The sequence below is a fragment of the Trachypithecus francoisi genome, unplaced genomic scaffold (assembly GCF_009764315.1).
Source record: "Trachypithecus francoisi isolate TF-2019V2 unplaced genomic scaffold, Tfra_2.0 Lachesis_group10, whole genome shotgun sequence".
NCBI lineage: Eukaryota > Metazoa > Chordata > Mammalia > Primates > Cercopithecidae > Trachypithecus > Trachypithecus francoisi.
In genome coordinates this window covers 118407583-118671087 of record NW_022681455.1, presented here as the reverse complement: position 1 = coordinate 118671087, position 263505 = coordinate 118407583, and the positions used below count along the sequence as shown (strand labels likewise).

At 44.1% G+C, this 263505-nt stretch overlaps 1 protein-coding gene and 1 long non-coding RNA gene across 2 annotated transcripts; one reads left to right on the top strand and one right to left on the bottom strand.

Moving 5' to 3' along the window:
- Nucleotides 1-34256: 34256 nt before the first annotated feature.
- On the bottom strand, nt 34257-228993 carry VAT1L (vesicle amine transport 1 like). The gene is made up of 10 exons (XM_033219858.1): nt 228932-228993; nt 227974-228522; nt 198635-198764; nt 190209-190424; nt 153592-153734; nt 139980-140083; nt 137649-137704; nt 130941-131134; nt 41135-41218; nt 34257-36787 (listed from the first exon to the last, which is right to left on the bottom strand). The coding sequence occupies exons 1-9, from the start codon at nt 228991-228993 to the stop codon at nt 41215-41217; spliced, it is 1458 nt and encodes a 485-aa protein (XP_033075749.1). The 3' UTR covers nt 34257-36787; nt 41135-41214.
- Nucleotides 191494-198527, top strand: LOC117088087. Its single transcript, XR_004438993.1, has 4 exons — nt 191494-191907; nt 194880-194932; nt 195009-195066; nt 198379-198527. It is a non-coding gene; the product is annotated as an uncharacterized LOC117088087 (long non-coding RNA).
- Nucleotides 228994-263505: the final 34512 nt, after the last annotated feature.

Sequence of the window (263505 nt, the reverse complement as noted above, 5' to 3'; positions counted from 1 at the left end):
GTAAAGCTATTCCTTTCTATTTAAATGACATAAAAAGGGATTGATTTTTAGTCACTTTTCCAGGAAGTGCTTCCTGAACCTGAAAAACCTGCATGGATAAATTGAGGAAATTGTTCTTAATGGGTAAACCAAAGAAATTGTGTCCATGATCCCTGTTTCTAACAAAGAATAGGAAAAGGAACCAGGTAGTTAGATGAATGGTTGGTACAAGGCATTATGTACATTTCTATTGGTTCTGAGGTTAATAAAGACAAAGAAGAGAAAAAGGCCAGGCACGGAGGAGTTCATGCCTGTAATCCCAGCACTTTGGGAGGCCTTCGTGAGGACAGGAGTTCAAGACCAGTCATGGCCAACATGGCAAAACCCCATCTATATTAAAAATATAAAAATTAGCCAGGTGTGGTGGGTGGTGTACACCTGTAATCCCAGCTCCTCAGGAGGCTGAGACATGAGAATTGCTTGCACCCTGGAGGTGGAGGTTGCAGTGAACCGAAGTTGTGCCACTATACTCCAGTCTGGGAGACACAGCAAGACTGTTTCCAAAAAAAAAAAAGAAACAGATGGGAAGAAGGATGGAAGGCTGGAAAAAATTTGGTATTGCATAAGTTGATCTTAAGGATTTCATGAGATATGCAGCTGGATTTGTTTAATTGATGATTGGAAATGTTGAGCATGTGAATGAGGTAGAAAGAGTTGCATTAGGGAATAAATTATTTAATAGAGAATTAATATACTAATAGAGGAAACCTTGATCATGGATATGAAGCCAGGACACATGTGGGAGAAATAAAGTAGGCTCAGAGACAAATCTCTGGGGATTCAGGTATTTGAGAGGAGAATAAAGGCAGCCAGAAAAGATTTAGTGGTCAGGAAAACTAGGAAAAAACTGCGTTCCCCTCTATTGATTCAAGAAACAGTTTTTTTGAACATGAAGATGAAAGTTTTTCAGGTGGATGGAGGAGACGGAACTGGCAAATATATCAAAGAAGTAAAATAGAAGAAAAAAAAAACTTGGTTTTGGGACTTAGAAAATGACTTCAAATAACTTCTCTAGTGAATGAGATGTGAAAGCCAGATTGCACTGAGGAAAATAGCAAGGAAGATGTTAAAGAGTTGACTTTAAAACGATAAAGCTATGATAGAGGAAAATATCTTTATGATGTAGAGGTAGAGAAGACCTTGTGAAATAAGCTGTGAAGAGGAAAACCCATAAAAGAAAAACTGAGAAATTTCACCATATCAAAATTAAAATGCTTAACATGACAAAAGTGTTTATAAGGTTAAAACAAGCAAAAAAAACCCAAAGGAGAAACTATTAGCAATGTAACATAAAAGGAATGATTCAGACGACATGCAGAACTCTTACAAACTTACTGGGGCAGGATTTTTAAAAAATGGGCAAGAATATGAATAGGCAATACACAAAAGACAGTATCAAAATGGGTTAAAAAAAAAAAAAAACTATGGTAAGAACTTACTAACAAGCAGGAAATGTGTGTTAAAACGGTAGCTCCATAATTTTGTATCAGTCTTACGGTGGTGACGATTGTGGTGAGTTTGATTATGTTAAGTTCTGAGGACATACGACAACCGTTTTCATCCATGTTGAGGCAAATGTAAATTGGTGTGGCTACTTTGAAGTCTAACAATAAAACCAAAAAATGTGTATGCTTAGTCTCTACTATGTCTACCTAGGTGTCTCTGGTAGAGAAACATTTGCACGTGCGCACATATACAAAAAGGCATGTATAAGGGTGGTTATTGCACCATGGATTAAAATAAGCTGGAAACAACTCACATATCCATCAGGAGGGAATGGCTCTGCTGTGGTATTTTCCTACTGTGGTATTTTCATACTGTGGAAAACTCTGAGGCCATCACAAAGAAACGGGAAGATCTAGATGTTCCAACATGAGCTAAGTGGAGTGGTGAGCACCTATAATCCTAGCAACCTAGGAGGCTGAGGCAGGAGGGTCCCTTGAAGGCAGTAATTCAAGACCAGCCTGGACAACATAGCAAGACCCCATCTCTTTAAAAAAATTTGTGATTAGCTGAGCAATGTGGTGAGTATCTGTAGTCCTAACTACAGACCCAGGAGGCTGAGGTGGGAGGATCACTTGAGTCTAAGAGCTGGAGGTTACAGTGAGCTGTGATAGTGCCACTGTACTTCAGCCTGAATGACAGACTAAGAGCCCATCTCTCAAAGTATAAAAATAAACAGATATTCCAGCATGCACAGACCATAAGATACACTATAGAGTAAAAATAACATCAGAGAACAAAATAGTGTCTAGTACCATCCATGTAAGGTGCACACAATGACTTGGTTCTTTTTGTGGATGCCTGTCTGTCCAGGGAGGTCTGCTTGTATTTTGGGAGCAGGTGGGAAGGATGTGTGCTGAGTAGAATTAGCGCTTTTGCAATCTCCAGCCCCAGTTCCCACCACTAACCCATTCCCTACATAATCTCAGCTCCAGGACTCACAATCTTGCATGTACCTCACTCTCCAAGCCAGAGATGTGCTGGCCACAGGGCCACACACATACCATGCCCACAGGCAGGCAAGCAGAAGGTGGCACTCACCACAGGCTGTGCTGGAATGGCTATCTGGGTTAGTGGTTAAGTTGCAGACCCTGGAACTAGATGACCTTGGTTTGAATCCTGGGTTTCCCGCCTCTTAACTGTGTGCTGTTGCCATGCCTCCTATCTCATAGGAAGAGAGGATAATAACTAAGTACCTCCCAAGTAGAGATTAAATTCATGAATACAGACAGAATTTCTTGGAACAATGCCTGCCCCCATATAAAGTGCTAACAATTTTCATTAAATAGTTGGTAGTGTTGAATGGTTTTCATCCTGGTTTGAATTTTTTGTCAAGGGTGGGTATAGCTGTCTATTTAGTGAGTTCTCCTAGAGGCTCTGCTAGAATCCTTGCCTCGTGATTCTCTCCTAATGTTAGTGGGGTGGTAGGAAGCTGGCTGAAGGCTGACAGGAACCCTACTCTCTGTAATACATAAGCTTTCAGCTGGTGAGCAGTAGCCACAGGTTTACCACTGTCAGTCTGCTGACAATGCAGGTAATCGCACGTCATTTTAATGGATGTATATTTCACGTACCTTACTTTACTTTACCTTCTCCATGGTTTAATTCCTAATTTTTCTTCTGTTGTAAATGAGATGAACTTCGTTGTGTCAATATTTTTTTCTATACTCTAGGTAATTTCCTTACGACACATGATACTTGAAGTGGATTGATTGAAAGGCAGCATAGTCTAATAATTAACTCAGACTGGAGCTGGGTCATCTGGGAGCAAATCTAGGCTCCCATTGGCTCTTGTATCAGGTTTTCCCATCTACCAAATAGGGGCAATAGTAGGATTTAAAGTAACGGCTATTGGGGGCTTAAATAGAATGCTTATAAAGTACCTACTTAGAACAATGTCCAGCCCATATTAAGCATGAGTAAGTAATAATTACTGGGCCAACAGAAATGAATATTAAGGTTCTCAATATGTATTGCCAATTTTGTTTGATGGGAAAGAGGAGATCTTAGCTTGTCTCCCTTCCCAAGAGGAAGGGACACTGGTTGGATAAGGTCAATTTTTAGCATCGTGATTGGCCACATAGCTCAGCAGGGGGAGTCACTGGGTCTTAAAAAGGCTCTGCTGGGAACAGCCAGCTCTTTTTCTTTGGGCATTCCTTCTGATCTCTGTTCCTCTGTGATATGTAGCAGAATGGATGGTGATAAGGTCCTGAAATACAGGTTTAGATTTAGAAAGATGCAGAGGCTCCTAAATTTGGGGAGATACTCTGCTCCAGCCCAGCACACACTGCTGCAGAGTTCTCTGCAGTGGAGTTTAGGGCACAAGCTCTGTACTAGCAAAGCTGGTTGGTCTGTGTGTCCATTCACCGTTGTCCCTGTGCATGGAGGAGGAGGGTTAGATGGGCCAAGATAGGATTTAGGAGCTTTTGTGTTCCCTGCTACAACCTTTTTATTATTATTTTTTGAGATGGAGTCTCACTCTGTTGCCCAGGCTGGAGTGCAGTGGCATGATCTTGGCTCACTGCAACCTCCACCTCCAAGGTTCAGGCAATTCTCCTGTCTCAGCCTCCCAAGTAGCTGGAATTACCCACCACACGCAGCTAATTTTTTTTTTTTTTTTTTTTTTTTAATTTTTAGTAAGAGACGGGGTTTCGCCTTGTTGGCCAGGCTGGTCTCGAACTCCTGACCTCAAGTGATCTGTCCATCTTGGCCTCCCAAAAATGCTGGAATTATAGGCATGAGCCACAGTGCCCAGCCTGTGCTCCCTGATATAATCTAATAATGCCCCAAATGTCACCATCATACATAACTGTATTTTAAAAAGGGATATGCCAATTTTCCCACCAGGAAAAAAAAATGTAAGAGGTAGATTTCAATTTTGTATTTCATCTCACATGTGTTGAGAAGTCCTTGCAGGCTAGAGAGGAAGATGGCAGGCTTAATGGAGAGTTACTGGTATCTGGAAAACACTGCTGTTTCTCAGAGGCGAGAGCCTGTAGGGGTTCAGAATATGAGACAACTTTTCTTTCCTTTCAGGAAACCACCAGCACATCCATTTTGAATGTCTGGTAAACAGCAAAGGAGTCAATGTTTTATTAGTGTCTCGTTCTCATCTCAGGAGTCTTTTTCAGCTTTCACTTTTCCCTGATCAGCAGAGGGACTGTCCAATTTGCACTGGATGCTGCTTTTCACTAAAGGGTTTCTTCAAGTGGAAACCAGACAGGAAACACTCCCAGAGCTGGGCCAGTTGGGTGTGGAGACAGCAAGTCCAGGAGACGGGCTGGTGTCTCTGAAAGACCCACATTCACCACGCCTGGCTTCTGTCTATAATTTATTTCTGCCCAAGGAGACTAGGCCACCCTCCAAAATATATACCAGATAGCTGGGATTGTTGTTGAAAAACCTAGCACTTGCCTTGAGTATCCCTTATTGAAAATAAAGAAGTAAACACAGCCTCTGGCCTGGTTTTATTCATGGTAGTTTGGTAGTTTAGCAGGAACCAGAAAAAGAATTCTTTTTTTTTTTTTTTTTGAGACGGAGTCGCGCTCTTGTTGCCGAGGCTAGAGTGCAGTGGTACGATCTCGACTCACTGCAACCTCTGCCTCCGGGGTTCAAGTGATTCTCTGTCTCAGCCTCCCACGTAGCTGGGATTACAGGCGCCCACCACCATGCCTGGCTAATTTGTTTGTATTTTTAGTAGAGACGGGGTTTCACCATCTTGGCCAGGCTGGTGTTGAACTCCTGACCTCGTGATCCACCCACCTCAGTCTCCCAAAGTGCTGGGATTACAGGCGTGAGCCACCGCGCCCAGCTCAGAAGAATTATTTCTATTTTTTTTTTTTTTTTTTTTGAGACGGAGTCTCGCTCTGTCGCCCAGGCTGGAGTGCAGTGGCCGGATCTCAGCTCACTGCAAGCTCCGCCTCCCGGGTTCCCGCCATTCTCCTGCCTCAGCCTCCAAGTAGCTGGGACTACAGGCGCCCGCCACCTCGCCCGGCTAGTTTTTTGTATTTTTTTAGTAGAGACAGGGTTTCACCGTGTTAGCCAGGATGGTCTCGATCTCCTGACCTCGTGATCCGCCCGTCTCGGCCTCCCAAAGTGCTGGGATTACAGGCTTGAGCCACCGCGCCTGGCCCAGAAGAATTATTTCTAACCAAAAATAAAAAGGGTATTACTCAAAGGGGATTAATATATTAGACTTTTAAGCCATCATTAAAATTCTGCTGTAAAAGAACATTGATCAATGCAGAAAATGTCCATAGAATATTTCCAAAAGGGAAAAGCAGTTTATAAAAAAGAATGCAGGGGCTGGGCATGGCGGCTGACGCCTGTAATCACAGCCCTTTGGGAGGCCAAGGTGGGTGGGTGGATCACCTGGGGGCAGGAGTTCTTCCAGACCAGCCTGACCTATGATATGGTGAAACGCTTCTCTACTAAAAACACAAAATAATTAGGTGGATGTGGTGGTGTGTACTTGTTAGTCCCAGCTACTCTGGAGACTGAGACGGGAGAATTGCTTGAACCCAGGAGGTGGAGTTCGCAGTGAGCCGAGATCACGCCACTGTACTGCAGCCTGGGCGACACAGCAAGACTCTGTCTCAAGAAAAAAAAAAAATGCAGGCAGTAGAGAGCCATGGGTAGAGGGATGTGTGCACATGAGTATCTGTATGTTAGTGATAGGTCAAAATAATAGTGGTTCCTTTGAGAGGATGAGATTGTAGGCTTTTTTTCCTCTTTGTTTTTTTTTTTCTTTGTTTTTTCTTTTGAGACTGAGTCTCGCTCTGTCGCCCAGGCTGGAGTGCAGTGGCACGATCTGGGCTCACTGCAAACTCCGCCTCCCGGGTTCACTCCATTCTCCTGCCTCAGCCTCCCGAGTAGCTGGGACTACAGGCGCCCGCCACCTCGCCCGGCTAACTTTTTTTGTAATTTTTTAGTAGAGACGGGGTTTCACCATGTTAGCCAGTATGGTCTCCATCTCCTGACCTTGTGATCCACCCACCTCAGCCCCCCAAAATGCTGGGATTACAGGCGTGAGCCACCGTGCCTGGCCTTCTTTGTTTTTCTAACTCTTCTGCATAAAACATATCAATGTTTTAAATAGACGTTTTATTGAAATATAAACAGAAACATGCCCAAACTGGAAGCGTATCACTTTCTGATTTTTCGTAAAATAAATAGGAATGTGCCTCTAAACCCAGCTATAAAGCAAGCCAGACACTGGCAGCACTCCAGATGTGTCTTTGTGCCTGTCCCAGCCACGACTCTTTGAAGGGTAAACATCTTCAGTGACTTAGGAAAGTGTCACTTGGCAAGTTTCAACTGTGTCCCAGACTGTGTGTGTCTACTTAAGGTGAGCCACTAGCTTTCCTTGCAAGATACTGACAGCATCAAAGCAGGACGCTGTAAGAAGTGCCCATCTCCATGGCTGGCCCTGTGCACCCCAAGTGCCAGCATCAGAGCTTCACAGATAGCAGTTTATAGACTGCTTAACCAGTATGCACAATTGCACAAGGTCAAATCCCTGTAATAAACCCTTTAAAGTGTATATGCTTGGCACAGTGGCTAACACCTGCAATTCCAGCACTTGCAGAGGTCAAGGTGGGCGGATTGCCTGAGCTGAGGAGTTGGAGACCAGCCTGGGCAACATGGCGAAACCCTCTCTACTAAAAACATAAAAAAATTAGGCATGGTGGTGTGTTCCTGTAATCCCAGCTACTCTGGAGGCTAAGGCACAAGAATCACTTGAACTGGGGAGGTGGAGTTTGCAGAGAACTGACCGAGATCACGCCACTACACACCAGCCTGGGAAACAGAGTGGGACTCTGTCTCAAAAAATAAAATGGACTTTAAGAAATAAAATGTGTGTGTGTGTGTACATACACATGTGTGTATCTCCTGATGGGCTTTGTTTCTCTGAATCCTGTGCTGACACAGCATTAGAGGATGGGTGCTGATGACCCACCTGCAGATGGTTCCCAATGACTGGTCCTTACTTCTTGATACTCATTCATATTTATAGAGTCTCCTCTTACACTGAAGAGGGATGACTGCGTAATGGATAGGATATTGTGGAAATGGGAGTATGTGACCTCCAAGATAAGGTCATCAAAAGTATTGCAACTTCCACTTGTCTCTCTTGGATTGCTTCCCTTGGAGGAAGCCAGCAGCCGTGTCATGAGGATATTCAGCCAGAACCACCCAGCTAAACCATTCCCAAATTCCGGACCCATAGAAGACACTAAATGTTGATCATTATTTTGAGTTGCCGCAGTTCGGAATATATATATATATATATTTTGAGACATGGTCTCATTCTGTTTTCCAGGCTGAAGCGTAGTGGTGCGATCACAGCTCATTGCAACCTGGAGCTGCTAGGCTCACACGATCCTCCTCCTGCGGCCTCCAAAGTAGCTAGGACTATGAGTGTGCACCACCACGCCTGGCTTATTTTTTTTTAAGTTTTTTTTTTTGTTAGAAATGTGGTCACCCTATGTTGCCCAGGCTGCTCTCGATCTCGTGGCCTCAAGCAATCCTTCCCCTTCAGCCTCCCAAAGTACTGGGATTACAGGTATGAGACACTGCACTTGGCCTAAGGGTAATTGTTACACAGCATCAGACCTCCAAAATTGTGAACAAATTATTGTATTTTTGGCCCTGAGTTTTAGGCTGGTTTGTTATCGAACAATAGATACAAAACTCATTTCTAAAATCCTGACAGTTATGCTACAAATCTGAATCGGTTAGTGGGATGTACTGCTGTAAATAACAGAAAATCCAGGCCGGGGCAGTGGTTCTCGCCTGTGATCCCAGCACTTCGACAAGCTGAGATGGGTGGATTACTTGAGGTCAGGATTTCGTGACAAGCCTGGCCAACATGGTTAAAACCCTGTCTCTACCAAAAACACAGAAACTGGCCGAGCATGGTGGAGGGTACCTGCAATCCCAGCTACTCAGGAGGCTGAGGCACAAGAATTGCTTAAACCCAGGAGACAGAGGTTGCAGTGAGCCGAGATTGCGCCACTGCACTCCAGCCAGGTGATGGAGCGAGACTCCATCTCAAAAAATCCAGTTAACCATGTTGAACAAATGGGGGTATATATTTTTCATATAATAAGAGATTTAAGAGAGGGTAGTTCATTCTAGTGTGGGCCCAGTGCCTTTACATTTGGGTACTGAATTAGTATCTTTGCAATTCTTATTGCCTCCCCCTCAGGCACAAGACTGCTGCAGCAGTTCCAAGCTTCCGGACTTCACAGCTTGACTTTCAAAGGAGTGGGCGGGGGTATTATGGGATGGAAAGATGGTGCTCACGTACCGCTCTCTTATTAGACCGGAAACTTGCTCTCAGGTGCCCCCTAGCGGATTTCCCCTTAATGTTTCGTTGGTCAAAATCGGGCCACAGGGTCATTCCTAGACTGGGGCCGGGGGAACATTTTCTGAGCTCTAACAGAAGTACCAGATACTTGAACAAAACAGATGTTCCGAGCCATGCGCCTGTGGCACACGCCTGTAATCCCAGCACTTTGGGAAACTGAGGCAGGCGGATCATCTGAGGTCAGCAGTTCAAGACCAGCCTGGCCAACATGTCGAAACACCATCTGCACTAAAAACACAGAAAAAAATTAGCTAGGCGTGGTGGCAGGCGCCTGTAATCCCAGCTACTTGGGAGGCTGAGGCAAGAGAATCACTTGAACCCTGGAAGTGGAGGTGGCAGTGAGCCAGGATCGCACTGCTGTGCTGCAATCTGGTCTACAAGAGTGAAACTTGTGTTAGCAAGAGAATCGGCAGGGGCACCTTTTAGATAGGCAGTCAATAGGGTTTGCCACAGAGTCTTTACCTGACAAAATCCTATTAATATTTACCCATTAGATTTCAACCTTTTCAGGAAGGACTTTGCTGACTGTGTCAGAACTTTGTTATAAATTCTTCAGAGGGACATGGAGCACTGGGTACTTTCTCTTTGAAACACTAATACTTGTACTTTGTGTAATATGTTATTTAACAGTCCCTGTATCTTTGGCTAGATCACACATCTCAGGAATGGGATCTGATCTCATCACAGTGGGTCTGATTGATGGCTTGAGGATATGGCATCTGGCACACATGACTCCAACTTCATTCTCCTCCACCACTCTCCCTCTCTTACTGTTTTTTGTTACTTCTGGTCAGTAGGAACCACTGCGAGAAAGTCAAATTCTGGTTTTCCACTAATTTTTTTGAAACAGGATCTTGCTCCAATCCAGGTTGGAGTGCATTGGCGTGATCATAACTCCCTGTAGCCTCAACCTCTGGGTTCAAGCAATTCTCCCACCTCAGCTTCTCGAGTAGCTGAGACTACAGGGATGTGACACCATGCCTGATTAATCTAAAAAAAAATACATATTTTTGTATGCATGAGGTCTCACTTTGTTGCCCAGGCTGATCTCAAACTCCTGGCTTCAAATGACACTTCCGTCTTGGCCTCCCAAAGTGCTGAGATTACAGGTGTGAGCCACTGTGCTTGGTGTATTTGTAAATGTGTCCTAGGGATGTTGAATGGACTTCTTGAGCACAACTGTCTAATAAAGCAAAGTATTGGCTGTTTAGCATATGAAATGTTCCACTCTGAATGGAAGTCCCAAGATGAGAATAGGGTTTCTCCTTTACTTTATAGAACTGACAATGCTTGGTTAAATATTAATCAGACTCTCCTGGAGATGGGGCCTGAGTATGGTGATACAATTGCGGCTCACAGTCGCAATTTAGGATTCATGCTGCTGCCTGCTTCCTCTGGAATAACGCCATTTCCCTCAAGGCTTGTCAAGTCGAGAGTAAGTAGGTAGAGGTGACAGGAAGACAATTCATTAGACCTGGTTTGCTGGATCATGAGTAGAGAGGACCCTGATTAGTTTTGACTGGACTGCAGCAGCCCCTCTATCCCCACCCTCTTTTAGATTTGTTTATCTGTTAAGTGTCGGCTGGCCCCACTATGTGCCAGGAAGTGTCCTAGGTGCAAGGATATAAGAGTAAACCTCATAAATATCTCTGCCCTCATAGAGCTTATATTCTGTTTACTGACACCTACTCTCTTGAGAGCTATTCCATTAATTTTAAATTAATGCCCACTATTATCTGTGAGATAAAATTTAGTTTCACCCAAGGCAGATCATACAGCTTTTTTTCCGCCCAGCATTTTTTTTTTCCCACCTAGATACAAAACCTCAGTTGTGAGAAATGCATTTTTAGTGGTTTGGGTGGAGATGGACAGCTCCTGTTCCAATGTTTTACAGGCAGACAGGTGAACCACATGTGAACACCCAGAGAAGCTGAGCTCTGACTCAGGCCAGAGGCTTCTCTGGGGCTTAAGCATCACAACTATCAATAAGGCTTTATTTCCTCCCTGCTGAGCTTGCTGAAGGAGACAGTCAATGGTGCTGAGGGTTCACATCCTATCTCGTCCCTAACAGAGAGGGTGAAACAGTGTTACAGCTTTCGATCTCCTAAGTTCATTGGTGCTAAAATCAAATACCTTACAGAATGGACGCATGCACTTACTGTTTTTCCTCTGCCATTTCCCTCCCTTTCTGCTTTCCTCTCTCATCTCTCTGGTTTTCAGTATTCGTTGAATACTGTTTTAGTTTCCTATTGCTGTGTCACAAATGACCACAAACTCTGAGGCTTGTTATATGATCATGTTTGTTATGAGTTTCTTCAGGTCAAGAGTCTGGCCTTAGCTTGTCCCCGGCTCAGTTTCGCTCAGTTGTCCAGGCTGGAGTGCAGTAGCGTGATCTCAGTTCACTGGAGCCTCTGCCTCCCAGGGTCAAATGATTCTTATGCCTCAGCCTCCCGAGTACCTGGGATTACAGGCATGCACCACCACGCCTGGCTAATTTTTGCATTTTTAGTAGAGACGGGGTTTCGAGACGGGCTGGCCTCGAACTCCTAGCCTCAAGCAGTCCTCCCGCTTTGGCCTCCCAAAGTGCTGGGATTACAGGAGTGAGCCACTGCTCCTGGCTGAGGAAAGGATATTTTAAGCGCGTTATCAGAATTGATGCAGAACCCTGTGTAAGCCACACTCCCTGCCCCCGGGCCTCAGTTTCACCATTGGGAATGACTTAACTAATGCTAGCACATTCCTTTCATTGCTATAAGACGAAGTCGTTCTTCCCTCTGGAACCCAGCAAATTGCCTGGCAACATTACAGGTGCTAGACCAATGTCTGCTGGATCAACCAAGGAGAGTGGAGTGGAGATTAAGATAAATTAGCTCTGTGTCCCGGACTGACCACTAGGTGTCAGGAGGCTCACGCCAAGTCCAAGCTTTTGGTATCTGGTTGCTGGCTGGCTGGGAGCCTGCATGGAGGAGCCTTGAATGTCCTAGTCTGGGGCTTGTCATGGCGGCGGAGGTGGGGAGAAGGGAGGGAGGCAGAAGGTGAGGAGGTCTCTTTCACAAAACGTCTGACACTTAGACTTTCCCCTTTATCGTCAAATGAATTTATTTTCATTGTCATAGAAATTCACAGATAGAATTGAAAAAACTTTTCATGTAACTGTAGGTCTGTATATTTTTATAAATGTAGCATTTAATTTTTTTAAATGTATTGGAAAATCTTGGTTGCAAGCTCTTCTTCCCCTTCCCATGAGCCATCCTACACCCCTGACCTACAGACCCAGGTATAGAACAGGGCCTCCCCTGTCATGGTGAGATGATACTGGGCTGTCCAGCCTCACAGGAGGGGCCCGGCTCCTAACCAGCACTTTTCAAAATGCAGCAGAATCGCTTGGGGCGGCTGTGTATAAAAATGCAGCCTCCTAGGCGCTGGCAGACTCCCTAGATCAGAATCTCTGGGAGGGCTTTAGTCTGCATTTGGGTTGGTGTTTCGCAAGTCTCCTAGGATTCTGAGGTACAACTGAAGTTTGAGAAACACTCCCTTAGGCTTTCTCGGGAGTCTTTCTGGGACTCTCATCAGCCTTCTTGGAGGTCCACAGATGCTCCACCTGCCTCCAGCCTCTCACACACACACACACGTGCACACACATGCATATGTACATACACGTTTTTTGTTTTCTGGATTACGTGCACAATGATGCATGTGCATTTTACAAATCCATATAATGGAGGAGACCACCCCTCATATCATCTTATGCACAATTTCGGTCTCCAAAGAAAAAAGAGGTAAAAACTAAAAGGCAGAAATGAAATCCACAGGCAGACAGCCCAGCGCCGCACCCTGGGCCTGGTAGTTAAAGATCGACCCCTGACCTAATTGGTTCTGTTGTCTATAGATTACAGACATTGTATAGAAAAGCACTGTGGAAATCCCTATCTTGTTTTGTTCCGATCTAATGACCGGTGCATGCAGCCCCCAGTCACGTACCCCCTGCTTGCTCAATCAATCACGACCCTCTCACGTGCACCCCCTTAGAGTTGTGAGCCCTTAAAAGGGACAGGAATTGTTCACTCAGGGAGCTCGGCCCTAGAGACGGAAGTCTTGCTGATGCCTCCAGCCAAATAAACCCCTTCATTCTTTAACTCGGTGTCTGAGGAGTTTTGTCTGCTGCTCGTCCTGTACACATAGATTATAAAAGCAAATAGTGTTGGAAATAGAAATCCTCTATGATACTTTAGATTGGAGAGAGCTGCTGTTGTTAATTGCTATTTTTACTGCCTCCAATCCTGATGCATCCCCCATTTAGGTACTAAAAATGTAGCAGATTTTTTTCTCCCGGGAAAGCTTTGTAAAATCAAAACAGGGTGCCCACCCTCATCTAACAAATACCTCGTGGCTTCTTTATGAGCAAATATGTTTTTTCCCCCCTCCTGGAGAAATCAAATGTCAATGTGGACCTGTAGCACTATGGAGTCAAATTCTTTCCTCCCGAAGGTGAAGGGCAGGGCTCCCGCACTTGTTTCAGAATTTTTAAGGAGGTGCAACAGGATTTGCAATGCAGGCTCAGTGACTTAGCTGTCACATTCGCGTGTGTTATTGGGAAAGTCCAGAGTCCGAGTTCAAGGATTTCTTACAACTTTTGTTTTGACTTGATAGTGAAGTTTAAAGTTTGTGAAATATGTACTTGTCACTGGAATCTTCTGAGAATTCCTTTTCTTACTGAGGCTAAAATTGTCCAGCTATGAGTTGATGGTATGTGAGCTCTATGAGCCAAACACTAAGCTAAATGCTTTATGTATATGATATTAATTCTCTTGATAGCCCAACAGGCTGACGGCTATTATTCTCATTCTATGTATAACGAAAGTGGTGTGGTTACGTGAGGTTATGACAAGCCTGCCCAAGGACCCACCGATTGTAAATCAGCCATAGGACCAAGATTTATGAAATCCCTGCAGTTTGACTCTAGAGCTAAGTCCTTAATTGCTGTAATATACTGGCCATTCAACTTTTTCCTTGACTTGGCCATAAAGAATCATGGTAAATATTTGCTATGCTTTCTAAAGGAGAATTGGCAGCTTTGCTCATTACGTAGGCTTTCTTATTTTATTCTCTTGACAATATTGCAAAGTGGGTTAAGCTCTTCCCATCTTGCTGTTTTACAAAATGCAAAGAAAATGGGGAAAACCCCCTCTGAACTAGATGATCCTAGATCAGAGTTCCCCAGAATTTTGATAAAAGCCTCCATGGGTATTATCTGAGTATCAGAACTCATCTCAGAAGGTCACAGGGCAGCAACTAGGGAGGAAAAGCTCTGAGAAGGTCTGTCATTAAAAGAAAATTTTTGGTACCACTAACAGCACTGTTACCATGAACAATATCAAAGTACCATTAAAGGAACTGATACTTAGAGTATGATAGGCAGAATTTGAAGTTGATTACCCTGCCCTCCCACCCCCTGCTATCTATACCTCTATTATTTTCCATGCTCCTGATAAAGATATACCCAAGTCTTACAAAAGAAAGAGATTTAATTGGACTTGCAGTTTCATGTGGCTGGGGAGCCTCACCATCATGGTGGAAAACAAGGAGGAGCAAGTCATGTCTTATATGGATGGCAACAAGCAAAATGAGAGAACTTGTGCAGGGGAACTCCTCTTTTTAAAACCATCAGATCTCGTGAGACTCATTCCGTGTCACGAGAACAGTGCAGGAAAGACCCACCCTCATAAATCAATCACCTCTCACCAGGTTCGTCTTACGACACATGGGAGTTGTGGGAGTTACAATTCAAGATGAGATTTGGGTGGGGACACAGGCAAACCATATCAACACCCTTATAGAATCTCTTTCCCTTGAGTTTGTGTGGAACCTGTGATTTGCTGCAAACCAGAAAATATGACAAGGTGTGAAGGGATGGATTCTAAATATACAATTAAAGTCCCAAATGTGTTGGCTTTGAGTTTACAGATGATCCTGTATGGACCTAGCCTAATCCTGTGACCTAGCCTGTGGTCTGGCCATCCATGACGGGGAGAAGTATGCTGCCATGCTGTGAGATGGCCTGTGAGCATGGAAGAGGACTCCAGGATCCAGCAGGGAATACAGCCTGCTGACAAAAGGATTGCAGGGTTGTGAGACACCAGGCAAACAGCCCAGTCAACGGATGTTCAGATTCCTGACCCATGGAAACTGAGATAGTAAACATACATTGCCTTAAGCCCCAAATTTTGTGGTTACTATTATGCAGTAATAAAAAATGAATCCAGAGACCTGCAAATGACCCAAGGTCATTTCACACAGCTAAGCAGCAGAAACTCTATTTATAGCTCCAGAGAAATTGAGGCATATATCCAACCATGCCCATACTTAGTGATATGAGAGGAGGGCAGGGAAATGCTAGGTAGAGAAGGGCGGGGTCCCTGGTGAGGGCTCCATCCTTGGGCTTGTGCCCATGGACGTAAGTGAGAACAGGCGCTCCTGTTTTTGCACCCAAATGTTGCATTTTCCAAGACCACTCTGGCCTGCCACACCCCATCCTGTGCCCATAAAAACCTGAGACCCTAGTGGGCACAGATACAAGATAAATAAGAAGAGGGAACAGAAGAACATACTGACAGATGCTAGCAGACACCAGCAAGCCATCGAGGCAGGACAATGTGGAATTTAGTCGGGACAGTCAAAGGAGAGTCCAGCTGCTGGGTGGCCTGACTCCCAGGGAAGATCATCTTCCAACTCCATCCCCCTTCTCGCTCCCCATCCACTTCACTGAGAGCCACCTCTACCACTTAGTAAAACCTTGCACCCATCCTCCAAGACCATGTATGATCCAATTTTTCTGGTACAATTAGGGCAAGCACCTGGGATACAGAAAGGCCTCTGTATTAGTTTGTTCCTTATGGTAAGACAGAAGGTCTAACCGAGCTGATTAATACAAGCTGCCTGCAGATGGCAAAACTGACAGAGTGCACTGTCATACAAACCCACTGGGGCTTCAGAAGCTGTAAACATTCAACCCCAGACACTGCTATGGGGTCGGAGCCCAAAAACGCTCCTTATAACCTGCTTGTCTGTATGCTTCCCCTAGGGGTTGGAGCAGCAGAGCACCAAAGAAGTGAGCCACACCCCTGTTGCACACCCAGCAGGAGGAATAAGGGAAAACTCCTCCCATTTCATTAGTCTAGTGCCCAGCACGTTGTTGGAGCACAATCAAAATGTGTTGAACAAATGAAGACAGGGTTTGAACCCAGGTCTGTCTCGTTGCATCACATCATATTTTCCTATTCTCTAACATCCAGGGTCATGCTTTATGCTGGAGCTGTGTCTGTGAAGCAAGCACACCTTACCTTTGAACTTAATCTTCAGTTCATCAATATATCTGCAAGTATTTACTAAGTGTGACTAAATTCTCTGCCTGACTTGGGGAAAACAGAGGAACAAGGTGTAACTCTTGCCATGAAGTAGGTAAGTTTTGTTTGAAAAAAGAGGAGTTAAATGACCATGAAGTGGTCATGATTACAGGAGGCGGGTATGTTTAGGCGAGTCAGTGTCTGTGCAGACCACTTCCCCAGTTGAAGGCTGTGGCAGTGACACAGGGGGCCCTCTAATCCATATGCCCGTTGCATACATTAACCGTGAATTTGAGGAAATGACATCTCACAAGCGCATCCACCTTTAAATGGCTGTTTCATAGATACTTAGGTGTTCTTTAGGGGGAAAGTAAGTGTAGGAATTTCTGGGCCGAAGATTTTCTTTCTTTTATCAACAGACCTTCTCAGCGCTCTTCCTCTCTAGTAGCTGCCCTGTGACCTTCTGGGATGAACTCTTATTTTTTGGGATGGGTGGGGGCTGGATGGAGTCTCGCTCTTGTCACGCAGGCTGGAGGGTAATGGCACAATCTCAGCTCACTGCAAACTCCACCTCCGAGGTTCAAGTGATTCTCTTGCCTCATCCTGTTGAGTAGCTGGGTTTACAGGTGCGCACCACCAGACCTGGCTAATTTTTGTACTTTTAGTAGAGATGGAGTTTTCACCATGTTGGTAAGGCTGGTCTCAAACTCCTGACCTCAGGTGATTTGCCTGCCTTGGCCTCCCAAAGTGCTGGGATTAAAGGTGTGAGCCACCATGCCTGGCTATGGGATGAACTCTAATACTCAGTTCTCATGGATGATTTTGGTGGAGAAATCTGGGGAGCACATTCTGGGAAACCCTGATCTAGGATCATCCAGCTGAGTGAATTTTTTTCCCATTACCATTTAAAACTCATTATTATACTTAAAAATTAAGGGAGGCTGAAGCAGGTGGATCACTTGAGGTCTGGAGTTTGAGACCCGGGCTGGACAACATGGTGGAAATGTCATCTCTACAAAAAATACAAAAATTACCCAGACATGGTAGCTCACACCTCTAATCCCAGCTACTTGGGAGGCTGAGGCATGAGAGTTGCTTGAATCCGGGAGGCAGAAGTTGCAGTGAGCCAAGATTGTTCTACTGCATTCCAGCCTAGGTGACAGAGTGAGGCTCCATCTCAAAAACTAAATAAATAAGATGTAATTCAACTATCATAAAATGAACCATTTCAAAGTGTACAAGTCAATGTTTTTTTACACTATATTTATGAGTTGTGCAGCCATCACTACTATCAAATTTCGGGACATTTTTATTTCCTTAAAAGGAAAGCCATATCTATCAATCATTCCTCATTCCTCCTCCCTGTATCCATCCATTGTTTGTATAGACTAATCTAATCTGGATATTGCATATTAGTGGAATTATAGAATATGTGAACTTTTGTCTTTGGCTTCTTTCAATTAGCATCTACTTTTCAAGAATCATTGGTCCAGTTAGTTTTAAACTTCAGGATGCATCAGAACCTCTTCGGGATCTTATTAAAGTGCTGTTTTTCTGGCTCCTCTAAAATTGTTGTTTTGGTTTGTCAGGGGTGGGAATCAAGAATCTACTGGTTTGGGCTGGATGCTGTGGCTCACACCTGTAGTTCTAGCACTTTGGGAGGCCAAAGTGGGAGGATCACTTGAGGTCAGGAGTTGGAGACCAGCCTGGCCAAGATGGCGAAACCGTGTCTCTACTAAAAATACAAAAATTAGCTGGGTGTAGTGGCACGCAGGAGGGCTGCTCTCTGGGTAGAAACAGAGTACAAGGAGGTGAGGCCTCCAAACCAAGGACAAGGACATTACACAATTAAACTCTTTGAAGAGGAATTCACCATCTCTGGCAAAGTCCTTGGTAAGGTTTTCCTTTTAATGTAAAGCAGCCCCTAAATCATCTTCCTTTCTAAGAAAGAGCATCCTATAAAATCAAGCTACAGGCATAAGCTGGAAGCTGGCATGGGTGAATGCCCGCAGTTGTGCCCATAGGAATATACTACCTGGAAATAGGCATGTTCAAAATGGCAGCTCCATCTTTTTTTGCCAGCCACGTGTAGAAATAAGCAGCAGACAAGATGGCCCAGGCCAAGTGGAAAGCCAATTTGCATAATAAGATTTGGTTGGGGTGACCAGTCTTTTCCCCATGCTATGTAAACATCACACGTGGTCAAACCAATCTGTGAGCCTTATGTAAATCAGACACTGCCTCCTCAAGCCTGCCTAAAAAATCTGCTGTGGTCCACACCTTTCTCCCCCTGCTTTTTTTTTCCCCCTAATGTCTCTCTCACAAGGAGCTGCTCTCCTCTCTCCTTTCTTTTGTCTGTTAAACTTTCCACTCCTTAACCTACCCACAAGCGTCTGTGTCCTTAATTTTCCTGGAGTGAGATGACAAATCCTGGTTTTTACCCCAGACAACAATGCTGCTTCAGTAGGTTTTTCCCACAGGTATCCCCGTTAGTTCTTTATAATAATAGCTTGTGGGATTCTCTGGCATCTTGCTAGAACTGACGTACCACCATCCCACCAATGCCCCAAAATTCAAAAATGACCTGAAGGTTATTAGGCACTTAGACATTTGGGAAGGGTTACAGAAGACCTGGATTCTGAAGGTGTAGTTGCGTCTTGTGGCCCAGTAGTTAAGCCACATGTCTTCTGAGCTAGGGGTTGCATAGATTTGGTCCTACCTGCTATAAGGTTTCCAGATTTAAAAATAAAGGTTGGGGCCGGGCGCGGTGGCTCAAGCCTGTAATCCCAGCACTTTGGGAAGCCGAGAAGGGCGGATCACGAGGTCAGGAGAGCAAGACCATCCTGGCTAACAAGGTGAAACCCCGTCTCTACTAAAAAATAATACAAAAAACTAGCCGGAAAAGGTGGCGGGCGCCTGTAGTCCCAGCTACTCGGGAGGCTGAGGCAGGAGAATGGCGTAAACCCAGGAGGCGGAGCTTGCAGTGAGCTGAGATCTGGCCACTGCACTCCAGCCTGGGCGACAGGGGGAGACTCCGTCTCAAAACAAACAAAAAAAATGTAGGTTGGATGGATGCCAAGTTATGTTGAAATTTCAGATAAACAATAACTTTTGTGGTACAAGTATGTATCATGTTATATTTGGAACATAATTATACTAAAAAATTATTCCCCCATTGTTTGTGTGAAATTCCACTATAAATGCATATTCCATTTTTTAGTTGGCAACCCACCAGCCAGATACCTCTTTTACTTTCCTTGGGGCAACCCAGCTTAGTGGTTGAAATTGTCCAAGAACGTGGTTTCTGGAGGCAGACAGCTTGGATCTGAATCCTGGAACCACGTAGCTGGTTATAGAACCAGGGTAAGTTGATTAACTTTTCCTAGCCTCAGTTTCTGCATCTATGAAATGAAAGCACAGTCTCATGCGGTGATGTTACCAGAAAGGGGTCCTGATCCAGACCCCAAGAGAGGGTTCCTGGACCTCACACAAGAAAGAATTCAGGGTGAGTCCACAGTACAAACCAAAAGCAAGTTTATTTAAAAAGTAAAGTGGTGAAAGTACAGCTACTCCACAGACAGAGTAAGGCTTTCCCTAAAGTAAGGAAGAATGCATCCACCTAGGTACAATACTTATGTGTGTGTGTGCATATGTATATATATATGAGATAAATCATGGGGAGATGTGCTCTGTTATAAGGGTTTGTCATAAAGGATTAATTTTCTTAATTACTATATTTTGCAAGAATCAATATTATCTTTAAAGCAAATTTAGGAATGCTTCTGTTCTCAAGATGTGGGGATATCGGGACACTCTCAAGTCTGGGTCTGTTTAGTAAACACTAGGAATCCGTTCCCTTAATCGTAAACATCTAGAGGCTAGGAATACCTAACTTTCTGGGGAATGCAGCCCAGCAAGTCTCAGTCTCATTTTCCTAGCCCTCACTCAGGACGGAGTTGCTCTGATTCAAACTTCTCTGACAGTGAGAGGATTAAATGAAATAATCCATCAAGATAGCTTAGCAGGGATTCTTCCTGGCGGTAACAGATAAATAAATATGACTGGGGATTCCCAGTACTCTCTCAGTACCACATTAAAAATTCACTGGGGGTTGCTTCGGTAGTTGGTGGCACTGAAGCTTAGCCCTTTCAAAGTACTGGGACCATTTTGGGGGGCTGTTTCAGGGAGTTCTATCTTAATTGTGGGAGTGCAGATGCTTGGTAGCTGGAAATAGATTACAGGAGTGGTGGGCAGATGGTTTCTCTTTCCATCTGGGTCTCCTGATGTGGGGAAAACAGAACTTCTCTCTTGATGACTCATTGTTGAAGCTTGGTTTAGCCAGCATTTAAATAGAAACGCCTGGCTGCAGAAAATATTGTCACCACCCAAAAGTGAGATCTGTTTCAAAACTGTTGTGAGTAAAGTGGATTTCTAACAGGCAAAACCAGTGTATTAAATTTAATGTACTGGCACGTCTTCTCAACCAAGAGCTGTGCAAAAAAGTCAGGCTGTTCTGGCCTCCTGCCTTCCCTGGTTTTAGCTGCTCAGTGGATCAAAGTGTCTGCAAGCCTCATTTGCTTGAGAGAAGATTTCCCCAGGTTAAGTGCTCTTACTGCTGGCGCACATCCGTTAAAGAGCGTTGGATCACATTGGGGGAAATGTTTTTTCTTTTCCAATGCTTTCCAAACCTTGATTATAGTATCAAGGAGGTAGTTTTTATCCTGATGTTGGTATGCCTTTTAAAATCTTTCTAAAATATGCTTATTTCTTTTTTATTAAGAAACTGGTCTCCAGCATTGGAGACTTTGATGGGCAATAGTTTTGAACTTGCCACTGGGGATTAAGCTCTGATTTTTTTTTTTCTTATCTTGCCCATATAGCTAAGAGGTCTGGGGAGTCATACCCTGCAAACCATAAATTCTCATCAGATGGGTTTTATTTAACTCTATATATCATGACTTACGTTTCAATCTGACTCTGGCATAACATTATGTGACAAAGAAGAACATCAAAATATTTTACCCCAAAACACGTTTCTTTGCTATCTCTTGAAATGGCCCTGCAAAGCCGTCCTTTGTATGGGAAAATTTACATCTGTAAAGAATCTCTTAACATAACTCCATCTTTTTCTTTCAAGCCCTTGCAATCCCAAAGAGATTAACTGAGAGTCTAGCACCTTTTTAAAGGTCTTGAGTCGGAAACATTTATCTTCTGTTGTCTCTAAGGGCAGCCACTGTGAGATTTCAAAAGAACCTTGGTGTCCACAATCTTTTATCTTAACCTGAACTTTTCCTTTCTGTTGATTCCAGGTCTTTAGACAAACTTGACCAATTGTCAACCAGAAAATGCTTAAATTTACCTACAGCCTGGAAGCTCCCTCACTTTGTACAGCCTTTCTTGTACCAAACAAATGTATTCCTCCAATATATCTGATGTCTCATGCCTCCCTAAAATATATAAAACCAAGCCGCACCCTGACCACCTTAGGCATATGTTCTCAGGACCTCCTAACAGCTGTGTCTTGGGCCGTGGTCACTCATATTTGGCTCAGAATAAATCTCTCCAAATATTTTACAAAGCGATGGAAACAAGAGCTTGGAGTTGGAAGGAAACCAGCAGCCAAAGTATTTCTCAGCAAGCCAAATTTACTTCTGTAGAAGGGTGCTGCTTGCACTTCTGGCTGCTGGGAAAGCATACCGAACAAAGTAGGGAAGGGGTTTTTATCCCTAATGCAGTTAGTCCCTCCTTCTATGTCCTATCCCCATTGACTGGAGTTGGACAGCACAATCTAAACTGACCCAATTGGCTACTATTTAAAATTGAATATGGCTAATTAGGCGGGAAGGGAGAGGTTGTCCCTGATGGTATAAGGCGTGTTTGGGCATGCCAGGGCATGGCAAAGGTGGGGGAAGGGTAGTTTCGGCGGGAAGAGCTGTTTCAGCAGGAGCGGCAGTTTACAGAATGGGTAGCCAGGAGCAAAGAGGACTCTTTCCAAATACGGACGAGATGTGACTTACAGATTGGGATTGGCGGGAGATGTTTACAGAGCAGGTAGCTTAGGAGAAGGGACAAGGAAGTTGACCTCGAGAACTGAAAGAAATCAGGCACATTCCTCAGTCCTGGGCCCAGTACAAACAACATATATCTCTCAATTTCCTGGGCCCAGTACAAACAACATATATCTCTCATATCTCTCAACTTCCTGAGCCCAGTACAAACACGTCCCACCATATATCTCAACTTTAGAAAAACATCACCTGGAAAAATCCCTGATAACGACACAGCTGTTTGTAGTTTTACTGAAAGCACGGGAACCAATAGATCACCGCTAAATGTATAACTTAATATGTTAACCAATTGTAATGCTGTAACCTAAAGAATTCCCTTGTTCCTCTGTAACCTTACAAATCCTATTTACATCGGGCTATAAAAAACGAGCGCATGCATTGTTCGGGGCCCTCTTGTATGTTGTGGAACGGGGGGGACCAAGTTCGAACTTGCAGTAAAGATCCTTGCCGCTTGGCTTTGACTCTGGACTCTGGTGGTCTTCTTCGGGGAATAAACGGTCTGGGCATAACAGAACAAAGAACAAGGAGGTCAAAAACTAAACCTTTGAAGCAGAACTCACTGTATCTGACAAAAGTTTGATTTTTTTCATTGACAACTCTAATAACATGTTTTGTTATATTGTATTAGTGATTTTTGGTAACTTTATTATGATTTCTAGCTTATTGAAAAGTTGCAAAAATTACATAAGGAATTTTTTAATCCTATTATCCAGATTCACCTACTTTTTTTCCCATTTGTTTTATAATCTTCATTCTGTCTCCTGATGCATATTTCTTTCTTTTTTTTTTTTTTTGAGAAGGGGTCTTGCTCTTTCACCCTGGCTGGAGTGCAGTGGCGCCATCTTGGCTCACTGCAAGCTCCGCCTCCCGGGTTTACTTACATCATTCTCCTGCCTTATCCTCCCGAGTAGCTGGGACTACAGGCGCCCGCTACCACGCCCAGCTAACTTTTTGTATTTTTAGTAGGGACAGGGTTTCACCATGTTAGCCAGGATGGTCTCGATCTCCTGACCTCATGATCTGCCCTCCTCGGCCTCCCAAAGTGCTGGGATTACAGGCGTGAGCCACTGCGCCTGGCCCCCATTTGTTTTATAATCTTCATTCTGTCTCTTGATGCATGTTTCTTTTGGAACCATGAGAAAATGAATGTTGAAGACATCGGTCTCCTTTACACCTAAGCATTTAAGTGTGTATTTCCTAAGAAGTTCTCTCATATAGACCCAATGCAATCATCAAAATCAGGAAACATGATATTGCTGCAATGCTACACTCTAATCTAGTGCATATTCACATTTCATCAGTTGTCCTGATACAGTTCTATATAGTTCCTCCCCACCCCTACTGCCTCAGTCCGGAATTCAGTCCAGGATCACAGGTTGTATTTAGCTGTCTTGTCTATGATTTGTTTTCTAAGACCACCAAGGCGAGTACCAAAGAACCAGCAAGTAGGCAAGGCTAGGAGCAAAACTACAAGTTTATTTTTGGTCATCCAGCTTCAGGGAAGAAGGTGTGGGGGTGAGGTCCGTCAGTCTCCGGCAAAGGAGGCCGAGGGAGTCGCCCGGTGGAGCTCTCTGGCGAAGTTCCTGGTGCAGTCCCGACAGGAGTCGGGGCTGAGGAAGTTCGTGCCTGGCGTCCGCCGGGTGTGTCCTTTTATGTACTAGGTCTAGGGTGAGAGGTCTATGGGCAGGGCAGGGGGGAATTTGGGCGGGCCAGGGGTGGAGCAGGGGGCTGGGTTTGGGTAAGTTTCTATTTCCCCAGTTAAGTTTCGGTTTCCTTGGTTTTTCGTCATGCTGGCGCCTGTGCCGTCGGCCGGTACTCTTCCCGGGCGCGGGAAGGTTAGTGGTGAAGAACCCGGAAGTGCGCCATCTTGCCTCTCTTCGTCCAAACAGTCTACACTTTGGACTCTTTAAATTTGTAACAGTTTTAAGCCTTTTTTTTTTTTTTTTGCTCTTTTTGATTTTACCATGTTTGAAGAGTACAGGCCATTTTGGGGGCTTTTTCTTAGAATGTTCCTCAGATTGGGTTTGCCTGATATTTTTTCCTGAATAAATTTAGTTGTGCATATTTTGGCAGGAATATTAAGGAGATGAGGTTGTGTCCCTCTAAGTGCATCCTATTAGGAAGCAAGTAGTGTCGGCTGGTCCACATTGATGGTGTCGCCTTTGATCACTTGGTTAAGATGCTGCCTGCTGGGCTTCTCAACAATAAAGTTATCAGTTTTCACTTTGTAATTAATTGGTAATTTGTGGGGAAGCATTTGAGGTCAGGAAAATCTACTACTCATTAAACTTTCACCAACTACTTGAATTTCTAACTCCATTTTTTTTTGTATTTATTAGGTGGCATTTGACTATAATTACATATTAGTTATTGCTGGGCTCATGGGTTTTTATTTTATTTATGGGTTATGATCTATTATTTATTTTATGCTGAAATTGCCCCATATTTGACCAGTGGGACTCCCTAACCTTGCTCTGTGGTATTAATTCTTATGATTGCTTTCTATTCATCAACAGTGGTATTTATTTTCCATTTATGGTAGTAATATAATTTAAAAATATATTTTTGACTTTAACAGTAAGTGGATTTAAAGAGAAATATTAATGATGTAATGGGGTATGTGTTGAGGGGGAGTTGTGTATATGTATATGTGTGTACATGTATCTATATATATAATAAAAAATATTAGTGATACCTGGGACCTAGGTATGACAAAAATCACAAAGCGGTACACAAAAAACTGAAATCTGGCAAATACTGCTCTTGATCCATGGATATGTTGGTCGTATTTTTTTGTACTTCAAATATTTGACCATTATGTCTTAATGAAAAATCTGGACTGTTTCAGGAAAGACTATAGTTTGGCATTCCTATTCTCTTATGCTGCTGTTGTCACTGATGTGCAATAAAAATCCTTTGCCAGCTATGTGTCCTGATCTTTTAAAAGTAAATGTGCTTTTTATATAGATATAACCAGGAAGTGGAACCATCTGAGTTATAACCCTAGCACATGATTCAAGACCCGGTTCAATGGCTCTCTTTTGATCAGATAGGGTTCTTTGGTTGCGTGTAACAGAAATCAGGTCTGGCTAACTTAAGCTTACAGAATCCAATTCTGAACATCTGGTCTCAGAAAAAAATAGAAACTCAAGCAGCTTTGGGGATCTGGGTATCAGGAATTCATGGAGAGTATCTTTAGGGCACTGTCTTTTTATTTTTTCTTTTATAGGCAAAGTCTCGCAGGCTGGAGTGCAATGGTGCGATCTCAGCTTACTGCAATCTCCACCTTCTGTGTTCAAGCGATTCTCCTGCTTCAGCCTCCCGAGTAGCTGGAATTATAGGTGCTTGCCACCACATGCAGCTAACTTTTGTATTTTTAGTAGAGACGGGGTTTCACCACGTTGGCCATGCTGGTCCGGAATTCCTTACCTCAGGTGATCCACCTGCCTTGGCCTCCCAAAGTGCTGGAATTATAGGCGTGAGCCACCGTGCCCAGTCAAGGACACTGTCTTTAGAATGAATGAGCTCGGCCGGGCGTGGTGGCTCAAGCCTGTAATCCCAGCACTTTGGGAGGCCGAGACGGGCAGATCACAAGGTCAGGAGATCAAGACCATCCTGGCTAACACGGTGAAACCCCGTCTCTACTGAAAAAATACAAAAAACTAGCCGGGCGAGGTGGTGGGCGCCTGTAGTCCCAGCTACTCGGGAGGCTGAGGCAGGAGAATGGTGTAAACCCGGGAGGCGGAGCTTGCAATGAGCTGAGATCCACTGCACTCCAGCCTGGGAGACAGAGTGAGACTCCCTCTCAAAAAAAAAAAAAAAAGAATGAATGAGCTCTACCCATATGTCTGTTTGCATCTCTCTTCTTAAACTTCCAATTACTAGACCATTCATTTGACCTTCCCTGGATCATAAGCCTCACTTGAGTAAACAAGGGCGAGGCATCTTGATTTACAGAAACCCCAACACAATATATAAAGCATGGGTCTTTTCCCAAAGGAAAATCAGGTGCAATGGACAAAACACATCGCAATTACAATTTCTTACTACGTGCCAGGCACTCACATAAGCATCTTATACCTATCGACTCATTTAATATCACCATAACCTCATAACATTTTAGTGTCATCATACCCTTCTACAGAGGAGCCAACAAAGGCCCAGAGATCAAATAACTTGGTCAAGGTCATTTAGCTGGTAACTATACAGCTAGTCAGGATTCAAACACAGACCATCTGTCTTCAGAGTGTCTGCTTTTGACCATGGAACTATAAGCCGAATTTGGCAGGCAAAACGAAGAGTGTCCATCCCACCTCCATTCCATAGAGCTTCTTTATCCTCTATCCACATACCACCGCTTCCACGCTTGCAGCCCTGAGCCCCATGCATCTCTTCTGTTTATGCTTCTAGCTTTTTCCTGGTGATTGATGTCCCTGTCTCATGCCATCTTCTCAACCATGGGCTTTTTTTTTTTGAGACCGAGTCTTGCCCTGTTGCCCAGGCTGGAGTGCAGTGGCAAAATCTTGGCTCACTGCAAGCTCTGCCTCCCGGGTTCATGCTATTCTCCTGCCTCGGCCTCCCGAGCAGCTGGGACTACAGGCGCCGCCACCATGCCGGGCTAATATTTTGCATGTTAAGTAGAGACGGGGTTTCACTGTGTTAGTCTCGATCTCCTGACCTCATGATCTGCCTGTCTCAGCCTCCCAAAGTGCTGGGATTACAGGCGTGAGCCACCATACCCAGCCCAACTATGGGCTTTTTGCCAGCAGTGGCCAGGCTGTGTTTAACTCCTTCACAACATGCAAAACAGGGCCATGCACGTAGCCAAGGCTTAGTAATATTTGTAGAACGGAATCGAGTCTATTTCATAACATTAACATTAGGAGAGAGAGTGCCTGAGTAAGAATGGGAGTTTTAAAAATATACTCTGAATTTATCTACTTAATAGTTAAGTGAAATTTAATGATAGTTTGACTTCCTTCATTGCTAGTTGATTAATTTCAAAGGACCATTGAGATAATCAAACTTCTGCCTCCAAACAAAGACAGGCAGAACAACTCTTAACATCAGATGTCAGCCTGAGCAGCAGCCTGGGCTCAGTAAATCGATATTTTGTTTGTTTTGGCAAAGGTTGAAGAGACCAAATGTATTATGATTCTTGGGGTTTGTCCCATTCCCTTTTTTCCAGCATAGCCCATTAACTCATCATGCTGCTGGGTTCTCTCCCGTTGGCCTTGGATAGAGTTCTCCAGAACCAGGAAAATAGCAATAATCTCTTCTCACTCCTTGGGCAGGCTTTTTGAAAGACTGAGAAGGGCTGGCCCCAGAAGTCAATTTAATTATGACACTAGCTTAGCTTTTGAATAATTTTTCCAGCTTAAGCCATAATGCATGTTTCCAGTGACTTGGACATTCAAGAGAACTTGGCTAGGTTTCTAGGCCCCAATTCTGGAAACTTAGTTGCTAGCTGTGTAGTTTTGGGCACTTTATTTTAATTTTCTGTGCTTCATTTTGTCATCAGTTAAATGGAAATAGCGTCAGTTACTTTATAGGGTTTTTGGGGGTAGTTGGCAAGTAAAGACATGTAAAATGCTTTTTTTACGTGGGTTCCACAATAGGATCCCTCAAGACAAGGACTTGGATGGAAATAGTTTATTGGAAATATGATCTCAGAAAGCAGGAGCAGGAGTAAGACAATGAGGTGTGGAACACACCTCCAAATTCTGAGACTAGAAGGTAGGAATTCTTGGCGTTTGTTCAGCAGCTGCCATCTTCCACTAGTTGAAGGTACCCCTTGCCCCACACCACAGTAATTCTGGGTGACCCCCATGCATTTGTGCCCTGTGGTGTTGGAGGAAGCCTCCAGGCACAGAAGAAAGACCAGCGCAGGTGCTTGATATGGAAAGCTGTCCCCATGCCAGGAACTATCTATAGCTGCAGGTGAACTCTAGTGCACTAAGACAATATGTGGTGGGTGTCAGTGGTGATTGCTATAGGGGCTTCAAACAGTGTCTGGCACGCAATGAGTATTCCATATACTGTAGCTATAGTGGACATAGTTTAACCATCCAGCATCATTTCCTATGAGGATCCTTTTGCAGCTTGACATGGTCCTGATTGTCTTGTCAATCAGGTTGCTGGAACCTACCAGGGCTGTGTGACCCAGGCTGGCCAAGTAATAGCCACCCCTCTGCTTCAGTGACTGTTTTACAGGCTGGCATATGACCCAGAATGGGCTAATCAGAGCCTTCCTGAGGGCACCTTGATTCACACTAGAGCTAGTAAAGAGAAGGTTCTTTTTCTTTGCCAGGAGGTTATTGGAACTCCTGGCCTTCATCATTTCCCAGCTATTGACAGAAGCCTTTCTGTCATATAGAGCCTCTGCTTTCTGACTGCGTGAACGAGGGCAGGCCACCTAACCTCCCTGAAATTCAGGGTCCTTATCTGTAAGTGAGGATGATGCTTGCTTTTCCAGGCACTGCCACGATTCAGTGAAGGGTATGTGTAAAATGCCTGGCAAGTAGCAAATCCTCAGCAAATGTTAGTTGCATTTCCATGGTTGGTCTCGATTTAATTCCACTCAATGGACATCTGTCAACTCTGAGCTGGGGCACATTTTTGAAAACCGTTCCAATCTTTGAGTGTCAGTGTTTGTGAGTATGCCACCTGGGTCACTTGCACTAGTTTTGACTCTCATGAATGGTGATTTGCTTTCCGGGAGCCTCTACTTCCATGGAGAAGAGGTCCCATATCCCCAGAAAAAGAACCACCAGCCCCTCCTTGTCTCACAACTCCTGAAATGGAGAGGAGTTCTCTTGTTCCCATTCATGCCTATTCCATGGGCACCTTATCTCATAAGTAAATAGACAATGCATGGGTGCTGGGAGACTGGCCGAAGAACTGTTATTCCAATATGGCACCTGTCTCTGTTCCACGTCCCACAGCTGAACCAAGTGAAATAGTAAAGTTCATTCTGGGAAGATTTCCCATGGTCTTCTCTTACTTGAGGCCCTTTCTAGCAATCTCTTGATTCGTCCCTCAATGAATTATTCTTTTAGTACAAAATCCAGAACCCTTGAAGTGAAATCCATGGATTTCCATAATCCAGTCCTATTGATTTTCTAGCTTTTCTCTTGATGGATGCAGTAGTTAAGTGAACCATTCCATGAACCATTCCATGAAACTACCCTGGACTTCCTCACTGATGTACCTAATGATAGTTACTTGTCCTAGATGGCTCTCTTTGTCTTCTCCTGATACACATTTCTCATCAATTATAGCCTCTTTGCCACTCGGCCCACATAAATGCCCAGTACCAAGGCAGGCTCTACAAACAAATTGGCATTTGCACAATGAATAACTTATTTATGACCACATCATTAAACTGAGTTTCTGAATGGCAGGGGCTATGCACTTATTTTTGCAGTTAAGACACTAAAAATAATATGTCGGTAACATACTAGACATTTGATCAGTGTATGAATGAGTGGAGAAACCCGGTTTTGGAGGCATTTGTTGTCTGGCTCTTCGACTGGAATTGTGGATCATGATTTCAGCTGGGTTACACCTACACTGTGACATTTGATCTTCTAGAATATGTACAATATGATTTGCTCCATTGTAGCAGGAGAAAGCTCAGACACCAAGCAAATTCCCCAAGTTTGATGTCTAGTTTGGGAGATTCCAAGGCTTCTGCTCTTGCACAGTTGTTCGTGAGTGTGCACTCCTGTGCTGTGTTGATGTTTCAGTTGCCCCTGTCTGAGTTTCTTCTTTGTTTGGGTGTTTGGATGCCAATTTGAATAACATATTTCCCAGCATCTTTGCTTGGCTGGCAATAGAAGCTCTGCTCATGGCAGAGAATACCAAAACATTATTTTATTCTTTCCCACAAACAAATCTGGAAGCAAAATAGTGAGATCTATATAGTCTCTGTTGTTTAAAAAAAAAAAAAGTAGAAAAAAGAAGCTACTGAGTTTTTCCCAAGCATCGCATTCTTCCCGGCATTGACAAATGGGGGTAGGGAAAGAGAAGTAATGTTTACTGAGTGCTTGCTGCATGCCAGGCACTATCCTGTGTCCTTTAAGTACCTTATTCTCGTGGATGACATGTGCTCATCTTTCATGGCTTCACTCAAGCATCGCTGCCTCCTTTGTGTCTGCTTTCCTTGCCATTCCCTCCCTACTTTGCATCTTCATTATCCCCTCTCCCATTGCATCTTTAAAGCTACGTTTATATCTTGCAGTCCATTCCTGCCCTTCCTCTACACCTGCCTGTCCAAAATGGTAGCCATTGGTCACAGGTGATCCTGAATGTTTAAAGTGTGTCTAGTCAAAGTTGAGATGTGCTGTAAGCATAAAATACATACCAGGGCCAGTGGTATTCAACAGCCCCCAGATCTGGTGCTGACTTCCCATAATGCCTATCTCCTGCTTCACTCCCTTCCCACAATTTTGTATTTCAGCTACGCTGTTCTATTCTCTGCTCCGCAAATTTCTCTCTTCCTTGCTCATACACAAATGTTTCCTATGCCCCAAATGGCGTTTTAAATATTACTACCCTAACCTCCTTCAAACCTTTAAAAATTAATTTGGGCTGGGCAGGGTGGCTCACGTCTGTAATCCCAGCACTTTGGGAGGCTAAGGTGGGAGGATCACTTGAACTCAGGAGTTCCAGAGCAGGCTGGGCAATATGGTGAGACCCTGTTTCTACAGAATATTAAAGTTAGCACACACCTGTAATCCTAGCTGCTGGGGAAGCTGAGGTGGGAGGATTGCTCGAGTCTGGGAGGTGAAGGCTGCTGTGAGTGGAGATCATGCCACTATATTCCACCTGGGTGACAGAGCGAGACCTTATCTCAAACAAAACAAAATAAATTATTTCCAATTTGTAGTAGACCTCTTTCCCATTTCCAGTTAAAAGTGAAGATGTGGATTTCGTTTCGTTTCCAGATTTGGTGGCTGAGCCATTTTTAAACGTGACAGTGCACAAACACTGGCTGGGTGCAGCCATGGGATTCATACAGAGAATGTGAGCCTTAAATAAGAATGTACAACACTTTGGGAGGCCGAGGCAGGTGGATCACCTGAGGTCAGGAGTTAGAGACCAGCATGGCCAACATGGTGAAACTCCGTTTCTACTAAAAATATAAGAATTAGCCAGGCATGGTGGCATGTGCTTGTAATCCCAGCTACTCAGGAGGCTGAGGCAGGAGAATCACTTGAACTTAGGAGCTGGAGGTTGCAGTAAGCCGAGGATCATGCCACTGCACTCCAGCCTGGGTGACACAGTGAGATTCGGTCTGAAAAAATACACACACACACACACACACACACACACACACACGTGAATGCAGTGGCTCACGCCTATAATCCCAGCACTTTGGGAGACCAAGGCAGGAGGATTACTTGCGCCCAGGAGTATGAGACCAGCCTGGGCAACATAGGGAGAGCTCTGTCTTTACAAAGAAAATTAAAAAGCTAGCTGGGCATGGTGGCACGTGCCTATGGTTTGAGCTACTTGTGAGGCTGAGGTGGGAGGATTGCTTGAACCCAGAAGGTCGAGTGTGCAGTGAGCTGTGATTGTGCCACTGCACTCCAGCTTGGGCAATGCAGCAAGACACAGTCTCAAAAAAAAAAAAAAAAAAAAAAACCCAAGAAAGTTAGTAGTGTGGAACTTTCTAAGAATTTCACTGATGGTGTGACCAACTTTCTGCTTTGTCAATTCTGGTTTATATATCTGGTGTTTTATTGACATAGGCCTGTTTTGTTGACTTCCTGCTGAGAAAGATGGTAAAACACTATACACCCTCCCCAGCCATTAATTCCTCTTTTGTGAAACCCTAGCTGGTGGATCTTTAGTTTTTTTGTATCTCTTTGGTAACCCTGAGGATTTTAGATCATGAAAATGAAAACTATTGATGAGACATGTGAGTTTCAAAATCAATATGTCACCAAACACTTGTATGGAAGGTTAGAAAGGTAAATATGCTTCTGGACATGCATATTATTTGCTATGAAGCAAGACAAATTTACACGCATATCCTTGAAATCAGAGAAAACGGAACCCCTAATGGTTTTCAATTGAACAAGCGATCGCTCATTTGAAATGTGTTATGTTTTTCCCTTATTTAAGGTTCAAGGTAGCATGATCAGGTGGTTAAGAGCATGAATTCTGGTGGCCAAAGTATGGCTGGAAATTGGTGAGTTCCAGCTTGCACTTAGTAGCATGTGATCTTAGGAAGGGCACAGGCTCCCTGTGTTTCAATCTTGTCACCTGTATGTGGACATGATAGACCTTACCTCTTAGGGCTGTGGGGAAGGCATGTGAATTACTATGTGGACAGTTTTTAGCTACATATAGTAGGTCGCCTTATAAACATTGGGCATTATTGTTATCCTATCCTTTTTTTTTTTTTTTTGAGATGTAGTCTCACTCTGTCGCCCAGGCTGGAGTGCAGTGGCGTGATCTCTGCTCACTGCAAGCTCCGCCTCCTAGGTTCACGCCATTCTCCTGCCTCAGGCTCCCTGGTCCCCAGGACTACAGGCACCCGCCACCACGCCCGGATAATTTTTGGTATTTTAAATAGAAACAGGTTTTCACCGTGTTAGCCAGGATGGTCTCAATCTCCTGACCTCGTGATCCGCCTGTCTTGGTCTCCCAAAGTGCTGGGATTACAGGCGAGAGCCACCATGCCCGGCCTATTGTTATTCTATTATCGTTACCTGTATCATCACTGTCATCATGATCACATAATAGTGTTTTTGGGGCCGGGCGCGGTGGCTCAAGCCTGTAATCCCAGCACTTTGGGAGGCCGAGACGGGCGGATCACGAGGTCAGGAGATCGAGACCATCCTGGCTAACACAGTGAAACCCCGTCTCTACTAAAAATACAAAAACTAGCCGGGCGACGAGGCGGGCGCCTGTAGTCCCAGTACTGGGGAGGCTGAGGCAGGAGAATGGCGTAAACCCGGGAGGCGGAGCTTGCAGTGAGCTGAGATCCGGCCACTGCACTCCAGCCTGGGCGACAGAGCGAGACTCTGCCTCAAAAAAAAAAAAAAAAAAAAAAAAATAGTGTTTTTGGTTTTGTTTTGTTTCTGAGACAGAGGCTCGTTCTGTCACCCAGGCTGGAGTGTGGTGATGTGATCTCAACTCATGGTAACCTGTGTCTTTCAGGTTCAAGTGATTCTCTTGCTTCAGGCTCCTGAGTAGCTGCGATTACAGGCAAATACCACCATACTCAGCTACTTTTTGCATTTTTAGCAGAGATGAGGTTTCACTACGTTGGCCAGGCTTTCTCCTGACCTCAGGTGATCCACTGACGTCAGCTTCCCAAAATGCTGGGACTACAGGTGTGAGGCACTCTGCCTGGCCCATATGTTTTCAATATATATATATATTTTTTTACCTCATGGTTTTACTTTCTAGCTTGAGGGAACCTGAACATGGTTTTAAAGGCTTTTCTCCTCTTAACCCCTATTTTCTCCGTGTGGTCTTTAGTTTCTCATCTGGACATGCTCCCATTAGGTTTTTAAGTTTTCCTGTTTCAGTTCCCCATTCATTGCATATTTCATAGTGCGACTGCAGCCAGGCGTGGTGGCTCACGCCTGTAATCCCAGCACTTTGGGAGGCCAAGGCGGGTGGATCACGAGGTCAGGAGATGGAGACCATTCTGGCTAACACAGTGAAACCCCGTCTCTACTAAAAATGCAAAAAATTAGCCGGGCGTGGTGGTGGGTGCTTGTAGTCCCGGCTACTCGGGAGGCTGAGGTAGGAGAATAGTGTGAACCTGGGAGGTGGAGCTTGCAGTGAGCCAAGATCGTGCCACTGCACTCCAGCCTGGGTCACAGAGCGAGACTCCGTCTCAAAAAAAAAAAAAAAAATAGTGCAACTGCTTATCCAGCAATGATTTATGTGGAATAGCAGATGCCAGGCGAGGTTTTGCTATGCTGAATACTTTATTTATATTTTTATGTAAACATAATTTGCTTTGTAGGCACAATATAACAAAAGCTCTAAAGCCACGAAGACATTAGACAATGTTTCAGTTCACTTCAATCAAGCTTAAATTACAGAGAAGCCTTCACAGTTCCTTTAAGGCAGACTGAGACATTCTTTACACTTCCTTCAGAAAAAACAATTAAGAGACAGGAAAGAAGGTGCTTTAAAATGAGAGTATGTTAAACAATTAACTTGAGTCCCCCGGTTCTTCATGGCAGAAATTAGTCTTACTGGTCAAACTCTGGTTTTCTCATTCTGTACTCTGAAAGGGGTTTCTTTACATCTGGCATAATTTGTGATTACTGGATTAACTTTGCTAGTTAAACAAAACACAACCATACCCAGATTTGGGGGTGGGGTGGGGAGTACCTTTTTATGCCTCTCCTCTGCATAACAAAGGCGATGTGATTTCTGAATGTAGCTGAGTTCCCACGCCCCTGGGGACGGAGAGCCCTAATATGGCCAATGGCTCTTCACTCCTTCAGCTTTGGAAAATGTCATTTCTGCCCAACTTACTAGGAATGCCACTTGGATGACAGTTCCCCTCAAGACCCCCTTTTCAGCATGGTTACAGGAGAAACAGCCAATAATATAGCACTTAGCAAAGGTAATAGGGGAATAAATGCCCCATTATCTCTGTAAATGGCCCAGAACTGGAATAGTGGTGAGTCCTGGAGTAGGAAGAAAAGAATGAAGTTGGTGTCCTCTTTTGGGATACTCTCATCCCTTGGTTCCTCAGATGACGGCACCCTTTCTTGTCTTCATATTTTACATACACATTCACAATGGGCAGAAACTCTTCAGATAAATATTTGGTATACATAACTCATCATCCTAAGCTTAGGATAGGAAAAAAGAACACGAATGAGGTGACATTTGCTACAAAAGGACTGGAAATCAGGTAATTGCTAAGATGCATTCATTCCTACCACCTGGGGAAAGGCTTGGGTCCACCCTAAGGCTTGTTGGTGGAGAAACTGGGCAATGTAAAAGCCCTCTGATGTTTTTCAGAACACAAAGTTGGGGTACTAATCCCGTGAGCTCCTGGGATTTCCAGACTGCTTTGTGAGTGATAGTTAACCATTTTAGCCAAAAGGACTGGAATGAGGGAGTGAGGGACACCGTTGGGGGGAGACATTGAGATCCTTCTCTTTCTCGAGGGTAACTATATTCACCTCTCAAGTGCAGTCAAATGACATGGGGGTGGGGTTCTTAGGAGCTGAAAAATTGAACAAGGTGTGTGAGCAGGTGGCTTGTTCCTTGGTTTCCCAAGAGCAGGGGCGATGCAGATTCTACACCAGGGGTTTATATATGGGAGAGGAGGAACTATACATCTGGCATCAGATGCTGAATATAAACCTTTTATATCACTAGAGTTTGTTACATGTTGGGACATGCTTCGGCCAGGAAGGAGATGCTCCTTGACTTTTCCACCTATGGTCCGCAAGGAAACTCTTTGAGAAATCCACGCATGGTCAAAGTGGTCACTTTACCCCAGAAATTCAAGTTTACAGAATTGGTAATGCAGGTGGCAAGTATGCAAACACCAACAATGCTCAAGAATGACTTCTGAATGCATCTCGTATGTGGTGTTCTCTTAAAATCAAAATAGATATGGAGCAGGAAGAATCCTGCTCATGAGATGTTTTGGAGGATAAATCTTCACAGCAGGTCCTCAAACTCATGATGCTGACCCATTGTCTTCTGTGAAAAATCCATACCTGCCTCCCTGTGTTTATGGATAAGAGCCAGTGAAAGGGTCAAACACTGAAGGGGTAGAAGAGAATGGCTCAAACTTTTGACCGTAGTCGTCTCTTAAATGGAGAGAGGAGAAAGTACTACTAAAAGAGTTTCTAAATTTGTGGGCTTATGAAAACATCTGGCCTACTCTCTTTCTGCCGGTCAAATTAGCAAGTGTTCTCATCAGAGGCATGGGTGGTCAGCAGCAAAAAAGTGTCATTGGCCTGAAGAATTCTAGGAGCTGAACAGGGCTCTGTGATAACACCTTTCCATCCAAACTTGTCTTTGCCCATGTCTGGTCTCTTAGGCATTGGGCCTGGGGCTTGTATTAATTTGCAAGGCTGTTCTAGAACTGTCAAGAGGAACCCACAGATGGATGGTTTTGATACAGGGGAGAGGGGAGTATGTAATACAGAGATAGAAGAGGGACATAATACTGCATGGCATGGGATTGGCACTTAATTTCAAAAAACAACAGTGATCAACAGCTTTTTAGCTCAGCTGACTGCAGACAAACACGACACGCACTGGACTACAGCATTTGTTCACTGGGGCACAGAAGAGTTTTCTCAGCCGGGTCCTCGCCTTCCAAACCATCCTTCACATTCTCCCACTTGGGTCCGGGGTTACTGGATAAAGGGCATCCGCTCCTTGTTCTCGCTGTCTCCCTCGTGGTCCTCCTCCTCTTCCCCTGCTTCACTGGTCTCTGTGCTGTCATTGGCCATCTGTAATTCAAAAGAGGATGTTACTGAGAGCTATGCAACCTGGACCCATCATCTCTGAGCATCTGACAGAGTCCCATGGGAGGACTTGGGGGCTAGGGCTAGGATTGCTTGTTTCCCTGGAAGGCAGTGCGGGATTAGCTGTCATATGTTGGGGACCCCAAGAGATGGTGCTGAGATAAGGATTTGAATGCCAGTATCTGGAATTGGGAGAGCAGGGGAGTGAAGAAATGAGACTGAAAAGGGGAAGAATCCAGTGCAGGGGATGTTAGTTAGTCAGCTCCTGTGTGGGCAGTGGGACTCAGTCCCGCTGGGGACCGCTGAGAGACCCTGGGGGACACATCTTAGAGCTGGCCCTGCTGAGGGAGGAGGAAACCACTTTATGGCTAAAGACTGCTCCCAGGGGAGGTGAGTTATCTCCCTGTACCCCATGCAGGTTCTGTGCAAAACTCAAGCATGCTCTGGTGACGAGAGTTAGCTCTCAGGCAGAGAGGGGCAGGTGCCCACAAGAGGAAGTCCCTGGAGTGCAGGGGACCCGAGCGCCAAGGGGAGATGGGAGGGGTATTGAGAGCGTCAGCTGCACAGACCCCCAGAGTTGAAGTCTTAAGGCCGTCACTTACGAAGAACAGATACAACAACCAGAACAAAGGTGTACTGATCTGCTTTTTGGTCTCTGTTCCCCCATTGGAATATAGTTTCTGGGAAGACGGGGATTTTGCTTGGTTCCTTTTCTTTTGTTAACCACTGGTACCTGGCATAGTTATGAATACCCCTCTGGGCCTTCATTTCCTCCATCATGACAGTGGCGATAAATCTGCTTGCCTTACAAAGTTGTTACAAGAACCAGGTGAAAGAAGATGGAGCAATGTATCTGAAGAGTCTAGCAAACGGCTGGGCACTTGAGAGAGGCTCAGAACAAATGTCCATTAACATCCCCTTAAGTGAGCTGTGTGTGCCTCAGATTTCTTTTCTGTTCTTAGCTCCTGATCTAGGTTGGACCCCAGATCTCCCAAACTAGAATCCTTGGCTGCCTCATGGCCTATCATGATAAACAGGAATCTGGCCCCTGAATCTCAGCTCACTCCATGTTGTCTCACCTGAAGCTGGGTTTCCCCCCTTGGCCATGCCATGTGCAGTGCCTTCTCCCTGGAATGTCATTCCTCCACCTCCTCTGCCCAGTTCATCCCTACATTTCCTTTAGGGCTCATCCTACTTCCTCAAGGAAGCCTTTGCAGAATTCCCTAACTGGAACAATCTCCATATTATGAGCTTTCATGGCCCCAATACCTCTTCTTTGTAGCACTGATCAAGAGTTGCAATGTCCCATTTATATGAATGGCTCATTGACCAATGTCCATCTGCCCCTGCCGAACCATAGATACCACAGGGGAGGACCAGGTCTCTGCAGTTTTCTTCCTTACAACTAGGTATGTATGCAATAAGCGCTTTAGGATAATGAAGAACTAACCAACTAAGCTGTCCCTTAGTAGTGTATATTATAATCCATAGTCACCAATATGCCAGCTGGCTCACAGACACTGGTTCTTTTAATCTTCTCTACGACTCTATGAAGTCGTAGCAATAGTAGTAATTATTGTTAGTTCCGTTCTGCAGCATTCGAAAGGGAGACCCTGAGGTGATGTGACCACAGAAGCCATAAGGGCAGCAGAGGTCAGTTGCCTTCAGGAAAGGCCACCCCTGTTCTCTGGGGCACTGGTCTGATGGCCAGGACTGGGGCAGGGCTGCCCTCTGGTACTGTGGGGTCTGGAGGCAGCAGTTCTGCCTCTGCTCTGACCTCATGACACATCATAGGATGAGTTCCGACTTTTGCTTTGGTCCAGCCTCATCAAGAGGAGGCTCTGCCCAGGAGAGACTCCACTCTTAGTGCTTCCCAGGAAATTCACTTCTGGAGCTGCCAATAGCAATCGACTTCCCCTGCCTGGGTGCTGCCGATACGCTTTACTGCCCAGACTATTCTAGAGGAACAGTGCATCTCCTGCAGCGTGCTGGCTGGGCAGATTCAGGGCTGAGTGAGGGCTGAGAGTGGTCATGGCTGGGCGCGGTGGCTCATGCCTGTAACCCCAGCATGGGGTATGGCAGGCCGAGGCGGGCAGATCACCTGAGGTCGGGATTTCAATACCAACCTGGCCAACATGGTGAAACCCAGTCTGTACTAAAAATACAAAAATTAGCCGGGCATGGTGTGGTGTGCACCTGTAATCCCAGCTACTCTGGAGCCTGCAGCATGAGAATCACTTGAACCTGGCAGGCAAAGGTTGCAGTGAGCCAAGATCACACCACTGCATTCCAGCCTGGGTGACAGAATGAGGCTCTGTCTTAAAAAAAAAAAAAAAAAAAAAAAAAAAAGAAAAAAGTGGTCATTCCAGTAGGAGAAAGCACCTCTGCAGGCGCCTCCATCCCCCTCCTCCAACACCTGCCGAGTGGACAGCGACCCATCCTGCGGAGCCTGCAGCTTGAGTTGTTTCCTCTTGTATCAGGTGCTAGCCCTAAAATGAGCTCACTGGATCCCTCCTGCGTTTCCATGTGTTCTGTTTAACCTGACGACATGCTCCCTTTCCTTCAAGTCTGCTTTTCCATCTAGATAGGCCGTTGGCCTCTTTTCCACCATGTGGTTGCTCTGAATACCCACTCTCTACTGTCTTGTTGTTTCTTTAGGTCTCAGGGATAAAAGCCTTCAGGAGGGCCAGGTACAGTGTCTCATGCCTGTAATCCCAGCTCTTTGGGAGGCCAAGGCAGGTGCATCACTTGGGGTCAGGAGTCCGAGACCAGCCTGGTCAACATGGTGAAACCCTGCCTCTACTAAAAATAAAAAAAAAAAATTAGGTGAGTGTGGTGGCATGTGCCTGTAATTCCAGCTACTCCTGTAATTCCAGCTACTCAGGAGGCTGAGGTGGGAGGATCACTTGAACCCAGGAGGTGGAGCTTGCAGTGAGCTGAGATCGTGCCATTGCACTCCAGCCTGGGCCACAGAGTGAGACTCCGTCTCAAAAAAAGATGACCTGGAACTTAGTACATACCAGACAATGCTTTATGAGTGCTATTCTAACTGAGAACTTACCGATCTCCAATTTACAGACAGGGGATCAAAGCTGACTAGTCAAGTAACTTGCCCAGGTCATAAACAGGGGCTCAGGGTTTTGAATCCATGCAGTCGGGTGGTGTGTGCACTGACCACACCACTACATAGTCCCTCCTCGAGAGGCCCTGGGGAGAACTGGTGGCATCCCTGGGATATATATAAGGGTTTCGTCCCAGTAAAAGAAAAAAAAAAAAATCACAGCTGGGTGTGGTAGCTCACACCTATAATCCCAGCACTTTGGGAGGCTGAGATAGGCAGATTGCTTGAACTCAGGAGCTCGAGACCAGCCTAGGCAACATGGTGAGACCCTGTCTCTAAAAATAATAATGATAATATTTTAAATTATATTTTTATTATTTATATTTTAATTTTTATTTTATTTTCTATTATTATTATTATTTTTTGAGACGAAGTCTCACTCTAGTACCCCAGGCTGGAGTGCAATGGCACAATCATGACTCACTGCAATCTCTGCCTCCTGGGTTCAAGCAATTCTCCTGCCTCAGCCTCCCCAGTAGCTGGGATTACAGGTACCTGCCACCACATCCACCTCATTTTTGTAGTTTTAGTAGAGATGAGGTTTCACCATCTTGGCCAGGCTGGTCTTGAACTGCTGACCTCAGATGATCCACCCACCTCGGCCTCCCAAAGTGCTGGGATTACAGGCGTGAGCCACTGCGCCCGGCCAATAATTATTATAATTAGCTGGGCATGGCAGTGATCTCCTGTAGTCTCAGCTGCTCAAGAGGCTGAGGTGGGAGGATCCCTTGAGTCCAGGAGGTAGGGGCTGCAGTGAGTTGAGACAATGCTACTGCACTCCAGCCTAGGTGACAGAGTGAGACTCTCTCTCTCCCTCTGAAAGAAAAAAAATCAGTGGAACCATCAGGGAGCATCTCGGAAGCAGCTGGCATCATTCTGTTAGGAACATGAATGTGAAATTATTGAAATTTTCCAGGAGTTTCCCCCAAGAGCTAGCAGCTGTAATAGATAGGTCTGTTGTTGCTATGCTTTCCTGCCTATGCCTTCAGATTGCTTTTGATATGCTCTCACTGAAGCACTGGCCTTGCCTTTTCAGCATCATCTCAGTTTGTCATGAATCCCTCATGTGTGAAATCATTTGATTACCCCTGGTCTCCTCCACTAGCCCACAAGCTACCTGTACTTCCTTCTACCCCACCTGTGTGTGCACCTGATTGACCTGTGGTGCTCTCTCACGTGGAACTGAACAGACTCCTCTGCTTTTCACTCACCAGTGGAGTTGGGGTCTTTTCTACATCCAGAATTAACTTGCCAATGTTCCCTCGGTCGTGAATCCGCTGCATGGCCTCCTTCACCTGCCAGACAAGGTGAGAAACAGAGGTGCTGGTTAGGTGAGATGTTGCCGTTATAAAAAGGGCCTGGAAAACTCAAACTGTCAAGTGACCACCAGAGGGCGCTGCGGCTCAAGCTTAATGGCTAAGGCGATGTTGGACGTTGCGGGTGCAACTTCATTCTGGTTGTGCCATTCACACACACCGATCTTGTGCAAACATCCTCTGGGTCGAAAAAATGAGGGTGACAGCTCTTGAAATTAGTAGACGAACATTTCTTAAAAGGGTGAGGGGAAGGTTGTCTGGAATTCTCAGAGTGACATGCCGCAGGGTGGCAGGGTGCTTTAGTCAGATTACATTTTGACCAATAAAGATACTTTCTGAAGGTCATTTGTGCCCTGCTTGCTTCAGTGTTATTTAACTCTGACTCACAGTTGGGCTAAATTGACCCATTACTCAAGGCTGAACTGCACTCAGGAAAATTCTCACGATTCTGGTTATTGGGAGGAAATGTTGTCTCTATCTAAGTGGAGTTTCCCCTCAACATTATAGTATTCTCCCCAGAAAAGAGAGCCTCCTGTTTCTTTTCAAATGTTGGGGGCTTGCCAGGCCCACAGGTGTCTCCTGGGACCTTCTGAAACAGCAAGGTTGTGGCAGAATCCAGTTTGCATTTTGAGCATCTCATTCTGTTGCCACGTGGAATTCCAACTGTTGAGGGGTGGGGTCGGGGAGGAAGGCATGAGAGTTAAATGAAATCCAGAAAGGGTACTATGGAGTTTGGTGCTTGGTACAGGCCCGTGCTCCACATCTCAGCGAAATCTGCATGGAAATGCCACATCTCTTGATTAAGAAAAAAAATTTTTTAAAATAGATCTAGCCTAAATATTTTTCCTGAAGTCTCAAACATTTAAAATTTGTGTTCATTCAGTCCAAAAATATTCATTAAATGTTGCTTATAGCCTAGATGCTATGGTTCAACAAAAAGTAAGATACAGTGCCTGCCTCTGAGGAACTCACCCTGTGGCTGATTGATAGAGCAGTGTTTGCTTGTATGAAAACTGAAGCCTTCTACACATTTGGATAACAACTTGACACAGCTATTAAAATGTTTGTATTTTAATTGCTTTTCTGGAAATTTATCCTAAAGACAATTTAAATTATGGGGAAAAAAACTTATTACACAAAAGATACTCAATTACAGTATTGCTTTTTATGGCAAAACATTGAAGCAACTTATATGTCTCAGAGTTAAGGGGATGATTAAGTAAACAATGACTCTCATTCACATTTATCTACTGAAAGGAAATGATATGTGACTGTTAAAGAATATAAAGATATATGCAGTTAATTACAAAGACTGCACAGCAGAATTAAATGTTGTAATATTGCTAAATGAGAACTGACATGCATATTTAAAATATTTTAATTTCTGTCTCCATAAAAACACACATATACTAAAATAACTAGAAAGGGCTATGGATATATGATAAAACACGTAGAAGAAATGGATACCTTTTAATTTTAGTGTCTGTCTGGTAACATATTATCAAATCAGTATTTAATACAAATGCATTTTTAAATGCAGTCCTTGAACAACCCGGCAGTGATCAGAATCAACCAGTTTTTGGGGGGAACAAGATCTTGCTCTGTTGCCTTGGCTGGAGTAAAGCAGTACAATCACAGATCACTGCAGGTTTGACCTCCTGGTCTCAAGTCATCCTGCCACCTCAGCCTCCCAAGTAGCTAGGATTATTATAGGCAAGCGTCACTACATGCTCAGCTAATGTTTTGCTTTTTTAAATTTTTAAAATTTTTTATTAGAGATGTGGTTCTGCCATGTTGCCAGGCTGTTGATGAACTCTTGGCCTCAAGTGATCCTCCCCAGTTGGCCTCCCATAAGTGCTGAGATGACAGGCATGAGCCACTGTGCCCGGCCCTGATCTCGGACTAATAGTGTCATATGATTGTTAAATGTCTTGGCCCTAATACATAATCCAATAGATTCCTTTTATTTCTGTAGCGAGCTCTGCTTTTCAAAGGGTTTCCACATAGCTACTACCCACCGGGAATGTTCATGTATTAGAGCAGACACCTTCTAAAATGGTTGTCAGGAATCCCCACTGCCTGGTACTCATCCCCTCCCCGTGAATGTAGGCTGGACCTAGTGACTTGCTTCTAAGCAACAGAATAGAGCAAAAGTGATGATATATCACTTCCAAAATTAGGTAGTAAAGGACCGTGACTTCCATTTTGCAGTCCCTCTTTCTCTAAATCTTGACGCTTCCTTGTTCTGATGACTTGAGCTGCCATGTTGTGACCTGCCCTATGGAGAGGTGCCCATGGCAAGAAATTAAGGGCAGATCCCAGCCAACAGTCAGTGAGGAGCAGATACCCTCAGTCCAAATGCTGGTGAGGAACTGAATCCTGCCAACAACCACAGAGACCTTGGAAGCAGACCCTTCCCCAGTTGAGACCACAGCCCCAGCTGACACCTTTGTCAGAGGCATTTGAACCAGAGCAACTCCGTCCTGAGTGAGGGGTAGGAAAACGAGGCTGGGACTTGCTGGCCGCATCCCCAGAGAGTTAGATATTCCTAGCCATTAGATGCTCATGGTTAAGGGAACAGATTGATAATGTTTACTAAACAGACTCAGACTTGGGAGTGTCCTGATAACAATATCTTGATATCTTGAGAACAGAAGCATTACTAATTTTACTTTAAAGATAATAATATCAGGCACAGTGGCTCGTGCTTATAATCCCAGCACTTTGGCAGGCCAGGGCAGGCCAATTACTTGAGGTCAGGAGTTCGAGACCAGCCTGGCCAACATGGGGAAACTCCATCTCTACTAAAAATACAAAAATTAGCTGGGTGTGGTGGTGGGTGCCTGTAATCCCAGCTACTTGAGGGGCTGAGGCAGGAGAATTGCTTGAACCCGGGAGGTGGAGGTTGCAGTGAGCTGAAATCATACCACTGTGCTGCAGCCCGGGAAACAGAGCGAAACTGTCTAAAAAAAAGAAAAAAAAAATAGTATTGATTCTTGCAAAATACAGTAATTAAGAAAATTAATCCTTTATCACAAACCCTTGTAGCAGAGCACATGTCCCCCATGTCAGGCCTCTGAGCCCAAGCCAAGGCATCACATCCCCTGTGACTTGCACATATACGCCCAGACGGCCTGAAGTAACTGAAGAATCACAAAAGAAGTGCAAATGCCCTGCCTCGCCTTAACCATTGACATCCCACCACAAAAGAAGTGAAAATGGCCGGTCCTTGCCTTAAGCGATGATATTATCTTGTGAAATTCCTTTTCCTGGCTCATCCTGGCTCAAAAAGCTCCCCCACTGAGCACCTTGTGACCCCCACTCCTGCCCACCAGAGAACAACCCCCCTTTGACTGTAATTTTCCTTTACCTACCCAAATCCTATAAAACGGCCCCACCCTTATCTCCCTTCACTGACTCTCTTTTCGGACTCAGCCCGCCTGCACCCAGGTGAAATAAACAGCCATGTTGCTCACACAAAGCCTGTTTGGTGGTCTCTTCATGCGGACGCGCATGACACCCAGGATCTGGCCACTGCCTTCCTCTCCACCCGCCCTTGTATTTTTCTCCACCACTCTGGCCTCCTCTTAGGGAATCCCACGTGGGATTCAGATCTACCTGGAGCCAAAGCACATGCTGCTCCCCTCCCTGAATCCCTATTGCTCAGCTCTTTCCATGGCTCACTCTTTCCTGCTTTTCAGGTCTCACCCATCACCTTGTGAAACCCACCTATATTAGTGTCCTGTAAGCTGCTGTCACAAATGACCACAAATATAGTGGCTTAAATGACATAAAAGTATTATCTTACAGTTCTGAAAGCCCAAAAATCAAGGCGTCCGCAGGGCTGGGCTTCATTCCTCATGGAGGCTCTAAGACAGAATTTATTTCCTTCCCTTCTTTAGCTTCTAGAGGCCAGGTGTGTTTTTCTTGCCTCATGGTCCCTCCAGCAAGGGCATCACTCCAAACTCTGCTTCTCTTGTCCCACCACCGGCTCTCTGACCCAAACCCTCCTGCCTCCCTCCTGCAAGAATCACTGTGATTCCATGGGGGCCCCCAGATAATCCAGGATAATCCCCCATCTCAGATTTTTAGCTTAATCACTTCTACAAAGTCTTTTTGCCATGTCAGGTAACAAACATATCCTCAGGTTCTGGAGATTAGGGAATGGATGGCTTGGGAGTGTGAGGTCATTCTGTCTGCCTTTCCCCAGGGATCTTGTTTAGTGGGTCATTCTCCCTCCACCCCTCACCATCTATTCTCCATTGTGCAACACTGCTCACTCCCTTTGCAGCACTTTTTTTTTTTTTTTTTTTTTTGAGATGGAGTTTCGCCCTTTTTGCCCAGGCTGGAGTGCAATGACGTAATCTCAGCTCAGCACAACCTCCGTCTCCCCGGTTCAAGTGCTTCTCCTTCCTCAGCCTCCTGAGTAGCTGGGATTACAGGCATGCACCACCACGCCTGGCTAATTTTGTACTTTTAATAGAGACGGGGTTTCTCCACGTTGGTCAGACTGGTGTTGAACTCCCGATCTCAGGTGTTCTGCCCACCAGGACCTCCCAAAGTGCTGAGTGACCACCCCATCCAGCTGTAGCACTTTTTTTTAATGATTATGATAAGCCTATTTAATAAGGGAAACTATGATTCCCCCAGGACAGACAGAGAACATCTGTTTCACCCAGTTCCGGGCCCAGGACTTTGGTTCTGTTGAATGAATGAATGAATGAATGAGTAGTATAGCTATTATCATTCACATAAGAAAGATGAGATGCACAGAGAGGAAGCCACTTGTTGGAATGATATGACCAACTCAAAGCAAAGCCAGGATTCAGTCCTGGAATGTTCCCACTGCCTCCTTCCACCATCCATTTGGGATGCTGTCAAAGTGGCCTCCCAGACACCAGAAGTGTCAGAGAAAGTCCAGATGTCCTCTGAGCTTAGAATGTTGGCATCCTGAGGTGCTTGAATGACATGACTCAGATTTTCTCCCTCCAGCTCTGTTAGACATGGCCTGAGTAAATCCAGAATCGCGGCCCTGGAAAATCCAGCTGCTGAGATCAGATCTGGCCAGCCAGGCCGCTGGCAGTGGCGTCCCAGACTGGGTGTGGGACCATGGTCCTGATTATGAACAGACTCTGCTGGGCCACCCACGCTGCACTGAGCAGGCCACCAAGAGAAAGCTGCCCAGGCCAGGGGTTCTAGGTTGTGGGGTAGGCTGGACAAAGACCTCTAGGTGAGGCTCAGCCACTGACATCTCACATTCTCCACATACCCACTTTTTCATTCATTCATTCATCCTGGAAGCTATTGTGTGACAGACGTCCTTTTGCTCTATGGACTCTGAGGTAGACACCACTGTCCTGCCCATATACAGCTGAAATCCCCAATATGGTAGCTGTGAGCCATGGGAGGCCAATGAGGACTTCAAGTGTGGTTCATCTGAATGGAGATTTCCTCAGTAGAAAATACAACCTAGATACCAAACAGTCCCCCCCCAAAAAAGTATAAATTATTACTTCATTATATTGAGTATATATTGAAATACCATGTTGGATATATTTGCTTAAATATCTTAAAATTAATTTCACCAGTTTTGTTTTACATTTCTTGACTTGGTTAATTAGAAAACTTTTAGCCACATTTGTGGTTCACTTTATATTTCTTTTAGATGGCACTGTTCTGTTGATTTGCAATGGAGAGGAGAGGCAGATGTGTAACTTACAAGGCTGGGGTAGGGTTGACATTACCAGCCAGTTACATGTGAAGGGAGAAGTGCCTGGGCAAGACTGTGAGGTTGGGGCTGGAGGGCAAATGCTTAGAAGAGCTTACATCCAAGTCAACAGCTGCAAGACAAATCCAAGGTAGCTCAGGGACCAGGGCACTCCAGGAAGGGACCCAGGATATAGAGAGACACACAGTGCAGAGAGCCCAGTGAATGCATTGTAAGTGGTGGACATGAGGGTGCATTAAGAGGTGAAGAAAAGCAATAAAGCCAGAAAAGGCAACAGTTACCAGGCTCCAGAAACATGTCGTCCAGAGGTGTTCAGCAGAATTATGTGAGCCACACGCAGTTTTAAATTTTCTAGTTTCTAGCCATATTTTCAAAACTATAAAAAACCATTTTTAATAATTGTTATTTCAACATGTAATAAATGTCAACAATTCTTACTGAGATAGTTTGGATTTTTTATGATGATTAAGTCTGTGAAGTCTGGCGTGAATTTTACACTGACAGCACACGGCGATTTTTACTAGCCAAATTTCAAATGCTCACTTGCCACATAGACTAGTGGCTATAGTATTAGGCAATGCAGGTCTACTAGACGGTTCTCTTGAATACAGTGGGGAAGGGTTTTAAACAGAAGAGTACTTCAGGAAAAAAAAAACACCTCTGACAGTCCCAACGGAGAAGACAAGTCTCCCACGTGCTACTGAGCTTTCTGGAGCTCATCATCACTATCTTCCGGGCACGGTCACCCACACCGGGGTACTTCCACTTATAAATGGTAATGTGGGAGTAATGTCTCTTTTTGTGCAGACTTTGCTTTGCCAAGGTGTTACTTGAGAGCAGTGTGGGGTGTTGACAACAGAGGAAGGGGAAGCTGACCTCTCAAATCCCCCATGGTTCTCGCCACCTTTCAGATGGGCACCAGAGGCAAGAACCTTGGATTTTGTAATCATTGGGTTCTGCATCTGTGAAACTGTGGTGCTTCACTCAGCTTATCCTCCGGTTTCTCCTCTGTGAAACTGATGTAAGAGGCTTGGTGTGTGTGGATAAAAGGAAGCAACTTATGCAAAGGGCCTCCTACGGACTTAAGAAAGAATTAATCAGGAACAGTATCATTTCTTTGCTTCAACATTGTCATCAGAAAGGGTCTTTTCCATCTCCAAGAGCATAGAGGATAGAAATGCAAACAGCATGACTAGGGGGTCAGGCTACTGAAATGGCCTCTTGGAAATACTGCGAATCCTTTATCCATCCTTTCCATAAGGGACTTCAAGGAGTCAGTTCATTTCAGAAGAAATATCCAAAAAGCATGCAGATTAGAGGCAGCCCTGCAGGGAGCTTTTTCTCTTGGCATCACAATAAGCTTGAACTGGTGAGAAAACAGCTTTTCAGTTTCTCTGGGCTCTGTCTTATTGGAGAGGCAGCTTAAAAGTTGTTTCTAGTCTCCAAGGAGTTTTCAGATGCTAATAACTTGCCAGAGTGAAAAAGAACTGAATGCTGGGAAGCCATGACGTGAGACATTACCTACCTCGTTCCTCTGCCTTTGAGAGTCAAATGAAACAGTACAGACCGGGCAGAACGGGGAAAGAGCTTTGAAGTCTGGCAGCCCTGAGTGTCAACCACAATTCTGTCACAATTAACTATCTAATCTTTGGATAAATTGCTTCCATTTTTGAGCATCAGGGTATGTATCTGTAAAATGGGGATATGTGTTGAAAGGTAAGAATTATGTACGTAAGAATATATTACCTATTATTGCATTTAACCCCCCAACCCCTGCCGCCCCCCAACGAACTTAGAGGCACGTACGATCTCCCAGTTTCTGTGAGTGGGGAATCTGGGCACAGCTTAGTTGGTCCTTTGACTCTCACAAGGCTGTAATCAAGAAAGGGGTCCAGACCCCAAGACAGAGCCTTGCGTCTCCCACAGCAAAGAATTTAGGGTGAATTCACAGTGCAAAGCAAAAACAAGTTTAAGAAAGTCAAGTGGTGAAACGATAGCTATGCCACAGAGTAGGGTGTTCCAGAAAGTAAGAGGAATAACATGTTCACTCTGGGTCCAATGCTTGTTTAAATGTAGGATTAAAAAAGAGCATGGGCCGGGTGCGGTGGCTCACGCCTGTAATCCCAGCACTTTGGGAGGCCGAGGCGGGTGGATCACAAGGTCAGGAGATCAAGACCATCCCGGCTAACACGGTGAAACTCCATCTCTACTAAAAATACAAAAAATTAGCCGGGCGTGGTGGCAGGCGCCTGTAAGTCTCAGCTACTCTGGAGGTTGAGGAGGAAGAATGGCGTGAATCCAGGAGGCGAAGCTTGAAGTGAGCCGAGTTCGTGGCACTGTACTCCAGCCTGGGCAACAGAGTGAGACTCCATCTCAAAAAAAAAAAAAAAAAAAAATAGAGCATGGAGTGTCATGCACGTCTGCATGAAGAGACCACCAAACAGGCTTTGTGTGAGCAACATGGCTGTTTATTTCACCTGGGTGCAGGCGGGCTGAGTCCGAAAAGAGAGTCAGTGAAGGGAGATAAGGGTTGGGCCGTTTTATAGGATTTGGGTAGGTAAAGGAAAATTACAGTCAAAGGGGGGTTGTTCTCTGGTGGGCAGGAGTGGGGGTCACAAGGTGCTCAGTGGGGGAGCTTTTTGAGCTAGGATGAGCCAGGAAAAGGAATTTCACAAGATAATATCATCGCTTAAGGCAAGGACCGGCCATTTTCACTTCTTTTGTGGTGGGATGTCAATGGTTAAGGCGGGGCAGGGCATTTGCACTTCTTTTGTGATTCTTCAGTTACTTCAGGCCATCTGGGCATATATGTGCAAGTCACAGGGGATGCGATGGCTTGGCTTGGGCTCAGAGGCCTGACACTGGGGTCTGCAAGCGGAGAGCATGGCAGATCTTGAAGTCCCTAACCAGCCACTATTTGCACCACTGAAGGCCCTTTTGTAAGACTTTTGGTTTTGCTCTGACGGTCTTCACACATTGAGAAGACTTCCTCTTTGCTAGTGAGAGAGCTCGTCTCTGATTGCTTCAAATCATTTCTGTGCTTGGAAGTGTCACAGAGAAGTGAGTATCACTTTTCCATGACTTCCCCAATATTCCCCTCTTTGCCAAATGCATATGCCTTTCCTGTGAGGACACCAGCCTGTACTGTGGAGCAATGGGAGTCTCCGGAGGGATCCAGGCTCCTGCATTCTCTGACAGCGTGACTTCGGGCAGTTCCCCCAGCCTCCCTGTGACACTGTGGGTTTTTTCCCCCTTTATTTTCTACAAAGTGGAAGTAAGGTTTTATATCAGTTTCCTATTATTACTGTAACGGATGACCACTAACAGTGACTTTAAGCACAAATTTATTATCTTACCATTCTGGAGGTCAAAAGTTTGAAATGGGTTTTACAGGGTTAACATCAAGGCTCTGGCAGGGCTGCATTCCTTCCTGCATTTGTTTCCAGGGAATAATTCATTTCTTTGACTTTCCCATCTTTAGAAGAACCACTTGCATTTCTTTGCTTGCAGGTCCCTCCCAGCGTCTTCAAAGCCAGCAGGGTAGACCTTCAAATCTCTCTGACTGTCACTCTCCTCCTGCCTCCCTCTTTGAAAAGATGCAGGAGGATCTCCCCAACACCGAATCCTTAACTTAATCTCATCTGCAAAGTCCGTTTTCCCATGTGAGGTACCAGATTTTCAGGTTCTGGGGATGAGGATGTGGGCAGGTTTGCGTGGTAGTATTCTGCCCGGCCCAGGTTCTCACCCACCTAATAGAACTGCCATGAAGGTTGAGGGCCGATGTCTGTTAAGCATCTGACACTGTTACTGGGTCCACTAGAAGCTGCTTTAGGAGAAAACTTGGGGATCCAGTGCCCTCTACTGGATTTCTGAAAGCCATCTATGTCCTCCTCACCCAGAACCCTAAGATCGTTTCTTTCTTGTTTTGTGTTTGAGGCAGGATCATTATCCGTTGTCCAGGCTGGAATGCAGTGGCATGATCACAACCCACTGCAGTCTCTGCCTCCCAGGCTTAAGCAATCCTCCTGTCTCAGCCTCCCAAGTACCGGAGACTACAGGCATGAGCCACCATGCCTAGCTATTTTTTCTTTTTCTGTTTCTTTATTTTCTTTTCTTTTTTTTCTTAAATAGAGACAAGGTCTTGCTATGTTGCCCAGGCTGGTCTTGAACTTCTGGATTGAAGCCGTCCTCCTGCCTTGGCCTCGTGGCCTATTTCTTTATTTATAGGATGGTCCTGCCTACAGTATACTCAAGGCCACCTAATACAAGGTAGACTCCAACTGGGTTCTTTCTGACTCCCAAGTCCAGAGGAGAGGTTCTACTCTGACACCTGGGGCCTACCCTGGCCTTCTTCTGCCTGCACCCCTACCTATGCCTGCACCTCTACCTTTGGCTCCCTTTGGTTGGAGCCAAAGAGACAGCCATGCAAAGCAAACTTTCTCCCCCAACATATATACTTCTAGACCATGCTTTGAGTTCCTGGCCTTGCAGAATTCTATTCTCAAATGGCCCCAAGACCAAATGGGGACTTTTTCCCACTATGTGGGCAGGACCCCTTCTGGTGATGTAGGTGGGACTCTGGGGTGGAGACAGAAGGGGGCTGACCACGGACTGGGATCCTCCATTTGCACTCTTGCCCAGGGCCCTGCAGATGTGAGGGGTGGGTTTGGCTACAGGACACAGTGATTACGTGGCATGACTGGCAGGTTCTGGAAATGAGGATGTGGGTACGACATGGAGACTGAGGAGAGAAAGAATTAGAGATGACTCACAGTTGACCAGAAGGACTATGATGCTCTAGACACTAGTTAGAATGGGGCACCCAGTGAGGGATTTGTCACGATGATGACAATGACAAAAATGATGACAATATTCACATCTGTATAGCATTCCCATCTTTGCTGAGCTTCGTTTTGGAACTATAAACCTTAGGTTCCGAGATGCTAAGTGTTTCACCTAAGGTCACATAGCTGACAGTGCAGGAGCTGGGAGTCAGGTCAGAGGAGAGGAGAGGGGGCCAAGCCCAGGCTTTCCCATTAGACCTGGTTTCCTCTCCAAGGAGAAGCAGCTGCATTCATGTCTAGTGTTGTGTTTGAGATTCTGGCTGGGCAGCCAGGGGAAAATGGCAGGAAATGCCTGGATGTTGTGAGTCACAGACTGATTCAGTCCCCAATAAGAAGAGGGCTATGGAAACCTTGGAGAACAGTGGTTTCTTCTCCCACCTCCATCTCTAAAAGGTAGATCAGAGATTGGAACAGGCCCAAGGATCTGGGAGCCAGGAGTAGGGCAAGGTGAGGGAACAAGAAGGTGAACAGATCCGAGGGAGGAAGGAGAAAAACTGGCATGAAGCCCTTGAACCCGGGTCATGGTGATTTAGAGAGGACTGACTCGGCAAAGCAGAGTGGGCAGGAGCTAGATCACAGTGCACCAAGGAGAACCCCCCTTGGTGACAGCCTGGAACTCCTGTCTCCAACTTTTTTGCTTCTCTGTGAATAGACATGCAGCCAACAAAGACTCTTGTTCCTCAAGCCTATCCTTTTTGAAAACTGCCCCAGCTGTTTCCCTCAAGGTTAAAGACAGACAGTAGCACAGAGGCTGCAGCATCCTGGTAGATGCTCTCAGAAAAATTTATTTAAAAATATTTCACTGTAGCTAGACTCATTAATGGAGAATTCCTGATTTGTTTATTTAACCCCAGTGGATTGCAACCCACTGGAGCTGAACTCATGCCATCGGTTCGTGCTCTCAATGAAGTCGGCTGGTGTTTAAGACTCAGAGCATGACCCATGGGGAAAATTTAATTGGCTCACCCCATGCAAGCAGAGGAACAGTAGTCAGTCATTTCTGGGCAGTAGTTATAGTCATTTCTGTCTGCAATGAAATTAGGAGAGGTGGGGTGGGTGGAAGCCTCAATCAGGGCTGAGGAGGGCTCATGGGCTGCAACCTTGGGGTCTTGGTTATCATTAGAGGATTCCTCCCCTCATCCATTCTCTGGCCTCTGTTCATTCCCCCATGGACTGTATCTACCAGGCTCCTTGTCCCATGGCTTCCACTTGGCTTTGGCCAATGAGAGATCCTGGTAGATCAGAAAACAGGAGGAAGGAGAATGAAAATATTTCCCCCTTCATTCCTGCCTTGTGATGGGTCTCTGGAAGTAGCTATGCCTCTTTACAACTACAGCTCCTGCAAAAGGTCCTAGCTTTCTCTCTGCAATCTGGTAATGCCTTTCCTTTCTCATGCTCCTTCAGGCCCAGGGTGGGTAATACCTTCCTACTATGACTTGTTTCTGGGCATCTCAACTTTCATGTTGAGTTGGTTTCCTTAACTCTGATACCTTTAGAACTCCAGCTAAGTGTGCTGCTTGCTTCCTGCCAGAGCACTGACTGATATATTTGGCTCCAAGCTTTTTTATTCAACAAATACACTGAGTGTGTACTAACTGTTAAGTCCTGGGAAGACAACGGCAAGCAAGCCAAACCCCTACAAGACCCCCTGAGCTGGTGAGGCTTTTACAGTCTCATGGGGCCATGGGTTTCATCAAAGAATGACTCAAACAAATGTAACATTACCACTTGGTAAGATGGTGTTATGAGGATGTGGATGGGGATTTGGTTGCGAAGATCAGGGAGTGCTTCTCTGAAGAAGTGATAATTGAGCTGGGATTTAAAGGATGGATGGGATTTAGATATGACAAGAGGATAGGGAGAAGATCATTCCAAGCAGAGGAAGTAGAATGTGACAGGAGAGACTGAAAAAAGCCAATGGCCTTGGGGACAAAAGAGCAAAAGTCAAGGTGGGGCAAAATTCTGGAAAGTATTTGGGGACTTTGGTTACTACATTCCAAAGAGTTTCCACGAAAGTGGTTGCAAATGTAGAACCTCCTTCTATCTCCCCTCACCTACCTGAGTGGTTAGTTCCTTCACACTTGGGCCATGGGGATTAACAATTCCTCAATCTTTGTTTGGGGTTTCATTTAGTGCTTCATAATAGCCAACTTCCTTTTCAATGGTGTGAAAGGCACAAAGTCATTAGGGTACAAATGACACCACTTAATAACCATAGCACTTGGCTTCTGCTGTGAATAGTAATAAGCATAGCCATGTAAAAAAGGGGAAAAAATCAAGAGGGGTAATTCCATGGATCACTATGCCTGTTAGATGATAAATTAAAAGCTTTGAAAATGAAGAAATGAGTAATACTATAATTAAGAAGCACATCTACCAAAGTCATCGGTGAGATATTCCTCATATTAACAATATCCATCTTTGGGAGGGATTGATGATTATCTAAAATACAAAGTGGGTGTTTAAATGTAACACATTCATTGCAAGTAGGTTTGAGATCTGGAATTTCTGGCCTCTGGCAAGTAGCTTCTGGAGTCTAAAGTGCGTGAGCCCCAAGATTTTGATCCAGATGGAAGAGTGACTGGAAAAAGTAGAATGTCAGGTACCATGAATTAATCCACTGGAAGGGTAGAGAAAGGATTCAAACACTCGACTCCTTTTTAGACCAGCTGCATATTGGGGCTTTGCAATAATGCAGGGCATAGACTAGGGTGGGGCAAAGGTGACTGGGATGCAAAATATAAGGAGGTGTCCATTCTCTCACTCGCACAAGTGCAGGATCATCACCTGAGTGTGAGCATTGCCTTACATTTTATACCCTAACTGTCTCTCTTGACTAATCATAGTCTTGGTCCTGTAAGGATGGTTATTATTTTTAAAGGAATGGGAGAAACATTCAACCAGCTATTATAAGGGAAGTACCTACTTGGTAACAGGATAACTAATGTGATTCTCCAAGAGGATTTTTAAAGGGGCTGTTAGTAGGAACACTGGCTTACAAGAGGCAGAATGTTCTTCCAGGGAGAAGAAGAGAAAGCAAAAAGCAAGGCAGTGTAATTTGGATGGCGCGACTGTTCCTTTTGTCCTGCATCCTTGGATGGTATTGATTTTCTTGATCAAGTATACATCATGGTCATAAGGGGTTCATGTGAATTAAACATTGAACCAGGAGCCAGAATGTTCTGCAGAAATCTGACTCATAACGAAACCAGGCCGGGCGCGGTGGCTCAAGCCTGTAATCCCAGCACTTTGGGAGGCCGAGACAGGCGGATCACGAGGTCAGGAGATCAAGACCATCCTGGCTAACATGGTGAAACCCCGTCTCTACTAAAAAATACAAAAAACTAAGCCGGGCGAGGTGGCGGGCACCTGTAGTCCCAGCTACTCGGGAGACTGAGGCAGGAGAATGGCGTAAACCCGGGAGGCGGAGCTTGCAGTGAGCTGAGATCCGGCCACCGCACTCCAGCCTGGGCGACAGAGCAAGACTCCGTCTCAAAAAAAAAAAAGGCCGGGCGCGGTGGCTCAAGCCTGTAATCCCAGCACTTTGGGAGGCCGAGACGGGCGGATCACGAGGTCAGGAGATCGAGACCATCCTGGCTAATACGGTGAAACCCCGTCTCTACTAAAAATACAAAAAAAAACTAGCCGGGCGAGGTGGCGGGCGCCTGTAGTCCCAGCTACTTGGGAGGCTGAGGCAGGAGAATGGCGGAAACCCAGGAGGCGGAGCTTGCAGTGAGCTGAGATCTGGCCACTGCACTCCAGTCCGGGCGACAGAGCGAGACTCCGCCTCAAAAAAAAAAAAAAAAAAAAAAAAACGAAACCAAACTATATATTCTTGTCTTACTGTATTTCGAACTAAAGAAGATAAAAAAAAAAAAAACAGGTGAATTCCCTCCAGTGTTTGTCTTAGTTAACAACGCTCCATGGTGCTGGATTTGGGTGGTTGAATAGAATTGAAGTGGACACTCAGGGGATGCTGATTTCAACATGGGAGTGAGATCTGGGGAAGAGGATAAAATACATGTGAGGTGCTTTCTCTCCTGGAGATGCTCAGCCTCTCAGAAAGACCTGCGGAAAAATGTCTGTTGCACAGTGTGTAAGAGAGATGCTTGAAGTGCGATGGGCACAGAAGAGGAAGCAATTTATTTGGTATGGGAGAAGGATGAAAACCAGAGGAAGCTGTTCAGAGGAAGTAACTTGAGTAGAAGTTGGTCACTCAGCCAAACAGAGGGACATACAAATAACCTAAGAAGGCCAGGCATGGTGGCTCATGCCTGTAATCCCAGCCTGCAATCAACCTGGAGGCCGGGCAGGTTGATGACTTCAGTCCAGGAGTTGGAGGGCAGCCTGGTCAACATGGCAAACCCTCATGTCTACAAAAGATAAAAAAATTAGCCAGGCCTGGTAGCACATGCCTATAGTCCCAGCTACTTGCAAGGCAGAGGAAGGAGAATCGCTTGAGCCTGGTGAGCAGAGATTGCAGTGAGCTGAGAGCGCGCCATTGTACTCCAGGCTGGGTGACAGAGCAAACCCCTGTCTCAAAAATAAATGCATGAATAACCCAAGGAAATATTGCTCTATTAAGAGAATGAGCAGTTAAAGTAACAACCCGAGCTCCCACCACTCCTGAAATTCCACATGAGAATGGTAGAACTTATATATATATAAAATAATTTTTGTTTTTTTTTTTTTGAGACAGAGTCTCGCTCTGTCACCGGGCTGGACTGCAGTGGCCCGATCTCAGCTCACTGCAACCTCTGCTTCCCAGGTTCAAGTGATTCTCCTGCCTCAGCCTTCCGAGTAGCTGGGATTACAGGCACGTGCCACCACACCCAGCTAACTTTTGTATTTTTGGTAGAGATGGGGTTTCACAATGTTGGCCTGGATGGTCTCGATCTCTTGACCTTGTGATCCGCCCGCCTTGGCTGCCCAAAGTGCTGGGATTATAGGCGTGAGCTACTGCGCCCAGCTGAAAAATATATTTTAAACTTTTTTTTTGGCTTTGAATCTTTCAGCAAAACCTTCAACGCAGGGAGAAAGATACTATATTTCTGCATGGAGGACTCTAGTTCTTTACTAACGATGTAATTACCTTGCTTCCAGGTAACACTGGTTTTATTTACTCACAGATTGGTAACTGTGTCATTCTATAATGTCTGAAAGTTTTCCACCCAGAATTGTCAAACATGAGAATTCATGGAAAAGGGCTACAAATATAAGGAGTCCAAAGACCCTTCAAAGCCTTGAAAGTTCCCAAGTGGCAGTTATCTTTGAAAGGGATGACAGCCAGACCTAATAGCATTTGGGAAAGCACCCTTTATTAAGTTGGTACAAAGGAATTGTGATTTTTACCCTTATTTTCAATGGCAGAATGCACAATTACTTTCATAGAAGTCAGAGGTGATCCTTTCTTAGGCTTGGAGCAAAGGGGATGGTTTGCAGGTATAGGTGGCATTTTTAGTACCTGAGGAAATTGAAATACGTCGACTCTATAATCCATATATAACTGTTGTCTAGACACATGCTAGGGTTCCTAGGCTGCAAAATTAGAGTTGGCCAACAGAGACAGCGTCCAAGACTGGGATAAAGAGTCTGGGAACAGACTGAAGTATAAAACGGATATAAAAGAATGATTCTATTTGTGTAAGCATTGCCAACCAAAGTGTTCTTATCAAAAGCTGGTTCTCCCCCACTTTGTCTAAAGGGGGGTATATATTGGATCCTCCCTTAGAGAGGAGGGATAGGAGGAGCAAGCTATAGGCTCTGGACCTAAGAACGTAGTAATATGAGAGTCACCAGATGCCCATAGGTTGTGATGGGAGAAGATAAGTCTCAAGGAAAGAGATGAACCCCAGATCAGGTAAACGTAAAGGACAAGGCAGAGGTGGTAAATCTATGGGGTGGTGGAGGCCATTGCTCATGATCATTGCGGCAGCTGACATATGACAAGTGCTTACCGGGTGCTGTCACTGAGCAAAGCACCTCATATGCATGACCTCATTTCATTGCATCAACCCAGTGAGGTAAGTGGGAGTTTGTCAGGCTGTCAATCAGGGGTACATAAAAATAGGACCCCTTTTCTTCCTGAGTCTCTGTTGCTTGAGGAGGAGAGTCAAGATGAGAATGAGGTTCAGGAAGGTTAATGGCTTGTCCAAGGTTATTTTTTCTTTTTAATTAAAAAGTTTTTAAATTTTTAATCCTTGTGGGTACATGGTAGGTATACATATTTATGGGGTACGTGAAATGTTTTGATACAGGCATGCAATAGATAATAATCACATGAAGAATGGGGTATCCATGCCTTCAGGCTTTATCTCTTTGTGTTGCAAACAATCCAATTATACTCTTTTAGTTATTTTAAAATGTACAAATTACTGTTGACTATAGTCACCCCATTGTGCTATCAAATAGGTCTTACCCATTGTTTTTTCCTAAGGTTAAACAGTAGAATACGGAGAAACTAGGCTTCAGCCCCAGCCCCAAACAACTACAGGCTTGATGCACTATTGCTGGATATGAGACAGTAGGTTGGAAGCAATGGAGAGTGAAGAGGGGAGAGAGAGGAAGGATGGATGTAGGATGCTGGGTATGGTATTGCAGGATGAGGAATGGTTTATTTCCTTTGAACTTCTATATGCGTCTTGCTTGTCCCTGGGTCATTACAGAGAGAGAACGGAAATTCTATCTCTCTCTCCTTTTTTCTTTTGGGAGATGGAGCCTCTGTCACCTAGGCTGGAGTGTAGTGGTGCGATCTGAGCTCACTGCAACCTCCACTTCCCAGGTTCAAGTGATTCTCCCATCTCAGTCTCCCGAGTAGCTGGGGTTACAGATGAGTGCCACCACACCTGGCTAATTTTTGTGTTTTTAGTGGAGACAGGGTTTCATCACATTGGCCAGGGTGGTCTTGAACTCCTGACCTCAAGTGATCTTCCCGCCTGGCCTCCCAAAGTGCTGGGATTACAGGTGTGAGCCACCACACCCGACCCCATTGTCTCTTGAAGAGTTCTTCAATCTACTACCTATTGGCATTTTGGCGCAGATAACTTTTTGTTGTGGGGGCTGTCCTGGGCGCTGCAGGATGTTCATCAGCGTCCTTGGCCTCTGCTCACTCGATGTCAGTAGCGCTACCCCGTTGTGACAAACAAAAATGTTTCCAGGCATTGCCAAATGTGCCTTAGGGAGACAAAAGCACCTCCAGTTGAGAATCGGTGTTCTAAAAACTTTTTCTATATCTCTACCCTCCCATTGGTCCATGGGCTCTTGAAGAGCAGGCACACCTGCCTCATCTCAGTATTCACGTAACACCTTGCACACAGGAGATCTGGTTCTACTCTTTCCCAAGAAGGAGGAAGAGTGTGTGGTACACAGCTCAATAGGCGCTCGTGAACAGAACATAATGTGGTCTCTGATTTCAAAACACTCAAGTGGTTGCATTAGTTTTTCTTAAAAATAGAAATTAAAGACTGCCTGCATTAAAATCATGTGTTCCTATCACTGGCTTTGATCTTAAAAAAAATAAATAAATAAAAAATCGCACATGCTGCTTTTAAAAAGTGATGTATTGGCCTCACCCTAGACCTCTTGTTTTGAGACTGGGCAGGTAGTCCACTTCTGGTGATTCTGCAGCTCTGACGTTTTAGAGTCTTTTAATTCAAATAGTGCTTTATTTAACAAATATTGACTGCCTACTGTGAGAAGGCATCATGCTGGGGTGACTCACGCAAAGAACAAGAAAGACGGGTCCCCTGTTTGGCTAAGGTGCTGAGCGGGGCAGAAGACGTTTCTTTTTTAAATTTATTTTTGAGACAGACTCGCTCTGTTGCCCAGGCTGGAGTGCAGTGGCATGATCTCGGCACACTGCAACCTGTGCCTCCCAGGTTCAACCAATTCTCCTGCCTCAGCCTCCTGAATAGCTGGGATTACAGGCATGTGCTACCACGCCCAGCTAATTTTTATATTTTTAGTAGAGACCAGGTTTCACCATGTTGGTCAGGCTGGTCTCGAACTCCTGACCTTGTGATTCGCCCGCCTGGGCCTCCCAAAGTGCCAGGATTACAGGCGTGAGCCACCGTGCCCGGCCTGACATTCCACTTTTAGTATCTGGATAGAGCCTAGTTTAACACTTGACTTAAATACCCTGGCATGTTGGAAAGCAGTAGACAGCAGTGACTACAAGCCTTTTCACTCCAGGGCAACAGAGAAGAAATCAGATCTCAGCTTTGGTTCTGTGCAAGTCTCAACTTGATTTCTGCTCAGTGCATGAAGAAACCTTCAGGATTATTGTTTTTCTGTTAATTATACCTATTCATTGTCTCCATGTGGTCCCTCAAAAGACCCAGCAGCTGAGTTTCATCTGCTGATGGTTTGAGGGAGGAATCTCAGTGGTGGTGGGGTCACAGGATGTGTGTGAGAAGTTAGAATCAGCAGGTTATGAGAGCGACCCACAGTTTATGGTGTAATGAGCCAGATCTTAGTGCAAGATGAACAGAAAACTCAGAAGCAAAGCTGCATGCTGGAAATGCAGTAGGTGGGCTTCTTTTCAAGGAAGGAAACAGCAGGATCTACTGTGAACCAATGCCTAGTAGAGATGCACATGCTCGAATTAAGAAATGCAAATCAGGCTGTGCAAGATGGCTCACGCCCGTAATCTCAACACTTTGGGAGGTTGACGTGGGAGGATTGCTTGGGTCCAGGAGTTCCAGACCAGCTTGGGCAATGAAAAAACAGTTGGATGTGGTGGCACACACCTGTAATCCTAGCTACTTGGCAGGCTGAGCCCGCAGGTGTTTGAGGCTGCAGTGAGCCATGATTGCACCACTGCACTCCAGCCTGGGTGACAGAGTGAGACCCTTTATCAAAAACAATCATAAAACTAGACAAATAAAAAGAAATGCAAATTGGTGTTCTGTCAAATGAAAAAAAGTCCAGCAATAAAACTGTATTGGGCTATAACTTCAACCAAGTAAATAACTGTTTGCATACAGACAAGGACTAGACATAATGCTTTCACAAATCATACCCAGTCTTCAGCTAAACTAATCATTCTTTTCATTAAAAAAATGAAGAACACATGGTAATGTTTGGGTAGTATATTAGTTTCCTAGGGTTGCTGTCAAAGTACCACAAACCGGGTGGCTTAAAACAACAGAAATTGATTTTCTCACAGTTTTGAGGCTCAGATTCTGAAATCAAAATGTCAGCAGGATTGGTTCCTACTGGAGGTTCTGAGAAAGAATCTTTTCCATTATTTCCTCCTAGCTTCTGGTGGTTGCTGGCATCTTTGGTGGCCCTTGGCTTGGAGACACATCACTCCTGTCTCTGCCTCCATCATCATATACCATTGTCTCTCTCTCTTTTTTTCTTCTTACAAGTACACCATGTTGGGTTGGGGGTCCACCCTACTCTGATATGACGTCATTTTAACTACCTGCAATGTTGCAATACATCTGCAACAACCCCATTTCCGAATAAAGTCACATTCTGAAGTTCAGGGAGAAACATGAATTTAGGGGGACACTCTCCAACACAGGATAGTTAGTAACAGCTTTGTTTTTTCTTTTAAATAAAGAAATGCAGTTTAATTGGCTCATGGTTTTTTTGTTTTTGAGATGGAGCGTCTGTCGCCCAGGCCAGCATGCAGTGGTACCATCTTGGCTCAGTGCAACCTCCACCTCCCAGGTCAAGCAATTCTCTTGCCTCAGCCTCCTGAGTAGCTGGGACTACAGGCATGCGCCACCACACCTGGCTAATTTTTGTATTTTTTAGTAGGGATGGGGTTTTGCCATGTTGGCCAGGCTGGTCTCAAACTCCTGACCTCGGGATCTGCCCGCCTCGGGCTCCCAAAGTGCTGGCATTACAGGCGTGAGTCACCAGGGTCTCATGGTTATGCAGGCTTTATGGGAAGCATAGTGCTGGCATATGCTCAGCTTCTAGGGAGGCCTCACAGGGGGAGCAGGCATGTCACATGGCAAAAGCAGATGCAGGCGAGGGGTGGTGATGGGGGTCACAGGGAGGAGGGGCCCCACAATTTTAAACTACCAGGTCTGGTGTGAACTCTGAGCGAGAGCCGTTCATGAGGGATCTGCTGCCCTGATCCGAACACCTCCCACCAGGCCCCACCTCTGACGCTGGGGACTACATTTCCCCATGAGATTTGGGTTGGGACACAGTTCCAAACTGTATCAACATGTTTCTTCCTGACTGTAGGTCCCTAATCCTCCCTTACAGCATTTACTTTAGAAAACTTGCTACTGTAAATTATTTGTGCTCCTTTAAGACATAAATCTTCTACAACCCAGGAATGTCTTTCTGAAGGACTTGGGAACCATCCCTTCAAAATGTAATCAAGAAAGATAGAATCCCTATCTCCCAGTCTCTGCGAAGCATAAGAGCCTAACTTCCATTAGCACCACTTAGCAAACACAGATGGCCTGATGACTTCAGCTCACCTGCCTTCTTCCTGAAAGGAAGAAGTCCTCTAGGACTTTGCCACTATCTCCCCCTAGTGCTCAAAAATGCTCTACCTTTTGTTTCAAAGGAATTGAGTTCAATCTCTCTGCCCTGTTGAAATAATTTTGCCTAGTAACAGCTTTCAAAGTTTGTTTTCTCATTTTTTTTTAATTTTAAACTTTTAAAAATTATAAAACACAGATACAGAAAACTACACAAAACCAATGCATCAAAGTAGAACTTTGTCAGTCACCCCCAAGTCCTTTCTGTGTCCCTTGTGTTAATCTTACCTCCTTCCCCTCCCTCAAATGTCACTGGCTCAATCCTGACTTTTAGAGTAATCACTTCCTTGAATTTCCTTAATTTCACCCAACTGTGCATCCCAGGCATCATCGTATTGTCTTGCTTGTTAAAAAAATATAAATGCACTCATACTTTTAAGTCTTTATTTTTGAGACAGAGTCTCACTCCACTGCCCTGGCTAGAGTGCAGTGGCGCTATCTCAGCTCACTGCAACCCCCACTTCCTGGGTTCAAGTGATTCTCCTGCCTCAGCCTTCTGAGTAACTGGGATTACAGGCTCCCACCACCACACCTGGCTAATTTTTTGATTTTTAGCAGAGACGAGGTTTTACCATATTGCCCAGGCTGGTCTCAAGCTCCTGACCTCAAGTAATCTGCTGGCCTCAGCCTCCCAAAGTGCTGGGATAACAGGCGTGAGCTACCACTGCCAGCACTTAAGTCCTTTTAAAACTACAAGTTACCCCTCCACTTTGCTGCTGTTCCCTGCAAGATGTCTGAAGAGTTCCGATTGTTGAGCTTTGTGGAGTTGCACACCATCTGGATTGTACACATTTTAGCCAGCCAGTGCAGCTAACATCTCTTTCCATTCTCTATTTCCTTCAGGTGAGTGTGAGGTTTGATCAGGTTCATAGATTTTCTTTGCCAAGACCGCAGGCGCTGCTGTGTCTTTTCTCTGGAACCTATACAATGGCTGGCTGGCTCTCTTTCCAGGATGCTAGCTTAATGCCTAGATGCAGTAATTTACTGGGGAGATAAATACATTCGTGTTCATGTATTAGCTGCCATAATTTCATAAGGAGATATTTCCCTTCATCCATTATTTGATCACCAGTGATAAACAGGTTATAGAGGAAAGGCAGGATACATAATGGATTCTTTCTTTATGTTTGTCAGTAGAAACAGCCTTTTAAAAGGGGAAAAATTAAAGAAATGGAATAAAGCTGTATAACATTCACTAATTTAACAGTTACTATATGTTATTCAATATTGAAAAGCAAAAAACTGGAGCAAAACGTCCATCAGGATTAGGATGGTTAAGGGCATCACAGAACATCCTTGAAGATCACTGCTTCCTACTTCTCATTAACATGATAGGCAGAATAAGAAATTGTATGTTCAGCATGGTCTTACATATGTAAAATATATATTAATGCAAATTATCAGTTGTATCAACCTTGGCTATATCTGAGTGATAGGGTTAGGGCTAGTTTTCATTTTCTCCATTATAAATTGTGTGTGTGTGTGTGTGTGTGTGTATGTTTAGATGGAACTTTGCTCTGTTGCCCAGGCTAGAGTGCAGTGGTGTGATCTCGGCTCACTGCAACCTCTGTCTAGCAGGTTCAAGCAATTCTCCTGCGTGATCCTCCTGAGTAGCTGGGATTACAGGCACCCACCATCACAGCCGCCTAATTTTTGTCTTCTTAGTAGAGACAGGATTTTTCCATGTTGGCCAGGCTGATTTTGAACTCTGGACCTCAAGTGATCCACCCGCCTTGGCCTCCCAAAGTGCTAGGATTACAGGCATGAGCCACTGCACCTGGCCAATGCTTTTGTGTTTTAAAAAATGAGTACAATGAGCACGTGTACATTGGATAATGTTATTAAAAGTGACTATAGGCAACACCAGTTCACTTTGATCACCACAGCAGTGAAATCAGGCTACAGAGCCATGGCTGAAGGAAAGCTTAGGGGTAGGGTCATCTGGAATCTTTCATTAGAAGCTGCATAAGTAACACCAACATAAAACTGACAACCAACTGTCTAGGAGGAGCCACGTGCTTCACAAAAAGGACAGGACAAGCATTGCCGTGTCATAATCAGCAGTCTCACCTGCTATTATTAGTCCCTTTGTGTTGCTATAAAAGAATATCTGAAGCTGCGTAATTTTTAAAGAAAAAAGAGTTATTTGGTCCATGATTGTGGAGGCTGGAAGATTGAGCATCTGGTGGAAGCTGCAGGCTGTTTCTGCTCGTGGCAGAAGGTGCAGGGGAGCTGGCATGTGCAGAGATCACACAGTAAGAGAGGAAGCAAGACAGAGAGGTGAGGCAGCAGGCTCTTTTTAACAGCCAGCTGTGGCAGGAACTATTAGAATGAGAATTCACTCTCCATTCCTACAGGGAGGGCATTAATCTATTCATGTGGGATCCACTCCTATGACCCAGACACCTCTCATTAGGCCCCACCTCCAACACTGGGATCAAATTTCAATATGAGATTTGGAGAACAAACATCCAAACTCTTAGCACATTGCCTACACTTTTTTCCAGGATGCCCCATTGTGGGATGCCCTGTCAGTACCATGATCCTAGGAAGAAGAAACTTGTTATCTACCATTGCCTCCACCTCCCTTGACTTACTTGCTCCAGGCCACCAGAATCTAGACTTGACCTTTAATTGCAGAAGGATGTCTCCCTGCTGCAGCCAGTCGATCAGAGGTCTTGGCTCTAATCTCCCCGCGTGTATTGTCTCCACTCTGTCACTGCGTCATTCAAGGTCTCATCATCTCCCTACAGTTTTCTTTTTATAGCCTCCTATTTGTTCTCTGAAGGTCCCAGCTGCTTCATGCTCCATTCTGCCCCCATCCTGCTGCCATAGTCATGATTACTGATAGATACAGATTATTGATAGATCTTATGTCTTTCATGTCCCAAGAGCTTGATGCTGTGCTGTAAATTCAGTATTGATAAGTGACAGTGATTTTGATGGCTAACACTGACCCCTTAGCACATGAGCTAGTACATGCTAAGTGTCAAATGTTTTCCATGGAATAGTCCCTGCACTCCTCATTATAACCCTACAAGGAATATACCATAATTATCGTCATTTTACATATGTAGAAGATGAATATTAGGGACATTAATTAACCTGCTTAAGGTCATAGACATAGTATGTCAAAGAGCTAGGATTTTAACTTAAAATGTTTATGAAATATTTACAGATGAAATAATATTATGTCTGGGATTTACTTTAAAATACTCCAGAAAAATAGTGAGAAAGGGAAGGCAATGAAGAAAAAAATCAACCAAATACTAATCATTGTGGAAACTGGGTGACAGGGAAGGAGTATGGGGGCAGGGGGTGTCAGTATCCTGTAACTGCTGCTTTTAAATGTTTGAAATTTTCCAAAAACTCTTCAAAGTGTGAACTTTGAGCTTTCTTCCCCAAATGACAACTATAGTGACAGTTCCAGCACCCAAATGTTTAACTGTAACACCATATTGCTAAGGACCCAGCATATGTTTGATGATGGTGTTGCAAATGAGGGGTGGGTCTGGATTTCCTAGGAGTTAGCTGTTAGAGAAGTTCAATGTGTTATTCTCATTTCCCAGATAGACAAGTGTACCCTTTCAATCAAATGGCCTGTGTTTGTGGGATAATAACCCCCACCTACTATGTGCCAGGCAACACGCAGGGATGAGCACAGGCAGCCCCTGCCATTGAAGCCGGGAGAGGAGGGAAAGTGGCCATGGAGACAGTCAATTCCAACAGAGCGTGGGAAGAGCTATATCCTAGCTATGAATGAAGAGGCATGTGAGTCCAGTGGAGGAAATGACTCAGTTTAGAGAAAAACAACTATTCCATTGGGTTTTAAGAGGGAGGTAGGGCTGGGCACGGTGGCTCATGCCTGTAATAGGCGAGCAGATCACCTTAGGTTGGGAGTTCGAGACCAGCCTGACCAACATGGAGAAACCCTGTCTCTACCAAAAATTCAAAATTAGCTAGGCATGGTGGTGCATGCCTGTAATCCCTGCTACTTGGGAGGCTGAGGCGGGAGAATCGCTAGAATCCAGGAGGCAGAGGTTGTGGTGAGCCGAGATTGTGCCATTGAACTCCAGCCTGGGTAACAAGAGCGAAACTCCATCTCAAAAACAGAGGGAGGGAGGCATTTTTCAAGAAGAGAAACTGCGTACACTCAGGCAAGAGAACAGAGTCTAGAAAGGAATGCATTGCTCATTCAGCGGACTGAGAGTGATTAATGGTGGCGTTGGGTGTCCTGGGGATGTTGTGTGCTGGGCAAGGTCAGCTGGTCCCTCTTATGTGAGCAGGAGGGAGTTGGGCGTGGTCTTCACTTGGACGCAACCAGAAGTGTGTTTCAGGAAGATAACCCCAAGAGTAATGTTGGCCAATGGGCCCTGGATGGGGAGAAACTGGGAGACCAATGACATCCGGGAATTAGGGAGGCTGGCGAGGTGAGACCAACAAGATTTGAGGTAGGATGCAGAGGCATGCTGTTAAAACCCGCTTGATCTTTACGATTGTTTCAGGTTTTTCAGAAGCCAGGTAATCCCCAAAGGGCGAAAAGAGTGCCTAAAATGACCTATGCTTTCAAAGATTCTTCATCAAGGAGAGATGAGATCTGGGATAATTTGATTTATCTTCATCCGTTTTAATTAGCACAAGAAGCAGATGGTTTTGTGAGCCCTGGAATCCTCCTTATGTTCCCTCCATCCGTGTCAGTGTGACTTTAAAATCTAATTTGTAATTATCTCTGCCCATTTGCAGAGGTAGGGAAGGTAAACAGAAAAGGGCTCACCTTTTCTTTCCTGTGTCCTTCCCGCTTGCCTATCAGCTGAGTGTTTTCGTCTAAGTGGCAAGGAATATCTATCAGCCTTGAGGCTGTGTTGCCATGGTAACGAGACAAAAACAGGCTCAATAGACAAGGAATTAAAGTAAGTGGTTGAGGGAGGTGTTGTCTTCCAGCAACTTTCCATTCCTGCTCAGAGGTCAACTAGGGATGGATAGCCAGACTTCAGCCACTCGTTTCAGCCTGGGCTTCACTGGGATCTCAAATGGGACTGATCCCAGAGGGATGGCTATGGATGGACAGTAGTTAGGTCCTCTAGAGTCATAAGGAAGGGTGGATCTAAGAAGTCTCCATAACCAAGAGTTTGGTAAGTTGGAGAGGTAGGTGGCAATGCATTCCAATAAGAATAAACTGAAGTCACATCCACACTGAGCAGAGTAGGAAATGTTGGCAGAGATTTTAAAAGGTCTTTAAAACACCTTGCAAAGTCTTTAAAATTCTCTGACCTAGCAATTCTATTTCTGAGAATGTATCTTTTTATTTTGTTTTGTTTTGTTTTGAGACAGAGTCTCGCTGTGTTGCCCAGGCTGGAGTGCAGTGGTGCGATCTTGGCTCACTGCAAGCTCCGCCTCCCGGGTTCAGGTCGTTCTCCTGCCTCAGCCTCCCGAGTGGCTGGGACTACAGGCACCCATCACCACACCCAGCTAATTTTTGTATTTTTAGTAGAGATGGGGTTTCACTTTGTTAGCCAGGATTGTCTCAATCTTCTGACCTCGTGATCCGCCTGCCTCGGCCTCCCAAAGTGACTTGTTCATTTTTGTTGGTATAGCTACAACAAACGTTTTAGATATAAATACTTTTTAAATAAAATTCCAATTAGAGGTTTATTTCTTTAAGATACATTCTCGGGTCTGGCACGGTGGCTCTCGCCTGTAATCCCAGCACTTTGGGAGGCTGAGACGGGCGGATCAGGAAGTCAGGAGATTGAGACCATCCTGGCTAACATAATGAAACCCCGTCTCCATTAAAAATACAAAAATTAGCCACGCGTGGTGGCGGGCGTCTGTGGTCCCTGCTTCTCGGGAGGCTGAGGCAGGAGAATGGCGTGAACCTGGGAGGCGCAGCTTGCAGTGAGCTGAGATCACACCACTGCACTCCAGCCTGGGGGAGACAGCCAGGCTTTGTCTTAAAAAAAAAAAAAAAGTCAAGCCACTAAAGAAAACAAAAGCAAAAACAAATCCCCACATGTCCAAAAAGGAAATACTGGAAGAAAAGACAACTCATAGACAAGGGTTATTGTTGGTAATGGGAGTATGATTTTTCTTGCTTTGAAGGGACACGGTTTTAAATGTCTCTATTGAATATGTGCTACTTTTCTTATCAGGAAAAAATAACAATTGAAAAAAAGTTTCGGCCAGGTGTGGTACCTAACACCTGTAATCCCAGTGCTTTAGGAGGCTGAGGCAGGACAATTGCTTGAGGCCAGGAATTCGGGACCAGCTTTGGCAACATAGCAAGAGCCTGTCTCAGAAACTATATATTTAAAAATTACACGGGTATGATGGTGAGTGCCTGTAATCTCAGCTACTCAGGAGGCTGAGGTGGTAACATCACTTGAGCCTAGGAGTTTGAGGCTGCAGTGAGCTATGACTGCATCACTGTACTGTAGCATGAACGACAGAGTAAGAGACACAGTCTCTCTCTCTCTCTCTCAAGACAAACAAACAAAAAGTTCTACAATCTTTAATTGGCCATTCCAAGTGAGTCAGTGGTCTCACTAAGCACTGATACCACAAGCCATGTTTTTTGTGCTCTTCTATGTGCCAGAACAGTTCTTGGCTTTGTGTAAACTATAAAACCAGATGATACAGCATCTTTACCCCCCAGATTTGACAGACTAGGTCTGATAGCTTCTGGATGGTTCTGAAATTGAACACTCTGAATGGCCTGTGACTCAAGCTGGATAATCTATATGAACATACAACCAACAGGCATTTGTGCCATGGTGAGTCTATAATTAGCCTCATCATTCTTCATTACCTGGGATTCCACACAGGCTTTAAAGAAATTATCTCATGGATGAAGAGAGCTTGGAAAAGTGTTTAGTTTCTGTGTGTGTGTGGTGGGGGGTGGACTAGGAGAAACCTGCCCCGTGAAGGTTCCATCTGTTTGGACTCTTTTCCTTTCTTGCTGTTCACCACTCTGCAGAGTGTTGGCACAGAGAAGAGATAGGTACATGCGCCTCTCAGCCACCCACAACTGTTTAAGGAACTAAAATAGACCTAAAATAATAATAATGATGAAAATAGCTATTTGAGCTCTGACTACTGTAGGCAGTATAATAGGAAGAGTAATGATGATGATGATTATGTTTGTCGAGAACATAACAATATACCAGCAGTGACTGGCTAACTGGCTTACTGGCATTATCTCCTTTAATCTTCACAACAATTTTATGCAAGACAGGTGCATTATTTCTGTTTTTACAGTTGAAGAAATTGAGGATCCTAGTATTTCCTATGCTCATGGTCACACAGCTAAAAAAGTGGAAGAGCTAGGATTTAAAGATGGGAATCAGACTGTTAAAAATCTATTCTGTCATGCCCATTACCCTTCGGTCATGTATTGCTTTCACAAATTGGAGACATCTTTGTACCTCTGCCTGGGGAGTATAAAATTTAGTTACAATCTTTAGGGGCTATGCTACTCCTTCTTAGGATGGTAGCCTGAGGAGTTTCTCTAGTATTCCAGTAAAGTAAACACATCTTTTAGAGGGACCAAGCTCGCTTAATCCTTAGAGCAGGGTTTTTAATTCTTGGCATGGTGACATTTGGGGATGGATACTTCTTTGTTGCAGGGGGCTATCCTGTGTATCATGAGATGTTTAGCACCATCCCTGGCCTCCATTCGCTAGATGCCAGTCCTACTTTTCCAGTTGTGAGAATTAAAAATGTCTCCAGACATTGCCAACTGCCCCTCAAAGGACAAATCGGGTCCCAGCTGAGAAGCACAGCCTTTGATGTAGCATTAGAAATGGGAGGTTGGAGGGGAGCCAGGTCTGTGGCCAAGCACCAGGTAGGCAAAGGCAGGTGGCGTCAAGCTCTGAAGATACATCATCTTTGAAGCTTTCCTTTAAACAATGCTCACGTGCCCTGGTACTGCAGCTGTGGGTGTGGAGGAAAGCCACGGTGATGCTAATTGCATCCTAATAACTGCCATATGTTATGTGAGAGCCCTATGCTCTTGTGCTTCTAGAAATGTCATTGCTTAGAGGCTAAGTGACTTGCCTGAGACCACACAGCTAGTGAATGCTTGGCTAGTTTAAGAATACAGGGTGGGCCAGGCACAGTGGCTCACGCCTGTAATCCCAGCACTTTGGGAGGCTGAGATGGGAGGATCACGAGGTCAGGAGATCGAGACTATCCTGGCTAACACGGTGACACCCCCATCTCTACTAAAGATACAAAAAGAAATTAGCCGGCCATGATGGTGGGCATCTGTAGTCCCAGCTACTTGGGAGGCTGAGGCAGGAGAATGGCGTGAACCTGGGAGGCGGAGGTGGCAATGAGCCGAGATTGCGCTAGTGCACTTGAGCCTGGAAGACTGCAGTCTAGCCTGGGCAATAGAGCGAACGAGACTCCATCTAAAAATAAAAATAATTAAAAAAAAAACAGGCTGAGTGCGGTGATTCACACTTGTAATTCCAGCACTTTGGGAGGCTGAGGCTGATGGATCACCTGAAGTCAGGAGCTTGAGACCAGCCTGGCCAATATGGTGAAACCCCGTCTCTACTAAAAATACAAAAATAGCTGGGCTTGGTAGTGCATGCCTGTAATCCCAGCTACTCAGGAGGCTGAGGCACAAGAATCACTTGAACCCTGGAGGCAGAAGTTACAGTGAGCAGAGATCGAGCCACTGCACTCCAGCTTGGGCAACAGAGGCAGAATTCATTCCCCACCGCCCCCCAAAAAAAATACAGCGTGGGCTGGGCACAGTGGCTTACACCTGTAATCCCAGCACTTTGGGAGGCCGAGGTAGGCGAAATCACTTGAGGTCAGGAGTTTGAGACCAGCCCAACCAACATGATGAAACCCTGTCTCTACTAAAAATAGAAAAATTAGCCAGATGTGGTGGTGGGTGCCAGTAATCCCAGCTACTTGGGAGGCTGAGATAATTGCTTGAACCCAGGAGGTAGAGCTTGCGGTAAGCTGAGATTGTGCCACTGCACTCCAGCCTCGGTGACAGAGTGAGACTCTGTCTCAAAAAAAAAAAAAAAAAAAAAAAAAAATACAGGGTGAATTCAAACCACTGCTCTATCTGCACATGTAAGTGACCCTGTGGCCTCCCTCCACTTGATCCTTCTATGTTGGGAGAGTCAGTAATGAAAAGAGGAATGAGGCAAGTATGGATGTAAGATTTCTGTTTCTCCAAAGAATTCCCCTCTCTTCAAAGCTGTATGAGCATATGAAAAAAAAGGCTCAACATCACTGATTGGTATGGTTTGGCTGAGTCACCACCCAAATCTCATCTTGAATTGTAGTTCCCACAATGTCATGGGAGGGAACCGGGGAGAGGTAACTGTGCTGTTCGTGTGACAGTGTATAAGTCTCATGAGATCTGATGGTTTTATAAAGGGGAGTTTCCCTGCACAAATTATCTCTTGCCTGCCACCATGTAGGACATGCCTTTCATCTTCCACCATGATTGTGAGGCCTTCCCAGCCACGTGGAACTGTGAGTCCATTAAACTTTTTTTTTTTTTTTAAATAAATTACCCAGTCTCACGTATATCTTTATCAGTAGCGTGAAAATGGACTAATACACTGATTATTAGAGAAACGCAAATCAAAACCACAATGAGATATCATCTCAAACCAGTCAGAACGTCTATTATTAAAAAGTAAAAAAATAACATGCTGGCAAGGTTGCAGAGAAACCTTTGCAGAGGTTTGCAGAGAAAAAGGAACACTTATACACTGTTGGGGGGAGTGTAAATTAGTTCAACCATTGTGCAAAGCACTGTGGCAGACTGGACGCGGTGGCTCATGCCTGTAATCCAGGCACTCTGGGAGGCTGAGGCAGGTGGATCACCTGAGGTCATGAGTTCAAGACCAGCCTGGCCAACATAGTGAAACCCCGTCTCTACCAAAAATACAAAAAAATTAGCCAGGCATGGTGGCATGGTGCCTATAATCCCAGCTGCTCATGAGGCTGAGGCAGGAGAATAGCTTGAACCTGGGAGCTGGAGGTTGAAGTGAGCAGAGATCACACCATTGCACTCCAGCCTGGGCGACAAGAGCAAGACTCTCAAAAAACAAAAACAAAAAAAACAGTGTGGCAATTTCTCAAAGATCTAAAAACAGAACTACCATTTTACCCAGCAGTCCCATTACTGTGTATATATCCAAATGAATATAAATCATTCTGTCATAAAGACACATGAATGCCTATGTTCATTGTCTGGTTTATAGCTTGAAATCAGCCATGGTGGAAAGATTTACACCATGGAAATTGGCAATGGATACAAGTGAGCAACTGCTGATACAAATCAGCATATGATAGCACATCATAACTTGAATCTAAATCTGTTTGGGTGAGTGGGATGAATGCCAGCAGGAGATTCTAAAGGTAGAGAGTTACTGCTAATGCAACAAGCTGCCACTCGGTATTTCTGCCTCCAAAAAGCTCACTAGCACACCCCACAAGAAGCTGGGCCTCATCTTCGGAGAAGCAAGTGACTTTTGCTTATTCCAGGTACCACCTTAGTACAAGAAACATATTCACTGACATACTCATAACATATTTAAAGGAAAACCCCACTCTGCATCCATAAGGGGAAAAAAAATCAGTATTATTTGCTATAAACGGCTGAACATAATAAGCAAACTGAAAAGAAGCAAGTCTAATACATTCTAGCTTGATTCTGTTGCCTGCCTGAAGACTCTGAACTTGAAGCCTGCTCCCTCTTTGTTGAAAAGGGAGAGGGATAAGTGTTCAAGAGGTGTTAAAGCAGATTAGTACCCCACTGAGACTTTAATCTTAATATAATTGGAAAGATGGACAGGGAGAAATACAAAGGAAGCAATGTAAGGCTAGTCCAAGTCCCCCACCAAGTCACCTCACGTAAGAATAGAGCTGTCTTTGGGAAACATACATTAGGTGATGCTGGGAAGTTTGAAGACAGACAGAAAACCACTATTACTTTTAAATTAAGTATGGATGTATCATTGAGCTGGGTGCAAAATTCATATTAACTTTTGAGCTTAAGACAGTGGTGTGGGGCCGGGCGCAGTGGCTCACACCTGTAATCCCAGCATTTTGGGTGGCTGAGGCGGGTGGATCATGAGGTCAGGAGTTCAAGATCAGCATGACCAACATGGTGAAACCCCGTCTCTACTAAAAAATACAAAAATTACCCGGGCATGGTAGCATGTGCCTTTAATCCCAGCTACTCAGGAGGCTGAGGAAGGAGAATTGCTTGAACCCAGGAGGCAGAGGTTGCAGTGAGCCAAGACTGTGCCATTGCACTTCAGCCTGGATGACAGAGCAAGACTCTGGAAAAAAAACAAAAAACAAACAAAAAAAAAAAACAAAAAAACCAAAAAAACAAGTGGTGTCAGTAGACCTGGCTTGTACTAGCTCATGTGAATCAATAGCTAAATTTTCAGGAATATAGTAAGTCAGTTGACAGCATATTTGTAGCTTGAAATTGGCCATGGTGGGAATCTTGATGCTGTGGAAGTTGGCAAATGCTGTAAATCAGAGTTCCCCCACCCCTAAGATTTTATTGCTAAAACATTCACTAGCGTATCACTGGCCAAAGCTTTCATCATATTTTGGGCTTGTTTAGACTGTTTAAACCACAGTCTTAGACATCTGGAATGTCCCTTCTCTTTCTTCTGCCTTGGAAAATTTCTGTGGAAAACCTTGATGCACTGAACAACTTCCTTAGGTCTGATGATCTCATTTCTATTACTGTATCTTAAAGAAGAGTGATAGAAACTACTCCTGAGAAATTTGCTGTAATTGATCATCGTATATAAAGTAGACTAACAGGCCTTCTTTCCAACCCACACTCTTTAATGAGCTATTTTAGTGCTAGCCCTGCTAAATGTTTGAAATTTATAATGCCCTGGAAACTCATCAGTTTCTGAGGGTATAATGATTATTAGGAAACATAAACCTCAAGATATAAGACAATAATAAATCGAGTGCAGGAATTTTTCATCCTTTGTATTCCTTCAAGTCACTACTGTCTATTTTATTCCAAGCCTCTCTGTGTATCTTTTTGGTCTAGAATCTCAAACCCTTCGGTAGCAAGAGGGTTTGAGATTTTCTTGTACCCAGGAAGCAAGAGAAAAACCAAACCCAAGTTACTGGATTTAGGGAAACAGCTTTGGAGTTATCTTCCTCTGGGGCTGTTTCTAGCACATAACTGTTACCACTGATGTGATGGTCAATATGTAACAACAGATCTCTAGAGGGAGCCCTGATTTGTAGCACTTGCTGAGTTATCAACAGTCCTCAGTGTAACTACTCCCCCCCACCCCCCTCTGCTGATTTGAGCTATGATGTAACACCACTGATGCCTCGCTTTAAAAAACATTCACACAATTGGCTCTCAGGAGCTTGTGCATACTGGCTCCAGCACACACCACAGAGTGTTGCTCAAATATATCTCCAGCCTTTCCAGTGTTTCAGAGAATTGGTAAGCGTTCAGTCCTACAGGGAGGTATAAACAAGCATTTTCCTAGAGTTAGCCTGGAGAGGTGGTCATGAATTCTATCTAACTAGCAGAGGAAGGGTTACTCCCGTGCACTGTGGGTGGAGCACCTAGGAACTGGGAGGGCAACAGAGCACCCAGAGCAGGATGCAGCTAGAAGTGGGAAGCCCAGATCTGAGCAGTCCAGTTTGGTGCAGGCAGGAAAGGCTTAAAGCCTCATTCCTGGAGTACACAGAAGATCCAGGGTCACACCAGCCAACCCACTCCTCTCTCCCATCCCCACACTCCTATTTCCCCTTTTGTGTGCCTCTTCTTTAAAAAAAGATGATCTTTTAATTATAAAGTTAAAAATGATTTACTTGTTATATTTATTGCTTATTATTTTCCTTCCCCACTCACCTATTTTTACCGTATTAATCTGTTCTCATACTGCTATAAAGAAATACCTGAGACTGGGTAATTTATAAAGAAGAGAGGTTTAATTGGCTCATGGTTCCACAGCCTGTAAGAGGAAGCATGATGCTGGCATCTGCTTGGCTTCTGGGGAGGCCTCAGGAAACTTACTATCATGGTGGAAGGTGAAGGGGAAGCAGGCACGTCTTACATGGCTGGAGCAGAAGCAAGAGAGAGAATAAGGCGGGGGAGGTGCCACACACTTTTAAACAACCAGATCTCATGAGAACTCACTATACGGTACCAAGGGAGTACAGTGCTAAACCATTCATGAAAACTTCATCCCCATGATCCAGTCACCTCCCATCCAGCCCCTCCTCCAACACTGGTGATTACAATTCAACATGAGATTCGATAAGGACACACATTTAAACAATGTTATCCAGACAGTAGAATATAAGCTCTAAAAACCAGAATTTTTTGACAGGGGGTTCAGTTTTATTTATAGGTATATCTCAAGTGCATAAAACACAGCCAGCTAAATAGCTGGAATTCAATAAATATCTGTTGAATTAGGATCCAGCAGGCAAGGGAGACATAAGACAGATTTAGAAGAGTGGTTTCCAATTCATCTGTGCATTAGGACCACTACAGTAGCATATTAAAACAAAACTCTGGGGCCCATCTCCAGTAACTTTTGATTCATTGGGTCCAAAGTGGAGCTGAGGAACTGGTCCCAAGTGGTCCAGACTTAGACGCAGTCTCTGCAGTCAGGTATTAGCAACAGTAACCAGTGCTCATAAAAAGAAGGGTTTTGCCCTTTACGCTTTTAGAGTCATTCTTTCCAAATAGTAGCAGGAAACACATTATCCCAATTCTTAAAAGTTCAGTGACTTAGCATATTCTTTCAGAGCACTGTGATTCTATCTTAAGTATTTGGGCAAGTCTCCTTCAGTAATCTTCAACTCTTTAAGTCTCTTCTGAATTCCCAACTAGTGGGCTTCACTGTGAGTCCGAGGCTCAGATTGTCTCCTCCCCTTATGTAATTCTAGGGATCCAACTCGCCTTTTCAAGGAAGTCGTTCTCCTGGTCTGAGAATTTGCGAGACAGCCAGGTGGGAAGGGCTCCCTGGCAAAACTCCAACTGGCCTATTCACTGGGAGGGGTGCACACTGGGATGTGACAGAGCAGAAACACCGTCATCTCAGACAAACACCACCACTTCAAGTTCCAGCTCCCTTTCTGGCCTCAAGCATTACAAGGAAATCACTTCTCTTCTAACTCTAAGCAGCCAGAAAGGGCCAACAGTAAAACACAAATAAAACAAGCTCGGCCACAAAGGGAGGTCGGGGGGAAAGTCTCTTGGGTAATTGTCAAGCCACCCTTCGTGTTTCTCTCCTCTTTCTTTAATTCTTGCATTTGGTGCCAAAACCTGGAACGGGTGTGTGGGGCACAGGCTCTTGCAACTCACGAAGCAGTGGGCAACGGCGGCTCACCCTGAGTTAACTCCTGAGTCCTGAGGGTCTCTGGCCACCCGACCCGTCTTTTCTCTCCCTTCACTTTTCAAGCGATTTGCGTGAGGAGGACAATGAACCTGAAGGGAACTGTGAGGTTCAGGATGGGGCTACTCCCAGGTGGGCATTCAAAACCCTCAGGTTGGGCTGGGCATGGTGGCTCATGCCTATAATCCCAGCACTTTGGGAGGCCGAGGTGGGCAGATCACAATGTCAAGAGATCGAGACCATCCTGATCAACACGGTGAAACCCCATCTCTACTAAAAATGCAAAAAATTAGCCAGGTGTGGTGGCGGGCGCCTGTAGTCCCAGCTACTCGGGAGGCTGAGGCAGGAGAATGGCGTGAACCCGGAAGGTGGAGCTTGCAGTGAGCCGAGATCCTGCTGCTGCACACCAGCCTGGGCGACAGAGCGAGACTCCATCTCAAAAACAAACAAACAAGCAAAGCAAACAAACCCTCAGGTCTTAGGAATCCACCCCGACCACTGGCAAGGGGTATTTCCCTCCCTAACCCTTGCTGCCTCTTCCTCCCTCTTCCTCTCTCTTTTTTGTCTCTTCTTTCTTTAATCCTTACAGGATGGAGCCACAGAAGTTCATGCTGTTTGCAGCGGGGAGGAGCCTGGCCCCTCCTCTTCCTAGGTGGAACCTGGGACTCAAACTGCGAGGCAGGAAGTGCACAGGTAGGAAGCACATTCTCTCGCTTCACTAAGTCTCTGTTTGCCCTTTTTTTCCTTTTTGCCCAATAAATCCCATTTTTCTCACTCTTCAAGTCATCTGCAAGCCTACATTTTCGTGGCCATGTGACAAGGACCCCATCTTTAGTTAACTTAAGGAGAAGTCCCCCAACACTTGGGTCCTTTTGTTTGATGTTGGCTTTTACATAAAGGTGGGCGCCAGGTGCAATGAGGCAGAAACAGCTGCCTGCGTGGTGACTTCAGGAGACCGAGGTTCCTTTTACTCATTGTAGTAATCCTGGGCAAGTCAGAAAGCCACTCCCAGCCTCAGTTTCTTTAGCTCTAAAGTGGAAAATTGTCCCAGAAGGTTTAAGTGAGGAGGGAATATAGCTGAAGATGGACAAGTGTTTTGCAGCCTTAAATCTCAGTATAGTAAGATAACTGGGAATGTCCAGCTTGCTATTCCAGGCCATGGCTCCCCTTGTACCTACTAGGTCTTTCCCCAGCCAGTCCTGGGAAGTTATAAGAAAAGTCAGTGGTGCGATAGTCTCCCTACAACCTTATCATCCCTCCCCATTTCTTCCTACCTCCTTTTTTTTTTTTTTTTTCTCCCCAGGTATATATATGTCACTGATTCTCAAAAGAAGAAAATTAAGGGGTGTCAAAAAGAGAAAGAGAGGCAGGATGCTCTGGAGAATGAAATGAGTATTTATTACGCAACTACCATGTTTTAGACAATGCCGGGTACTTTAGATACATGATCACACCAGAATTCCCAATAGCCCTGCAAACAGGTATTATTACTCCAATTCAACAGATGAAAAAACCGAAGCTCATTGGGGTTCCATATTTTGTCCGTGGTCACACAGGTAGTTTATGCCAGAGATGAGCTTTACATTCTGGGAGCTTAACATCAACGCCAGTGCTAGTCTACCGTGCAACCCTGCGGTCAGCAATCACTGCAGACACGATCCAACCAGTCTGAACCTCTTTCCCACATTTTCCCCTACTCTCTCTCTCTCTCTCTCTCTCTCTCTCTCTCCCTCCCTCCCCCACTCCCTCCCTCCCTCCCCCACTCCCTCCCTCCCTCCCTCCCCCACTCCCTCCCTCCCTCCTTCCCTCCCCTACTGCCTCCCTCCCTCCCTCCCCCACTCCCTCCCTCCCTCCCTCCCCCAGTCCCTCCCTCTCTCCCTCCCTCTCTCCCTCTCTCTCCCTCTGCCTCTCCCTCTCCCTTTCCCTCCCTCTCTTCCCCCGACTCGTCCATCTCCCTCTCTGTCCCCCTCACTCCTTCCTCTCCTTTTCTCCCTTCCCCGCCACCACCCCCATCTCTCTCTGCCTCTTACATTTGGAATAAGGGTAGTTTTTGTTTTTATAAAACATCATTGAATGGGGAGTGCAGGAAATACTGAGCACAAGGCTTGTGCTGATTGGAAGGTATTTGAAAAAAAATTCTGGTGCCCAAAGAAGCTGCTCACCTCATATTTCCCAAAGAGTTATAATTCTGTAGAATATGAGTTCTCTTACCCACACTACCAATTTATTTCATTATCTGTAATAAGCAGTAATGACATTTCTTAATTGCACTCCATAAAAAATCTCAATTATCACTTTAAAATTGTATCATATTAGATGAGTGAAGAGACATCTCCTACAACCTAAAAGAGAGTTCACTCTTCCAATGAATCTTGTACTGTCTTTTTCAGAGATGCCATACATTCTGTAAATCATTTTGCTGGTTTCAGTAGAAAGTCCAGACCAAATGGGATAAACTGCATTTTGTGGGGCAGATGTAAAAGACAGGAGAGACCTGCCCAAAGAAACATTCTGTGGTACCAGAGGAAATCGAGCACCAAGAGGCCTTTTTTCCCCCGTTACTCAAAGATGAAAACTAGACCAGTGTCCTTTTTCGAGGTAAAAATGACAGGCAGGTCCATTAGACTGCTGTGAAATTGTTCCCCATCCTGCAAATTCACCCACCAGACCGGTCCCTGCATCTTACTCATCCTCACGTCTCCATTGTCTGATATAAGCCCTGGCACAAATTGGTACTTACTGCTTGTTAGTGAAACTCAATATATTACACAATTAAGTACTTTTCCATTTTAAGGTTGAATAATAAACCTACCCTGTCTCCTTCTGTTCTCTGTTCTAATTCCTAGTTTCCTGTGGTGATCACCCTTTAGTGTCTTAACAGCATTCAAAGCACTGTTCACATCCCAGTAAATTAGTTCCCTATGGTTGCTATAACAAATTACTGCAGACTTAGTGGCTTAAACCAACAGGGGTTTATTATCTTACAGTTCTAGAGGTCAGAAATCCAAAGTGGCTTTCACTGGTCTAAAATCAAGGTGTCAGCTGGGCTGTGTTCCTTCTGGAGGCTCTAGGGAAGAATCCTTTTTTTTTTTTTTTTTTTTTTTTTTTTAAATTCTGCCTGCATTCCTTGGCTCAAGGCCCCTTCCTTCCATCTTCAAAGCCAGCAGCATCACTCAGTCTCTTTCCAACTCCAGCCTCATGTCTCCCTCTTTCCATGACCCTTGAAATTACATTGGACCTACCCAGATAATCCGGTATAACCTCCTCAGCTCAAGGCTCCTTAACTTAATCACACCTGTAAAATCCTTTTGGTCATGTAAAGTAATATATTGACAGGTCCAAGGGATTAGAACAGGGTCATCTTGGGGGCGTGGGGGGCATTATTCTGTCTACCACAACCACAAAACCACAGTTCTTCAGGCCAAAAACCTAGGGTTTTTTCCTGATTCTCTTCTTCCCCTCAGTCTTCACATCCGATCTGCCAATAAATCTGGTTGGCTCAACATCCAGAATATATCCTGAATCTAATGATTTTTCACCTCTTCTTTTGACCAGTCTTATCCAGGCGACCATCAATTTTTGCTTGAATGACTTCAGTAGCTCCCTAAATTATTCTTCTTACTTCTATTCTTACTCTTTCCTCTCCCGGAACAGTCTATTCCACAGAAATAATCACAGAAAAGGAACCTTAAGAAAAAGAACACAGGCCACATCATGCCATCGCCCAAAGCACTCCAATGGATTTCTTCCCATCATGGCTAGAAAATTTCCAGATTCCTGATTGTGCCTCCCTCTCCCAGATCATGCACCATCTGCTTATTTCTCTGACCTAGGCTATGTACCATCCGCCTGCTTCTCTGACCTCATTTACTGTTGTCTCCTTCACTTCCTTGCTCCAGTTGTACTTGCCTTATTGTTGTTTTTTAAATGTACCCAGCCCACTGTCACCTCAGGGCCTTTGCACTTGTTAGTCCCCCTCCCTCCAGCCCTGCTTAAGACCTCTTCTCCTCTGCTTCAGCCTCCTCTCCTCAAATCACCTCTTCAGGCTTTCGCTGACTCCCCTATCCAAAATATCTGCCTTCCCCATCCCTTTTACTCCATTCCTTTAGCTTGTTTTTCTTCCCGGAATTTTTCCATTGTTGAAATTATTTGGCCATTTTTCTTGTTTGTTATTTTATCCTCATACAGTTTTAAATTCTAGGAGAGCTATGTCTGCCAAAGTCTCTGCATACTGACTAGTAAATGGTTCATGTAGGTGTTTAATGAATATTCAAATGAATGAATGCATTTTTGATTTAATCAATCCTCATAACAGCTGTGTAGGGTAAATAGAGTTTTTGGAGTCAGGAAGATACGGGTTTGAGTCTGGCTTTGTCACTTACTAGCTAAAGGAACCTTGGACAAGTTACTTTACCATGCTGAACTATTGTTTTCTTAGGCGACAATGGGAGCTAAAATCGGGGTTTACTATAAATCTAAATGAGAGAGTGATGAAACTTCAAGGAGTGATAATTGTAGCATTCCATGACATTAATTTCTTCTGACACAGCAATCACTAAGAACTTAGGGTCTTGAGGTGGAAGGACTTGTACTTATCCATATATGGTTATTCTTCTCCTAAACACTCAGGAAGACTTCACTTCCCAGCCTCCTTGGAGTCAGGTGGGGCCATGTGATCAGTGCTAGCCAATGAAATGTGTGGAGGAGAATAGTTGCCAGCCAATGAAATGTGGGGGGGATAATTGTCCCCAGGTCCTTGGAATCACACCAATGTCTCTCTGTTTCTGTAGAGTTCTAACATGCTTGAATCCTACCATTCATTTTCCTGTGAGCTATCTCAGCACTCCTGGTAAAGAAAGATCTCCTTTGTTTTTTCCCTTTGGATTTCTGTGAATCCACGAGGCAGGCAAGAATGCACGTTTGTGGGCAGAACAGAGAGGAAGACAAGTTTCGATGTACTGTGGACAGCACAAATGAGTAGATCTCAGGGATTGCTGAATTGGTAGGAGGTGGCATTCCTTTCAGCAGACACTCTGTTTCTACTTCAGGTACCAAATCATAAAGGACTGTCCTGCTTTTCTCTCAAGTGTAAGATATTGCATTGCTGCGATTTGATAATCTGATGGCAGGGATATAGCATGGGACACTAAAATCTTGTGAAATTGTATTAAGTGAGATACAAAGAAAAGAGTTGCCATAGTCAAATAAGTAGGAAAATGCTGTATACTCTGTAAACAAGAAGCCCTGCAGGAAAGAAACCTGTCTCACTTAGTTTAATCTGGCATTTAAAACATTTACTGTATTTCAGCCGGGCACGGTGGCTCACGCCTGTAATCCCAGCACTTTGGGAGGCTGAGGCAGGTGGATCACAAGGTCAGGAGATCGAGACCATCCTGGCTAACATGGTGAAACCCCGTCTCTACTAAAAAATACAAAAAAAAATTAGCCAGGTGTGGTGACAGGCATCTGTAGTCCCAGCTTACTCGGGAGGCTGAGGCAGGAGAATGGCCTGAAACCAGGAGGTGGAGCTTGCAATGAGCCAAGATTGCGCCACTGCACTCCAGCCTGGGCGACAGAGTGAGACTCCGTCTCAAAACAAAAAACAAAAAACAAAAAAACAAAAAAACCTGTATTTCAAGCTTATATAATGCATTTCCCTCCTTGCAATGAAAGAATAAGAATCCAAACATTCCCATGCACTAAATGCTCAGGCGTGGATGGAGGAATGAAAACCCAAGGCAAAATAATACCTGTGTACTCCCTTAGCGGTAAAACAGGCAATCCCAAAACATAGCAGTAAAGATACAATGTTTTCACATTACATGAAAGTTTTCCTATAAAAAATAGCAAGTCACAGTTCACATAGCTGGTTAGGTGATTTTCCCCTGACACTTCAAACTTAAATATAATTACTACTAACCCTACTAACTCTAGCATGTGCTAGCATTTAGTAAGACCAATATGTTTTTTCCAGCCGTGTGATTTTCATATTGCTCCCTGCCTAGGGGCTTGTAAGATATCACTACATATGCAGACTTAATTATTTCCTACTAGGATTCCACTGTACAACAATCCACATTTACATAATTTTCCACTATAAAATCACTTTTTAAAAAGTACGATGGAAAGTAATTCTTGCATAGAATTTCTTTATAAAATTGGGTGATGTCTCATATAACTGGTGAGTTTTACGTATCAGGAAATAGTATTTCACCCTAGAACCCTTTCTTCCCCCTTCCCTGGGCTATTTTTAACACCTCGCAGGCCTTACTCCTCCATGAAACACATTTTGGAATATATGACGTAAAAGTTATTTCTATGTAGGCTGCTTTTGTTTCCCAGAGGTAAAATTTGTGATCTTGGCTGAGTTATTTCTTCATGGGTCTCAGTTTCCTTATTTAAAAGGAGCTACTAAGACAGTTAAAGCCTGGAGCCTTTCATTCCCAACATTCTATCATTTTGAGGGTGCTGACGTCATTTTATATAAAGCTAGGCTGCGTAATGCCCACCCACCTCGTTCAATGAAAGAAAGTTTATTAAAACTTCTGAGAGTCATGGCCGGGCGCGGTGGCTCAAGCCTGTAATCCCAGCACTTTGGGAGGCCGAGACGGGTGGATCACAAGGTCAGGAGATCGAGACCATCCTGGCTAACACGGTGAAACCCCGTCTCTACTAAAAAATACAAAAAACTAGCCGGGCGAGGTGGCGGGCGCCTGTAGTCCCAGCTACTGGGGAGGCTGAGGCAGGAGAATGGCGTGAACCCAGGAGGTGGAGCTTGCAGTGAGCTGAGATCCGGCCACTGCATTCCAGCCGGGGCGACAGAACGAGACTCCGTCTCAAAAAAAAAAAAAAAAAAAAACTTCTGAGAGTCATAATTCTGATCTAGGAGGCAATCTAATAAGAGCATTAAGACGCTGGCTCTGGGCCGGGTGCGGTGGCTCAAGCCTGTAATCCCAGCACTTTGGGAGGCCAAGACGGGCGGATCACGAGGTCAGGAGATTGAGACCATCCTGGTTAACACGGTGACACCCCGTCTCTACTAGAAAAAAATACAAAAAACTAGCCAGGTGAGGTGGCGGGCACCTGTAGTCCCAGCTACTCGGGAGGCTGAGGCAGGAGGATGGCGTAAACCCGGGAGGCGGAGCTTGCAGTGAGCTGAGATCCGGCCACCGCACTCCAGCCTGGGCGACAGAGCGAGACTCTGTCTCAACAAAAAAATTAAAAAAATGAAAAAAAAAAAAAGACATTGGCTCTGGAGTAGAATAACCTGGGTGTGAATTGCAGGTCCACCACTGACTGACTGGATGTATACTCTTGAACAAATGATTACTTTTAGCTAAATCTATAAAATGAGGAGAGTACCATTATCCACCTCTAGACTTTTGAAGTTTAAATGAGATTGAATTTAAGATTCTTAGTACAGTGCCTGGAACATCCTAGCTACTCAATGAATTATGTTGAATGTTGTGTCTTAGGTTGAATTAGTGTAAAGCCAGAAAGAATGCAGTGTCAAGAGCACAGCCTGCTTTTCTCCACCTGCTCTTTCCAGAATGACAAACACACTGGGTGGGAGAGAGAACAGCCTTCTCTGCATGCCCCGTTGAACAACTCTGCATGTTGGAGCAGGCCAAGAGGAGATGGCTATCTTCTGGGAACAAGACTGAAGGTTTTCTTAATAGTGGGGGCTTTCAACACCCTGAGATTAGGATTACCTAAGCACCAAATGATGATCCATGCCTTGCAGAGGGCTTTATTGAGTGCTACAGAACTTACCTTGAGATATAAGCAAGGCAAGGGCCCTGGAACCTGTCAAGAACGTTGGGTCAAGATTGAGAGTCTCTTCGAGTTTGATTCAGTGAGGGGTTATCTACATGACACCTCCTTCCGAACCAGTCTCACCTGTCACTGCAGAGAGCCATTCAAAGGACAGGGCCAGACTAAACTCCTGTGGGCCCTCCTCCCTGAGGTGAGAGATAGGATCAATGGATGGCGTAGGTAGAATTGGCCATTGTTGGGAAACAGCTGAGCCATGTCCCCCAAAGAACACCAGTAGTGATAACCATGGGAGAGACCTAGTGGTTTTCACCGAGGCCATGCATGACCAGGAAAGACAGACAATACAGGCTCGCGGTGGAATTCAGTGGTTCATCTCAAGAACAATAAGGAATATATGCTGGGGATGGGTGCTGGTGGTTCATTCCAATGAAGACATGGAATATGGGCTGGAAAGAGGGGTGTGGGTGGTCGTTATCAAGAAGGTTAAGAAGTTTGGGCTGGAAGGTAGGTCTTTCTAAAAGGGATAAGGAATATGGGCTATGGCTATTGGTTGGAGGTTCATTTGGAAATAAGATGTCTTTTCTGGAAAGGCACGCAGGAAGAAAAATACATAATGTTGAATAGGACAATGGCTTGGAGAACTTTCTGTGTTGCCCAAGCTAGTCTCAAACTCCTGCACTCAAGTGATCCTCCTGCTGAGGCCTCCCAAAGTGCTGGGATTACACACCCAGTCAGAGGGCACTTTTCGAGTTACTGTGGTAACTTCAAACACCAGTTCTTCCACTGATTATCTGGGTGTCCTCAGACAGTTTGCTTAACCTGTAAATGTTTCATCGAATTTAAAATGGGGGTAATTCCAGCACCTACCTCGTGTCACCTGTGAGTACTGAAGCATGTAGTGAGGGGGAGAGTGGCCTTTGCTTCTTGCTCTGAGGGCTCTCTATCTCACCAAAGCATTCCCATCTGACTGCCTATCTGCCACCCTCTCCATCCTGAAAATGTTAGTGTATTGAGATATGTTGACTATTTGGAAAAATGGGGCTCTTTTCTTCCACTTGAAATTACGTTTATATTTTAAATGTTCTCTGGAATATATCCATGATTTGCTGGAGCTGAAAATTGCTACTAAGGCTTATTTATGACGTATTAAACACTGAAGGAAATTCAGCTTGTCTTGAAACTCCTTAGGGCCTAATACAAATACATGTACTTAAAAACACATGCACAGAGAGCTCATAGAACTCCTCTTTCTACCAATGTTGAGGAAATGTTGCCAATCTTTCTCTCACTAATGATCCCTGCCTGGAAGAGAGTATCCCATTGTTCAGGCAGCACTAAGTCTAGAGACTCATTACTGAAGGAGAGGGGAAATTTCTGTAGACAAAGAATGATGTCACATTCCATCAATCTAGAGAATGCAGAGCTTGAATAGAGAGCATTCAAAGTATATCAGTATCATGCTGCATAAAAGTAACAGAGTGGCTGGGTGCGGTGGCTCATGCCTGTAATCCCAGCACTTTGGGAGGCCAAGGGGGCGGATCACAAGGTCAAGAGATCAAGACCATCCTGGCCAACATGGTGAAACCCTGTCTCTAATAAAAATACAAAAATTAAATGGGTGTGGTGGTGGTGCACACCTGTAATCCCAGCCGCTTGGGAGGCTGAGGCAGGATTGCTTGAACTTGGAAGGCGGAGGTTGCAGTGAGCTGAGATTGCACCAGTACACTCCAGCCTGGTGACAGAGTGAGACTCCGTCTCAAAAACAAACAAACAAAAACAGAGCATACTGGCACAGTGGCCTAGAAGGACTTCAACACTCATTAAAACAAAAATTCTTACTTTCCTGACACCCCCATCCGTTGAAGACATTTTGTGTAATTGTTTTTATTACTGATTTTGGTGAGTAATATGAAACACATCATTTAGGAAGGGCTCGCTTTGAAATCTTATTTCTTTGATTATAGAAATTTCTTTAAATATCACTATGGTCAGGGGAGGGGTACAAATGCCTTATTTAAGGAAATGTTGGATGTCACATCACATCCAAGATACAGGTTTCTGAGATGACAGTTATGGAACATTCAGCTATGACTTGTCTCACACATGAGAGTGTCATGAAAAATCTCAATACCTGATCTTCTTTTTTTTTTTGAGACGGAGTCTCGCTCTGTCGCCCAGGCTGGAGTGCAGTGGCCGGATCTCAGCTCACTGCAAGCTCCGCCTCCCGGGTTTACGCCATTCTCCTGCCTCAGCCTCCCGAGTAAGCTGGGACTACAGGCGCCCGCCACCTCGCCCGGCTAGTTTTTTTTGTATTTTTTAGTAGAGACGGGGTTTCACCGTATTAGCCAGGATGGTCTTGATCTCCTGACCTCGTGATCCGCCCGTCTCGGCCTCCCAAAGTGCTGGGATTACAGGCTTGAGCCACCGCGCCCGGCCAATACTTGATCTTCTAAAAGATAGGTGACCACCTCCCTCCATCCCTGAATTGTCCCCCAACCATGATGGAATAATCATAAGAGAGATAACAGCAGTCACAATAGCAGGATTAGCAAACAGCTAATGAGTTTTTACAAGTGTGCTAAGTGATTATGTAATTTTTCTCATTTAGCGTTCTCCACACACACATTTGCTAGAGGGAAGCCTAGTGACCAGAGAAATGTCGGCTTCCCTGGGACTTCTCAGATCACAAATGAACCAGAGCCAGGTCTTGCTGTCCTCACAGCTTTACAAAAGGAGGCCAGCTCTGGGGTCTTTGATTGAACTAAACAATGTTAAAATGAGTTTGTCAATAAGGCCTGCTGTGAAAATGGCCCACTTGAGCCTAGTAGACACTGAAGATACTGCATTGTTTTATTATTTGATATTGTACGGAAGAGGCATCCCATCCTAATGGGAAGGATTGAATTAGAGGTCAAATGACTTTTGATTTCCATGAAGACAGTCAGAACTGTAGATCAGGGATACTAGTGATAAGAATTTTCAAAGGAAATTGAAAAGTTTATTTAATAATTTATTTATTTTTTTTATTTTGAGACGGAGTCTCTGTTGCCCAGTGGTGCACTCTTGGTTCACTGCAACCTCTGCTTCCCGGGTTCAGGCGATTCTCCTGCTTCAGACTCCCGAGTAGCTGGGACTACAGGCGTGTGCCACCACGCCCGGCTAATTTTTCAGTAGAGATGGGGTTTCACCGTGTTAGCCAGGATGGTCTCGAACTCCTGACCCTGTGATCTGCCCACCTCCGCCTCCCAAAGTGCTGGAATTACAGGCATAAGCTACCATGCCCGGCTAAGTTTTTCCATTTTTTTGAAGTGCAAATCAGGACAGGCGGCCTGATGTAAATGAATGAGGGTACCTAGGGTGGCCATAGGATGACTGCAGAAGCTCGTGGCTAAAGAGTGCAGATTCTGGAGACGGATCGATTGGTTTTGATCCTGTTTGTACTTCTTACTAGTTGTGTGACCTTCATCAAGGTATTTAACCTTGCTAAGCCTCAGTTTCTTCATCTGTAAAGTAGGGTCAGTAGTAGTACTCACTATATGCCACGCCCTCCTAACCGTGTTGATGTGTACTAATTCCTCAGGAAATAGCTAATGACCATTATGTTGTCTTATATATTCCTAACCAGAGAGGTAGCCTATGTAAATGTGTAATGGTCTTTGACAACCTGGAGGAAGTGATTGGTTGATTTCTAAATTCAGGGGTAGCCATGATAGAGTGTCCCAAGAAGCCAGAGTCTTTTTCTATGTCACATCTAGGAGGGAGGGTGTCCCCACCAAGGGAGACTGCAAGCGGAATGGGACGTGTCTGTGTCTCAGGGCTGGAAACAAAGGCTCAGCCAGAGTTCTAGAGGGGCCAGTGATATCTTCAGAAGAATCATTAACGGGTCACGGAGGTTGGTGAGGACTGTGAAGTCAACCTTAGTTTTTATGCTGAAATACTTTTTAGGAAACGTGGCCACACTTCCATATCCTTAATCAACCACTGTATCTTTTAGTTCTTACCCCTACTTCTATTTTTTTTTTTTTTTTTTGAGATGGAGTCTTGCTCTGTCACCCAGGCTGGAGTGCATGGTACAGTCTTGGCTCATTGCAACCTCTGCCCCCCAGGTTTAAGCAATTCTCCTGTCTCAGCCTCTTGAGTAGCTGGGATTACAGGCACTGGCCACCATGCCTGACTTTTGTATTTTTAGTAAACATAGGGTTTCACCATGTTGGCCAGGCTGGTTTCAAACTCCTGACCTCAAGCGATCTGCTTGCCTTGGCCTCCCAAAGTGCTGGGATTACAGGTGTGCACCACTGTGCCTGGCCCAACTCTTTTTTTTTTTTTTTGAGATAGAGTCTTGGTCTGTCACCCAGGCTGGAGTGCAGTGGCACAATCTCGGCTTACCGCAAGCTCCGCCTGCTGGGTGCATGCCATTCTCTTGCTTCAGTCTCCTGAGCAGCTGGGACTACAGGCGCCCGCCACCACGCCCGGCTAATTTTTTGTATTTTTAGTAGACATGGGGTTTCACCATGTTAGTCAGGATGGTCTCGATCTCCTGATCTCGTGATCTGCCCTCCTCGGCCTACCAAAGTGCTGGGATTACAAGTGTGAGCCACGGCACCCGGTCCCGACTCCTATTTTTTAATGACAGATTATCAGCAGTAAAGGATTGGATGTATACATGCCATTAATCACTCAAAGACCCAATAAAGCATCTAGGCAGCTTCCTGGTCAAGGACTTTCAAAGCCAGAAGCAGGGGGAGGTGGGGGGGAATTAAAGGAAGATGATGCTTCTGGCTTTTTATGTTGTTTGACAGATTTCTCAAAAGGCACTGTTCTGTGACCCAGCAACAACTCTGCAGGATTGCCATCTATTTTATTCTTTCAATTTCCTGTAGTCTCTCTAGATTTTACGTCATCTGCAGAACCAGGGAAAAGCAAAATTGATTTTAGGAAGGGAAACTGTGAAAAACAGTTCTGGGCTAGTCTCATCTCCTGCTGAGTTCATTTTATTAAATGAAGCAGTGAAACCGCTAGAACCTGGAAAGCTGAAATAATCTTTTGTTCTTGTATTGACTCTGGGCAGAGAAAAGCAATATTGATTGAAGCGCTATTGCATATCTGGACATCTTTAATCCCCTGAAACAACTCTTTCCGCTACGGGGTATTATTTAGCTTGATTTTGTAAATAGTAGGCTGAAACTCAAGCAACTTGACTGAGGTCTAATAGTGACTATTTGGTAAAGCTGGGATCAAATTCACATTTGTCAGATTCAGATAACCAGAAGGGGTAGATGGTTTGGTCAGTTCTGTAACCAGGGCCAGGACTAGGCAAGAGAAAGACCGGAGTGGTAAATTTAAGGAGGTCCTCACTCTCCAGGCTGCATGTGAACCTGAGAGTGAGTGCTGCCTTAAACTGTGCACACGAGGTACCTTGCTTGCCTTACCCTAGTCTGCCCTGGCAGGAACCATTGCTTGGTGGTAGGGAAGGCAAAAGCTACTAAGTTTGAAGGCCACCTATGAGCTGAACATTCCATGAGGAGTTTTACGTAATGGACCACCCATCTTCTCAGAAGCCTTGTGGACAAGCATTCTTACCTTTAATGAACACACTATTAGACAGAGATAGTTTTACGTATCTTAATTCTTACAGAAAGGGCCATGTATTTGGAAAGAAATCCTTTAGTAAAATGAAAAGGTACAGAGACTGAGCTGGCTATCTCTCTACCCAGGGCTTAGGTAATTTATTTGCTGATATTCTTAAGGGTCTTAAGAGAAAGGAAGACATTACCCTGCTAGACAGAGGGGGGAAAAATTGAAGGTCTTTGGAGTCTGGATTGAGGGGATATGAAAATATGGGTAAGTGGGCCAGGCATGGCGGCTCACGCCTGTAATCCTAGCACTTTGGGAGGCCAAGGCAGGCGGATCACTTGCCAGGAGTTCAAGACCAGCCCGGCCAACATGGTGAAACCCCGTCTCTACTAAAAATACAAAAAATTAGGTGGGTGTGGTGGCGTGTGCATGCAATCCCAGCTACTTGGGAGGCTGAGGCAGGAGAATTGCTTGAACCTGGGAGGTGGAGGTTGCAGTGAGCTGAGACTGTGTCACTGCACTCCAGCCTGGATGACAGAGCAAGATTCTGTCTCAGGAGGAAAAAAAAAAAAAAAAAAAAAGGCGGGGGGAAGGAAAAAAATATAAGGGGAAGTGGGTGGAAGCTTGGAGAAGGCTGGGGGTTCGTGCATTTTGATGTGCTCATTCCTGGCTCTCAAACACTAAAGCTTAAAATGCTTGATATGTGTGCCAGGGAGGGGCATCTTATGGGACCCAGTAAAGGGGCTGAGCTTGATGCTGGGTGGTCCTGGGTGAAAAGGAGACTCTGCCTGCAGTCATGAGGAAAACCTCCAGATCATAAGCCCTAGAAAATAGCAAATATTCAAGGAAAAGTTTCAGACTTTCAAAGACCACAAGATTGACTCGGGGGTGTCTGAGTCAATATAGCTTCTTCGGGAGAAAGAGGGATGCCAGCTGACATCTGTATTATGTACAAATGGAGACAAGGAGGTTCAGAGATGTTGAGTCAGTTGCTCAGGGTCTCCCAGCTGGTAAGAAACAGTGGGGATGCGACCTCTGGTGTGTCTAGTTTCAGAGCTGCATAAATCGATTTCCTCATCTTTACTAGAGGAAGGGAGGGTGGGAAGGCAGACCCCAAACCATGAGGGAGAAATCCAGGCTTGTGCAGAGACAGTCAGCTTGACAAATGGGTCCTGTACACACCAGTGTGTGGGCTGCTAAGCTCATATGAGCTGTCCAGGGATGGTTTTCACAGCAGCCTGATTTTTTTTTTTTTTTTCCCCTCTCCCTCCAGTGAAGGCACTTCGTTTTTAAAAACTGTGTGAAACCAGCCTGGGTACAAACTTGAGAAAGAAGCCGGCTTGGGAGAAGCCTTTGTCCATCTCCCTCATTTTACAGATTGGGAAACTGAGGTCCGCAGGAGAAAGCTATGTGACTAGGCAGGAGGCTGGCTTCTGAAAAATTCCAGAGAAATTCTACAGAAGCCCAACAGAGAGCAGAAAAAGCCTGATAGGTGAGGATGCTGGTTTAATTTTGTTAACATTCATCTTTCCAGGGACCAGGATTTTAAGACTGATTCTGGGCCCTGAGGTCCTTTCTTTCCTTTCTTTCTTTCCTTTCTTTTTTCCTTCCTTCCTTCCTTCCTTTCTTTCTTTCTTTCTTTCTTTCTTTCTTTCTTTCTTTCTCTCTTTCTCTCTTTCTCTCTTTCTCTCTTTCTCTCTTTCTCTTTCTCTCTTCTCTCTCTCTTTCTCTCTTTCTCTCTTTCTCTCTTTCTCTCTCTCTCTCTCTCTTTCTCTTCTCTCTCTCTCTCTTCTCTCTCTCTCTCTCCTCTCTCTCTCTCTCCCTCTCTCTCTCTCTCTCTCCCTCTCTCTCTCTCCTCTCTCTCTCTCTCTCTCTCTCTCTCTTTCTTTCTTTCTTGACATCTCGCTCTGTCCCTGGGGTGCAGTGACATGATCTTGGCTCACGGCAATCTCTGCCTCCAGGGTTCAAGCTATTCTTCTGCCTCAGCCTCCCAAGTAGCTGGGACTACAGGCATGTGGCACCACGCCCAGTTAATTTTTTGTATTTTCAGTAGAGACGGGGTTTCACCATGTTAGCCAGGATGGTCTCGATCTCCTGACCTCGTGATCCGCCCATCTTGGCCCCCCAACATGCTGCAATTACAGGCGTGAGCCACTGTGCCTGGCCAAGGTTATTGCTTTTAACGAATGTTCAGAATTGTCCTCCAGAAGCCGAGGTTCGGGGGGTCACACAGGTTTGCAGCATCTGCTGCTGAAGGAGGAATTGAGAGTTGGGAGAACTCTCCAAAGCCCACCACTGTGGCAAGGAACTGCTGGCTGTTAACAGGCTGCAAGGTACAATGGTGGCTCTCAAGAATTAGTGCTTATAGAAGTCAACCAAGATGGAACAAACAGGTCTGGGTTGATGTCCCGGAATCTGCGTTATAAAGCTCCCCAAAAATTCCAACTCAGATGGTTCACAGTGCACACTGTGAGGGCCACTGGCACAGTGAGAGTGGCATAGGATGGGAAGTCAGGCAAACTTTGGTTTAAATCCTGGCTCCGTGGGGAAGGAGTTTCAGCCCTCTGTTCCTCAGCGTTTTTATCCATTAAATGGGAGTTTCTAAAAAGTGCCTGAAACAGTGCCAGGCACATAGTAAGTAAGAGTGGCATTCACTTTAATACCGTTCTTTCCCTTGGCCCTATTTTTGAGGCTGTTTCCCTGCTTCTCCACTGCATAAGTCCTGTCCTTGCTGGCATATGTCACAGCACCTCTCTTCATCACATGTCCAGCTGTGACAAGCCGCTAGCAGCTGCCTGTCTTTTCATCATTAAGAATGAATCTCCTTGCATTCTGAGGCTAAGACAGGAAAAGAATGCTTTTTGCAGCCATTAATAAGCAGCACATTTCTAACAATGGCTTAGGCTCCCTTTGTCTGTTCAATTGAAACGTGTCTAACTCTGCTGCCTTGATGGAACTGGCCTTGGTAATTACTATGATTATGTGGCTCTGAGAAGCTCAGCTTGAACAGAGTACCTTTTAATTCCAAGACCTAAAAAGAACCATATGAATGTTATACATGTATGTGTACACACAGACATAGACACTGATACACAGAGACACATACAGACACCGCCCCGCAACCCCCGCCTGCCATCCCAAACTCACACAGGGAGACAGTCTTCATTTATGAAATAAAATATTCCACATGCTTAAATTTGCCAGATAGTAACAACTTGTCTCAGTAGGTGCTAACCTGAAAAAAAGGTTTTTCTAAAGTATGTGTGGCTAGGATGCAGTGGCTGATGCCTGTAATTCCAACAATTTGGGAGGCGGAGGCAGGAGGGTTGCTTGAGCCCAGGGCTTCAAGACCAGCCTGGGCAACATAGTGAGACACTGTCACCACAAAAATTATAAAAATTACCCAGGTGTGGGGGCATGCACCTGTAGTCCCAGCTACTCAGGAGGCTGAGGTGGGAGGATTGCTTGAGCCTGGGAGGTAGAGGTTGCAGTGAGGTGTGATTGTGCCACTGCACTCCAGCCTGGCCAACAGAGCGAGATCCTGTCTCAAAAAGAAAAAAGTGTACACGTTTCCTTAATTGTTACTTATTCAAGTAGGATTTGAGGTGACTTAGAAAGTACAACTGCCTGAAAGTCACAAAGTGACCAAATTAGGACAAAGGGAAAATATTAATAGAGACATAAAATTAAGTCACAGGTAAGAGGAACAGATAAAATAGATACAAAAGGTCCTGCATAGGTTTACAGGAGAGTGCATATCTGGCTTCCACAGCTGATGCAAAAAGAGAAATGTAACTAATTAAAGGATTTGTGGTCCCTGGAGGATGAGACCAACACATTTCTCAAGAGAAACCGTTTTCTCTCCCACAGGATGTATTTCTTCCATGGGTTCTCATAAAGGAGAATCACTTCCGTGGATAAAGTTATCAAGCACCCCTCTGAGATACACAATAGAGATTCTTCTTATTGCAACATGTCTCAGTGCAAAGATAGGGAAATGTCAACATGTTGTTCAGTAAAAGCAGTTCCATGAGGAGTCAGAGGAATAGTCCTGATTTACAGTGTTCTTGGGCTATGACTTATTCTAACTGGAAAGAGAGATTGGCTTGCTTCCTTGTCAAGCCCCACGACGTTATTCCTATCAGTAATGGTCCTTCTTACCATTAAGATAAGATTTGGCATCAGAGTCCTTGTGCAAACAGATTTCCAGGTAGTCCCTGTCAACCCACTGAAACTGGCAAATGAGATAAAGCTGATTTGCCACTGCTGATCTAATGAAATGGATGTTTGTGTTAACTTCTGATGAATTCTCTCTATGTATGTATGTGTGTGTATGTATGCACATACACACTACACACACATACACAGTCGTATGTCATCTAATGATGAGGATACATTCTGAGAAATGCATGGTTAGGGGGTCTTGTTATTGTGTGAACATCACAGAGTGTACTTACACAAACCGAGATGGTATAGCCTGCCATTCCCCTAGGCTGTATGGTATAGCTTATTGCTCCCAGGTTACAAATCTGTACAGCATGTTACTGGACTGAGGGCTCTAAGCAATTGTAACCCAGTGGTAAGCGTGTATCTAAACACATCAACATACAAAAGGCACAGTAAAAGTATGGTATTATCACTTTATGGGACACCCGTCTTAAGCAAACATCTGTTGTTGACCGAAATGTCATTATACAGAGCATGACTATATACACACATATATTATATATATTCATATACATAGACACATGCACACACGTATATATTTAGATATTCAGTCTTCTGAGTATAATTCAGGGGGTGTTTTCAAGTGCTGATGAGGTGTATGGAGTTGTTTTGTTCCTACTAGAAACGGCAGCTATGTTTTGGTGAGTCCTTGAGAGGTCACTTTAGAGGTCTAATCTGCTTCCTTCTCCTGCATGGCTGGGCTACAGGCTATCACTTCTGGCAGTTTTAAATGGACCTGCCTCTATCAGTTTCCTCCACCTTTTGAACATTCAGAACTCACACCAGATCAGATTAGACACAGCCAAGATTTGCAGTGGCCAGCCTTGCATGAAAAGCAAAAGTTCCCAGGGACTGACCAGGTCCTGCTTGAATGGGCGTATACTTGGCAGCTCTGTGCAATTCTTACAGAGATCACTTTGCTTTTCCTTCTGCAATTTTTATTTTTGAGTCTTACTTTGTAGCCCAGGCTGGAGTGCAGTGGCACCATCTTGGCTCACTGTAATCTCCACCTCCCACGTTCAAGCAATTCTTGTACCTCAGTCTCCCAAGAGGCTGGGATTACAGGCACCCGCCACCATACCCGGTTATTTATTTATTTAGTAGAGAGGGGGTTTCACCATATTAGCCAGGCTGGTCTCAAACTCCTGACCTCAAGTGGTCCGCCCGCCTCAGCCTCCTCAAAGTGCTGGGATTGCAGGTGTGAGCTACCACACCCGGCCAAGGTTTGTTTTTTAGATAAATGAGATATACTGAACCTTTCTTAATAGTAACAGGTATCTCTTGCTCTCTGAATTCTCACTTTCTGAATTCTTGCTCTGCAAACTTAGGAGCTAAGGGCATTTAGAAAGCAAGGGATATTTTGTAATCTTTGTCTTTCTCTATCACAGTCATCTCTCCTCTGTCTCACACATTGACTCACTTGTGCTCATCTGCATGAGAGCCACCAATTGAAAAAATGAGGTCTGAGAAGGCGGTTCAAACTCGCTCAGGAACGCTTGCAAATTCCCACATCCTATTCAATCTACCCTAGCTCTCTTAAGCAGAGAAGGGGGTGGTGTTTTTCAGTTCCATGTATCTCTACCTCTAATTAATTTTAAATAGGCTGCCTGGCAACACTGTTGCTGAACACTTCACATTCCGGTTACCGCTTCTATTTCTGTTAACTGGAGAATGTTTTGTTTCAACTAATCAGTCCAGCATGCTTTCCAATCAAAACAGCATCCTGGTCTAGGCACAACACCTGTCACTGAAAGGCATGGTCTGGTTTGCAAATCAGGAAGCACAAGGGGCTCTCTGTTTTCCCCTGGACACCTAAATTGCAGAGAAAGCTCCTGAAACACACACACATGCATGCACACACACACACACACACACACCCTCAAAACTCCAGAAGGACTTTCAGCCTTTCATTCCTGGCTAGTTGGATTCAATGCTCTTCCTCTCCCTGATTGGCACAGCTTCTACTGCAGAATACCTCAGCACTGTTTCTATAGCCAAGACTCTTTTGAATAAACAAGAAGCTAGATAGGAAGGAATGATGGATGGTGCCTGCTTCCCGAGCAACTTAATTTTAACTAATAGTCATGGTAAACTCCGGAGAGAGATAACTTATTCCACTGAACAAACATTTACTGGGAGCCTGTCTTGGGCAGGGTATTCTGCTATGCATTCTGAACCCTGAGATGAATAAGGGAAGGCTCCTTCCTCTGGGGAGCTCAGATTTGGAAGGAGGAGAAAAATGGGCAAAGTAAGAATTAGGAATGATCAGCGTGGGAGGGCTGATGCATTCATTGCCTTCCCATATTAAACCTACAGTTGCCGGGATTGAGCTGGATATTGAGAAGCAATTGGAAGATGCTATTTTTCCATCCTCCTGACAGCACGGATCAGCCAAATGCATCATGGGTCACACATTCCCAGCAGACACTGGGACCTGACATTCTAATGTTAGTCACAGCGACATGAGGAGAGCAAGGGTTGAGGATGGGGACAAGGAGGCAGGGAGACAGGTGGCCAGCAAAGGAGTCTAACAGCAGGACGATGGTGGCTGGAATTACAGCAGGCCCTGTGGAATGAAGAGAAAGGACTAGATTCAAGAGACATTTGGAGGGAAGAAGGAAAGATAATATGTGTTTGAATATGTGCCTAGTGAGAAGAACTATCTACCTTGGTTTCCCGCATGGATGGTAGCACCATTAATTGGGATGTAACAAGAAAAATGTTTCTAAATCTTTGAATCACTACTTAGCTTATTGGGCTCACTGTATCACCTTTTCCTGGCCTCAGAGACACCACAGAATAAACAGCTTGCTGGGCCAGCTGGTAAGTGTCAGTGAGAGAAGCTTCCAGTTTCTTGAGCCAATTAGCAAGTTCCTTAATGCCTTTAATTTGCATCCCTACACCTCCCCATTCACACATTTACTGGATATGAAATTCTTCAAACTGTTTCTTTTTGATAGAAAAGATTCAGCCTGTATCTCTGCTCTTTCTTTCCCTATTTCCCTGCCTTAGTTGGGTGACAAATAATTGATGGTTTCCTAGGGTGAAGAGAAGGGGCAGCCCAGACCTACAGAGTCTTGTATATACAGAACTTCAGTGTCTGGCTTCAACTGATTTCCATCTCTGAGGCTCCCCTAAGCACAAAGACTAGGGAGGTCTGGGGATTCAGAGTCCTTCCAAATCACGTATCTTCCCCTCAAAGGCAGAAGAAATCACACACTCTCCTTATTACTCTTTACTGTGCTTTGGTAATAATCTCTCCTGTATTCTCCGGAATTTACTGGAACCAGAAAGGCAAGGCAGCAGAGTGGAGGGACCTTAGATTATTCAGATAGAATCTAAGTCTCTACTCCATCCTCTTCCAGTTCTTTCAAGCCTCCATTTCCTTCTCTGCAGCCCTGTAAACTGGCTGTTAATGGAAGCTACAAACAAATCAAAGCATAAAGAAACTATGGTTTATTCTCCGAGCTGAATGAAAAAGTGCTTTCTTAATTGCAATGATTTGAAGTTGAAAAGGGATCATTGAGACTGAATTAGGATGAATTTAATTATCTGTTACATTTGCACTGAAACCTGAGTTCCTTTAGAGATCTTTATTTTTCAATATTAAAGGTAATGTGGTTAAGGGTAGTACTTTAATAAAAGGTAATATCCATGAAATTATGGAGCACAGATATGCCTTTCCACATAATGGCTACATCTTACAGCTCAGGATGGCTTGCCCCTTCCTTTTTCATTGCTTCCAATATTTCTCTCCTTCTGGTCTCATCTCCTGTCTCTCATTTTACTGCTAACTGGGAAGATGAACTTAGATTTCTTCTGACCTTTCCTTTTCTTCCCTCTTATCATCTCTCTAAATTGGTCTTCAATTAATGAAGTGAGGTTTTCATGGTGACTCTGAGAATCTACCTTATATTTCAGAGGCTCCATTAGGCCAAGGGACAAATTACTCAGCAATATCTTTTATCTAAATCTTTCAAGTGCTGGTGGATGAATAATAAACTTTGGTCACTTAAGTAATACACAAAGATGATTTTTTAAAAATCAAAACAATGTCTATTAGAACTCCCAACTGGCATGACTGTTGTTGTGAAAATGACTAATATCACCATGAGTGCAATCGCTACTAATCAGAGGGCACTCTTTGCCAACAACAAAGTGGAAGAATGACAGGGGTTGCTTTGAAGGTGCGTCTGACTTATAAAAATAAAATAAAAAAGGAGCAAAGCTCGGTGTAGTATAAGAAGGCTTCCTGTAAGAGTAGATTTAAAAAGCAACAGTAAAAGACGATTCCAACATCGATTCTTTTGAAAACCTCATTGTTTCTTTGACATTCTATAGGTGATAAAAATAACAAAATAACAATTTCCAAAACACTCTTATGTATATTTTTAATGCTCAGAATCACTTAATGGGAGCAAAGCACAGTGTTGCAGGCCTGTAGTCCCAGCTACTAGAGAGAATTGCTTGAGGCCAAGAGTTTGAGACCAGCCTGGTCAACATATCAAGACTCCATCTCTAGAACAACAAATAATAATAATAATAATTTTAAAAACCCAGTGGAAAGAGAGTAGTAATAGTCCTGTTTTACAAAAGCGGAGTAGACAAGAGATTCACAACGATGCAGCTACTTAGTGTCTCAGGTAGGGCTTGAACTCTGCTCTTCTGAACCTGAGCCCCTTGCACCATACCATGTCATAAGGATGCTATCGCAGGGAGAGTTCTAGAAGAGGCAGCATTTCCAAGGATTCTTCTTTGCTCAAGAACACACAGTGAGTCCCCACTGTTGAGTGCACAAAACCCAAACTGACTTCCAGGAATTATAGCAGAGGTTGTCATTTCCCTGCCCTCGGACCCCTTTCGTACAGACCCTACCGTGCTACTACCCCATTTCTTCATCTGAAGGCTTTCTCTTGCTGATGCTGCCTGCACAGCAGGCCAGAAGTGCCAGGGAATTAATGTTCCCCATTCCCAGAATAGCTCTCAATGAATGACTATTGGGAGTTAATGCTTAAGTATGCCAGCTCCTCATCCGAGCTGGGGGTTGTGCACTGCTTCTCATAGCACCCCAGTAGGATTAACCTCCACTTACCCACAGGAGTAGCTGACTTGACAATGCACCTCGCAGAAGTTGCCTTCCCTTCCTTCTCTAACTTTCCCACCTTTTCCACCAGTGTGTTCTGGGGGCCCAAATACACATCCTGCACATGCTTCTCTGTCTCAGGGTCAGCTGCTGCTTTGTGAGACCCTCTATCTGGCTCCATCTTTTAGCCAACCTCACTTGCCATTAGTTCTCCATTGGTTCATTCATTCCTATAGGTTTGGTCTTGCGACTGATGTAGTGATGGAACACCAACACCAGGGCCTCCTGCCTCTAGGCTTTTCCGCTTGCAGTTTTTACTCATGCACTTGCTTCAAGGTTTTGCTCAAATCCCACTCCTCCGGGGAAGCCTTCTCAGTGACTCACACATAGGTAGACCAACTCACAGGCCTTTTGCGACATTTCCCTACACTAAACAATGTCATATACTGCCTTGTCCTCTAATTCTTATTGTATCCATACCATTTGTTTTCCCCCAAATGGACTTTAAACATCTGTGTATCAAGATCATGCTCACAGCTAGTGGTGTGCTGATAAATGTTTAATAACTGACTCTCCGAAAAAATCCGTATATGCACATACATACATTTATGATAATTTACTGACATAGAGGATGTGTAGTACACCTTGCAAACAGTAATAAAATATACAATACTCTTTACTGTAAAGTCTATATAGTCTATTTGTTTCCAGAGAATGCTTTTGTTGAGTTTTGCCAATCTATGGTTACAAGTCAATCACAATTTGACAAATTGAGTTGCATTCCAATCCAACAACTCTTTTTTTTTTGAGACAGAATTTCACTCTTGTCACCCAAGCTGGAGTGCAATGGCGCAATCTCGGCTCACTGCAACCTCCACCTCCCGGGTTCAAGTGATTCTCCTGCCTCAGCCTCCCGAGTAGCTGGGATTACAGGCATGTGCCACTACGCCCAGCTAATTTTGTATTTTTAGTAGAGACGGGGTTTCTCCATGTTGATCAGGCTGGTCTCGAACTCCCAACCTCAGGTGATCCGCCTGCCTTAGTATCCCAAAGTGCTGGGATTACAGGCATGAGCCACCATGCCCAGCCCATCAACTCTTGACCCAATCAATTTGGTGTTATTAAATCTGATATGTAGGGCCGGGCGCGGTGGCTCAAGCCTGTAATCCCAGCACTTTGGAGGCCGAGACGGGCGGATCACGAGGTCAGGAGATCGAGACCATCTGGCTAACACGGTGAAACCTGTCTTTACTAAAAATACAGAAAATAGCCGGGCGAGGTGGCGGGCGCCTGTAGTCCCAGCTACTCGGGAGGCTGAGGCTGGAGAATGGCGTGAACCCGGGAGGCGGAGCTTGCAGTGAGCTGAGATCCGGCCACTGCACTCCAGCCCGGGCGACAGAGCGAGACTCCGTCTCAAAAAAAAAAAAAAAAAAAAAAAAAATAAATAAATAAATAAATAAATCTGATATGTAACTGATACCTGATCTATGATAACACTATTTCTCACCATCATAAAGATTTCTTTCAATGAACTGTAACCTCTTTCAGCTTCACTAACTGGCCCAAGAACTCTTTACCCAATCAACTTGGTGTTATTAAATCTGATACGTGACTGATAACTGATCTATGGTAGCATTCTTTCTTACTATCATACAAATTTCATTCAATGAACGTCTTTCAGCTTCAGTAATACACATGATATGTTTTCAAGTTTAATTTGCATTATTTACATTTTTTTCCATTACTTTGTTTCATCTACACAATAAACCAAGTGACAAATCAAGCCCTGATTGTAGCATTTGCTGATTTCTTTGGTGTGAATGCTCCCACCATGGCTGATTTTCAAGTTACCAAAATGACATAACTGAAAGTGGGGTTGGGACACAATGCATGGTAACACTATTTTATAGTACTCTGTGCTACTAACATACAGGTACAATGAATGCATACAACCTCAAAAGCACAGATAGCCAAATGAAAAATAACTAAAAAGTTGTAAGTTATAAATTATTATTCCATTTATTTTTAATACGTATTTTAAATCTTTCGTTTATATAATTCAATCACTATAATAATTTTGTTGAATGACTGGCTCACAAAATTCCTGAATATTTAACAATTGGCTCTTGTGAGCCGGTATGAGCCAGCTCCAGCATGTACTGCATCTATTTTGTAATTCAGATTGTCTAATGTGATTCTGGGCTGCAGTAAAAGCTCTCTGAATACTTGCTGTGTGAGTGAGTGGCTTTAGTTTTCAAAAGAACAGATGACCAAATAACTTGAGAAAATAAGGCAGCCTTCAGGCATTTTTTCAGTCAGTGTTGCTGAATGACAGCCTTTCTACCAAGAGGGAGCCCTCCATGTCCTCATGAGGTTCACAGAGTTGGTCCCAGCTCTTTTACCTCCCCTAACTTACATCCCCAAATTTATTGTATTTCTTATGTCCTAATTCTATGTCTGACTAGGATCTTAAACTTACCGTTTATATCTGATGTCCAATATTGTCTTAGGCAACTCCTGGCCATTGTTATAACACACATTTATGCATAAACTGTCTTCCTCCAACCATGTCAAAGAATAAACTGGCCCAGTCCAGGTGCCAACATGTCCCAGAGTTGAGTCCCAAGGACGGAGCCCTGGGACATTACAAGATAAAATGGTCAAGGAGAAGATCCAACCCTGGAGACTAACAAGCAAGGAAGGGTGTCCTAGAAGCCAACTGGAGGAAGCATCATGGTAGAGGGAGGGGGTCTCTGTATCAAGATGATGAGGATTGAGAGCTGATCACTGGATTTAACTGTGTCGGGGTCGGTGAGGGGGGTCCCTATTGACTTTGACAAGAGTGGGTTTGGTAGAATGTGGGGGCAGGAGTTTGCTTGGACTAAATTTAAATGAGAATAGAAGGAAAGAATTAGAGACAAAAAGCATAGACAACTCCAATGGGTATAGAATTTTAGAGTTGCAAGACAAAAATGTTATAGAGGTGTGTTGTATAACATTGTGTATATAGTTAACACTGTGCTACACACTTAAAAATTTAAAAGGGTAAGTTTATGTGTTTTTACCACAATAAAAATATTACTTTCAAATGAAATTAAATCATTTAATCCAAAAAAAGCATAGACAACTCTTTTTAAACATTTTGTAGCAAAGGGGGTCAGAGAAACAGCAAAAGCTGTTATAGACTGAATGCCTATGACCCCGCCCCCGCATATGCATATGTTGAAGCCATAACACCTGATGTGATAGTATTAGGGGGTGAGGCCTTTGGGAGGGAGTTAAGTTTAGATGAAGTCATGAGGATGAAGCCTTCGAGATGGGATTGATGCCCTTAGAAGAAGAAGAAAAACCACTTCCTGTCTCTGCCATATGAGGATGCAGTGAGAAGGCAGACGTCTACAAGCCAAGGAGAGAGCCCTCATCAAGCAGAAAATCTGCTATTACCTTGATCTTGAACTTCCAAGCCTCCACAACTGTGGGAAAGAAACCTCTGTTGTTTAAGCACATGGTCTATGTTTTTTTTTGTTCTGGCATCCTGAGCAAACTAAGACAATAGCTATCAGGTGGGATGAGGTCAAGAGATACTTTACAATAGGAGAAATAGCAACATGTTTGCCTTGCCAGGCAAAATAATCCAGTTGAAACTGGATGCTATGTTTAATTTTTAAAATTTCATTCTATTGTAAAAAAAAAATTAAAGTAGACTTTGGGAGGCCAAGGAGGGAGGACTGCTTGAGCCTGGGAGGTTGAGGCTGTAGTGAGCTGTGATTGTGCCACTGCACTCCAGCCTGGGTGCAGAAAATAAAAAAGGTAGACTTGTATAATGAACCACTTTGTCTCTATTCACTTAACCTCAACAATTATTAACACTTTGCCATTTTCATTGTTTTTCATCATGTTATTTTGTTTATTGAACACATATTATATGAAAGGCTCAATCCCAGGCACTTTACTTATGTTAACTTCACCCTACCTTGCTGGTATCTTGCAGAGGGTGATCAACCCCACTTTACTGATGAGGAAACTGATGTTGAAAACAACTGAAGAGAACTCACTTATGCTGGGAAGTGGTAAATCCAGGACTTTAACTCAGGCTTGACTCTTTCTAGGTGGCTCATGGTAAAATGTAGGCATTCTATAAATGCGTACTGAATGTTTGTCTTTCTACTATGTCACACTGCCTTAGAGGAATTGAAGAGGTATTGTGGGCCCATCTTTTATATTGTAGGGTCCAAGATGAGAGTACAAAGAGTACAAAAGTGGGCCCATGTGTCATATGTCTAAGTATTTAGTGGACATAAATCAACCTCACATACCGTTAGTTTGTTTTAACTGAAGTATTTCTATCTTCCTCCCTTGACAAACCATCACCAAGCCCAGGAGGACCAGGTTCCCGTTTAGAATTCTCATCCTCCCAAGTTCTATGCCAGAGGTGTGGAGTGAGGACAGCTGACCCCACCTGCTAGAGAGTCCCTTTCTTCCCATCCCAGCCCTGTCCATCCCCATGGGGTGCCTTGTGTATACTCATGTCGACTCCCAGCATGCACGTGCAAGCTCCTTCCCCAACTCCCACAAATACCCACTCCTCAGGCTTTGGGAAGCACGATCTGGTGGCACATTTGACCCACAGGAGGATGCGCTAGAAAAAAAGCTTGTGAAGACACTGCAAGAAGGCTTAGGGCCATTTGGTCAGGGGATGCTGAAGTCTTGGATAGGCCTGTATCCCTTGGCCTTGTAGAAGAGCAAGGGTGAGGCTGGGGGAGGGTCCACATAGGGTCCTATTGAAGCCCAGGGCCTTGGGCAGGGGCCTGTTTTTATGAATTTAAGAGAAGTACTGAATCCTCAGTACCGCACAGGGCATCATGCCACAGGATGAGAAGGTCTGGTCTCCCCTGGGCTGATAGTGGGGGAAATGATCAAGTAAGTAAAGCCACCCATCACCTCATTGTTTTGCTGCTCCCTTATCCTAACCAAGGACCTTGGCTGTTTACAATGTATATTCTCCTTTTTCTTCCCAACTGGGACACTGGGATAACCAAGGATGTTGCACTTCTGAGATGGAGGTTATGTTTTTCATTGTGAATCAGCTAGGATTCTGGTTTGAACACTGGTCTTACTGGGTGGTACAAGTTGGTGTACACTGGCAGGTTACTGCAAACCACTTCCAGGTCCCTGCCTGTGAGATGATAGTAAATGTTTGCATGTAGTGGTTACGAGCAAGGCTGCATGGGTTCAGACCCCTGCTGTGCCACTTATTAGCAATGTGACTCTGGGAAAGTTATTTAATCTCTCCATTGTTTTGCCTCATCTATTAAAATGGGGATAGCAATTGCATCTTACAGGGTTGTTTAAAGAGGTAATGTCCTAATGCTCTTAGCACAATGCCCGGCATATAGCATATCCTCAAATAATGTATAATAATGATGATGCACTAACAATTTTGATAAGTGGTAGCTTGACTAATGTCAATGAGATTTCTTTAATGCAGGGCTTCTCAGAGTCTTTTAGATGTTTTGATGCCTAGCGTATTCTTTTCTTTTTTTTTGGAGAAGGAGTCTAGCTCTGTTGCCCAGGCTGGAGTGCAGTGGTGTGATCTCAGCTCACTGCAACCTCTGCCTCCCGGGTTCACGCCATTCTCCTGCCTCAGCCTCCCGAGGAGCTGAGACTACAGGTGACCGCCACGACGCCCGGCTAATTTCTTTTTTTGTATTTTAGTAGAGGCGGGGTTTCACCATGTTAGCCAGGATGGTCTTGATCTCCCGACCTCGTGATCTGCCCACCTCAGCCTCCCGAAGTGCAGGGATTACAGGCGTGAGCCACCGCACCTGGCCGCCTAGTATATTCTTAATAAATGATACTGTATAATGAATTTCCAAACTACTAGGATCCATGTTTGTGAAACGTACCCCAAGAGACTCATTTTTTAGCTTTAACTGGACATCTGTGGAATGTCCCTTCATGAGAAAAAGAGCAGCTGCCATTTCCCAAGATTTCATTTTCTCTTTTCTCAAAGCAGACATGCTATCCACGCTTACACATCAGGTTCTGGGACCCTAGCCAGAGCCTTAAGGAATCAAGTAGGACTTCAGGGATGCCTTTTCCCCCATGAGAATAATTCATATGTTTGCAAAGAATATTCCAACTCTAATTGAATTTCACCTTAAAGGGCATTCTTTTTTTCCAAAAAGAAGTGAGAAGTTTCCTAAAACCGCCCTCTCTAGCAATTTGGCTGTTGTCACATTCTTGAAAAGTGGTTTCAAATTGAATTCTTCTACAGGTCTGTGGTGTTCCCACAGGAGCTGTGCTTAGGAGGCAAGAAGGGAGGGTGAGCAGGCTGGACTGGGTTGAAGGGCAGGGATGTATGCAGGCATGGAAAAATTCAGAGCCCCAGTGATGTCGGTTCAAATCCCAGCTCCTCCACTGAGCAGCTGTGTGATCTCAGACAAGCTACTGAACCTCTCTGAACCCTCGCCTCCTTACCTACTAAAGTTTGATAGGTTGTGAGTGGATCGTATGAGAAGATACAGGCAGAGTGCTCAGCACTCAGTAGCTCAAGTCTGTTTTTTTTTTTTTTTTTTGAGACGGAGTCTCCCTCTGTCACCCAGGCTGGAGTGCAGTGGAGCCATCTCAGCTCACTGTAACCTCTGCCTCCTGGATTCAAGTGATTCTCCTGCCTCAGCCTCCCGAGTAGCTGGGATTATAGGCACACTCCACCACGCCTGGCTAATTTTTGTATTCTTAGTAGAGAGAGTTTCACCATGTTGGCCAGGCTGGTCTCGAAATCCTGACCTCAAGGGATCCAGCTGCCTAGGCCTCCCAATATGCTGGGATTACAGGCATGAGCCACTGTACCTGGCCAAGAAATCTTTACAGTACTTACTGCAGAGAGGCAAGAAAAAGAAGGGCAGAGGAGGTAAGGTTTAGAAGAAATATATAGCCTATGACAGAATGTCATCACCTGATTTTCAAAAGCTGTTTAAATGTAAGTTTTTGTCTTTCATGTCTTACTGTGTGACTTCAGGCAAGTGACTTTACTCCTCTGTGCCTCATTTTCTTCTATAATCCATAGGGATAAATAATATCATCTAATTCTTATGGTTATTTTGAGGATTAAATGAAATACAGTCCTCATAAAATGTTTAGGACAGTGTCCAGTACATGATCAGTGTTCAATGTGTGTTGATTATTATCATCATTGCTGTAGGTTATTGTCATATTATTATCATCTTTTATCCACATCCCACTGCTTCTCTCTTTCCTCCTACTCAATTCCACTCTCCTTTTCCTGTCTTTTTTTTGTGACGGAGTCTTGCTCTGTCACTCAGGCTGGAGCGCAGTGGCCTGATCTCAGCTCACTGCAAGCTCCGCCTCCTGGGCTCACCCCATTCTCCTGTTTTAGCCTCCCAAGTAGCTAGGACTACAGGCGCCCGCCACCACACCTGGCTATTTTTTGTATTTTTAGTAGAGACGGGGTTTCATTGTGTTAGCCAGGATGGTCTCGATCTCCTGACCTTGTGATCCAGCTGCCTCGACCTCCCAACGTGCTGGGATTACAGGCGTGAGCCACTGCACCTGGCCTCCTTTTCCTGTCTTGAGCCACTGAAAGGTCATAGTGATCAGACAATGCACACCAGTACTTCGGTGGGTTCAGGAAGTGTTGGCTTTTTCTACACTCCAACCGGGCCTATTATCTGAGCTTGTTACTTGACAAGTAAATCATAAAGAGCCTTGTGATGGCTTTTTTTGTGTTTTGTGTTTTGTGTGTGTGTGTGTGTGTGTGTGTGTGTGTGTGTTTTGAGACAGAACCTCTCTCTTGACCCCCAGGCTGGAGTGCAGTGGCGCGATCTTGGCTCACTGCAACCTCTGCCTCTTGAGTTTCAAGCAAGACTCTCCTACCTCAGCCTCCCGAGTAGTGGGGATTACAGGCACCCACCACCACGCCTGGCTAATTTTTTTGTAATTTTAATAGAGACAGGGTTTTACCATGTCAGTCAGGCTGGTCTTGAACTCTTTTTTTAATTTAATTTTGTTTGAGACAGAGTCTTGTTCTGTTGCCCAGACTGGAGTACAGTGGCGTGATCTCGGCTCACTGCAAGCTCCGCTTCCTGTGTTCACTTCATTCTCCTGCCTCAGCCTCCCAAGTAGCTGGGACTACAGGTGCCTGCCACCACGCTCAGCTAATTTTTGTATTTTTAGTAGAGATGGGGTTTCACCGTGTTAGCCAGGATGGTCTTGATCTCCTGACCTTGTGATCCACCCACCTCAGCCTCCCAAAGTACTGGGATTACAGGCGTGAGCCCCTGTGTCCGGCCGTTGTGATGGCTTTTCTATCATCGCCTGAAGCGGCTATTTCAATCTTTCACTGCTACTCTCTGCTTTTATTATGATTCTCTCTAAACAGGCACTAAAATGATGGATGGCGAGAAACATAGCTAAGCACTTTCGCTTTTGATAGACCACAACTGCCTAGCTCAGGGGCAAATCCAGCACTTGGCACCACTCCTCCCTGAAGGATAGGGGAGGAGGAGAACTATGAAGTTTTGGGTACTGAGCTCTTAAATTAACTGTTGGGGATATAAAACTGAACATGATGTCTACATCTGCTTTTAGGAAGCTTATAGCTTAATGGAAAATATGGACAATAAAAAAAATTATATCTTTGTGTTGAAAGTGCAGGGTGCTGAGGGTACATAGGAGGCACTTGAGCTGGGCATGGGATGTCCAAGAAGTGAGAGCAAAACAGAGACCTAAAGAATTATGCAGCAGTGGACCTACGGCAGGCCTGGTGTCTAGGGCTGCTGACAGAGGTTCTGCCTGGTTATTGATTTCTTTATATAGCCTCACAGCAAACATTCTGAATGTTCTGAGATTTTCCCCAGTTACCTTGTACCAGGTTGTCAAACACAGACATAGCCAGGAGCAAAGTGAGCCATGGAGCAAAAGTGAGCTCCATGCCTGGTAGAATCTGTCCTTCAAGCCATCATATTGTCAGCCAACCCTGGGGAACTGGAGTTAAGGAATACGTATGGGGGACACTCGCTCCGAGAGCCGATTGTACACATCTCTTCCCAACTGTGTGTTCAGTGACATCATGTTGGTAACTTGTTATTGGTGATGACGGCAGTATTTACAGCATGGAAATTGGCAAATGCTACACAGCAGGGATTCCTTCCTTCCTTCCTTCCTTCCTTCCTTCCTTCCTTCCTTCCTTCCTTCCTTCCCTCCTTCCTTCCTTCTCTCCTTCCTTCCTTCCCTCCTTCCTTCCTTCCTTCCTTCTCTCCCTCCTTCCCTCCCTCCCTTCCTTTTCCCTAGGGCTGGTTGTTAAAATATTTACCAGCACTTCACTGTGTAGACCCTCAATTGGGAGCTTTCTCTGCTGCCTCCAGCATGATGTAACCAACTTCATAGGTCTCTATATCTTTTTACAAAATTGAAATTGAATGTATTGAATTGAATCCACTGTTTTGAACACCTCTTCTACATCACTTTAAATCTTCTGGGCCCTTTTACACTCTAGCTACTGTTGTCAGGGCCAGTTCCACACAGACTTTGATCAACTTCATGCATGTGCAAGATGGCAGTTCCTTGGGCCCTGCCTGTAGCTCTGCTTCACTCGGAGGTATCTCTGATGGGAGAGAAGGCAGCCCACTCACATGCATGCACAACCCTAAAATACTGGGAGTTGGTGCTTTGTGGCCACCTTTGACTAATGGGGAGTGACCATCAATGACAAATGCTTCCCCACTTAGTTTTTCAGGAAGACAGTTCTGAGTTGCATTTCCTTAGTTTTCCCAGGGATTAGGATCAAAAACCAGATACTCACAGCAGTAGCTGCCTTTGATAACCCATCCTTCCTTCATTTTCCAAATACTCTTCTTCTCCCTCACTTTTTCTCTCTGGGATCATTTCTCAAATAAGTTCCTGCACATGAGTCTGTATCCCAGGCTCTGATTTGAGGCGATCCCAAACTAAGTGTTGACATCTGTCCATCAATCATATGACTGTCCTGTTGTGCAAGTCACAGCGTAAAATGGTAAGTATGCTGGTGATGGAGAACCAGGTTAAGCACAACCTCGTCTTTGAAGCCTTGCCTGGTTTTCCCCAGACCTGGTGATGTTTTGCTTCCAAAGGAGCTCTGAAAGCACTCTCCACATTGCACTGTAATTATCAAATGAGGTTAAACATCAAATCTCTCTCCCTCCAGGCTCTCAACATTAAGACAAAGGGGCTTTGCTGTCTTCACCTTACAACATCCCCTAGCGCAGAGTAGGTGACAAACTTTTTGATGAATGAACAAAGAAGGTACTTTAAAGAACTTTTAAGCACATCTCGGAAGAAGCATTAATTCAACACTCATTACTGGGGGAACAATGGTGAAATGAGTTCCTGATGTGAGCCAAGGCCTTCCAAAATTCATGAGTGATGGTGAGGGGAACCTCAAACGTCAAGGAAGCTTTGGTAAAGAAACCTAAAAGAATTAGACAAGGAAACGTAAAAAATTAGGTCTGTAGTAAATATAAGCCTAAACCTCCTAGATCTGACAGAACGCTTGGAATGTCAGGGAGACACACAGTAGCTATTGCCTCTTTTTAATGACTATTTTTTAGAAGCATGTTTCTCAACACTGCAGGCCTATGATAAGCTAATAAACACTTCAGAGGACGCACAAACATAGGTGATGAAAGTTAGAGACAGTGAGTCATATTTGCAAAGCAAATACCGTATGATGCTGTAGCACGACAAACCTACATGACAGCTAATGATACAAACAGAATAATAATGCAGGGAAGGCTGCCAACCTAGAAAATAAAACAAGGAACGTCAACCTGTGAATAATGATACAACAGAGGACACTTAAAAACAGCAGTTAGGTGGAAACCAGAAGCAGGAAAACAATCACATAAAAATGGATCTGAACAGAAAAATGATCTCAGCAGGGGAGGAAAGGCTACTCCATATTTGCACTCAGAAGCTACCTTCAGGGAATTTCTGAAAAACCTCCTTGTCAAATTTTTAAGTGTAAAAAATCAGGTTAGAATCCTGGCAAAAAGAAAAGGTCAGCGAGAATAACTTCAGGCATCTCTTCTCAGCTATTGCTTTTTCTCTCTTGATTTTGCTTCAAATTCGTTTCTTTGAACCAAGTTATGCCAACAAATTTAATAGGCTTCAGATTCTTTTCTTCTTTGAAGACAGTCAAGCCATGCCAACAAACTTGATGTTCTCCTTATTTTTCTTTTAGCCATAGGAAAATTATTGCAAGATTGGGTGCATCTAAAGCATTCCATTTTCTTTACAGGTTGCCAGCAAGAGGCATACAAATAATACCCAATATATTGATAGGTAGGGGATGTTTTATAAGGATCTTTCATAAGCATGTTCAGCAGAGTTGAATTCCTCTTATTTGACACCAGTATTTCCTACGAACCTCTTTGCTTATTGAGCTTATTGAGCTCAATAAGCAAAGAGGTTGTATTTTAATCATTGGTTTCCATTTCTCCTTTACCACCAGTTGTTTTTTTTCCTTGAGGTATTTTGATTTTCTAACTCTTTAAGGCCTTGTCCCAGGTTTGGTAAGTAGTAGGTGCTCAATGAAGACAAGTGGGCTTACAAATGAATGAAAACAATGAAGTGCAACCGTGTGTACATTGAAAAAAAATTTTTTCTTATGTAAAAATATGGGTCAAGGAAGGAATCCATCTGCTGCCAAACAATATTTGAAGCACATTTCTTGGCCCAAAGTTCTCATATTAGTTAGAAAAGAAAGAATGCGCTAAATCTCTCCCTAGGGAATTTAGGAAGTGTTATGGATTGAATGATTGTTCCCCCTAATTTCATATGTTTAAGCCCTGAACCCCAATGCAATGGTTTAGAGTATTTGGAGATGGAGGCTTTGGGAGGCACTTAGGGTCAGATGAGGTCATAACGGCAGGCCCCCATGATGGGATTAGTGCCCTTATGAGACTCCACAGAGTGGGGACCACGTGAAGACACAGTGAGAGGATGTCCACAAGCCAGAGAGAGCCCTTACCAGTAACCAAAGCAGCGGACACCTTGATCTTGAAATTCCCAGTCTCCAAAACTGAGAAACAAATTATTATTGTTTAAGCCACTCAGTCTATGATATTTTGTTATGGCAGCCTGGAAAGACTCATACAGGAAGGAAATAAAGCAATAAGCCAAAAATCGTGTTAACATTAAAAGCCATTTAAAAAAAAAGCAGGATATAAATGAAACCTCAGAACAGACAAACCATATAAATACACCATTGGTGCCTTTAATGAAAAAAAAAAAATCGAAAAACAAATCAATAACACCAGGAATAAAATAGAGTGGTGTAAAATAATACATAGAGAAGCGTTTCTCTTTTGATGGGGCAATATGGTTATTCTTTTATGTGTTATTCGGTTGGTGCCAAAGTCATTACAGTTTTTGCCATTAAAAGTTATGAGAGAAGCCGCAATGACTTTGGCACCAACCTAATAATTTTAACATCAAGTGGCATTGAATGATTATTTCTAAAAACAGAAAACACCCAAGGTGATCTCCAAGTCAGAATTTCCAAGTCTAGATAGGGTGGTTGTAAGCAATTTTTCTGTAAGATATTTGGTTTTTACATTTTTGTATACCCCGGTCCAGTCCAATGCTTGGCCTAGAATAAGTCTTCAGTAACTAGGAGTGCTATTATTATTTTTAGTATCTATTATAGGTGTTCTGTATATTAATTTTCACTCTCAGAAACTAAGGCTCAGGAAGACTGCATTATATATGCTAACTACATATTGCAAAGTCTATTTCCAAAATTTTTTTAAGAAGCAAACGCATTTTTAAGCCTTGGACTCCAAGAAAAGAACAATCAAAAGCAAATCAAAGGTAGAGCTTACATAGCACAGGGGAATATCGTATTTTCTGTGTGCTTGTCATATGCTGTATCTATTGTAATTTATCCCAAATTTACAGGTGAGAAAACTCCAGTTCAGTGAGGGTAAGTTTCTTGGTGAATTCTCATTTACTAAATGAGATCTGAGACTAAACCCAGGAGATGTCTATTAAAAACAAAGATGGACTATCCTCAAGGAAATTTTTAAGAAAGGGAATGCCACACATTAAAAGCATCATCTACTATGAGAGTGTAAGGTATAATCTTTTTATTCCTTTGTTTCTTTTTTTCTTTTTTTTTTTTTTTTCAGACAGAGTCTCCCTCTGTCACCCAGGCTGGAGTGCAGTGGCTCCATCTCGGCTCACTGAAATCTCTACCTCCCGGGTTCAAGTGATTCTCCTACCTCAGCCTCCTGAGTAGCTGGGACTACAGGACTGGACAACCACTCCCAGCTATGTTTTTGTGGTATTTTTAGTAGAGATGAGGTTTCACCATGTTGGCCAGCCCAGTCTCAAACTCCTAACCTCAGGTGATCCACCCCCCCGCCCCCCCCCCGCCCCGCCATCGGCCTCACAAGTGCTGGGATTATAGGCATGAGCCACCACGCTCGGCCTTTTTATTCTATTGATTGATTGATCGATCAATTTTCTTGTTAGCACATCTTCGGGTAGGGGCCATCCTTGTCTTGTACAGCTTGTTGAGGTTCTTACATTATTTTACCAAATATAAAATTGTTTGGCATTTAAATTCCCTTTTAAAGTATTTAAATTGGTTTTGGTTTTAATTCTATTTTAAAGCATTTATCGGGTTAAGAAAAAAACTTAGTGACTGAATAAAAAATAGTTGCTGAATTTCATCAAATGCCTTGGCATCACCAAGATAACTACTCAATGTTTTTATGGTAATATGATAAATTATATGAACAACCCCAATCACTATTGTTCTCTGACATACACAGGTAAGGTTAATTACTCAGAAATGAATATTACCATGCATTTCTTATTCCATCCATAGCCTTCTGCTCCTTCTTGCCTAATTAGAACCAAGGATAAAGAAAGGAATAAGATGAGCTCATCAACCAGTAATGTCTAGGGCTGTGTATGATTTTTTGTTTTCTAATAGAATTTTAGTAAATTATACATAAACCCCAAAAGTTTAGATTTTGAAAATACGGCATATTGGAAGACCTGAAATAACTGGTGTTTCTATTATGGGAAAACACTGTCACAAACAAATCAGTGTTAGGAAAACGGTGAATGACTTTGGGCTGAAAAACTGTGGCTGATAGCTTCTCTCAAATGCCTGTTAAGACAGCCACTTCCTCGGCAAACCATAAATGAGGTGAAAATTATCCTGCGAAACAGCAAGAACAAGACCACCACTGAGGGCCGTTCTTGAAATTGGTAGCTCTTGTTGCTCTGCCCACTTTGGTTGCGCTAGACATTGGTTAGGTTATTTCAGGTTAGGGGTGAGGGTGACCCACAGTGGTTCATTTTATGTAACTTCTCTGATTGAGTGGGAGTGGGATGTTGTGCTAAGAGAGATCTGATGCCAAGTGGGATGGGTTAGTGATGTCTGCCGTGGGGTGTAGAAGGAAGTGCTGATGGCCTGCAAACCTGGGAGTAGAACCACGTTGTGTCTAAAGAGAAATGTATTCCACCTGCTCTGATAGGAGAATAAGTAAGAGGCATTTGATAGGACTCAGGTAACAATTCTTTTGAATGATTCTGTGACTATGGAGGAAAACCATCAAAATTGCATTAAATACTAATTAAAAGGTAAACTACTGGCCAGGTGTGGTGGCTCATGCCGGTAATCCCAGCACTTTGGGAGGATGAGGTGGGCAGATCATGAGGTCAGGAGATCGAGATGAGCCTGGCCAACAGGGTGAAACCCCGTCTCTACTAAAAATACAAAAAATTAGCTGGGCGTGGTGGTGGGCGCCTATAGTACCAGCTACTCGGGAGGCTGAGGCGGGAGAATGGCATGACCCGGGAGGCGGACGTGGCAGTGAGCCGAGATTGAGCCACCGCACTCCAGCCTGGGCGACAGAGCAAGACTCTGTCTCAAAAAAAAAAAAAAAAAAGGTGAACTACTGGACACACACCTAACACCATCTTGTTTGTATATTTCAACAATATCAGCCCCACCTCTGAGCCCTCTGGCCATCACTTGCCGTGTCTTCTCCCATTCCAGTCCTCATTCACCCTTTGAACTTGATGTTTACCAGTCATGAACTTCCTCGCCCATGCTCTCTCGACAATGCTGGCCCAAAGCAATACCTCGTGCATTTTGCTGTGACCCTGTGTCCCTGCTTAGAAAAGCATCATAACATGCCCTTAATTTGCTCAGGGCTCATGAGCAGACTTGGGGCATTTATAATGACAACTGTTGGGGGCCGAGGGTCACAGAAGGAAAAGATGTATGGGAATAAAGCCAGGCATGGGGCACAGTCTGACAATAACCATGGTTATGTTTAGGGTGGCACGATTATGGGCAATATTTTTGTCTTTCTTTCTATTTTCCCCTTCCTTCCTTCCTTCCTCCTTCCTTCCTTCCTTCCTTCCTTCCTTCCTTCCTTCCTTCCTTCCATCCTTCCTTCCTTTTCCTTCCTTCCTTCTTCCTTCTTTCCTTCCTTCCTTCCCCTTCCTTCCTTCCTTCCTTCCCCTTCCTTCCTTCCTTCCTTCCATCCTTCCTTCCCCTTCCTTCCTTCCTTCCTTCTTTCCTTCCTTCCTTCCTTCCTTCCTTCCTTCCCCTTCCTTCCTTCCTTCTTTCTTTTCTTTTCTTTTCTTTTTTTTCTTTCTTTCTTTCTTGACAGAATCTCACTCTGTGGCTGAGGCTGAGGCTGGAGTGCGGTGGCACGATTTCAGCTCACTGCAACCACCGCCTCCTGGGTTCAAGCAATTCTTGTGCCTCAGCTTCCCAAGTAGCTGGGACTACAGGCACCTGCCACTACGCCCAGCTAATTTTTGTATTTTTAGTAGAAATGGGATTTCACCATGTTGCCCAGGCTGGTCTCAAACTGCTGACCTCAAGTGATCCGCCCGCCTCGGCCTCCCAAAATGCTGAGATTATAGGTGTGAGCCCCATTGCCTGGCCCTTTTTTCCTATTTTCTAAATGTTGTATATTGTAGTTATATATTTATGTAACTTATTTTAATTGTAAGAAAAAAATTATGCTGGGGAAAAGGGCAAAAGAAGCACATAAGCAAAGCACACAAACACACAGATATACGCAAACACACACATACTTATATGATCTCCGGAATAAGGAATGTGGCTTGGATTCCCAGCTCTATTACCTTGTGCAAATTACCTTAGTCTATGTTTGTAACACATACATATCTGTGTAATGAACATAACACCTGTCCTGCCTATCTCTGTGGGTTTACCATGGGGCTTGATCCCCATAAAGGCAAATAAATGCTGTGCAAATAGAAGGTGTAGAGTCAGATACAGCCTCTTTGAATTGACACCTCTTCACTTCCCAGCACAGGCTTGCATATGGTAGCTTGGGAGGTAAACATGCTCGCGTGGAGTATGTCCAACTGCCAAACAATAAAAATGCAATGAAATTGGAAGCCAACTAGTTGGTAATTTGTAGCCATTTGGGTGAGGCTGAAAGGGAGGTGGTGAGGCTCAAGTACTGGCCTTGAAGTCAAGGGAATCTGTGCTACTACTTAGTAGAGTTCTGTGTCTTGGAGAAGGCATTCGCTCTCCTCATCTCGGTCTTTTTATCAACCCTGGAAAGGTTGGGTGAGCATCACGTGGTTTTCAGCTCCTGGTCATGGGAACAGAGCTTCATCACCACGTCCCCATCCTCACTTAGTTGGTGTCTGTTGAGCAAACTCACTGAATGATAACACGTGTGAATGTGCTAGGAAAGCTATGAAAATGACACACATTTTGGAAGGGAAGTGGAAGAAGCAAGCTAAAGTTGTATCAAGCACCCACTCTGTGGCATTTCCATACACAGCATGCCGTTTACAGCTTACACACTGCTTGCAAGAGACTTTGAAACAGGCAGGAAGAGCAAGGGTTACAGATGCAGAAAGGTTTGAGATGTGGTGTCACCTGTCTAATCACAGAAGTTAGGAACTGATGAACCAGGGTGTTCAAGCCAATCTCTCCACTGCAAATCAGGATGCCTCCAATCAGGGAGATGGGGCAACCAGGTTGAAGAGCTCAGGACAAAGTCATCGCCGCTCTGGAGGGGGTTGAGACCTTGGTGACAAGCACAGCTTCAGGAGAGAGTCAGTCTGAGAGTTGAGTTTTGGCTCCACCACTTTTTGTCTGTGTAAGCTTCGCCAGCTCACTTAATGTCTAAGCCTCAGTGCCCTCATCTGTAAAACGGGGGCAATAATAGTTCTTTCCCTACAGGATTTCCATGAGTCTAGATGAGCTAATGCACGTAAAGTGCTCAGCACAGTGCCTGGCTCTGGGCAGACATCACTCTTTAGCCATGATTGCTACTTTGTCATTTGTCCATGGCTCTGCAGGCAGCTGCTCACTTAGAGTTTATTAAATGACTAACTGGAGCGTGGCACTTTCCTGGCAGAACCTCCCAAAACAAGCCAACAGTTTAGTCATCAGAGACTAGATGGTTGGAGGGTTGGAAGAATGCAAACACCAGCATGTGTTTATCATTTGTGCTGTTTGGAGCTTCTGTTCCATAAAGCAGCTCTCACAGTTGCCTTTGGAAATGAGTACAAGCATGAGGAAAGGGCACTGGTAAGCCTGTTTGCACCACAGCAGTGGCACATCAGGGAGGAAACCAGCTCTGGGAGGTTTGACTGAAAGGTGATGGAAAGGCAGGGCCCCACCCAGCCCACCCCATCTGATCTGGTAATAGAGGCTGGCTTGTACTGGGTGCCAGGGCATGCCTTAAGCCCTGCACACACAGCCTCATGATGTTTTCACAGCAACCCCAAAGAGGAGGCCCTGCTACCATCCTCATTTCACAGATAGCAAAAGCAAGGCTTAGGAAAGAAATGAAGCCGCTCTTCCAAGAAATCACAGCTATAACTGGAGGAGGGGGGACTTGAACTTAATCTGCACTTTGCCCTTTTAACCCTCTTGCAAAATGTTATCTCTTTAACCCTTTATAATTTGCAAGGCATCTTCCGTTTCTGATCATATCTGACCTACAATTTGTTATGGGTATAACTGTGTCCCTCCCTGCTTTCCCAAGTATGCATATGTTGAAATCCTAACTCCCAGCAACATCACTGCAACCTTATTTAGAGATGGAGATTTTGGAGATGTAATTAGTTAAGATGAGATTATACTGAAGTACGGTGGGCCCTAATCCAATACTAGTGTTTTTACAAAGTGGGAGAATTTTGGAGATAGATGTCCACAGAGGGAATGCCTTGTGAAGATGAAGGCAGAGATAGAGGTGATGTGTCTATAAGCCAAAGAACACCAAAGATTGCCAGATCTAGAAGACAGGCATGAAACAGTTTCCTTTATGACCCTCAGAATGAACAGACCCTGCAGACACTTTGGTCTTTACACTTCCAGCCTCCAGAATGGTGAGATAACACATTTCTGTTGTGTAAGCCACTTGGCTTGTGGTGCTTTGTTACAACAGCCCTAGTAAACTCATACACAACAGTTTTGGGAAATAAAGTCAGCCGTTCCCATTTTATAGGGGAGGAAAAGGAGGAAGAGAAAAACGAAGTGCTACAGGACAAACCGCTAGGAGTGGAAGGGTTAAGAAACCCAGTTTGGGCTGGGCGCAGTGGCTTACGCCTGGAATCCCAGCACTTTCGGAGGCCGAGGCGGGTGGATCACCTAAGCTCAAGAGTTCGAGATCAGCCTGGCCAACATGGTGAAACCCCGTCTCTGCTCAAAATACAAAAATTAGCCAGGCGTGGTGGCTGGCATTGCCTGTAACCCCAGCTACTCGGGAGGCTGAGGCAGGATCATTCTTGAACCCGGGAGGCAGAGGTTGCTGTGAGCCGAGATTGCACCATTGCACTCCAGCCTGGGTGACAAGAGTGAAACTCTGTCTCAAAAAACAAACAAACAAAAAAACCAGTTTGTTAGACCAAGTATTTGCCCCATCCAATCAGAGCTGCTTCTGCACATTATAATATGCCTCATGTCAGCAGAGTGGTTTACAGTGCACAAGAATTCACCACATATGGACTCAATTGATTATACAATAATCATAAAATCCTATGCAATAACAAGGAACATGGTAGTATCCCCATTTCTAATGGAGGATACTGATGCTCAGACCGGAGTGTGTATTCCAGAGGTGGGAGTAGTGGTAATATCCACAGCATGTTTATCTGCCAGGATGTGACCTTTTATTCATGCATTATCGGATTTAAATGTATGTCCCAAGATTCATGAATGTTGGTCTCCAGCACAGTTATCTATTTAGTCTAGCAAATAAGGAATCTGTGATTAACATATCAGTACAGATATCTTGGAAAAATCTTGAAATTGGTCCTCTGGTGCCTTTCTGCAAATAAGACATGTAAAGTAATTTCTCCATCAACCTCAAAGGCAAATAGAAACTTTCCAGTCTTTGGAAACAGCAGAATCCTGGTCTGTATCTTTTAAAGCACAGCCAAGGGCAGTGTGAGTTGACTCTGTCCCTGGCTCACAGGGAAATCCAGTTTTGTGAGGCATTTTCATCTGAATGACAGGTGTAAAGGTAAGGACGAGCATTTCCTTTGTAACAGGAATGTATTCAGAGCTGAGCTCCCAGACTCCTAACGAGCAGTCCTGAGCTGTGAATAAACCTAATCCCGCAACACGCTGGTCTCCTGGTGTAGATGAAATTGTCTGCTTAGAACCTTGATGGGGGATGCTGCACCAGGCTGATGAAAATGCGTGCCCTGGGGCCCCAGAAATCTTTTGCAGGGCATATCCTGTGTTCTCCTCCCTTGGCACCTTGCCAAAGAGTCCCTGACCTCAAATATCTTGACTCTCTGGGGGAAAGGCATTTGCAATGCTCTGTAATGATAACAGCTAATGCTGAGCACTTACTCTGTCAGTCATTAAGCTAAGTATCTTTTGTACATTAGGTCATTTAATTCCTCCAAATAGAAACCGAAGGAAGGTGGCATTATTCTCTCCATTTTTCATAGGAAATTACCCAGGCACATGTCAATGAGGGAGGCAAGCCCATGGGATCTAAAAGCAGTACCTCCTAACTCAGGGTTGGGATAATGGCAAGAGTTGGGATAATGGGATAATGGTAATAGTTTTGCAGAAGAGTCAACACCAGAGCTGAGTATTAAAAGGAATTTTGCAGCCGGGCGTGGCGGATCAAGCCTGTAATCCCAGCACTTAGGGAGGCCGAGACGGGCAGATCACCAGGTCAGGAGATCGAGACCGTCCTGGCTAACACGATGAAACCCCGTCTCTACTAAAAAATACAAAAAACTAGCCGGGCGAGGTGGTGGGCGCCTGTAGTCCCAGCTGCTTGGGAGTCTGAGGCAGGAGAAAGGCGTGAACCTGGGAGGCGGAGCTTGCAGTGAGCTGAGATCCGGCCACTGCACTCCAGCCTGGGCGACAGAGAGAGACTCCGTCTCAAAAAAAAAAAAGGAATTTTGCAGGAGGACAAGGAAGAGGGAAGGGCATGCAGGCCAAGCTAACAACTGGAACAAAGGCAGGGAGGCACCGAGACTCAGGGTTCTGAAAACCACAGTGGTCCAGTAAGGCCAGAGTGATGGGTATATTCTGGCGGTTGGCAGCAGTTCCTCCTCTCCTGTTGCCTCTCCCCTCCATTCAAGGTCAGCCTCCCTATCACTCCGTGTTCAGCCTGATGAACCTTTTTTCTGTTGAATGTGCCAACCTCCATCTCTCTCTCCAACTTCCAGACCTTTGCCCAAGCAGTACCTCCTAATTCAGGGTTGGGATAATGACAAGAGGGAGGAATAGTTTTGCAGAAGTCAACAGCAGAGCTGAGTCTGGTGTGGCACAGGCCTGGGTCTCACCCCTGCCCAGCTCTCTTCCTCCAGGCTTCATTTCCTGCTTATGTAATTGTCTGACTGTTCACTTCCACCATCCCGGCTGCCCTGAGCATAGGCCCAGGCTTTCTCCCTTCCAACTGTGTTTGCAAAGTCCGGCCCGGTGCTTGGCGTGCAGCAGGCAGGCACTCTGTAAGCATTTGCTGAGTGGCATTAGTAGTATGTATTAGTGTCCAGTTGTTGCTACAATAAATTATCTCAAATTTAGGTAAAACTACAAAAATTTATTCTCTTACAGTTCTGTAAATCAGAAGCCTGAAATTGTCTCTTTAGGGCTAACATCAAGGTGTCAGCAGGGCTGGCTCCTTAATTTTTGTGCCTTTTCTGGCTTCTACAGGCTCTTCCCATTTCCAGTATCACATCACCCTTCTTTCCCTGCTTCTGCCATCACATCTGCTCCTCTGACTCCAACCCTCTTGCCTCTCTCTTACATAAGCCCTTGTGATTGTATTGGGTCCATCTGCATGATCCAGGGTAGTCTCCTTGTCTCAGAATGTTTCATTTAATCACACCTGCATGGTCCCTTTTACCATATGAAGTAACATATTCGAATATTCTAGGGATTAGGATGTGGACATCTTTAGGGGGCCATCATTCAGCCTGTCACAGATGAATATGCTGAGGCAGAGCTGTGCCTTAATTTCTTTGGTCTGTTGGGCAGCTCGGAGCAGAGCTGGGTGCAAGGGCATGGCAGGTCTTGGGGGCGTGATGGTACTAGTAAGTTGAGCTGCAGAAAACACATGAGACTAAGGCCAGCTGGGAGAGTGTGCGTGGAAATCGGAAATGTGTGTGTGTGGGCAAGTGACTGGGGTGATTATGTTGAAATGAAAAATCTACAATTCCACTTAAGGGAAAGAAGTCACTCAAGAAGGAAAAAATGAAGGGTAGGGACCTACAGCAAACACAGCAATTGCTTCTGGTGCCCCATTTTGCTCATCTGAAAACTGGGAGAATGGACCAGGTGGGATGGTTTTGCAAAGCCATGCAGCTAGGATATTAATAAGGATTGAGGCCAGGGATCCAGAGATTCCAAGGCTGTGCCTCTTCCCCATCTCCCAAGTTCCCCTGATCCCAGCATTAAATAGCCCTTCAATCTCTCCCGTTCACATGTGTAATATATGTGTATCCTAGCATATCTATCTTAGCATATATATGATATCTCTATATTGGTTTTATATATAATTCATATGCCATACAATTCACCCACTTAAAGTGTATGATTCAATGTTTTTTTTAAAGCATATTCAGAGTTGTGAAATTATCACTACATTAATTTTAGAACAATTTTATCTCTCCAAAAAGAAATGCCATGCCCATCAGCAGTTCCTCTGCATTCTCTCCAAGTCCCCCAGACCTAGGCAACCACGAGTCATCTTTCTAAATAGCCCTCCAGTGACCTCTGTTCCTCCTGGCTGGGTTCCGGACATTTGTCCTGTTCAGTGCCAGGTGGGAGGCTTGTGCCGGCTGTTGGCCTGTCCTCCCTCCACGACCCCTTCACGAACCTCTGCATTCAGACTTCCGCCCCCATCATTCTACTGACCCTGCTTTCTGAAAGGTCAACAATGAGCCTGGGCCAAACCCAAAGGCTGTTTCTGTATGTACTTACTGGCTTGTCAGCAGCAGCCGACACTAATGACCTGTCAGATGGCCGTGGTGGTTCCTTTACTGCTGCTTGTCTGTGGATGCCTCATCCTCTGCCCAAGGACGAAAGATTCACAGATAGGCAGAAATAAAGCGGGGTGCTAGGGTTCTGGTCTTTCCCACTGTAGTGGAGACACTAATGTCCATAGCATGGACTCGAGAGCCAAACTGCCTAGGTCTCAATGGTTTTGCTATGCATTGGCCTTGTGACCGTGGCCAACTTATTCTTCTCTGTATGCCTTCATTCCCTCATTTGTATCACAATGCGAGTAACAATTCTCACCACTGGGGGTAATCATGAGGGTTTAATGAGTTAATAAATGCAAGGTACTTGGCACATATAAACATGCTATGCTAAGCATTTCCTAATAGAATTATTTTGCTCATTCTTTTGTTCTATGAATTTATTCATTATCCCTTTCCAAAAACTTCTATGCATCAGAATTTCCTGGGGTTCAAATTTCCATCAAATTCAATGGTAAGCAGGGACTATGGGCAAGTATCATCTCTCTAGAGCCTCATTTTTGTGATTTGTAAGATGGGGATAATAATACCTGGATACTATTGTGATGTTGGGAAGTTTAGATCAGTTAATACATAAAGCACTTAGAAGAATGCCTAGTACTTAGCGAATCCTCTAGAAATGTTGGTACTGTAGTAGCAGTAGTAGTAATAGTAGTAGCAATCACAGTGGTAATTATCCAGTCTTCTCTCACCTGAATGTGGTTGAGGGTTTGACTTGTCTGTGGACAGCGCCATCTGCATGTCCTACTATGACTTTAAAGCAAACTCACATCTAAGCTCTTCAACATTTTCACACCAGTGTCTATCTCTGCTAACTAAAGTGCCATTGCTGGCTTCCCTGTTCCTGACCTCCCAGGTTAAAAGACCCTTGGTCATTTCTGACTCTTGCTTCCCCTTTGTCCTTTATTTCTGATTTCCTTTCTGTTAATGGCTGAGATGGGTTTATTCTCTCCCATCCCACACCCCCACTTGGGTTGGTGGCTTACCTATATTCATGCCCCCAAAATTGCCACGGCCTCCCAGCCAGACCAGTTGCCACCAGTTCACCCTCCAAACCACTATGTACATGACACAACACACACAGCCTGCTTTTGGGAGAGGCTTTTGTTGTTGTTGTTATTTAGTTTTTATTTCATAACCATAAACTTCACTCTGCAATCCAGCCAGGCATGGAAGGGAATAAGGAAAACATGGAACCCAAAGGGAACTGCAGCGAAAGTACAAAGATGATAGGATACTCTGAGCAAATGGGGTGCAGGATGCTCTCCTGAGCTACAGAAGGAATGGTCTGGTGGTGAAGATAAAACACAAGTCAAACTTATTAGACTTGTCCACAATCAGCAATGGTGACCTTCTTGCCGGTCTTCCCATTCCTGGACCCAAAGCACTCCATGACCTCCACAATCGTCATGCCTTCTCTCACCTTGCCAAAGACCACATGCTTGCATCCAACCACTCAGTCTTGGCAGTGCACATGAAAAACTGGAAGCCATTGTGTTGGGTCCGGCATTTGCCATGGAAAAGATGCCAGGACCTATATTCTTTAGGATGAAGTTCTCATCATCTAATTTCTCTCCATAGATGGACTTGCCACCAGTGCCATTATGATGTGTGAAGTCACCACCCTGACACATAACCCCTGGAATAATTCTGTGAAAACAGGAACCCTTATAAGCAAATCCTTTCTCTCCAGTTCTCAGAGTACGAAAGTCTTTTGCTGGCTTTGGAAACTTGTCTGCAAACAGCTCGAAGAAGACAAGGCCCAAGGGCTCACCATCAACTGCACTGTCAACCCCAACATAGTGGGATTCACCATGGCGCAGTAGCAGTGTCTGCAAAGCCAGTAGATGCTTTTAAATCCTCACCCCACACTGTGCTCAGTGCCTCAGGAGGAGCTTCTAAATTTTTAAGGAGGGTCCATGCCAGCTAGTTGAAATCTACCACAGTTAAGTTGGACTTTCCATGGTTTCTCCTTGAGTCTTTGCCTCCTAGTTTGGGGTGGGGTATCTGTTTTGGATGCTTGGCCCCATTCACCCTCTCTGTCCCCTTCCCAATCTGGTGCTGGAGTTGAAGTTTCTTCAGAACTGACAATCACATCGCCACACAGCCTTGACTTAGGCCATTCCACCCTCTCTGTCCTTGGTGTCCCACATTAATCTTTGTTTTGTTGTGTTTTTGAGATAGAGTCTCACTCTGTCACCCAGGCTGGAGTGCAGTGGTGTGCTCTCTGCTCACTGCAACCTCCGCCTCCCAGGTTCAAGTAATTCTCCTGCCTCAGCCTCCTGAGTAGCTGGGACTACAGGCACGTGCCACCACACCCGGCTATTTTTTTGTATTTTTAGTAGAGATGGGGTTTCACCATGTTAGCCAGGATGGTCTCGATCTCCTGACCTCGTGATCCACCTGTGTCAGCCTCCTAAAGTGCCCAAAGTGCTGGGATTGCAGGTGTGAGCCACTGTGCCAGGCTGAGGAATTGAATTTTTAATTTGACCTAATTTAAATTAGCTTAAATTTAAATAACCATATGTGACCAGTGGTACCATACTGGAGAGTGTAGCCATAGACTTTTATATACATAATGTAAAATAGTAAAGACAATGGCTTTTTTTTTTTTTTTTTTTAAGACAGGATCTTCCTCTGTCACCCAGGTTGGAGTACAGTGGTGCAATCTCAGCTCATTGCAACCTCCACCCCCCAGACTCAAGTCATCCTCCCACTTCAGCCTCCTGAGTAGCTGGGACCATAGATATGTGCCACCACGCCTGGATAATATTTTGTATTTTTGGTAGAGATGGGGTCTCACCATGCTGCTCAGGCTGATCTCGAACTCCTGGGCTCAAGCAATCTGCTCACCTTGGCCTCCCAAAGTGCTGGGATTACAGGTGTGAGCCACCATGCCTGGCCCAGATCCTGTCTTCAATAGAACATTTAAAAAATTGTTGAGATCTCTGTGCAGCCCTCTGTGTACTATGAAGTGGCAGATGGGGGAAGGCAATTTTAATCAGAGACCACAGCTGTATCTAAGTGCAAATCTTTACAGCGATCATACTTGGGGCCAGGGTGGGCTTCAGGGAAAAGTAGAAGATGAAATGGTGTCATGCCTCTGAGGCCCCATGTTCTCCAACAGCAATCCCCCCACTCGGGATGTCGGCTCATACTCCTCTGCCTGGCAGCAAAGAGGTCCATGATTTGACTCCATTGACCAAACCAATTTTACTTCCTCTCCTCTGCAGCCAACAATCTCTGCTTTTATCTCTACCTCACCCACTCCATACTCATTCCCACTTCTGTGATGTTGTTCACATTGTCCCTCCTGCTTCTAATATCTATTTTTGGTAACTCCAGTATCATCCAAATCATTCATGTCATTCCCATGCCAAGGAAGCCCCACCTCATCTGTAAAATCCATCTCTTAACATTCTCTCTTTCTCTCTCTCTCTTTTTTTTTTGGAACGGAGTCTTGCTCTGTTGCCAAGGCTGGAGTGCAGTGGCACGATCTTGGCACACTGCAACCTCCATCTCCCAGGTTCAAGCGATTCTCCTGCCTCAGCTTCCCAAGTAGCTGGGACAACAGGCATTGCCACCATGCCCGGCTAATGTTTTGTATTTTTATTAGAGATGGGGTTTCACCCTGTTGGCCAGGCTGGTCTCGAACTCCCGACCTCAAGCGAATTGCTTGCCTCAGCCTCCCAAAGTGCTGGGATTACAGGTGTAAGCCACTGAGCCTGGCTAACATTCACTCTTTTTTTTTTTTTTTGAGGCGGAGTCTCGCTCTGTCGCCCGGACTGGAGTGCAGTGGCCGGATCTCAGCTCACTGCAAGCTCCGCCTCCCGGGTTTACGCCATTCTCCTGCCTCAGCCTCCCGAGTAGCTGGGACTACAGGCGCCCGCCGCCTCGCCCGGCTAGTTTTTGTATTTTTAGTAGAGACGGGGTTTCACCGTGTTCGCCAGGATGGTCTCGATCTCCTGACCTCGTGATCCGCCCGTCTCAGCCTCCCAAAGTGCTGGGATTACAGGCTTGAGCCACCGCGCCCGGCCCTAACATTCACTCTTAACATTGTTCTCTCTTGTTTTCAAATCCAGTTGCAGTTGAAATTAATACTCTGTGATTGCATACTACGTTACTAATTGTTTTATAGATTTTATTTTTGTCTCAGACATTAAATTATAAACTCAAGGGCAGGAAACACGTTGTCTATGACTTCTGTAGATTTTACATTCTAAAATAGGATTGTCATATAGCACATAGTAGGTGCTCAGCAATGTTACTGCTGCTTGGTTGACAAATACAAGTATTAACATATTGTCTATGACTGCTGTAGACCTGACATCCTAAAAGAGGATTAGCACACAGCACACAGTAGGCGCTCAACACTGTTACTGCTGTTTGGTTGAAAAATGCAAGTAGTTTTTATTTCTTTTCCATCTCTAAACTGTTTGGTGAGATTAACTTTCTTCCAACTTAATGTACAGCTGCACATTTAGTATCTGGAAGCAAACCCGAGGCTGCAGTAGACCCACTCTGCTTTGTGAATTAAATGTACAATAAAGTCAAAGACAGATGGCTAAGAGGAAACTTTAATCGTCTCTGATATTATTAAATCTTCTAGTTTGAGGCTCAGAGAGCCCAAGAAAATTTTCTTTGAATCCCTATGGGCTTTATATTCCATAGATGAAGTTATAGAGCTGGCTTGAGAAGCAATTTTGTGCAATCATTTACCGAAGGGGAGGGGAAAAATCATTATAGTCCTTCAGAGGTTTGCAAGTAATAAGCATGTTATACTCTCCTCAGGCCCAGAAGAGCTGCGTGGGCTTGATAAATAGCCACGTTTGGTCCGACTGCAGCTCTAAACAGATGTCTGTAAATATTGCAGAAAGCCAGCAGAAAGTTGGTGGGTGTTCTTGATGACTGGCTGTGGGTGCTGTTGTTGGCAAACAGGCTACAGCTGTCTCTCTCCTTTCTGTGGATGACTACTCTGCTACAGGAACCTAGAATTCCTTTGTCTTGCTGGTGACTGTCTTTGCCATCATGGCTTCTTTTAAAAGCAGTGGTTCTCAGGTGGCAGTGGTTTTGCCCCTACCCTTGTCCCATCCAGGAGACATCTGACAATGTCTGGGGACATTTTCTGTTGCCACCGCTGGCAGTACAGCAGTAGAGGCAAAAGATGCTGCTCACCGTTCTACAGTGCACAGGGCAGTCCCTCCCTACCCAGCAAAAAAATGATTCAGTCCAAAATCTCAGTCATGCCCAGGCTGAGAAACCGTCTTTTATTTTTTTATTTTGAGAAACCTTGTCTTAACATAATCTTTCAAAATTATAGCTTGTTCATTCATTCATCCATCCAGTCATTCATTAATTCACTCATTCAACAAATATTTATTGTTAAAATATAGAAAATATCCAACTAGTCCTCTTTCTCTGTGTTGGTGGATTGTTTCATTCACATAGTAAATTATGTATTGAGCATCTATTCCATGCCAGGCACTGGGGTCTGGAACAATATAGTCTAGGTCTTCCCTCATGTAGGGTTTAAATTCTAGTGGAAAGGAGGCAAGAGTCCAAATAAGTTGACAAATAAAAGAAGAGGATCATTTCAACTGGCAGTAAATACAATGGAGAGTATACATGGGGTAAAGGGAGAGAGAATGGCCTGGGTTGCAGTGGTTGTGCAGGGTGCTACTTTCAAGAGTGGGGCTGGGGAAGGCTTCTCTGTACAGGTCATACTGAGGCTGAGACCTGAAGGAAGCAGACTGTCAAAAATTGGGAAGAGGAGTGTTCAAAACAGAAGGAGCAACATGTTCAAAGGCTCAAGACAGGGAAGGCCTGGGTAGGCTCAAGGACCAGAAACATGAATGATGCTGAAGCTTGGGTGGAGGAGGTGAGGTTGAAGGAGGAGGTGAGGGTAATGTATGGGCAGGAGTCAGACAGTGCAGGGCCTTACAGACCTCAACGAGGAATTTAGACTGCACTTCAGGTATAGCAGGAAGCCGTGGGAGGATTTTAAGCTAGGTTAGACATGATCTGGTTTAGGTATTTCTTGAGTCCACCCAGCTTAGATGACAGGGCTAAGGATAAAGATGGAAGAAGTATGTTCAAGGTAAAGTCTCAGACTTGTTTGCATATGATCCATGACTCAGTCAAACAAGCTGCCAGCCTTGGCTTTCTCATCTCTCGTTAGTGCTGGTCCTGAGTACCTTTGCTCTGCATCCTTAGTGGACTCAGTCTTTGAGCCAGTGCTGACAACCCCAGCATGCATGGAGCTCCATTTCCCTCAGCACTGAGGATTAGAGATGAGTCTTGCTGCCTCATGTGCACCATCTGTGCCTGGTCAGATCCTCCTTAATGCTAGCTGAGCTTTCCCATTGGGAGGCTTCCTGGTCTGTAGTTAGCATGCTTTTCCTATTCCTTAGCTGGATTGAGATCTTCCTTGAATATCAGACTTCTGTAGTTGCCTAGTTGCCTAGGATCCTGCCTGACAATTTCAGCTTCTGTCCTGATGGATAACACCCTTGGGACCAGGAGGTGGCACCTCCTGACTCTGAACCCATAGCAGCCCCCATGCTGCTTAAAGTAAAACCCAAATTTCCATCCAGCCCTTGCTAACCTACTCAGAGTCTCCTTGTACCATTGCCTCCTTGGCTCACAATAAGCCACCTTTGGGATTTACCAAAATCTTCTGTTCCTCACCCCTTTGTTTTCGGGGGTCTCCTTGTGTTGAATTCTCTCCCTTTAGTTTCTTGCCTCCTTCATGTTCCGGCTCACATGAGACCTACTCAGATAAACCTTCCCTCTTTAAAGTTTCTCTACAGCATTCATTCTTAATAAGCATGGTATCACCCTAGTGGGGTGAACATTGGCTCTTGGAAGATAAAAAAAATTTACTCTTTTAATATACAAAATACAGACATACATACAGGACATAAACACACACATACTTGCACATACACACACATATGGTAGTAAAACTTTATGAGTTTATTGATTAGGCAAAATATTATCTAAAAAGTCTCTTTAGAGGAGCAACAATGAAAAATAAGTTAGGCAACATTGCTCTGTAGAAACTAAGTCTCCCCTTTCCTCTCACCAACATATATCCTAATTTATCTCCTTCTAAGAACTTATTATGACAGGCAACTACCTTGCTTATTGTATTTCAGTATTTCCTATCTCCTCCTACTCCTCTGAATGCAACCTCCATGAAGTCTTGGGATCTTGGCCATTTGTTCATCATTGTATCTCCAGCATTTGCTCCGTACTGGGCACACAGTAGTTGTTCAATAAATATTTGGTGATTCATTACCATTGTAACCAAGGGGTGATTTCAAATACTAGAATAAGAACCCACTGGGCCAAGTGGACTCCTCTTGGATTTCAATTCTCACTTAAATGCTACCAGATTTGTTGAGTCCTTTTGGACACTGAGTTCAAGTATAAGTCACCTTCTCTGGCCCATGGACAAGTTGATCTCTTAGCTTTTTTCTTGATGATTCCCAGTTTTCTCTCCTTCCTAACCACTGAGAACCCAGTAACCAGGTAGCCCAGCCCTTTCCCTGTTCCATTGAGATATGATAGTGAATACCATATGGGTGTCTGACTCATTGAATTAAAAACATTTAAAGAAAATTATAGCAATAGGCTAGCTGTATTGGCAATTACACAGCAGAAGGCATGCACAATTATCTGATTTGATTTAGCACTAAATTGAATCACAGCGAGCATCTGCAATAGAAAAAAGACCGGAAGGAAGCAAACCAAAATATTAACAATGTTATCCTTCTCTGGATTGTGGACTTGCAGTTTATTTTCTCCTTAAGTTTCTGGTTAATTGAGGAATTTCTGTATGCATATTTATTTTATCTTAAAAAACAAACAAGGTTTTTGGTGGCTAAAGGTTTTAAGTCCATCCATGACAATGCAGTATTAAAGAGAGATATAGGCACATTCCTGGTCCATTGATCTAGGACCAGTTGTATTTGAATATACAGTGACCCCCAAAGAGCCTTTCTAGTGGTATTTCTGTGCTTAGAGAAGCCACTGGATTTGGGCCAATGTAATTGTTTAGGCAAACAGACACAGCCTTCTTGCCAGAAGCACACCCACTAGAACTTTCATACTTGTTATTTTTTTTAAAGATATTTGTGACTTGCAAAAGTACAACAAAGTAATTGTACCATAAGGCCCTTCCCTCAGACAAAATGCAAAACAATAAAAAAAATTCCCACATATTTAAAAATATTTTTCAGGGGCTTCATGGCTCCCTGAAGCCAAGGTTACAAAATTCTGACTTAGGTTTCTTAGTGAAATGCCTCTAAAAATCCAGGCCACATCTCTTCATTTCTTCTACTAGTAGCTGCCATTAACTGATTTACCAACTGCCCAAACCTTCCCCTTACTTGAAAGATTTTCTAGACCCTGCCTCCTCCTAGCAAGGGTCATATGAACCAATACAAACAGTTCATGTTTCAGTATCCTTCAAGGCTCCATTAGGGGTTCTGAATGTCCTTGTGATCAAGGAATGCTTTCAAATACTATAACTTTTGGAAGATCAACTAATGAAAAGACTCAATCCAATATCAGACCCAACAATTCAGTAGTAATTCCAAAGTCCATCGTGATAGCTAATATCTCATCGGGACTCAAGGCATCCAGCTGAGCACACAAATCATTTTAGCTCAGAGCCACTATCTGCTCTGACATTGATCTCTTATGTCCTCACAAGGTGACAATAATATATGATGCCTCAACAATGTACACACGCTCTTGTAACCACACCGAATTATAGACATCCATAAAAATTTGGTGGCATTACCTGAGAAAGGTTCATAGCACAAATGGTGTGATGAGGCACGTGGTTTGCAAATCACCAAAGAACTTAAAGTATTTCCTGTATCCAAAGTACTATTCTATGGTACAGGTGACTTTTAGGACCCTCATTTAAAACAAACCCATCTGGGAAAAAAATCATTTAGTAGAAGATTGTATTTGGCTGCCCAAACCTTCCTGAGTTAAAGAGTTTATCTTCAGAGGAAAAGCACCATTCTTACCTCTCCAGAGCCCACAAGGAGTCCACCACAGGCTTGATCTTCTTCTGGTTGTAGAGCCCTATGAGTTTTTCCACCACTCCCCGAATGAGGCCCGCCCGGCCTTGTTTGAAGAGCAGATTTAAAAGGGAAAACCCCGCGATGACTTTGTTCTCCTCGTACAGCTTGATGGGGTTCACCTTCTCCACCTGCCACCACTGCAAAGAGAGGTGGTATCGGGTTATAGGAACTCAATACCAGGGTTAAGGCTACATTTGCAGCATTGCTGATGTCATCAGCTACTACAGGGGGAGCATGGGGCTGCAGCTCAGCAGACTCCAGCTGGCCAAGGGGTGGTTCTTGGTGGTGAATTTTATTTTTTATTTTTATTTTTTGAGATGGAGTCTCGCTCTGTCACCCAGGCTGGAGTGCAGTGGCATGATCTCAGCTCTCTGCAACTTCTGCCTCCCAGGTTCAAGCAATTCTCTGCCTCAGCCTCCTGAGTAGCTGGGATTACAGGCGCCCACCAGCATGCCCAGCTAATTTTTGTGTTTTTGGCAGAGACGGGGTTTCACCACCTTGGCCAGGCTGGTCTTGAACTCCTGACCTCGTGATCTACCTGCCTTGGACAGTGGTGTATTTTTTTTTTAAAGCATCTATTTTGCTAGGCACTGTTGCAAGTACATGGGAAGCAATAGATAGTGATGCTTAGAAGACGCTCAGGTCTAAGTGGGGAGAGAGAGACCAAAACTAACTACAAGGCCACATGTAGTGGAAACATTAAGTACACGGTCAGGATCATCAGCTCCGGAGCTGAACTGTCGCTCTACAATGTTCTGTTATTAAGTGTAAAGCACTCGGCTCAGTGAATGGTGGTGGTGATGATGGGGTTGTTAAAGGAAGTAGGATGGCAGAGAAGTTTACACAGTGTGGTGGCAGACATGATTGAGGTGACCTCTCTGACTGCAGGGGCAGCTTTCCTGGGGGAGCCTTATGACAAGGCTAAATCTGGGGAGGTGGGTAGGGATCCATTGAAGAAATAAGAGGGAGGAGGGGTGATTTAGGAAGAAGGGACAGCATGAAGAAATGATGAGGTCAAATTGTTGGGACTGAATCAGTGGTTCTGAACTGGGGTAGTTTTGTCCCCCAGAGGGCGTTTGATAGGGTTTGGGGATTTTTGTTTGTTTGTGATGACAGAAATGGGAGGCGGTGCTACTGGTATCTAGTGGGTAGAAGCCAGGGATGCAACTAAACATCCCACAATGCTCAGGACAAAGAATATTCACAGCAAAGAATAATCCACAACAAAGAATTACCCAGCCCCAAATATCCATAGCACTAAAGCCGAGATGCCCTGGACTAAAATTCTGGGTGAAATATCTACAAACTATTCAGTGTGGCCATCTCTTTTCCAGTCTCTCATCTCCTCCCTTCAAGTATCAAAATAAGTAAATAATCCACTAGAAACCTAGAGAAATGGGGATCCAACTGCTTTGTTGTGATTTAATTGCTTTTCCTTTGGTGCTGGTTATAGGTTAGAAATCCAAACGTCCAATTTCTGGGGGATTCTAGCAGATAAGATGTTCAATATCATTTCAATACAGGGTGCAAAGAGGAATGTGATGGGCATTTAGAAACACTGATAGTATTTATGTTATCATTGAGCTCATTTATATCCTCTTTCCAAAAAGAATTAAGGAGAGTGACTAAAGTGAAACTTTTTATTTTTTTAAATTGGGAAGCTCATGTCATTAGGAGAATAAGCGTGGAAAAGCTAGGGTGAAAACAATGATGAGGTTCATATAAAAAATTATTTACAGTGGCTCAAGCCTGTAATCCCAGCACTTTGGGAGGCCGAGATGGGCGGATCACGAGGTCAGGAGATCGAGACCATCCTGGCTAACCCGGTGAAACCCCGTCTCTACTAAAAATACAAAAAACTAGCCAGGCGAGGGGGCGGGCGCCTGTAGTCCCAGCTACTCCGGAGGCTGAGGCAGGAGAATGGCGTGAACTCGGGAGGCGGAGCTTGCACCGGCCACTGCACTCTAGCCCGGGCAACAGAGCAAGACTCTGTCTCAAAAAAAAAAAAAAAAAAAATTATTATTTACAAAAGCACATTTGGAGAGGGCTGGGGGACCAAGAAGAGCCAGCATTTGACCTTAGGTTTCTTGGCTTCCAGTTTTGATGGTGTTACCTGGCAAGGGTTCGTGGCACAGATGGTGTGGTGAGGCACGTGGTTTGGAAACCACCAAATAACTTCAAGTATTCCTTACATCCAAAATACTATTCTATGGGACAGTGATTTTTAGGGCCCTCGTTGAAAACAAACCAACTTGGGAAATACAGCAAATATAGAAAAATAATAACTTGACTCACAGTGTATCTGCAATGCCTCAGTGAATGTTTGTGGAATGAATGCTTGCTGCAAATGTACACTTGCTGCACAGCTGTGGTTAAGAAGGTTATAGAGCTGAATGCCTAGTTTTGAATCTCAGCTTTGTCGCTCATGAGCTGTGTGACTTTAGGCAAATCTCTTAACTTCTCTGTGCTCAGTTTTCTCACTGATCCTCATGAGGTGGTTATGAGGAGTAAATGTGTTAATGCATATGAACATACGCCATCCATTTTTCTTATCTTAATTTGAACAAGATGTTTTTGGTCTAGTGAATAAGAGCTCCAAATATGGAGTCAGATTGCTCTGTAAATGTTAACTTCCTCTATGAGTATCATCATCATTATGGTGTGAAAGAAAATGGCATGTTTGGCAAATAGTGAGGCATAAACTCTGCAGCAATTTTAAGATGCAACATCATTAAGATAGCTGAATGGGAAATTCCTGTATAATTCCCGTTGACCTTTAATTTCTAAGCCTCTCTTGAATGCATGGAAATTTTTTTTTCTAGAACTTTTCAGAGCACAGTTCCACCTCTTGGTAGGCCCCCTCTTCAGTTTTCTTCCAAATGACCCTTAGTGTTTGAGCAGGCCTCTAAAAGAAAACATCCTCATTCTTGACCTCCAGGTACAAAGCGTTCTGGTAATAGGAACCCCTGCTTTGGGAAGAGGAATCTCCATCTCCATCCTGGCTGTGCATTTATGAATGCCTTCGTTGAGCATGGGCATGCTGCAATTATTTCATTAACAGTGTGTGTTGGGATTGTGCATTTAAGGGAGAAAGGGAAAACACTTCTTACAATTCTATATAATTTGGGATCAGTGTGGTTACCCACAGCAGTCTGTCAACATCATGTTAATTACAGTCACAGCAACACAGCAGCTGTGCATGGCACAAAGCCTGTCTTCAGCGGACACACTCCAGACAGCATCCTTCATTATACTCCATTCTTGCTCCTCCTGTAGGTTCTGTAGTCAGGACGATCCTTGACCCATATTTTAAAGCCCAAATGCATAGAGAGGACCTTTGATTCGAATCTCACAAGTGCAGGGAGTTATTATCCATTCCAGAATGTTTGGAGCTGAAGTTTCTGGCAGCCAATGTTGGCACTTTGAGAGCATATGAATACCCCATAGTGCCACACTTAGAATGAATTCCAAACTCCTTACCATACTTTTCCCTGACCACTTTGTTTTAATTGCCTCCATCCACCCTGCTATTTTCTATTTTAGCACTCGATTTTTATCCCCTTCAGAGGTTTAGTAGCCATTTATAATCATGTTATTAACACATCTTGCTTCTTTTGGGTTTGTTTCCCTCATTCGTATATAAGAACCAAAAAGGCCCAAAGTGCACCTATCTTCTTTACTGTGATAGCCTGGTGCTTGGCACAATACCACAAACAGCAGGTGCTCAGAAAATGCTTGTCAAGTGAGTGGATCAATCGATGCTGCACTGACACAGAGAAGTCCAAAAGTAGAGGGGGCTAAAAGAAACCCTTGTGAAAAGTAGCCTCCCAAAGTGCTGGGATTACAGGTGTGAGCCACTGCGCCTGGCCGAAATGATACTTTAAAAATTAAGTTGGCCAGGTGCAAGGGATCATGCCTATAATCCCAGCACTTTGGGAGGATGAGGCAAGCGGATTTCTTGAACCCAGGAATTTGAAACCAGCCCAGGTAACAGGATGAAACCTGTCTCCACCAAAATAATAAATAAATTAGCGGGTGTAGTGGCAGGCACCTGTAATCTCAGCTACTTGGGAGGCTGAAACAGGAGGGTTGCTAGAGTTCAGGAGGTGGAGGTTGCAGTGAGCCAAGATCACGCCACTGCACTCCAACCTGGGTACAGAGAGCTAGACTCTGTCTCAAGCCCACGTTAGTATAATTCTAGCAAGTATAGCTCCAGATAGGAAGATAGATCGGAGTCAATTCATAGTGAGGTGAATGCCCAGGGGTATTGCTTTGCAATGGCTGACAAACTAACCACCATATTTAAAGCATGATCACCCAAGAGAGTGGTTCATGAGCTTGCCCGAGTCTACAAGTCATCCCAGAATCTTGTTAAGGTCATAGGGTCCTCATTTCCCTGTTGGGAAGGGGTAAAAATGAAAGTTCCTGCTATTTGACCCAGCAGTCCCACTACTGGGTATATATCCAAAAGAAAGTAAATCGTTCTATCAAAAGGACACATGCACCCATATATTCATTGCCATTCTATTCACAATAGCAAACACATGGAATCAACCTAGGTGCCCATCAGTGGTGGACTGAATAAAGAAAATGTGAGACATATACACCATGGAATACTATGCAGCCATAAAAAAGAATGGAGTCATGCCCTTTGCGGCAACATGGATGCAGCTGGAGCCCATTTTCCTAATCAAATTAATGTAGAAACATAAAACCAAATACTGCATGTTCTCTCTTATAAGTGGGAGCTAAACATTGGGTACTCATGGACATAAATATGGGAACAGTTAACACTGTGGACCACTAAAGGGGACTGGGAGGGGGACAGGGGTTGAAAAACTATTGGGTACTATGTTCACTATCTGAATGAGAGGATCATATGTACCTCAGACTTCAGCATCATACAGTATACCCAGGCAAAAAACCTGCGCATGTACCTCCTGAATCTAAAAAGTTGAAATTATTAAAAAAAAATACCTTGGAATGTGCAAAGAAAAAAATAAGGAATATTGGCTGGTGCTGGGATACTGGTGGTTCATTTCAAAGAAGAGAAGGAATTTGGACTGGGAAAGGAGTGCTGAAATGATATTTTAATTTAATTTAATTTAATCTAATTTAATTTTACTTCATTTTTAGATGGAGTCTCGCTCTGTCACCCAGGCTGGAGTGTAGTGGCACGATCTCGGCTCACTGCAAGCTCTGCCTCCCAGGTTCACGCCATTCTCCTGCCTCAGCCTCCCGAGTAGCTGGGGCTATAGGTGTCCACCACCATGCCCTGCTAATTTTTTTTTGTATTTTTAGTAGAGACAGGTTTTACCATGTTAGCTTGGATGGTCTTGATCTCCTGACCTCGTGATCCACCCGTCTCAGCCTCCCAAAGTGCTGGGATTACAGGTGTGAGCCACTGCGCCTGGCCGAAATGATACTTTAAAAATTAAGTTTGGCCAGGTGCAAGGGATCATGCCTATAATCCCAGCACTTTGGGAGGATGAGGCAAGCGGATTTCTTGAACCCAGGAATTTGAAACCAGCCCAGGTAACAGGATGAAACCTTGTCTCCACCAAAATAATAAATAAATTAGCCGGGTGTAGTGGCAGGCACCTGTAATCTCAGCTACTTGGGAGGCTGAAACAGGAGGGTTGCTAGAGTTCAGGAGGTGGAGGTTGCAGTGAGCCAAGATCACGCCACTGCACTCCAACCTGGGTACAGAGAGCTAGACTCTGTCTCAAGCCCACGTTAGTATAATTCTAGCAAGTATAGCTCCAGATAGGAAGATAGATCGGAGTCAATTCATAGTGAGGTGAATGCCCAGGGGTATTGCTTTGCAATGGCTGACAAACTAACCACCATATTTAAAGCATGATCACCCAAGAGAGTGGTTCATGAGCTTGCCCGAGTCTACAAGTCATCCCAGAATCTTGTTAAGGTCATAGGGTCCTCATTTCTATCTCCAATTCAAGAGGATGGGGACACAGAGAAATCTCCAGTACCCCCAGAACCTAGTCAGAAAGTGGCAAAGTGAAAGGCTGGCCTCTCTATGGAGCAAAGAAAATGTGCTAATGCTAAATTCATTTTTGACCAATGATTAAAGACACCAACACTTAAGCAATTTTGACTGAAAGCTGAAGCTTTCTTGAGTTTCACTGACACTCCCACGTTTCTGTTTCATTTAGACAAAAGTAGTCTAAATTCTGGTCCTATCCATTTGCAGGGAGCAGGGCAGGAGTGCAGGTTTTATTGGAAATGAATGATGAAAATGAAAGACAAGATTAAGTCAATGCCTTATGATAGAAGAGCTCACAGCTGGGTGTGGTGGCTCCCGTCTGTAATCCCAGCACTTTGGGAGGCTGAGGTAGGCGGATCACGAGGACAGATTGAGACCATCCTGGTCAACATGGTGAAACCCCAGCTCTACTAAAAATACAAAAATTGACTGGGCGTGGTGGCGCATGCCTGTAATCCCAGCTACTAGGGAGACTGAGGCAGGAGAATCGCTTGAACCAGTCGGAGGTTGCAGTGAGCCGAGATCATGCCCCTGCACTCCAGTCTGGCAACAGAATAGGACTCCATCTCAAAAAAAAAAAAAAAAAAAGCTCACAACATGTGAATGAACACGCCACAACAGCACATCAGATGTGCCTGGATACTTACTGATTTTGCAAAGCTGAAGAAGCTCTTGGTCTCTCCAGTTACCATGTTGGATGAGCCTGAAAATGAAAGATTCCCACATTGAGCAATTGCTAATGAAAATTGACATCTCTTGTTATGCATGAAAAAAAATGGCAATTGTTTGGTCCGGAACTGGCAAAATCTTGAAAACAAATTTAATTAAGCCTTGGCAAAGTGAGGGGAATGAGAATGAGGCATCAAGTTGATTATTTTAGCTGAGTGTCCCTGATCAAAGAGAAAGTGACATTTCTCATGGTGACCATTTCATTACTTTGAAAAATTGGGCATGTAGCAAAAATATGATGTAGGCCAACATTTGAATAAAATGATGAGTTGCTGAAATGTCTCTTTAGGTCTGTTCTTTGAGACTGAGAAGGGAGCTCCTGAGTGAACCTTCTTTGTAATTCTGAATTTGATTCCCTAGCAAGCGAGGGGCTTGGGGCTTTGAGCTGGGCTGGATACCTAACTGGCGGGAGATGTGGAGCAGAGTTAGATTGTAGATGGATTGGAAAAAATGGGTATAGAAGCTTGCAGGTGAGAATGAAAAGAGGCCCAGGGACCAAGAAAATGGTGTGACCCATGTGTCAGCTCCAAAGAGGTCTGAGACAAGTGGTATGAGAAACTGAGTTTTGCCAATTGGACAAGCCATATTCAGAGGTCAGATGGGAGGTGGAGTTGGGAAAGATTCCCTAAGATTCTCATATGGAGAGAAAAGATCCTTTACAGGGTTTGGGGGCAGGGGAGGGGGAAATGAGAGAGCTCTTAACAGTATGGGGAGCATTCAAGTACCATACAGGTGATTTTTCAACGACTTTCCTGCCTTGTCTCCAAATATTTGGGAGTAAGTTCTTCTCAGAGAGGAGTTATTTAATAAAATAATCATGTGTATTTTAAATTATTTAGCCTGGGTAAACTAGTAGCCAGTTATTAGGTTGGTGCAAAAGTAATTATGGTTTTTGTCATTACTTTTAATGCCAAAGACCACAATTATCCTTGCACCAACCTAATAGTGAACCATTGCTTCTGTTTTTATGGGGTGAGTACCACAGGGCATGACAGTACTAGACTTTGATTAATTAGTGACCAAGTGATCAACGTAATGAATTAGATAATTGTGAACTACTCAAATTGAAAAATCAAGTTGAATTTCACCAAAATGACATCATGAAACTGGGGCAAAAACAGAATTATTGGTAAATGATAAGCAAGGATGACTACATCATCCATCTGCATTTGACTTATATGTTAGTCATATCCGATATCCTCGCAATGTGCAGGGACTCTCATTGCTAATAATAAGCTACGCATCCACTTCAAAGGAAATACATGGCCATGATTGAAATTACTGGAACACTCCAGCAATGGGATGTTTACCTGCCTCTGGTGAGCTTGGCCTTCTTTCTGTTACAATGATCTGAAGATGACTGAAAGATGCTTGCACATTTATACCCCTCAAATATTTATTTTATAATCTCTACAGGTAATAGCAGGGAGATAGTGTTTTTTTCTGAGTTACCCAGAATTAAGACTCTTCTATTGTACCAACAGGGGACAAAGGTACCAAGAATCTCAAACGCTGGATAAATCCACTATTATTTAGTGTCAGAATATGCCATTTAGCTTCAAATACTCCTACTTTAGTTTGTGGAGACTAATGTTTAAATTAGTTTGCATGCCTATGACAGAAGAGAAGAAAAAGAAGAGAGAAAGGAGGCCCTGGAGCCTCATTTTGCTGGAGAAAATCTTCTCCCAGTTGTTTTTCATACATCTCTTCCACTCCTAAGAGCATAGAAGTAAATGCAGAAAGAGATGGAAACAGATATGAGCTCCATCTATCCAGAGTTTCTGTCTTGAGTGGGACGCTCAGGAGTAGTTTAGGGGAAAAAGAGTGTGTACTTCACAACTTCTCGAATACTGAAGATCCTCCCTTAAAACCCGCATATCCTAGCCACTCTTCCCCATCCTACTGTGGGTCCTTCATGCCTTCTTTATTTCTGAACTTCCTTTGAAGACCTTCCTATTTTCCACCTGTGCTACCTTCTATGGGTGATGCCCCTTAATGGTTCTACTCATATCAGTGGCCACATTGGCTTGATCTTGTTTTATCCCATTTGAAATAACAGGACATAGGACAGTAGGCACATGTTATTTTACAATTGACAAGAATTCACAGCAATAGAAACATTATAGGAGACATTAAAAAATGAAACACCCCCATCCCACTATCCCAACGTATCAGCACAATTCACTTTGCAGGCGCACATGGAGAGTTGCCTATTGCTGAGCAAGTCCCTGCTGCTGTTTTGCACTCACCATATAAAATGTAGGTTCCCAAGGGTTTGAGAAGACTGAGACCTTTTCCAGTGTTGTCCCCACAGAGGCAATCCAAAACGATGTCTACGCCTTCAGCAGAGATTCTAAATGGTGAGAAGGCAAAGCAAAATTCTGTGACCTGTCAGGAGCCAGACCATCAATCCCTTTCCTTTCCTGTGTCATATTGTTTGACTCCCAGAATAAGGAACCCTGAGAGTTCCAGCAGTAGCAATAAATAGGGCAGGAGACCAGGAGGTGGATTTATCTTCCCAGATCCAGTGATACAAATTTCGCAAAACTGGAGGCAGCTAAGAATCTGGCTGGTAGCTGGCACTGGGAACCAGCCTGGGCTGGAGGAATGAACTTGGGGTCAGTGGGTCTGAGTTTGTATCCAGCTCCTTTACTCAAATTCTCTAGCTTCAGCTTTCTCCTTTGTAATGTGGAGCTGGTATGTTTCTTTGTGGTAAGAATGAAATGAGGTGACAAAAGAGGAGGCTCAGGCTTGCCACAGAACAGTCATTCAGTACCTCAGTTAGCAACTCCTATGTACAGAGCAAGGGTTAATTGCCTAGCTCTCTTCAAAGTGCTGGCAGTAGAGTGAACCAAACCAGTATGCTCCCTGTCTTCATGGGACTGCTTCTCCAGCAGGGACTGGCCTTCCTACCTCCTAACGTCCCTTTACAGTGAAAACATAAAGCGCGTTAATCTAACTTGCAAGCTTCTCTTCCTCCAATGTCCGGGTCCAACCTAAAACTAACGCTAAGGGAAGAGGGTTAAATAGAGATGAACTTCCTCCAGCAATAGGAGGCTGTGGAGTAGAAAGAAGCCACGTTGGTACTGCATTAGACAAAGCATTTGTTGATCTCTTCTTCTATTTATTTATACATTCATTGATTCACTCACTCACTCAATAATACATGTAAGCAACTTTTACTGGGCTCCCGCTGTTAGAATATATACAGGAGGGGCCTATAGAACAGGAAGGCTCTGGAGATTGTGGGGAAGATATTCATGCCCACAGAGATCCTATTCTCGCAGATCCCCGCTCTCTTCAGACAAGAATGGCATTCCTTGTATTTGCAAGTTTGCAGGATTAACTTATCTTAGCAAATATCTCAATTTTTCTACCCCCAAGTTCACCCTAGCAAAATTTAGGCATTGCAGCGTGTGTCAACAGCTGGGTCTTGTGTCCACAGTGTCACTAACTAGGAAACTGCATGTACATCTCCTGGGTGTGGAGACTAAGTCAGCTTCCCCATGCAGCTGAGTCTTTATGTGACTATGCCCTTCAAAAGCCCTCATGTCATATCCAAAATCCAGCCCGCTACCAAGGTGCATCCAAAATGATCAGCTTAGCTTCCTGCCTAATAGAGCTCTTATCTGCACAGGGGTGTCCTCTTAAGTCTCACCTGAAAGTTCAAAACAAAGTAATTAGGACAGTGGATCTCAAACCTAAGTGTGCACTGTAATAACCCGCAGGGTTTATTAAAACAAAGATTGCAATCCTCCCCTTATTCTCTGATTCTGCAGGTCTGTGATGAGGATTTGCATTTCTAATGTTTGTTTCCAGGTGCTGCTGCTGCTGCTAATTCCAGCTCCACACTCTGAGAATTACTGATCTAAGCCAGTTACTCAGGAGCCAAATGGGCACTTCTTGTTGTTGTTTTTTTTCTTACAAATTAACTAATTTGTTCTGTAAATATCCAGCAGTGGGCACCGCACTAGGCATGGGAGGATGTAGTGTATTGCTTTCTCCTCTTTTTGGAGCGTATAAAAGGCAGATATTTAACAATAATTACGCAAATAAATGTTAAGTTGAAATGTGGTCTCATGCCACTAAGGGGCTCTAAAATTGTGTAAATTGAGAATTTTCCCAATCAGGGCTATCAGAGAGGCATCCCTGCGGAAGGGAAGGAGTTAAGTTGGTAAAGAGTGAAGGGAATAGTGTCCTAGGTAGAGGGAACAGCATGTGCAAAGGCCCTGTGGTCGAGGAAGACTGGGAAGCCACCAGTGTGGCTGGAGTATGAAAACAAAGGGGTGCTTGCTTTGAGGTTGGGCTGGAGAGGCAGGTGGGAGTTGAACCACATGACTCTTGGTTGCTGGGCTTCAGAATGGTGGTCAGGTCTTCACCTTGCATTATGGGCCGGGTAGTTGTGTTCCTATCTCCCTCACTTCTGCCAGGGTCTGTTTTCTTCCAAGTTTCCTCACTCTTGTGGGAGTGGGATCCTGCTCTGCTTTTACCAGCCAGCCCTCCTGAGCCATCAAGTCATCCCAGTGAACCGCATTTCCCCAAGACCTCTCCCCTTGCCAGCAGGATGCCCACCTGAGGTCAGAAGCAGCCTCACCAATATTAGGCCGTGCATACCTCCTGCTTGTACCCCTGATGGGTCTGCCCAGCCTTGAATTTTCATCCCCGATGCTCCTCACATCTGCGTTCTACTTGGCGGACCACATTCCCTCCCACAAACTGCCAGTCATATCTGGTTGTATTAGCCCCACCTTGACCTGTTGCTCTGTCTGCTGGACTCCGTTTCTGCAGAAAAGCAGGGCATGTCCATAGCCAGCAGTGGCCTATAAACTCCTATGCACTTCCCCATCTTCACCTCCCACCCACAGCTCAAGGCATTTGGCCTTTTGATTGTCCCTAGAACTTTCTGACCTCAGGGCCTTTGCATGTGCTGTCATTGCTGCCTGGACAGCCTTTCCTCTGTTCTCCTTAGAGCTGGCTCCTTCTCATCCTTCAGATCTCACTCACATACGATCCTCCCAGAGGAGCTGTAACTAATCACTCCACCTGAAATGTATCTCCATTTTAGTTTCCTTTATACTTTAGTGTCTACACTGGAGAGACTTTTTAGCATGTACCATAGGTTATAATTATTTATTTATTGACTTTCTTTTCCACCAAAATTTAAGCCCCATGGGGCATGTTTGTGCTGCTTATGATAATATCTGCAGCCCTTCTCTTCCTGCTGGATATAGTGTTGCTTCTCAAGAAATAGTGATTGACCACGGGAATGCACAAGTGTTTCAATGACTGGGCAACCGAATGAATGAAAGACGATGAAGAAAACAGTTTAAGACTGCTATTCTGTGTCTCTATATGTGTGCTTCCTTGGAAAGGAAACTCACATTTCAGAACTCTCCTATATAACAGCTATTTTGTAATTAACCCTCACAAAAAGCCTATGAGGCAGGCGTTTTAACTCCACTTTTTAAAAAGTGAAATCAAGGCTTACAGATGCAGCAGTCTTGCCCAGGCTTACGTAACTAGCACAGCTGGAATTCAATTCTAGGCCTAGTTTAACCCCAAAGATGACGGCTTTTTCACCACTCTGAGTTTAAGACTTCAATAAATGTTCAAGCCAGTGTTAAGGATGGAAGCGTCACTTTAGCAAGCAGCTCTGAGAAGCAGGCAATTTAATTTAGTCTTTGAAGAATTCAGGCTTAAATTTTATCTTGAGATAAATACACATACATTCAGAGTCTGATTACATTTGATCACAGTCTGACCTGGATCAAACATCTAGACCAAAAGATTTCTGTTTTCAAGCTGGTTTTCCCCCAGAGTTTATAGGAGAGACCCAAGTTCAGAGTCCCACAAATTTACCCTTAATTTCCAGCCACTGGATAACCATTTTCTGAGTGTTTACTACATGCTAGGCACTGTGCGTGCTGAGTTGGGAATACACAGACAAGGCGGAAGTTTACCATGACCATCCAGGAGCTCATGGGCTACAAGAGGAGACATCTATAAATGGATCAAACACAGAGTGATCACTGCTCCAGTAGAGCAACTTACGAGCATTGGAAGATGACCCTCTGTTGAGGGTTGGCAGCAGAGGGAACCAGAGGGAACAGGATGTGCAAAGCCCTATGGTGGGAGGAAGACTGGGAAGCAGCCAGTGTGGCTGGAGTATGAAAACAAAGGGCCGATTGCTTTGAGGTTGGGCTGGAGAGGCAGGCGGGAGTTGAACCACACGGAGTCTTGGTTGGTGGGCTTCAGGTTGGTGGTCAGGTCTTCACCTTGCATTATGGGCTGGGTAATTGTGCTCCTGTCTCTCTCGCTTCTTCCCGGGTCTGTTTTTAGAGCAGATATTGGCCAGGTGACAAAGGGAAGGCACTTCTCAGAGAATAGCATCACAGCTTGACCTAGGACAGTGAGAAGGCTTTGGGACACTAACCATGGCAATGAGGACGCCTGGCCACTGGCTCCTTCTAGAAGGACCCTAAGACTGGCTATCACAACCAACAGCTAACATGGAGGTGGGTAGGCAGGGGAGAGGGATGGCTCAAGGGCAACACAGCACTGGGCTTAGGAATATACATTTTATATCAGTGTTAAGCATTCAGTTCTGCTACTTACATGCTATGTGACCTTAGGTGAGTTACTTAGCCTCTCTGTGCCTCAGTTTCCCCAACTGTGTAAGGTGATGATGGTGATAACACTCACGTTTTCTTTATGAAGCTTGAATGAATTGATGCAAATGGGTCACAGAGCCCAGTTCACGGTAAGCTCTGGGTCCATGCTAGCTTTGACTGATTACCATTTTTCAAAATGCCCCAACTTCAAGTCTTCTGGTTGAGAAAAGGGCATGAAAAGAAAGAGTATGCAAAACCTCTCCAACTCAACCTTCAGGGTGGGGGGAGACACCGGCCCAGAAATTACTGGAGTTGAGGCTTGATGCTCTTGACCTTCCGAAGAGAATGTGCTACACTCTTGAGCGCTTACTATGTCACAAGTAGAATGCTAAGAACTTCCTAAGTGTTTCATCATTGGGACTAGGTCTTGCTCTGTGGCCCAGGCTACATTTATGCCTCATGCCGATCCTCTGACTCTGGGGCCATCATTATCCCTATTTGATGCACAAGGAAAATGAGACTCAGTGAGGTCAGGTGATTCGCCCCAGAGCCCACTGCATAGAGTGGGAAGACCTTAGTTGGTTCCATCGCATCTAGAAACCAGGTAAGGGCATCAAAGGCGAAGTAGGGTTTCGTAGGGTAAGTAGTAGCCAACCCCGAGGCGACCACCACTGTCACTTCTGTGCCATGCAGGTACCCGGCAGGGATGAGCAAAGCTGGGGGGTGCTTCCTTGGGCTTAACACTACAAGGAGACACTTGTGGGTCTCCTTCACATTCAGGCCACCTGCCCCCTTCCACACTTCTCTCTCGGCATTTCTACAGTTGAATCACATGCATGTCTGGGGGTCAACAGAACCACAAATCCTCTCCTTCTTGCCGTCATTGCATCCTTTTGAAGGTCAGCGGTCGCGTGGAGGGTGGGAGGAGGGAGAGGAATTGGATTCTGAGGGGGAGAAGTTGGGCAGAGGCAGATATCATGTTCAGGACCTGAGGGTGAGGATGCTTTTGCTCTTTCTGTCAAACCATTCCAGCAGCTATTGCTCCTTTCAAGGGTAGAAATGTTCCTTCAGGTAAGAGTTTCAAAATGGAAACACACTCCATCTCTGTTGAATCATGACAGATCCCATAAAAGGATTGTACTGACCTGGACTCAGCTGGATCTATTTAGAATGTTCCTGGTCCCATAAGCAGCCTTGGTTCTGGCCCTGTCTCAGTTACACCCACACTGAAAAGCGCTGCAGTAGCCCTTTTAATGAAATAATCATGAAAATCACAAGTGGAGCTGGAAGGCTCATCAGAGGAACAAGGACCATCCTCATCATTTCTGTGCCCCCCGACTCTGGTTTCTGGGGGGGTTCACCACTGCCTGCGTATGTATAATTATTACATGAAAGCAAAGAAGGTGGGGCAGAAGGCCAAATGCAGCAATTCCTTTGTGTGTTTTTTCCTGCTGCCATAAATCTCTGCGGATTTAAAAAGCAAACACAAATAGCCCCGGCTCGGGGATTATATGAGCCAAATTCAGCAGCAAGATATTTCAGAGTTGCTGATCCAAGACCTTCATGTCTGTCCTTCCTGTGTCCCCAGCCCCGGCCCCTGGATGGTGAATGCTGCCTCTTTCCTTCTTGCCCACACAGATCAGGGAAGAATTTCTCTTGAGTGGCGGTAGGTTCCAACAGAGCCAGTGCTGAGAGAGAAACCCTTTGACCTTGCCAAGAAACGAATTCCCCTTTATGGTGATGTTGCTGTCCAGCTGGGTCTTTGGCTCTCCACTCATTTTTCTCTTTCTGAATCCCTTTTTCTCAGAAGTCATCTGTGCCACAGCTTTAACCATCACAGAATGAGACCATTTCCGAGTGCCTGGCCCTTAGTAGGCTTTGCACAGGGTGCCAAGCACAGTGCCTGGTACACAATAGGCTTCTAATAGAGGACTGGACACAAAGCCTACTCCACCATAGGCTTCTCACAGAGTGCCAAGCATGGCAGCCAGCACGTGACAGGTTTCTCACAGGGGGCCAAGCCCAGTGCTGATGTGTGGTAGGCTTCTTGGTAAGTGTTTACTATTAGTAGTTCCCATATGTACTTAGCAATACTACCTCCAGGAATCCTTTCTAGATCCCTTTGTCCCTATTCTCTCCAGGTGATTAGACTCTTATTAATTTCCACCAGTTTTAAAATAAGCTCCTATTATGTGCCAGGCATCGTGCTAGAAATGCAGGAGGTCGGTCTGATCTCTGCCTTTTCTGAGCTTATACCCCTTGGCTTCACCTATGACTGGGATCTGCAAGATTCAAGTCATTTGAACAATTAGCTGCTCCCCCTCGATCAGGAGTTTGAATCTTTCCTCTGTGGACTTTGTGCTCCTTTGGCTAGAGATTGTGCTTTATCTCAGTTCCCTAACTTCCAGAGCCAGCTCATGTCAGTCATTTGGAAAACGCTCGAAGTGGGTGGTTGTTTTTTTCATCGTTGAGACTGAGTCTTGTTCTGTTGCCCAGGTTGCAGTGCAGTGGCATGATCATAGCTCACCGCAGCCTCAAACTCCTAGGCTCAAGAGATCCTTCTGTCTCAGCCTCCCAAGTAGCTGGGACTACAGGTGTGCACCACTACACCCAACTAATTGTTTTTCAGAGATGGGAGTCTCATTATGTTGCCCAGGTTCGTCTCAAACTCCTGGCCCCAAGTGATCCTCCTGCCTTGGCTTCCTAAAGTGCTGGAATTATAGGCGTGAACTACCACACCCAGCCTAAGGGAGTGGCTTTGTACTCACTGGAGCTCCAGTCCCACCTTCCCAGGCCTGTTATGCAGGCCCCCTGGAGTTCTCACTTTCACACTATATTTATCTTGTCTAAAGGAAGTCAAGCTTCCATTGCTCATTGTCTAACAACAACAAAAAGGAAAAGAAGTCTTGGTCTCATCTTGCAGTATTTTCTCTAGTCATAGTCATTCTGTCTTGTTCTCCTTCAAAATCACTATAGGTACTTCCTCTCCCTTCCCCCTTCTGCTACTCATTCTCCTGATTTTGGAGATCTCTTCTCTCACTCATCCTGTACATGGCAGCCAGATCAGTTTTTTTGTAGATTCGCCTTTCAAAAGAGTGTTTAAGTGCTTCAAATCTGCAAGGAACTCTACATTTCTGACATAATGCAATGTTTACTCCATTTAAGAGCTTTCAAGAGCCTCATCAATCTAGCCCAGTTCTCCACCAGGGTCTGGAGACATTTCATATTTTCATGACTTGAAGGGCAGGGGGGTGCTACTGGCATCTAATGGGTAGAGACCAGGGATGCTGTTCAACATCTACAATGCACAAGGTGGCGCCCCCTGACAGCAGAATGAGCCTGCCCCAAATGTTCACAGTGCTGAGGTTGGAAGCTCTGATCTAACCCCGTCCTACCATCTGAACACCTCACAAAACCACATGCTTTAATACAGGCAATCTGGCTTCCTCCCTGGCTGAGGAGCAAGCTGCCCTCACTTCCTTTGTGAGAGTGAGTGTGGGTGCTAGAAAGATCACAAACTCTGAAACTACAGCCACCCGGGACTGAGTCCCGTCACACCTATTTGTGTGACATTTACTTAACCAGGCTTGCCTTACCTCCCTCTGAAAAATAAGCACAGTGTTTACTTCATAAAATGTGTAAGACCCCAAAGAGAGCTCTCACGTGTTCTTCAGGCTTCCATTTAGGCATTGCTCACCTGTGCCCCCACACTGCTCTGTGCTTCCCTATCACCTGTCAACCCCATCGTCTTGCAGGGGGATTTGCTTGTTTTGCTCACCACTGTATTTTCATAGTCTGTTTGTAGGCATCACTAATATAGATGGTCCTCCATTTACAATGGCCTCACTTAATATTTTTTCAACTTTGTGATGTACCCATACAACCATTCAATTTCTCACTTTCAGTACAGTATTTCGCAAGCATTAAGAACCCTGAGTTGTGTATACCTGACTGCACACAACTCGAGGTTTTCAACACTTTATTGTAAAATAGGCTTTGTGTTAGATTATTTTGCCCAACTGTAGGTTAATGTAAATTTAGGGTAGGCTAAGCTAAGCTATGATATTCAGTAGGTTAGGTGTATTAAATACATTTTTGACTCATGGTAGTTTAAACTTATGATGAGTTTACAAGGATGTAACACCATTGTAAGTTGAGAAGCATCTGTACAGGAATAAATGAAAAAACAAAAGGTCTGAAATAATAATGTGTACCCATTTCCCACCCAATGAAGTTTTAAAATGTTGTGTATTGTGGGGGGTTTTTTTTCTTTCTTTCTTTTTTTTTTTTTTCTTTTAAGATAGTCTCGCTGTCGCCCAGGCTGGAGTGCAGTGGCATAATCTTGGCTCACTGCAGCCTCCACCTCCTGGGTTCAAGCAATTTTCCTTCCTCAGTCACCTGAGTAGGTGGGATTACAGGCGTGCACTACCACACCCGGCTAAGTTTTGTATTTTTAGTAGAGACGGGGTTTCACCATGTTGGCCAGGCTGGTCTTGAACTGCTCACCTCAAGTGATCTTCCTGTCTCGGCCTCCCTGAAGTCCTGGATATACAGGCATGAGCCACTTAAGCCCGGCCTTAAATATATTTTTGACTCATAATATTGTAAGCTTCTGATGGGTTTACAGGGATGTAACTCCACTGTAAATCAAGAAGCATCTCTACATGAATGAATGGATGAATGAATGAACAAATGGTCTGAAATAATACTGTGTACCCATTTCTACCCAACGAAGTTTTAAAATGTTTGATTTTTTTAAAGGCAGGTTTTTTCAATAGCTTTATTGAAATATAATTGACATACAATAAACTGTACATATTTAAAGTGTACAATTTGATGAGAGATGAAATACGTTCACACCTGTGAAACCCTCACCACCGTCCACGTAATGAACATATCCTTCACACCCAAAAGTTGCCTCGAGTCCTCTTGTAAACCAAGAGGAGTTTTGCAGAATAGAAAGCTGATAGAATCACACACCTCCAAGGCCAAATCTAGTCCTACCTCTCAGTTTCCTTATCTGTAAAATGAGGAATGTTCACCTTGCAGGATTGTCTCAAGTGCACATAAAATGGTCTAACTGAACTCGTAGCAGGACGGCAGGAGATCAACAAAGCGTGGCTATTATTATCTGCCCTGTTCTGTCCAAGATTCCCTTGTGTGGATTCTCTCACGCTTCCCTCCACCTACTGAAATCGATTGCAACCTTCAAGTGCGCCTGAGGGGCTGTCCATCTTGACATGCTCTCTCTGATCTTTCTCTTTTCCTTATTTCTAAAGCTCTTGCAGTTAGGTACACACAACTCAAGGTTTCTAACGCTTTGGCTTGGTTTCACTCATAATCATCTCTCTCCTCCTAAAGAGAGAGAAAGTAACTGATGTAAAGGTTAGGTCTATATCATAAATATGTTTTTTTCTATTGCCTTTACAACACCTGCCTCAAGGCTGAGAATGTGTTCAAAGGAGGCTTCCTGATTCACCTGCTTATAAAAGAGTTTTCATCTCCAGAAATTTTATCTTTTTATTTTTTTCTGATTCATTGTACACATAATAGTGTAACAATATCTGTGATCAAAAAATAAAGAGAAATAACTCTGCATTCCACTCCTATTGCATGTTGGCAGTTGGATATTTTCCCTTTCCTTTCATTTTATGTCTACATGCACCGAGAATTTGTACAAAGCTGTGATCACAGAGTAGATGGAATTTGGCATTCTGCTTTTTTCACTCAATGTGCTACCATGGGCATCTTTTTCATTTTGTGGCTGTCTTCATAATTATCATTTTTTAAGGGACTGCACAATACTCAAGTATGTGGGTGTAGCATAATCGACTGAACTGTTTCCCTTCTGTTGATTGTGGAGGCTGTTTCTGAATTTTCACTATTGCAGACAATGCTGTAATTCACTCTGTCAACATGTGCTGAGCACTTACAATGAAGCAGAAGCAGTGTTTGGCTCTGTAACAGGCAGCCTTGTACCTGTAGCTTTGCTCTTCTTATTTCCTGAGTGTAGGTTTGCTGGGATGGAGGGTCATGTAAACGTATTTGTAACTTTCTGGGCATTCTGAGTGTAATCCCAAGATCTCTATTTAAAAACACAATGAATTGTGGGAAGTCACCTTTGAAGGAAGTGAGGGTGAGGTGGGTCTCAAATGCCTCCTATTCCTCTGACATTAGCAGACACCAGTGATTTGGGGGCTAAGAGAGTAGATCTAAGGCAGTGGGAAGATGAGAGGATGGGAAGGATGCTGAGGAAATGGGGCAGGCAGGAGTTCCCTGGTTACGGGCTATTAGTTTTTCAGAAGAGATGCCATCTCCCTTCTCTTCCCACTCCCCACATCCTGCCAGCTGCACTGGCCTCCTTTCAGGTTCATAAGTTCAGCAAGCTTTTCCCGATGTGGGACCCTAGCCCATGGCATCCCTGCTAGTCAGAAATGCTCTTCCTTTGGCCAACTTCTCACCCCTCAACTCTCAGCCAAAATCCCACTCTATGATTGACAGTGTTTCTGATTTCTCCATCAGTAAGTATTCGCTAGCACCTTGCATTTCACTACCAGAGCACATGTCAAAAATGTGAATCAGTTACTTCTCTTTATGGTTTTATTTTTTGTCCCCTCTCCTTCCATTAAGACTATGTTCCAGAAGGACCGTGACTCTCAAGGTAGTATTGCTGGATCTCTGGCCCTGGCACAGTCTCCAGGCCATCACAGACACAAAGCACAGATGTATTAAGCAATTGTATGCGTGCATACATGAAAGAATGCTTGCAAAAATATCACATAAGGAAGTCAAAGAAAAAATGACTGAAGGGACAATGATAGTTCATTTTCCAGACCACAGCTTAAGAGACTTGAGTTAAAGATAGGAAGAACTGACCGGACGTGGTGGCTCATGCCTGTAATCCCAGCACTTTGGAAGGCCGAGGCGGTCGGATCACGAGGTCAGGAGATGGAGACCATCCTGGCTAACAAAGTGAAACCCCATCTCTACTAAAAATACAAAAAATTAGCCAGGCATGGTGGCGGGTGCCTGTAGTCCCAGCTACTCGGGTGGCTGGGGCAGGAGAATGGTGTGAACCTGGGAGGCAGAGCTTGCAGTGAGCGGAGACTGCACCACTGCACTCCAGCTTGGGCAACAGAGTGAGGCTCCGTCTCAAAAGAAAAAAAAACTACCTGAGAGCTATGGAACTGGGCAAATGGATGTCCTCAGAATTAGCCTGCCGCCTCTAGATATCTGAGAAACAGAGTGTCAACTTCTAATATCTAGCTTTAAGCTTTCCTTTCACATCCTGCTGGAACTATTGGGACAACCTTAAATTATATGCAATGCTCTGCATTCAAAATTTAAAAATAAATCTGAAAACTCAGACCATCAGAACCCCCTCCTTTTTAAGAAACTTCCCAAGTTTCACCAAATCTGTTCTAAAACTATCACTTCAAATAACCAGCTCTCCCATCCACCTGTCCTTCAGTTTTCCCAGCTTAATCTGTGATTTGAAGAAAATTGTTTCCTTTTTGAGACAGGCTTTTGCTGTCTGTCACCCATGCTGGAGTGCAGTGGCATGATAGCTCACTGCAACCTCTACCCCCAGGATCAAGCAATCCACCCACCTCAGCCTTCTGAGTAGCTGAGACTACAGGCATGCATCACCACGCTCAGCTAAGTTTTGTCTTTTTGGAGGGGGGCGCAGCTAGAGATGGGGCTTCACCATGTTGGCCAGGCTGGTCTCAAACTCCTGGGCTCAAGTGATCTGCCCTCCTTGGCCTCCCAAAGTGCTGGGATTATAGGCATGAACCACTGTGCCCAGCCTTGTTTCTTTATTATGATTCTGTCTGGACTACGTAATACCTTTGTACATAGTAATTTGTGTTGGAAAATGAGAATGCCGAAACAATGGCTCTGGCCCAAATCTGAATCCTCTCAGAAGCTGTGAGTGGCACAGACCCTGAGAACAAGCCTGGAGCCCAGAGCAACAGCCAGAGTGAGACACACAAAATCATCTGAAACCATGATGGCAGCTGGGTCTCCATCTGATTCTCTGTGTTGACACACATGTGGCCATGATCAATGACTTCAGAATCACAGGTTATAAACCACCATTCCCCCAGGTGACTGCAACAACCAGCACACGATCTTATGGTCCCAGCCTCCCTCCTCCCATCCATCCCCTCTGCACCACCAGTGATTGTTCAAAACTCAAGTCAATCATAGCTCCACTTCAGTTCATCAGTGGCTCTTGGTCACACCCAGGTTGGAGTACACATTTGCTAGATTGGTGTACGTGGTCTTTATGTCATTCTGATACCTGTTTCCTTGCTCAGCCTCACCTCATGCCCCTCCTTCCCTTTCCCCCCAGGTGTCCCTGTGCCAATACCTATAATTAGATGAGATAACAAGACATCCCTGGACTTGCACCCCAGTAAGCCTTCTTGTAGTTCTCCCAGCCTCTGAGGCTACTGAGTTCCTCAGTATGTATGCACAAGACTTTCCTTTCCCAGAGCAGCCCCCTCCCTGCCCCTTTCTTCCTATAGGTAATTCTGGCTAATGCTTCACTCGTCAGAGAGGTGCTATCTGTACAGGAAAATCACGGGCTCCAAAGTTGAAATGCCTGGCTTGACTCTAGGCTCCACACTTTACTGCCAGTGCCAGGCCTTTCTGGGTGCACACAATGACAAGGTTTCTCAATTTGCTTTCCGTAAGGTGTAGCCAATGACCTGAGCAGTAGTGCTAGACTATGAGAAGGGTGTGTGTTCTTTCTGGGACTGGCCCATAAAACCTCCTATTCATGACCCTTTGGTGCTCTCTGCTCATCTGTTGGCTAGAAGCAAAGGACCTTAAGACCCAAGATAATAGTGGAACCATAAGATGAAAAGAGCCTGAGTCTCTCAATGCTCTTACAGAAGATCATCCACCAAATATCCACCTTAAGCTGTCATGTGAATGAATAAGAAATAAACTTCTATGCGTTAAGATGGTCAAACAGGAGCTAGCGTAACTTTAATACATTAGCTTTGCCAGTTACTTAGCCGATTCGTTCCTTGGTGATAATGGGGTTAAGAGGATTAAATGAACTAATTCATTTGAAGTATTTGGTTCAGAGCTAATAATACTAAGCTCCCAATATATGTTTGCTATATATTACTATTATTATTATTATTATTATTATTATCCCTCCTTTAAATAAGTGCTACTGCTTTTTGAGAGCACAGCAAGGGCCAGCCTGGTGCTTTTTCAAAAGCAAACATCTTACCTTTTAACTTCTTGCACATAGTCTGCATTTCTGTCAAAGAGGTGGGTCACAGAGTCTTTGATTGCTTCATGCTTGAAAGTAGAGGCTGTTCCAAAGACAGTCACATTGGGGACAGTGGAACACAGCTGAGCCACAGCTTGACCCTGGAAGGAAAAGACAATAGCTATATCACACATAGGAGCCACCAGCTCATAGCCAGTCTTGCTGGGTGTAGAGCAGGATTTCTCCATTGGCACTATTGATTTTTTTTTTTTTTTTTTTTAGTGATGGAGTCTCACTCTGTCACTCAGGCTGGAATGGAGTGTGCAGTGGTGTGATCTCGGCTCACTGCAACCTCTACCTCCCGGGTTCTAGGCATTGTCCTGCCTCAGCCTCCACCTCCCAAGTGTCTGGGACTACAGGCACATGCTGCCACACCCAGCTAATTTTTTGTATTTTTCGTAGAGATGGGGTTTCACCGTGTTGCCCAGCCTGGTCCCAAACTCCTGAGCTCAGGCAATCCACCCACCTCAGCCTCCCAAAGTGCTAGGATTACAGGCGTGAGCCACTGTGCTCAGGGGGCCTTTTTAAGGTTGGATTAGTCTTTGTGGTAGGAATCTGTACTGTGTGTTGTCAGATGTTTAGCCCTCCTGGCCTCTATCTACTACATGCCAGTAGCATCCTCCCAGTTGTGACAACCACAGATGTATCCAGACATTGCAAAGTGTCACTTGGGTGGAAGGACAAAATCTCCCATGGTTGAGAATCAGAGGAAAGTCAATGGGAATCAGACGAATCTAAGCACCAAGACTTAAAAACTGATATCTTACAATGCCACCTACTTCACAGGGCTCTTGCAGATGTCTTAGTTTGGGTCCCCCAGAAGCTGACCCTGAGATAAGGATTTGAATATAGGTATTTTATCTGGAAAATAATCTCAGGAAAGAACAAGATATTAAGACAGTAAAAGAAGGCAGCCAATACAAGATGTGTTATCGAGGCCATATCTACCATGCATAACTGGAGTTCAATCCCTCTGGGGAACTCTGTGAGCAAGTGTAGAATACACCTCTGTGTTATCCCAACCATGGGTAAGGAAGTCGGAATATTTATCCAGCACATTTCCATCTGCTACTTGTTGAGGGCTGCTTCTGCAATAGTAATTCTTGTGCCTATCTGGCCTGTTCCAGTCAAGCGTGCTCCCACGGCAGACAGAAGTCCTAAGCAACCTTCGGCATTTTAAGTGCAGAAAAGATAGGGTGTAGCTGACAGCATCTTCTACAGGAAAGTGTTAAATAAGGTATTATGCAACACAGGTCAAAGACCTGGCACAACATGTGACACTTAGATAATAAATCCTAATTACCTTCCCCCATTAGGGGCTTATGATATCCATTGCTGAGATCTCCCGGCATACAGAGAAAAGGTCAATGCAAATTTTAAATATTAAGTGGTCCAGGGGAAATCACAAATGCAGTTAGGAGCAGGTTTATTTTTCCATATCCTTTTTCAATATGGTTAAAATTGAAGTCATTGGACAAAATATTGTGGTCATGTTTTCAGACATTTTCCAGTAAAACCCACTTTTCTGGTAACTAAGGTGTGTTCTAAAACCAAGTGTTGTCTATTTCTGATGTTCCATCTGCCATTTTAAGGAGGAAAACTATTCTACCAGAGTCATCTGCGATGTTAATTTCTGCCTATCATCTTATTTTCATGTGTTCATGCTGGCGGACTAAATCAGGTTGGCAGGTCAATTTATGGAAATGTTATCTTATCACCCGTTGCAATTAAAGGAAACATTGAGAGAATCATAGAATGTCAGAATTGGAAGATCATCCAATTACCCCCTCCCCATGACTGCTCTATAGATAAAGGAAAAGACATTCAGAAAGGTTAAGGTTACCCATTTTTTCAGAGGCAAATCTGCGATTCAAAGTAAGGTCTCCTGGTTTCCAGTTATTGCCATTTTCCATTGTGTTATGCTGTCTCCTTATTTTGACATTTTAAGCTAAGCAGCCTCTAAAGTTCCTACCTAAAATAGACATGTTGCTGGCACATCCCCTTGGAGGTCAACATTTCAGAATATGGGCATGAACCTGAGACTCTGGACAGGCTATAGTTTTCTGTCCAAAGAATAGCATTGATATTTGTTTAATTCTCCTGCCTTCTAGATTTTATAAAACAAAGAGAGGACTATGTTTTCTAGGGAGTGTAAATATCAGCAACCAATGCAGCAATTCTCTAAAACTTGCTGGCCTCAGATATGTCACAGTTACAGCTCCATATGGACAGGGCTTGCAATGATAACCTTCTTAGTACTAGGATGGGAAATTACAATTAGTTCCAGTATCCCTGTATTCCCTTCTGCCCTCTGTCCTTAGGCAAATAGGACATACATTCATTCAACTATTTTTCAGATTTCTATTCTGTACTGCTTGCACTGTGCTATGGATGCCAGAGTGTCCAAAATGATTGGCATGTGTAAATCTCCAGTCCCAAGGTGCCCACTGAGTCTTGGACTTGCATCTCTATCGTTTTGGCATTTGTTTCCACCTGGCTGTCCCAAAAGCAACACATCACACTCAACTGATCCAAACCTAACTCGTGCCCATTTCTGAATGAACTCATTCAGAGATGAGTCAGTTTCCTAGTGCTGCTGTAACAAAGTTCTACAGACCCAGTGGCTTAAACATCAGAAATTCCTTTTCTCAGAGTTCTGGAGGCACAAAGTCTAAAATCAAGGTATTGGCAGGGTTGGCTCCTTCTGAGGGCTGTGAGTGAAAGATCTATTCCAGGGCTTTCTCCTCAGCTTGTAGATGTGCCTCTTGTCCCTGTGTCTCTCCGCTCCATCTTCTCTCTATGACGCTCTGTGTCTGAATTTCCCCTTCTCATAAGGACACCAGCCATATTGGATGAGGGCCCACTCCAATGACCTCAATGTAACTTAATTGCCTTTGTAAAGACCCTATCTCCAAATAAAGTGACATTCTGAGGTGCTGGGGGTTAGGACTTCAACATAAGAATTTGGAGTGGTGGGGGTGGGATGCAATTTAACCGGTAACACTCCTCTTACTGTGTTTCCTGCTTCAGTGGATGGACTGTACCATTCCCCAGCGCTAAAGCCAGGAATCTGGGCCGCATCCTGGCCTCCTCTTCCTCCCTCGCCCCCACGTCCCTATATTTCAGCAACTGCGTTATCTCTTTGTCCTCAACAGCTCTTATGACTGTCTCTTAGTCTGGGTGGTCACGCTTCTCACCCTGGAGTATGACAACACTCTACCACCTGACCTGGCTGTTTCCAAAAGTCCTTCTGTGGTCAGAGTGACATTTCTCAAATACAACATTGAACATGTCACTATTTATTTTGGACTTCCCAATGTCCATCACAGCTTTCGGAATAAAATGCACACCACCTAGTTTATCACACAAGGCTGGCCCCTATTATCTGACCCAGGCTTCCTCATTCACTTATTTCCTCCACTTTTCCAGTCTCTACTCCCTAACACACACAGAACTTCAGCCACCACGACTAGCGTTTGCCACGAGCATGGCATTATGCAGCCCTCAACCCTGGCATTCTCAGAGTGACCTTTCATCTTACTTTTGTTTGTTATTACAGACAGGGTCTCACTCTGTCACCCAGGTTGGAGTGTAGTGGCTCAATCATGACTCACTGCAACCTTGAACTCCTGGGCTCAAGTGATCGTCCCACATCAGCCTCCCCAGTAGCTGGGACTACAGGTACATGTCACCACACCCAAATAGTTTTTTTTTTTTTTTTGAGACAGAGTTTCACTCTTGTTGCCCAGGCTGGAGTGCAGCGGTAAAATCTTGGCTCACCACAACCTCCGCCTCCTGGTTTCAAGTAATTCTCCTGCCTCAGACTCCTGAGTAGCTGGGATTACAGGCATGCGCCACCACGCCTGGCTAATTTTGTATTTTTAGTAGAGACAGGGTTTCTCCACGTTGGTCAGGCTGGTCTCGAACTCCCGACCTCAGGTGATTTGCCTGCCTCAGCCTCCCAAAGTGCTGGGATTACAGGTTTGAGCCACTGCACCCAGCCTTTTTAAAATTTTTTTTTTGTAAAGATGGAGTCTCACTATGTTACCCAGGCTGGTCTAGAATTCCTGGCCTCAAGTGATCTACCTATCTTGGCTTCCCAAAGCACTAGGATTACAGGCATGAGCCATTGTGCCCAGCCTCACCTTAGTTTACTGAGGAAGAAGCTGAGGTTTATAGAGGGTAGGTGTCTGCTCCAACACCAGTAGAGTAACAGCTTGATCTGCTTCACTCCTTGCTGCCACACGTACCAGCTGAGCAACGTATAGGCACCTCTGCTCACTCATCTAAAATATTTGTATAGCAATACTCTACACGGTCTAGGTTTACTGTGAGATTACGTGTTATAATGCGTCCAAGTGCCTAGAACAATCAATGCTCAATACATACTTGCTATCAGTACTCCTAAGTCCTCTCTTACTATTTTTCTTGGTCTTATTATATTCGCAGTAGCAATATACCCGCTATCCTGCCATCAGATCCTGCATGACTATGCTATTTTAGCGCCGATGCCAGTTTCCCCACATGCTGTCCTCCTTCTCATTATGCCTTCTCTTCCTCTTTTTTCTGCCAATCAGAGCCATTCCCACTCAGGCATCTCCATCCCCAGGAATCCTTTCCAGCATGCCAGATAGAGTCGGTTGCCCTCTTTTGTGCCCCTGTTGACTTGTGGTTCCTTTCTCCCAAAGTGTGGCTGCCACGGCCTCTGTGGCTTCTGCCTGCCCTATCTGTGAGCTCTGTGGGGGCAGGGACTGTGTCTCCACTGGCCCTCTGCTCCTGTGCCCAGGGCAGAGCCTGACACACAGTAAATGTCTGGTAAAACTTGGTGGACAGATGCATGAGAAACTGGAGGAGTTGGGTGTATGGGGGCAGCCTTTCCCAATCGTTTTGCAGCCTTCATGTCCTTTAGTGTTGTAGAGTTGGAATAAAGCATAGATTTAATTAACCTATGCAGGTTTTGACCCAAAGAGAACTTCACTATTTCTATTTTAAAGAAAAACATGCACATGGTAAAAAAAAAAAAAAAAAAAAAGAGAAGAGAGATAATGTAAGTATTCCAGATCACTTATGTACTTATAACATATAATATGTGAGTATTAGATAATAAATATATATATAATTACTTATAACTAGAATAATGTACAATTAATATATATAGCCATGATGTGTATATGTATAATAATATATACTATCTATTTAATAATATAGAAATAGAATTACTAATAACACAATTAAAATTAGTATGCTATATAAGTATTATGTATAATATATAATAATCTATACTATTACCTAAATATTAATGGATGGAAAACATAAATTCATCACATATCTACTTGCAGCCTTTCTGTTCTCCATCACCTGTCTTAGGCAATGAGAGGCCCTGATAACATCTTCAATACATTTTAAATAATGCTCAGCATTCTGTATTTAAGCAGAAAAGTGCCTTCCCACACATTTATAGAAAATCCGTGTTCTCCCTTCTCCAGCTGCCGAGGTGAATGCACGATCAGCAGCCCATTTATCCTCGTTTCTCCTACGTGCCTAGCAAATAGCATGGACTCAATAAACATTTGTGGAAGACAGAATGAACTTTCAATAAAAAGGACCTTGCAATTTACCTCCAGAACCAGAACATAAAATGAATAAGACAATCCATTCTCCCAGTCGCAGCAGTAAATGACGATTTGCATGCACTTATTTTTAATGGATTTTCCTTCCTTCTTTCGAACGCAAGAATTCTGCGCCACATCTGCCCTTCTCTTCCCTATGGCTAACAATAGAGCACTAACAGCAGCTGCAGCTTCTTTTGTCCCACCATGGGGCAGATACTGTACTAAAGTGCTTCGTTAAATCCTTAAACCACCTTTAGTGTAAGTATTTTTGTCTTCTTTTCATACCTAAACCTGGGGACTCAGAGAGAAAAGGAAAGTTGGCCAAGGTTACCTGGCTTATGAATGATAAAGCTGGGAATCAAATCCAGGTATCCCTGACTTCAAGGCCACTCTGCTATTAATCTTCTTATCTGTGCAGCTAAGCACTCGAGTTGACATCTTAGAGACAACTGCGGGTCTTTGCCATCAATTACTCTTTGGATGACTTTGTCTCAGGTTCATATGGGCGAAGAGATTTTCAACCAGATGTTAATCAACTCAATCCTTATTGCAGAGCTGCTGGAGTCTCCTTAAGCAGACCACAGGCAGCAGGGAATCCAGAGACTGTGGTAACAAGGGAGCTGATTTGGGTCCCTGAAACATGACCCTGATCGACAGACTAGTCATTTAAAGCAAGATCATATTCCAGCAAAGCTAAGTATGTAAATGAATGCTTAGAGGACTGAATCCATCTCTTTAAAGGCTTCCTACACTGCCTGGTACATATTAAGTACTGAGTAAGTAGCAGTCTTTAGCTACAACAGTTTTGGGACTGGGATGGGGCCCAGCTGAAATTCTTTTTACCCACTAAGTGGGAATGTAGGCTAGATGATCCTAACCAGTGCACTGAAATTCAGGATTTAGCATCAGAAACTTGACTAAGTAAGGACAGAGAATGGATGGTTTAGGAAAGTCTGTATAATGTAAACACTGTCTACTCCTCCAGCCTTGTTTCTCGCCATATTCCGGAACTCTACCTTGACCACAGGGAAAAACGATCAGTTCTTCCTAAGTGCCACCCCCTCTTTCACTGCAGGATCTTTGCACATACAGTCCCCACTGCTTGGAATCCTCTTTCCTGTCTTTTCTCCCAGTTTATTCCTTGTATCCTTTGAATCCCAGCCTCTCCGTTACTTCATTGAGTCATTCATCCCATCACTACAGTGCTTTCTTTTTTCTTATGGAGTCTTGTTTTGTTGTCCAAACTGGAGTGCAATGGCACAATCTCAGCTCACTGCAACCTCTGCCTCCCGGGTTCAAGCGATTCTCCTGCCTCAGCCTCCTGAGTAGCTAGGATTACAGGTGCCCACCACCATGCCTGGCTAATTTTTGTATTTTCAGTAGAGATGGGGTTTCACCGTGTTAGCCAGGATGGTCTCAATCTCTTGACCTCGTGATCTGCCCGCCTCGGCTTCCCAAAGTGCTGGGATTACAGGAGTGATTACAGTGCTATTTAATGAGCATTTCTATTGGATCAAATATTATCGGAGGTGCCAGAAATATAAACAAGTTATTTATATATATGGTCCCTGTCTTGGAACTTGTATTGTAATGAAGATGACAGATATTAATAAAATGAACCATTAAAAGTACAATTATACACCTAAACCATGAGAATGAGAGCACCAATTCCACTGAACCACTAGCAAAAGAACACATTGGTGCGCTATGTTTTTGCACATATGCAGACAGTGAGGGGCATGCATTAAAGTGGAGTATGTGGGCATGTCGGGGGAGATAGATAAGGAAAAGGAAAGGACTCACCTGTGGTCAAGTTTCTCCAATGGATTGTGTGACTAGGGGCAAACTCATCATCTCTCTGTGCCTTGGTTTCCCTTTTTCTTCTTTTTGAGATGGAGTCTCACTCTGTCGCCTAGGCTGCAGTGCAGTGGTGTGATCTCAGGTCACTGCAACCTCTGCTTCCCGGGTTCAAGCGATTCTCCTGCCTCAGTCTCCTGAGTAGGTGGGACTACAGGCACACACCACCATGAGCAGCTGATTTTTGTATTTTTATTAGAGATGGGGTTTCACCATGTTGGCCAGGTTGGTCTCGAACTCCTGACTCATGATCTGCCCGCCTCAGCCTCCCAAAGTGCTGGGATTACAGGTGTGAGACACCACGGCCAGTCGGTTTCACATTTTTAAAATGGAAAATTGGACTTAATGATCTCTATGGTCTCTTCAGTTCAGATTTCTTGATCACATTGACTAGTTATTTAGCTGGGCCAAAAGCAGTCTATTTGGAGAAATCTCCCAAAAAGTATGAAAGTTGAGTCACTATCTCAAGTTTGATGAAAATGGAACTTTCTGTTACTAACTTGACCATTTTCAAGATCATCTTACAAACAGAATTTTGTATATCTCTTCTAAAAGTTGTTTTCACTAAACAGCTCATGAAAACCACAGATCATTAATGTAGTCAAAGAATGGAAATGAATGAGCAGAATGAACTTGTGAATGTTGGGAGAGGAGACCTGGAGGAGATGGTGAGGTAAGATTTTCTTCTTCCAAAGATTGTCACTTTATTTTTGCATCTTCATCAATGCATGGAGATACTTAGATGAGCAAAAATAACTGAAAATTATCACAAAATCAAGTCCACTGGATGCATGAGCCATACTTACGTTTTTCTGATGACAATACAAGCTCCCACATTGAGGTTTAGACACAGAGTCAGAAACATTTTTTTCAGATCACGCTGTCATTTGTCTGCTCGACAATTCAGGGACTCAATTGTTGTAAGAAAAAATTCAAACCCCACTGTGTGGGCTGATCCATGTGACCTGCCACCAAAGGCAGCAAGGACTATTTTATGTTCTCACCGACAATGCTTCAAGCATCAGTCAGTTTTTCTTTTTCTTTGTTTGTCACTGCAAAGCTGTTGACCTACACGTGACATGCACTGTGACACACAGGTGCTGAGAATTTCAATGGCAGGAAGTTATAGGGGTGCACAGCTGAGATAGGAGAGAGGGAAGAAAAATTGAAAAGGGTGGGACAGCCATTTTTCAATAGATCAAAATATAAGTGTGGACAATTTTTTTTTTTTTTTTTGAGACAGTCTCGATCTCTTGCCGAGGCTGGAGTGCAGTGGTGTGATCTTGGCTCACTGCAACCTCCACCTTCCGGGTTCAAGCGATTTTCCTGCCTCAGCCGCTCGAGCAGCTGGGACTACAGGCGCATGCCACCACACCTGGCTACTTTTTGTATTTTTAGTAAAGACGGGGTTTCACCTTGCTGGCCAGGCTGGTCTTGAAATCCTGACCTCGTGATCTGCCCTCCTTGGCCTCCCAAAGTGCTAGGATTACAGGTGTGAGTCATGGCGCCTGGCCAAATTGTTTTTAATCCCCAAAAGAAGTAGACATATTCTTTGGGAAGACTTGGTGGATGGTGTCTTATTTTTTTCTCTTTTATTCATTGTACGGATCCGTGCTTCTCAGTGTGTGGTGCCAGAGCCAGAAGCCTCAACATCACGTGGGGACTTGCTGTAATGCAGACTCCCAGGCTCCCCCCCAAGACGTATGGAATCAGAAACTCCCAGGATGAGGCCCTGCAGCCTGAGTTTGGACAGGCCCTCTAGGGGATTCTGCTGCAGCTCAAGCTGAGAACCACTGACGTAAATCATCACGGTAAATCATTGGCACATTCCCTGTGATTTAGAGGAGAAAGGTCCCATGATGCTCAGAATATCTGACAATCAGATATTTTATTTAAAAGCTGGATGCAGCCTGACTATTCGTATGTAATTATACATTCCCTGGAGAATCCTAATGTGCTGACGGCGCTGAGATGCACTGCTCTATAAAGGCATCCTTCTTCTAATGTGCTCAATTATGGCATTGTAACAATCCACTTCCTCTTTTCCTAGTTGAGGCTGACATCAGGGTCTATGGGTTTAGCGTGTGGGATCCTGTAGATCAGGGTGTGACCATCACAGTCTTCTGTGATCAGAGAAGCAGGAAGAGAAAATCAGCCCCCATCCCCATTAGCAGGGTCTGAGGCTTTTGATGCTTGGCCACGGTGCACCGGGTTTTCCTAGCCCGTCGCAGCTCTGCTCCAGCAAGTGACTGCGAAGATGACAATGTAAACCTTTTCCTCTGCTTAGACTGCTCTCAGCTCATTGCAAAGGTACTGGATTAAGAAGCAAATGAGGCAAAGTGGTGAAGCATATAGGTTGATTCATTCAACTCCAGCTGCACAGAGCTTACTGTGTGCCTGGCAGGGCTCAACATACCCTATAAATAATAGCTCATTTAATCCTCATCATAACCTTCATGAGGTAGGTACTAATTCATCATCATTTCCTAGATAGAAGAACTGAAGCACAGGCAAGTGAGATAACAGCCTAAAGGCACATAGCAATACCAGGGAGAAGATCTGAATCCAAGTAGTCTGGCTCCAGCTTCCACAGTTTAACCACTGCCCTATGCGACAGGACAGTTGTGGGTCTGTCGGCTAAAAGGAGAGAAGGAAGGGGAACCATCTCTTCCTGGTAAGTTACGCTTTGTCAAGCACTATGCTGGGTACTTTACACACATCCCATTCTATCCAGCCAACATCATATTGCCATCTGGAAGAAAGGCTCAGAAAGAGCAAGGGGATTTACTCAGAGTAATCTTGCCAGGATCGTTGGAAACTGAGGCTCAGGAAGTCTAAGTACTAGCAACTGCAAGCGATGAGGTTTAAATGCAAGCCTCCTTATTGCTGAGCCCAAGTTCTTCGTGCTTTGTTACCGACATCTAAGGCAATGAAACAGAAAATGTGATGATGCAGAGGTTGCGTACCAAGGTAAACCTTCTGGATCTCATACCTGAGTCAGTCCTGGGCTCTCATACCTGGTTGATCTTGGGCAAGGTGAGCCTAGCTGAGTCTCAGATTCCTCCTCTTTAGATTGAGGATGATAATGGCTACTCCACAAGGCCAGGTGTGGGTCAGTGTGGGTAACACATGTGATGTGTTCACCTGGGGATGGCCCAGAGCAGTTGTTCAATAAGCTGGTTTCATCCCCTTTGTCCTCCAAGACCACCTCTTCTGGGAAGCCTTCCCAGAGTTCCCCAGAAGAGTTCATCTCTTTCTGCTTCACCCCAGACTCACTCATGTCACCACCCAACCATCCTTTACTCTGTACCCTAATTCTCCTCTCCTGTTTGCTTCTCTTCTCTAGTTTTTTGCCCTCCCCTCTCCTCCCTTTCTTCTCCTCCCTTCTCTTCTCTGTCTCTCTCTTCTTTAAAAATTTCTTTTGTATCTCCCATTAGGCTGTAAACTCCTTGTATTAGTCTGTTCTCACACTGCTAATAAAGACATCCCTTAGACTGGGTAATTTATGAAGGAAAGAGGTTTAATTGACTCACAGTTCTACATGGCTGGGGAGGTCTCACAATCATGGCGGAAGGCAAAGGAGGAGCAAAGGCATGTCTTACATGGAGGCAGGCAAGACAGTGTTTGCGGGGGAACTCCCTTATATAAAACCATCAGCTCTCGTGAGACTTATTCACCATCATGCAAACAGCACGGGAAAGACCCACCCCCATGATTCAATTACCTCCCACTGGGTCCCTCCCACGACACGTGGGGATTATGGGAGCTACAGTTCAAGATGAGATTTGGGTGTGTACACAGCCAAATCATTACTCCTTCAGGAAAGGACCACATTTTACTGCCTTTATATACACAGCATTTATCGACTGCATAGATCTCAGTAACTGCAGGAGAATGGAGGAAACAACAGAAGAGTCAGAAGTGTGAGCAAAGACAAAGGCAATCAAAAGGACCCACGATGTAGGTCAGAGGGCAACTGAGGGCTAGGGCAGAGGATGTGTGTCCTTTCTAGGAAAGTGGAGGCTGCACAGTCACCTCCCTTCCTTTATCCCTTGGTTGGAGGTGGACGAGGTCTGCCCACTGAGATACAACCTGTTGGTAGCACAGTTACAACTTTACATCAGTGATGGGGGAAATTTATGTGCATGTCAAGGGCAAGTATTTTGTTGTTTTGCTTTTCAACCATGCACATGGAGTGGAGAGAAGGGTAAGATGAGGGTGACAATGGAGGGAGAAACATAGGAAGAACATTAGGATAAAACAGATGTGGGTATAGAAATACATTCCACAAAGAGCCACCAGAGCTGGACTGTAGCACTGGCTCTCCCTAGGGCAGTTTGCAGATGCTTCCTGAGCTGGACTGAGTGAACTTGGACCTGTCCCTCCCTGAGGTGCTCCCACCCCACACCCACCTGCAAGTGGAAGCCTGCTTCCAAGATTCAGGTCACCTGTGGGGACAGAAGGATGTGTTCACGAAGGGATTTGGCAACAATGACTCCCACTCCGCACATAAACTCGGCTGCCAGCCAGTGCCCGAGAGGCCTGATCAGGAAACCCCTCAGCTAGGTTTCCTGACACCCAGTCCTCATGGAGCACAGCAGGCAGCTTCCGGATCAAGGGTGGGAGGGAGGTGACTTTTGCTTTCCCCAAGCTTCTCCTAGGAGGCAGCTCTATGAGCCCGGGCCTATGGGATGACGCATCAGTGATAGCCACTCCTCTGCTCTAGCCGAGAGGGAGGTCAGTTCACTTTTGGACTGTTGACTTTTTGAGGGTCAAGCCAGCACAGAGTTTTGTTGTTTAAGCAATAAGGACGGGCAGCCCCGAGATAGGGAGTGGGAGAGGAGCACTAATATGGCCCTGGAGGAAGAGACTGTGGGAGATCCCTGCTTTCAGAACAAGACCCAAAGCAAGCTGGCTCTGAAGGGAGTCTTGAACACGCAGGAGCAGAAAACCTGAGTTCTGATCCTGCACTTGCCATTTCAGGGCTTTGTAGCTTACGTCCTTCAGATGTACAGGAAGGAAAGGAGCAGAGTCTCCGAGGGTCCTATGTGATGGTAAACACGACAACATGGACTTTGGAGTCGGGCAAACCTGAGTTTGCAGCCTAGCTATGGCACTGACAGGCTGTGTGACCCTGGAAAGCTACTTCATCTCTCTGAGCCTCAGCGAACTCACATGCAAACAGGTAAGCATACTTAGTACAATGCCAAGCATGGTGGATGCTCGGTAGATTTTAGGACCCTGCTCTCTCTCTCTCTCTATTATTATTATTTTTATAATACAAGTTTTCACTCTGTTGCCCAGCCTGATGTACAGTGGCATGATCATAGTTCACAGTAAACTCAAACTCTTGGACTTAAGCAATCCTCCCACCTCAGCCTCTCATATAGCTGGGACTACAGGCACTTGCCACCATGTCTGGGTAATTTAAAACATTTTTTTTTTTTTTTAGAGACAGGGTCTCACTATGTTGCCCAGGCTGCTCTCAAGCTCCTGGCTTCAAGTAATCCTTTCACCTTGGCTTCGCAAAGCACTGGGATTACAGGCATGAGCCACCATGCCTGGCCAGCTCTGCTCTTCTTACTCTAAAGACTGTATCATTCCGTGTTATGATCTTCAGTCTACTAATTCCAGGTTAAATTGCTTTTTTTTTCAGGCCCTCTGCGATTTCTGATTGTCAATGGCAGGGCAGGGTTGGAAAGGTTCAATCTGTAACCATAGCTGCCCCTGCCCTACCCTAGCACAGTTTCGTGTGAATTAGAAAGACAGTCTAGTATCTGTTGCCAGGCAGAACTGTGAGCCCTAGCAACTAGAGTGTGGCCATCTCTTGCTTGACCCATGGTCTGGTGTTTTTGTGCAGAGGACAGCCTGTCCAACTGCACATTGGTAACTCTGCTAATAAACCCTTGTAGAGACCATATCAAGGCTCGTGTCTGTCATCAACAAAACTCTCCAAGTGAGGGACACCATGCATGGCCACAGGACAACCCATAGCCCACAGACTGACACATTGCTTGACAGTTGGACTCCAGCAACCGTGGAGCAGGCCAGTCCACCAGATGGCAAAGTCCCCTTCACAGGGCTCTAAATCAAGGAGTGTAGGAGTGTTAGAGTCATTTCCAGGCTGGCTGCCTTCCATGTAGTGCATTTGGATAAATTTCCTGGATGCTTATATTTGCATAGTGGGATGCCGGATTCTCATTTCCAGCCCAATTACAATTTGTACCCACAGTCTGAAGTTGTGATTTTGATGAATGCATCTCTTTCAACCAAATCAAAACAAAAAAACAACCAAATGACTGAAACTACTATTGTGTAGGGGGACTATATAATTTATTAGCTAAATTGGGACTCTTTTTGAGAATGAAAGGGAATGCTATTATTTATGCTATTATTAAGACAACAGGCACAAACTGTGTCTTAGGCAAATTGGGTCATACAGTCATCCTGATATTAAGGCAAGGAAAATAATTAATAGGGTGGCCAGGAGGGAAGGGCAGAGGGGCAGCATCAGTGGGACTTAGATTCTGATCCTTGGATCTACTGCTAAGCACTTGAGGGAACTTGACCTTGTTACTCTGAAGTGATAGCCTTAGCTATAAAGTTGGGATGATATTACCTACCTCACCAGGTTACCATGAGTGTGCAACAGACAAGTGTGCATACAGCCTTGCACAGGATCAAAGTGGGGGCTTAGGAGATGTAAGCTCATGTCCCCTACTCCTGTCTTTACCCATCTCCTACAATGCCTGTACCCTACACACAGGGATTTGTACACCAGCATGCAGCAGTGCCTGGCAGAAAGCAAACGCGCTTACTTCGGACGATGGTTTCACAGCTCAGCAGCCTGCCTTCCGGCCTGGCTTGGGTGTCCGTGTTTGCTGAAGGCACCTCATTAGCAAGGCCTCTCAACAGGAACAGGAGCCTGACCTTGTTTCAGCAACTTCTGATGTGATCAATAATTCCATTTCAAAGTACCTGCCCTGAACATGAATGACTCAAATGCTCACATCATTGCTCTGTTTCTGCCAGTCCTCAGAGATCAGACGTCGGGACTCTTTCTATGACTTTAGATCCTGCGGCTGAGGTTTTGTTCCATGCGGGACAGAACCCATCGCAGCTGGAAGGTGACATCGGAGGCTTCTGGATCAGAGTACGTTTTAACTGTCAGTCCTGTAGGGAACTGGAATGCAGTGGCCAGGTCTCCAGATAGAAATTCCTACTGGGATGTTTAGTTCTATTCATTTCACCTTTGCCACCTTTCCATTCTCAGACCTGCCTTCTTTGTAGGACAGGACCCTTTTCAAAGCTCTTTGTCCTGCTGTTTCCTATCAATGACCAACTTTCAAAGTTAATGGACTTTCTCTGCGAATGTAGTAAGAGTAAAATTATTTCACTCTTAATATTGTTTACTAAGCCATCCCCCTTGCTCAAAGAGCGGCATCACCAGGACCAATGCTGTCGCCAGTCACCTCTTACCTGGAGCCCCTGGTACACAGACAAGCACATAGAATTTGTTCATAAATACATGGAGATGAATGAGTGAATGGATGAACGAATGATGATTTCTTCACATTTTCCCCTCCTTTGATATCTTAGTAATGCAACGCCCTGTTCCTTTCATGCTATCGTCTCTGTCTCAGAAATTTTGCACGTTTGTGTCTTGTTTCATTCAGTGGACATTGATGTGCCATGTACCTAAGTGCCATGTGCTGTGCATCTACTTTTTTTATTATTATACTTGAAGTTCTGGGATACAGGTGCAGAACGTGCAGGTTTGTTACATAAGTATACACGTGCCATGGTGGCTTGCTGCACCCACCAACCCATCGTCTACATTAGATATTTCTTCTAATGCTATCCCTCCCCTAGCCCCCCACCCCCTGACAGGCCCCGGTGTGTGATATTCACCTCCCTGTGTCCATGTGTTCTCATTGTTAAACTCTCATTTATGAATGAGAACACGTGGTGTTTGGTTTTCTGTTCTTGTGTTAGTTTGTCGAGAATGATGGTTTCCAACTTCATCCATGTCCATAAAAAGGACATGAACTCATCCTGTTTTATGGCTGCATAGTATTCCATGGCGTATATGTGCCACATTTTCTTTATCCAGTGTATCATTGATGAGCACTTGGGTGGGTTCCAAGTCTTTGCTATTGTGAACAGTGCCCTATGCTGGGTAGGTTCTAGGAACACGAGGTGGCATGTTCTAGAGGCAGACCACCTGCGGAAGTACCCCAATCACATTTACTAGATAGCTGGCATTGGGCAAATCACATAAGCATTCAGAACTTTTGTGTTTGCCCATGTGCATGGTATTGGTGGCTCCTGAAGGTGGGTGTAGGGAGTGAAGGAGATAGCCCCAGTAAGGGCTTAACACCCTGCCTGGTAGCAGCTAATATTAATGCTAAGGACGCCAGCTCCTTACCTGTCTCTCTAACAAGATCATGGACCAGGCATGGTCCCACATAGGGCAATCCCACATGGGGGGACCAAGATGGAGGCAACATGAAGAGCATTGAAAACACAGCTCTGGAGACTCTTAGCACCTAAAATGTCCTTGAGTCATCCACTCCAACCTCCTACCTGGTGCAGGAGGAGCTTCCTGACTCAGCTTCCTCCAGTAATATTTCCAGGATGAAAACTAATGAGGCGGAAATGGTGCACTAATTGCCTCTCTAGTCAGCCCATTCTATTTTGAGGTATTTCTAATTGTTAGAAGGTCTTATTTATAATATGCTGTCCTCAGCCTTCCTGTAAATTTTGCTCTTAGGAAGCATGACACACAAAACTATAGACTTCTATGTCTCATATCCCTTCTTACTCCCTGGTGATATTTCCACCATGCTCCTGCATCATGGATCTTCTCTTTTCCAATCTGAGCATGTTTCATCCCTTCAACTCTTCTCTTTGGCAAATGGCACTACATCCAGGGGACAGTGGCCTGGAAGGTGATAACCCTCTTACATGTGGCACAGCAGAACCATCTCCTTCCATTTGAACATCAGCAGTTCCTGATATTTCTTTGTTCACAGCCTACTTTTGTATAACACAATTTTGGGTAGCACACTTGACTGATAAATTCAAATAATGCTAAAACTTAGGCGAGATTACATTGCCATTCGCAACCACAGCATAACAACATCTCACAGTCTCTATATTGACACTTAGTTTTGCCACTTGACTTTAGAACTTCTTAGTCGTCTGACTTGGCTCTTTTGATGCATGTGCACAAGATGAATGTCTTACATGGTCCACTAAAAGGGTGATCTTCCTCAGGCAACAGCCTCAATTTAGTCCTCACAGCAATGGTATTGCACGTTACACTGCATCTTTGAGCTCTATCATGTCCACACTCTGATGGACAGGCAGGACATGCATACTCAGTTGTACCAAAAATGAAATGTACACATGGGTCAAAATATGGTGGTCCACTTTGCCGAAGTTTTGAAGTGCACAGTTAGCATAGGATGAGGGCAATACCTTTCCAGGACCACAGGTTTATACATCAGAAGCATGGGAAGACCAAGGGAGAGGTGATTGGTTTGGTTTCTGTCTCCCTTCCACCTCTCCTACACCCACTGCTTTTGGCCACTATTTAGTGGTTGCAGGTCACAATCAACAAAAGAAGTTAAAGGTTTAAGAGGTTTCTTTTTCCTGCTTTCTCATTCTCAAAAAGCTCTTGGCATGACTGAAAGCAATTACTTCTCCAAGAGCAGCAAAAACTGTGAACATATTAGTAAGTTCTCCTGATACACGTAAACATCAGAGAATGAAATGCTGCATCTTGCAGAAGGACCTACTCCGACCTCTACTAAGCTCTTTATAAAAAGTATTATTATGAAAGCAACATGTTTATGCCATTGTAAATCATGAAATTTGGAAAATACAGAAAACTATAAAAATGTCAACTACAATGCCATATCTCAGAGATAAACACTCTAAATAATTTGGCTTATTCTGTTACAGTAGTTTTCTAATATGTATTATCAATATTTTTTTAATCCACAGAATTGGAATCACACTGAATACACCACTACGTACCCTGATTATCTTTTTCCTTCTAAGCTCACATTGTGAGCATTATTGTGGGCCATGACAAATTATTTAACACCCCCATTTTGAATGGCTGTGGAATATTTTATTATATAGATATACTACAATTCCTTTTAACCAACTATCTTATAAGAAATTATGGTGTTAAACTATTATACACTGTATTTCAGTGAAGATTTTTGTATACATATCTTTGATTCTAAGTTTCAGAAGACAGAGTCTAAGTCCATCTTACCTATGACTGTGTACTTTGTGTCTAACTCATTGTTGCCAGAACTGCTGATGCTCAGTGTTTGCATAGTGACTGGCTGGCTGTTTGACTAACTCTCTGGTTATCTCTTTAGAAGATATTGCCAGTAGTGAAGGTTGTATCCTGTCTTTTATTAGTATATGGCAGCCCTACCAGTATGAAATCGTGAGGTCAAAGGGTTCAGTAAAATTCTAAAGAAAATATTTGGGGCAGCAAAGCAAGAATTTCTGTCATTGTTGTTCACGGAGGGATCAAGTGGAACCTGCTGGGGCTGTTCCTGCTTTAGTACTGGGAAATCAAACACAATCACTGGCATAATGGCTTACAAGCTGTTTTCAGTCATGAAACTGTGTCTACATGTAGCTCACATTTTGGTGATAATGTACTCATTTATTCTACATACTAATGTGTCCTCCCCCTGTGTAATTAAGAACATCATTATCACTACATAGGACAGGTAAAGTTCATCCATTTAATATGATCCAATACTTGCCAAGCACCCACTCCATTCCAGACCCTGTGGTATGTGGTGGGAGCACAGAGATGCTAAGGCCCATTCTGATTTCAAGAAGACCCCTCTAGCACAGGAAGACCTGGGATAATTGCACATATTAGTGCCTGGGATATACAGGCAGTTAATGCATAGTTGCTGGATGGATGGATGCACGATAGATGAATCTAATAAGGGTAATATCAGGAAGATAATGTAGACGGTATAGAGGCAGAAGAGCGGGAGGGGCTTCCAAGAGGAAGTGACGTTTAAATGGTGAATAGAAACTTGCCAGGCAGAGGAACAACGGGAGCTAGCATGTTTCGCCGGGTAGAAGGCTGGACAGTGCAGAATTACATGGAGAGGATGAGCGGACAGGCCGGGCTGAAGAAAAAGCGACTGGGGGAGGGGATTATGAGGAGAGGTGTTTGTGTTCATCTTGGCTGATCATCAAAGACTTTTTCAGAGGGTTTGACTTTCCCCAAAAGTGGCCCCTAAAGTAAAAATGTGGGTGCATGTAGTTTAGTTGGGATGGGTCTCAGGAAGTAAGATGAACGAGTTAGGGTGGTGAGGCATCGAAGGGAGGAAAGCCTACAAAGTGGCTTACCCCTGTCAACAACAAAGTTCTATTCTAGTGGGGTCCCTCTGAGAGGTAACATAGAACACCCCTCCTAACTGTCCCGTGGAGGGGGAGCACGATCAGGAATGTATCCCCCCACTCTCATCCCGCACCTGCTGAGGGATGCTCCTGCGGCATTCAGTCAGGGCTCTTGCAACCTGCCTGAGCATGGGCCAAATTGCAAACCAGGAAACAACCTCAGGCAGAGCTGCCGGCATCTGCCTGTGTGAATGGACACTGTCAGCGCCGACCTCAGGGATGAGAATATGGCTGTGTCTGCTACACAGCCCAATGGCCAGCAGGCTATATCTTAGCAAGCAAGCTCTGTGACTAGGAAGAAAATCCTCTTCCAATGACTTAATCTTGATGGCAAGTCCTGCCTGGGATGTTTGCAATTTCCAAAAGCCTTGCAAAGTGCTTTCTTCCTGCTTTTCACGTAACTGCCTCCTTGTTTCTGCCTAAATGTCACCCACTCAGTGAAGACATCTTTGATGATTTAATGTGCAGTAGGTCTCTCCACCTGATATTTGCTTTGACAGCATCTTGATCCTTTCATATGTATGTGTTTTATATATATATATACACACACACACATATATACACACACACACGCACACACACACATTTATCACATGTGTATGTATGTGTATATGTTTGTGTGTATATATAGCCATCCCCGGTATCCTCGTGCGATTGGTTCCAGGAACCCTGGATACCAAGACACCAAAATCTACAGGTGTTCAAGTCTCTGATATAAACTGGTAGGCCAGGCACAGTGTCATCCCAGCACTTTGGGAGGCTAAGACGGCCGGATCACCTGAGGTCAGGAGTTTGAGACCAGCCTGGCTGGCCAACATAGTGAAACCTCGTTTCTAATAAAAATACAAAAAGTAGCCAGGCATGGTGGCGGGCACCTGTACTCCCAGTTACTCGGTGGGGCTGAGGCATGAGAAGCACTTGAACCTGGGAGGCAGAGGTTGTAGGGAGCTGAGATCACGCCACTGCACTCCAATCTGGGTGACAGAGCAAGACTCCATCTAAGAAAAAATAAAAAAAGTAAAAAATAAACTTGTGTAATATTTACATATAACCTATGCACATCTTCCTGTATACTTTAAATCATCCTAGATTACTTATAATACTTAGCACAATGTAAATGCTATGTCCGTAAGCTGCTATACTGTATTGTTTAGGGAATAATAACAAGGAAAAAGTCTGTACCTGTTTAGTACAGATGCAACTATCCATTTTCAAAAATATTCTTGACCTGTGGTTGGCTGAATCCACAGATTTGAAACGCATGATATGTGTATAGTATGTGTATACTATGTATATGTATACTATGTGTATAGTATGTGTATACTATGTGTATAGTATGTATATGTGTGTGTGTATATATTTGTCTGCTGTATAGCTATGTGCCTCTCTCCTGTACAGACGGTCCTTGAGGACAGTGACTATTTTGTTTGCTGTCGCATTCCAGATACCTAGCATGCCACCTGGCACATAGTACATGCTCAATAAAGATCTGCTGGGTGGCCCAATAAGGTCCACCACCTGTCTCCTGCTCTCTCTGGCAGAGGAAGGCAGAGGCACTTTGGTCTCCCCCCTGGTCCTCCTCCACAAGCCCAGACCTCCGGGCCTAATTGTCTGCCCATGCTGAGGGGTCGTGTGGCTGGGGAGGGACCCTGAGTGAGCACAGGTTGTATGCAAATATTAGACCAGTTTTTATCAGGGACCAGTTTATATAAGGGACAGGGAGTAGATTGGCCTCTGTTTGGCCCCGTGAAGGGGGGTCCAGATCTGGCACTGAACACACAGCCTTTTTCTCATTGTGGGGATGGGCTCTAGAGAACAGGGCTCCTTTTAGCTGCTGCTCTTGAGGCTTAAAATATTTCCCGTTCTTAATGCATTCCTGACTGGACGTATCTCCTAATCAACTCAAATCCTGGCTTTCAGCCTCACTGGTGTAATTAATTCCCTGGAAGGTTTAGAACTTTCTGTGGGAGAACTCAGGGGTTCCTGGGAAGCAAGGTTTGCCAGATACAATTTGTATTTGCTAAATCCAGCATCTCTCCTGGGGGTCGACCTTCTGTTAGGGCTCTGGAGATCTGGGAATAATGTGCTCACCTCTTTAAGCTGGGGCATCTTGGTGCATCCTCACCACCCTGCCAGCCCCATGAGCTTCACCCCTGCCCTCCCACTGCCCAGCTGGCTTCTCAGAGGCCAACATGACCCTATATACGATTGAAAAAGACAGCCCATAGCAAGGTCACCTTGATGCTCCCAAAATAGTTAAGTGGGCAGAGGCAATGAACAGATGGGTAGACCCATACCTGCTGTCTCCTTTCTCATTTCCTGACCTATCTTTGTGGCTTAAAACACAGGATTTGAGAAGGACCCATTTGAGTGTGAATTCTACCTCCATCTTTGCCAATCGTGTGACTTTGGGTGACTGGCTTTATTTCAGTAAGTTCTGAGTTTTTAAACCTCAAAATGAGTTGATGAGAATACACTATACCTCACAGAGTTGTGAGCAGAAATGAAATAATGAATACAAGCACTGGCAGCATGCTTGTCAAAAACAGAACGTGGAAAAATACATTTCCTTGCTTAATTTACATATATATTATGCATACAAATTTACATGGTAAACTTTGAAAAATTGCTAGTTGGTATTATCTTGGAATTCATTCCATCCATCAATTTATCCATCCAAGGAGTTACGAATAAAACTCAATTTGTGGAGCTGGGAGTAGGGAGAGTAGAGGTGTTTGAGAAAATTGACATTACAGGAAGAACCAGGGCCCTCGTGATTTATTTCTAGCTGCCTATCTCACTTATCACCACCTGCCCCTGGCTTTGGCCATACCCAACACTTGCAGCTCTCTCAAAGGATCATGTTCTCCTGGGCTCTTGTGCCATGTTTCTTGGCTACCTGGAAAATTCCTATTTAAGAACTCTGCTAACCTATCATTCCCAACTCTGCACAGGAATTAATCATTTTTTTCGTGTGAATTACTTTCGTTGGTTCTGTCATTGCAGACTCCACACTCCATGCACATATTTAGTTACTTGTTGGTCTCCTCCAGAGAACTGGGACCCCTCTCAATGCAAGCACTGTGTGTTACCCATTTTGTCTCTGCAGGGGCTTGTACAGGGCCAGACACAGAGTGGGCACCCATCTATAGATCTATAGAAGTCTGTGTCAAACGACTCTCACGTTCATTTGGGCCCAGGAAGAGTTTTTAGACTTTCTCCTTGGAAAAGAGCAACCAGATTGATTTTGAAAGCCATTGGTAGCCTCTCCCGATGGATACAGGCTTAGACGCCACTAAGTCTTTCAGAAAAAGTGAAGTCCAGGCTTTTCCTTGCATGAGTTGAGACTCGCACTTTGCCACCATGTTCCAACCCCATGTAGAGCTCCAGTTTCCAGGCTTTTTCAAACGTGCAGGAAGCCCACACCTTTCTCCCTTTGTCAGAACAATGAAGCCCACTCTAAAAAGCAGTTTCCAGGAGACGGTGAGATCTTGACAGAATCGTCAGCTCTTTGACATAGAGGACATTCCTGCAGCGTGGACAAAGTCTGACATTTGTGAGAGAGAAGAGGAGGTAGTAATTTATGCTTCCAGTGTCCCATGACTACCAGTAGGAGGGTGACGATCTGTCATGTGTAATGGGTCAACAAGGAGGAAATACACCTGGGCATTCCTGCCTGATGAGAGAGTTGTATATGAACATTTCTAAATGCTCATAAAAAAACGTGTTATTGGCCAGCTGTGGTGGCTCATGCCTTTAATTCCTGGCACTTTGGGAGGCCAAGGCAGGAGGATTGCATGAGCTCAGGAGTTCAAGACCAGCCTGGACCAAATAGTGAGTTCCCATCTCACTAAAATGTTTTAAAAAATCACCAGAGATGGTGGTATGAGCCTGTAGTCTCAGTTACTTGGGAGGCTGAGGTGGGAGGATTGTTTGAGCCCAGAAGGCTGAGACTGCTGTGAGCCATGATTACACTACTACACTCCAGCCTGGGCAATACAGCAAGACTCTGCCTCAAACAAATAAAAAAATGACATGTTATTGGTGCATACAAGGCCATTTGATTTAATAGTTAACTTTTAAATCCACGTTGCTTGCTTAAGGTTTGAAGCTAAAGTTACTGTAACCCTTAAGATGAAGAGGACTGAAAAAAGTGTACAACAACCATGCTTACGTAATTTGAATATCTGCCTTCTGAAATCCATGCTGGATTGTGTAATAAGATGATTTCCAATATTACAGTTAAAAATAGCTAAGTATGCATTACATTCTAGACCCTACGCATTAAATGAGCACTTACAAACGAGGAAGCTGAGACTTCGAGATGTGAAGGAATGTGCCCCAGGTCTCACAATCATCAAATAGCAGGGCCAGGAGTCAAACCCATATGTGCCAAGTCCAGAGCCCTGACCACTGCATTCTCCAACCACGGGAGTAAACATATTCATCACTAAGTTGTGGTGTATTTTACAAATACAACTGGTCTGTAGTATTTTCTTCTGAGATGCAAAACCAAATGAATGTTCCCAGGATGAGGAGCACAGATCTGAATGCCAGACAGATTTTATGGACACAAAACAAAAAAGAAACTGAGGAAGATGAAGAGCATCTAGATACTCTTTATGGGTTGGTTTTCTTGTTATTTCACACCATGGAATGCTCCTGATATTCTAACTACTGGCTTTATGCTACAGAGAGAGGTCAGCCCTTCCACCAGCTGGGCCAGCATGCAGAGATGTTTAAAAGGGAAAGAGGTCATAGGTTTAGTTTTGAAAGATTTTGAAATAATCATTCACATGGGCTCTTTTATGAGGACTTCCCTGACTGCCTGCCTCCCCACCTAATATGCTGGACTGCCCATCTGCTTGTATGAGCAAACACTAAAACATGTACAAGATAATGATTCTGTTACCTATTATCTCTGATGTAGGGCATGATATTGGCATAGTCATAGGCACCATTCACTGCAGGCTCTCTTGGACAGCTAATGATTCCATAGATTATCTCATTAAACTTCATAGCAACTTTAGGAGGGGAGATGTTTTGCCAGTTTTACACATGAGGAAACTGAGTCTTAGAGAGATGAAGCAGCTGATTAATATCACCCAGCAAGGTGCAGAAGCTAAGATGCAAATATAGGTCAGTCTCAAGCCAAAGACTCTTACCTCTATGCCATCGTAGACATAAATGAACATACACTCATTCAGGGATTGATATGTGTAACAACACATTCTTTAAATCCATATTTAATGTGCTTTGCATGTTCTAAAGCACCTCCATGCAATGACGGTGATATTGAATTCTTATTGAACTGCTGAACATCAGGTTCTGTTCTAAGTGCTCTGCATCAGTGGTTCTCAAACTTGAGCATGCATTAGAGTCTGCTGGAGGGCTCATGACAACACAGATTGCTGACCCTGCCCCAGGGTTGTGTACCACCCAATCACTTACTGTCATTTTTCTCTATTCTCCTTCTCACTTGTCATACTCTGGTCAGTTTGTCAAATGCCCAGGTCTCATGTTGTTGCCCACTCTTTTATTGAGATGGAGTAACTCTCTGTCGCCCAGGCTGGAGTGCAGTGGCGCAATCTTGGCTCACTGAAAGCTCTGCCTCCTGGGTTCATGCCATTCTCCTGCCTCAGCCTCCCGAGTAGCTGAAACGACAGGCACCCACCACCAGGCCTGGCTAATTTTTTTTGTATTTTTAGTAGAGACGGGGTTTCACCGTGTTGGCCAGGAAGGTCTTGATCTCCTGACCTCATGATCCACCTGTCTCGGCCTCCCAAAGTGCTGGGACTACAGGCGTGAGCCACCGCACCCGGCTGTGTTATTGCCCATTCTTAAAACACTCTATCCTTTCCCCCTTCATTCCCTTCACCTCCCATTTCCTCCTTCTCCTTCAGACATCAGTCCTCAGTTTAGTCCCTGAGCACAGTCATCTTGGGTCCTCTAGACCAGGGGCTCACATCCTCATGTTCTGCGGCAGCTTTTACTCCTCCCTCTAGTACCAATCACCACTGCCATCGATGACTAATGTGCCTCTTTGTAAGTCTATATCATACCCACAGGACTGCAGGCTTCAGGAATGTGGGATGGGACCTGAGTTTGCTCAGTATGGAATACCCAGAGACCAACACAGTTACCCCCAGGGCTTGTACTTGACAGATGCTGAAAGAAAGAGATGGGGGTGGGGGGTGGAGAGAAAGAGAATAAAAGGGAGAAAGAGAAGGAGGAAGGGAGGAAGGAGAGAAAGAGAGAAGGAAAAGAAGAAGGAAAGAAGTAAGAGAAAAAGAAGAAAGGAAGGAAGGAGAGAAGGAAACGGAAAAGAGAAGGAGACAGAAACACAGAGAAAGAAAAAAGGGAGAGAGAGATGAAAATGGACGGCAAGACAAAGGAACAGAGAGAGGCAGGGAGGAAAAGGAGGAGGGAAAGGGAAGGAGGCAGGAAGTATAGATCAGTTTGTTGGGGTGGGGTGGGGAAAGGGACAAAGCTTGTCTGAGGGGCAGGGAGTGCTCAAGTTTCATCTCTCTATCCTGTCGTGGAGTTGGATACCCAGGCATGTTGAGAGCAGGGGGCTGAGTGCAAGGAAAAGGGAAACTGCCAAATTTGCCATGACGTGAGCTGCAAAATGAACACAATCAGAGTGACCAGTGGTCAGCCTGGGTGATGCGGGGGCCAGAGCCGAAGGCCTGGTGGGTGTCGCTAAGTACAGAGACCATGCGCCTCAAAGGCAATGAGGCTGCTTCTTGCTACACACCTCCCTTGCCCAACTGAAGTGATTTTTCTTCTTAACAAAGGCAATAATAAAAGCAACTGTGGCCTTTTGGGTATGTCACTGGGAAATTGGACGGGTCCCCAGAGTCATATAAACCCGGCCAAGAGAAGTCCCTGTGTTTGGAGTTCTCAGCATGTATCCAAGCAGCCAGAACTATAGAGCTAAATTTTCCCTAAAGTCCAATTATTTCATATGTGGTCAAGGAAAGCAATGTTTGGAAAGGGGCTTGAGACAATCTCACCAGTTCATGAGAGCATGGAGCAGCGGCTGTCAGGGAAGATAGACCAAGGGAGCTGAGATCGGCTTTCTTTGCCTCTACCTCTAGGTTTCAACTGTCAGCCTAACCTGTTTGCTTCTGGCTGTAAATGCCAAAGTATCGTTGTGTAACATCATCTAATGAGACAATGATAATAATGATATAATAGGAATAATTCCAGATAACATTTGAATTTTCTATGTGCCAGGGAACCTCTAAGTCCATTACAAGATCCACTTTTTAAAATGCCATTTAATAAGGATACAATAGGTATAAGACCTGTTCTTTACAGATGAAAAAAATAAAGTCCAAGGAAGTTAAAGTACTTACTCAAGATCTCTCACCTGGAAACCAGAGAAGTTGGCATGAAAACCAGCTCTGACTCCAGAATCTGGAACCTAAAGTTTCATACCATTTTTATAACGTAGCTACTGCTGGTTATGGCCCTTTTCTGTCTTCTTTCCCTTGATTCTTTCATTTCTTCTACAAACATTTCTGAAGCAGCAGCAATGTGCTGGGTACTGAGCTCAGTGGTTGGGATACAGGAGATGAAGTGTTCACACCATCCCTGCCTTCATGAACACAATAGCCTGAGGTTTAATTTATGGACATAACTGCCTGAGGTTTAATTGCATGGACACAGGAGCCTGAGGTTTAATTTATGGACACAGCAGCCTGAGGTTTAATTTATGGACATAACTGCCTGAGGTTTAATTTCACAGATGCAGCAGCCTGAGGTTTAATTTCATGGACACAGGAGCCTGAGGTTTAATTTCACAGATGCAGCAGCCTGAGGTTTAATTTATGGACATAACTGCCTGAGGTTTAATTTATGGATACAGGAGCCTGAGGTTTAATTTATGGATACAGGAGCCTGAGGTTTAATTTCACAGATGCAGCAGCCTGAGGTTTAATTTCATAGATGCAGCAGCCTGAGGTTTAATTGCATGGACACAGGAGCCTGAGGTTTAATTTCATGGACACAGGAGCCTGAGGTTTAATTGCATGGACACAGGAGCCTGAGGTTTAATTTCACAGATGCAGCAGCCTGAGGTTTAATTTATGGACATAACTGCCTGAGGTTTAATTTATGGACATAACTGCCTGAGGTTTAATTTATGGACATAACTGCCTGAGGTTTAATTTCACAGATGCAGCAGCCTGAGGTTTAATTTCATGGACACAGGAGCCTGAGGTTTAATTTCATAGATGCAGCAGCCTGAGGTTTAATTGCATGGACACAGGAGCCTGAGGTTTAATTTATGGATACAGGAGCCTGAGGTTTAATTTCACAGATGCAGCAGCCTGAGGTTTAATTTCATGGACACAGGAGCCTGAGGTTTAATTTCATAGATGCAGCAGCCTGAGGTTTAATTTATGGATACAGGAGCCTGAGGTTTAATTTATGGACACAGCAGCCTGAGGTTTAATTGCATGGACACAGGAGCCTGAGGTTTAATTTCATAGATGCAGCAGCCTGAGGTTTAATTTATGGACATAACTGCCTGAGGTTTAATTTCATGGACACAGGAGCCCTGAGGTTTAATTTCACAGATGCAGCAGCCTGAGGTTTAATTTATGAACATGGGAGCCTGGGGTTTAGTTTCAGCCAGATAGTTAACATCAAGGTAGTTCCAAGCACCAAATCTGCCTGACCCCTTGAGAAATCAGCTTTGTCAGCTAAAGATCCTCCCCACTTCCTGAGCTCCTGGGAAACCTCAGGCTGTCCTCAACTCATGGAGGGGAAAGTCCACCAACAAAACCCGTGGAATGAAATCCATTCCATCTCACCCTAGGCAGAGGCATGGCTTCTTTCAGCACTGCCTACCTGTCAGCACAGCCTAGCACTTAAAAAGATGGGCTCTGTATTCAAAGAGCGTTCACATGCCAGCTCTTCCTCTCTATAGCTGTGTGACCTGGAATAAGTTACTTAACCTCTCTGTGTCTGTGTCCTCTGTTAAAATGAGATGCGATAGTCTCTTATAGACAATGTATGGAAATTATTGAGCTCAATCTACTTTAGTTCTTCTGTCTTCCTGAGCTTATCTATTTATTCAATGAATATTGCATGAATAAATCCTGTCACAGAGGCCAAATTCACCTGTACAATATTTATAATAAAGTTCGTTCATTTGAGCCAATCATGATTTACTGTCAAGGAGATAAAAACAATTAAAATAAAGAATGAGTGATGCTTTTTCAGCAATAGACACGGCTTGGAAGAGGTGTTTTTAGATCTATATATTTTTTAACCTAAGGCATTTTGCTGATAGGAGGAATCCAGTCACGTGCTGTGGGCATCAGAGATTTCTGGGAACAGGGAGGTGGGGCCCTTGTTCCACAACATATCTCAGAAATGTCTTTGACATTTCGGAAGGCAAGGGCCTGTTTCCCAGGGTCAGCAGTTAGGGAAAGAGGGTCTTAATCACTGCAGTGAGTCCCCAGCTACAGCCCTTCCTGCTGATGTGCAGATGCAGTTAATCCTCGTTGCTTTGATTATTCATGAAAGACCTGATAGAGCCATTTAGTTCTCTTTAAAGTTTCAGGCGTTCCGTTTCCCATGATTGCAGGACCCTGGGGACCAGGTATCTGGCCATAGTGAAATCTCCCTTATCCTGGGGTTCATGGTGGGACAGGCCGAAGAAATGAGGGAGGTGCAGATGTTTCTGAGGCCACCATGTGGTGTAGTGTCAAGAGCACTGAATCGGGAGTCTCTAGCTCTCCATATTTGAGTTCAAATTGGATCCTCTGACTAACATTATAGCCTAGAAAATCACACTCAAACTCTAAATCTCAGAAATCAGCGGGTGTTTAGTCATGTGCCAAGCACTGCCCCAAGTTCATAAGTAATACCTAAGGCTGACACTAATATCATCCGCACTGTACAGATGAAGAAACTGAGTCTGAGTGTGGTTAGGAAGATGGAGCTGGGACTAAACCCAAGGAGTCTGACTTTAGAGCTCATACTCTGTTCTTTTCTCTGTCACATACTATTCAACAGGGAGGATTTTAGGAGGGTTAAATGAACAGCATTCGGTTTTTCTTAAGACAGAGTTTTGCTCTCGTTGCCCAGGCTGGAGTGCAATGACACTCTCTCAGCTCACTGCGAACTCCACCTCCTGGGTTCAAGTGATTCTCCTGCCTCAGCCTCCCGAGCAGCTGGGATTACAGGCATATACCACCACACCCGGCTAATTATTGTATTTTTAGTAGAGATGGGGTTTCGTCATGTTGGCCAGGCTGGTTTCGAACTCCTGACCTCAGATGATCCGCCTGTCTTGGCCTCCTAAAGTGCTGGGATTACAGGTGTGAGCCACCACGCCCAGCCATGAACAGCATATTTGAAGAGCCTAGTACATAGGACTTGTCTGACAAAAGTGCAGGTATGTCTTAATTCCCTTCCAGCTCTAAGATCCCACACATTGCCTGCTAGTTGGGGCTTTGAAGGAAATGGACTCAGCATAGCTGGACCATGGGATGATGGATGGAGTGATGCTGGGACAGCCACAGGGGCCATGAAAAGGGGGCCTCATTTAATGAATATTACATACCAGAGGCAGCCAAAAAATCTGGGAAGAATATTCAGACTGTTGGATAGCATGAGAAAGAACCCCAAAGACTGCTTAATAGATTTAAATTTACAAGGCCACTGGGACTGATTTTTCCTCCCCCTGGGATTAACTCAGTTGACAGGGCTGTCCTTAGTTCAGCAAATAACTCTTCTAGAGTATAGGGAAAAAATGGCTTGTGACAGCTTTTTGATTCACAAGTATTTACTGCGTTTACTATGTGGCAGGGACCAGACACAAAAAGAGTAAGAACCAGTTCCGTTTCCCAGTTTGAATGACACTGGGAAATGCCTCATGCATAATGAATAGAATTTAATCATTGAGTGGCTACCAAATTTAACTCCATCTGAAAGTTAAGCTCTGCTTTCCTTTCCAAGGTCTATGGTCCAGCCCAGGCTGTGGTGATCAGAGAAGCTTTTCTCGGCCTGCTTAGTGTTTCCCCCAAATGTCTTAGCTGGATGCCTGTCGAGAAAACCTCATCTGAGCCCGGTGGAGATCCAGGGATGCTTCTTCCAGCCCTTCCTGTGACTTGCAGCTGGGGCCAGACTAGAGAAAGATACAGCTGTCTTTAGGTTGTCTCTAAACTGTCCTTATGGTAGGGAAAGCGAAGACGACATCACGGCAGAGGTGGATAACATGCTTAGAGGTGAAAGAATCTGGAAACTCATTTGCCTTCATGGAATCCCTTGGCTAAAATAGTCTGTCTCTCCATGTTTCTCTCCAACTCTTTATCTTGGAATAACTTTAGTGTTACAGAGAAGTTGAAAAGACAGTACAGAGATTTCCCAGATACCCTTTGCCCATACTTCCTTAATGCCAACCTCACAGTGCTATGGTACACATCCAAACTGAAGAAACAACACTGGTACCAAATGGTTAACTAAACTCCAGGCTTTATTCTGATTCCATCTGTTTTTCCATTAATGGCCCTTTTCAGTCCAGGAAACCACATTTTGCGTGTATTTGTCATAGCTCCTTGGTCTCTTCCCGTCTGTGATGGTTTCTCAGTCTTCCTGTGGTTTTCATTACCATGACAGGGTTGAGGAGTACTGGTCAGGTATTTTATAGATTCCCCTCAATTTGGGCTTGTACTATGTTTTATCATGATTAAATCGGGGTTATGGGTTTGGGGAAAGAATATCAGAAAGGTAAAATGTCACTCTCATCATCTCAGGGAGTATGACACATACATGGAAGCAGTACCTTTTCTGCATCAAATATTTGGACAGGAGTAATTCAATAAACATTTATTCAGCCACTGATATGTGCCCAGTACTATGAATATAAAGAAACCTCTCCCTCCCTTCTTCTGTCTCTCTCCTCTGCCTCATCCTCTCTCCTTACCATTTATAGATTATATGTCAGGTATTCTGCTAAGCCCTTTGTTTCTCACTTAATCCTTACGTGAGGTAAATGTTACCATTTCCATTTTATAGAAACTAAGTTCTTTGCCTAGTGTCCCCCCGCACCCCTGCACCCACCCCCTGCTCCCCTCCCCCCATTAAATGACAGAGCTGAAGACTGTATTCAGGTTTGCCTGGCTTCTTCTTACCAAACAACACAGCCTTCAGTAGATAACTCTGCCCATGAAATGTTGCTGGGAGGATGAACCATGTATTATTCTGTTCTCACAGTGTTAATAAAGAAATACCTAAGAGTGGGTAACTTACAAACAGTAAGGGGTTTGGCTAGGTGCAGTGGCTTACACCTGTAATCCCAGCACTTTGGGAGGCTGAGGCACGTGGATCACCTGAGGTCAGGAGTTTGAGAACAGCCTTGCCAACATGGCGAAATCCCATCTCTACTGAAAATACAAAAATTAGCTGGGCATGGTGGCACGCACCTGTAATCCCAGCTACTCAGGAGGCTGAGGCATGAGAATCCCTTGAACCCGGGAGGCGAAGGCTGCAGTGAGCTGAGATTGCACCACAGCACTCCAGCCTGAGTGGCAAATTGAGACTCTGTCTCAACAACAACAGCAACAAAGAATTAGAGGTTTAACGGACTCACAATTCCACACAACTGAGGAGGCCACATAATCACGGTGGAAGGCAAAGGAGGAGCAAAGTCATGTCTTACATGGTGGCAGGGAAGAGAGCTTGTTCAGGGGAACTCCCCTTTATAAAACCATCAGATCTTGTGAGACTTATTCAGTATCACAAGAACAACATGGGAAAGACTCGCCTCCATGATTCAATTACCTCCCACTGGGTCCCTCCCATAACACATGGGAATTATGGGAGCCATAAGTCAAAATGAGATTTGGGTGGGGACACAGCCAAACCATATCAAACCATAAACAAATAAAAGGCTATAAGGATTCTCCTATAGCTTTTATTAAAGGGCTAAGGCTACCCAGACAAGAGAGGACAGTATGGCTTTCCAGAGGATCTGACATCTGAATTGGGAGAGAATACTATTTTGGAAAGAAAAAAACAGCATGTGAAAAGGCACAGAGTTCAGAGCTTCAAATTTTGCTTACCTTGATGCTATTAGATTACATTAGGAGTGCACCATAAGATAAAGAGTGTTCTGAGTAGAGTGAGGTCAGAGTGGCGGGAAGGGAGAGTGCTAATCTTGACTTATCTTCCCTGAGACAGTTTCTGAAAAGGTACAGAATAGAGGGGCATCTCATCTCCCTTGAGGGTCTGGCTGGGGGTGGTGGAGCAGTGACAGCATCGAATGGGGTCAGGAAGTGGGGCATATGCTGGCACCTGGGTTCACTTCATCTTCTCTAACCATCAGCTTCCACTTCCGGAAAACGGGAACGATGCTTGCTCACTGCCTATAGTAATCTCTGCTCAGATGATGTGATGATAAAGGTAAGAGGACTCTGAAAACTACAAAGCATCAGATATCAGACACAAATGTAAATAACCTCATAGGAACAGTAATGCCACTCTCCAGAAACTCAGTACACCCGGATCAAGAGGCTCAGAGTCATAGCAGCTTCATCAACAAGGCTCATTAAACGGGATTGAAAACAAAACTCTTGAGGTCCCAACATGAGTCTCATTCTGTTACTTATTCTGTTATTTTTCCTTCAAAGGATTGTGAGCCAATTTTCAACCACTTCCTAAAGATCTTAGTAAAAGCATTGCCGTTTGGGGCCATCTGGTCATGCTATTGTCAGACGAAAACAATGTCCTCAAAGATATGACAGAGCATGGAGGCAGTGGGCAATTCCTGTGAGAGGGTATCCTGCTCCGGACTGAATTATTTTTCCATGCTGTATTCAAGTTTCCTTAAACCCATAGCTAAGTTGGGTATTCCTCACATGCTGTCTGCAAATTCCCCATCCCAGCCGTTGATGAAACTCAGAAGTCTTGGTGCCCTTAGGGCTACACACTTTACGTAACCCTGTTTAGGAAATTTTTGCCCCAGCTATTACTAGTTTAATCTTCTTTGTCATCTTACTGACATCAGGTTAGGAAATGTGTACCTGGGCCAGTCTTTTGGATCTTGAAAACATCTACGCTGAGCCCTGCGTAGAGGTTGAACAAATATTTGTTAAATGATGGACTGAAGAATCTGGGCTGGCTCTCCCAACATTTTGGGCTGTTGAATGGAAAGAGGTTTTGGAATCAGCCAAATTGGGGTAGGAATCCTAGTTCTGCAATTTGCTGCTTTTATTTTCTTCAGGCCTCTGCGGGCTGGCCATAATGAAAAGGGAGGGAGAGAGGCAGCCCCCAGGGAAAGTGGTAGTATCAGTTTCCCATAAGTGGTAACAAATTAACACACACTTAGTGGCTCCAAACACAGATTTAGGATATTAAAGTGCTAGAGGTCTGAAGGGCAAAATGGGTTTCACTGGGCTAAGATGAAGGTCTTAGCAGGGTTGTGTTCCTTCCGAAAGCTCCAGAGGAGAGTCCATTTCCTGCCTTTTCTAGCATCTAGAGGCCACCTGCGTGCTTGGTTCACAGCCTCTTCCTCCATCAGACCCAGCAGTGTAGCTTCTCTCAATCTCTCTCTGATTCTTCAGATTCCCACTCCCACCTTTTTTGTTTTTTGTTTTTTTATTTTTTGAGATGGAGTTTTGCTCTTGTTGTCCAGGCTGGAGTGCAATGGCGTGATCTCGGTTCGCTGCAACTTCTACCTCCTGGGTTCAAGTGATTCTCCTGCCTCAGCCTCCTGAGTAGCTGAGATTACAGGCATGCGCCACCACGCCCAGCTAATTTTGTATTTTTAATAGAGATGGGGTTTCTTTATGTTGGTCAGGCTGGTCTCGAACTCCCAACCTCAGGTGATCCACCCACCTCAGCCTACCAAAGTGCTGGGATTAGAGGCATGAGCCATTGCACCCGGCCCCCACTCCCACCTTTAAGGACTCTTGTGATGACACTGGGTCATCCTGAATAATGCAGGATAACTTCCCTATCTCAACGTCCTTACATTAGTCATACTTGTAAAGTTCCTTTTGTCAGGTAAGGTAACACGCAGGTGCCAGGGACTCACTGGTCTCGCCCTGTGGGGGAGTGTGACGGTGTGGGCTCTCTTCAGGACTCCTTAGATTTTGTAAGACAGTGCCCAACCCATCCCAGCTCAGTGGAGTGCACACATATGTGGATCCGCACTTGGCCAAAAGTCTCTTCTCTAACGGTAACCTTGAGCTGCCACACACCACCTATCAAATCTTGGTTGCGAGAAATGCTATTCAGAGAGACCAGCCCACCTAGAGATGGGTCCAACTGCGCTTTTCAACTCTGTCTGAAGATTAAACCAGACCACATCCTTTTGGCCCCAGAATATATGCTCTCACTACATTTTGCTTTACTTTGTTGCTCTTGCATTACATTAGGAGTGCACCCTAAGAAAAAACTTCATGGAAATAGTTGCATTTACTATAACAGCTTTGTTGAACATGTTTATTGCATTTCAGCATACATTTCTTATGAGAAACCACAGAGAAAGAGTCCTCTGGTCCCCAAAACCAGTGTTAGCTATGGTTACCTCTAGTAACTGCTTTATTTCAATCAAATGAACACTAGTTCACGTGGATGACCATTTCCCCCTATTTTCACTCACTATTAGAAAGCGAAGAGACGAAACTGTTGTTCATCTTCAGCAAAGCTTTAGGACAGCAGAGTCTGTGGTACGTACATTGACTTATTTTCCAACCCTCATTATCCACTTTCCCCAGTTCCTTCACCTGTTTTATCCTTTAGTTAGTATTGTTGGTAGCATCTGTAAGCTCAGAATAAAGCATGATAAAAACGTTTTTTATTTTCCAAGATTATTTTCTCTTTTATAAGACACACGCCCCTGATACATTCTTCTTTGCTCCAAGAACAAAATAAAAATAAAAACATGAAATGAAATATCATAGATGCCAATGTATAAACATGAATTCTCAGCAGAACCGAGTCCAGCATCATTGTAAAGACTGAAGCTTATGCTGATCGTATGAAAACAAGTCTCTAATGCTTTGTATGCTGAGCACACTAAGATCATAAATGCCAGCATTCTAAATGGCTCGCTTGCTGTTAGCAGATCCACTGGAACTGAAAGCCATTGCTTTTCTACGGGCTGCTTAGTTTTTATTATGTCTTTATTCATGGTCAAAAGACATCAGCAAATTTGCTAAAGTGATTGAAGATATTTTTCTTTTTTTTTTTTTTTTTTTTTTTTTGAGACGGAGTCTCGCTCTGCCACCCAGGCTGGAGTGCAGTGGCCGGATCTCAGCTCACTGCAAGCTCCGCCTCCCGGGTTTACGCCATTCTCCTGCCTCAGCCTCCCGAGTAGCTGGGACTACAGGCGCCCGCTACCTCGCCCGGCTAGTTTTTTTGTATTCTTTTAGTAGAGACGAGGTTTCACCGTGTTAGCCAGGATGGTCTCGATCTCCTGACCTCGTGATCTGCCCGTCTCGGCCTCCCAAAGTGCTGGGATTACAGGCTTGAGCCACCGCGCCCGGCCTGAAGATATTTTTCTTAAGGCACTCCTAAAGTTTCCTATCTTTGCCTTCATGGTTCTGGATGTGAGCTTGTTTTCTTAGATAAAAACAACAGAAATGTGCTCCACACTATATAGCATTTGGATAGTTATAGAAAGCCAAGTTTTTCTTTATTTAAATCAATGGTATGCTAGCAAAACCTCCAGTGAAATATCTCTGAGATACACCAAATCATAAGAGTTTATTTCTGAGTCCATTAAACCACAGAATCAGTGACTCTGAGAACCTCTCAAAGCCTCTAAGATAGAGTATTAATCTCTACATCCACAGAGTCTAGAACATGCTATGTGTTTAATAAATATGTTTTGAACTAGTGGGTAGTACTTTCCACTCTCGGAAACACTAACGTTCCACCCAGACCCCAGTAGAGCAATGACAGATATAGTGCTTGCCAGGTAGCGGGCATGCAGTATACACTGAATGACTGGCACTGAGACACAGACAAACCATGGGAGAAATTTCTGCCATCCCTGAAATCCACAGCAGAAATTTTGATTTCCACCATTCTCCCCCTTGGCAGAGACACACCTGACTGATGACATTGACATGTACACCCACTTTCATGAATGTACTCAGGTTTATGTATGATTTCTAGTGTGCTAGTACAATCTCTGCCCACCTTTCTCCCACTCAAGAAAATATAGTAGAATACAAATTAGTAAGAATGTCATTAATATGGGAACCATCTCCAGTCCACTGCAATTTACTGAAAAAACTAAATCACTGACAAAATGACCATTTTGTCATTTCAAATAATATCAGTAGTAGATGACTCGTAAGACATCTTACAATGATTGACACAACCTTTCATCATGATACCAAGACTGTTGAGAATGCTTCTCAACAGAAACCATCTCTGAGAGCCACTGTTTCCTCACATGTCATTTTGGCTACCTTCCAAAACTGCAGAGAAACCATCTCTCAGGCTTATCCTATCCCCAGTGCAATCATCCATATGGGCTCTGTTGTCCATGTGAACTCCACCAGAACCACAGTGATGATTCCTACTAAAGGACATAGCTAACATAAGACCTCACGGGGGTGTCACTCCACTTCCACCATCATGACCTTAAGGAAGAGAAGTTACAAAGAGCTGACTTACCACACCACCACCAGCTGAGTGCACGAGCACAGACATCCCTTCCCGGAGGTTGGCAACTTCAAACAGCATCACGTAGGCTGTGACAAAGTTCATGGGGAATGCAGCAGCCTCAGAGAAGCTCATGTCATCCGGGATCTTGTAGACAAACTCCACTGGTGTGCAGACCACCTCTGCCCAGGCATTGTAATTGACAAATGCCATGACACGGTCCCCAATCTGGGCATGGGGAAATACAGAGTTAGTGTAGGCTACCTCATGACAGAGGCTCAAGGAGAGAACAGAATTACTGGAAGCTGGCCGGGTGCTGTGGCTCATGCCTATAATCCTAGCACTTTGGGAGGCTGAGGCGGGTGAATCGCTTGAGGTCAGGAGTTCAAGACCAGCCTGGCTGACATGGTGAAACCCCATCTCTACTAAAAATACAAAAATTCTCCAGGTGTGGTGGCACGTGCCTGTAGTCCCAGCTACTCAGGAGGCTGAGACAGGAGAACTGCTTGAATCCAGGAGGCGGAGGTTGCAGTGACCTGAGATCACGCCATTGTACTCCAGCCTGGGCAACAAAGCAAGACACTGTCTCCAAAAAAAAAAAAAAAAGTATTATTGGGAGCTATCCATGGTCCAAACACATTATTTCTACTGACTCATACACTTTATCCAAATTTTTGAGTATCACAATCATTTGTTTTTAAACTTCGACGAAACATATCTTTTAAAATAAATTTGCAGTGAAAAAGCTAATGTGTATATTTCACAAGTAATAGAACTGATTTAATGAACCATTGATAGTCTATGTTTCTTGTCCACCCAGCTTCGGCCACTACCCTCTCCTCTCCAGAACCAGCTAAGCTGGTTAGTTGAGAACCATTCCTTGAAACTCTGAACATTATTTAGGTGGTAGCAAAAGTCCTGGGAAGTGTCAGTGCATCTAAGAAAGGTAGCAAAACGATGCAGAGCTCTCCTTCATGCTTTCACCTGGCAACCTTCTGTCCTTCCTTTAGGACTTCTCAAAAATGTAGTCTCCATAGCCAAGCATGAGGAACTTATAGCCTGGTTAGAGAATGGATTCCTCCTTATGAGAGGTTTTTCTTTTTCTTTTCTTTATTTCTGAGATGGAGTTTTGCTCTTGTTGCCCAGGCTGGACTGCAATGATGCGATCTCAGCTCACCGCAACCTCCGCCTCCCAGGTACAAGCGATTGTCCTGTCTCAGCCTCCCAAGTAGCTCGGATTACAGGCATGCACCACGACGCCTGGCTATTTTTTTTTTTGTTTTTTGTATTTAGTAGAGACGGGGTTTCACCATGTTAGGCTGATTGCAAACTCCTGACCTCGGTGATCCTCCCGCCTTGGCCTCCCAAAGTGCTGGGATTACAGGCATGAGCCACTGTGTCTGGCCAATAAGTTTTTCTATATGTACATTTGATCACTATAAAATCTATGATTTGCTAAACAATCATAATGTACTAGACTATAATCTTCATGTTGTCAGTTATTTAATGTACGTGAAAGCTTAATAGGATATTATTCTTATTATAATATGAAGAAAGGCTAAGAATGGCTGAGTATCTTCCCTAATGACATACAGAGTGAAGCCTGTCTAATTCCAAATATTTTTCCATGACATCACAATGAGCCATGTTTGCATATGAAGCCCCTTCTTGATCTTAGGTTCCAGGCACTGGAGATATAACTGTCAATGAGGTACAGCTCATGCTTTCAAATTATTCATACTCCCTGATATTTTCATATGGCAAGTGCTATGAGTGATAGGGCTTAGAGGCAAATCTACTTGGAAGGGATAATATTTCAGCAGAGAATGCAGTCTTAAGCCAAAAGCATGAAATTACGATGGTGATGTTTCAGATATTGGTCCAAAGATAACAGAGTTCATTTTTTGGGTGTGGGAAGAGTGGGTGGGGTCAAGGGATGTCAGAGTAGCCTGGAGGTGAGCGCTCCCAAAACCTTGGGGATTTTCCAGGTTGGCCACTTCTGTGTATTTTGGAATTGAGCTGCTTCAGCCTCAGTGTGTGTCTGGAACAGGATCCAGAGGACTTGATTGTCCATTTGGCTATAGGATGGTATAGTATAAAGACAACAGACTTATCTTGGTGCCATTCAGACCTGGGTAATGAGGAGTTCAGGTGAATGAGACAGTTGGGGACAGCATCAACAATGTTCTAAGTGAGCCTGGCCACCTCTCTCCAGCTGCCAGGGTAACTCTGTCAGGGGCGGGGGTTTGGGTTACCTAATTCAGGAAAGATGCCTGAACCACAGAATCAAATTGCTCTGCCCCAGTGTGTCTTCTGGGGCTCTCGTGACAGCAACAAGAGCAAGGCAAAGTCTAGTCTGCTCGTTTTGAGAAAAGAGGCAAGTAATTAATCAACATGATGATCTGACAGCTGGGCAAGGAGGACATTCTCACTGCCTCCTTGCATCTCCTTTCCTTATCCTTGGGTAGCCTGGCATAAACCTAAGCAGGTCTTCCCCTCTCTGAATCCTCCCCGGACTGCTGGAGAGGGAGAAGTCCTTGCCTAGACTTACCTGTATGTTGTCTCTGCCTCAGACCCCACATGCCTTCTCTCCCCTTCCCCCAAGCCCCTAAATGACCCTAGACTTCTTGGATACTGGAAGGGAGTGACTCTCCACACTGGTGGTGACAGCAGTCTGTCCCAGAGAGAGTTCAATTAAGAATAAAACATCAGCCAGGCCAGGCACGGTGGCTCACGCCTATAATCCCAGCACTTTGGGAGGCTGAGGCGAGTGGATCACCTGAGTTTGGGAGTTCGAGACCAGCCTGACCAATATGAAGAAACCCTGTCTCTACTAAAAATACAAAATTAGCCCGGCATAGTGGCGCATGTCTGTAATCCCAGCTACTCGAGAGGCTGAGGCAGGAGAATTGCTTGAACCTGGGAGACAGAAGCTGTAGTGAGCAAGATCGTGCCATTGCATGCCAGCCTGGGCAACAAAAGCGAAACTCCACCTCAAAAAATAAAAATAGAAATAAAAATAAAAAACATCAGCTAACAATAAGAAGTGGCAGGAGTGGGTGGGAGCTCAGACAATGTGAGCAAAGGAGAAAGGAAGACTCAGCCCCTGTGCTTGTTCAGTATTGACGCCTGTGTCTCCCTTATGGCCATGCTGGAAAAGCAGCAGGAAACACAGGAAAGCGCATGCTCACACCCTCATGCTTTTGTATCTGCTATTTCTGCAGCTGGCACTCGCTTTCTTTTGGAAAGTATTGATTTTCCTTTAAAGCTCAGCTCAAATGTTTTCTCTAAAACTTTCCCTGATAACCAACCTTCCCCTACAAAAGCAGAACTGACATGTCTTCTTATTGCTGCTAGGATTTGTGTTTATTGAGTGCTGCTTGTGTGCTGGCACTGAGTACACAGCAAATTAAATTACTGCATTTAATTCTGATGACAGCCCTGTGTGGTAGCTTTTATCGTTGTTCGCATTTTATAGACTGGAACCTAAAGCTCAAAGCAGTTAATAAGTTGCCCAAGACCACACAGTTGTAAGTGGTAAAGACAAGATTTCAGACTGGGCACGGTGACTCACGCCTGTAATCCCAGCACTTTAGGAGGCCGAGGAAGGTAGATTACTTGAGGTCAGGGGTTTGAGACCAGCCTGGCCAACACGGCGAAATCCCTTCTCTACTAAAAATACAAAGAATTAGCCAGGTGTGGTGGCGCTTGCCTGTAATCTCAGCTACTTGGGAGGCTGAGGCAGGAGAATCACTTGAACCTGTGAGATGGAGGTTGCGGTGCACTGAGATCATGCCAGTGCACTCTAGCCTGGGCAACAGAGTGAGACTCCTGTCTCAAAAAAAAAAAAAAAAAAAAAAAGATAAGATTTCAACAGAAGTCCACCTGATTCCTTATGTAATCCTTCATCATTGTGCAGATCCCATTATAATACTGGCTTATCCTTTTACATGACTAGCCTCCCTCTAAATGGGGAGACCTCAGAAGGCAGAGGCTGGGTCTTATTGATTTATGGATTCTAAATGCATGACCCAATGCTTGGTGCATAGTGAGTGATGGGTTGATGGATAATTACAAGTAACTGAACCTTGTCTAACTTCTCCATGGGTGGGAAATGGGAGAGAATAAGGGAAGAAAGTCAATCCTGGAGAAGCTTTCAATAGTCTCATAGGAAACATCTCTAGGTCTAAAGGGAAAAACCAGTGTCTGCAATTGACTAGAATGCACTGCTAGGGCAGGAACTGCTGGGGCAGGGAAACTCTGCTGGGGCAGGGGTGCTAGGAGCTATTGTTATTGATAATGATAAATGGCATTTACCAAAACAAAAACTAATATGTTCCTGAATCTGGGCTAAGTGCCTTTATTTACATGACCTTACATAATTCCCACAAGAACTCCATGAAGTTCTTGAAGTTGATGACTCATAGTGAACTATTACTGTGCCCTTTATATAGATGGGAAAATTAAGGCTGGAAGGTGAAGGAGTCATTGAGGAGCAGAAGCAGAAGCAGAAGCAGAAGCAGAAGCAGAAGGCTTCTAGTTCAGATCTGTCTCTCTGCAGAGCTCTCCCTTGTTCTAGCTAGTTTCCACCTTCTTGGTGTTGCTAAGACAAGCCGTTACTAAGAGGAGGCTATCCTGACTGACGGCTTGTGCTGGTTTGAGGGTCCTTCTCTTATTCTGCAGGAAAAGATACAGAGACAATGGGAAACACCCCTACAGAACTCGAGCTTGAGGATGTGAGTATCGATGAGCTTTGCTTTTCTTGGTAAGGGGTTTGGTCTTCAGCTAAATGTGTGTTTTTGCTGATTTTAGGGGGATTCTAAAGCAGCACTGGTTCATCCAGCTGGCAGTAGCCTCAGCCAAGACCGTGGTTAGTTTTCTTAGTGCTAATATATTTGTAGAGGGAGAATCACGGAAACCCTGGGAGTCACCATGACTATTGTCATCTCCTCCTAGCGTTAGGTAAAAGTTCAATCTGACCGGGTGTGGCAGCCCACCTCAACCCTCTTGAAACCATTAAAGAAATGGCCTCAGAGAGTCTGATTCCAGATACAAATAATTAATTCATTACACTTGAGATAAGTGCTCCAAAGGAAACATAAAGTTACAGGTGCATAACAGGGGAACCTACCAAGTGTGGAAATATTAGTTGAACTTTTCAGGGCTCATTCTCCTCAGCTCCAAAATGGTATAATGTTAGTAAAAGGTCCTTATGAAAACTAAATGGCATAATACACACACAATGCACTTAACATGGTGCACAGAAAATGAGGAAAGAGCAATACATGTTCGCTCTTTAAAAGAACAGATTAGGGCCGGGCGCGGTGGCTCAAGCCTGTAATCCCAGCACTTTGGGAGGCGGAGATGGGCAGATCACCAGGTCAGGAGATCGAGACCATCCTGGCTAACACGGTGAAACCCCGTCTCTACTAAAAAATACAAAAAACTAGCCGGGCGAGGTGGCGGGTGCCTGTAGTCCCAGCTACTTGAGAGGCTGAGGCAGGAGAATGGTGTGAACCTGGGAGGCAGAGCTTGCAGAGAGCTGAGATCCGGCCACTGCACTCCAGCCTGGGCGACAGAGCGAGACTCCATCTCAAGAAAAAAAAAAAAAAAAAAAAAAAAAAAGAACAGATTGGTTCTTGACCTGATGGAATTCACAGTTTAGCAATCAGCAGTTAAATACTGACTCATTATACTTCAGGAAGCAGGAGGAACAGCTGTCTAAGGAGGAAACTGAGGGGAAAGAGAGGCTGTCCCACTGTAGGGGTGAAGACCAATTCATGAATGTGAAGAATATCATCTTCAGGCCAGGGGCGATGGCTCACACCTGTAATCCCAGCACTTTGGGAGGCTGAGATGGGTGGATCACCTGAGGTCAGGAGTTTGAGACCAGCCTGGCCAACATGGTGAAACCCTGTCTCTACTAAAAACACAAAAAATTAGCCAGGCGTCGTGGCAGGCACCTGTAATCCCAGCTACTCAGGAGACTGAGGTAGGAGAATCACTTGAACCCGGGAGGCAGAGGTTGCAGTGAGCTGAGATTGCGCCATTGCACTCCAGCCTGGGTGACAGAGTGAGACTCCATCTAAAAAGAAAAAAAACAAAAAAAAAAGAAAAGAATATCATCTTCAGTGCATCAGAAGATAACTAGGGTCTAACATTAGCATCCTGTTCTTCACAGAATCACAAAAACTCAAAGACACAGCCTCAGTCCCACAGAGTAACTGATGGCCTCCAGGGTCGGCACAGAGTATAATGAACAGAATATTTCAACCACCTTAACAGTGGTCTCATGGTCATCACTGCAGGGCTGGCTGTTCACACATCTCTTCTTCGACTTTGCTGCACCACTTCCATTTCATTATCAAAATAGCAAATATGTCCAAACCATGGGTTCAGCTCCAGCCTCAGAGTGCAGAGGCAGGCACATTTAAAACATATCCACTTCATCTCATTATTTGATTCTGCTAAGAAAAAAAAAATAATTTGAGTGCAGCCAAAATGCACCCAAATTATTCCTTTATTACTGGGCCTCCAGTAATGGCTTTTCATCATCCCTTGCAATCTATCAAACCGAGAGAGCTATTCAGTGTGCTGCTGCAAGGAATTCCATCTCCAATATGACTGAAGATCTTAAGTCAAAATTATAGAAGGAATATTCGTGCCAGTTTTCTCCCATATGGCACCCTGACTGGAAACGAGTAGGTGACTTATTTTTTTGGTGCAGCCACAAGTCATGGGAAGGGACAGAGTTTAAAGTGTGGACTTGATAGTAAACAAGCCAGGGCAAATTAGCAAAAGATAAGTCATACTGAAAGGAAAAATATACATAATCAAGTATAGTAAGTTCTCCCTCTAAACCAAGTCCAACAATGCCCCTGTTTCCTGTTATATTCTAAAATAACTGGTTATTTATTCAATGCTCGGGGTTAACAGAGTGCGCTGCATGATTTTTTTCTTTGGGGACCATGTGGAGGATGGAAGAGAAGATAGTGTTTCTTATGTGCAGCACTTTCAGGGTGAGATAGTGTGCCTCTGGTTATATTGCTTACCTGAGGACAGAAAAATGTAAATTCGTATATAAAAAAAGAAAAGGCTCATTCACTGCCTCTTTCTCAACATGTATCTGCTGTCTTATCTGGAAACCATTGGCAAAAATACTGATAAGTGGGATGAGATTTCCAGACATTTTCCGTAATGAATTTGGAGCATATTGATATTTTCACAGGATACTGAGGCTCAGACACACTGAGACTGAGAACCAGGCTCCAATTCAATTTCAAGGGCATTTTGGCACGGCATTTTGTAGAATTCTTCTTTAGTTCTCCTGTCCTGCATTTATTATTGCAGTATTTGGGGACTGGGAATAGGGAATGAAGATCATGAGACTGTAAGAAGGATAAACAAGCTCTGGTGATTTAAATCCGGGTTCTGCTAGTACTAACTACCCTTCTGACCTCACAGAAAATTACCGAACCCTCTCAAACCTCATCTGCAAGGGGATAACAATCTTTGCTTTGCAGGGCTATGGTGGAGGCTTAAAAAAGATAACTTCTCCATGGTTCTGATTATAGTCGGTTCTCAAATGTTCATTCCTCCCTAGGGGAGCACTTAGTTATGAAGTAAGAGCTCTTGTACCTGATTTGCATTGGTTTTTCTGACTCCAAATGACTGCAATTTTGTGCAATTGACTTGCACACAGGTTCTAAGTTTTTATAGATTGGTTTCTATTTGATTTGCATTATAATAGTAGGAAGGGTCATACATCATTTTACAAATTAAAAAAGGTTTTATTATGGAGAAGTTTGAACACGTACGAAAGTAGTCAGTATAATAGAATAAACCTTTTTGCCCATTTCCCTACTTCCAAAGCCATCAATCCATGGCCAATTCTGTTCTACTTCTCAGGTACCTCCACTCTTTAAGATCTTCTTCATCCAAAATGCTACTTTCCCAATCCCTGAAATAGTTGGGAATTTATAAATGATCACTTAAATGTACCAGTTAAGTGACTATCTGAAGGAGCCAAGTTATATAATAGAGAGTCCATTTCCTCCAAACTTCTGTGTTTTGTAGTTGCATTTTGAGCTGAAGATGATGAGAAAATCATTCTGGATTTTCTGGATATGGGAAGGGGTATGCAAACTTAGTTAATCCAACACCAAATACTTTTGTTTAATAGCTGCATGACATGAATAAATGGGGAGACAAGCTTTGTCCTGCTCACTGCACCAGAATGCTTCCAGGAGCAACCAAGATAGTCCATAAGAAAGGCGTGAGACCTTAATGACTATAAACATTGTCAATAGTCCAAATAAGAAGACAATAATAATAATGCACGCCATAGGTTATTTCAAACACTTCTTTCTGCATCATCTTTTGTTGTCTCAATGGATTCCAAATGAATATTACTCTTCAAGTGAGAGTCAAAACATTACCTCATATCCTTTCACGCTGTCCCCCAGAGCTTCAACAATCCCAGAACACTCAAATCCTGGCACCAGGGGAGTCTTGGGAGGGTTGTCAATATTCCCTTGTCGCACCATCAAGTCAATGAAGTTTAATCCACTGTGAAAAGCAAACGTGAAAGGAGAGAAATTCAGCATGAGATCCAAAAGAAAGCACCGACCTGGTTTTCTTTTCTTCCTTTTCTTCTCCTCCTTTCCTCCCTCCCTTCTTCACTCCTTCCTCACTTTTTTTTTTCTTTTTGGCAAAGTATTACTAAGAGTAATGCCACTTAGCTAGATGTCATCAATAAAGCAAAATTCAATTACCTCTATGCAGACAAGTAATACATTTGTGGCAATGAAAGCAGTAGTTGCAGAGTTTACACTGATTCAAGAGATGGCCTCTTTGTCTCCTCTCAGAACCTGTTTATGCTTACTCTAAAAACATATCGACTAGCCTGGCTATTAGAATTCCTAGTACTTAATCAAAGGTAAAAAATTTACCAGGAAGAGGTTATAAACAGACACATGGAAAGCAGCCAGACCCAGTGGCAACCAGCCAGTGCCTGAGAAAAAGAAAGAAGACCTAACTAAAAAGGTCTCAAAACAACCAACCATCTCTCCTCAATCATCACGCACACTTACACCAGCACTATGCATAAACAGCTCCCATAATAAAGAATATGAGCCATCAGGGGATCACATTATGTTCCACTGGAGGAGACGGGACTCAAAGAGAGATCAAAGGAATGCCCCAATGGATATGGAAATACTGGAGTGTTTCAAAAATCTTAGTTATTTCCAGATGAGAGATATTACTGGAAATTTCTGATTAACACATTACTTTTGGAATAAGAAAGTTATTGAAATATATCAAAGTCATCATAATGGAAAACCATACACTTGATTCCAATGATACTATTAGCAATGATCCTGGACTCTTTTTATTTTATTAGAACTACTCTTGGGAATTTCATTTAACACCCATTTGCTAATCACATGGGAAAACACCTCATTAAACATGGATTTTTTCCCCAACAGATGTGGTTGTAATGTACTTTTTTTTTTTTTTGAGACAGAGTGTTGCTCTTGTTGCCCAGGCTGGAGTGCAATGGCTCAATCTCGGCCCACTGCAACCTCCACCTTCCAGGTTCAAGCAATTCTCCTGCCTCAGCCTCCTGAGTAGCTGAGATTACAGGCGCCTGCCACCACGACCGGCTATTTTTTGTATTTTTAATAGAGACAGGGTTTCACCGTATTGGCTAGGCTGGTCTTGAACTCCTGACCTCAGGTGATCCACCCGCCTCAGCCTCCCAAAGGGCTGGGATTATAGGCTTGAGCTACTGCACCCAGCCTGTACTTTCTGTTCTTAGAAGCCACCATATCAGAAAGACTCGGACTATAGAAACTACACTCTTCAGTGTGACCCAACATCCATTAGCATCCAACCACAGCTTCTTTTCCAAGCTAGATGACTTGAACTAGTTCTTTTTTTTTTCTTTTTGAGATGGAGTTTCGCTTCACTCTTGTCACCCAGGCTGCAGTGCAATGGTGTGGTTTTGACTCACTGCAACTTCCGCCTCCGGGGTTCAAGCAATTCTCCTGCCTCAGCCTCCCAAGTAGCTGGGATTACAGGTGCACATCAACATGCCTGGCTAATTTTTGTATTTTTAGTAGAGATGGGGTTTCGCCAAGTTGGCCAGGCTAGTCTCGAACTCCTGACCTCAGGTGATCCGCCCACCTCGGCTTCCCAAAGTGCTGGGATTACAGGCATGATCCACTGTGCCTGGCCAACTTGAACTAGTTCTTAAGCACATGTTTCCTATTTCTTCTCTGATCTCTTTGGACCCAAGGAAGCATCTAACTCCACCTGTGTCCACTGGTCTCACTTATGAGTCTCATACAAAGGGACTGAATAAAGGTGAGTAAAATGACTTCCTTGAAGTGTGGGCTCAAAACTCACCACCTTCTCAAAGTTTTCCCAACCACAAATTAGAGAAGTTTCACATACTGTCCCAGCCGGTACTTCTCTAAAGTGCACCCTCCTTGAAGGCAGCCATATGCCTCATATTTCTCTGCTTCCAGTGTGCCTGGCATGCATCGGACCCAAAGAAATATAGTAGAGATTCAAGTAGCATCTGCTGAATGAAGAAATAGTCATGGATATTCAAAAATATGCACTGCCAGTTTGAGTACTAATTCCTTTTAAAAAACAGTCAAAGAATGTTTGGAGTAATGGATACGTTTCTGAATGATATGTGTAGACTCCCAAAGGTCCTACTTTAATGGTTAGCAGTTATCCAGGTCAGTTATTAACTGAAATGTTATCCAATAACATGGCCAATTCCTTAAGAGCTTGGGGAGCGTGGGGTACAAATCCCAGTTCTACCACTTCTACCTCTATAACCTGGGAAAAGTTACTTAACTTCTCCATGCCTCAGTTTCCACATCTGTAAAGTGGGAGTTATGGCAGTACCTACTTCACGGGGCTGTCATTGAAAATTAATGCACATAAAGCACTGACATGTGGTGCCAGGCACGTAGTCAGTATTCAATACATGTTAGCCTTGAAATTTGCATCTTCAGTTAAGAAGGCAGAAGTATGTGATATATTTTAGGAAGACACTCATAAAAAAAGTTAAAAACACTTTCAGAACTGACATGGAAAAACTTCAGCTATCTCTGAACTTCACTTATATAAAACGGCCGATTTTCTGACACAACCAAATAAATAAAACATCACTGTACAACAGTAAAGGAAATTTCTACATCCTGAATCAAGCACTCCATCTCATTTAATGTATATTTTAGCTCACTGTGTTTTTCTTTGCATGAAAACCAATGATTTCCCAGGACCCTGTTGGAAAAATGCTGGAAGAAATTAGTTGCCATTTCTGCAAACATGGCAGCCCCCTGGAGAAGGCCTGCCTCATCTTTGATACTTATTACGCTGCTCAACTGGGCTGCCTGCATTCGCCATCCAGCATGAACTGGGCCCAGTGATGGTAAACTGAGAGTCAGCTACTTAAATTCCGGTGAGAAGAGCCTAACACTGACTTTTCAAAAGCCTGTAGCACCCTGTTTCCTCAGTGAGGCATTAGGTGATTCTGTCAGGTCATGGAGAATGCCCCCTATTTTTAGGACATAGGTGTATTTTGGAGACGGAGACTAGGACAGGTCAGTATTGTTTATCTCCACACAAAGCGGATGTAAATAATTGTTAATAGAGTACTCCCAAGTGTTGGATCAGACCTGTTTCTCCTGATATGGATATAGCTAGCTTTTGCTGAGGGTTTAGTTTGTGTCAAGAACTGTGCTAAGTGCTTGACTTTTGTTATTTAAGACTCATCAATACTCCTCCTATGAGGTATGAACTATCACACCAATTTTTCAGATCAGAAAACTGAGACCCAGAGAGCTTAAGTAACCTGCTTGCCATGACATCTTTTCAAAGTGTCAAAGTCAGGATTTGAATTCATGCCAAGTCTAGAACCTGACCCCTTAAGCAACACACTCTACCTCTTTATGGGGAACCTCTCTATGCCCCGCCCTTGCACATACAAGAGCCATGTTTATAGCTCTTTATATCTTCCCCTTTGCAGAGAGTTGATTGCACCAATGTGGGACCAATATTGGAGGAGTGGCCATTCATAATCTAGACAGGAACCTATTCCTTAAACTGAATAAATGAGCTGGTCCAAGAACTGAGTGTTCTCTGTAAAACTATGAATTGGGAAACACACATCAAGAGAACGACTTAGCAACAGAAAGGATGTCAAAAGACAGAAATGAGTGAGAGAGACCTAGTTGACCCGCGCTTTGGCGAAGCATACATGGAAAAGCCAATAGATGGAAGAATTAAAAGAACAAACATGAAGAGCAACACAGTCAACCCAACTCCCTGCACCAGGATGAGGCTTTGTAGACTTCCATTGCTGAGCTCCCTAGAATGAGAAGAGGTCCAGTCTCTGGGCTTGGGGAGGTCCAGCTCCATCACACCTCCTGCTCTCTGATTTTCATGAGTTCCTTCATTACTTCACACATGTGTTTATAGCAGAAGCTCTTTGTTTGGATTACCTGTGTGGTCCCTGTCACATGAAACCAAAAGATACAAACTCAAACGAATACCATAATCAATCACTCCCAATCACCCACTGGGACAGACATTGTTGACTCTATTTTTTTTTCCTCAGACAAAACAAATAACTTTGTTTGTTTAGAGATAATAAATTATTTGCCCAAGGCCACACAGATAGTAAATAGTGAAATCTATGAACTTAAAAACTTGAGTCTAATCCTTTTCTTTTTCCACCACAACAGAAAAAAAATAATAAAAACAAAACAAAACAAAAAAACAGGGGCATGTTAATGCCCCTGTTTTGCACAATTACAGTTTCCAGTATTCTCTAAGGTAATATGATTCTTAGAATGTTTTTGGGGGTGGCAATGACTACGCCCGATTACTCAGGCCCACAAAGGGAGTAAAATTTTTATACAGCTCTTAAACATTTGAGACCGTTGCAAAAAAAAAGAAATAGTGTTGGAAAGTGCCTGACATAAAGTTCTGCCAGGTAATCCTATTTTTCTCAAAGATTGGTATAATTTTAATAAATAATATAAGACTGTCTCAGTTTTCTTCTCATACTAAATTATTAGTCAGAGGCTAAGTTGAAAGAGTTACTACTGAGACATAGCATCTTGAAGGAATGAAGATAGAGGTTTGAAAAAGAGACCCTGAAAAACTCAAAACGTAGAATGAGGGATCTGAAGACACGTGAGGGAAGATACAGGAAAATTGGGGGACAGTTCCTTAAAATAATAACACTTTCTTCTATTTGTATAGTACAGCACAGTTTGTCATGTGCTTTCATACACATCTCATTAAACTTTGTAACAAGCTGAGAAAAGCAAGAAGTGCAGATACCGTTAATCCCATTAAATAGATGTGAACATTGAGCCTCCGATAAGAAAACTGACTTGTTAAAGGCGGCACAACAACACTGACAGCACATGACAGAGGCAGAGTTGAGACCTGAGTAAAGGTCTTCCAACTCCTTGCTTTTTGTGTATCCCATAACACCATGAAATCTCAAGTAAATCAAATGTTACTAAAATAAAGAATTTTAAGATTCAGGAAAGCCGGGGCATGGTGGCTCATGTCTGTAATCCCAGCACTTTGGGAGGCTGAGACAGGTGCATTACCTGTAGTAAGGGGTTCGAGATCAGCCTGGCCAACATGGTGAAACCCCATCTCTACCAAACATACAAAAATTAGCCAGGCGTGGTGGCACATGTCTATAGTCCCAGGTACTCAGGAGGCTGAGGCAGGAGAATCGCTTGAACTTGGAAGACAGTGAGCGGAGATCACTCCACTGCACTCCAGTCTGGATGGCAGAGCGAGACTCCGTCAAAAAAAAAAAAAAAAAAAAAGATTCAGGGACAAGAAGACTGAAGGAAGCAGTGAAAGGAAACAGATGCAGTGGCTTCGGTTTTAGTCTCTGTACTGCCATCAATTAGTGGTGGAGTTTGGCTGAGTCTCTGAAGCCTTCCCCAGCTCTCATACTTTGTTTGTTAGATGGTCCTTTATCCTGTGGGCTCTGTTTCAAACATTATCAAAATCAAACCTTAGGTAGACAGGGAGAGACACTTGGTGGTCTTGAGAAAAAACACATTGACTTGTATGCTTAGACTCAGAGCTAAAAGCTAGTCTTGGTCTCTACACTTTCTTTTTTTTTTTTTTTTTTTTGAGACGGAGTCTCGCTCTGCCGCCCAGGCTGGAGTGCAGTGGCCGGGTCTCAGCTCACTGCAAGCTCCGCCTCCTGGGTTTACGCCGTTCTCCTGCCTCAGCCTCCCAAGCAGCTGGGACTACAGACGCCCGCCACGTCGCCCGGCTAGTTTTTTGTATTTTTTTTTTTAGTAGAGACGGGGTTTCACCATGTTAGCCAGGATGGTCTCGATCTCCTGACCTCGTGATCCGCCCGTCTCGGCCTCCCAAAGTGCTGGGATTACAGGCTTGAGCCACCGCGCCCGGCCGGTCTCTACACTTTCTTTTCTGTTATCTAGTAAGTGAGAAATATCACCCTGTAAAGTCTCCTGAGAGACACTTAGCTGCCTTTATTTTTGTCCTACCAAAGTCAACAAACATTGCTCCCGTGATGATACCGCTACATGTTAGGTATTAAGGGATGGAGTGTTTTAATCTCCATTTTGTGCAAAAGGGAGGTGAGGCCAAGAGAGAATAAAGTACCTTGTCCGAGGTTATATAGTTGGTACCAGAACTGGAAATATGAGCCCTTTTTAGATGACTGCCAAGCTTAAGTTCTGACCGCCAGGCTGTCATTGTGTGATCTATAAACCACGGTAGTCTTCTATGTCTTCTTGTCCCCAAAGCTTATTGTTCGGAATATTTTTTTGGATATGCTAACAATATCAAATGATGACACATTTGATTTCTTAAAAGACATCACTAAGTGGATGACAAAAGAATCAGCCCAGCTATAGTTTATTAATTTTCCCATTTGAGGTGAAAAGTGATTCCAAAGAAGGAGTTTAGCAAAGAAGATACAGGTAGCATGGAGATGCTCCCTTGTCTTCTGCTCTCCTGGTGAAAGGAAGGCAGAGGTTGCTCATATGAAAAGATCTTAGGCCTCTTGTGATCCTGTTCCTTCATCAGGTTGTCGGTATCCTGAGCAGCAATCATGAAAATCCAAATAGCGTCAGATCAGTAAACAAATCTCCCTCTTCCGAAACCTACTTCTCTATTGATGCAGATTATAGAGCCTCATCCTATATTTTCATATTACACTCAATAGAAATCCCAAGTCTTGCTCTGTCATTAGCTCAATTAAGAGATTGCCAAAGAATCTTCAGAAACCCACTGTTTTATTAGGTTGGTGCAGAAGTAATTGTGATTTGTGCCATTACTTTTAATACTTACTGTAGGGATTTTGTTAAGTATTTAATTTGCTACAATATATATTCACGACTTTATGAAGACAGTATTTTTTCCTCAAATCTCAGCACAAGGATTGGCTTTATGGATCTTACAGGCTCAGTACAGTATATACATTGGTTATATTTATTTCTTTGCATTGGCTGTTAGGAAGCTCTGAGCCAAATTGATCACATTCATTCTCTATATCACTTTTCTTGTTGTTGTTTTTGAGACAGAGTCTAGCTCTGTCACCCAGGCTGGAGTGCAGTGGTGTGAACATGGCTCACTGCAGTCTTGACCTCCTGGGCTCAGGTCATGCTCCCACTTTGGCTTCCCAAAGTGCTGGGAAGTGTGGGAAGTGCTGGGCCACCGTGCCTGGCCTCTATTTCATCTTAATACTCAACTTCTTCTTAATCTCTGAGTACTTTGGAGTTTCTACTTTTTAAATCCTTATACTCCATTACCAGTATTACTAGTATTGTGAATGGTTCTCAAACTTTATTGTTCATCAGAATTTCCAGGAGGGCTGGTTAAAACACAGATTGTTGGACCCCACCTCTGAGTTCTGGACTCAAGTAGGTCTGGGGTGAAGTCTTAAGTTTTTCATTTCTAAGTTTCTAAGTAATGCTGATGCTGCTGATCTGGGAACCACACTTAGAGAATCACTGATTTTTTAAATATTTTTTTAAAGCTAATTCAAGTCTTTTTCTAAATGAGACAGAGTAAAAATTAAATGGCTAAATAGAAAGTAGATGAAAGTTCTCATTGTCCTCCAGGGCAGTTGAATTTTTGATCTTAGTCCAGAGGATTATAGTTATCCTTGCTAGATTTGGTGTTATTAGATTAAGTTCATCATTCTCATTTGTCTGTCTCTTTCTTGAATCTTAATTCTTTCATCAAAAAAAAATTAATTCTCCCTCCTGGATTTGTATCCTGTGAAAATGTGGTTATCATGACACAAGCTTCTACATCCAAGTTGCTGATAAAAATATCAGACAGGCTGCCCCGTTCCTGGTTACTAAGGATGTTTGTGAAGACCATGAAGGATGTCATGGAGGAAATTTAAAACACAAGACTAGCTGACATCCTTTCTTCAAATCTGGAGCTCTCATGATTCTATGAAATAGCTCCAAGACACCTTGAAGTCATGTGTAGTAAACTCGATAAAGACTATGAACCCTCTCTCTTTGTGAGCAATGGCAGTAGATCCCCTCCCTCCACCCATAGCTGCAATTGCTGAGAAGAGGGGGTGAGCCTTGAATACAACCACTTTTTTAAATGCAAGTCAGGATCATCATGACATTTTTTTTTTCTGAATGTGCACATCCTGGCCCCAGCTCTGAGAGTCTGTTTAGTGAAAGCACGTACTCTCATGTGCTGTTAGGGTTGCAAAGGACCACTTGAGTACCCCAATGTCAGTTGTTCCCATGGGAAAAAAATGATCAAAAAAGGATGGACTCTTTCTGAGAGGGCTCTATTTCCTATAGGGCTTTGTGACTGTTGGAGGCATCCCCAAGAAGCTAACAGAAATCTGACCATTCTAATTTCTCTGATGATGGAGGATGGGAAGGAAAAGAATTGATTTGTGGCTAGTAATTGTAATAGGAAACTTTCATGGGGTGCTTGCTATGTGTCAGGCATAGTGTTGAGTGTCATTTCATTTTTTACAACAATGATAAACGATGCTAAGAGATCAACAATATTACCCCCATTTTACAGAGAACAATAACGAAGGCACACTGAGGTTTACAAAATGTTGGTTTTACCTGGTTTACGTTGCTTGCGAAAGCAAACGATGTAAATCCAGGGCCCGTGCTCTTGACTAACGTACTTGGCTCTCCTAGAGAAAAATCATCGCTCGGTTTTCCCAGTTACAAAGACAAGACCTTTCCACTCAACTAGCACATTGAGCACTCACTGTATACTATGCTGTATACTAGGTAGTGGATGCCCAAAGTTAACAAGGGGTTCCAAATTCTCATGGGGAAACAGAATCATAAAAACTGATCACGGCTGGGTGCGATGGCTCACACCTGTAATCCCAGCACTTTGGGAGGCTGAGGCGGGTGGATCACCTGAGGTTGGGAGTTCAAGACCAGCCTGACCAACATGGGAAAACACCATCTCTACTGAAAATACAAAATATTAGCCAAGTGTGGTGGCACAGGCCTGTAATCCCAGCTACGCAGGGAGGCTGAGGCAGGAGAATTGCTTGAACCCGGTGGGTAGAGGTTGCAGTGAGCCAAGATCGCACCATTGCACTCCAGCCTAGGCAATAAGAGTGAAACTCCATCAAAAAAAAAAAAAAGAAAAACTGATCACAATGTGATGATGAGTGGTCTTCTAGAGCAATGGTCCCAAACTTTGGCACCAGGTTTAACAGAAGACTTTTTTTTCCATGGAACAGGGGTGGAGGGATGGTTTCCAGATGATTCAAGCACATGACATTTACTGTGCATTGTATTTCTATTATTATTATTACATTGTAATACATAATGAAATAATTATACAACTCAGCATAATGTAGAATCAAGTGGGAACCCTGAGGTGGTTTTCCTGCAACTTGATGGTCACATCTCGGGGTGACAGGAGATAGTGACAGATCATCGGGTATTAGATTCTCATAAGAAGTGCACAAACAGCTGGGTGCAGTGGTTCATGCCTGTAATCCCAGCACTTTGGGAGGCCGAGACGGGCGGATCACGAGGTCAGGAGATTGAGACCATCCTGGCAAACATAGTGAAACCCTGTCTCTACTAAAAATACAAAAAATTAGCCGGGTGTGGTCGTGGGCGCCTGTAGTCCCAGCTACTTGGGAGTCTGAGGCAGGAGGATGTGTGAACCTGGGAGGCAGAGCTTGCAGTGAGCTGAGATATCACCACTGCACTCCATCCTGGGAGACAGCAAGACTCCGTCTCAAAAAAACAAAACAAAACAAAACAAAAAAACAACCTAGATCACTCACATGCACAGCTCACAATAGGGTTCATACTCCTATGAGACCAGTACTGGTCTGTGGCCTGGGGACCCCTGTTCTAGAGTGTAGGCAAAGTGCTCATACAGCCACCAGGGCACATGCTAATATACAATATAACCATGAAGTCAAAACATCAACCTCCAGAAAGTTCTCCCCAAAGAATTATTCCAAGTAGTCCTCTGCAATCACCAAAGCTAAGTTTAGATCTTTAGCATTAGCTTTCTGGCTCCTCCTCAAGTGCGTTGCTTGACTTTGGACCTTAAGTTTTTCCATCTCAACAACGGGATAGTAACATACCCACCTTATGGGCTATTGTGTGGACTGCATGTGACAGTATATGTAAAACAGAGTACCTCGTACACAGTAAATGCTCAATAAATATGAGCTGCTATCCGCATCACTGTCATCACTATGACACAAAGAAAATGCCATAGGTCAGGTTCCCTTGGGAAACAGGCTCCGAGACTGAGATTTGCAGCGAGAGATCTGATAGGGAGTGTTCTAGAAGACAACTCCTGGATGGGCAGGAGGGAAGCTGGACTGGGGACGGGGAGAAGTTGAACTCTGATATATCAGTAAAGTGGTCTCAGTTCATCCTTGCAACGTTCCAGACATAGCATGGTTCCTTGGGTAATACTGAATCAAGGGAAGGGAACTGAGCCTTTGCACCCCTGAATTGACCAGTCAGGAATGAGGGCTGCCCCCAGGGAGGGGGTGCACCCTGGGGGAAAGAGACTTCCTTTGGCTGAGAACAATTCCTCAGGAGAAACCAGCTGTGAGCTGTCAGCTGCCATCACTCCTGGTAGCTGGGGGAGTGAGCACTGAGATTCTAAAAGGATGCTTTGGGGTGGTGCACACCAGCACCCACTACGAGGAGAGTGGTGTGATCTCCCCTTTCAGGGTTTATTCCCTTGTGATCACAGAGCAGCTGTCACTGATGGTGAATTTTTATGAGGCTCCTTTGCACAGCGGTCCCTGAGGAGGAAAGATCTAGTGGTTCTTATAACAAATGGTGCAAAGGTAGGAAAGAGAAAGATCTTTAAATGAAAACCTGAAAGAATGAGAGGAGGAGAAAGAACCTGCTGGGATCAGGTGCTTCTCACAGAAAACATCCCTTATGAATGGGCATGCCCCTTGCTCCCATTCTCTCAGCCCCTTTTGGCCCCACCCCGCCCTCCCATGGAAGGGAGAAGACAGCACAGAGTGGCCACGGCTTGATTTCTCCCTGGGGCCACCAAGGACTAGCGTCCCCATGGAGAAACAGTCCATTTTTGCTATGACATGACAGCTGTTTCCTAAGGTATGGCTGCTGATAAAAGTAATGTTTAATAAAAACAGTTGTTTCCATAGAAAAAAAGGAAGTGAAGATTAGAAAAATAAAGAGATCAGGCCGGGCACGGTGGCTCATGCCTGTAATCCCAGCACTTTGGGAGATCACGAGGTCAGGAAATCGAGACCATCCTGGCTAACACGGTGAAACCCCATCTCTACTAAAAATACAAAAAATTAGCTGAGCATGGTGGTGGGCGCCTATAGTTCTAGCTACTCAGGAGGCTGAGGCAGGAGAATGGTGTGAACCCGGGAGGCAGAGCTTGCAGTGAGCCGAGATCGTGCCACTGCACTCTAGCCTGGGCAACAGAGCAAGACTCTGCCTCAAAAAAAAAAAAAAAAGAAAGAAAAAGAAAAAGATAAAGAAAGAGATGAAGGAATTTCAAAAGGGGGCAGAGGCTGGGCGCGGTGACTCACACCTGTAATCCCAGCACTTTGGGAGGCTGAGGCGGCCAAATCACCTGAGGTCAGGAGTTCGAGATCAGCCTGTCCAACTTGAAGTTTCGACTCTACTGAAAATACAAAAATTAGCTAGGTGTGGTGGCTCATGCTTGTAATCCCAGCTACTCAGGAGGCTGAGGCAGGAGAATTGCTTGAACCTGGGAGGCAGAGGATGCAGTGAGCCAAGATCTTTCCATTGCACTCCAGCCTGGGCAACAGCGCAAGACTCTGTCAAAAAAAAAAAAAAAAAAAAAAAAAAAGACAGAGACTAAGGAAACAATAACAGAAAAAGGAACAAGCAGATAAATACACGCAGGATTGGTAAACTGCTTGAGGAAAATATATGAAAAAATCACACTTCAGGGCTTTCTATGTATCTGTGGGAAGTCAGAGGTAACAACACTGGCAGAGAGGCAGGCATTAGATAAAACACTATCAAATTCTCAACAGGAAGCTTTTACCAGCCCTCTGCATGGGAACGTTAACCAGCGCTGCATTTGTGGCAGCCTTTGCCAGCTCTAGGCAGAGCCAAGTGGACCTCAAGTGAGGCTTTGTGCCAAGCAGGCGCAGCAAGGGAAGGTGCTCTCTTTGCTTATTCTGCTCTCGTCTTGCTGATAATATGTTCATCGAAGCACTTAACTCCCAATCCATGCGGGGTCAAAGAAGCAGATGTTTGATTCATTTTCTCATTGCCCCAGAACTGAAGCTTTTGTTTTTGTTTCTTAATCTCAATTGAAAACTTGAAAATGCCTAAGAAAATAGGCATTGATCTCAGAAGATCTTGGGCATAAATCTTTTTTCTTTTTTGATTTGCTCAAGTGCCGGTTTTGTTATCTCAAGACTGTGAGAACAGACTGACACAAATTTGCTGGGGAAGAAAAAGCTCACAGTGACCAAAGCAAGGACACTGTTTATGCACATCTCAGGTGGCAGCTCTAATTTGAGAATAGCCAGAACTGTCTCGGAGAGGTCTTAGGAGTCATCTGAAGAATCCACCGGTGTTCAACAGAGGCTGGAAAAGGTACGCTGGGATGCTCAGACTCCCCTCCCACACTGCTGGCCCATGGCTTTTGACACCAGTCCTCTTGGTGACCAGTTCCACATAACCCTGTCCACCCTCTCTAACCACGATTTTAAGATAAACAAGCCACTGCAGCCATGGGAGACATACGGAGTTTTCCGACCCATCTGATTTTATTCATAATCTACCACTTTACATTAGTAGTGCTGTTGTTGCCCCACTGAGATCCCTTTCTCCATAACGTATGCTGGGAGAAAAAAGTTCTCTTTGCACTGGGACTTGCTAAATTTGTACACCGCTGCTGGAGCTGAAGACCACCACCTTTTCCAGCCTCAAGAAGGAAGCTCATTGTAGCAGGAGCACAAGATGCTAACTCATGAGGATAGAGAGGATAAAAGATGGAAGGGACAGAAGAGGGGAAAGGCCAGAATCCCAGGGACAAACTCATCCCAACGGCCAGCATGGCTGAAATAAGGACAGACAGGAGGAAGGAAGTGACTTGGCAGTGACGATGAGGGTAATATAGCTTGGGGATACAGTTGTACGAGTTCTTTGTTTCTTCCGTGTCTGAGAAAAGAAATACATTCAGATCATATGTCCAAATTGGTATTCAAAACCCACCTCAGTAGTATTTCCAACATAGAACAAAACGGCCAAGGAGACACATTGAGAATCTAAATGTCTAGAGCCAGTTTTCAGTAGAAACAGAAAAGCCGGGTCTGAAAGTATCCAAAACAAGCACTCCTGGATGCTGAGACTAACTCTTTTGACTTTGAGACCTGGAGTTATTTACTCTCAGCACCTCCTCAGGACACAGCAGGAGGTATCTATTCCTAAGGTCCCTGGAAAGGTTAACAACTTTATGCTCCACGTTTGATGTTGACCAAGGCATTGACTTCAAACAGGTGCTCGGCAGTGACTGGTTGCACAGAACATTTAATGTCCTTCAATTTATTTTTTATTTTATTTTATTTTATTTTTTGAGACGGAGTCTCGCTCTGTCGCCCGGGCTGGAGTGCAGTGGCCGCATCTCAGCTCACTGCAAGCTCCGCCTCCTGGGTTCATGCCATTCTCCTGCCTCAGCCTCCGGAGTAGCTGGGACTACAGGCGCCCGCCACCTCGCCTGGCTAGTTTTTTTGTATTTTTAGTAGAGATGAGGTTTCACCGTGTTGGCCAGGATGGTCTCGATCTCCTGACCTCGTGATCCGCCCGTCTCGGCCTCCCAAAGTGCTCGGATTACAGGCTTGAGCCACCGCACCCGGCCATGTCCTTCAATTTAAATTCAACAGACCCCTCTGTGTTTTGGGGCTTGGCTAGGCACTAATGTCACAACAGTGACAATGACATCTCTGCTTTCCAGGACTCAGAGATCAACAAAGGAATGACTATATAGCATGATAGTTTCATAAGAGGAGGCTGTACAAGAGTCACAGCAAGTGCAGAGAGAGTAGTTCTTAAATCACGTGACTGGGATCAGGTTCTTCTCAAAGAAAGTATCACTGAATGGGCATGCCCCTTGCTCCTGTTCTTTTAGCCTCTCCAGCCCCATCTCATCTCTCCACGGAGGGGAGAAGATAGAGTGGTGATGGCTTGATTTCTCCTCGGAGCCAAAGATGGACTGGGTCCCCATGGAGAAATAGTCCATTTTCGTACAACATGACAGCTATTTCCTAAGACATTGCTGCTGATAAAAAGAATGTCTAGCCGGGTGCGGTGGCTCATGCCTGTAATCACAGCACTTCTGGAGGTCGAAGCAGGCGGATCATGAGGTCAGGAGATTGAACCCATCCTGGCTAACATGGTGAAACCCCGTCTCTATTAAAAATACAAAAATTTAGCCAGGCATGGGGGCGGGTACCTGTAGTCCCGGCTGCTTGGGAAGCTGAGGCAGGAGAATGGCGTGAACCCAGGAAGCAGAGCTAACAGTGAGCCGAGATCACGCCACTGCACTCTAGCCTGGGCGACAGAGCGAAACTCCATCTCAAAAAAAAAAAAAAAAAAAAAAAAAGAATGTCTAGTAAAATGGTTGTTTCAATAGGAACAAAAAGGAGACGAAGACTTGAACAGACACGTCCAAGAAAATGCTCTGGAATTATGGAAATGTTCTGTGTCTGCTGCTCTCCAATATGGTTGCCACTTGGCCATGTGGTATTGAACACTTGAAATGTAACTAGTGTGACTAAGGAACTGAACTTTTGGTTAAGTAATATTTAAGTCTAATGGATCCTAAGGAGGAGACAGGAGCAGCATCTCTACCCTATTATCTTCCCTATAGACTTTGAGCAACTTTAGGGCACAGGGCTTATCTTAAAATCCACCTTTCAATGTTCAGTGCTTAGCACAGGGCACATTAAAGGCTGGCAAACAATAATTTCTCCACGGAAGGTGTAAGTAGGAAAATACCTACAAATGATTTTAGCCCTCTTCTTTCTTTTTGCAAAAGAAATAATCTCTTAGCCATGCTTGGCTGGCGGCCCTGCTGCATCCACTGCTGTGATGGTGAGAAGGAAACTGAGAAGATCAAAGACTTGCTTGATTGATGCGCTTCAAAAAAAAGCAAGAATTTACTCCTGGAAGATTAAAGACTAGATATGAAAGGTGAATAAAGATTGCCAAGAAATAGCAAGAGCAAGGTTTCAAAATCTGGAAGAGTTTGAAGAGAGCAGAGGAGAGTTTGGAGGGAGCAGCGGCACTTGTGGGATGTACACAGGAAAAGAAAATGGTTGAGAAGTCTTGTCCGTGCCATGAATGGATGCAACTTTAGTGTGTGTGTGTGTTTTCTTTTTTTTGAGGTGGGGTCTCGCTCTGTTGCCCAGACTGGAGTGCAGTGGCACGATCTTGGCTCACTGCAATCTTTGCCTCCCGGGTTCAAACAATTCCCTGCCTCAGCCTCCCGAGTAGCTGGGATTACAGGCGCCTGCCACCATGCCCGGCTAATTTTTGTATTTTTAGTAGAGACAGGATTTTACCATCTTGGCCAGGCTGGTCTTGAACTCCTGACCTCATGCTCCACCGTCCTCCAAAAGTGCTGGGATTACAGGCGTGCGCCACCGTGCCCGGGCAACTTTAGTGTTTTCTAAGGGACTCAAGACTTTCACAGTGCTTTTCAATTATTTTGGAAGCTGTGTCTCCATTGAAGAGCAAACAGGCCCAGCTATCTTAAGGACACAAATGGAAAAAAGATGACTAGGAAAGAAGCCTGCTACAAATGCAAAAGGAAGATGTGGAGTATCCCACATGTGCTGCTGGCTGAGGACAGAGATGCTGAGGCTCAAAGCGGTGGGAGGGTGAAAATTCCCTTTGCCATTCATTTCCTATGAAGTAGTAGTCCCGGAGACATGGACTGTCTGTCTCTCCTCCGGGGTCAGACAGAGAAGGCCTCCAAATCTGAAAGGACTGTTTCAGGAAGGTGGGCGCATCATGGCTGCGTCGTGCATCCTCGATTCCAGCTGCAAAACGTTGAGTCAGAGTTTGTTATGAGGTCCCCAGTCGGAACAATTTTAGTGAGTTTAACTGAGTGGATAAAGGGAAACCAATTAGAAAATCATTCAGATCAATCACAGGTATGGTAGGTTTAATAGCTCCCCATTAGCTGATTGAAGTAGGTGTCGCATAGATAAATGAAAAGCATTTCTTTCTGATCGTAGATGAGGGATGCTATTTTTTTTTTTTTTTAATGGCAGTGTGTACTTTGATGGACAGTTCACTCAGAGATACAAGTGAGCCTGTGTTGGGAGGAGGGGCAGGAGTACAGAGAGTGCAGTTTGAAAGTCTCATCAGGGCTCCCTTGAATCATAGGGCTCAGACTATCTGGGCCAGTGGGGCTGCCCCACAATGTGTTCATTTGCATGAAGAGCAGCTATGTATTCTGGGAGCAATAACAAACCTCATCCTAAGGGAAAAGTGAGTTGGAGAGTACAGGTCTGGATGAAGCCAACTAGAACCTCACTAATGGTAAGCAGGATTTTGCGTGTGGTTGTTTCCAACCATTTGTACTCCTTTTTGGCTGCTGTCTAGGACATAACACTGAAAGGTAAGGGCAGAGTAGTGGGAAAGGTGTGGGCGCTGGAGAGGGACAAACCGTGATTGGAAGCCAAGTTTTTCTGTGGCTTGTCTGTGTGATGGTTAGCGAGTTCCTTCATCTTCTTGATCCTGCTTCTTTATGGGTACGATGCTTGGTGTCACAGAAATCACCATAAAACACAGTACAGAGCTTGTGGTACATGAAAAGTACCTAGTAAAGGGTATTATGGGGCCAGGGGCAGTGGTTCACACCTGTAATCCCAGCAATTTGGGAGGTCAAGGCAGGCAAATCACCTGAGGTCAGGAGTTCAAAGCCAGCCTGGACAACATGGCAAAATCCCATCTCTACTAAAAATGCAAAAATTAGCCAGGTGTGGTGGCACATGCCTATAATCCCAGCTACTCGGGAAGCTGAGGCAGAAGAATCGCTTGAACCCGGCAGGCGGAGGTTGCAGTGAACCGAGATCGGGCCACTCCGCTCTAGCCTGGGCAACAGAGTGAGACTCTGTCTGGGAAAAAAAAAGGCTATTATGATAATAGTGAAATATAATTAATGTATCTTTCCTATTAACTCCAAACAGTGGGAGCATTAAATATACAAGGTAGCATGTGCTGCTTTGTAACCTGCATTGGGGGGAAAATGTGCCACAGCCCAAACAGGGAGCCTGAATTTCTATCTGGAACAGGGAGAAAATGGGGACATATTCTGGGTAGCTTTAGTGTCTGGCAGTGGGAAAAGAACAAGACCATAGGAAAGGTTCAGGATCATTTGGGGAACCAGGAGAACTGTGTTTCTGAGCACCTACTCAATACCTCTTAGGCAACCCTTGAAACTCTCTGTGGGTATTGAAAGGTGCAGTTTGGGGGGCCTGATACCTACGGAGGGTAGGGACAGAATCGTAGAAATACGGTTTTATGATTTTAACATCTAGGTTGGTCAGCCTTAGAGTCCCCAGGCATACATGATAATCTCATGTATTGCAGGGATGCTTGAGTGATTGCTCATGGAATAACAGTCATTGGGGCTGCATGGCAGGTTCTCTCTAAGAGCTTTGGTCTGCGGCACTCGATGGAGCCAGATGTCAACAAGGAGAAAATTACAGAGCATCTTGAGAAGTCAGAGACCCACATTTCCCAGGCTAGAGAAAGTAGTTATTAGCACAAAAAGTGCATTTCGCTTCCAAGAGAATAGACTGTGTTAAGGAGAAGTAAAACTCCTGAAAACATAGTTCCTTTGGTATTCTTCCAGGTTCTCACTCAGAGATCTGCATGTGAGAGGCCTCAGGAGAGATTTAGGTTCTTGTTGGAGAAAGCTGAGATGAAGAAGGGAAGCTTGAGCCCCACTCACCAGAAATGACCACTGTTTGTATTAGGAAGGTCATGTTTGCTAGAAAGTCAGTAATATATTTACTCATTCTCCAGGCTTATTGAGTGCCTACTGTGAAGCAAGCACCATGCTTGGCATTCAACAGTTAACTGATCACAGAGAAAATTCTTAGATTTCCAAGGTTACCAAAAAGATTTACAACACGATGGGTCTCAAAGTTGAAAATATATGTTATTTAATGTGACTTAATAACTGTGCTGAGAAAGGTACAATCACAGGAGAGGGCATGGACCTGACTTCTCCAGTTCTCCTCGGATTCTTCACTTTTTACGGGATGAAGAGTCTCACATCCACCCATGCTGGCTAGCATTTAAATAAGTCCCATGTGCTTCTTATCCCCCACCTTCTGGTAATTGCTCTCCAATCCTTTTGGAGTATTTACCCTCTCCTTTTGCCCCAACACACACACACACACACACACACACACACACACACACACACACACCCCATGTATTCCAGCGGGGTTGTCAGCCATGATGCTCACATTCTTTTAGACCAAGGTAAGACAGCAGGAGGCACAGGTGTGGTCAATCACAGCTCCTCATTTACTTAAGCCAGAGAGAAAAAGAGGAGAGAGAGGGAGACAGTGGAGAGGGGAAGAGATGGAGAAAGTGAAAGAGAGAAAGGGGGAAAGACAGAGGGAGGGAAAAGAAGGGGAGGGAGAGAGACAGAGAAAGAGAGGGAGAGAAGAGGGAGAGAGAGACAAGGAGAGGAGGAGCAGGACCGGGAGAGGAAGAGAGGGATAGAAATCTCCAGGGCCTGGTATGTGATTTGCAAAGGACCAATCAAATTCCTTCCTTAATACATGAAAACTGGGAGAGAAAAAAAGTTCTCTTTGCACTGGGGCTCGCTAAATTTTTACACAGCAGCTGCCGCTAAAGGCCACCCCCTTTACCAGCCTCGGGAAGGAAGCTCATTGCAGCAGGAGCACATGAAGCTAACTTATGAGGAGAGAGGATAAAAGAAGGGGAAGGAGAGGAGAAAGTCTAGAAACCCAGGAACGAATTCATCGTGATGGCCAGCAGGGCTGAAATAAAGAGAGAGGGGAGGGAGGAAGGGAGTGGCCTTCCTGCCCTCTGAAGATCTCTAAGCTTGGTCCAGTTTCTAGCACACAGTAGGAGCACACTATATTTTGATTCCATTTCCTCTCTTGTCCCTTCAGGAATTAATCTTGATCTTCTTGTATATGTCATGACACAGTGGCACATCCTGCTTGAACTACTTTTGATGTCAGGGCTTTGTACTCTTCGGGGGATACAGGTGGAGTCTGAATGAGGGACTCTATTCAGAAAACTTTATGAAGCATGGAGGGACTTTTTCATGTCCTATTTCTTTGTACCTCCTCCCCACCATTAATATCTATCAAACACATCTTATACGACACACACACTTCATTTATTCATTCATTCAACAAATATGAAATGTATCAACATCCTTGCTAGGCACTTTAGCTGCATTATTTTTTTCTATCCCCACACAAAAACTTTTACCCCATACATGCTATTATCATATCCGTGTTACAGATGAGCAAACTGATGTTTCAAAAGACTAAATCATTTTTCCAACGTTATACAAGTTGCTAAAATTGTTAGAGCCAGGATCTGAATCCAGGTTTGTTTTAATTCACACATTAACTATTTTATAACCAAGAAGCATACTGCCTCTCATCTGGCTTGGGTGTATGGCCAGTGCCAGGTTAAGAAAGGAATCATTGTCATCCCTTGCTCAGAAGATAATTATCCTGCATTAGGCTCTGGGAACCACAGTTATTTAGAGAAGTCAGGATTGAGAGGACCCAATGCTTTGACTTCGGGTTCTGTTTGGTGAGGCATTGTTTAGCATGTCCCTGGCTCCAGGAAAATTCTGGGGACGAGGCATCAGGGTCATTGACAGGAGACTGAGGACAGACACTGACTGCATGTTCTCATCAAGAAAATACGACGTTCAAAGATAAAACTGCTTCTTTCACTGGAGCATCTATTTTGTCTCCTGGGCCTCCAGACATAAAACTCCCTCATTTTCATACCATGCCTCCAACCAATGTTCTGTATGAGATCACACACAGAGGAATCAAACTAATTTGAGATTACATGCTTGCCGCCCTTTCCTGTGAAGAGTCTCTTCTTCCTTCTAATTACACTTTTTCTTCTGTGACAAATGCCAAGATGTCCAAAAGGCTCTCTCTTAGGAAGAGAAAGTCCCAGGAGCTTGGGGGTCATTGGAGTACTCTTTCTTCATGCCTGGGTGATCTCTGCTGTCAGTGTTGAGTGTCAGTGATGGGTCCGAAGTGTGGGATTTGACTCCTTTGAATGAGAGTGAACCAAGCTCCAGAGGCTGGATTGTCTATATACATCCAGCTAGCAAAGAAATCCCTGCAGCAACCCATGGGTAGGGATGCAGGGGGCTGGTGGGAGGGCAGCAATAGATCAGTCCAAATCTATTCTCAAGCCTGGAAGCTGGGTGGCTTTGAAAGCTAGCATCGAAAAAAAAAAAAAAAAGAAAGAAAGAAAAGGAAAAAGAAAAATTGCTGGGCGTAGTGGCTTAAACCTGTAATCCCAACACTATGGGAGGCTGAAGCCGGCGGATCACCTGAGGTCAAGAGTTTGAGACCAACCTGGCCAACATGGTGAAATCTGTCACTGCTAAAAATACAAAAAGTAGCCGGGTGGTGCATGCCTGTAATCCCAGCTACTCAGGAGGCTGAGGCAGGAGAATCACCTGAACCCGGGAGGCGCAGGTTGCAGTGAGATGAGATGGTGCCATTGTTCTCCAGCCTGGGTGACAGAGCAAGACTCCATCTCAAAATCAAAATAGATTTAAGGGGTACAAGTCCAGTTTTGTTGCGTGGATATACTGTGTAATGGTCAAATCTGGGCCTTTAGTGCACCCACTGCACCAGTCGTGACCACTGTACCATTAGGCAATTTTCAACCCTCATCTTCCTCCCACCCTCACACCTTTTAGAGCCTCCAATGTCTATTATTCTACTCAGTGTGTACCATGTCCATGGGTACCCACTTCTAAGTGAGAAGGTGCCAGGTTGGACTTTCTGTTTCTGAGTTATTTCTCTTGGGATAACAGCCTTCATCTCCATCTATGTTGCTGCAAAAGACATGATTTCATTCCATTTTATGGAAAAGCCAGCATCCTACTCCCTGCTGGCAATGTAGTTTAGTGTGAGAATCACTAGGCAAGAAGCCAGGAGATGGCAATTCATGTCCCAGTTCTGTATGTAAAAGCCCAAGTCATTTAGGAAGAAACACAACATTTATTGAGTACCCACCATGTGCAAGCCACCATCAAGACTTCTACAGACACTCAGCTAGTCTTTGTAACAATACGTAAAAGTGCGTGTCATTAACAAAGTGAGGAAGTAGACAAGTTGAAAGTGCTATTTGCTTAAGATCACACAGCCACAGTGAGGTAGAGTTAGGATCTGAACCCAAATCGATGGTAGCTTCTCACTATTTCTATTCCATCCCTGAGTCCCAGCTTCCTCTCCTAGAAAACATGGATAATAATTTTGGTGACACCTACCCCATGGGGTGGTGAGGATCAGATGAAAAGCTGAGGTACATAATAGGCTTTGTCACTGCAAAGATGCTGCAGATAGATGGTAGGGTGGGTGCAATGATCAGTCGCCATTCCCTTTGCCCATCATCAGCCACCTGCCATTGGTTTCTCACTAGTCCCTGTACAGTTGAGATCTGGCTGCTGTTCATAGAAACCCAGTATACGTTGGATGTTCTATAAGGTTGTATCTCCATTTTATAAGTAAAGCAAATAACACTTAGAGAGCTAAGCAACTGGCCGGGCGTGGAGCCTCATGCCTGTAACCCCAGCACTTTGGGAGGCTGAGGTGGGCAGATCACCTGAGGTCAGGAATTCGAGACCAGCCTGGCCAACATGGTGAAACCCTGCCTCTACTAAAAATATAAAAATTAGCTGGGCGTGGTGGCGGGTGCCTGTAATCCCAGCTACTTGGGAGGCTGAGGCAGGACAATCTCTTGAACTCGGTAGGCAGAGGTTGTGGTGAGCTGAAATTGCACCACTGCACTCCAGCCTGGGCGACAGGGCAAAACTCTGTCTCAAAAAAAAAAAAAAAAAAAAAAAAAAAAAAAAAGCGGGGGGGAAGGGAGCTAAGCGATTTGCTCAAACACAAATGGTTAATAAAGGGCAAAGCAAAATTTTAACCCATGTCTGCCTGAAACCAGAGCCCCAGCACTTTCCAAAGAATAAGCAGCTTCCTCCCCATCTGCACTGAGTCCCTACCAATGCTAGTTGACCAACTAGATGAAATAAATAAATCTTTTCTGAGTGGACCCATCCGTCTTCGTTCCTGCTCTTCCTTCAGGCTCTTCCTTTTGATCCCAGGTTATTTTTAATTCTGTACTTTCAACCCCTCAAAAGGTTTAATCCTGAGGAAATACCTACCACAAACAAGTCATCAGAATTATGACAACAGTGTTGATTTTTAGCAAATTAAAACGTTCTAAATGGCACACTTTAGCTATTTGTTGTTAAGCTGTTAATAAGCTGTTAAGCTATTTGCCATTTACTTCACTTTTATTTTCTGAAATTATTTCTACTTGGATGAATCCTATTTCATGTAAAATATTATTATAACAAATCTCAGTTTCTCAATCTTTTTCCCACTCCACTGTATATTTATCAATTATTGCTTCTGTTAGTGAGGTTATTCTTTGGTGGCTATTATTTTTTTAGCAGCAGAATGGAAAAATTGGAAGACAGGAATATGTGAAGATACAGATTGAGGGAGAGGGGACATAAAACAGAGAGAAAAGACAAAGGCTTCTCTATTGATAGTGAGATCATAATATTCTCGGGGCAAGATGGCTAAGTATAAACAGTGGGTTCAAATGATGGGGTCAAAACATATTTCTTTGTTCTCATGAGCTAGAAGAATCACTGATTCTAGATTTCCTTTCATCTTCAAATTGCCAGAAAAGCAAGAAGTCCATTTCATTATTAGATAAAGAGCGGATATTGTCACCATCCCCAGTCATCATCAGCAAGGACTCAGTTGATGAGAGAATGCAAATTTCATTAAATAAAAATGACCCCTGAGCTAGCACTTCCATGTTGTCATCATCAAATGACATTTAAATATGACTCAGCATGGAGTCATCCTTTACTGTCAAATCCTGACGCTTTCATCCAATACAGAGTGATTCAGAACACATTATTTCAATCTCCATGTCGGAGTGGCTCCTGACTTGGCATTAGAAACCCTCTGAGCAATTTCTTAGTTTTACAAACATCTGTGTCACTTAACCTCATGGACGCCACTTGTTTATTTGAATAAACACAGGGAATATCATGTTGGCCATGTTTCATTGCATCAACCTTACTAGTGACAGTTTAATACTCAGTTGTTTGGGGATAACTTATACTCAGTTTGCCAGTGTAGCAATGGCCTGATCAATGTAAAGGAGGCAGAGGGAGGAACTCCGATATTTTGAGTGGTTCAAGGAGGGGTGATTGTGATTGTGTTTAATCAGCATGGGTGTTCTGGGTCAACAGTTATAGTAACTCCATCTAGATGGATCCCCCAAAGCATCCCACATACTATATCTCACAAGTGTAGACAAAATGGATGTAGTCAGAAACATAATGGCTGTTTTGGAGTGGGAGGCAGGATACTACTGTGCAATTTTGAGTCTTAGCAGTTGTACTTCAAATCAGTCAAATACATTCATGGTTCTTTCTCTGTATATTCCTGTCTCTGTGCCTGTCTGCCTCTCTGTGTCTCTTGGTCTCTCATGATTTGTGTGTGTCTCTCTCTGTCTCTTTTTCTTTTATGTCTTTGTCACTGTGTCTCTTTGATTCTCTGTCTCTCTCTGTCTCTTTTTCTTTTATGTCTTTATCACTGTGTCTCTCTGATTCTCCAAAATGTAAAGAGCCATACGGGTTTTAGGCACACTTGGGTTTTCACATGGCTCTTCCACGTAGCAGTCTGTGATCCTGATGTGTCTGTGAATGTCAGTTTCCTCATCTTTAATTGGAGATGGCGATACTGATTTTGTTGAGTTGTCGTTAGGATGAAATGAAACAGAGTATATCGCAGGCAACTCAGTTCCTGCCTCATAACAACTGGTCAATATATGTTTGTTCCTTCCCTCATCTCCAATTTACTATACCCTCGTGACATATTAGAATCCCACCAATCTGGTAGCTTTCTTCTGATGTGGCCTGCCCTCAGCCCATTTTCAGATCGGCCAATGGAACCATGACTGGTTGGAACCATTTTTCATCCAATTGGTCTCTTTCCAGCAGTTTCATATAGCCTCTTGCTGTAAATCACTCTGGGAAAATAAATGTCCCGAATCCATTAGTGCCCTTCTACTGCAAGCCAATTGGAGCCACAAACCAGACAAGGTTTGTTAATGGCCACTTAAATACATTCCTGCAGCCCAACGTGGAGACCCTCTGCCAGCCTAAAATCCTAGCAGCCCGTATCTCAGAGACATTCAACTGTGACAAGACTGATAGCAGCAAAGGCACAGTTCTGACTCGTATCAGTTAGGGGAGAACCGTACACCTTGGTTTGCTTAAGACAGTTCCAGTTTATGATTGTAGCTTCTCCTATGTAGGAGTAATTATAAACAGTGCCCCTTTTGCTTTTAGAAGAGGTTCAGTTTGTTTGAGGCCAGCCTGAGCAACACAGTGAGACTCTGTCTCTATAAAAAATAAATTTTTAAAAAATTAGTTGGGCACAGTGGCACATGCCTGTGGTCCCAGCTACGCAGGAAGCCAAGGCAGGAGGATCACTTGAGCTAGGGAGATCAAGGTGGCAGTGAACCATGATCACACCACTGCACTTCAGCTTGGGTGACAGAGCCAGACCCTGTCTCAAAATGTAAGAGTTCCAGTTTGAATAATAAACGATATAAGTATCTACAGCAATGAAACATAAAAGTTTAGATAATAATGGTTATCATTTTTTGACTACTTGCTATGCCTGTCTCAAAATATAAGAGTTCCAGTTTGAATAATAAACTATATAAAGTATCTATGGCAACCAAAAGTAAAAGTTTAGGTAATAATGGTTATCATTTTTTGACTACTTGCTATGCCTGTCTCAAAATATAAGAGTTCCAGTTTGAATAATAAACTATATAAAGTATCTATGGCAACCAAAAGTAAAAGTTTAGATAATAATGGTTATCATTTTTTGACTACTTGCTAAGCACCAGGCATCCTTATAAAGGTCTTTGTATATGGCATGTCATTTAAGCTTCATTACAACACTATGAAGGGGGATGCTATTATGAAATGGATGCTCTGTTTTATAGCCCAGGAAACAGAAGCTTGTTAACATGTTCTTAACAACAACATGGCCAAGGCCAAGCAGAAGGCAGGGTTTGTACCTCACCCAGATCCCATCTATGGGCAGCACGCCCATCCCCAAACTGCTGGAAGTGTTGGCTGCTCAAGCCTCAGTCATCCCTTTCCCTAGAGAATTTTGCTCAAATAGAAGCCACTTCTGCTTGAGAGGCTCGATGTCCCCACTTAGGAAGCAGCCCACAGCCAATGACACACAAGGCTCTGTCTGTTCCTTGCTTCAAGGTGGGACTGACTCTGCAGTGGGATCCAGCTAAGACCACATCCTTGCTTAACATCTTCCTCTTCCCTAGCCTGCTTCCCTTGTTCCCATAGTTCTAAAAGCACGCTTTCAATAAACCACCTGGAAAAGGATACCTGTGTCAGGCTCTGCCTCCAAGGAGCCAGACCTAAGACGTCCAGTTAGCAAGTATTAGAGCTGGGACTCATGTCTAGGAAGCTCTCTTAATCACTAAGCAAATGTGACGTGATATTGCCTATATTACATACATGATTAAAACGATGGCCTCCAAGTTGTCAGGTCACCAAGCAGCATATATCATCACATTGGTCTAGACATGGCAACAACAGCAGTCACAACGAATCCTATTTATTGAATGCTGACAACAGCCAGTGTCTTTCTTGCATTGGATCCTCTCAACAATATCATGAGGTTCATTTTATCATCCCCACTTTGCAGATAATGTATGGGAAGTTTGGAGACATTGAGACGCATTTCCCAAGGGCATATGGATAGGAAGAGAAGAGACTTAAGCTTATATCCAAGTCCATCTTTCTTCAAGGACCACATGCTTTTTCCACCTGATCACTTAAACATCTTGTTACATAAAGAATTCCATGAATAATTGGTGAAATCGATCTGCCATCAAAACTGACATTTTAAAAAATAATTTAGACAGACGACTCTGCTATCACTCCAACCTTGACCCCAGCAACAGTTCTTTTTGAGCTGCATTTGGACAAAATGTCTCTACTTTCTGGAGAAAGCCATACTACTTTGGGAATAGCTAGAGAATATTCTCTTAAGCCAGACATAAAAAGAGCAAAGGAAACATCTTCGGTGGAGAAAAGAAAGTGAGACTTCATGCTAAGAGGGGAATCACATGTCCTATGGCTTTTCCACCAAGGGAGACAAAATGGAATAAAAGGAAAACAGCAAAAATTTAAGGAGAAGCAGATTCAAATCCTAACTCTACTATTGTGTGATATATTTAGCAAATTACTCAATGTTTCCAAGCCTCAATTTGCTCTTCTGTTCTACAGGAAAAATACTCATGCCATTGGCCCATGAATGAAAGAGGGTAAATGATATAAAATAGATATTCCTTCCTGCCTCATCTCTTCCATTTTCATAAAATCTATAGCCAACTTGGAACGTCATTCCAGGTCTAACTAATACTGGTTCAAATGGACTATGCTTTATTCCAAGCAAAAAGCATATCCTATTATGAAAAAAAGGTTCCTATTAAAAATAGAGAGCAGATAAAAGGGAGGCCTTCATCCAGGAAGCCATCGGCTGATTCATAAAAATACAGAATGAGTCATCCTGGATCCCAAGGCTAAAACTTATAATCAATGGGCATGTCTGACCAGCCAATCCCAGCCTACTGGAGAAGGAGCTGCCCAGTGGGCCATCTTTACAACCCTATTACAATCCTTCCTTGTAAAACCATTAACTCTGTTTCCAGCTTGGTGAAAGGAAAATCAATCTGGGCTGTTTGCAATACTGTATCCTAAATGTACCTGCAGCCTGGTTGGCTTTCTGAACAACTGGGGTGGGGGAAGTGTAGTGATTTTCTGTGTGTGTGTGCGCGCGTGTGTGTTGAGCACCACTGAAGAACAGGCTTGCACATCTGGCTTTGAAAATCAATGTATTGGCCTTCATCTTGACACTTATTATTTCAAAATGCTTCAGTTCCTATTAGCAATTATGCAGTTAGCATAAGACTGGAAAACACAGAACTATGTGTACTGCAGATGATGCTCTTTCCTTTAAAAAGTAGTTTTATCATTTTCACTCTCTGAATAGATACCCTGACGTAGAATTCTAGAATCCCATCCTCAATTTGGATGAAGGGTCATAAATTACATACACATATATATGTAACTGTATATATAATTGTACATATGTATATACACATGTATGTATACGTGTGTGTATGCAGGTAATATTTTTTGATGAAGTGGTTAAGGAAGGAGAGTTCTAAATGCACGGTTTTAATTGTACTAAGCAAAAGCTCTTCCACTAGCAAGTAAAGAAAAATAATGACACAACAATCCTCCTTCGAGCTCTTTCCTCAATCCATTCATTCAGCGATAAGTTATTTAGGATGTGCAGTGTGCCAAACAGTGTACTAGGCATTGTGGGGTGGGGGAGTGGGCTGGTCTTTGGGGATTTAGCTGCGAAAGGGCAGGTATAAGCTCTCCTTCTGGGATCAAACAACTTGATTCAATAAGAGTTCATTGTACAGGATCCCCCGGTTTGCAAAAACCTCTTCCCTTACCCTGAATTCCTCACCAGAGGCCCACGAGTAGTGTTCAGAGTCAAACCTGACCAGCTGCATATATGAGCAGCAAGGCAGGGATCATCGCCTGCTTCTCCCCTAGCTGCCTTCTAATCTGGCAGATCAAACCTGCATCTGCTCTCAAGGTGGTGAAGGGGAGGGGACGCTCCTCTGCATTTCTCTTGCCTCCAGATCAGGTCCAGATCTTGGGTTTCTGATCTAACCTAGGAGCTTGTGAGCTGGCTGTTGCTTTGGAGAGCAGTATGTACTGGGAGGCTCTAAAAAGCAGATGGGAAGGAATAGGCTCGTCTCACCGTGATAATAGCAAGTTCCCCTTACAAGTTTAACATACAAACCTAGTGTTGGGTCCAGTCCGCCTCTGCCGGGTAAGCCCTTCCCAGAACTTCAGGGAAATGATCTTACAGTGCCCGCACAAAGAGAGGCTTAAACTCTCCCAGGGAATCTCAGCTGAGCCTGAGGGCCTGGAGAAGTTCCCCCAGGGGGAATGGGGAATAGAGGGCAGCTTAGAGAGATGAGCTCCTTCTGAGATGGGAGCAGGAATTCCGGGGAGACTGATCAGCGTTTTTTCCCTTCTCCGAGAAACAGAGGGGTTGCGCTGCAGCCCTGGCCTCCACCCTCACCAAGCTTGGGTGCAAGGTACCGACCCTCTTGCTTTCTAGTTCCTTTTCCCGTCAGGCTACAGGGAAGAAAGTATGCAGGAGGCGGGACCCAGCCCTGCACCCTGTCCCAGGCCCTTCAGACAACAGCATAGAGGTGAGAAAAAGATCAGGTATCAAATTCCCGGCCAAGCCACTTAGTGGCAGCTGAGTGATCTTGGGCAAATCACTCATTCTCTCTGAGCGGCGGCTTTCTTACCTGTAAAGGGATCATGATGGCACCTGACTCATGAGGTCCTAGGAAGTATTAAATAGGATCGCACATGTAAAACTACCAACGGCAGCTGGCACACAGTGGGCTTGCGGTTCTTAATACATATATTATTAATTCTATTAAGCAACAACCCCCCTGTGCAGAAGCTGAGTTGTCCTCTCAGACGGAGAACTCCCGTAGCGCAATCTTCCAGACCCTGGGTGCTTGGACGCCAGCATTCTCCCCGCGCTCAGGAGCTCACATTTTCCTCCCGTCACCCCTAGATCTGGCTTGGGGAGGCCACCCCTCTAAATCCTCCCCAGCTTTGGCCCGGGGAGGCTCTGAGACCCGGGTGAGCGCGCGGAGGGGGTGCGCGCGGCGGCTCTACCCGGGCAGGATCCCAGTTGCAGCTTTCCCACCCCCTCCCCAGCGCCCAGCGCGCAAAAAGAGAGAAAGCGAGAAAGGCGCGGATACTGGACCAGGCTTTGACGCGAATCTTGAGCTCGCCGTCCTGAGGCTCGGGCATGGTCTTCCTGGAGAGCCGCAGCTTGTTGAGACCCCCGAAGCCGGCCAGCACCACCGCGCGCATCTCCTGGGCGTCCCCGAGGCGGTGTGAGCCGTCGCCACCGCCGCCCTCCGCAGGCTCCTTGCCTGCCTCCTTCTCGATCATTTGCTCCGTCTCCTCCGCCTTCTCCACTCCTTCCTTGGCCATGGCGCTCGAGGGCGCGGGGCGCACGGGCTGCGGTGGCTGCGGCGCTAGGGGATTGGGGATCCTCTCCCGCGGGTTCCTCCTGTTGAATGTGGGATGCTCGGCTGTGCAATGGCTGCAGCCTCCGCGAGCGCCGCCGCGGTCCACAGTATCCGCCGTAATCCTCACAAGAGCCGTGCCCCTAAGCGCTCCACCCCCGCCCCACCCTTCTTTCCTGTCCAAACGAAGCCTCAACTCCAGTTCCTGAAATAGTCCCAAATTAGGCTCGGGATCGCGACCCCAAACCCAGATTTGCCGAAGATCTGTGACTAAAAAGAGCCTAGAGAGGCCACCTTGTCATCCGCCAATAGGTGGGCCCAGTACTTGGTTATATACGGCACAGGCTCGGGTGCCTTGAAATGGACCGAGACGAATGTCTGGGCCTGGAGGATGCCTTCCCGCTACAAGGTTGCCCTGTCTCCCTCCCATCTGCGAGGCTGGGCGGGATAGTCGGGAAATTGAATCGTTCCTCAAACAGCCAGTGGAAGGGCGGAGAGATTTGGGAAGCAGGGAACTAGAGATCCCGCTCACTGCCCTGAAGAGTCCAGTCCGGGGTCTTCTCACTCCAGACCTGCAGGGTCAGCCGGGATGCTCTTTTCTGGGTATCACCAGGGGCTTCCTTACGACGGCGAATTCTCACCACTCACACCATTTCGGGCTATTAAAGAGGCTAGACAAGAATCCTGTACCAGAAAGGATCCTGCTCGTGTTCTGATTCCCGGAAGACCAATGTGTACCCGCTCCCCAACATGCACGCACATACACAGAGTACTAACTGGCGTTTTGTTTTGTTATCAGGCTCTTTGAGAAAAAGAGCTCATAGAAAAACTTGGATTTTCTTAAATAAAATGATGGGAGAGGAGTTGGTTTTCCTAGGGGCAGTTTAAGGAAAGAGATGCAGTTGAGGAACTAGGTCTATATTCTATTATAGTTGCTATGCCATCGCCAGCCTTGAGATCTTGGGCAACTCATTCAACCTTCCTGAGCCTCAACACCCTCATCTATAAATTGGGTACATTGATTTTTTTTTTCTGTATTGTGTGAAGTGCTGGGGTGGATATGATTTCAGTGAGACATGGTCCTTATATTGGAAAAGGTCAATTTCAGAGCATGAAGCAGGAAGGGCACAGTCAACAAATGTGGTACAATGAATGATCTAAGTGCTACCTCTTCTCTCCCCCCAGTCTTCCTGTGCCTCACTGCTTTAAATGCCCTGGTCTTCTATTCCTTAAAAAAAAAAAAAAAAAAAAAGATTATTTTCCCTCCTTCCACAGGGTTCTGCACCTGCTGTCCCCTTGGCCTGGGGTATGTGTTCCATCTCCTTTATCTGGTGTTGACTCCTACTTCATTCTCACCTCAAGGGTCCATTCCTTTTGGGAGACACTCCAACATCCAGATTGGTATCCTCCATGACTAGAGACACTTATGTCCCTTTGTAGCTAACTTTTATATGTTTACCTGATAATATCTGTTTCCTTTATCCAACTGTGAAATTCATGTGAGCAGGAGCTATTTCTACTTTTATCCAGCGTGATTTTCCCAGGGCTTAATACGTGACTGGTACATAGTAGAATACACACAGAAAAACTGGTCCAGAGAGTTGGACCAGTCCAGAGAGTTGGAGAAATTCTCATGGAGGAGGGAACATTTGAGCTAGATCTTGAAGGATGAGGCAGGTTCTTCTGGCAGAAAAGGTCACAGGCTCATTCAAATACACCAAAAGGTAACAGGTAAAAGGGCTTTTGAGATGCTGGTTTGTTCTATGTAGGCAGAACATTGGCTGTATTTATCAATCGTTGGAGATGAGTTTGAAGGGTTGATTGGGACCAGCTTTTGAAAGTTCTCACATACCAGATTATAAAATTTAAGACATAATCACAGAGGCAATTGGCACCATAAAGGCTTAAAAAACAAAAACATAGGAAGAGCATTACCAGAACTGCATTTTAGGATAATAACTTTGACAGTAAGTGGGTGATGGATTAGATGATAAAGTTACTGGAAGCATGGAGATCAGTTAGAGACTAAGTGCAGGCAAAAAAAAAAATTCCCCCCCCCCCAGAAAAAACAAAATAAATGAGAGTGGTCCCAACTGAGGCAGTAGCCATGGGATGGAAGGAAGAGGGCTAAAAGGAGCCTGAATAGACAGGGCTTGGTAAGTGAATTGGACATTTTATTGTGAATCCAATTGTCCAAATTGTTTGTCTTGTTTACATTGTGAGATATAGTGATTAGGCTGGATTCTATCCTGAAACAAGAATTTGAACACCCGTGGTTTATTTTGGAAGTAATCCCAGGAAACTCTGGCTGGGAAGTAGGAAAGTGAGACAGAAAATTGATGGTACCCAATATGGGATGTATTAATAAGCAGATTACCGCAGTGGACAATTGGAGCTCAAACCCGCAGGGGACATTTGAGAGACAGTGTAGAACAAGTCTCAGAGTTGTCTCACCCAAGGAGTGAGGACATAGGTATTTATTCACTAAAGTCTATGCTTGATTGGCCAATAACTATTCCTGGAATTATTAACTCCTTAACATTTCCATCCTGTCCCATGTACTTGGGCTGAGAGAATCGCCAGGCAGAGAACTGTGTATGCTCTTTGCAGGAAGCTATCACTTTATACATGGAATGATGAGTTCCAATGAGACATAGCTTTGGCACCAATAATATCTGCAATATATGTTATTGTTTTGGAGGTGTCTACTGTTCTAGACACTTTAGGTATATTTCTTAATTTGATTCTGAAAATAATCTCATGAGATAAGAATTACTATTCCCACTTTATGGAAGAGGAAAATGAAAATGAATCTTAACGTGATGAGTTATTGTGCTCAAAGGAACATGCTAGTTATAATGAGATAGAAGACCAACTCCAAATCCATGCTTTTAATATCTCATGATGCGTGTTTATACAGACAGGCCAAACCAGTTCTCCCCTGATTGACAATACTCCATGGCATTTTTTAATGTTCCCTGCTCTTTTTTTCACTGCCTACTATCTCTGTACCACCAAGGTCCCTTGCCTTGGTTCTGAGTGTTTTCCTTTGGCATTAGTAAAGTAAATCTACTTTGTAGTCAGCACACAGCATGTTTAAGAGAAAGTGTTTGTCTTACAGCATGTTAAAGGGAATATAATTACTTCCTCCAAGGAAATCTTCTGGCTGTTTACAAACCCCAGATTATAATTGGTAGGAAGCTGATTATCACAACAACCCAGAAAGAACCCACCACAGTCTGTGCCGCTGGTGGGGGGAGATACCCTCCTCTGAGTCCTATATACCACTATTGTTAAGTATTCCCGACTCTGATCCTCCCTGGTGGAATGTGGAAAGAGCCAAAGTGCATGGCATATCTCCAAATAAACACAATAAATCAATTCTTAATTTGTATAATTGATTCCTTGGACATTCACTCAGAGCCTCAGTTGTGAAATTTCTTACGTTATTGTAGAACAATGTCAAACAGTGGCCACTGATGGTAAAACATAGTATTACAGCTCAGCTCTGTTAACTTGCAAGTGGCCTGGGGCAGGGTGTGTGCACATGGCGGGGGTTGGGGAGATGTTGAAGGCCAGATATAGGAACCCCTATAGAGGTAAAGTCTTTGAGTAAGAAAATATGGGAAACAATCTTATTATTTTAGAAATGGTTTTCTAAATAACTTGGAATGGTTCAGCAACTTCCCAGAGAAATGTTATTTGAGGAAGATGGTCAATGTCTTCAACCATATGCTTTAATAATACTTGTTGCATTTTATTCTCTTCAATACAATTAGAATCATCTATTGTACATACATTATATTATTTCATCTTTAAAATAATCCTATGCTATAGCACTATTATCCCTACTTTACAGAGGAGAAAATTTAATATAAACTGAGTAACTTTTCTAGGATTGCCTACTAAACAAATTACAGAGTTGAGATTTGAAATGGGAGTGCTTTGACTTTGAAATGCATATTCTTAACCACCACACTTCAATGCTTATGGTTTTATTTGTTGCTCTATCTTTTACTCACAAAAATGCCATCAAATAGGTCAAGAAAAAGGAGACAAATTTAGGAGGTCAACAATGGAGAGGGGTAGAGGATTCTGGCCATTGAAATATCCTAACAAAATCCAGGGACTTATATTAGAGGATATGTGCCATCATTTCTTATAGTTTTTCTTTATGTCATTTAAAAAATAATGAAACATAATTGCCAATGAGCACAACATTGTTTTTCAGAGACATGCTATAGAAGTGTGCAGCCCATCCTGATGGTGGCGGGATAGGCTTCCTATCTATACCTTATAGGACCAGTCTTATGTGGTAAACTCTAGTTGTGTCAGAGGGGAAAAAAGTGCACTGATATTTACTTACCACTTTTTGAGTGGTTCCCTTGAGCTATTGCTAAATGCTGGAGGTAAAATGGCAAATAAGGTGAATAAAACAAATATATTCTCAGTCCTAAAGGAGTTATCAGTCCTGTTGAGGAGGTATATATTGGTTTAGTTGGGTTGCCCAGAAGCAAACCTTTCTTAATTGGAAGATTTGCATACAAATGGCTTCAGAAGTGATCCCAGGAAGCACTGGAAGAGGTCTGTGAAAGTGAGACAGGGTAGGAAAAGAAGCCAATATGAAGTGTATTACCTAGCAGGTTATCACTGTTATAACTCTGATTAAATCCTGCTGGGGAACTCTAGGAGACAGTGTAGACCACACCTCAGAGGTATCCCCATCAAGAGGCAAAGAAAATGGAGAATCCACCAACTCCTGTTAGTCCTTAGTTGAGGACTGTTTCTGTGGGGCACTAACCATCTGCCACTTGTAGCCTGCCATGCACATGGGCTGTTTGGGAATAGGCAGCCAGACAAAGCTGTCCTGAAAGAGTTGCAGGTGTTTGTACTTGGAAGCCATCGGGTCATTGTGCGTGGCAATGGTGAGCTCCAAGAGGTTGTAGGTTGGGCACTGACCATCTCTGCTACATATATTAAACCAAAAAAAATTATGTAAGTAATTAGTCATTTACCAGTCAATAAGTGCTGTAAAGGAGAAATACAAGAGGCTATCTGCACAGTCGGGAAAAGCTTCTCTATGAAACCGATGGTTATGTATTAGGTTCAGCTACAGGCAACAAAATATAATAATAAAATAAAAATTGGCCTAAAGAATATGAAATACATTAGGGTGGGATGGAGGCTATACATTATCATCAAGGATCAATGTTCCTTCCTGCTCTGTACTCCAGGTCATGAATCATTGGCTTCCATTCTCATAGTTTAAGATATAGCCATCACATTTATGTGCTGGGTGGCAGGACAGAGATGTGTGAGAGGGGAAGAAAGACCCACATCTGTCATCTTAGGGACACTTCAGGACTCCTCCATAATACGGGTACTTACCTCGTATTAGCCAGAGCCTAGTCACATGGCCACATCCCACTGCAAAGGATGCTGGGAAAGCTAGTTTTTTCTTAACTAAGTAACAATGTCCGAGTAAAAGTTAAGGTTCCACAATTAATGAGGAAAGGGACAAATAATATTAGGAGGTGTAGCAGTATCTTCCACAGATGCCACTGAAGGGCTTTAAATAAACGAATGATAGACTGTGTGGAGTATTAAGAAGAGTCCCCATGGCCTCCCTACAACACAACATTCCGCAAGGATCCCAGTCCCTGGGATTCAGTGCTGCCCTCTCACAACTCCTCTGTAAGATATGTTTTCACCCTATTGGAGTTTTCTCTCCGTAGGGATGCAGCTGCAATTTTATAATGGATGTTAACAGGAAAACCCTAACCAAAAGTGCTACTCACAAGACCCTGAACACCATTTTAGCTCTCTATTAATCTGCTCATGTATGAATAGAATTAGAAACATTTCACTTGCTCTTACTCGTCTCCATAAGTAGCTGTTATCCATGTGGAGACGATCTTATCAATTGTTTAGTATCACTTGGTAAACATGGTTGGTCAAGTAAAGAGGAAAATCTACAACATAGGACTTGTATATACAACATAGGAAAATATACAACTAAATCATGTAGTTTTTGTTTTTGAAATCTCATTCATGCTGAAAGATAATTTCTGAGTGATTTCTTGTACCCCTCCCCTTGAATATTATCTAGGGTCCTTCCCCTAGTGTGATGCTGTATGATTTTTTTCTCTTCTTCTTCTTCTTTTCTTCCTCTTCCTCTTCCATTTCTTCTTCTCCTTCTTCTCCTCCCCCTCTGCCTCTCCCTCTTCTTCAGATGGAGTCTGGCTCTGTCACCCCAGGCTGCAGTGCAGTGGCAGAATCTCAACTCACTGCAGCCTCCATTTCCGAGGTTCAAGTGATTCTCCTAAATTAGCCTCCTGAGTAGCTGGGACTACAGGCGTGCACCACAACACCTGGCTAACTTTTGTATTTTTAGTGGAAACGTGGTTTCACCATGTTGGCCAGGCTCATCTTGAACTCCTGACTTCAGGTGATCTGCCTACCTTGGCCTCCCAAAGTGCTGGGATTACAGGCGTGAGCCACTGTGTCCAGCCCCTGTATGATTTCCTGTGTGAATCACCACACAATAATGCTTCCTGCTTCTTCCAAGCACTGCAGAGAGCTGTGTTTTCCCTGAAGTACTTTGCTATAGATCATGGTGAGTAATGGTAATGGGATGGGGATGTAAAATTCAGGTTCAGAAGTAAACAAAGCATTTACTCCTCAAATAGTGTCCAACAGAAACCAGAAAGGGGGCAAATTCCTCCCCTGCACCATTTTTCCCACCTTACAAACTGAGATCATCATACTGTAAATCAGGATGAACTAGCCCTCCAGCTAATTCACTGTCTTCCCTGATGTCTCTGGTTGAGGGTAAGAGCTGACGTCCCTGAAAGTTTTGTTGCTTTTATTATTGGATTGGCCCATATCCAGTTGGTTGGGGCTTCCTTGGAGTAATGACTGTGTGAAGCTACAAGACCTCAATGTAACTGAAAATGCACACTATGAAAGGGCACATTTTGCCTTTCCTGTTCTGAGGTTAGCAGGCTTAAATCCCAGGAAATGGGGAAATGTTCTTCAGAAATCCTGTCCTGTTCCTTTTAGTATGCCCCTCCTGTTTACAGAGCCTAAAGGGGTGCTTTCCACAAAGCAAATGAGAAGAATTCCATCCATCACCCAATCATCCAGTCATCCATCTGTCCACTCATTCATCCAATTTTACATTCTTTGTTATTGTTGTTTTGTTTTTTGTTTGTTTGTTTTGTGAGACAGAGTCTTGCTCTGTCACCCAGGCTGGAGTTCAGTGGCACAATCTCGGCTCACTGCAACCTCTGCCTCCCAGGTTCAAGTGATTCTCCTGCCTCAGCCAATTGAGTAGCTGGGATTACCGGCACCTGCCACCACACCCAACTGATTTTTGTATTTTTAGTAGAGACAATGTTTCCTCATGTTGGTCAGGCTGGTATCGAACTCCTAACTTCAGGTGATCTGCCCACCTTGGCCTCCCAAAGTGTTGGGATTACAGGCTTGAGCCACCATGTCTGGCCCAATTCTACATTCTTGATATGCACTAAGGAAGGTAGAAGGAATACATACCTTGTTTCCAGGACTTGTTCAGAACCGTTTTCCCATTTCCTACCTATGTGAATTTTAGGCTCTGAAAGGTTAAGAGAATTGCCCAATAAGTGAGTATTAGAACATCTAATTCTGCATGAGGTACCATGCGTAACCATGATCAAGCTCCTTAATCTTCTGTTGCTTCTTTTTTTTTTTTTTTTTTGAGATGGAGTCTTTCTCTCGCCCAGGCTGGAGTGTGTGGTGAGATATTGGCTCACTGCAACCTCTGCCTCCCGGGTTCAGGTGATTCTCCCCCCTCAGCCTCCTGAGTAGTTGGGATTACAGGAACCCGCCACTACACCTGGCTAATTTTTGTATTTTTAGCAGAGATGGGATTTCACCATCTTGGCCAGGCTGATTTCAAACTCCTGACCTCGTGATCCACCCTCCTGAGCCCTGCAAAGTGTTGGGATTGCAAGTGTGAGCCACCGTGCCTGGCCTGTTGCTTAATTTTCTAATCTGTGAGGTATAAACATTGATCTCATTGTCTTCACAAATGTGTGGAGAAATTTAAAACAGCTGATTGAAATAAAAGTCTAGGCTTAGAAAAAAACTCTTTACATGTTAGTACTTTGTAACTGCCTTTGTCATATCACTTAATATTAAACACCTGTGTTTAAAATTAAACACCTGTGTCTAATTAGAAATGGTCAGCGTTCTAGTTCAGTGTTTTCCACAGTCTATTCGACGGAACAGTGGTTTCCTAATTGTTGATGGATGCCAGGGTAAAAGGAGGGTCTGTGGTCAAATTAGCCTGGGACGCTCTGGGTCAAATACAGTTAAGCAGCTTTCTTGAATGTAGATTTAGAGTCTTAGCATAACTCTTCAGTCTCTACATGGGGATGCAGAATACAGCTTTACCCAAACTTACTTGAATTCCAGCTCTTTGCTCTTCAAGTTAACAAGATTAGCATTCTGCAGGATATCTTTTGGGGGAAACTGCTGTAGATAAATGGATAACTATTTTTAAGTGTCTGCTCAAGGTTAGGCACTGTAGAAGGAACAAAAGGAAAAAATAACATGACTCTGACCTCAAGGAACTGAGGGGCTTACCTAAGAAAAGATATACCACAAATCGTTTTAAGAAAACTTTAAATCCAGGCCCAAGAACATCATGAAGTAAATGAAGTGGGCCTGTTGAGGGGCATAATAGAGAGTGGTTGGGGACTGTGACAAACCAGAGTGCAGACAGCATTCTAAAAGGGATAATGACTGGGCACGGTGGCTTAAGCCTGTAATCCCAGCACTTTGGAAGGCCAAGACAGGTGGATCACTTGAGCCCAGATGTTTGAAACCAGCCTGGGCAGCACAGTGAGACTCCGTCTCTGCAAAAAAATACAAACATTAGCTGGGCACATGCTACTCAGGAGGGGAGGCTGCAGCAGGAGAGCTGCTTGAGACTGGGAGATTGAGGCTGCGGTGAACCATGATCACACCATCGTACTCCAGCCTGGGCGACAAAGCAAGACTCTGTCTCAAAAAACAAACAAACAAAAAACTCAACTTTGATCCATCATTGTAACGTGAAAATGTGAGCTCAGAGTTGCTGGGGCTTCCAGGTGTTTCTGATCAGCCAAAAGTCTGATTTTTTATGTTAAATATACCAAATTTATAAAATTTTGATTAAATATTAGATAGGCTAAACAAAACATGCCTGTGAACCAGATTTAGCCCATATGGCTCAAATTTGCAATCTTTTCTCTAAGTCAGAGGTGATTTTACCCCTTGGGGGACATCGGCAGTGTCTGGGGACATTTTTGGTTGTTACCAGCAGTGCTACAGGCATCTAATGGGTACAGGCCAGGGATGCTGCTAAACATCCTGCAAGGCACAGGATAGCCTTATAACAAAGAATGATCCAGCCTAAAATGCTAAAATGTTAGTCGTGCCAAAGTTGAACCACCCTGTTTTTTTTGTTGTTGTTTGTTTTTTGACAGAGTCTTGCACTGTCACCCAGGCTGGTGAGCAGTGGCATGATCTCAGCTTGCTGCAACCTCTGCCCCCCAGGTTCAAGCGATTCTCCTGCCTCTGCTTCCTGAGTAGCTGGGACTACAGGTGCGGTAGAGACAGGGTTTCATTATATTGGCCAGGCTGGTTTCGAACTTCTGACCTTGTTATCTGCCCACCTCGGCCTCCCAAAGTGCTGGGATTACAGGCATGAGCCACTGTGCCTGGCCTTTTTTTTTTTTTTTTTTTTTTGAGATGGAGTCTTGCTCTGTTGCCCAAGCTGGAGTGCAGTGGCGCAATCTCTGCTCATTGCAACCTCCACCTTCTGGGCTCAAGCAATTCTCCTGCCTCATTCTCCCAAGTAGCTGGCATTACAGGTATCCACCACCACGCCTGACTAGTTTTTGTGTTTTTAGTAGAGACGGGGATTTCACCATGTTGGCCCTGCTGGTTTCAAACTCCTGACCTCAAATGATCCACCCACCTCAGCCTCCCAAAGAGCTGGGATTACAGGCATGAGCCACTGCCCCGGGCCTGAACCACCCTGTTCTAAGCCATAGATGGATCCTTGGCTTCTGGGAGCAAGGTAGCCTGTGGTTTTGACTTGCTGCCTGTGTGACTTTGGAAATGTCCTTATTTTGGTTGGTAAAAGAAGGTCCTTGGACTAATTGATGCTCAAGGGACTTTCCAGCCCAGAGGCTGAGGTCACATTAGTCCTCTCTATTGGCAGTGGCCTGGCACACAAGGGCTGTCTTTGCAGAAACGACATTGATCAGAAATGATAGCTATTGATGTGACAACACACACCAGGGGAATGTTCCCAACCTGGAATACTGTTTGTCCTTTAGACGAGCTCAGAGGCCTGTTTCATGCAGGTCTCATTGCAGACACTTGAATACATTTGAAGCTGACGTTAGAAGGTTACTAAATCATTCTGGGCAGTTTTGTTTCAGAGACTGCCATATTTTGTTGAGGGAAAAATCAAAGGACACACTTTAATTTAATATACCTCTCCTTTTCCAAATAGAGACAGTCTCCCAGATATTGATTTTGAGTTTTGGCATTGCATGTGCCTGTTTATCTAGTTGGTCATCATGAGCAAAGTTTATTTTTTATCTTAAGGATTTAACTCAATCATTTCCACAGTGGAACTGAGCAGGCAGGAAGATGAGGTGCATGGGGAGAAGGGGTGATACTTGGATCAGGAGAATCAGGGATGGGGGGACACAGCCCACCTGTACATGCAGGTACCAAAGACTGGAGTCTCCAATACATACACCCAGGACATTACTGCTAATGCCCATCCCCAGGCAGTGTGAGTCACCCAGGCTGCTCTCTCACTCTGTGTGGGCTGCTATCACAAAACACCATGAACAGAGTGGCTTATAAACAACAGAGATTTATTTCTCACAGTTCTGGAGGCTGAAGTCCAAGATCCAGGTACCAGCAGTTTTGATGTCTGGTGAGGATCTGTTACCTGGTTCATAGAATGGTGCCTTCTACCTGTGTCCTTACATGGTGGAAGGAGTGAGGGGGTCTCCCTCAGGCCTTATTTATTTTTTAGTTTTTTAGTTTTTTTTTTTTTTTTTTTTGAGACGCAGTCTCACTCTGTTGCCCAAGTTGAAGTGCAGTGGTGCGATCTAGGCTCACTGAAACTTCTGCCTCCGGGATTCAAGCAATTCTCCTGCCTCAGTCCCCTGAGTAGCTGGGATTACAGGCACATGGCACCACGCCCAGCTAATTTTTGTATTTTTAGTAGAGATGGGTTTTCATAATGTTGGCCAGGCTGGTCTCGAACTCCCGACCTCAGATGATCCGCCTGTTTTGGCCTCCCAGAGTGCCCAGATTACAGGCATGAGCCACCACGCCCGGCCTTCAGGTCTCTTTTATAAGGGCACTAATCCTACTCAGGAGAGCTCTGCCCTCTTGACCTAATAATCTCCCAAAGGCCCCACCTCCTGATACCATCACCTTGGGAATGAAGATTTCAACATATACATTTGGAGAGGGGGACACATTTAATCTATTGCACTTCCCTCGCATGGTATCATTGCTTCTTTCTTCAACACACTGCAGAGCTTCTCAAGCAGGTACATTTCTGGGGCAAAGGGCCTTGCTTTCTATGATCCTGGAGAGGCAGAGACAGAAGTGTTGTTTAGTAGGCCGGGCGCGGTGGCTCAAGCCTGTAATCCCAGCACTTTGGGAGGCCGAGACGGGCGGATCACGAGGCCGAGACGGGCGGATCACGAGGCCAGGAGTTTGAGACCATCCTGGCTAACACGGTGAAACCCCGTCTCTACTAAAAAATACAAAAAGCTGGCCGGGCGAGGTGGCGGGCGCCTGTAGTCCCAGCTACTCGGGAGGCTGAGGCAGGGGAATGGCGTAAACCCAGGAGGCGGAGCTTGCAGTGAGCTGAGATCCGGGCACTGCACTCCAGCCCGGGCGACAGAGCGAGACTCCGTCTCAAAAAAAAAAAAAAAAAAGAAGTGTTGTTTAGTGATTTTTGGGTGCTGACCCTATCCCCCTAGGCCTCTCAAAGAGGAGGTATGGCCTTTAATGATGCTGCATTTCATTCAAGAACCACAAAACAAGGTGTTTGCAACATTTACTTTAATAGCAGCATGTAGTTGTTAGGGTAAGTTCTTCTGGGATGGTGATAGAAGCTTGAGGCTATAACAGCTGCAGCAAAATGAAACCCTATGTGGAGAGTGCCATCTACATCTGTCTTCCTGTTAGGGGCTTTGGGGCCCAGAGGAACTGCACCAAACCATGCTATATCCGCCCCTTTTCTGGGTAGCAGTTGCTCTTCTAATAGGTTCTTATACCCTTAGTTTATTAGGCTGGGAAATCAATTCTCTTGTAGGTGTAAGAGCAAATTCAGGCAAATCTGCCAATCCCCTAACACACTTGATGCAACATGTAAAGATTCACTGTACCAGTGAAGGTGCAATGATGCCTGATGTGCAGCTGTCACCGTTTAGGATAAACTAAGTTTAGGAACCCGCAACTCGGACTTGAGGCCAAGCAGGAGAGGATCCCAGGAAGCACTGGTAGTGGAGTAAAAAAGTTAGACAAGGAATGAAAAGAAACAGGAAAGGGATGCGTTTTCAAGCAAGTAGGCATCTGGGGCTCATCCCTACTGGGAAATTCTGGAAGATGGTGTGAAAATGTGTATTTTGAGTTATTCTAAATAGCCACTGGTGAAGCTGGGATATTTATGCACCAATAATTCCCCTTCTATCATGGGTTGAGGGCTGCTTTTGGGGGAATTAACTTTTCAGAACCTCTGGCTTGCTCTACATTCAGGCCAACCAGGCTCTCATAGCAAAAGCCCTCAGGCAAGAAGTAGCGGCTATTCACAGTGAGCATCTTTAGCAGTAGAGAGTCGAGAGACGGGGCTATGGGTGGAGAAGTAATGGCACCTGCTGTTTGTAGCGCATTGATTTAAATTGTAATTATCATCATACAACTTGTGTGAGTGTAAGCCAGCTATAATATCCTCATGCTTATGGCTCTTATAAATAACTCTGAAAAGCAAGGCATGCTTACACACTACATTTGTAAAGCAGTAAAAAGCAATACAGGTGAAAATAACAACAATAACGCAACGTGAGGCACGGTGGTGTTTGGTCAAACAAAATCAAGGTTTGCAACACAAATACGGTACCGACTACTAGGGCTCAGGTTCTTTTGAATCTACCCTGCCTGTAATATTCTGCAATAACTACACTCCCTCCAACTTTTCTATCTTTCAGCTACTGCAAAAAGTCAATCCTGGAGTTCATTTGGTCTTCACTTGACATAAATATTTCCTTTGGTATTAATTTTTTTTTTTTTTGTATCAGTGAAAGTTCTTACTTGAAACTGATTTAACGTATTAGGGAAAGGGATCAATGGAAAGAATGTTGGGTAGCTCACAGATGACTGGGAAGTCTGCTTTGGATGCCTGCTGGCACAATGGCGGTTGAGAAACAGCTAGGATCCCAGCTGAAATCATGCCTGTCTGGTAAGGACATTGCTTTCACCATTTCTGCTAACAGGAGACACTTGTTTGTGCAACCACTGCCACCACCAAACTTGGGGTACCATTGCTGCTTCATTGCCACATTGCTACTAAAATCTCAACCATGAGGTTGGGTGTGAATCTACAGTACAATCTGAACCATAAACCTGTATCCCAACCTGGTGGAGGCTGGCAAAGCCAATGCCTCATGTCATCCATATTAGGATGGGATGTGGGCCTTCCTACCTCTGGGACTCAAGGTGCGGCATACCCCAGACATAGTAAAGAGATTCCATTGCTAGGCAGCCAAAAGATGTGACTAATGTCTACTAAAGTGTCTTTCATGTTAGTGTGCACAATTAAAGAAGCAAAGGAAAAGCTTGGTGGACAGGTCCTAAAAGATTACTGCAATGTTCAAATAAAAAATTTTTAACATTTCAAATATAGGGAAATGAGAAGTGCTCAGTACATGAGGACAGTAGAATCTTGTCTCTGTGTACCTGTGACCATGTCTTGTCCTAGAAGGCAGAAGTTATGCCTATACATTTCTTTTTTTCTTTAGAGATAGGGTTTCGCTCTGTCACCTAGGATGGAGTGCAGTGATGTGATCTCAGCTCACTGGAGCCTCGATGTCCTAGGCTCAAGCGATCCTCCCAGTCTCCTGAGGAGCTAGGACTACAGGCATACACCACCACACCTGGCTAATTAAAAAAAAAAAAATTGGCCGGGCGCGGTGGCTCACGCATATAATTCCAGCACTTTGGGAGGCCAAGGCGGGCAGATCACGAGGTCAGGAGATCGAGACCATCCTGGCTAACATGGTGAAACCCTGTCTCTACTGAAAATACAAAAAAAAAAATTAGCCAGACGTGGTGATGGGTGCCTGTAGTCCCAGCTGCTTAGGAGGTTGAGGCAGGAGAATGGAGTGAACCTGGGAGGCAGAGCTTGTAGTGAGCTGAGATTACACCAGTGCACTCCAGCCTGGACAACACAGCAAGACTCCCTCTCAAAAAAAAAAGTAGAGACAAGGTCTCATTATGTCGCCCAGGCTGGTCTCAAACAATCCTACCTCTTTGGCCTCTCAAAGTGCTGGGATTACAGACATGAGCACCTTGCCCAGCCTATGCCTACACATTTCTTAATGGATAAGAATAGGTATTGAATGTGTATGTGTAAAGAAGGGGAATGAGCTGGCAAGAAAGGGAAGGAAACAGTTTATACTGAGCCTTCAACTCCCAAAACCTGAATCGATTGGGGGCATTGAGTTAACAGGAACCAGAAGAGACGGTAATTTTTGGAATAGAACAGAAAATAATTCTACTTGGTAGGAGAAAGGAAATCAGTAAAAGGTATATTGAAGCCCTGGGAACTTCTGCTATGAAGAAAGAACATATGGGTATAAAACTAAGAAAGACCAAGGTATTTAAGAGAATACCAAAGATTCTATAGAAAAAAGGTACTAAAGAAATATTCAAGGACAATCTGGCTTTCTACGACCCTTGCTCTGGAAATAAAACTCAAAGGAAGTTAACCACGACCTCCTGAGCAGAGGCTCTTCCTGACGTTGGTTAACACACTAGAGCTTCCTGGAGGGAGATGAAGATTTTATTATTTTTTAAAAAAATTATGGGGTCCCAGGTAAATTTATCTTACCAACTTTTCTCTAATTATACAAAAAATAAAATTATTCCCATAAGAAGAATACTGGAACAGATGGGCTGCATAATCTATTTGAAATTTTTTCCCACCTGTATTTTTGGGCATCTGGGTATTAACCTGGGATTTCAGGGGAAGGCGTATGCTCAGAAGTGAAAGTCATTTGGAGATCGACACAGCTTAGTTGAGAAGACCCTCATCATTCCTAGAAAAGGCCCAAGACAGGGCAACAATTTAAGAATGTTCCAGTTGGTGAACAAGAAGTGTCTGAAAAAATAAGCTTCGATAAATGAAAGTTTAAGTGCTGACCTTTCTGCTGTTGCCAGCAGATTGCAAAATTGTGTGAGAGTGTGTTTGTGTGTCTTTGAATCCTACAATGCAGTTTGGTTCTACCTATGGGGTAAAGGACCTGCATGGAGTATTTTTGGAAGTGTACAGTGGTACAAACATGTGAGAGAGTGATTTGGGTATATGAGACAAAAGCCTTAACAAGATAAAACTTTGAACCCCTTTTAGTAAAGCCATTCTTAGTAAACAATTAAATACATGTGCAAATATTTTAGTTCTAAGTACTTCCATTGCAGCATTAATTGAAATACTCCAAACCTGGAAATTTAAACATCTGATAGTGGGAGTCAAGATAACAGATTTATTTTTTGTATCCATACAATTGAAAACTGTGGGATCTTTGAAAATATTACGCATGGAAGACTATTTTGATCAGGTTTAAAAAGCACCCCAAATAATATGATAAAAAAATAAGTAAAATCATGTATCTTTTTTGAGGTATGTACATATGCACATGTATTGAGTATTAAGATTTGGAAAGATCAGCGTCTTCATGGTGATTATCTCTGGTTGATGTTTTTATGGGTGTCCTGAAATTTTTATTTTTTTTCTGCATTTCTATAATTTTTCTGCAATTAACATACATTGCTTTTATAATTAGACATTTTTTAATGATCATGTTTTAAGGGGGAAAAAATCCAGCATAGTTCTTCCTTTCCAGCTTTATCGATGAGAGAAGCGAGACATAATTTTTAATAAGTGAATAGCTGTGAGGCTTGCGATGTTTAATGTACATCTCATGAATGGACACAATATCCTGTGAAGTATAAAATCCTTTCATCTTAATTTTACCCTTATTTATAAGAAGCTGAGAGGTAAAGGGATTATATACTGCTTGAGAATAGAAAAGCTAAATTCAACCCAGGTGGGCTGGTACCAAATCCCGTATTATTTTCACCACACCAGCTGTCACCCAGTTCCCAAATGATCTTCCGGAGAAGTCCCTTACCCCTGCTTTTGATTTCCCAGAGTTCTTGCCTCAAATTGGCTTTGAGAAGCCAAGACTGCCTTTTAGGGGGAAAAAAACTCACAAGAGTTTATAGTCTATCTGATTTTAAATACCCAACAAATATTAACCCTTGGAGAAGGATTATTTCTGCCCTTGCTCCTCTTTCTGGGACAGAGAGTGTACTGAGCCTAGGATAATAGTATCTAGTAATAGGACACAGGCTGAAGAAAGAGGCAGGCTCTTCTGTGACAGCACAGAGGGAGCATTAGACTTGGTGCTGTAGAATCCGGTAGTCTTGTAAATGCTTCACTGGCGGGGTCCAAGGTGAACCTGCATCCCCATTCCCAGTGGCCCACCCAGAAGAATTTCAATGAATTAACAAATAAATGAGAAGTGGGTGAACCTTCCTCCAAGAGTGGGGTAATCTGAAGGATGAAATCTACCAAGTGCAATGGAGGAGGGAGTAGAGAGAATGTCCAAAGGGAGAAAATAGCTTTTACTTTCTAACTGCAAAATAGGCAATGGTAAGGCATAACGTTAAACACTTAGACAAAAGGTCCTATCTCGATTCACTTGCTGGGAGAGTTGATGCTAAACTGAAGACATAGGGGAGCCATTGGCCCTGGGCTTGGTCTAAGTTGGAATGTACAACTCAAACCCATGGTGTAGGATTGTTTGACACATGTCAAGTCTTGTTTCACACTGATCCCTAGTGTGTAAGTGACTGACTGATGCTAAGTTACCAATAGATTTTACCACTCGTCTCTTCTCATCCTAGTTGATTTTATTTTATTTTCTGAACGGATGGAGCATTAACATGTTTCTAGAAGTCAAAACTGTATAAAATATATACTCCGAGAATTATTTCTCCCTTCTGTACCCACTCCATCTTGTTCCTCCTAGCCAGCTCTTGAAGGTAAACAATTTCATAGCTTTCTAGCTTTTCCTTTGTGTTTCTGTTTGGAAAGATGAGTGCATGTATATGCATTTCATCTTTTTTTCCTCTTCTAACACAAAAGGTAGCATTCTATATATTCCTTTTTGCACTTTGCTTTATTTTTAACCTGACACTATCTCCTAGAAATCACTCTATAATCATTTTATACAAATCTTCCTTATTTCTTTCTTTTTTCCTTTTTCTTTCTTTCTTTCTTTTTTTTTTTTTTAAGACAGAGTCTTGCTCTTGTCACCCAGGCTAAGTGCAATAGTGCGATTTTGGCTCACTCCAACCTCCACCTGCTGGATTCAAGTGATTCTCCTGCCTCAGCTTCCCAAGTAGCTGGGATAACAGGCACCTGCCACCATGCCCAGTTGATTTTTGTATTTTTGTTAGAGACAGAGTTTCACCAAGTTGGCCAGGCCTGGTCTCGAACTCCTGACCTCGGGTGTTCTGCCTGCCTTGGCCTCTCAAAGTGCTGGGACTACAGGCGTGAGCCACTGCACCTGGCCAAATCTTCCTTATTTCTTTTATAGCTGCCTAGTAATCCACTGTGTGTATGTACTCAAGGTTATTTCCACCCAGTTTTTAACTCTTGACAACTATTAAAAATTCTTTTTTTTTTTTTTTTGAAGTAGAATAAAACACACCAGTGGCCTGTGAGATCATCATGGCCAGCCTGCACATTTGCATAGAGTTGAACATGTGTCCAAGGGAAGGAGAGGGCTCTGGGGTTGGGATATTGGGATGCAGAAGCAACCAGTTCATGGTTGGGTGTTGAGAACAATTCCCAAGACTGAGAAAGGGTCACAGGCACATGAATGGTTGGGACACACCTCCCACTCATTCACAGTGCACCAGGGAGGAGACAGATATCAGAGGAAAGTGGCTGTGGGGAGGACGTTCATAAGGAGGCAGAGCCCCAGGTACCAGGACCCTCAGCCTCACAAATCACCTGCACTCCAGCTATGCATGGAAGCAGCAGAGAAATCCTCCTTCAAGGAGCATATCAGTGAGAACCAGGAGCCTCCTGAACAAAAGTTCTGCTCTTGGGAAGACCTCTAGTGCCTTCACAAGTTGGAGGGAGATCCATTATTGTATTTTCTGCTATCCCAATGGAATTGGGAAAATCAACATAGGCTATTCCTTTATGTATTTGTTTATAGCTGAGATGCAGAAGACTGTTAGCAGATTAAATTTTATTCAGGGAAACAAATGCGACATTTCTTGTATCCTGTCTATTGAAGTTAGATTCATTCCTCTTTCCTATATACTATCTTATTTGATTCTTACAAAACTATTGCTGAGAATGTATTACTCCAACTTTATAAGTTTTGACTCTAAGATCCTGAGAGACTAAGCTTCTTGTCCAAGACCACACAGCATATAAGTGGCAGCACTGGAGCTTGTACCCTATGTCTGACTCCAAACTCCTCAATTCATCTTTTCCAAAGAGTAGCACTTTCCAATGTAACGGAACCCATAGTGAGTTCGTTGTCACAGAAATCACACTGCTTCAGAGTGTTAAAAAATATACTCTGGTGTGTTTTGTTCCTTCCATTCAAACTCAGAAAACTCAGGAAGTACACAGAAGTGCAAAGTATTATGTGTTTAAAGTCTATGTAAGGAAATCTGCAAGTGTCCAGGAGTATTTTTGAACAATCGGATGAAGCAGTCATGGATATTTATTTGTCATGTTTTGTGAGTGACACAATTCATTTTCACTTTTTGCTTGGGAGAGGGGGAAGTTTACTCCAAATAGGAGAAGCAGCAATGAGAACTTCAAGAAGAGATATAAAGGTAAATCAATTCAATTGACTATTAAAGTAGCTTTCTTTCTTTCTTTCTTTCTTTCTTTTTCTTCTTTCCTTTCTTTCTTTTTTTTTTTGAGACAGTCTTTCTCTGTCACTCATGCTGGAGTACAGTGGCAGGATCTCGGCTCACTGCAACCTCTGCCTCCTAGGTTCAAGTAATTCTTTGCATCAGCCTCCTGAGTAGCTGGGATTACAGGCACCCACCACCACACCTGGCTAATTTTTGTATTTTTGTATTTTTAGTAGAGATGGGTTTCATCAAGTTGGCCAGGCTGGTCTTGAACTCCTGACCTCAAGTATTCTATGCGCCTTGCTCTCCCAAAGTGCTGAGATTACAGGCATGAGCCACTGTGCCTAACCTCTTTTTTATTACTGTCTTTGATTAAAAATAAAAGAAAACCTTTCACAATGAGCTTAAAAGCGAGGTGGTGTTTGGAAGGAAGCCAAGGGCAGACAGGAGCGCAGAACAGGGAAGACGTCTGAAACCCAGCCTGCCATTTTTTCAGTCTCTCTGGGACAATGTGGGTTTTTGTCTTTGCTTGTCTCTGAAAATCTGCTTTTATCTTCCCTTTTTTCTTTGCTTCTCTGTGCATATGTTGGAAAAGTGTTGTTTTGGCCTTCAGCATGTCTCCTCTTGGCTTCTTTCACGGACAAGAAAGGAAATAAGTCATCCATCGTGAATGAGAACAAATGAGCTTAGTAGAAAATGCAGAATCTAAAACACTTTCTTCTCCCAAGTTCTAAATGACCTTTCAGTGGGTGCAGACTGGCTCTTCAATGGAGGGGAGTTCAGGAGGCAATGGGGCAGATAGAGGCCTGGAAGTTCAGGGAAGGTACATTTGCAAATTGCCCAAGATTGTGCTCTTCTAAGAAGCAGATACAGGGTTTGAACCCAGCTGTCTCTGATTTAAAACCATTACACTAGGACTGTACTACAGGAGTTATTTTCCTATTCCTGACTCCCTCATGGGTTGTTGGGAACTTCCAATAAGGTAAACAGTTGGTAATAATATCTTGGGAATTAAGGAGTACCCACCATATGTGACAAGGTTGTTACTGACAAACCCAGCAAGCGCTAGACACACCTACAGCAGCAGAACCCAGAGTCAGAAGACAAATGAGGCTGAGTTGTGCAATGCAGGGATGGGGCCTCTCTTGATTGAAAATATTGCTATTTCATTCATCATGGATTTTTTGCATCAATTTTCATTTTTTAGAAACAATGCATTTAGACCATTACTTATCTTGATTACTAAGGTTTTTGATGCCCCCTGAAATTTTGCATCTGAGGTGAGTTGCACACTCTCCTGACCCTACTTTTGCCTCTTGAGTGGTTTATCTTAGCATGTTTCCCAAAGTGTGGGACACATACAATTAGTAGTGCACACATAATTTTAGGTGCTACCTTGCCATGATGTTACGTAACACGGGGCATTTTATGAGAAAGTTACTTTTCCTTTTTCTTTCCCTCTTCTTTTTCACCTTCTCACCAAGTGGAAAAGTCTCAAGTTGAGTGCTAGCAAGTATTCTGACACCTTTCTGACATTTGCTAATCTACTCTTTGAACAGTAAGAGATTGGACTTCAGGCTCCAATCCCCAGGAGGTGTCCTAGGTATCTTTCTGTTTGCCCTCTAGATCCTTGCTCTTCCTTTTCCCATGCCCTCCTCAATGCCCTGGAAAACCTATCTCCATGGAAACCATTGGAGTGAGTCAATAGGCTGATCTGGCCTCTAGTTTCTGGATTGTCCTAATAATCAGACATGCCAGCAGACAATTGGAAGACAGGAAGAGGAGAGCAAGTTCAGAATCCTTATTTCTCCAGCTCATCCCTTGTCCCATTTGGCTTTGCTCCTGTAAAGGGAGGCTGTAACTCCAACTAGGATGGAGTTTTCAAATATCCCCGACCCTGTGTGTTCCAATAACCACCCTCCTTCCTACGCTCTCATGCCTAGTGTTGCCAGAAAAATACAGAACATCCGGCTAAATTTGAATTTTAGATCAATGACAAATCACTTTTAGTATAAATAGGTACCATACATTGCCGGAGACATAATTATACTAAAAAAATTATTTATTGTTTTCTGAAATTCAAATGTCACTGGACATCCTGTGTCTTTATTTACTAAATCTGGCAAACCTGGCCTTGTGGATAATTGCCCTCTACTGTTGCCAGCTCTTTTTTGTGATTTTCCTTAACTTTGCCCACATCATTGTTAATAGTTTCTCCATTAAACTCTCCTCCAATTCCCCATTTGACAACGTCATCTATTTTCTGACGTGCGCCAGACTCGTCACACTTGTGTTAGTAGCCATCAATACTGTATTTGGCTAGAATTTTCTGACATTGTTTTGTTTCTCATTTTTAGTTTACCTTCTCTTTATAGCAAGTGATGTTTGTTTTCCTTTCATGGTAGTGAAATATATTTTCTTTTAAAAATAATTGACTGGGTGTGGTGGCTCATGCCTATAATCCCAGCACTTTGGGAGGCTGAGGCGGGTGGATCACTTGAGACCAGGAGTTTGAGACCAGCCTGGTCAACATGGTGGAACCCTGTCTCTGCTAACAATACAAAAAATAATAATAATAAATTAGCTGGGCATGGTGGTGCACGCCTGTAATCCCAGCTACTCAGGAGGCGGAGGCAGGAGAATTGCTTGCGCCCAGGAGGCAGAGGTTGCAGTGAGCAGAGATTTTAACACTGCACTTCAGCCTGGATGACAGAGCAAGACTCCCTCTTAAAAAAGAAAAGTTTGAAAATAACATAGAGATAGAACATAACTATGGCAAAATTAATAGAGAAGGTTTACACGTGGACTTGCTTTTGAGAAATACTCAGAGACAAAAACCATGGTCTCTGGAGGCAGACCAACACTGGTTCAAATTCCAGCTCCATCACATACGGCTGTTGCAAAGATGGAAGGAGATCCTGAATGCAAGGCCCTCAGTAGGGTGTTGGGACTGGGATCATAGCAGGGCCGTATTTAAGTAAATACTCACGCACACACACACATACCATCACCCACCCCAAACAAATAAAGTGTTTCACCCAAGGACACACAGCAAATGTGAGGACTGAGGCTGGAGTGCAGGAACTTGGCCCCGAGCCCAGTGTTTTTCTATAAGACCACAGGCCCCGTTGCCTGGTGTGCCAGGGAACTTCCACATCAGCTGGCCCTGCTCCTTGCCCTGCAGCCTGTCTGGAGAGAGTGGTCAGTCTCCATGATGTGGTGTTTTGAGAGGCTAGAGTCAAGGTGTTTGAGTCATGCCAAGTTGGTGTTTGAGAGGGAGTTTTTAAAGACAAAAATTTTTCACTGGGCTTAGTAAGCTCAGAGAAGAAAAGAAGAAGGCTTGCTTCACTAGTGAGTGAATGAATGAATGAATGAATGTCTTTATTTACTAAATCTGGCAAACCTGGCCTTGTGGATAATTGCCCTCTACTGTTGCCAGCTCTTTTTTGTGATAAATAAATTCAGCGAGGCGTGAGGTGAATCTCAACCTGCTAAACCCTGGCTGTAGGGCCCTATCCCCATGCCTCCTGTAAACTCCCTACCAGGTGCGAGTTGACTTCGTGGGGCATCTTCTCCCCTTCTGGGACCCACTTCAGGAAATTAGGTCTGGCCTGGGCCCCTCAGCTCTCTGGAATGTTGGTTAACCTGCTTCTGAAGTGGTGTTCTGATGTGATCTAACTAAAAATCTACTATGCAGAGCACAGAGATGGTGCCCAAGAATGAGCAAGAAGGACTGAGGATCCGTAAATGTGATCTCTAGTCAAGGAGAGGAATCACATTTATGGAGCCACTCATGCTGCCATGGACAGTCCTAGAAACCTCACACACAGCCTTTCCCTCAGTCCTCATGACAGTCCTGAGATAGGGAAACTGCACTTCAGATACCAGTGGTGTTACCATCCAGTGTGCCCATCCTGTTAACTCACTGATCCTTACAGCTGCTCCCGAAAGAAGACACTGTTACTGCCTCAACTTACAGGTATGGATGTGGAGGCTTAGAGAGGTTAGTGACTTGTCCAAGATCACACAGATGCTACGTGTTAGAGCCAGGATTAAAACCCACCACTGCAGCCCCAAATCTCAGCCTCTTCATGTCAGATTCTGCATGGCATGTGGTAAAGGAATTTGCTCACACAGCTGGTGAGAAGCAAAGCAGGATATGAGTCCATGCACTTTCCTCTATATAATTATGCATCTCAAGGGATTTATTGTGTTGTAATCTTGGAATCCACATTTCTATTGAATTCGGTTGAAGTACCATAAAAGTGCTGTGGGACCAAAATCGGGGTGGGAGAGGGAAGGAGGAAGGAAAAAGAAAGATGGCAGATTGGTATCATAGGAGTTTATACAGAAGGCAGCATTGAAGGGTGGCCTGGATTTGATGAGAAGATCATATGGACTGGACATTAACTGGGAAGGGACAGTGTGAATAGAGATTGGAGGTAAGGACAATGTGGGGACACAGCTGAAGAATAATCTAGATCGTCTGCATCTTCGGTGCATGCCCATATTGGCTATCTCTGTAGGCAAAGTTTCTGAGGCGTGTTCGTTGGGGTGCACTCTGTAGAGGTCTTCCTTCTGATATTGGACTCCAGATCTCTCACTCATAGGCACCAACCACATGAATCTTCTGCCATTTTGTCCTTAAGTTTTCATGAGCCAAGGGTTTGCCAGGAAAGCTAAGAGCAGGCAGAACTGGCATGAATAGAGACTCAAACTTTCTCAGCCAAGAGCACTTTCTATCAAACGTTCCTATCTTTCCTGGGTAGGTGGTGGTAGGAATGGGCTTCTCAGGCTTGGCACTGATGTCTCAAGTACCTCTGGAAGGGACAAACTCTGTTTAAAGATGCATGTCTCTTAGGTGGCCAGACAGCTTCACACGTTGAATTCTTTGGAAAGAAATAAGTTTGTTTGTTTGTTTTTTGGCACAAAGCCTTGTTGTGTCAGGTCCTTTTTTCTGAAGCAAGGAACATGATGACTTTCATATTTGTCTTCTTTGATGAAAGAACAAAGCTGAGAACTTTACATTTTTCCAACCTCTTTGCAAAGTGTGCCTTTCCAGAATTGTAAACAATTAAGTAACTTATATCTGTCCAGTTTACAAAGGGCTTTAGCACTTTTGATCCTTAATATAACTATTAGGAAAAATGGGTGTTAATGTCCAGAGAGTCATTGATCTCTGCAGACAGTTGACTCAACTGAGGCTGGAACTGGTTTGTAGAAATCAGGGATGAGAATCCAGCAAATGTAAAACTTGCAGTGCTTGGTTCAGTACAAGTGTCATTGCAAGATGGTGTCTTTCAGGTGCTATTTCTCCATCATTTAAATTTGGTAGCATATTACACTTCCGCTTAGCACAATGGCAAATGTAGTAAGGGTTTAAAAAGTGTTAGCTATACAAGACAACAAGTGTTGACAAGGATATGGAGAAATTGGAGCCCTTGTGCACTATTGGCGGAAATGAAAAATGGTGAAGCCACTGTGGAAAAGAATATGGAGGTTACTCATAAATTTAAAAATAGAACTACCAGGCTGGCCGCGGTGACTCTCGCCTGTAATCCCAGCACTTTGGGAGGCCCAGGCAGGCAGATCATGAGGTCAGGAGTTCAAGACCAGCCTGGCCAACATAGTGAAACCCCATCTCTACTAAAAATAAAAAAAATTAGCTGGGTGTGGTGGCACATGCCTGTAGTCCCAGCTACGCAGGAGGCTGAAGCAAGAGAATGGCTTGAACCCGGGAGGTGGAGGTTGCAGTGAGCCAAGATAGCACCATTGCACTCCAGCCTGGGTAACAAGAGTGAAGCTCCATATAAAAAAAAAAAAAAAAAAAAAAATTGAACTACCAAATGATTCAGCAATTCTACTTTGAGGTATTTACCCAAAAGAATTAGAATCAGGATCTCGAAGAGATATTAGTATCCCCGTGTTCATTGCAGCATTATTCACAATGGCTAAGAGGTGAAAACAACCAAGACAACATAAACCTGAATCTGAGAAACAACAAGCAGGCAGCAGGCTGAGGTTGTCTTGAAGGAATCCAGGTGCCTTTCAGGCATGCTGCACTAAGAGCTCTCTTGCCGCTTAATACCTGCTGGCCCCTCTCTAGTTAAAAAGGATTGAAACAGCAACTGGTATGTTGATTACCACTAAACAGCTGTACCCCCAGCTCAGATCAGAGAGGCATCTGCTTGGAACAGAACATTTTGTTATTCTGGATGCTTTTTTCTCCAGTAGTTCAAGCATGATGGTGCATAGGAGAGATATTGAGCAGATATTTATTCAAATAGCTACCATAAACTGAAAAGTTAATTTGATTGCTCTGAGCTTTTGAAATAGCCTCCGTACTGTTGCCAGAATGACCTTTCTTCAACGTAACTCTGACCTTGTCAATGACCTGATTTTAACCCTTTAATGATAGCCTCCTATCTACAAGATGAACATTAGTGTCCTTGGTGAGTCATTCAAAGCGTTTCCTAATGTGATTCTTACTGACTTCTTTGCTTCATCTTCTGATCTCCCTGGCTTCATACATACACTCTAGTTTACCTAATCGTTACAGCTCCCTGGATGGGCTTAGCTGTTTCATGTCTTATTTTATGCACTTTCAAATGCTGTTTCTGCTGTTTGGGATGTCTCTCCCTGTCTTGGTCACCTGCTGAATTTCTAATCATTTTTCAGGACTTCGCTCACCACTTTTGTAAAGCCTTCAAGGTGAACTACTTCCTGCCAGTGGAAACATACCAACCCAAGGAATACATTCATTCATACTGGATTACGATAGATTAGAGTCAAATGATTTACTTGCCTTTTTCCATGAAGTCGTCTCCAGGTGAGCATATACAAATTGCTCTAAACGAAAAAGCCGCTACATGAATACAAATTTCAACTTTTATTAAAGACCTACTAAGTGTCAGATTAGAGACCCAGGTAGAGTAGGCGGTAAAATAGCCCCCCAAAACACCCACATTCTAACCCCTAGAACCTGTGAATGTTTCCTTAAAAGGAACATTGCAGATGTGATTAAGTTAAGGATCTTCAGATAGGAAGATTATCCTGGAATATGCAGGTGGGCCCTACGTGTAATCACAACTGTCCTTTTAACGGATGGTAGGAGGAGAGACCACACGGCAGTGTGAATACTGAAGCAAGATGCTATACTGCTGGCTTGGAGATGGAGAAAGGAGCCATGAGCCAAGAAATGAAGTGCTGGAAGCTGGAAGGCAGAGGAACAAATTCTCCCCCAGAGACTCCCGAGGGAGCATGATCCTGCCAACACTTTGGGTTCAGTCCAAGAAACTGATTTCAGATTTCTGGCTGCCAGAAGTTCAAGAGAATACATTTGTATTGTTTTAAGCTACTAAGTTTACAGAAATCTGTTACAGCAGCAATAGGAATCTGATACGTCAGATAACAGATATAATAGGACAGGAATGACAGATGGTAATTATACAGGAAGTGTGAAATAGAGCAGTGCTTCTCAAACTTCAGTATGCACAGGAATCACTGGGGATCTGGTGAAAGTGCAGATGCTGAGTCACTAGGTCCAGGGAAGAACCTGAAGCTCCGCATTCCTTGCAAGCTCCCAGGTGAGGACATTGCTGCTTGTCCAGGGACAACACTTTGAGTAGCAATAAAATAGCAATGGACAAATGTAGAGGAGACAGATCAAAACAAAGAGTTTTGGAGAGGCAGCTGTGATACTTGATACAATTTCTGTTTTCTTGTTTGTTTGTTTTTTTAATTTGTACACACTTGTTTTGTGGCCTAAGATATGGTCTATTCTAGAGAATGTTCCATGTATAGGTGAAAAGAATGTGTATCCTGCAGCAGTCGAGTAAAATGTTCTGTAAATATCAGTTAGGCCTACTAGATGGAGTGTGTAGTTTAACTCTACTGTTTTCTTTGTTGATTTTCGGTGTGCACAGAGTTTTAAAGACACAAATCAGATGGGCATGAGTGATGTGCCCAGGATGGACCTATGTTCGTACCATTGATGACTCAGTGCCCCTCCTGGTCAGGTGTCCAGAGACTTCTCACTTTTAATATGTCCATTATTCCCAGCAACCCTGCAGAGTAAGCATTCTAATGTTTGCTTGACAGATAAGGACATGGCGGCCCAGGGGATTAATGACTTTGGCCACACCCACATGGGACTAGAATTGTGTAACTCCAACATATATGGGTTACTTTTTTTTTTTTTTTAAACTTTATTACCTTTTCTGAATCATGGATAATATACATGTGCTATGGGGCTTGGCAGAAAGATCAGTGATCCCAGCTAAATGGAGATTTTCATCCTCCAATGAAACATGCCCATATTACCAGGAACAGAAATTGGACTTGCCAAACCTAGGCTGAGAAGGAACCAGAGATTTATCAGGGCATCTTCTTAGGGAAAGTGACAGCCCAAATGCTCAGAAGGCAGAGTGAACCCTGTGCAGACATGAGGGCTGAGAGGGTGAAGAAGGAAAAGGCCTTGCCTCCATGTTGGTGGTAGAGAGGATGTAGAGGAAGGTGCATGAGCATGAGTCAGCCCTGTAAGAGTCCCTGTGGGGTCACATCAGAGAAGCTAAGGGCAAGGAAGGTGCCTGAGCATGAGTCAGCCCTGTAAGAGTCCCTACGGGGTCAGATCAGAGAAGCTAAGGGCAGTTAGTAAATCCAAGGAGCAAGAAAAGGGCAAAAATAGGAGGAGAAATTAAGACTAGGTCCAGATCTAGATCCAAAACCAGAAACTAGATCCAACACCAGGACTAGATTCAAATCCAGAACTAGATCCAGAACCGGGACTATATCCAGAATGGGGACTAGATCCAGATCCAGAGACTAGATCCAGATCCAGGACTAGCTCCAGATCCAGAGACTAGATCCAGACCAGGACTAGATCCAGAACCAGGACTAGCTCCAGATCCAGCACTAGAGTCAGAATCAGGACTAGATCGACAACCAGGGTTAGATCCAGATCCAGAGACTAGATCCAGAACCAGGACTAGATCCAGAACCAGAGACTAGATCCAGAACTAGGACTACATGCAGATCCAGGACTAGATCCAGAACCAGGACTAGATCTAAACCAAGACTAGATCCAGATCCAGAGACTAGATCCAGAACTAGGACTAGATTCAGATCCAGAGACTAGATCCAAATCCAGAACTAGATCTAGATCCAGAGACTAGATACAGATTTATAACTAGAGAGGGACAGCAACGGTATCAAGAGCCAAACATCAGCCACAAAGGGAGCCACACCCTTTATCCATTGCCAGCTCTGCAGCCTTGGCAGATCTCCTCATCTGCCTCCTGGGAATGGTTACACTGATGCTGAGTGGCGGTGAAGAATAAAGCTCCTGTCATTCTAAACTGTGATGAAAATGACCAATTCTCTTAGAACCACAGTGTCTGCTAGTGTTCTTTATGAGTTAATGGACTTATGGTCCTAGATGGAACAAGGTGACCTGACATACAAGTTTGCCACAGAGTTCCTGCAGCTTCTGAATGAAAAAGTCCTGTATTAGCAAGCTTTTTCTTGGTATTGTTTGGGTTATAGTTTTATGGCATAGAAGGTATAGAGAAATCTTTGCAGTTTTTCTAAATTATTAAAGATCATTAGAGGTTAGGAGGAGAAAGGAAAAGTAAACTTTGGGTAGCAAGTTTTAATCTTGTGAGTGATATATGTGACTGCTGGATGGTACTTACATAGTACATGATATAGAAGGGCCTTCCTCCTACTCCTCTTACACCCACCTTCTCAATCCACTTTGTTTTTTTTTTTTTGAAATGGAGTCTCGATCTGACGCCCAGGTTGGAGTGCAATGACATAATCTCGGCTCACTGCAACCTCCGCCTCCTGGGTTCAAGTGATTCTCCTGTCTCAGCCCCCCAAGAAGCTGGGATTACAGGCACATGCCACCACTCCCGGCTAATTTTTGTATTTTTAGTAGAGATGGGGTTTCACCATGTTGGTCAGGCTGGTCTTGAACTCCTGGCCTTGGGATCCGCCCACCTTAGCCTCCCAAAGTGCTGGGATTATAGGCATAAGCCACCACGCCTGGTCTCAATCCACTCTTTAGAGGCTCCTATCTTAGTCCCCAAAGCTACTTTTCCTTCCTGGGCAGCAGATTTTGTAGAGTTTTAGGGAACACTCAGGATAAGGAAGGACAATATTACTGTAGGCAGCATTGCAGACTCATTAAGAATAGAAGTTTTGCAATTAGAAGTGGACTGAGCCCCGGGTTTACTTGGAGAAGTTACTTAATCCTTTCTGGACATCATTTTACAGATGATGTAACTGAGAAGAATCCAAATTCATGGTCTTTGTGAGGATTTGGAAGAGCATTTAGACCAGGGGTCACCAAACTTTTCTGTAAAGCATCAGATAATGAATATTTTTGACTTTGCAGGTCATAGGTCTCTGTGGCAACTACTCAGTTCTGTCAATGCAGAGCAAAGGCAGCCACAGGCAATACGTAAACAAAGAGTCTAATGAAACTTTATTTACAAAAAGCATGATTATGAACCGTAATCTGCCAATCTCTGCTTTAGAACAATACCAGTAAGCCTTCAAAAATAGTGGTAGTAATTATGACCCTATACTATTGTTGTTAGAGCATGGTTATGTTGACCTAATCTTTGTTCTCTAACTAGCAGGTTCTCAGAAATTGGGGCTGATACCATACATTTTCATTTTTATCCTCCTTGGAAGATTGTTTCTATGGAAGTGCTGGTAGCGATGGGATGGATTCTTTCTTTTGGACTTTAAACTTGTGAACAGAATTCTATAATTCTATAATCCAAGTGTTTTGGGTATTGTTTCTAAAAATATGTTGCCCCTTAGTGATTTAATTTTTATTTTATTTATTTATTTTTATTTTATTTGTTTTTATTATACTTGAAGTTCTAGGGTACATGTGCACAACATGCAGGTTTGTTCCATATGTATCCATGTGCCATGTTGGTGTGCTGCACCCATTAACTCGTCATTTACATGAGGTATATCTCCTAATGCTATCCCTCCCCGCTCCCCTCTCCCCTAATCCCACAACAGGCCCCGGTGTGTGATGTTCCCCACCACGTGTCCAAGTGTTCTCATTGTTCACTTCCCACCTATGAGTAAGAACATGCGGTGTTTGGTTTTCTGTCCTTGCAATAGTTTGCTCAGAATGATGGTTTTGAGCTTCATCCATGTCCCTACAAAGGACATGAACTCATCCTTTTTATGGCTGCATAGTATTCCATGCTGTATATGTGCCACATTTTCTTAATCCATTCTATCATTAACGGACATATGGGTTGGTTCAAAGTCTTTGCTATTGTGAATAGTGTCTCAGTAAACATATGTGTGCATGTGTCTTTATAGCAGCATGAGGAATCGCCACACTGTCTTCCACAATGTTTGAACTAGTTTACGGTCCCACCAACAGTGCAAAAGCGTTCCTATTTCTCCACATCCTCTCCAGTACCTGTTGTTTCCTGATTTTTTAATGATCGCCATTCTAACTGGTGTGGGATGGTATCTCATTGTGGTTTTGATATGCATTTCTCCTGATGGCCAGTGATGAGCATTTTTTCATGTATCTCTTGGCTGCATAAGTGTCTTCTTTTGAGAAGTTTCTGTTCATATCCTTTGCTCACTTTTTGATGGGGTTGTTTGATTTTTTCTTGTAAATTTGTTTAAGTTCTTTGTAGATTCTGGATATTAGCCCTTTGTCAGATGGGTAGTTTGCAAAAATTTTCTCCCATTCTGTAAGTTGTCTGTTTACTCTGATGGTAGTTTCTTTTGCTGTGCAGAAGCTCTTTAGTTTAATTAGATCCCATTTGTCAATTTTGGCTTTTGTTGCCATTGCTTTTGGTGTTTTAGTCATGAGATTTAATTTTTATTGATCAGCTTAAGGGTAATGGAGGATAACCCAAGAAATTAATAACATATTGCATGGTTCATTTCTCATTAGCTCATCCAAGATCAACTGCAGAGGAAGAGGCGGGAAATTTTAAATGGGAACAATTATCTGAAAAATGTGAGTAGCTCAAGATAATCTGATTGTTTACTTTTAGCTAACCCTGAGGTCTGAATACTTACAGCCAAGAGAATTTATCTGGTGAGTTTAGTCCAAGAACCACAACTTTATTTTCCCACTACTAGCCGAACATAAGTGCCAATTTAACAGTGCTACATGCCCTACAAACATCGATGTATCATGTTACAAATGAAAAAGTCATTAGTGAGCTTCTCTCCTGATGTGTTATTAACTGGAAGCTGAAATTAATGAATTTTGTCGGATTGCCTTGAGTAGTGATAGGAAATGATAGAATTCTTCAGCAGTCGATTTCTATTCCGTCATCTGCTTAGCTTTTTGGTTTTGTTTTTTTGTTTTTTTTTTTTTTTTTTGGTGTTTTTCTGTCGCCCAGGCTGGAGTGTAGTGGCGAGATCTCGGCTCACTGCAAGCTCCGCCACCCGGGTTCACGCCATTCTCCTGCCTCAGCCTCCCGAGTAGCTGGGACTATAGGCACCCGCTGCCATGCCCAGCTAATTTTTTGTACTTTTAGTAGAGACGGGTTTCACCATGTTAGCCAGGATGGTCTCGATCTCCTGACCTCGTGATCCGCCCACCACGGCCTCCTAAAGTGCTGGTAGCCTTTTTTTTGTTTGTTTGTTTTAAATAAATGTCACTCCTAGGGGTCTTCTGAAATTAGTATGGTCTGGAAATCTCAGGGCACAATGGCTAAATTGCGTTGTATTTCCCCACTGCTGTAAATGTATTCGATGTTAGGATTCCTTTGGTTGCAAGAGACAGAGACTCAATTCAGACAAGCTTAACAAATCATGTTATCCACACACATAAGGGGGAAATTCATTGATGATCAATAGCCAAAGGCAATATGAAAACATGCCATATAGATGAAAAACACAGCTACCACCAAGCCCTAAAATAACGCATCTGATTTCTCTTCTTTTGGTCTTTCATGGGAAATGTAACATTGGTGGGGCTGGAATATAGGTTCTGTTATAGCAATCCTCACTTAAGTAGCCTTGTGTTCTTGGGCAAGCATTGAAATTCACCAAATCTCCTTTCACTGTACAACAGAGCTTGCCATTCTAGTCTTGCACATAGGATTATAAGGACAACTAAATAAGAAGCCGAGTGACAGAGCTCTGTGAATATATATAATTGCCCATTTCATTTGTTCTTTGGCTCCTTTTAGACCCAACTGTTTCTAGTAGGAGTGGGTAGAAGAGGAAGCTATGGAGAAAGAGTTGCCTACTCAATGTGGGCAGAGAATAAAGGTTTCAAAATCAACAAGTCCCATGAAATGACCCACTCTTAGTGTTGTACTGAAAATCTACAGAATGAGAGACACGTGTCTCCTGCATATGATGGCTCAGACTATTTCTTAGTTATGATATTTTTCCCAAATAATTTCTCATATTTGGCCATAATTTAAATCCATATCTTCAGGTCAGGATGCTTGTGATCATATAGTGGACTTGAAATTTTGCACAATGATGAAATATTTTTTTATTTTCCCGTCTTGGTAAGCAAGTCATAAGGGATGGTCTTGGGAGATACATCAAAATTGATAATACAAGTGCATGGTAAGAACCTCAGAGCCCTACAGAGGCTTCCTACATTTATCTCTATGAAGATGTCTGTTTTCTCACCTGAGGCTGCACATAGGAACTGCTAAAGCAGTACAAGCAATACCAGCCACCGCAGTCTATCTTATATCATGATTTCCCTTTTATGTCTCAGGTTCTTCTGCCCAGACTCAGCTCGTTATCACAGGCTTCATTCCTTTCAGGTTGATTTTACCCAAGGGGACTTGTGCTTCTGGCATCTTGTTTATAGTGGGATACCCTACCAAGCTCCAACATGCCTGTGCATTGCTGGACTCCAATGCTGGCAAGTTGCAATGTTCTTCCTGGGACATGACTCAGCCCCCACGTGAATCAGTTGATGAAAATAGATACCCAAGAGAGGGAGCAGCCACAGCCTCACATATCTTTCTTACATTTAGAAAACTTTCTCAAACTTCTCAGAGTGTTTTATATATGGCCAATTTTTACTGCAGGCGTGAATATAATAAACTGGGGTTAGAGGGGTGATGTTATGGCGCACGCAAGCAATGAACTTGGAGGCAGAACAAAAGGGAAGGAAGATGGTCTCGCAGCCACGAATATTATACCAAAGTGTTGCCTGGGCAGCTAAATTGATGTATGCCAAAGATGTGCCAAGGATGGCCTCCCTCTGATCACCTTAGCTGAATTCGGTCACTGAAAATTCTAGTTTCAGAATTTGAATTTTTACTTTCTATCTTTTTAAATTTAGGGATTAGGTTTTCTGTTTTGAGGGGATTTTGTGTTTTTAAGTTAAAAAAAAAAAAAACTCATAAGCAGACATTCCAAGTCCTTATATTTTATATCTTTTCAAAACTTCATTTTTAAAATTACTTTTATGGATTATTAAAGCAGTGTGTACACATTGTAGAAAAATTAGGAAAAAAGTCCCCCCAAAATTAAAACTACCAAAAAACAAAGAATATAAATGATAATTATAATCCCAACCTCCTCCTTGAGAAGACAATTTTTAACACCTCTGTGAATATCCTTACAAATAGGTAAGTATGGATAAAACTGACAAAAATGAAAGTATATATATATTTCTTTTTTTTTTTTTTTTTTTTTTTGAGACGGAGTCTCGCTCTGTCGCCCAGGCTGGAGTGCAGTGGCCAGATCTCAGCTCACTGCAAGCTCCGCCTCCCGGGTTTACACCATTCTCCTGCCTCAGCCTCCTGTTTACCATAATTTATTTAAACAGTTTACAAGTTGTTTGGTGTCTAGATTGCCTTCAATTTTAGCTAATGTATACAAACATAGAGCTGGACTAATTAGCTGAGAGTAAATTACACAATCTTTAAAATAGAAAAAATGAATAATTCTAACACATAAAGATGCATGAATAGTACTATGATATAAATTATCAATATCAAAAAATAATACAAATTAAAGTAGCAGTGCTTGGATATTTTATTTTTACCTATCATTGCTGTGATTTCATTCTTGTTTTGACCTACTTCTTGACAATAAAATGACCTTGACCACATAGTTTTCAGCCAAATTAATTCATTCATCCACTCAGTATTTATTTATTGAATTCCTAATTGAAAATAAAATATAATTAAAGATCCCCACACTCACAGAGCTTGTGTTCTAGTGTGAGAGATAGGAAAAAAAAACAAGTATGTACACAAAAAGTATCAGATATGGAAGCAGAGTAAAATATGGGTGCATAAGAGAGAATGACATCAGGGTTAGACTCTTCCAGGAAAGGGCAAGTATACTGAGAACTGATGATAAAACAAGTGCCATCCATGCAAAAACCAGGGTGAAGACAATTGGTGGGGGGGGCATCTAGTACAAGGGCACTATGATGGGGGCAAGCGTAGCATTTCTAAAAGGAGAAGGAAGCACAGGCGAACGCAATTCAGTGGCCAAGACCAAGAAGGGTCAGAAGTAGGCAGAGTCCATAACATGCCAGTTTTGTCAGCCAAAGACAAAGGTTGAACTTTATTACAGGTACAGGTGGGTGGGCACATTGGCTCATTTCTGCAATCCCAGCACTTTGGGAGCCAGAGGAGAGAGGATCATTTGAAGGCAGCCTGGACAACAGAGCAAGACCTTGTCTCTAACAAAAAATGAAAAATAAAGACGGGAAAAAATAAAGTCAGGCACAGCTGGACGACACTAGAAGGTTTTAGGCCAAGAAATGGCAAGACTTTAATCATGGCTTCAAAAGATCACTCTGGATGTTGGGTGAAGAACAGCGTGTAAGGAGCAAGAATAGGTGCAGGGGAGGTAAGGGGTTGAGGGGGATGATGAGGCTTGGACCAGGTGCCACAGGGGGAAAGGGGGACAGGATGCATTTGGGGCATGAATCAGAAGCAGAATGAACAAACTTGCTGGTGAAGTGCAGGGAGCAAAGAGGGAGAAAAACAAACTCAAGCATAATGCCTCTGGGACTACTAAGAAGAATA

Bases quoted from the DNA above. Each gene is read 5' to 3' on its own strand.
- VAT1L (XM_033219858.1), bottom strand. From the start codon at position 228,993: ATGTTGGGGAGCGGGTACACATTGGTCTTCCGGGAATCAGAACACGAG. The intron at 198,765-227,973 runs GTCCAGTATCCG...TGCTTTTCACAG, and splicing joins AAGATTCGCGTCAAAGCCTG to TGGATTAAACTTCATTGACT. The intron at 153,735-190,208 runs GTAAGTCAGCTC...TTTTCCTTCCAG, and splicing joins ACTCAGCTGGTGGTGGTGTG to GGTCAAGCTGTGGCTCAGCT.